The 252,852-nt window shown below is 43.7% G+C and overlaps 1 protein-coding gene across 1 annotated transcript; it reads right to left on the reverse strand.

Moving 5' to 3' along the window:
* Positions 1–13,406: 13,406 nt before the first annotated feature.
* LOC123744734 (protein TANC2) lies at positions 13,407–235,557 on the reverse strand. The gene is made up of 5 exons (XM_045724545.2): positions 234,904–235,557; positions 190,165–190,198; positions 94,138–94,249; positions 27,958–28,035; positions 13,407–14,797 (listed from the first exon to the last, which is right to left on the reverse strand). Exons 3-5 carry the CDS (start codon positions 94,208–94,210, stop codon positions 14,583–14,585), a joined length of 366 nt encoding a protein of 121 aa, XP_045580501.1. The 5' UTR covers positions 94,211–94,249; positions 190,165–190,198; positions 234,904–235,557; the 3' UTR covers positions 13,407–14,582.
* Between the last annotated feature and the right edge of the window lie 17,295 nt (positions 235,558–252,852).

Raw genomic sequence — 252,852 nt, forward strand, 5'->3', positions numbered from 1 at the left:
CACCAGTAGTCAGTTACTACTACAGTCACCCACCAGCAGCCAGTTACTACTACAGTCACCCACCAGCAGCCAGTTACTACTACAGTCACCCACCAGCAGCCAGTTACTACTACAGTCACCCACCAGCAGCCAGTTACTGCTACAGTCACCCACCAGTAGTCAGTTACTACTACAGTCACCCACTAGCAGCCAGTTACTACTACAGTCACCCACCAGCAGCCAGTTACTGCTACAGTCACCCACCAGTAGCCAGTTACTGCTACAGTCATCCACCAGTAGTCAGTTACAGCTACAGTCACCCACCAGCAGCCAGTTACTGCTACAGTCATCCACCAGTAGCCAGTTACAGCAACAGTCACCCACCAGTAGCCAGTTACTACTACAGTCACCCACGAGTAGCCAGTTACTGCTACAGTCACCCACCTGTAGTCAGTTACTACTACAGTCACCCACCAGTAGCCAGTTACTACTACAGTCATCCACCAGTAGCCAGTTACAGCTACAGTCACCCCCCAGTAGCCAGTTACTACTACAGTCACCCACGAGTAGCCAGTTACTTCTACAGTCACCCACCAGTAGCCAATTACTGCTACAGTCACCCACGAGTAGCCAGTTATTACTACAGTCACCCACCAGTAGTCAGTTAGTGCTAAAGTCACCAACAAGTAGCCAGTTACTGCTACAGTCACCCACCAGCAGCCAGTTACTGCTACAGTCACCCACCAGTAGCCAGTTACTGCTAGTCACCCACCAGTAGCCAGTTACTGCTAGTCACCCACCAGTAGCCAGTTACTGCTACAGTCACCCACCAGTAGCCAGTTAGTGCTACAGTCACCCACCAGTAGCCAATTACTGCTACAGTCACCCACCAGTAGCCAATTACTGCTAGTCACCCACCAGTAGCCAGTTACTGCTACCGTCACCCACCAGTAGCCGGTTACTGCTACAGTCACCCACCAGTAGCCAGTTACTACTCCCCACGCTGTAGCCAGTTACTACTCCCCACGCTGTAGCCAGTTACTACTCCCCACGCTGTAGCCAGTTACTACTCCCCACGCTGTGGCCAGTTACTACTCCCCACGCTGTGGCCAGTTACTACTCCCCACGCTGTGGCCAGTTACTACTCCCCACGCTGTAGCCAGTTACTACTCCCCACGCTGTGGCCAGTTACTACTCCCCACGCTGTGGCCAGTTACTACTCCCCACGCTGTGGCCAGTTACTACTCCCCACGCTGTGGCCAGTTACTACTCCCCACGCTGTGACCAGTTACTACTCCCCACGCTGTGGCCAGTTACTACTCCCCACGCTGTGGCCAGTTACTACTCCCCACGCTGTGGCCAGTTACTACTCCCCACGCTGTGACCAGTTACTACTCCCCACGCTGTGGCCAGTTACTACTCCCCACGCTGTGGCCAGTTACTACTCCCCACGCTGTGGCCAGTTACTACTCCCCACGCTGTGGCCAGTTACTACTCCCCACGCTGTGGCCAGTTACTACTCCCCACGCTGTGGCCAGTTACTACTCCCCCCGCTGTGGCCAGTTACTACTCCCCCCGCTGTGGCCAGTTACTACTCCCCCCGCTGTGGCCAGTTACTACTCCCCACGCTGTGACCAGTTACTACTCCCCACGCTGTAGCCCGTTAATACTCCCCACGCTGTGGCCAGTTACTACTCCCCACGCTGTGGCCAGTTACTACTCCCCACGCTGTGGCCAGTTACTACTCCCCACGCTGTGGCCAGTTACTACTCCCCACGCTGTGGCCAGTTACTACTCCCCACGCTGTGGCCAGTTACTACTCCCCACGCTGTGGCCAGTTACTACTCCCCACGCTGTGGCCAGTTACTACTCCCCACGCTGTGGCCAGTTACTACTCCCCACGCTGTGGCCAGTTACTACTCCCCACGCTGTGGCCAGTTACTACTCCCCACGCTGTGGCCAGTTACTACTCCCCACGCTGTAGCCAGTTACTACTCCCCACGCTGTGACCAGTTACTACTCCCCACGCTGTGGCCAGTTACTACTCCCCACGCTGTAGCCAGTTACTACAGTTACTGAGCCTAAATTCTGATTACAGCTGCAAAGACCTTAGCCTACCTCCTCTCTCTCCTTATAAGCCCAGCTTGCTGTACCAACAATAGCATTCAAACCTATGACAAATACATCCACTCCACTCCTCCACACTGACCCCCCAGAGAGCCTGCTAACCAGTTCCAGGCCCAGAAAGCCTGTTAACCTGGGCCAGGCCCAGAGAGCCTGTTAACCTGGGCCAGGCCCAGAGAGCCTGTTAACCTGGGCCAGGCCTGGAGCACACCAGGTAAGTTACAGCAGAGGTGGTATGGTATACCCTTGTGTATGTAACAATTTCACAAGGATTAATTAAAGGCCTAAAACTAAATCTCTACAAAAATTAACACTCACACAAGTGATCAGATACTAACATCCGTTCAGATATTTTAATGACCGTGCCCATCCCTAATTGGAGGTGGCTCACCATTCTCAAGCCAGATCCTGCATGATTGTGGATGGCTGGAATATGGCACCAGTTTCCCTCCTTCTCCGTCCAGTGACACAAACAGACCTTCCTCCCTGAACGATGACCCCTTGGTTGGTACCCACACAGCAAGCGGCACAGCAAATCAAGCAGAGGAGGAAAAATAATAACGACTCTCCTCGTCTCCTCTCCTCTCTTCTTTCAAAGTAATCCTCTACAGGTCTCAGTGTTGCTGACGCCGTTCAGTCAGCTCGATTCAGCCACGGAAAATGATATGGGTTGCAGGAAGCAGATATGGCAGGGTGACGAGAAAAGCGAGAGGAGGAGGAGGAGGACGAGGAAGGCACCCAGGCAGCAGTCACTGTGTCACTAGGGAGAGAGAGAGAGGGACACTGAGATTACATTCTCTCTGATATCTTCACTCATCCTTGGACAGTCAGCCAGCTTTCTCCTTCCAAAAAAAGAAGACCTTTCCTAAGCAGCAGAGGCAAATGCGGGCCAATAGATGGATTGCGAGCTCATTGGTGTCCGTGACTGGCGCTTAGCGAGCGGTGTTATGTATAGATGTGAGAGGCACTGCTAGTTCCACAGGAGCAGGGAGCCCAGGACTACTCTGTACACCAGCAGATGAATGGCGCAGTGCTGCTGTTGTTATGGCAACCACCGGGGAGGACGGAGAGGGAGGGAGGGAGGGAGTATGGAAAGAGAGAAAAACATGGAATAAAAGAGGAGGAAGGGAGGGAGGGTGGTATTTAAGGGGCACTGTTTCACAGTTCACAGTGGTGAGAAGCTTCGGGGACATATCTGGGTAAGAACTAAGGCAGAATCATCTGGGGGGAGACAGGGTCTCTTTGTGGATATGTTACTCAATCTCCTCTTGGACCCGAACCTCCCTGCGCCCGCATTTTACCCTTGAAACGCATGGCCCCACAGCCGCAGCTATTTTTATACGCTACATGATCAAAAGTATGTGGACACCTGCTTATCAAACATCTCAATCCAAAATCATGAGCATTAATATGGAGTTGGTCACCCCTTTGCTGCTATAACAGCCTCCACTCTTCTGGGAAGGCTTTCCACTAGATATTGGAACATTGCTGCGGGGACTTGCTTCCATTCAGCCACAAGAGCATTAGCGATGTCGGGCACTGAAATTAGGCCTTGCTCGCAGTCGACGTTCCAATTAATCTCAAAGGTGTTCCATGGGGTCGAGGTCAGGGCTCTGTGCAGGCCAGTCAAGTTTTTCCACACAATCTCGACAAACCATTTCTGTATGGACCTCGCGTTGTGCACAGGTGCATTGTCATGCTGGAACAGGAAAGGGCCTCCCCCAAACTGTTACCACAAAGTTGGAAGTATAGAATGGTCTAGAATGTCATTGTATGCTGTAGCGTTAAGATTTCCCTTCACTGGAACTAAAGGGCCTAGCCCGAACCATGAAAAACAGCCCCAGACCATTATTCCTCATCCACCAAACGTTATAGTTGGCACTATGCATTAGGGCAGGTAGCGTTCTCCTGGTACCCGCCAAACACAGATTCGGCTGTCGGGCTGCCAGATGGTGAACCGTCATTTCTCACTCCAGAGAACACGTTTCCACAGTCCAATGGTGGTGAGCTTTATACCACTCCAGCTGATGCTTGGCATCGCGCATGGTGATCATAGGCTTATGTGCGGCTGCTTGGCCATGGAAACCCATTTCATGAAGCTCCTAACAAACAGTTATTGTGCTAACGTTGCTTCCAGCGACAATTAGGAACTCGGTAGTGAGTGTTGCCACCGAGAACCTGAGGACAGAGGATTTTTACGTGCTTCAGCACTTGGTGGTCCTGTTCTGTGAGGTTGTGTGGCTTACCACTTCACGGCTGAGCCATTGTTCCTCCTAGACATTTCCAGTTCACAATAACAGCACTTACAGTTGACCGGGGAAGACATTTTACAAACTGACTTGTTGGAAAGGTGGCATCCTATGATGGTGCCACGTTGAAAGTCACCAAGCTCTTCAGTAAGGCCATTCTACTGCCAATGTTTGTCTATGGAGATTGCATGGCTGTGTGCTCAATGTTATACACCGGTCAGTAATGGGTGTGGCTGAAATAGAATCCACTATTTTGAAGGGGTGTCCACATACTGCTGTATATATAGTGTAGATATTCTCTCTTTCTCCTCCTCATCTTTCCTTGGTCTCAGTAACTTCCTTTCTCCCTCTCTGGCTGGTGGGATTACATGGAATAGATTAAATAAAGGGATGGGGATGCTCTGTTGTTGGCCTAAAGATATGCAGGAAACTTAGACCGATATGTTCTGGACAATCTGGACCCTTTCTTTCTAAAATTATCTGCAAAATTGTTCCAACCCCTATTACTAGCCTGTTACTAGCCTATGCAATCTGGTTTCAGAGCTGGTCATGGGTGCACCTCAGTCACGCTCAAGGTCCTAAACAATATCGTAACCGCCATCGATAAGAAACAATACTGTGCTGCCGTATTCATTGACCTGGCCAAGGCTTTCGACTCTGTCAATCACCACATCCTCATCGGCAGACTCAATAGCCTTGGTTTCTCTAATGATTGCCTCGCCTGGTTCACCAACTACTTCTCTGATAGAGTTCAATGTGTCAAATCGGATGGCCTGTTGTCCGGGCCTCTGGCAGTCTCTATGGGGGTGCCACAGGTTCAATTCTTGGGCCAACTCTTTTCTCTGTATACATCAATAATGTCGCTCTTGCTGCTGGTAAGTCTCTGATCCACCTCTACGCAGACGATACCATTCTGTATACTTCTGGCCCTTCTTTGGACTGTGTTAACAACCCTCCAGACGAGCTTCAATGCCATACAACTCTCCTTCCGTGGCCTCCAACTGCTCTTAAATACAAGTAAAACTAAATGCATGCTCTTGAACTGATCGCTGCCTGCACCTGCCCGCCCGTCCAGCGTCATTACTCTGGACGGTTCTTACTTAGAATATGTGGACAACTACAAATACCTAGGTGTCTGGTTAGACTGTAAACTCTCCTTCCAGAATCACATCAAACATTTCCAATCCAAAGTTAAATCTAGAATTGGCTTCCTATTTCGCAACAAAGCATCCATCACTCATGCTGCCAAACATACCCTCGTAAAACTGACCATCCTATCGATCCTGACTTTGGCGATGTCATTTACAAAATAGCCTCCAATACCCTACTCAATAAACTGGATGCAGTCTATCACAGTGCCATCCGTTTTGTCACCAAAGCCCCATATACTACCCACCACGGCAACCTGTATGCTCTCGTTGGCTGGCCCTCGCTTCATACTCGTCGCCAAACCCACTGGCTCCAGGTCATCTATAAGACCCTGCTAGGTAAAGTCCCCCCTTATCTCAGCTCACTGGTCACCATAGCAGCACCCACCTGTAGCACGCGCTCCAGCAGGTAATTCTCTCTGGTCAACCCCAAAGCCAATTCCTCCTTTGGCCGTCTCTCCTTCCAGTTCTCTGCTGCCAATGACTGGAACGAACTACACAAATCTCTGAAACTGGAAACACTTATCTCCCTCACTAGCTTTATTAAGCACCAGCTGTCAGAGCAGCTCACAGATCACTGCACCTGTACATAGCCCATCTATAATTTAGCCTAAACAACTACCTCTTCCCCTACTGTATTTACTTATTTATTTATTTTGCTCCTTTGCACCCCATTATCTCTATTTCTACTTTGCACTTTCTTCTACTACAAATCTACCATTCCAGTGTTTTACTTGCTATATTGTATTTACTTTGCCACCATGGCAAAGTAAATACCACCTTTTTTGCCTTTACCTCCCTTATCTCACCTCATTTGCTCACATTGTATATAGACTTATTTTTCTACTGTATTATTGACTGTATGTTTGTTTTACTCCATGTGTAACTCTGTGTTGTTGTATGTGTCGAACTGCTTTCCTTTATCTTGGCCAGGTCGCAATTGGTTAAATAAAGGTGAAATAAAATAAAATAAATTAATTAAAAATGTTGGTTGAATCTGGTCCTCCGTGATGGTCTAAATTGTAATTCTAGTTGTCTTCACCTCTCTCGTGCTCTCTCTATCCTAATGAGGCGTAGACATCATTACAAAGTTTTCTGTTCTCATCAGACCTAGCAGACCAAGACAGGCAGACTCATGTATAATCTGTAAAACTCATAACCTGTTATATCAAAACCTGGAATACTAGCAAACAGTTACAACTACTGAGTTATCTTGGTTATCTAAAGGCCGATGAAAGGTTCCTCGTCTATGACTGATACGATTCTGTTTGACTATGTATAGCCCGTCTGCACCTCAATGGACTTCCATCTCTCAGTCATTGATATTGTGGTATTTCAAAAGACTAACAAATGCCACATCACATGTCGATGACATACAGTTTCCAAAACAGTGAAAAAGAGTTGTGTGGACTTCCGCACCCATACAGTATTGACAAACCCTTAGAGCTTACTGAAGCAGACACGGTGGATGGCATTGTCTGAAAACCACAGGTTTATTTAACTGACATCTGCTAAACGATAAACACTGAGTGTGTCCTAAATGGTACCCTGTTCCCTATACACTACTTTTGAGCAGAGCCCTATTGGCAGCGCACTATATAGGGATTAAGGTGCCAATCTGGATGCAGTGTTTTCTTCAGTCAGTATTGACGTGTTCAGGTCCACTGGTTCTCATGACATTATATTCCTCCTTTTCAATTACCTTCTCATATAGACTTTTCTCCGTTTTCTCCACCTGTGAAAAGTCAGAGGAGCAGAAAATGTCACATTTCCCTTTGGCGGAACAAATGACTTTCCATGTGGGGAAAGGAGGAAGGGTTATTGTTGGTCACGCAGATTGTAATTGGGGAACGATCGGCCCTGGGAGCTGAACCGGCTGGGTGAAGAGATTTGCAGGGGAGGAGATTGAAATATATAAATGCCAGTCTCAGCATCAGCCAGACAGATATATTATATAGATACTATATGGACCACACTCCTAGGCCCAAGGTAGCCCTACAGTACAGTACAGTAATATCTCAGCCACACAGAGTATTCAGATCTCTTACTTTTCCCACATTTCGCTAGGTTACAGCCTTATTCTAAAATGGATTAAATCGTAAATCATTCTACACACAAATGTTATATTTTATTTTTTATTTAACCTTTATTTAACTAGGCAAGTCAGTTAACCTGTTATGGCTAGGGGGCAGTATTTTCACAGCCGGATAAAAAACGTACCCGATTTAATCTGATTATTACTCCTGCCCAGAAACTAGAATATGCATATAATTATTAGCTTTGGATAGAAAACACTCCAAAGTTTCTAAAACTGTTTGAATGGTGTCTGTGAGTATAACAGAACTCATTTGGCAGGCCAAAACCTGAGAAGATTCCATGCAGGAAGTGCCCTGTCTGACAATTTCTTGCCCTTCTTGATTATCTCTATCCATTACAGAGGATCTCTGCTGTTACGTGACACTTCCTACGGCTCCCATGGGCTCTCAGAAGGCGGCAAAAAGCTGAATCGTGGCTTTGCAGGCTCTGGCTGAAAAAAAGTAGCGCGTTTGGATAGTGGCTGGTTACAGTACTGTGAGACTCAGGCGTGTGCCCGCGTCGACCCCATGCTTTGTTTTCTTTCGTCTGTTTACCTAAACGCAGATTCCCGGTCGGAATATTATCGCTTTTTTATGAGAAAAATGGCATAAAAATTGATTTTAAACAGCGGTTGACATGCTTCGAAGTACGGTAATGGAATATTTAGAAATCTTTTGTCACGAAATGCGCCATGCTCGTGACCCTTATTTACACTTCGGATAGTGTCTTGAACGCACTAACAAAACGCCGCTGTTTGGATATAACTATGGATTATTTTGAACCAAACCAACATTTGTTATTGAAGTAGCAGTCCTGGGAGTGCATTCTGACGAAGAACACCAAAGGTAATCAAACTTTTCTAATAGTAAATCTGACTTTGGTCAGGGCTAAACTTGGTGGGTGTCTAAATAGCTAGCCGTGATGGCTGGGCAATCTACTCAGAATATTGCAAAATGTGCTTTCACCGAAAAGCTATTTTAAAATCGGACACCTCGATTGCACAAAGGAGTTCTGTATCTATAATTCTTAAAATAATTATGTTTTTTGTGAACGTTTATCGTGAGTAATTTAGTAAATTCACCGGAGGTTTGTGGGGGTATGCTAGTTCTGAACGTCACATGCTAATGTAAAAAGCTGGTTTTTGATATAAATATGAACTTGATTGAACAAAACATGCATGTATTGTATAACATAATGTCCTAGGAGTGTCATCTGATGAAGATCATCAAAGGTTAGTGCTGCATTTAGCTGTGGTTTTGTTTTTTGTGACATTATATGCTAGCTTGAAAAATGGGTGTCTGATTATTTCTGGCTGGGTACTCTGCTGACATAATCTAATGTTTTGCTTTCGCTGTAAAGCCTTTTTGAAATCGGACAGTGTGGTTAGATAAAGGAGAGTCTTGTCTTTAAAATGCTGTGAAATAGTCATATGTTTGAAAAATTGAAGTTTTTGTATTTTTGAGGAATTTGTAATTCGCGCCACGCCCATCATTGGATATTGGAGCAGGTGTTCCGCTAGTGGAACGTCTAGATGTAAGAGGTTATTAAGAACAAATTCTTATTTCAAATGGTGGCCTACCCCATACCCCATAATGAAAAAGCAAAAAAACATGTTAAGGATTATAATAAACACCGCTTTGATGTCATACAAGTAAGCCAAACACCCGTGAGTCCAAATGTGCACTTCACATTTCAATATCAAAAAACTCATATATAGTTTCAACGTTTATGATCACCATGAAAAATCACTGCGGCTCACGCACCTGAATGCACTCATGACCCCTATGCCCAACAAAATGATGATCCGTTTCCCTGAATTGCATTGTGAAAGCATAACACTGTTGTGTCATATATTATAACTTATCTAGTCATGTTGACAATAGAACAGACTTTCAAATGATGCCCATCTGACCCAGATTGCAATTTATAATGGACCACTTTTGGATTGCATAAACAGTAATTGTGTGATGGCTGGGATGCAGGGTTGTGTTCCAAACAAAACAACCACAAGTGTGCTTGCTCTAGTTCCTCAACGGCACAGCCAGGAGAGCTAAAAAAAGAGCACCTTACAGTTGAAGACTGAGTCATAAAAGTGCATTGAAATTATTTTGGAATTGTGCACATTGGAGGTGTGGCCACTTGGAGACACCAGTTAGTCCTCTCAAACAAACCCTTGTCATTTTTTTGTTGCACCTACCCCACATTCTCCAGAAATTGTCTTATGTTACTGAATGTATCCAGAGTATTTTCAGATTTCGATATCAAATAATGTGGTGAATAGTACAGGAAATGTAAAATGCACATCAAATCAACAGTGTAACGTTTGGATGCAGTCTTGTGTCAGGTGAACTGTGTTCTCACCTTTAGTCTAATCATTTTCCCATTATCTCCAAACGGTTCCCTTTCAATTACTGTCATAGTTATATTTCTTCTGTAAAAATTATGTCAATTTCGCCCTATCCATATAGGCCAATTCCCACAAGTGTAAAGGGTTAAAGTCTAATGCAATTATTTTCCATCTTAACATGGAAATCCAATAGTTCATTGTATTGATCGCTATCTGTCATTAATTAGGGGAGTAGTGTGACACAGAGAAATAGATGATGAAATAAAGCCTTTAAAAGTTTCAGAGAGGAGTAAGTCTGATCAATCAGCTGGTTGTGGCTCTACAGGGCATCCCAAATGGCACCATATTCCCTAGGAAGTGAACTACTTTTGATCTCAGAACGGTTCAACCCTGTTGCTGGAGAGCTCCTGTCCTGGAGGTTTCAGCAAAACCTTGAGCTTATTAACCACAGACTGTATATCACTGAGGGTCTCGTGTATCTGCTATGAAAAAGGTATCATGGGCTACATCACACAGACTCATTGAAGATAGAGATATGCGCTGAGAGTCGGGAAACAAGTTCAGGGAGTGAGTGTTTTAATAAATGAAACATAATACAAAACAAGAAACACGAACAACGCACAGACAGGAAACAGAAACAATAACGCCTGGGGAAGGAACCAAAGGGAATGACATATATAGGGAAGGTAATCAAGGAAGTGGTAGAGTCCAGGTGAGTGAAAACTGTGATGGCCCTGAATTTTCCTGAACCGTCTCAGTGCTTCTCCTTCCAATAGGGCGCTTTCCCTTTAATTCTCAATTAAATAGTGCTTCTCCTTCCAATAGGGCACATTCCCTTTAATTCCCAATTAAATAGCCAGCATCAGCTGCGCAACTGTGGGGTTGTGATGGAGACGTGAATAAGGATGTGGTCAACCCTCAGTTCTGAAGCGTCTCTCTTCCGTTTGTTTTGTTGCATTTAAAAGTGTGCTTTGTAGCCTAATAGCAAGTTTACCCAGGATCGGATCCACTCTTTGCGTCCGTGGACTCCACCTCTCCGTTGTTCTTCTTGGCCTTTCTCCGCTGGAGATCTGTCAGCGGATTGGCTTGTCTGACTGACCGACTGACTACAACCTTTTTGTATACGGTATTTAATTTGTTTTGGTGTGATGTATACCGTGATGATTTATGTAGTTAGTTGTAAGTGAGGACGTATTAAGATGTGATACGCTTTATAGTTGTGTGGTAAAATATTTGTTATTTTGATTGATACTGGGTTTACGCTACACTTGTATGAAAGAACAAACATTGTGTAACCACGGTCACTTGAGTTCCCTGAAGTTCTTTACCGGGCTGGACTCTTTCTAGGCCCGAGGTACAGGACATTTCTGGAGGAACCAGAGTTCATTATTTGTTATATTGTTATGTGTGTGTGATCATTTATGTTGGTAATACAACCCATGCAAAAGAATACAGTTGTTTTGTAAGTTCTTTCCAATGTTTTAAGGGTTTATGAAAAGTGTATTTCCATCCTGACTTTTACATGAGTCCTTTGTATTGGTGTAGACTTGACGGACCAGATGGGACTCATTCCCTCCCAAACCAAAAGGAGAAACCATTATTTTCTCTGGTAGGCACAACCTACCTGGCACCCCTATAAACGATAACCTCAAGTCAAAACCGTTACAAGACGTTCAGGTGTGTGTAACGATGGTGACAGGTGTGCGCCATAACGAGCAGCCTGGTGATCTAGAGGCCGGAGACGGAGCACACGTGACAGTTAGCCATTTTATGTGTATCAACTCCTGAGCCGTTCCAGACACACAGCACAGTGGACTAGCAGCAGTGGTGGGAGACATCAAAGAACACAACAGCAGTGGAATGGAATCAATGCTGAGGGTTTGAGGCCCAAACAGACAGGTCACGACTGTCTACTCCACTATAGTTAAAGGATGTTGCTGCCTAGTGTTCAGAACTCACCACCAGATGTTGCTGTCTGCTGCCCAGTGTTCAGAACCACCAGAGAGAACAGACAGGTCGGGATGTTGCTGTCTGCTGCCCAGTGTTCAGAACCACCAGAGAGAACAGACAGGTCAGGATGTTGCTGTCTGCTGCCCAGTGTTCAGAACCACCAGAGAGAACAGACAGGTCAGGATGTTGCTGTCTGCTGCCCAGTGTTCAGAACCACCAGAGAGAAGAGACAGGTCAGGATGTTGCTGTCTGCTGCCCAGTGTTCAGAACCACCAGAGAGAACAGGATGCACTTGTGATCTTCTGGACCAAAGGCAGTGTGACATTTTCCCACCTAACCCTACCTCTATCCCTAACCCTACCTCTAACCCTAACCCTAACCCTACCTCTATCCCTAACCCTACCTCTAACCCTACCTCTATCCCTAACTCTATCCCTATCCCTAACCCTACCTCTATCCCTAACCCTAACCCACCAGCCGGGGGAACTGTGGCACTTCATAGTGCACTACTTTTGACCAGAGCCCATAGGGAATAGGGGTGCCTTCTGGGACACAAACAATGGCACTGCTGGATCTGTAAAGGGGAAAAGCCATAAGTAACCCCCTGCCAGCTCCTGCCCACCTCTCCAATCCAGTTCACAGGTTGGGTTCAGAGCAGCTGAGACCCCCTGGGTGAAACCTCCATGCAGGCAGAGAGAGCGGAAAGAGCGGAGGGGATTCAATTAGAAACTCAATGATTTTCTAAACCTTACCGTGAAATGCTTACTTACAAGCCCTTAACCAACAATGCAGTTCAAGAAAGAGTTAAGAAAATATTTACCAAATAAGCTAAAGTAAAAAATATTTTTTTTTAATAGAAAGTAACACAATAAAATTGGACCCATGCCAAATCTGAGGGGGAAAAGGTGTTGTGGTGTCCTGTTCACGACTGTCTTGGCGTGTTTGGACCATGATAGTTTGTTGATGATCTGGACACCAAGGAACTTGAAACTCTCGACCCGCTCCACTACAGCCCCATCGATGTTCACCACGCTATCATCCAGAAGGAGAGGTCAGTACAGGTGCATCAAAGCTGGGACCGAGAGACTGAAAAGCAGCTTCTATCTCAACGCCATCAGACTGTTAAACAGCCATCACTAACACTGAGTGCACTATAAGTAGTAGTGCACTATAAAGGGAATAGGGTGCCATTTTGGATGAACCCTTGGGCTCAGATGCCCATGCTGCCCATACTGTAACTTGGCACTGACAGGCGGTTTAAGGAGTGGCACTGGGTTGAATTAATTAAAGAGTGGGAAGAAGGCTAGGGTGCTCGAGACCATGCCCAATCTGTTAATTTTTATATTTATATTATTTTATTTTAACCTTTATTTAACTAGGCAAGCCAGCTAAGAACAAATTCTTATTTACAACGGCGGCCTACACCGGCCAAACATAATTATGACTATATTGCATTAACAAGGCAAAGTAAAAATCATAAGTTGAATGACTATGCATTTATACACAATTACAGAGCTCACACCCAAACTGTGAGATAAAGACATGCAGAACTAAGGGAGAATGAGAACCGTGTCTGGGTCATTAATCAAGCTATTCTTTAACAATACTAACAACAGCGTTCCTCTATGAGACAACCATCATCAAGATAACGGCAAACACAATGAAGCTCCCAGAATTCCTTTTGATTCAAGCAGATGAAAGTGCTGTCAGTAAATTAGGCAGAATGTTCTGCACGAAAGAGGGAGGAAGAGAAAGATAGAGAGAGACCCAGGACAACAACACAATTAGACCCAACCAAATCATGAAAAACAAGAAGATAATTACTTGACACATTGGAAAGAATTTAGAGCAAACTAAAATGCTAGTTGGCTCTAAACAGAGAGTACACAGTGGCAGAATATCCGACCAGTGTGACTGACCCAAAATTAGGGAAAGCTTTGACTCTGTAGAGACTGTAGTAAGCATAGCCTTGCTATTGAGAGAGGCCTGTTTCACTTGCTTTGGCAATGTAAACATATGTTTCCCATGCCAAAAAGCCCTTAAATTGAATTGACAGAAAGAGATTTGGCAGCAGAAGATTAGCTTGCTATGAAATCACATTTTCAGGCCCCATTTCCTCCAATCCAACCCCACCTCTCCTGGCTCCTGTCACCAACAACACAAAGTCTTCTCGTCCAGCAGTAGCAAGCAGCAACCCCAGTGAAGATGACACAGTTTTTAACAGGCCCAGTATAGACAAATGAATCATTGTGTATGATGTTATTAGGTAAGGCTGGAGTGATTCTTAGTGGGTCTTGACCTGGCATCCCAACCCAGCTATTAGGTAAGGCTGGAGTGATTCTTAGTGGGCCTTGATCTGGTATCCCAACCCAGCTATTAGGTAAGGCTGGAGTGATTCTTAGTGGGTCTTGACCTGGCATCCCAACCCAGCTATTAGGTAAGGCTGGAGTGATTCTTAGTGGGTCTTGACCTGGCATCCCAACCCAGCTATTAGGTAAGGCTGGAGTGATTCTTCGTGGGCCTTGACCTGGGAGGGCTGTGGTTGATCATTTATAGATTTTGTTGACCGGCATCAGTGATCATTGACATAAGCATCCCACTTCACAGTTACCATCATGTAACTGGCTGTTTTGAATTTCCTCACACGACATTCCAACACGAATGAGTGACATTGGTTGGTTGGTTAATCAGACAGCCCCACTGCTTGGCCTATGGGAGTTCTGCTGTGGGGGTGTTGCGTGTACCTGTGAGCTTCTTGGCGGGCTGCAGCCGGACGCTGATGGTCTGGTGTGTGAGCAGCGGGGAGGAGGGCAGGGAGCGTGACACGCCCTCCATGATGCGGATGTGCTGCATGCCGTCGGTCATAGACAGAGGTGGCAGGGCATAGTCACCCTCAAAGGCACAGTCACTGTCTATACTGCCACCTGCAGGAGGAAGCAGAACTGTCAGCATAATAATAATGTATTCTATGCATATATTTCAGAATTTACAACACTTATGTGAGTATAGTTATGGATAGTCATGAATGTTTAAGAACAGTTATTAGTGCCTTTGTTGTGCAATGTATTACATTCTGCATAATGTATAAGGCATTATACATGTGCTTCTTGTGGCACTGTGAACAGGGTATTAATATGAAGTAATTTCTTCACTACATGTATGATTTCTTACAGTGTTCAGTGTAAATTAAAATGACTGCGGAACCAAGAGCCATGGAGCGACCCATGTTGTGATGCTACTGTGGTATTGACTGAGATCTGCCTGGCCTGACCCAGTAGAGACCACAGCTCTGAAGGCAGACATGACAGGATGCCTCCCTGTTTCTCTCAATAACAATATACCAGAAAGCCGACATTTCTCATTTACTGAACAAAATTACAAATGCAACATACAAAGTGTTGGTCCATGTTTCATGAGCTGAAATAAAAGATCCCAGAAATGTTCCATACGCACAAAAAGCTTATTTAGGACAGCATTTCACCTTTGCCAAGATAATTCATCCACCTGATTAAACAGCATGAACATTACACAGGTTCACCTTGTGCTGGGGACAATAAAAGGCCACTCGAAAATGTGCAGTTTTGTCACGCAACACAATGCCACAGATGTCTCAAGTTTTGAAGGAGCGTGCAATTGGACTACTGACTGCATGATTGTCCACCGGAGCTGTTGCCAGATAATGTAGTGTTCATTTCTCTACCATAAGCCACCTACAACGTTGTTTTATAGAATTTGGTGATATGTCCAACTGGCCTCACAACCGCAGACCACGTGTAAACACGCCAGCCCAGGACCTCCACATCCGGCTTCTTCACCTGCGGGATCGTCTGAAACCAGCTACCCAGACAGCTAATGAAACTGTGGGTTTGCAAAACCGAATAATTTCTTAACTTGTTATGGATAGGGGGCAGTATTTTCACGGCCGGATAAAAAACGTACCCGATTTAATCTGGTTATTACTCCTGCCCAGAATAGAATATGCATATAATTAGTAGCTTTGGATAGAAAACACTCCAACGTTTCTAAAACTGTTTGAATGGTGTCTGTGAGTACAACAGAACTCAAATGGCAGGCCAAAACCTGAGAAGATTCTGTACAGGAAGTACCCTGTCTGACCATTTCTTGGCCTTCTTTGTCATCTCTATCCAAAACAAAGGATCTCTGCTGTAACGTGACATTTTCTAAGGCTCCCATAGGCTCTCAGAAGGCGCCAGAACGTTGAATGATGACTCTGCAGGCCATGGCTGAAAAACAGTAGCGCATTTGGATAGTGGTCGATCTGAGAACAATGAGATGGGTGCGCGCGTGCACGTGAAGAGTCCATTTTAGATTATCAGTCTTTGAACGAAAACAACGACTCCCGGTCGGAATATTATCGCTATTTTACGAGAAAAATCGCATAAAAATTGATTTTAAACAGCGTTTGACATGCTTCGAAGTACGGTAATGGAATATTTTGAAATGTATTGTCACGATACGTGTCCGCGCGTCACCCTTCGTTACCCTTCGGATAGTGTCTTGAACGCACAAACAAAATGCCGCTATTTGGATATAACTATGGATTATTTGGAACCAAACCAACATTTGTTGTTGAAGTAGAAGTCCTGGGAGTGCATTCTGACGAAGAACACCAAAGGTAATCAAACTTTTCTTATAGTAAAGCTGAGTTTGGTGAGTACCAAACTTGGTGGGTGTCAAAATACCTAGCCCGTGATGGCGAGCTATCTACTCAGAATATGTGCTTTCACCGATTGCATAAAGGAGTTCTGTATCTATAATTCTTAAAATAATTGTTATGTTTTTTGTGAACGTTTATCGTGAGTAATTTAGTAAATTCACCAGAAGTGTTCGGTGGGAATGCTAGTTCTGAACGTCACATGCTAATGTAAAAAGCTGGTTTTTGATATAAATATGAACTTGATTGAACAAAACATGCATGTATTGTATAACATAATGTCCTAGGAGTGTCATCTGATGAAGATCATCAAAGGTTAGTGCTGCATTTAGCTGTGGTTTTGGTTTTTGTGACATTATATGCTAGCTTGAAAAATGGGTGTCTGATTATTTCTGGCTGGGTACTCTCCTGACATAATCTAATGTTTTGCTTTCGTTGTAAAGCCTTTTTGAAATCGGACAGTGTGGTTAGATAAAGGAGAGTCTTGTTTTTAAAATGCTGTAAAATAGTCATATGTTTGAAAAATTTAAGTTTTCGGATTTTTGAGGAGTTTGTATTTCGCGCCACGCCCAATCATTTGATATTGGAGCGGTGTTCCGCTAGCGGAACGTCTAGATGTAAGATTAACAAACTTTCAGAAACCTTCTCAGGGAAGCTCACCATGGTCTTGACTTGACTACAGTTTGGCGTCGTAACCAACTTCAGTGGGCAAATGCTCACCTTCGATGGCCACTGGCAATGTGTGGGCGAGCAGCTTGGAGAAGTGTGGGCGAGCAGTTTGCTGATGTCAACGTTGTGAACAGAGTGCCCCATGGTGGCGGTGGGGTTATGGTATGGGCAGGCATATGCTACGTACAATGAACACAATTGCATTTTATTGATGGCAATTTGAATGCACAGAGATGCCGTGATGAGATCCTGAGGCCCATTGTCGTGCCATTCATCTGCCGCCACCACCTCATGTTTCAGCATGATCATCCATGGCCCCATGTCGCAAGGATCTGTACACAATTCCTGGAAGCTGAAAACGTCCCAGTTATTCCATGGCCTACATACTCACCAGACATGCCACCCATTGACCGTGTTTGGGAAGCACTGGATCGACATGTACGACAGTGTGTTCCAGCTCTTGCCAATATCCGCCATCGATAAGAGACATTACCGTGCAGCCGTATTCATCGACCTGGCCAAGGCTTTCGACTCTGTCAATCACCACATTATTATCAGCAGACTCAACAGCCTTGGTTTCTCTAATGACTGCCTCGCCTGGTTCACCAACTACTTCTCTGATAGAGTTCTGTGTGTCAAATCGGAGGGCCTGTTGTCCGGACCTCTGGCAGTCTCTATGTGGGTGCCACAGGGTTCAATTCTCGGGCCGACTCGCTTCTCTGTATACATCAATGATGTCGCTCTTGCTGCTGGTGATTCTCTGAACCACCTCTACGCAGACGACACAATTCTGTATACTTCTGGCCTATCTTTGGACACTGTGTTAACTAACCTCCAGACGAGCTTCAGTGCCATTCAACTCTCCTTCCGTGGCCTCCAACTGCTCTTAAATACAAGTAAAACTAAATGCATGCTCTTCAACCGATCGCTGCCCGCACCTGCCTGCCCGTCCAGCATCACTACTCTGGACGGTTCTGACTTAGAATATGTGGACAACTACAAATACCTAGGTGTCTGGCTAGACTGTAAACTCTCCTTCTAGACTCACATTAAACATCTCCAATCCAAAATTAAATCTAGAATTGGCTTCCTATTTAGCAAAACAAAGCATCCTTCACTCATGCTGCCAAACATACCCTCGTAAAACTGACCCTCCTACCGATCCTCGACTTCGGCGATGTCATCTACAAAATAGTTTCCAACACTCTACTCAACAAATTGGATACAGTCTATCACAGTGCCATCCGTTTTGTCACCAAAGCCCCATATACTACCCACCACTGTGTAACGGCTGTCTTCGTCATCAGATGAAACAGAGAAGTCATCGTCGGAAAAGGTGGACCAATACTCAGCGGAGTGAGTGTTCATATTCAATATTTAATTAATAGAAACACTTTAAACAAAACACGAAAATGAACGACAGCCTACAGTTCTACTAGGTACAAAACTAAACAGAAACAATTACCCACAAAACCCAAAGGAAAAACATGCTCCTTATGTGTGACTCCCAATCAACAACAACAAACTTCAGCTGTGCCTGATTGGGAGCCACACACGGCCCAAAACACAGAAATACAAAAACCTAGAAAAAGAACATAGAACGCCCACCCAATGTAACACCCTGGCCTAACCAAAATAAAGAACAAAAAACCCCTCTCTATGGCCAGGGCGTTACACACTGCGACCTGTACGCTCTAGTTGGCTGGCCCTCGCTACATACTCATCGCCAAACCCAATGGCTCCAGGTCATCTACAAGTCTTTGCTAGGTAAAGCCCCACCTTATCTCAGCTCACTGGTCACCATAGCAGCACCCACCCATAGCAGGTATATCTCACTGGTCACCCCCAAAGCCAATTCCTCCTTTGGCCGCCTTTCCTTCCAGTTCTCTGCTGCCAATGACTATAACGAACTACAAAAATCACTGAAGCTTGAGACTCATATCTCCCTCACTAGCTTTAACCTGTCTGGGAACGTGGGACGCTTTAACCTGTCTGGGAACGTGTGACCAACTTCCCAAGCCTCTCTTTGGGTCAGTTTCTACCATAGAAGACTCAAACCACTTTGTAAAGACTGTTGACATCTAGTGGAAGCCTTAGGAAGTGCTAAATGATTAATAAGTCCCTGTGTGTTTCAATGGCAAAGGCTTGAAGTGATTCCACACATCAGATTTCCACTTCCTGCTAGGATTTGTCTCAGGGTTTTGACTGCCATATGAGTTCTGTTATACTCACAGACACCATTCAAACAGTTTTAGAAACTTTAGAGTGTTTTCTATCCAAATCTACTAATTATATGCATATTCTAGTTACTGGGCAGGAGTAGTAACCAGATTAAATCGGGTACGTTTTTTATTCGGCCGTGCAAATACTGCCCCTTATCCCCAACAGGTTTTAAGCACCAACTGTCAGAGCAGCTCACAGATCACTGCACCTGTACATAGCCCATCTGTAAATAGCCCATCCAACTACCTCATCACCATACTGTATTTATTTATTTATCTTGCTCCTTTGCACCCCAGTATCTCTTCTTGCACATTCATCTTCTTCACATCTATCACTCCAGTGTTTAATTGGTATATTGTCATTACTTTGCCACCATGGCCTATTTATTGCCTTACCTCCCTTATCTTACCTCATTTGCACACACTGTATATAGACTTTTTCTACTGTATTATTGCCTGCATGTTTGTTTATTCCATGTGTAACTCTGTTGTTTTCGTCGCACTGCTTTGCTTTATCTTGGCCAGGTCAAAGTTGTAAATGAGAACTTGTTCTCAACTAGCCTACCTGGTTAAATAAAGGTGAAATAAAAAAATTAAAAATACAAATATCCATCAACTTCACACAGCTATTGAAAAGGAGTGGGACAACATTCCACAGGCCACAATCAACAGCCTGATCAACTCTATGGGAAGGAGATGTGTCTCGCTGCATGAGGCAACTGGTAGTAACACCAGATACTGACTGGTTTTCTGATCCACACCCCAACTTTTTTTTAAGGAATCTGTGACCAGTCATGTGAAATACATAGATTATGGCCTAATGAATTTATTTAAATTGATTGACTTCCTCATATGAACTGAAACTCAGTAAAATCTTTGAAATTGTTGAATGTTGCATTTATATTTTGGTTCACTGTATAACAGGGGTGCCCAACCAATCAATTGCGGTCTACTGGTCGATCGCGGAGTGCTTGCCAGTTGACCGTGAGATGATTATACTAAAATTCAGCCACACAAATCAATGCCTATAATCTCTTTCTGTATTAACGTTCATCAGTCCTTCATTCACAGCAATGTCTGAAAAGAGATGTGATTTACATAAAATATGACCAGGTCCTGCCCACTTATTGACATATGCCTAGTTAGCACGGTCAGATGCCACCCGCCAACTCCAAGTCAAGGTCACGGTGATGCCAAGCAGGTAGCTAGCTAACTTTGTAGCCAGATTCGTTCTTAAATTGTGTGGTCGACAGCAGCAATAATGAGTGAAGGGAAGGATAGAAAAAACTGAAAACGTATAATTTCCACAAGGAATGGGAGGAGGATTCTTTTTTCATCATGTCAAACTCAAAATGTGTGTGCCTCATCTGCTATAATAGCACAGCTATCCCAAATAAAGGTACTATTTTAAAACCAAACACAAAACCCAGGAAAGAGATTTTCCAGCAAAAACTGAAGAAGAAAGGTACAAGAATTTAAAAAATCTACTGGCAGCGCAGCAGTCAATTTTCACAAGGCCTGTGACCAAAGGGAAGGTGGCAACCATAGTATCTAATCGTGTGAGTCGCGTTCTTGCTAAGCATAAAAAGTTGTTCAAAGATGGGGAGAAGATTAAGGAAGCATTTATTGAGGCTGCAGACTCGCTGTTTGGGGATTTCAAGAATAAGACTGAAATTATGGCTGCCATCAATGACATTCGGTGACAAGAAGAAGTGAGGGAATAGCGGAGAACCTCGAGGATCAACTGAAGAAGGATGTTGACAGCTGCGAGTGTTATTCCCTCTAGTTTGTTGAGTACACAGATATGGTAGATGTGGCACAGTTATGCATTTTCATCAGAATGGTATTGGACAACATGAGTGCAAAGGAGGAACTACTCGCCATTTTGCCACTGAAAGGTCATAGAAGAGGCGAAAATATTTTTCAAGCTTTTATGGAGTTTGCTAACCAAGTCCAACGGCCCTTTTGTAAGCTTGTCTCCATTACTACCAATGGGGCACCCGCTATGGTAGGCGGCAGTGGGTTCATTGCATTGTGCAAAGAAGATGATTCTTTCCCGGACTTTCTTAGTTATCACTGCGTAATTCATCAGCACGCTTTGTGCGGGAAGATGTTAAACATGAAAGAGGTGATGGATGATGCGATGAAGATTGTGAGTTCTATTCGAGTAAGAAGCCTACAGCGGAGGCTATTTCTCGCTCACTTAGAAGAGACTGAAGCAGAGCACACAAACCTGCTGCTGCACACGGATGTGCGGTGGCTGAGCCAAAGTACATTTTTCGGGAGATTGAGTGAGTTGTTGCCTGAAATCAAGGAGTTTCTCAAGGTCTCCAAACATGCAGAACATGCACAGCTAGAGGACACATAGTGGCTCCTGGATTTAGCTTTCCTCACTGACCTAACTTACATGCTTAATGAACTGAATGTAGAGCTGTAAGGAAAGGTAAACATGCAATCGACATGATCAGCTCTGTGAACACTTTTAAATGCAAACTACAACTGCTCGCAAGAAAACTGCAATGCAAGGACCTGCACTTCTTTCAACACATGCATTCAGAACTAGACAATGCACGTTACGTGGAGCAAGTCCGGAGCATCTTATCTGAGTTTAACAGTCGTTTCACTGACTTTGCATCACTTGAGCCTATTGCCACTTATATGTGCTTTCGTTTGGCACAGACATAAATGTGGAAGTCATTGCCTCCAAAATGGGATCACTTTTTCAGTTGGACACAACTATAGCAGAAACAGAAATTCTCACCCTTCAAAATGACATTCATCTGAAATCCAGGGCAACCACTGAGATGAAGGAAGAGTTCTGGGAGCTAGTCCTAGAGGATCCCCAAATAAGAAGATGTGCTCTCAACTTATCAGCCCTTTTTGGATCAACCTATCTCTGTGAGTCTGCATTTTCTCACATGAAGATAATAAAGTCCAAGTACAGATCTACTATGACTGATGACCACCTTTGTGGCCTGCATGAGACTTGCAACACGCTGCTACAGCCCTGACTATGAAAAACGACTTGGCTCCACCCAATGCCAAAAGTCCCACTAAGGTAGGAAATTTAATTAGTTGCACTTATTTGAGGAAAACATGTTATTGGTCCACATTATATTTGGGTATCAGAGAGGCAGGTCCATACTCAGTGGTGTGTTGCGTTTCATACATTTTGTTTGTTGGTTTAGATTTAGAGACTGGTAGATCTCATCAGGCTGGCAAATGAAAAAGCAGATTTCACGTCAAAGAAGGTTGAGCACACCTGGTGTATAACATCAAAGATATGTAGCTAGAATAGAGATCAACCATTATCCAAAGACAACCAAACCATAAGGGAGCTCAATTCCTGAAAGAACACAGGAGCAATCACTAAACCACAGCAACACCTCCCTCCAAATATCACAAGTTCTGTTTGCCAGTTTTTTTTACATTTTTAATTCTCACATTTCCTAGCACACTAACACTTCTGTATAACACTCTGTACAGCCATTTTGTCTGTCCATACATAACCACATCCAAGCCCAGCCCAGACGGCCCTGTCCCACTGAACAGACAGAGCTGTGAAACCAACTGGCCAACACCTTCAAGTAAAATCAGATAGCATAGCAGATACCAGAGACCAGGAGCCATTAACAGACTCTCCCCACTAGTCCCCATAGAGTGCGTGTGTGTGTGTGGTGTGTGTGTGTGTGTGTGTGTGTGTGTGTGTGTGTGTGTGTGTGTGTGTGTGATAGACAGACACAGCCAGGGACTGCTTACACCATCACATTATCACACACACATGCCACACACACCATCTGACACCGTACCCCCTGGCTCTGTGGTTTCAGCTCTGCCTGAGAGACTCCATCTATGTACTGTAGCAGCAGCAGCAGCAGTGGCCACATCCCTCAGTCAGTCTGTCTGTCTGCAAGGAGGGTGTGAATGAAGACCAGAGGGGAATTCAAGAGAAGCTGCCTGGAAAGCTTTACATGTCTGAGAGCCAAGAGAAGTTTGGTGAGCCAATGGTCTGGGGGAGGCTACATAGCTACATTGACGTGGTAAGTGGCTTACCTCTCAAAAAGCTGCCAAACAAAAGGGTAGGGTGAATTTAAATGCTCCTTGTTGAACTGTTGAGACAGACAGGTATTTTTGAAGAGTGTAAAAGACACTTCACAAAACAAAACACTCAGACGCAAACACAAACACCCCCCCCCCCCCCCCCCAATAGAAGCATTCAGCTCAAAACATAGGTAAAAAAGAGCAAGGACACCTGTGGGAAAATCACACTGCCTAAATTAGTCCTATGGAAGCAGAACTCCATAACTGTAGTCTATAACAATTGTAAGATGGCGCCGACAGAGATGGTCGCCTCGCTTCACGTCCTTAGGAAACTATGCAGTAATTTGTTTTTTTTAATGTATTATTTCTTACACTGTTAGCTCTGAAAATCTCAAGTGTTATTACAAACAGCCGGGAAGAACTATTGGATATAAGAGCGACGTCAACTTACCAACATTACAACCAGGAATACGACTTTCCCGAAGCGGATCCTTTTTTTGAACCTCCAACCTGGACATTGGATCTAATCCCAGAGGCCGACCCAAAACAACGTCGTTGCCGCAGGAGAGGCAGACGGAGCAGCCTCCTGGTCAGAATTAGAAGGCAAGCACACCACCCACCGCTTCCGAGCATATTAGTCGCCAAAGTCCAGTCTCTAGAGTACAAGGTGGATGAAATTAGGGCACGAGTTGCCTTCCAGAGAGACATCAGAGATTGTAACATTCTCTGTTTCACAGAAGACATGGCTCACTCGGGATTGTTTTCAGAGTTGGTACAGCCACCGGGTTTCTTCATGCATCGCACCGACAGAAACAAACATCTCTCTGATAAGAAGAAGGGCGAGGGTGTATGCCTCATGATTAACAACTCATGGTGTAACAATAACAACATATAGGAACTCAAGTCCTTTTGTTCACCTGACCCAGAATTCCTTAGAATCAAAGTCCGACCACATTATCTCCCAAGAGAATTCTCTTCGATTATAGTCACAGCTGTGTATATCCCCCCCCAAGCAGATACCTCAAAGGCCCTGAAAGAACTTCACTGGACTCTATGTAAACTGGAAACCATATATCCTGAGGCTGCATTTATTGTAGCTGGGGATTTTACCACAGCTAAATTCTACCAGCACATTGGCTGTAGCACCCGCTTGAGCAAAACACTGGACCACTGCTACTCTAACTTCTGCGATGCATACAAGGCCCTCCCCCGCCCTCCCTTCGGCAAATCCGACCACAACTCCATCTTGCTCGTACCGTCCTATAGGCAGAAACTCAAACAGGGTGTACCTGTGGCTAGAACCATTTAACGCTGGTCTGACCAATCGGAATCCACGCTTCAAGATTGCTTTGATCACGTGGATTGGAAAATGTTCCGGGAAGCCTCAAACCATAACGTTGATTTATACGCTGACTCGGTGAGTAGGAAGTGCATTGGAGATTTTGTACCCACTGTGACTATTAAAACCTACCCCAAACAGAAACCGTGGATAGACAGCGGCATTCGTGCTAAACTGAAAGCGCAAACCACCGCATTCAACCATGGAAAGAGGTTGGGGAATATGGCTGAATATAAACAGTGTAGTTATTCCCTCCACAAGGCAATCAATCAAGTGAAATGTCGGTATAGGGACAAAATGGAGTCACAATTCAACAGCCCAGACACGAGACGTATGTGGCATGGTCTACAGGCAATTATGGACTACAAAAAGAAAACCAGTCACGTCACGGACACCGGCGTCTTGCTTCCAGACAAGCTTAACACCTTCTTTGCCCGCTTTGAGGATAATACAGTGCCACCGACGCTACCAAGGACTGCGGGCCTCTCCTTCTCTGTGGCCGATGTGAGTAAGACATTTAAACCTGTTAACCCTCGCAATGCTGCTGGCCCAGACGGCATCCCTAGCCACGTCCTCAGAGCATGCGCAGACCAGCTGGCGGGGGTGTGTTTACGGACATATTCAATCGCTCCCTATCCCAGTCTGTTGTCCCCACATGCATCAAGATGACCACCATTGTTCCTATACCAAAGAAGGCAACGATAACTGAACTAAATGACTATCACCCTGTAGCACTCACTTCTGTCTGTCAGACTGGGTGCGCAACTGGTCAACTGGAGTCAGGTGCAGGAGAGCAGAGTTGAGTGAACAGGCACACTTTAATTGGCCGAAGCAAAATCAGTCAGACGCAACAGCGTCATAACACTCCAGCCAAAGGCAAAAGCGCACTAGTCACACAAGCGCACTAGTCACACAAACAATGCACAACAATACAATACCACGGGTTCAAAACAATACCTGGAAAAAAACAGCCTGCCGCGCCACACAATAAACGTAACGAACTATTACGCACACAGACATGGGGGGGGGGAACAGAGGATAATATACACGTAGAGTGATGAGGGGATGTAAACCAGGTGTGCGGGAAAACAAGACAAAACAAATGGAAAATTAAAGGTGGAGAGGCGATGGCTAGAAGACCGGTGACGTCGACCGCCGAGCGCCGCCCGAACAAGGAGAGGAGCCGACTTCGGCGGGAGTCGTGACACTGTCATCATGAAGTGCTTTGAGAGACTAGTCAAGGACCCTATACCCACTTCAGTTTGCATACCACCCCAACAGGTCCACAGACAATGCAATGGCCATCACACTGCACACTGCCCTATCCCATCTGGACAAGAGGAATACCTATGTAAGAATGCTGTTCATTGACTAAAGCTCAGCATTCAATACCATAGTACCCGCCAAGCTCATCTTTAAGCTTAAGGCCCTGGATCTCAACCCTGCCCTGTGCAATTGGATCCTGGACTTTCAGACGGGCCGCCCCCAGGTGGTGTCAGGAAAACAATCTCTCACTCAACGTCAACAATAGAAAGGAGATGATCGTGGACTTCAGGAAACAGTAGAGTGAGCACCCCCCCCCCCCCCCCCCCATCCATGTCGACAGGACAGTAGTGGAGAAGGTGGAAAGTTTTAAGTTCCACGGCGTACACAGAAATTGTCCACCCACACAGTCAGCGTGGTGAAGAAGGCACAACCTTCAACCTCAGGAGGCTGAAGAAATTTGACTTGTCACCTAAAACCCTCACAAACTTTTACATTTGCACATTCGAGAGCATCCTGATAGGCTGTATCACCTCCTGGTATTCCAACTGCACTGCCTTCAACCGCAAGGCTCTCCAGAGGGTAGTGCAGTCTGCACAACACATCACCGGTGGCAAACTACCTGGCCTCCAGGACACCTACAGCACCCGATGTCACAGGAAGGCCAAAAAGATCATCAAGGACAACAACCACCGGAGCCACTGCCTGTTCACCCCGCTATCATCCAGAAGGCGAGGTCAGTACAGGTGCATCAAAGCTGGGACCGAGAGACAGCTTCTATCTCAAGGCCATCAGACTGTTAAACAGCCATCACTAACATAGAGAGGCTGCTGCCAACATACAGACCCAAATCACTGGCCACTTTAATATATGGATTTAATAATGGTATCACTAGTCACTTCAAATAATGCCACTTTAATAATGTTTACATATCCTACATTACTCATCTCATATGTATATACTGTATTTCATACCATCTACTGCATCTTGCCTATGCCACACGGCAATCGTGCATCCATATATTGATATGTACATATTCTTATTCATTCCATTTACATTTGTGTGTATTAGGTAGTTGTTGTGAATTTGTTAGATTACTTGTTAGATATTACGGCACTGTTGGGACTGGAAGCACAAGTATTTCGCTCCACTCACATTAACATCTGCTAACTATGTGTATGTGGCAAATAACATTTGATTTGATGTTTTATTGTTGACAGACACAATTGACTAACATTTTGTTTCTCTTCCTGCCCAGTGTATACTTCCAGGGAGAACAGACTCAGACAAAATTACAGGAACATAAACATTCATAGTGTTCTCTCTCCACAAAATTACAACATCACTTCTTCTCCAGTTATTAAATCCTCTGCTATTAAGTGATATAAAATACAGCCCTTTAAACAGCCTCTAGCCCTCTCTGTTGCTCCAGGGGAGAGAGTAGAGAGAGGGGCAGGAAAATAGTATGAGCATGAATCAAAAAATTCAGAAGGAAAAAATAAGAGATGGATATAAAAATAAGAAATACGGGGAAATGGGATAAAGGAGAGACAGAGAGACAGAGAGCAAGAAAGCAAGGGAGAGCGAGACAGAGAGAGAGCGAGAGAGAGACAGAGACAGACAGAGAGAGCGAGAGACAAAGAGAGAGACAGAGACAGACAGAGAGAGAGAGAGAGAGACAGAGAGAGACACAGAGAGACACAGAGAGAGAGAGACACAGAGAGAGAGAGAGACACAGAGAGAGAGAGAGACAGAGAGACAGAGAGAGAGACAGAGACAGCGACAGATAGATAAAGAGACGGAGAGACAGCGACAGAGGAAGAGGGGGTTTGGTCCACAGAGTAGTGTAACACACCCAGTAGTGTAACTACCTACTTTGACCGGTGTGGCTCAGGTGGGGGTGGTTCTCTAGATTGGGCGAACGGGGGTCTGCCAGGTCCTCATTCCCTCCATCTGCAGATGAGGAGTGAGAGAAAGAAAGAAAGAAAGAAAGAAAGAAAGAAAGAAAGAAAGAAAGAAAGAAAGAAAGAAAGAAAGAAAGAAAGAAAGAAAGAAAGAAAGAAAGAAAGAAAGAAAGAAAGAAAGAAAGAAAGAAAGAAAGAAAGAAATTGAGTGAGCGTGGGGATGCCAGGAAGAGGAAAGAGAGTGAGAATGCCAGGAAGAGGAAAGAGAGTGAGGATGGCAGAAATAGGAGAGAGTGAGGATGCCAGGAAGAGGAGAGAGTGAGGATGCCAAGAAGAGGAAAGAGAGTGAGGATGGCAGAAATAGGAGAGAGTGAGGATGCCAGGAAGAGGAGAGAGTGAGGATGCCAGGAAGAGGAAAGAGAGTGAGGATGGCAGAAATAGGAGAGAGTGAGGATGCCAGGAAGAGGAGAGAGTGAGGATGCCAAGAAGAGGAGAGAGTGAGGATGCCAAGAAGAGGAGAGAGTGAGGATGCCAGGAAGAGGAGAGAGAGTGAGGATGCCAGGAAGAGGAGAGAGAGTGAGGATGCCAGGAAGAGGAGAGAGTGAGGATGCCAGGAAGAGGAGAGAGAGTGAGTGCGGGCATGCGGGTGGCGTTCCAGCAGGTAGGTCACCTCATCCTCCACCAACCAGGACTGGGACCTCAGGAGGCTGCTGACAACACAGCCCCTCCACACCCCTCCTCCAGGGTCCTAGAGAGTCCCGCACACTGGCAAAGTGGACCCAATTGTTCTTGTTCATTGTGGTCTGCTGGGATGTAGACCAGAGACACCAACCAGGCCCTTGTCCAGAGCCCAGGGCCAGCCCCTGAGAGGACAGCCTACAGCAGAACTGTTACAATTCTGAGAGGACTGTTGATCCACAGAGCTAGTCCCTGTGGATAAGTGGGACACTTGTGAGGGTAGGACTGGTGGTACAGTACAGTACAGTTTACTGACAGAGCTACAGCCGGGTTAGCCAATGATATGAGGATCAATACAGTGGGCCCAGACAACTGAGAGATTCGCTCAGGGATGGATTTTCAGGGACAGATTGATCACAGTGGATGGAGCAGGGCTTGGTTAGGGGGTTGATGCAATGGCCAGCCAGCTTTGCCTCCACTACAGTCTGTTTGACGAGGCCAGCCCCTCTCTAATGCACAGTAATCAACAGTAGAGCCATACAACTAAGGCTGCGGCCCAAACGGCACCTTATTTCCTATAAATTGCACTACTGTTGACCAGAGCCCTATGAGCTTGAGCTGTGGTCAAAAGTATTGCACGAAATAGGGAATAGGGTGCCATGTGGGAAGCAGCCTAAAACTACAAGGGACTTAGTGGCATATCATGATTCATTCTGAAATCACACATCCCACTCAAATTAAGCCAACCCATTTATAAACAAGCTGTTGTTTGAAAGTTATCTAAGCCAATGGATTTCTCTGTCTGTAGTACTCAGCTTGCCACTAACGTACAAAGCGGTGTGGGTCTTTATTGCAAAGGGTCGTGTAATCTGGCCATGACGGATACACCACGTTTCCATCAACGGGTCCTGTGTGTGTGTGTGTGTGTGTGTGTGTGTGTGTGTGTGTGTGTGTGTGTGTGTGTGTGTATTCTCCCAAACAAACACTTGTGTATATGTTCTGATCATCAACCCACAATAAACAGACTGGACATCAGTACACAATCTGCTGTCTGTTGTGCCCATTCAAGGTAGACTCGGCTGCTGATGGAAAGATCCAGCTTGTAGACAGACCAATAGCATTACCCAGAGGGCCTGAGCGTTAGTGTGACAACTGGGGCACACCCCCTCACCACTTTGACAAAGGTCTATTCTGTTCTCTTTGAAACAACCCAATGACAAACAGGCTACGCAGTGGAGCTGAAAGCATCACATGGTGAAACTCAAATGTTATATACTTGAACAAAAAATAGCTATACTACAATGCATCACGATGAAATCACATCAAATCAATAGAGTGAAATCCGTCACTACACAACACTAATCCCTCAACTGACAGTGCAGACCAGAGGAGGCTGGTGGGAGGAGCTATAGGAGGACTGGCTCATTGTAAAAGCTGGAATGGAATTAATGGAACGGTATCAAACAGATCAAACATATGGAAACCATATTTTACCCCATTCCATTTTATTCCATTCCAGACATTACAATGAGCCCATCCTCCTATAGTTCCTCCCACCAGCCTCCAATGGTGCAGACAAATGTCACACTATCTGACCTAAGACAATGCGCCTAGAGATTAAAGTTAGCTGCAATGTGAACAGCCAGACTGTGAGTGGGTTGTGAACAGAGCTACTGTATGTAGCTAGTACAGTAGAGAGAGGTCATGTTGTACTGTATTATCCAGCCTGACAGACCAAAGACAATGCTGTCAGCTCTTACGTAATGTTACTTTGAGAATGGACCTGAGTGCTGAGCCAGCTGGAATAGCTGCTCCCACCAGGCACACACACACACACACACACACACACACACACACACACAGAGACAGAGAGAGACAGAGACAGAGAGAGACAGAGACAGAGACAGAGAGAGAGAGAGAGAGAGAGAAAGGAAGGAAGGAAGGAAGGGCTGACAGAGACAGGTAAGGGGAAAGAGTTGAGCCAGCAGTTTTACCAACTCAGATCTGTTAAGGCTTTAATGCAATTTAGACAAATCCTTGATGGAATCTCAGCTTAAGTTCTGTTTCTAGCTACAGTACATGTTTCTAGCCTAAGTCCCCTGAGCAAACATTCAAATTAATGGAGTATTCCAATTTGTAAAGCAGCCGATGCCTCATGTTTTCAATTAAAGAGGAAAAGAAAAGGGCCTCCCAAGTGGCGCAGTGGTCTAAGGCGTGACTACAGACCCGGATTTCATCCCAGGCTGTGTCACAGCCGGCCGTGACCGGGAGACCCATGAGGCGACGCACAATTGGCCAAGTAGCCAATTGGCCAAGGGTCAAGGGTCGTGTTTCGGAGGACGCATGGCTCTCAACCTTCGCCTCTCCAGAGTCCGTATGGGATTTGCAGCGATGGGACAAAACTGTAACTACCAACTGGATATGATGAAACTGTGGAAAAAAAGGGGTAAAAGTACAACAACAAAAAAAGAGTAAAAGAGAAGAGTACACCGAAACAATGTAGACTACAATACGGTTTCCTTTGTTTCCATGTTGTCATATTCTGCTGAGCTTGTGGCTACAATAATGTAATGTCATTCATTTGAGCTTCTGCTTCCCTTCTCTCCCCCTGAGCCCTCCCATGTCTGACCTGTATTCCACTAGATAGTCTACAGTAATGAACAGACAACACAGCACCAAGGCGAAACATAGTTGGAATTAATTGAATCATACACTTTGGGTGCTGCAGCATAGTAGAAACAGCATACTGCACTATACACAGCCTGGTTAACAAAAACAGTTAAAATGCTACAAAATGATGAACAAAAACCTAAACCATTATCAAGGGCAAATCCACAGTAACCGAATTACGCCAAGACGATTTTTCACATTAAAGTCAAATAAAAAAACATTGATTTAAAAGTTTAACCAACCATACAACTCTATGAACAATGACTTTTTTCAAGAATTTACATAGTAAATAAATAAAAAATGGAATTAACTGGAAAAACTGTGAAGATGCAAAGTTTGGTAACAGAATTACAGTAAAATCTCCCTCAGTTTTATTCTGCTACCGTACTTTGTCCTGCACAGTTCTTCCTGTAAATGTGTTTTTGTCAAATGTTCAGTGGAAATTGTTAAAAGTAGTCCTTGTACATAATGGTTTGTTAAATTTTGAAATCAGTGGTTTTACCATGGAATTGCCCTCAGACCATTCTGCTGATCCCGCTAATGGCTTCCTTGTACACTCATCCTTCTCTCTGAGCATGAATGAATGTATGTAACTGTGAGACAGGGTGGCTGTGAGACAGGGAGGCTGTGAGACAGGGTGGCAGGGAGGGTATGGGGCAGGGAGGCTGTGAGACAGGGTGGCTGTGGGGCTTGGAGGCTATGGGGCAGGGAGGCTGTGAGACAGGGTGGCTGTGGGGCAGGGAGGCTATGGGGCAGGGAGGCTGTGAGGCAGGGTGGCTGTGGGACAGGGAGGTTGTGGGGCAGGGAGGCTATGAGACAGGGAGGCTGTGAGGCAGGGTGGCTGTGAGACGGAGACTGTGAGGCAGGGTGGCTGTGAGGCAGGGAGGCTGTGAGACAGGGAGGCTGTGAGACAGGGAGGCTGTGAGACAGGGAGGCTGTGAGACAGTGAGGCTGTGGGGCAGGGTGGCTGTGGGGCAGGGTGGCTGTGGGGCAGGGTGGCTATGGGGCAGGGTGGCTGTGAGACAGGGAGGCTGTGAGACAGGGAGGCTGTGAGACAGGGAGGCTGTGAGACAGGGAGGCTGTGAGACTGGGTGGCTGTGAGACAGGGAGGCTGTGAGACTGGGTGGCTGTGAGGCAGGGTGGCTGTGAGGCAGGGAGGCTGTGAGACTGGGAGGCTGTGAGACTGGGTGGCTGTACTGTACAATTATTCAGACAGGGCCAGGGCCAAAGCGATGAATGGTGACGCATGAGAGGGGCTGATCTGCGTCAAGCGCTGGCCACCAGCTCTACCACTCTACAGGGTCCTGGAAGGAGGTGTTAGTGGAACAGGAAGTACAGAGGGAGGGTGAGAGAGAAGAGAGAGAAAGGGATGAGATAGCATGAGAGAGGAGAAAAATAGGAGAGAGGAAAGAGGGAGGGGAGACGAGAGAGACATCCAGAAAAGAGCAGTTAAATTATACAACCACCTAAAAGGAAGCGATTCTCAAACCTTTCATAACAAATCCCTCACCTACAGAGAGATGAACCTGGAGAAGAGTTCCCTCAGCCAGCTGGTACTGCAACACAGTTAGACTCAACCAAATCATCAGAAAACTAAAAGATAATTACTGGACACATTGGAAAGAATTAACAAAAAAACAGAGCAAACTGGACTGCTATTAGGCCCTAAACAGTGAGTACACAGTGACTGACCCAAACTTAAGGAAAGTTTTAACTATGTACAGACTCAGTGAGCAATGCTATTGAGAGAAGCCGCCGTTGGCAGACCTGGCTCTAAAGAGAAGACAGGCTATGTGCACCATATTAGAGACACATTATCCCTCAGATTACACAGAACCACAATCTTGATAAACTCCCATATCTATTGGGTGAAATACCACAGTGTGCCATCACAGCAGCAATATTTGTGACCTGTTGCCCAAGATAAGGGCAACCAGTGATGAACAAACACCATTGTAAATTGAGTCTGTAATACCAACATGTTTCAAGCAGACCACCATAGTACCTGTGCCCAAGAACACTAAGGTAACCTGCCCAAATGACTACCGACCGGTAGCAATCACGTCTGTAGCCATGAAGTGCTTTGAAAGGCTGGTAATGGCTCACATTAACACCATTATCCCAGAAACCCTAGACCCACTCCAATTTGCATACCGCTCAAACAGCTCCACAGAAGATGCAATCTCTACTGCACTCCACACTGCCCTTTCCCACCTGGACAAAAGGAACACCTATGTGAGAATGCTATTCATTGACTACAGCTCAGTTCAACACCATAGTGCCCTCAAAGCTCATCTCTAAGCTAAGGATCCTGGGACAAAACACCTCCCTCTGCAACTGGATCCTGGACTTCCTGATGGGCCGGCCCCAGGTGGTAAGGGTAGGTAACAACACATCTGCCACGCTGATCCTCAACACTGGAGCCCCTCAGGGGTGCATGCTCAGTCCCCTCCTGTACTCCCTGTTCACCCACGACTGCATGGTCAGGCACGACTCCAACACCATCATTAAGTTTACAGATGACACAACAGTGGTAGGCCTGATCACTGACAACGACGAGAAAGTCTATAGGGAGGAGGTCAGAGACCTGGCCAGGTGGTGCCATAATAACAACCTATATCCCTCAACATGATCAAGACAAAGGAGATGATTGTGGACTACAGGAAAAGGAGGACCGAGCATGCCCCCATTCTCATCGACGAGGCTATAGTGGAGCAGGTTGAGAGCTTCAAGTTCCTTGGTGTGCACATCACCAACAAACTAGAATGGTCCAAACACACCAAGACAGTTGTGAAGAGGGCACGAAAGAGCCTATTCCCCCTCAGGAAAGTAAAAAGATTTGGCATGGGTCCTCAGATCCTCAAAAGGTTCTACAGATGCACCATCGAGAGCATCCTGACTGGTTGCATCACTGCCTGGTACGGCAACTGCTCAGCCTCCAACTGCAAATCAAATCAAAGTTTATTTGTCACGTGCGCCAAATATAACAGGTGTAGGTAGAACTTACAGTGAAATGCTTACTTACAGGCTCTAACCAATAGCGTAAAAAAGGTATTAGGTGAACAATAGGTAAGTAAAGAAATAAAACAACAGTAAAAAGACAGGCTATATACAGTAGCAAGGCTATAAAAGTAGCGAGGCTACATACAAACACCGGTTAGTCGGGCTGATTGAGGTAGTATGTACATGTAGATATGGTTAAAGTGACTATGCATATATGATGAACAGAGAGTAGCAGTAGCGTAAAAGAGGGGTTGGCAGGTGGTGGGTGGCGGGACACAATGGAGATAGCCCAGTTAGCCAATGTGCGGGAGCAGTGGTTGGTCGGCCCAATTGAGATAGTATATGCATGAATTTATAGTTAAAGTGACTATGCACAAGGCACTACAGAGGGTAGTGCGTGCGGCCCAGTACATCACTGGAGCTCAGCTGCCTGCCATCCAGGACCTCTATACCAGGCGGTGTCAGAGTGAGGCCCAAAGAATTGTCAAAGACTCCAGCCACCCCAGTCATAGACTATTCTCTCTGCTACCATATGGCAAGTGGTAACGTAACGGAGTGCCAAGTCTAGGACCAAAAGGCTTCTCAACAGCTTTTACCCCCAAGCCATAAGACTCCTGAACAGCTAATCAAATGGCTACCCAGACTATGCATTGTGCCCCACCCCTAACCCCCCCCCCTTCCACCAACCCCTATTTTAAGCTGCTGCTACTCTCTGTTTATCATCTATGCATAGTCACTTTAACTAATCCTACATGTCCATATTACCTCAAATAGCCCGACTAACTGGTGCTCCCGCACATTGTCTCTATACCGGTACCTGTATATAGCATCACTACTGTTATTTTTTACTGTGTTTTATATTTCTTTACTTATCTATTGTTTGCCTAATATTGTTTACTTAAAAACTGCACTGTTGGTTAAGGGCTTGAAAGTAAGCATTTCACTGTTATATTCGGCGCACGTGACAAATAGACTTTGATTTGATTTGAAAATACAACCGATATTTATGTTTATTTATTTTCGCTTTTGTACTTCAACTATTTTCACATTGTTGCACTGTACATAGCCAATAATACGATATTTAAAATGTTTATATTATTTTAAAACTTTTGTGAGCGGGGGCCTACCGAGTGGTGCAGCAGTCTACGGCACTGGATCACAATGCTTGAGGCATCACTACAGACCCGGATTCGATCCCGGGCTGTGTCACAGCCGGCCACAACCGGGAGACCCATGAGGCGGCGCACAATTGGCCCACAGTCGTCCGGGTTAAGGGAGGGTTTGGCCAGCTGGGATGTCCTTGTCCCATCTCACTCTAGCGACTCCTGTGGCAAGCTGGGCGCATGCACGCTGACACGGTCACCAGGTGTATAGTGTTTCATCTGACACATTGGAGTGGCTGGCTTCCGGGTTAAGTGTGTCAAGAAGCAGTGCGGCTTGGAAGGGTTCTGTTTCAGAGGACGCATGGCTCTCGACCTTCACCTCTCCCGAATCCGTACGGGAGTTGCAGCAATGGGACAAGACTGTAACTACCAATTGGATATCACAAAATTGGGGGTAAAAGTTGACAAAATAAAAAATAATTGTGAGTGTTATGTTTACTGTTAATTTCTGTTAATTTCTCTTTATTTCCATTTTTATTTCCGTTTTGTTTATTGTCTATTCCACTTGCTCTGGCAAGGTAAACATACATTTCCCATGCCAATAAAGCCCTTTGAAATGAATTTAGAGAGAGATGAGACGAGAGAGAGATGAGAGACGAGAGAAAGATATAAATACTTTTTTTAAAGAGCTGTTAAATTCCACAACCACCTAAAAGGAAGAGATGCCCACACATTTCACCACAAAGCCCTCACCTACCTACAAAGAGATGAACCTAGAGAAGAGTCCCCTCAGATAGCTGGTTTTGAGGCTCTTTTCACAAACACAAGCAGACCCCACAGAGCCCCAGGCCAGCAACACAATTAGACTCAACCAAATTATGAGAAAACACAAAGATAACTATTTGACACACTGGAAAGAATCAACCAAAAAACAGAGCAATCTGGAATATGATCTGGCCCTTAACCTCTTGACGTTCGCCTAGGATAGGGGGCGCCACAGCGCATTTTGAAAAAAATTAGTGCCCATTTTAAACGGCCTACTACTCAAACTCAGAAGCTAGGATATGCATATAATTAATACTTGTGGATAGAAAACACCCTAAAGTTTCTAAAACTGTTTGAATGGTGTCTGTGAGTATAACAGAACTCATATGGCAGTCAAAACCCCGAGACAGATCGAAACAGGAAGTGGAATTCTGAATTGCGAACTCAACTTCATCACGTTGCCTATTAATCACACCGTGAGCTATGGTTCATTGAGCACTTCCTATTGCTTCCACTAGATGTCCCCAGTCTTTACAAAGTGGTTTGAGTCTCCTACTGTGAAAACTGAATGAATGAGACGCTGTGGAACGTGGTCACACGGAGAGGGCCATCACCATTATGACGCCGGCGGCCCTGGCTTCCCTCCCCTTTTCGAAACGTTTTGAAAGACAATGCAATCATCCTCCTTGAATCTTATTGGCTCTCTTGTTGAAAAACGCCCTGAAGATTTATGTTATACAACGTTTGACATGTTTGAACCAACCTAAATGGGAAAAAAATGCATTTTCTCGAAATGGCTGTCCCGCGGCCGACGGAGCATTTGGATCAGCCTTCAGACGCGCTAACAAGAACAAGCTCTTGGAACATAAAGGAGTAATTTTTTCGAACGAAAATACATTTGTTGTGGACCTGGGATTCCTGGAAGTGCTTTCTGATGAAGACAACCAAAGGTAAGGGATTATTGACAATAGTATACAAGACTAGATGTGATATGCGATTGTTCCAAAATGGCGCTGACCTGTAACGTTAGCCTATTTTTCAGAGTATCGCATCCCCTTTCATCGCAAAGTATGATTACCCAGTAAAGTTAATTTTAAATCTGGCATTAAAGGTGCTTTCAAGAGATATTTATCTATAAATCTTAGAATGACAATATTATATTTTTAAAATGTTTTCGAATAGTAATTTAGTAAATTGTAGCTCTGTTTCATCGGATGCATTTGAGGGAAAATAGTTAGTCAACGTTACGCACCGATGTAAAATGCTGTTTTTATATATAAATATGAACTTTATCGAACAAAAGAATGCATGTATTGTGTAACATGATGTCCTAGGTGTGTCATCTGATGAAGATTGTGAAAGGTTAGTGCTGCATTTAGCTGTTTTTTGGTTATTTGTGATGCATGTGGTTGGTCGGAAAATGGCTATGTGGCTACTTTTACGATATACTCCTCTAACATAATCTAATGTTTTGCTTTTGCTGTAAAGCCTTTTTGAAATCGGACAACGTGGTTCGATTCAGGAGAGGTGTATCTATAAAACGATATAATTTGGAGAAAAAAATTTAAAAAGAAAATTATTAAATTTTGTTATGCTAATGGCGATATGATTTTAGGCCGCACAGGGGTTAACAGAGAGTAGACAGTGGAAGAATACCTGACCACTTAACTGAGAAAACTGGAATGATATTCGGCCCTCAACAGAGAGTACACAGTGGCAGAATACCTGACCACTGTGACTGACCCAAAATTAACCTGTTGGGGCTCGGGGGCAGTATTGAGAAATTTTGAAAGAAATATGTGCCCATTTTTAACTGCCTCCTACACCAACTCAGAAGCTAGGATATGCATATTATTAACACATTCGGATAGAAAACACTCTGAATTTTCTAAAACAGTTTGAATGGTGTCTGTAAGTATAACAAAACTCATATTGCAGGCAAAAACCTGTGAAAAATAGATCAAAAAAAAATGTGTGACTGTACTATTTAGTGTCATTGTTTTATAGATACCATAGTGAGAAAGGATTCATTTCGCATCTCCTACGGCTTCCACTAGATGTCAACGATCTTTATAAAGTTGTTTGAAGCGTCTATGATGAACAGAGACCGGATGGCAAGGAAGAGAAGTTGACCTCCCTGGGATGTCGTCACTTCATTATTGGCTGCACCTGCGCAATCATGTGATGCGATACATTTTTCAAAGACGTTTTTCAAGACACAGGAGAGGTCGGGTTGAAACATTACTGATGTTTCACGTTAAAAATGGCTCTAAAGATTGATGCTAAACAACGTTTGACATGTTTGAACAATGTAAATAGATTATTTTTTTTACTTTTCGCCGTGACTCCCCCCCCCCCCCCCCGCTACTTTTTAGTAGCCTACCGAAGCGCTAACAACATGGAACAACTTGGAGTTATTTGGACATCAATTATGAACTTTGTTGAAAGAAACCACATTTGCAGTGGACCTGGGATGCGTGGAATTGCCAATGGATGAAGAGAATCAAAGGTAAGGGAATATTGACAATAGTAATTTTGATATTACATGGGTACAAGATGGTGCTAACCTGTATAGCCTAGCCTATTGTTCTTAGCACAGCACCCGGTTTATTGCAAATTGTGATTTCCCAGTAAAGTTATTTTGAAATCTGGCATTGCAGTAGCATTTACGAAATGTTAAACTATGAATATTTGAATGACAATAATATAATTTACCAATGTTATCGAATAGTAATTTTGTGATTTGTAACGTTGTTCACCGGAAGCATTTGAGAGAAAAAAAAAATCTGATTTTCACCGCTTCGGTAAAATGCTGTTTTTGGATATAAATATGAACTTGATGGAACAAAAAATGCATGTATTGTGTAACATAATGTCTTAGGAGTGTCATCTGAGGAAGATTGTCAAAGGTTGGTGCATAATTCTAGCTGGTTATCCGCTTATGGTGACGCCTGTCTTTGAATTGACAAAACATTACACACAGCTATTTTCAATGTACTCTCCTAACATAACCTAACTTTATGCTTTCGCCGTAAAGCCTCTTTGAAATCGGACAATGTGGTTGGATTTAGGAGATGTTTATCTTTCAAATTGTGAGAAATAGTTGATTGTTTGAGAAATTGAAATTATTAGATTCTTGCAGTTTTTGAATTTCCCGCCCTGGTCTCTTGACAATGAATCCCGATATCGGGATAAGATCCCCAACAGGTTTTAAGAAAAGCATTGACTCAGTGAGCATAGCCTTAATATTGAGAAATGTCTATATTCTTTTAAAACTTTTGTGAGTGTAATGTTTACTGTTAATTTCTGATTGTTTATTTCCATTTTGTTTACTGTCTATTCCACTTGCTTTGGCAATGTAAACATATGTTTCCCATGCCAATAAAGCCCTTTGAATAAAGAGAGAGGGGCATCCCTCCCACACTATGAACCTCTGAGGCAGTATTGAGTGGGTGGGCTTTGCCAGAAAGACACACAACCAATCAGCAACCTGAGGTACTAGGGTATTATATAATACAAAGACACTCAAGTGACTGCCTACTGGCTAGGCTTGGGCGGTATACCATATATATCCTATACCTGGGTATTTGGAAAAAGCCACGGAATGGCTTTTCGATACCGTCAATACCTTCAAATCTATTTACTATACGTTTTTCAATAAATGTAAATATTTCTAGCTACTTTAAGTAAATACCTGCAGTCAACTTGTGCAATACATTAGGAGATAAAGCAAATTGCGTTCTTCATTTCACTGGTCACATTAATGTACATTATGAAGCTTACCATAGTTCCCAAGAGCAGTTGATTCAGTCACGTGTTTGTTTGTAAATAGCACAATGGCTGAAAGAGGGAGCAGGTGAGTCCAGCTGTTGATTTGGTTTAACTTGCTAGTTATCTCAGTAAGTGGCTGAATTAATAAGGAGACGGGGCATCACATTGTGTTATCTATCTGCCGTGTTTGAGAAGTCAAAGCGCTATAGATGACTTATCTGTACAGCTACCACTGCTGCTATTTTGACTTCCTTGTGTTTATTTTTTTATCCTTTCCTTCTTGGCCCCTCAGTCTGGTCTCACCCCCCTCTTCTCCCCCCCCCCTCTTCTCCCAGCAGAGCAGGCAGACCTGTTGCCCTAGCAACTTTACACAGACAGAGCATGTACACATGCTGCTCCAGAGCCAGTACTGTTCTTCCTTCAGACAAACATGCGTCGAAACTTTGCTCATTTGCACAATATCTCACATTTGCTTGTAAATGTCCAAACTCACCAAAAATGACATTCGGTAGCTCCCACCTTATATGTATAACTTCATGAGCTGGGTTACCTGTCTTTGCAATGACTTTGTTGTTTGCGCTCGTAAGACTATTTAATTAACTAGCAGCCTTTATTGAAAAAATGTAATTTAGTTAGCAGTATGTTAATAGACACCCAATGGGCTGAGAGAGAGAGAGAGAGAGACATGGTTCTATTGATCAGGCCCATGGAGAACTGCCTTTTTTAGACCCCATATCTACACATCAAGAAGCAGCACTAAACCAACGGAGCAGAACTGTGTAAAGACAACATCTCTCATCAAGAAGCAGCACCAAACCAACTGACCAGAACAGTGTAAAGACAACATCTCTCCGGTACTTGCATTCCCCCCTTTTCCATTTCTCTCTCTACCTCCATAATAATAATGACAGTGAATGTTATTTATAAAGTGCATTTCTGGCACTCAAGGCGAGCTACCATCATACAAATCACTATCATCACCCTCACTCTCTTCAACTCCTTGTCTGTCTTCCCCTTCTCTCCCTCCCCCTGTCTCCCTCCCCCTGTCTACCTCCCCCTGTCTCCCTCCCCCTGTCTCCCTCCCCGTCTCCCTCTGCCTCTCTCTTCCCCCTGTCTCCCTCCCCCCTCTGTCTCCCTCTGCCTCTCTCTTCCCTCTGTCTTCCTCTGCCTCTCTCTTCCCTCTGTCTCCCTCTGCCTCTCTCTTCCTCCCCCTGTTTCTCCCAGCACAGTGATAGCGTACAGTCACCTCTGCCTCTCTCTGACCTCCAGTGTACTGTAGGAGATGTGAGTCCCCTGCTATGGAGCCATATGTCTGTCTCTACTGATCACTGCACCAACTATACCAGGGAAATACATGCCAAAAGGTCCTGATTCTGACATAAACAAAGCATTTCTAGAGGAAGACTAAGAGCCTGTCCAAAATGGCACATTATTCCCTTTAAATAGCCCTATAAGCCCTGGTCAGAAGTAGTGCACTTTAGGGAATAGGGTTCCATTTGGGACGCAGCGGAGCATTTCAGTGCAGTGCAATCAATAATAAACCATGTGAGTCATCCATGGATGTACACAGACGGCATTTAAATGGACATGGTTTCTAAACAGGAGAATCAAGGATGAGCATTAGGTTAATGAGGGCAACAACAGTATGTTTCGTTACATCAAAGTGTCATAGCGATAAATAGCCCTAACAACAACAGTACAATAATAGTACAAAGACCACACGAACAACATAGCTTTGGAGAAGAAAATAAACTCCATCCGAGAGGAGAGACATCATTTGATATCAGATATGAAAGGTGTCATTGGGTGTTCTTTATTCCAATCTGAGTGCAGAGTTTTCAAACAGCAGGGGGCAACCATTAGTCCAGAGAGAAGAGACACAGGAGAAGAAAGAAATAGGGATGGGAGGGAGGGAAGGAATGCAAGACAGAGAGAGAGAGAGAGAGAGAGAGAGGATACTTTATGGAACACAATCACTATCTCATCCTGGAATATCCAAGGCCTGAGGTCATCTGCCTTTGGCCTAAAGAGCAGGAACCTTGACTTCACCAAAGAAATCGGAAATACAGACATTGTTATCCTACAAGAAACATGGTATAGAGGAGATGGACCCACTGGTTGCCCTCTAGGTTACGGAGAGCTGGTAGTCCCATCCACCAAACTACCAGGTGTGAAACAGGGAAGGGACTCAGGGGGTATGCTAATTTGGTACAGAGCAGACCTAGCTCATCCTATTAAATTAATCAAAACAGTAACATTTTACATTTGGCTAGAAATTCAAAATGAAATGATCTCAACAGAGAAAAATATCCTCCTGTGTGCTCCTTATATACCCCCACTAGAATCCCCATACTTTAATGATGACAGTTTCTAAATCCTGGAGGGGGAAATCAATCCGTTCCAGGCCCAGGGACATGTACTAGTCTGTGGCGGCTTAAATGCCAGAACTGGACAAGAACCTGACACCCTCAGCACACAAGGGGACAAATACCTGCCAGGGGGCGACAGCATTCCCTGCCCCATTTTCCCCCCTAGGCACAACTACGACAACATAATCAACAAAAACGGGTCACAACTGCTGCAGCACTGTTGCACCCTGGGTATGCACATAGTCAATAGTAGGCTTTGAGGGGACTCCTATATTAGGTACACCTATAGCTCATCTCTTGGCAGTAGTACTGTAGACTACTTTATCACTGTCATGACGTTGCCCTCTTTGGGTACAGCGAGCACCATCCCCCTCTCTATACCCCTTTCACCAGGCTCTGTAAGAGAGGTCATACATTCCTATGAGGAGATCCTCCTCATGGCCACAGTATAGAGAGAGAGTGAGTTTTCATAGAGAAAACAAAGGAATTTCTTCCACCTCACAGAACTGGAGAACCGGACGACATTTATGTTCTGGAGAAGGTATAAAAGATCGGTGAAGAATCCAGCTACGAACTGGTCCGTTTGGTACAATTTTGTGAAACTCATGAGACAATACTGTCACATTACCATAACACTGTTTATATAATAGCCTCAGTTATGAGGATTATATCTAATTGTTGTATAAAATGAATGAATAAGGATGAAGCTATTTGTGAAATTGTGTAATGTGATTTTGGACTGTTTAATTGATAAATATGTCTTCAGTTTTAATGATGCCAAAGTCACGACATCACTGACCTCAACCCAGAGTCTCAGAGCGTTCCCAGTCAGCCCACTGACAACCCTATCAGATCACAGCAAAACCACAGTCTACTTGAACAGAGCAATGCTCAATCATGAGGCATCAAAGACAAAGGAACTGAATAATATGAAGAAATGCTATAGATGGGAGGAAAGTATTGTGGAAACCTACCAAAAAACAATTAGGCAACAACAAATTCAATCCCTTTTAGACAACTTCCTGGACAAAAAGTTCCACTGTAACTGTAAACTTGGCAGTAGAAAACCTAAACAGTATATTTGACCTCTCAGCTTCCCTATCAAATCTAAACATTTCAAACAGAATTCCAAAGAACATTAACAACAATGACAAATGGTTTGATGAAGAATGCAAAAACCTAAGAAACAAATTCAGAAAACTATCCAACCAAAAATATAGAAACCCAGAAAACCTGAGCCTTAGCCTTCACTATGGTGAATCACTAAAACAATACAGAAATACACTACGGAAAAAGAAGGAACAGCACGTCAGAAATCAGCCTATTGTAATTGAAGAACCAATATACATTAACCACTTTTGGGAAATTTGGAAAACACTAAACAAACAACAAAGAGTTATCCATCCAAATCAGAGATGTATGGGAAACCACTACTAAAATCTTTTTGGACCTATTACAAAGAACAAACTGCAAAAACATATACATGATCAAATACAAATCTTGGAATCAACTATTAAAGACTACCAGAATCCACTGGATTCTCCAATTACATTGAAGGAGCTACAGGACAAAATACAACCCTCCAACCCAAAAAAGGCCTGTGGTGTTGATGGTATCCTCAATTAAATTATAAAATATACAGACCACAAAATTCCAATTGGCTATACTTAAACTTTTTAACATCATCCTTAGCTCTGGCATCTTCCCCAATATTTGGAACCAAGGACTGATCAGCCCAATCCAACAAAGGTGGATACAAATTTGACCTCAATAACTACTGTGGGATATGCGTCAACAGCAACCTTGGGAAAATCCTCTGCATTATCATTAACAGCAGACTAGTTAATTTCCTCAGTGAAAACAATGTACTGAGCAAATGTCAAATTGGCTTTTTACCAAATAACCGAGGAGACTTTCTCCATGCAGACACACTGTTAGAGTTTGGGTGTGGCAGTTTTTTTGTGGCCATTTTGTTTGTTTTGGCACTGTTCAACACCCTGCATTATCACATTTATGCATGCAAACACTCACTTACACTACTGACTACATGCACCATTGTTAATTGTATTTACTTTACTTCAGTTAATAAATATATTTTGTTATTCTTTATCTCCACGTTGTCTCACTTTTTGTTACGGGCTTCGAGCCGGTTCGTGACAAGTGGGGGCTCGTCCGGGATCATAAGATTGGTTCCTAGACATTTTGGCGTATAGCACTTTGTTGCATTATGAAGGACTAATACTAGCGTAATTTGGCTTACTAGTATGTGTGTTGTGTTTGGGAGAAGATGTGGAGTTAATGTTAAACTCTGTAGGTGCTTTGTTTTGCATCTTTTGTTACAGCTTGTTTGAGTTGTAATGTTTGGTGCCCAGTACTGGTTGCCTTTGTTTGTTTGGTTGGTAAACTTGCCACTGCGGTGGATAGTTCGTTGTGTGCTGCGTTGGAGAAAGTACATTAGTTAGTTTCCAGGCCCCTGCCCAGGTTGGAGACTCTTGCTCTACTCGCAGTTGGGTCATCGGTCCGAGGAGGTGAGTACAATCGGCTGTGTACCTCAGTGGGAGATTTGGGTAGGGTGGTGACACTAGCTACCTGGAGTTATAGATTTTTTCCTCTGTTAGGCTTAGCGACGTGTTTCACTTTGGAATACGTTGGGCATGGTTATTTTGTTTGTTATTTTTGTGTGGTGTCTGTGGACTGAGCAGTTGTCACGGGGGCAGTATTTAAACGGCCGGATAAAAAAACGTACCTGATTTAATCTGGTTATTACTACTGCCCAGAAACTAGAATATGCATATAATTATTGGCTTTGGATAGAAAACACCCTAAAGTTTCTAAAACTGTTTGAATGGTGTCTGTGAGTATAACAGAACTCATATGGCAGGCAAAAACCTGAGAAGATTCTGTACAGGAAGTACCCTCTCTGACCATTCCTTGGGCTTCCTGGCTCTGTTTATTGAAAATTTAGGATCTTTGCTGTAACGTGACACTTCCTACGGCTCCCATAGGCTCTCAGAACCCGGGAAAAAGCTGAATGATGTAATTCCAGCCGCTGGCTGAAAAACTTTAGCGCCTTGGGTAAGTGGTCTATCAGAGGACCATCAGACTGAGGCTCATGCACGAGGGGATCCCATGTTTTTATTTTCTCTCTCTTTGAACGTAAACACGCTTTCCCGGTCGGAATATTATCGCTTTTTTACGAGAAAAATTGCATAAAAATTGATTTTAAACAGCGGTTGACATGCTTCGAAGTACGGTAATGGAATATTTAGAATTTTTTTGTCACGAAACGCGTCGTGCGCGTCACCCTTCTTTACACTTCGGATAGTGTCTTGAACGCACGAACAAAACAGAGGATATTCGAACATAACTATGGATTATTTTGAACCAAACCAACATTTGTTATTGAAGTAGAAGTCCTGGGAGTGCATTCTGACGAAGAACAGCAAAGGTAATAACATTTTTCTTATAGTAAATCTGACTTTGGTGAGGGCTAAACTTGGTGGGTGTCTAAATAGCTAGCCCTGTGATGCCGGGCTATCTACTTAGAATATTGAAAAATGTGCTTTCACCGAAGAGCTATTTTAAAATCGGACATAGCGAGTGCATAGAGGAGTTCTGTATCTAATAATTCTTAAAATAATTGTTATGTTTTTTGTGAACGTTTATCGTGAGTAATTTAGTAAATTCACCGGAAGTTTGCTACTTCTGAACGTCACATGCTAATGTAAAAAGCTGGTTTTTGATATAAATATGTACTTGATTGAACAAAACATGCATGTATTGTATAACATAATGTCCTAGGTGTGTCATCTGATGAAGATCATCAAAGGTCTAGTGCTGCATTTAGCTGTGGTTTGGGTTTATGTGACATTATATGCTAGCTTGAAAAATGGGTGTCTGATTATTTCTGGCTGGGTACTCTGCTGACATAATCTAATGTTTTGCTTTCGTTGTAAAGCCTTTTTGATATCGGACAGTGTGGTTAGATTAACGAGAGTCTTGTCTTTAAAATGGTGTAAAATAGTCATATGTTTGAGAAATTGAAGTAATAGCATTTTCTAAGGTATTTGAATAACGCGCCACAGGATTCCACTGGCTGTTACGTAGGTGGGACGATTTCGTCCCACTGGCCCTAGAGAAGTTATAGCCCTTTTTTCCTCTGTTTGGCTTGGCGACGTGTTTCACTTTGGAATACGTTGGGCATGGTTATTTTGTTTGTTATTTTTGTGTGGTTGTCTGTGGACTGAGCAGTTGTCACGGGGGGCACATCCGTGGCTTGGTGGAATCTTCCAACGTGCTGGGTGGTTTATTTCCTTGCCAGCGGGCTACAGTGCGTAATTACCCACCGCAAATCCGCACGAAGACTAGGGTTGAGTTACTGTAGGTTTTGGGGAAGCTCCATATATATATATCGCATCTCTCTTCTGTGATGCCCAGTGTGATTGTCATTTCTCTGGTTGTGGTCTGGTATGGTCAGCAGAGGGGAAAACATTTTTCTTTCTTTTTTTTTTTCTTGTGACTATGGTGTCTTATGTAGACGAGTTCATTTGCATTCCATCAGAGGAACTGTTAGAATTATGTACTAAAGAACAGCTGTTGAAAGTTGCTGAACACTACAAGGTTGAAATTAGTGATAAACGGCAAAAAATCTATTAGGTTGATATTGAAGGCCAATCTGATGGAGAGTGGTATTCTTGAAGTTACCACTGGGGCAGCCTCTGCTGAGGACTCGCCGTTTTGCCCCGTAATGTTACAATGACCACTCAATTGGTTAGTCCTAGTAGTCTTCTTTTTGAACAGCGAGAAAGAACTGCTTCTGTTACAGCTAGAGCATGATCGTGTAAAGTATGAAAAGGAATTGGCATTTAAACAGGAAATGGAGCGTGCTAAAATCAAGCTGCAACAAGAGCGGCTAGAGCTGGTTAGGGAAGGAAATCTCTCAGGGGAGAGTTTGCTCTGGGAAGGTGACCCAGATTTACCTAGGGGTCGTTCCTCTTTTGGTCGTGCCCCGGACACATTTGATATTGTTGAGAACTTACGGTTGTTGCCTCAGTTTAATGAAAAGGACCCTGAGATATTCTTTTCGTTGTTTGAGCATGTTGCTGACGCCAGGAATTGGCCTGATTCTGACCGCACTTTAATGTTGCAGTGTGTGCTGACTGGTATAGCGCAGGAAGCATATTCAGCCTCTTAGTGTAGCTGACAGTGTCAGTTATGATAAGGTTAAAATGGCTGTGTTACAGATTTACGACTTGGTTCCTGAGGCTTACCGCCAACGATTTAGAACTTTAAAAAGGGATGATAAGCAGACTCATATTGAGTTTGCTTGAGAATTATCTTCAGTTTAATCGCTGGTGTTCCGCCTCTGCAGTTATGACTTTCCAAGGGCTGTATGATCGGATTATGTTAGAGCAATTTAACTTTTTAGTGGACAGGGAGCAGTATTTGGAAGATTCAGAGGAATGACCGGTGCCCAAATTAAACTGCCTGCTACTCGGGCCCAGAAGGTAGGAAATGCATATTATTATTAGATTTGGATAGGAAACACTCTGAAGTTTCTAAAACTGTTTGAATGATGTCTGTGAGTATAAAATAAGTCATATGGCTGGCAAAAACCTGAGAAAAATCCAACCAAGAAGTGTGGAAATCTGAGGTTTGTAGTTTTTCAAGTGATTGCCTATACAGTATACAGTGACTTAGGGTTCATTTTGCACTTCCTAAGGCTTCCACTAGATGTCAACAGTCTTTACAACGTTGTTTCATGCTTCTACTGTGAATAGGGAGAGAATAAGAGCTCCTGGAAGTAGATGAGTGAGAAAATGACATGAGCTCAGTGGCGCACCCTCCCGTGAGAGTCAGCTGTGTTCCTTTTCTTTTTTGAAGACAAAGGAATCGTCCGGTTGGAATATTATGGAAGATTTATGATAAAAACATCCTAGAGATTGATTCTATACATCGTTTGACATTCTATACATTGTCTGTAATATAACTTTTTTGGCTTTTCGTCTGAAATTAACTGCGCGAGCACATTGTATTTGGAGTACTCTACCAAACGCCGCGAACAAAAATGAGGTATTTGGACATATATATGGACTTTATCGAAACAAATGAACATTTATTGGGGAACTGGGATTCCTGGGAGTGCATTCCGACGAAGATCATCAAAGGTAAGTGAATATTTATAATGTTTATTTCTGAGATTTGTTGACTCCACAAAATGGCGGGTTTGGTTTCGTCTCTGAGCGCTGTACTCAGATTATTGCAAAGTGTGCTTTCGCTGTAAAGTTTTTCTGAATTCTGACACAGCGGTTCCATTAAGCAGAAGTGTATCTATAATTCTTTGAATAACAGTTTAATATTTTATCAACGTTTATGATGAATATTTCTGTAAATTGATGTGCTCATTCACCGGAAGTTTTGGGAGGCAAAATATTTCTGAACATTACACGCCAATGTAAAATGGGGTTTTTGGATATAAATATAAAATTTATCGAGCAAAACATACATGTATTGTGTAACATGAAGTCCTATGAGTGCCATCGGATGAAAATCAAAGGTTAGTGATTCATTTTAGCTGTATTTCTGGTTTTCGTGACGCCTTTCCTTGCTTGGAAAATGGCTGTGTGGTTTTTCTTGTCTCGGCGCTGTCCTAACATAATCTAATGCTATGTTTTCGCTGTAAAGCCTTTTTGAAATCGGACAATGTGATTGGATTAACGAGAAGTTCATCTTTAAAATGGTGTAAAATAGTTGTATGTTTGAGAAAGTTGAATTATGAGATTTTTGTTGTTTTGAATTTGGCGCCCTGCTATTTCACTGGCTGTTAAATAGTGTGTCCCGTGGGTGGGACGCTAGCGTCCCACATTTCCCAGAGGTTAAGGACACAATCCCTGATCGAATAGCCATGTACATGAACGAACGAAAAGTAAACACTGTCGCTGAAGCTGCGGTTTTGGCAGACGAGTATGTTTGACTCACAAAAGTCTTTGCAGAGCCCCGTATTCGGAAGTCAGTGGGGGAGTTTGGAGAGATACTTTGAAGGACCTCGGCGTTACTCTGGACCCTGATCTCTCTTTTGAAGAACATACCAAGACTGTTTCAAGGACAGCTTTTTTCCATCTACGTAACATTGCAAAAATCAGAAACTTTCTGTCCAAAAATGATGCAGAAAAATTAAATCCAGGCTTTTGTTACTTCTAGGTTGGACTACTGCAATGCTCTACTTTCCGGCTACCCGGATAAAGCACTAAATAAACTTCAGTTAGTGCTAAACACGGTTGCTAGAATCCTGACTAGAACCAAAACATTTGATCATATTACTCCAGTGCTAGCCTCCCTACACTAGCTTCCTGTTAAGGCAAGGGCTGATTTCAAGGTTTTACTGCTAACCTACAAAGCATTACATGGGCTTGCTCCTACCTATCTTTCCGATTTGGTCCTGCCGTACATACCTACACGTACACTACGGTCACAAGATGCAGGCCTCCTAATTGTCCCTAGAATTTCTAAGCAAACAGCTGGAGGCATGGTTTCTCCTATAGAGCTCCATTTTTATGGAAATGGTCTGCCTACCCATGTGAGAGACACAGACTCGGTCTCAACCTTTAAGTCTTTATTGAAAACTCATCTCTTCAGTAGGTCCTATGATTGAGTGTAGTCTGTCCCAGGAGTGTGAAGGTGAAACGGAAAGGCTCTGGAGCAACGAACCGCCCTTGCTGTCTCTGCCTGGCCGGTTCCCCTCTCTCCACTGGGATTCTCTGCCTCTAACCCTATTACAGGGGCTGAGTCACTGGCTTATTGGTGTCCTTCCATGCCATCCCTAGGAGGGGTGCGTCACTTGAGTGGGTTGAGTCACTGACGTGGTCTTCCTGTCTGGGTTGGCGTCCCCCCTTGGGTTGTGCCGTGGCGGAGATCTTTGTGGGCTGTACTCGGCCTTGTCTCAGGATGGTAAGTTGGTGGTTGAAGATATCCCTCTAGTGGTGTGGGGGCTGTGCTTTGGCAAAGTGGGTGGGGTTATATCCTGCCTGTTTGGCCCTGTCCGGGGGTATCATCGGATGGGGGCCACAGTGTCTCCTGACCCCTCCTGTCTCAGCCTCCAGTATTTATGCTGCAGTAGTTTGTGTCAGGGGGCTAGGGTCTGTCTGTTATATCTGGAGTATTTCTCCTGTCTTATCTGGTGTCCTGTGTGAATTTAAGTATGCTCTCTCTAATTCTCTTTCTGTCTTTCTTTTTTTCTCTCTCTCGGAGGACCTGAGCCCTAGCACCATGCCTCAGGACTACCTGGCATGATGACTCCTTGCTGTCCCCAGTCCACCTGACCGTGCTGCTGCTCCAGTTTCAACTGTTCTGCCTGCGGCTATGGAACCCTGACCTGTTCACAGGACGTGCTACCTGTCCCAGAGCTGCTGTTATCAACTCTCTAGAGACAGCAGGAGCGGTAGAGATACTCTCAATGATCGGCTATGAAAAGCCAACTGACATTTACTTTTGAGGTGCTGACTTGTTGCACCCTCGACAACTACTGTGATTATTATTATTTGACCATGCTGGTCATTTATGAACATTTGAACATCTTGGCCATGTTCTGTTATAATCTCCACCCGGCACAGCCAGAAGAGGACTGGCCACTCCTCATAGCCTGGTTCCTCTCTAGGTTTCTTCCTAGGTTTTGGCCTTTTCGTAGCCACCGTGCTTCTACACCTGCATTGCTTGCTGTTTGGGGTTTTAGGCTGGGTTTCTGTACAGCACTTTGAGATATCAGCTGATGTAAGAAGGGCTATATAAATACATTTGATTTGATTCACGGGCAGAGTTTCATTCTACTAGGGTTGAGCCTGACACCCATGGTAAAGCTGACTTTGGTCAAGAGTGTCACTACTGTCAAGGTTCAGGTCATTGGAAAAACAAATGTCCAGTTATCAGGGCTAGGGGTAAAATTCAGTACTTGTGCTTATGTTAAATCTAAGCCTATGGCGTTAGCTGCGCCTGTTCCACATCAGTTCACTCCTGACACATTGTCTCATGCCCAGGGGCATGTGAAAGTCCATATTGACTCAGACTATTTACCTTTCATTACGGAGGGTTTTGTGTCTATGTTAGGAAGTAAGAACCTAGTGCCAGTGAAGAATCCTGAGAGACACAGGTGCCTCTGAATCGTCTGTGTTGGAATCTGTTACCCTTCTCTGCTGAGACTGATCTAGGGGAATAGGTTTGAACACTCTGTCAGTTCCATTGCATAAACTGATGTTGGAATGTGGACTGGTGAAAGGTGCGGTTGTTGTGGGGATGCGTATTTCGTTGCCTATTGAGGGTATCGATGTTATCCTTGGGAATAACTTGGCTGGTGAGCGTGTATGGCATGTCGTGTTTCCATCTCTATTGGTTTCCACCTAAGCCGTCATTTGTAGGTATTTCTGATGAGAGTGCGCAGAGTTTCCCAGAGGTGTTCTCTGTGTGTGCAGTGACGCGTTCTATGAGCCATGGCGACCTGGTCACTGCACCGGCTAACGAGAATACCACAAAGAAGTCTGTCACTGCTTTCCCTGTTATCTCTATCCCGCTCCAATCTAAGTTCATCAACTTGTCACACCTGTCAATTAACTGGTAAACCTAATCAAGCCGGTACCACTGTTTCCTATTCCTGTACTCAGCCAACCTTTTGAGTATCTGATTATTGACTGTTGGTCCTCTGCCTCGTTCTAAAAAGGGTAGTAGTTACCTGTTCACTATTGTGTCAGACCACTAGGTTTCCTGCTGCCTATCCTCTCCGGTCTACAACGACTAAGTCTGTGTTAACCTGTTAGGGCTAGGGGGCAGTATTGACACGGCCGGATAAAAAAAACGTACCCGATTTAATCTGGTTACTACTCCTGCCCAGTAACTAGAATATGCATATAATTATTGGCTTTGGATAGAAAACACCCTAAAGTTTCTAAAACTGTTTGAATGGTGTCTGTGAGTATAACAGAACTCAAATGGCAGGCCAAAACCTGAGAAGATTCCATGCAGGAAGTGGCCTGTCTGACAAGTTGTGTTTCATCTTGGCTCTTTTTATTGAAGACTGAGGATCTTTGCTCTAACGTGACACTTCCTACGGCTCCCATAGGCTCTCAGAGCCCGGGAAAAAGCTGAACGACTAGTCGAGGCAGCCTCTGGCTGAAACACATTATCGCTTTTGGCAAGTGGCCGATCAGAGTACTATGGGCTTAGGCGCGTGCACGAGTCGGACCCCGTGCTTTATTTTCTTTTGTCTGTTTACCTAAACGCAGATTCCCGGTCGGAATAGTTATCGCTTTTTTATGAGAAAAATGGCATAAAAATTGATTTTAAACATGCTTCGAAGTACGGTAATGGAATATTTAGAATTTTTTTGTCACGAATTGCGCCATGCTCGTCACCCTTATTTACCCTTTCGGATAGTGTCTTGAACGCACGAACAAAACGCCGCTGTTTGGATATAACTATGGATTATTTTTGAACCAAACCAACATTTGTTATTGAAGTAGAAGTCCTGGGAGTGCAATTCTGACGAAGACAGCAAAGGTAATAACATTTTTCTTATAGTAAATCTGACTTTGGTGAGTGCTAAACTTGCTGGGTGTCTAAATAGCTAGCCCTGTGATGCCGGGCTATCTACTGAGAATATTGCAAAATGTGCTTTCACCGAAAAGCTATTTTAAAATCGGACATATCGAGTGCATAGAGGAGTTCTGTATCTATAATTCTTAAAAGAATTGTTATGTTTTTTGTGGTGGGAATGCTAGTCACATGCTAGTCACATGCTAATGTAAAAAGCTGGTTTTTGATATAAATATGAACTTGATTGAACAAAACATGCATGTATTGTATAACATAATGTCCTAGGGTTGTCATCTGATGAAGATCATCAAAGGTTAGTGCTGCATTTAGCTGTGGTTTGGGTTTATGTGACATTATATGCTAGCTTGAAAAATGGGTGTCTGATTATTTCTGGCTGGGTACTCTGCTGACATAATCTAATGTTTTGCTTTCGTTGTAAAGCCTTTTTGAAATCGGACAGTGTGGTTAGATTAACGAGAGTCTTGTCTTTAAAATGGTGTAAAATAGTCATATGTTTGAAAAATTGAAGTTTTTGCATTTTTTAGGTTTTTGAATAACGTGCCACGGGATTACACTGGCTGTTACGTAGGTGGGACGATTTCGTCCCACATACCCTAGAGAGGTTAAAAGCTTTGACTCAGTTTTTCTCACTGTTTGGAATCCCTAAGGTCATTCAGAGTGATCAATGATCTAATTTCATCTGGATGCTGAGGTCAGATACATGCTGGAGAGTAAGATAGAAGGCTCTGCTATCTCCAGTTGGGCTTCTCCCTGTATCTTGGTCAGTAAACTGGATGGGACAAACAGATTTTGTACGGACTACCCTAAGGTAAACAGTGTCACTAAGCCAGATTAATTTCCTCTTCCTCGGATGGAGGACTGCATTGATCAAGTCAGCGCAGCTAAATTCGTGAGCATATTTGACCTGTTAAAGGGCTATTGGCAGGTGCTACTGACGAGTAGGGCATGTGAAATCTCTGCCTTTATTACACCCACTGGTCTGTACTCGTATTCGGTTATGAGTTTCGACTTGCGTAATGCACCTGCAACTTTTCAGCGACTTCTGAACTGGGTTGTCTCCGGTCTGGCCGGGTGCGCGGTTTATCTGGACGATGTGGTGATATATACATATAATTGGGAGGAACATCTGTTCCGTATTCAAGCCTTGTTTGACCGCCTAGCTGATCGTGAGGTGACCCGCAATCTGGCTAAATGTGAGTTTGCTCAGGCGACCGTTACATACCTTGGAAAGGTGGTTGGGCAGGGTGAAGTGCGTCCTGTTCGGGCTAAAGTGGTAGCTATTGATGCTTTTCCACCACGAACTACTAAAAAGGAACTGATGAGTTTTGCTAAGTTATTACCGTAGTTTTTGTAGGAACTTCTATACTGTGGTCGCTCCCTTGACAGATTTGCTGACAGCTAAGGCTGTTTACGTATGGTCTTCTCGTTGTCAACAGGCTTTTGAAGATGCAAAGAGGTTGCTTACCTCAACTCCGGTGCTGGCTGCTGCTCGCGTGGATTTGTCATTTACCTTCCAGGTGGATGCTAGTCATGGAGGCAGGTGCAGTTTTGCAGCAAGCGGATGTGTCTGGTGTTGAGAGGCCTGTTAGTTTCTTGTCCAAAAAGTTTAACCATTATCAGTTGAACTACTCGGTCATTGAAAAAGAAGTGCTAGCACTCATATGGGCACTACAACACTTCGAGGTGTATGTCGGGTCGGGAGTAGTACCTATTGTGGTCTACACCGACCATAACCCTCTCACCTATTTGAGGTCCATGATGTGTCCTAATCAGAGGATAATGAGATTATGTGTTTATTTTTACAAGCATTCCATCTCGATATGCGGCACATCCGAGGGACTGATAATGTCATTGCTGACGTGTTCTCTCGTGCGCCCGGTTCCTGAATGTCCATGTTACTGACCACTGTTATTTTGTGTCTGGTATTGTCCTGTTATGTCGCTCCTGTCTGTTCCCTTCTGGTCTCGTTTTCTTTCCTCTGAAAGGTTGCTTCCTGTCCGCAAAGGTTGCTGAGGTCTGGGGAGGACGAGGTTGGCTGGGGCAAAGGGACGCAGAGGCTGGATTAATTTGTTGTGTGACTGGTATGGTGTTCCGGGGTCTTTGTTGGTCCCCGGTTTTTATGGGGGGTGGTGTGACGACCCTCCCACTCTGTCTGCCGAATTATTTCTCTTTGCTCTTGTTTTCCTTAATAGGATGTCGGTGGGCGGAGCCGGGAGGGTCGTCAGCGAAATGGGACACCTGGGCTCGGGTGTGTCCCAGGACAAATGCACCTCTTCCCCATTCATTGAGACTCTCTCCATGCAGACACAGTGTTAGTTTGGTTGTGGCCATTTTGTTTGCTTTGGCACCTTTCAACACCCTGCATTATCACATTTCTGCATGCAAACACTCACTTACATTACTGATTACACACACCATTGTGAATTGTATTTTGTTTACTTTATTTAAAAAATCTATTTTGTTATTCTTGTCTCCACGTTGTCTCCCTTTTTGTTATGAACTTTGAGCCAGTTCGTGACACCAGTAATAAAAAAATATACACTGCTCAAAAAAATAAAGGGAACACTAAAATAACACATCCTAGATCTGAATGAATGAAATAATCTTATTAAATACTTTTTCTTTACATAGTTGAATGTGCTGACAACAAAATCACACAAAAATAATCAATGGAAATCCAATTTATCAACCCATGGAGGTCTGGATTTGGAGTCACACTCAAAATTAAAGTGGAAAACCACACTACAGGCTGATCCAACTTTGATGTAATGTCCTTAAAACAAGTCAAAATGAGGCTCAGTAGTGTGTGTGGCCTCCACGTGCCTGTATGACCTCCCTACAACGCCTGGGCATGCTCCTGATGAGGTGGCGGATGGTCTCCTGAGGGATCTCCTCCCAGACCTGGACTAAAGCATCCGCCAACTCCTGGACAGTCTGTGGTGCAACGTGGCGTTGGTGGATGGAGCGAGACATGATATCCCAGATGTGCTCAATTGTGTTCACAATCAAATGTTGTTCTAGACCTGGAGGGTGGGGTGTGAAGAAGAGGTAGATGAAGAGGATGGGGGGGATGATGGTGAGGAGGGAGCAGGGGAGACAGATGGAGTTGCGAGGACCATCATTAGCCCACCTGAGGCTAAAACATTAAGCTCCCTGCTCTCCTGTCTCCTCTCAGCCTCTCTACCTATCCCCATCTCCTCTCAGCCTCTCTGCCTACCCCATCTCCTCTCAGCCTCTCTGCCTTTCCCGATCTCCTCTCAGCCTCTCTGCCTACCCCTGTCTCCTCTCAGCCTCTCTGCCTACCCCTGTCTCCTCTCAGCCTCTCTGCCTTTCCCTGTCTCCTCTCAGCCTCTCTGCCTTTCCCTGTCTCCTCTCAGCCTCTCTGCCTTTCCCTCTCCTCTCAGCCTCTCTGCCTTTCCCTGTCTCCTCTCAGCCTTTCCCTGTCTCCTCTCAGTGCCTCTGCCTTTCCCTGTCCCTTTCTCCTCTCAGACTCTCTCCCTCTCCCTCTCCCTGTCTCCTCTCAGCCTCTCCCTGTCTCCTCTCAGCCTCTCTGCCTTTCCCTGTCCCTTTCTCCTCTGTCTCTCTACCTCTCCCTGTCTCCTCTCAGCCTCTGCCTTTCCCTGTCCCTTTCTCCTCTGTCTCTCTACCTCTCCCTGTCTCCTCTCTACCCATCCTCTCTCTCCTCTCAGACTCTACCTCTCCTCGCTCTCCCTGTGCCTGTCTCTCAGCCTCTCTACCTCTCCTCTTTCTCCCCGTCCCTATCTCCTCTCCTCTCTCAGTTTCTCTACCTCTCCTCGTCCCTGTCCCGGTCTCCTCTCCTCTCTCAGCCTCTCTCTCTCGCTCCAAAAATATTCCAGGGTGAGCTGGGTGAGCTGGGTGAGCTGGGTGAGCTGGGTGAGCTGGGTGAGCTGGGTGAGCTGGGTGAGCTGGGTGAGCTGGGTGAGCTGGGTGAGCGGTGAGGGGTGAGCTGGGTGAGCTGGAGTAGAGAGAGAGAGAGAGAGAGAGAGAGAGAGAGAGAGAGAGAGAGAGAGAGAGAGAGAGAGAGAGAGAGAGAGAGAGAGAGAGAGAGAGAGAGAGAGAGAGAGAGAGAGAGAGAGAGAGAGAGAGAGAGAGAGAGAGAGAGAGAGAGAGAGAGAGAGAGAGAGAGAGAGAGAGAGAGAGAGAGAGAGAGAGAGAGAGAGAGAGAGAGAGAGAGAGAGAGAGAGAGAGAGAGAGAGAGAGAGAGAGAGAGAGAGAGAGAGAGAGAGAGAGAGAGAGAGAGATGACATGGTAACACTAGATGCTGGAGGAGCAGAGTGGGTGCTGCTCAATGATGTATCTCCCAGAGATTCAATGATAGAATTTTAGAACTAGGAAGGATATAAGCATTCATTATGCATGTACAACCTGTGTTATTACGAAGAAAAGCACTGGTCAAACATTACACAAGAACAGAGCTGAGAGGACCCACCAGACACAGGAGGTGTATAGTGTTGTGATGTAGAACCTGATTGGTGTGATGGCCCCATACCTGGGGCAAGGTGGCACACATCAGGAACAACCACAGAGCCACAGACATCTGCTGCCAACACAGGTCCAAAACCCTGGGAAAAACAGGCCTACTTGATACAAGCCGATGAGACTGGTTAATAAAACAGTCCATTCCCTCCCCTATTCTCCATCCAGCTCACCTTTGTCAGTCCAACGTCTCGGCTTCCCAGGCAATTAAATAATCCTGCACCATAGTAAGAAAGGTCCAAAATAAAGGAAAGAGGGAGGGGGGAGGAATGCTGAAGAGCTAGAGAAAAGAGAGGGGTGAAAGAGAGGTAGGGAAAAGAGGGAAAGAGAGAGGGAGAAAGAGAGAGGTGAAGCATGGCCCAGACAGAGAGAGAGCTCGCCACAGCGTGAGCAGGCAGCGAGGAAGGAAAGCACCAGGTGACAGTGCGCACATGCACAAACACACACACACCGGCAGACAGGCATTCTCTCCTTCCCCCTCTTCTCTCACTAGCAGCAATAACTCGCTCTCATACTCACTCTCGGTGTCTCAGTCAGGGCAGAACTCCTTAACCCTTTCAGTACCAATATCCTTGTTCTAGGTCTAATGTTTATATTAGTACATTGTGGAATATATAAAAAATGTATTATAATTTCAAAATACAGGGACAACCAAGTGATATACACTATGCTGTTGTAACTAATAATCATTATGAACAAATCTATTCTGAAAGAAAGGTGATAAATAAATGTGTATGCACTGCATACTGTATGTTATGAGTCAGCCAGTGTTTTATATGACCAACCATCCCCTCTTCTCACTGAGTCAGTCAGTGTTTCATATGACCAACCAACCTCTCCTCACTGAGTCAGTGTTTCATATGACCAACCAACCTCTCTCCTCACTGAGTCAGTCAGTGTTTCATATGACCAACCAACCTCTCCTCAAGGAGTCAGTCAGTGTTTAATATGACCAACCAACCCCTCTCCTCACTGAGTCAGTCAGTGTTTCATATTACCAACCAACCAACCTCTCTCCTCACTGAGTCAGTCAGTGTTTCATATGACCAACCAACCTCTCTCCTCACTGAGTCAGTCAGTGTTTCATATGACCAACCAACCTCTCCTCACTGAGTCAGTCAGTGTTTCATATGACCAACCAACCTCTCCTCACTGAGTCAGTCAGTGTTTCATATGACCAACCAACCCCTGTCCTCACTGAGTCAGTTAGTGTTTCATATGACCAACCAACTCCTCTCCTCACTGAGTCAGTCAGTGTTTCATATGACCAACCAACCTCTCTCCTCACTGAGTCAGTCAGTATTTCATATGACCAACCAACCTCTCTCCTCACTGAGTCAGTCAGTGTTTCATATGACCAACCAACCTCTCTCCTCACTTAGTCAGTCAGTGTTTCATATGACCAACCAACCTCTCTCCTCACTGAGTCAGTCAGTGTTTCATATGACCAACCAACCTCTCCTCACTGAGTCAGTGTTTCATATGACCAACCAACCTCTCTCCTCACTGAGTCAGTCAGTGTTTCATATGACCAACCAACCTCTCCTCACTGAGTCAGTCAGTGTTTCATATGACCAACCAACTCCTCTCCTCACAGAGTCAGTCAGTGTTTCATATGACCAACCAATCTCTCCCCACTGAGTCAGTCAGTGTTTAATATGACCAACCAACCCCTCTCCTCACTGAGTCAGTCAGTGTTTCATATGACCAACTAACCTCTCCTCACTGAGTCAGTCAGTGTTTCATATGACCAACTAACCAATCTCTCTCCTCACTGAGTCAGTCAGTGTTTCATATGACCAACCAACCAACCTCTCTCCTCACTGAGTCAGTCAGTGTTTAATATGACCAACCAACCCCTCTCCTCACTGAGTCAGTCAGTGTTTCATATGACCAACTAACCTCTCCTCACTGAGTCAGTCAGTGTTTCATATGACCAACTAACCAACCTCTCTCCTCACTGAGTCAGTCAGTGTTTCATATGACCAACCAACCAACCTCTCTCCTCACTGAGTCAGTCAGTGTTTCACATGACCAACCAACTCCTCTCCTCACTGAGTCAGTCAGTGTTTCATATTACCAACCAACCAACCAACCAACCAACCTCTCTCCTCACTGAGTCAGTCAGTGTTTCATATGACCAACCAACCTCTCCTCACTGAGTCAGTCAGTGTTTCATTTGACCAACCAACCTCTCCTCACTGAGTCAGTGTTTCATATGACCAACCAACCTCTCTCCTCACTGAGTCAGTCAGTGTTTCATATGACCAACCAACCTCTCCTCAAGGAGTCAGTCAGTGTTTCATATGACCAACCAACTCCTCTCCTCCCTGAGTCAGTCAGTGTTTCATATGACCAACCAACCTCTCCTCACTGAGTCAGTCAGTGTTTAATATGACCAACCAACCCCTCTCCTCACTGAGTCAGTCAGTGTTTCATATGACCAACCAACCTCTCCTCACTGAGTCAGTCAGTGTTTAATATGACCAACCAACCCCTCTCCTCACTGAGTCAGTGTTTCATATGACCAACTAACCCCTCTCCTCACTGAGTCAGTCAGTGTTTCATATGACCAACTAACCCCTCTCCTCACTGAGTCAGTCAGTGTTTCATATGACCAACTAACCAACCTCTCTCCTCACTGAGTCAGTCAGTGTTTCATATGACCAACTAACCAACCTCTCTCCTCACTGAGTCAGTCAGTGTTTCATATGACCAACTAACCAACCTCTCTCCTCACTGAGTCAGTCAGTGTTTCATATGACCAACTAACCAACCTCTCTCCTCACTGAGTCAGTCAGTGTTTCATATGACCAACTAACCAACCTCTCTCCTCACTGAGTCAGTCAGTGTTTCATATGACCAACCAACCAACCTCTCTCCTCACTGAGTCAGTCAGTGTTTCACATGACCAACCAACTCCTCTCCTCACTGAGTCAGTCAGTGTTTCATATTACCAACCAACCAACCTCTCTCCTCACTGAGTCAGTCAGTGTTTCATATGACCAACCAACCTCTCTCCTCACTGAGTCAGTCAGTGTTTCATATGACCAACCAACCTCTCCTCACTGAGTCAGTCAGTGTTTCATATGACCAACCAACCTCTCCTCACTGAGTCAGTCAGTGTTTCATATGACCAACCAACCCCTGTCCTCACTGAGTCAGTTAGTGTTTCATATGACCAACCAACTCCTCTCCTCACTGAGTCAGTCAGTGTTTCATATGACCAACCAACCTCTCTCCTCACTGAGTCAGTCAGTATTTCATATGACCAACCAACCTCTCTCCTCACTGAGTCAGTCAGTGTTTCATATGACCAACCAACCTCTCTCCTCACTTAGTCAGTCAGTGTTTCATGACCAACCAACCTCTCTCCTCACTGAGTCAGTCAGTGTTTCATATGACCAACCAACCTCTCCTCACTGAGTCAGTGTTTCATATGACCAACCAACCTCTCTCCTCACTGAGTCAGTCAGTGTTTCATATTACCAACCAACCAACCTCTCTCCTCACTGAGTCAGTCAGTGTTTCATATGACCAACCAACTCCTCTCCTCACTGAGTCAGTCAGTGTTTCATATGACCAACCAACCCCTGTCCTCACTGAGTCAGTTAGTGTTTCATATGACCAACCAACTCCTCTCCTCACTGAGTCAGTCAGTGTTTCATATGACCAACCAACCTCTCCTCACTGAGTCAGTCAGTGTTTAATATGACCAACCAACCCCTCTCCTCACTGAGTCAGTGTTTCATATGACCAACTAACCCCTCTCCTCACTGAGTCAGTCAGTGTTTCATATGACCAACTAACCCCTCTCCTCACTGAGTCAGTCAGTGTTTCATATGACCAACTAACCAACCTCTCTCCTCACTGAGTCAGTCAGTGTTTCATATGACCAACTAACCAACCTCTCTCCTCACTGAGTCAGTCAGTGTTTCATATGACCAACTAACCAACCTCTCTCCTCACTGAGTCAGTCAGTGTTTCATATGACCAACTAACCAACCTCTCTCCTCACTGAGTCATTCAGTGTTTCATATGACCAACCAACCAACCTCTCTCCTCACTGAGTCAGTCAGTGTTTCATATGACCAACCAACTCCTCTCCTCACTGAGTCAGTCAGTGTTTCATATGACCAACCAACCTCTCCTCACTGAGTCTGTCAGTGTTTCATATGACCAACCAACCTCTCCTCACTGAGTCAGTCAGTGTTTAATATGACCAACCAACCCCTCTCCTCACTGAGTCAGTGTTTCATATGACCAACTAACCCCTCTCCTCACTGAGTCAGTCAGTGTTTCATATGACCAACTAACCCCTCTCCTCACTGAGTCAGTCAGTGTTTCATATGACCAACTAACCAACCTCTCTCCTCACTGAGTCAGTCAGTGTTTCATATGACCAACTAACCAACCTCTCTCCTCACTGAGTCAGTCAGTGTTTCATATGACCAACTAACCAACCTCTCTCCTCACTGAGTCAGTCAGTGTTTCATATGACCAACCAACCAACCTCTCTCCTCACTGAGTCAGTCAGTGTTTCATATGACCAACCAACTCCTCTCCTCACTGAGTCAGTCAGTGTTTCATATTACCAACCAACCAACCTCTCTCCTCACTGAGTCAGTCAGTGTTTCATATGACCAACCAACTCCTCTCCTCACTGAGTCAGTCAGTGTTTCATATGACCAACCAACCTCTCCTCACTGAGTCTGTCAGTGTTTCATATGACCAACCAACCCTTCTCCTCACTGAGTCAGTCAGTCTTTCATATGACCAACCAACCCCTGTCCTCACTGAGTCAGTCAGTGTTTCATATGACCAACCAACCTCTCCTCACTGAGTCAGTCAGTGTTTCATATGACCAACCAAACTCTGTCCTCACTGAGTCAGTCAGTGTTTCATATGACCAACTGTTACGGATACAGGTATCCTGTGTGTATTTGTTTTCTCTTCTTCTGCCCTAGTCACAGTTGGCAGTCATCAGTCGCCAATCAGACACCAATCAGTCGCCAATCTGAAGACACACCTGCTCCGTTTCCCTTACCCAATCACATCCCCTTTCCCTTGGTTTAAAAGAAACCCAATCAGTTGTCTCTCCAGCTACCTCTCTTTTGTTTTTGAGCCTACATGTCACATTTGTCCTTTATTATGTGAGTATGTATTGTTGTGGTGTAGAACTGTTTGTGGGAAAAGGGGATACCAAGCCAAGTCGCCCATGGGCATACATTACCCGTAGGAAAACTCTAAGTACCCTAGTTAGAACTGGGTGGACCACCCACTGTATTTTATTGGTTGGTTAGTTATCTAGCTGTTCATGAAGCAGGCTAAACTAGCTTAGGTTTTTTTTGTTGATATTTATTAGTTCTTTCCTTGGGTCCAGATCTAACTCAACCGAAACCATCTCAATTAGGTTGCGGTCGGGTGATTGTGGAGGCCAGGTCATCTGATGCAGCACTCCATCACTGTCCTTCTTAATCAAATAGCCTTTACACAGCCTGGAGGTGTGTTGGGTCATTGTCTTGTTGGAAAACAAATGATAGTCCCAAGCGCAAACCAGATGGGATGGCGTATCGCTGCAGAATGCTGTGGTAGCCATGCTGGTTATTAAGTGTGCCTTGAATTCTAAATAAATCACTGACATTGTCACAAGCAAAGCACCCGCACACCATCACACCTCCTCCTCCCTGCTTCACAGTGGGAACCACACATGCAGAGATCATCCATTCACTTACTCTGCGTCTCTCAAAGACATGGCGGTTGGAACCAAAAATCACAAATTTGGACTCATCAGACCAAAGGACAGATTTTCACCGGTCTAATGTCCATTGCTTGTTTCTTGGCCCAAGCAAGTCTCTTCTTATTATTGGTGTCCTTTAGTAGTGGTTTCTTTGCAGCAATTCGATCATCAACAGCAGACTCCAACATTTCCTCAGTGAAAACAATGTCCTGAGCAAATGTCAAATTGACTTTCTACCAAATTAATGTACGACAGACCACGTATACAACCTGGACAGCCGTATTAACAAACAGACCAAAACAAAAGCAAAGTCTTCTCATGTTGATTTCGCAAAAGCATTGACTAAATTTGGCATATGAGTCTGCTATACAAATAGATGGAAAGCGCTGTTGGGTGAAAAACATACAATGAAATCAATGTATACAAACAAGTGTGCAGTGAAAATGTATTGCCTGAGGGCCGTGGGGTGAGACGGATGCAGCCCCACACTCTTCAACATAAATATCAACAAATTGGCAAGGGCACTAGAACATTCGGCAGCACCTTGCCTCAACCTACTGGACTCAGAAATCTAATATCTACAGTTTGCAGATGATCTAGTGCTTCTGTCCCCCAACAAAGGAGGCCCTACAGATACACCTAGATATTCTGTGCAGATTCTGTCAGACCTGGACTGACAGTGAATCTCAGTAAGACAAAAATAATGGTGTTCCAAAAACGGTCCAGCACCCAAGACAACAAATGCTAATCCATCTAGACACTGTTGCCCTAGAGCAGGTATTCCCAAACTGGGATACGCGTACCCCCAGAGTACGCACAATACTGTCAGGGATACGCCAAATAAAAATGTGATTCACATTTAAAAATATATATACAGTTTAAGTCGGAAGTTTACATACACTTATGTTTTAGTCATTAAAACTAGTTTTCAACCACTCCACAAATTTCTTGTTAAAACCTCTTTGGGGTATGTGGGACGTGACCGTCCCACCTGCAAGACACACTATTCAACAGCCAGTGAAATAGCAGGTTGCCAAATTCAAAACAACAAAAATCTCATAATTTAAATTTCTCAAACATACAACTATTATATCCCATTTTAAAGATACACTTCTCCTTAATCCAACCACATTGTCCGATTTCAAAAAGGCTTTACGGCGAAAGCATAGCATTAGATTATGTTAGCACATCACCTTGACCAGAAAAACCACACAGCCATTTTCCAAGCAAGAAGAGGCGTCACAAAAACCAGAAATACAGCTAAAATTAAGCACTAACCTTTGATAATCTTCATCAGATCGCACTCATAGGACTTCATGTTACGCAATACATGTATGTTTTGCTCAATAAAGTTCATATTTATATCCAACAACCCCATTTTATATTGGCCCGTAATGTTCAGAAATGTTTTTCCTCCAAAAACTTCCTGTGAATGAGCACATCAATTTATAGAAATACTCATCATAAACGTTGATAAAATATTATTCAAAGAATTATAGATAAACATCTCCTTAATGCAACCGCTGTGACAGATTTCAAAAAAGCTTCACGGGGAAAGCATACTTTGCAAAACCAACAACAGTACTCAGAAATCAACATCAGGCAATACAGATACCCGCCATTTTGGAGTCATCTAAAATCATAAATAGCATTATAAATATTCACTTAACTTTGATGATCTTCATCAGAATGCACACCCAGGAATCCCAGGTCCACAATAAATGTTGTTTTGTTCGATAAAGTCCACAATTTATGTCCAAATACCTCCTTTTCGTTAGCGCGTTCAGTAAGCTACTCCAAATGTAGGAAGCGCGCCGAAAATTTCACGACGAAAAGTCAAAAAAAGTTATATTTACGTTCGTAGAAACATGTCAAACGATGTATAGCATCAATCTTTAGGGCCTTTTTAACATAAATCTTCAATAATATTCCAACCGGACGTTTCCAATGTCTTCAAAAATGTAATGGAACACAGCAACCTCTCACGTGAAAGCGCGCCACTGAACTCATGTCATTTTCTCAGTCATCTGACTCTTGTTCGCGCTCTGTTCACTGTAGAAGCCTGAAACAACGTTCTAAACACTGTTGACATCTAATGGAAGCATTAGAAAGTGCAAAATGAACCCTTAGTCACTGTAAAGGCAATAGGCAATCAATTGAAAAACTACAACCCTCAGATTTCGCACTTCCTGGTTGGATTTTTCTCAGGTTTTTGCCTGCCATATGAGTTCTGTTATACTCATAGACATCATTCAAACAGTTTTAGAAACTTCAGGGTGTTTTCTATCCAAATCTACTAATAATATGCATATCCTACCTTCTGAGCCTGAGTAGCAGGCAGTTTAATTTGGGCATGCCTTTCATCCGGACTTCAAAAGACTGCCCCCTACCCTAGAGAAGTTAACAAACTATAGTTTTGGCAAGTCGGTTAGGACATATACTTTGTGCATGACACAAGTAATTTTTACAACAATTGATTACAGACAGATTATTTAACTTATAATTCACTGTATCACAATTCCAGTGGGTCAGAAGTTTACATACACTAAGTTGACTGTGCCTTTAAACAGCTTGGAAAATTCCAGAAAATGATGGCATGGGTTTAGAAGCTTCTGATAGGCTAATTGTCATCATTTCAGTCAATTGGTGGTGTACCTGTGGATGTATTTCAAGGCCTACCTTCAAACTCAGTGCCTCTTTGCTTGACATCATGGGAAAATCAAAAGAAATCAGCCAAGACCTCAGAAAAAGAATTGTAGACCACCACAAGTCTGGTTCATCCTTGGGAGCAATGTCCAAACGCCTGAAGGTACCATGTTCATCTGTACAAACAACAGTATGCAAGTATAAACACCATGGGACAATGCAGCCATCATATTGCTCATGAAGGAGACGCGTTCTTTCTCCTAGAGATGAACGTACTTTGGTGCGAAAAGTGCAAATCAATCCCAGAACAACAGCAAAGGACCTTGTGAAGATGCTGGAGGAATAGGTACAAAAGTATATATATCCACAGTAAAACGAGTCCTATATCAACAGAAACAGAAAGGCCGCTCAGCAAGGAAGAAGCCACTTCTCCAAAACCTCCATAGAAAAACCCAGACTACGGTTTGCAACTGCACATGGGGACAAAGATCGTACTTTTTGGAGAAATGTCCTCTGGTCTGATGAAACAAAAATAGAACTGTTGGCCATAATGACCATCGTTATGTTTGGAGGAAAAAGGGGGAGGCTTGCAAGCCGAAGAACACCATCCCAACCGTGAAGCACGGGTGTGGCAGCATCATGTTGTGGGGGGGCTTTGCTGCAGGAGGGACTGGTGCACTTCACAAAATAGACGGCATCATGAGGATATATTGGAGCAACATCTCAACACATCTGTCAGGAAGCCTGATGTAAGAAGGGCTATATAAATAAATGTAATTTGATTTGATTTGATTCTATACCATTTTACAGAGGCCAGTTCATGAAGGAAGGCTTGCTCATTAATGTTTTTTAGCAAGTCAGGACAGGTCGTTTCACTGAGCAACCATTACGAACATAGGCTGTAAAACAGTGATCACTAAGGTCATTACAGAAAACACCAGACTGATACGTCTCAGGATTATTTGTGAGGATAACATCAAGGAGAGTAGCCTTTTCTGGGTTTTTGGAGTCATATCTTGTGGGATTGGTAATAATCTGAGAAAGATGTAATGAGTCCCATTGCTTTAGGACTTGTTCAGGTGGTTTAAGCCTGTCCCAGTTTAGGTCACCTATCAGGAAAAATTCAGACTTAGTGTAAGGGGCCAGGAGAGCACTTCGGGCAGGTAGGGTGCAGGCCGGTGCTGATGGAGGACGATAGCACCCAGCAACAGTCAACAAAGAGCTATTTGAAAGTTGAATGCTTAGAATCAGCAAATCAAATTGTTTGCGGACAGACTAGATGAAGACAACCAAGCACTGAAGGTGATCCTTGGTAAAGATTGCCAGTCCCCCACCTTTGGAATATCTGTCTTGCCAAAAAAAGGTTATAAGCAGAAAGGTTACCATCAGTTTCAAAACACTCTTCCTTAACCATGTCTCAGTAATAACCAACACATCTGGACTGGAGCTGTGAACCCACACTTTCAATTGTTCCATTTTAGGTAAAAAGCTTCTAGTGTTAGCGTGCAGAAAACCCAGGCTTTTACGAGAGCAGAAATCAGTGAAGCAGATATCAGAACACAAGTCAGAATTTGGGCTAGTAACAGTAGATGGGCCAGGGTGTACATGCACACTTCCAGATATCATCAGCAGTAATACAATCAACATTTTACATTTTTGTCATTTAGCAGACGCTCTTATCCAGAGCGACTTACAGTAGTGAATGCATACATTTCATTTCATGCATTTTCTTTATTTATTTTTTTGTACAACCCCCCGTGGGAATCGAACCCACAACCCTGGCGTTGCACACACCATGCTGGCGTTGCAAACACCATGCTCTACCAACTGAGCCACAGGGAGATGCCTAGGCACGCAGAGGACAGGGAGAGCTCAGCAGTGCTGATTTATGACATCTGAATGGGCATTACATGGGAACAAGATCATATTGTACAGCAATTTCATCAGGTAGCATGAATACAAAGCCGGCGAGAAGTGGTTAGAATAGGATGGGATGCCAAAAGTCTGTGTAACCAATAGAGAGTCAGAGTCCAGAGTGTGTGAACAAACATAGTCTGTCTCACGGCTGGGTAAACAAGAAAGTTCATAGCCAACAAAGCAAGCAGGAGTCATGAAGCAAATAGCAAAAAATAAAATATATATCAACTGGGGGCTAGTGTCACACCCACTTGGGAGAAGCTTTTATTTCTGGAGACAGATTTCTTGTAGAAAATGCCAGTGGATGGTCTTTGAACAGCGGGAGGGGGGCTTCAAAGACGGCTTCAAAGACTCCTGCCACTTGTTGGGCCCAAAGGCCTCGACACCTCTCACTTCACACCTCAGTGCTAATTGAAATTGTATCTGGTCTATCCTAGCAAGCCTGGCAGCCTTAACTCAGCATTCAGTCCCCATAAAGTAAAATATGTCATTGTAATGTACTTTCTTTTATTGTTTTCATTTGTATTTTTTTCTTGGCATTCAAAATAGTATCAGATCAAACACTATTCACTCAGTTCCAGGTTGGATGGTGTCCTGAATGAGTAGTTGTTCTGTCAGTCAGGGAATGTGTTTCAGTGGCATACTGAATGAATAGTGGTTCTGTCAGTCAGGGAATGTGTTTCAGTGGCATACTGAATGAATTGTGGTTCTGTCAGTCAGGGCATTCTGTAGCTAGCTCCAATTGAATACTGTGCTTTTCTAATCAGGGTGGACGACGTATTTAATACTGGGCTCTTGTAATCAGGGTGGAATATGTTTTTAAAGCTATTCTGCTAAATTAAATTCTCTCTACTATAATTCTGACATTTCACATTCTTAAAATAAAGTGGTGATCCTAACTGAGGCCCCTGAACTCTCATGTATTTTCTGCACTATGCAATGATATGGGCAGTGACCATGTAATGCTTTTACAACATGTCAAATCGGAGGGCCTGCTGTCCGGACCTCTGGCAGTCTCTATGGGGGTACCACAGGGTTCAATTCTTGGGCCAACTCTTTTCTCTGTATACATCAATGATGTCGCTCTTGCTGCTGGTGATTCTCTGATCCACCTCTACGCACACGACACCATTCTGTATACTTCTGGCCCTTCTTTGGACACTGTGTTAACAACCCTCCAGACGAGCTTCAATGCCATACAACTCTCCTTCCGTGGTCTCCAACTGCTCCTAAATACAAGTAAAACTAAATGCATGCTCTTCAACCGATCGCTGCCTGCACCTGCCCGCCTGTCCAGCATCACTTCTCTGGACGGTTCTGACTTAGAATTTGTGGACAACTACAAATACCTAGGTGTCTGGTTAGACTGTAAACTCTCCTTCCAGACTCACATCAATCATCTCCAATCCAAAGTTAAATCTAGAATTGGCTTCCTATTTCGCAACAAAGCATCCTTCACTCATGCTGCCAAACTTACCCTCGTAAAACTGACCATCCTACCAATCCTCGACTTCGGCGATGTCATTTACAAAATAGCCTCCAATACCCTACTCAACAAGCTGGATGCAGTCTATCACAGTGCCATCCGTTTTGTCACCAAAGCCCCATATACTACCCACCACTGCGACCTGTACGCTCTCGTTGGCTGGCCTTCGCTTCATAATCGTCGCCAAATACATTGGCTCCAGGTCATCTACAAGACCCTGCTAGGTAAAGTCCCCCCTTATCTCCGCTCACTGGTCACCATAGCAGCACCCACCTGTAGCACGCGCTCCAGCAGGTATATCTCTCTGGTCACCCCTAAAGCCAACTCCTCCTTTGGTCGTCTCTCCTTCCAGTTCTCTGCTGCCAATGACTGGAACGAACTACAAAAATCTCTGAAATTGGAAACACTTATCTCCCTCACTAGCTTTAAGCACCAGCTATCAGAGCAGCTCCCAGATCACTGCACATGTACATAGCCCATCTATAATTTAGCCCAAACTACTACCTCTTCCCCTACTTCATTTATTTATTTAATTTATTTTGCTCCTTTGCACCATATTATTTATATTTTAACTTTGAACTTTCTTCAAATAACAAATCTACCATTCCAGTGTTTTACTTGCTATACTTTATTTTCTCTGCCACCATGGCCTTTTTTGCCTTTACCTCCCTTATCTCACATAATTTGCTCACATTGTATATAGCCTTATTTTTTTCTACTGTATCATTGATTGTATGTTGTTTTACTCTATGTGTAACTCTGTGTTTTTGTATGTTGTCGAACTGCTTTGCTTTATCTTGGCCAGGTCGCAATTGTAAATGAGAACTTGTTCTCAACTTGCCTACCTGGTTAAATATAGGTGAAATAAAATGAAAAATATCTACAGTAGCTTTGATTGGACTGATCATGTCAACATCATACTTTCAAAATCTTAGCTAGCAAGCTAGCAGTCATCATCATGAATCAAGTCGACAATCTACTGGCAAATCTTTTTCAATCCTTGTCATATAAAGACAAATTAGAGATAAAACATCTCGGCGCTCTTCGGCCATTGGACATAAACATTACAGAAGTCAAAGCAATCACTATTTTGCATTGTCCGCCTGCTATTCAGTGGAGAGGGTGTGTGGTACAAGTCTGGGCTTAAAGATTTAAAACGTGTCTGAAAGGTTTTCAAAACATGAGAATTGTGCATCACATATAGACAACGCTGTTAAAGTGGGATTACTGGGGAAATCAAACATTGTGGCTCAACTACACACCGCATATAGACGAGCCATCGAACTTCACAACCAACAAACGGAGGAGAATAGGTATGTATTTGACACAATTATAGCATGCATTAAATTGTGTAGCAATTGTGAGACAGCACTGCGAGGCCATGATGAGTCGGCCGACTCCATGAACCCATGCGTTTTCAGGTGTATTTTTGAGACCATGAAGGAGATTACAGGCTACAAAGGCATTATGACAAGCAACCAATTTGTAAGGGTACATCAAGCACGATCCAAAATGAACTTTTGGATTGCATGTATGAAGTTTCCAGAGAAGCTATAGCTAAGGAGGTGTCTGAGACGAGGCAGACGACACCACTGACGTCTCCTGTAAATCACAGATGGTAATAGTGCTGCGCTACATGTTACCAGACAACAGTGTGTGTGAGAGGTGTTCGTAGAGGCGAAGGACAAAACTGGTGATTGCCTCTCCAACACCATCAAACATGTCCTAGCGCCACTGAATGCCAAGGAGAAGCTGGCTGCACAAACCTACGATGGGGCAGCGGTGATGAATGGTAATGCATGTGGTGTCCTAACGCGCAATTTGTGCACTGTTACGCACACCACCTGAATCTAACACTTCAACAACTTTGTGCTGGGAGAGTGAGCATGCTTAAAGTGTTTTTTTGCCACCGGCTCACTCAAAAGACTCTCCACTCTCACGGAATCAACGAACAGACGGGTCACCAGGCCACAATGGAACTTCAAAAGCAGAACCGTCAATGCTGTGTGGGAGAACCGTGAGACATGGGCCCAGTGCATGGAGGACATCCGCACACAGCCTGGATAGGATGAGATCACCATCAGCGAGGCTTATGGCCTGTCCATGAAAATCAAGGATCCCACATTTCTGCAACTGCTCCAGTTCTTTTCCTTGGTCATGCCAGAGGTGGATGTTTTGTGCAACATAATGCAGAAACAAACCATTGATGCAGCAGGAAACGCTGCTTCAAGGTGAACATTCAAAAACATTTGTGAGCATACTAATGCACTGGCCAAAGGACATGTTGATGCCACTGAACCAAGGCAGAGAAAACGTAACTCTGCACCCGTGATGAAGGAGGCATGCGACAAAATTGCTGCTCATGTGCAAGAAAGGTTTTCTGAAAGTGACCAGTTAATTACAGCAAAGTTGGTGTACAGCTCATTTTCCCCCCAGTATATACATTCCTTTCCGACCACAGAACTCCAGTGTGCTACCAAGCTATGGCCTGTGGAAAGACAGCACTTTCTTTATTGAAATCACTCTACAAGAACAACCTGCAGGAGGCCTTGTCTGAGTCTTTCTTCTCAAAATCATCATCACCATCACCATTCTGATGCCAACCACCGAGTCAGAGAGAAACTTTTCCACCCCAAAAAGAATTTAAAAAAAACCTTCACATGCAACCCCATAGGCCAGAAAAGGTTAAATAAATACTTTGAATCTCTCTCTCTCTCTCTCTCTCTTTTTTTTTTGCTGGATTTATCTGAATAAACATCTATCAGAATTTCTGTCACGTTCCATTTCGGAATTGCAGCTCGTTTGCTTGCACTTGCTTATACTTAGAGCTAAGTGTTAATTATATAAGAACAAACAAAAGTCAAACTCATATCGACATTCACTATTATTGAAGGAGAATGCGGTTCTTATCCAGTTTCACAAATCAACATGAAGTCAATAGAAACCATATTGAAGCAAGTCAGCCATAATCTCCACTCTCGGGACAGGTTTATGTAGACCCTAAACGTTTGTGGGCACCCTTTGTCACAGCTATAGTGCATTTAATGTATTATTTAGAGTGGTGTTGTGGCTTCGCTGGCATGCATCTAAAAAAAAATGGTTGCTTGCCTAACCAACGACCTAAGAGAAAAGGCAAAAAAGGGCCTTCTATGTCATCAACAGGAACATCAAACTTGACAGGATCTGGCTAAAAATACAAACAAACCTTCAGTCAGTTCTAGAACCCATATAATTCACTAAATGGGACAAATACCCAATTGACACTCTGCATGCAGAATTCTGCAAAAATATACTTTGTGTACAATGTAAATCCCAATGTAAAATGAAAATTGAGAGAAAAAAAAAGAAAAAAAAAGAAAAAATAGTTTTTATTCTACATCTATCTAAAAGGAAGTGATGCCCACACATTCCACCACAGGCCAGCAACACAATTAGACCCAACCACATTATGTTAGGGGATGTTTTGGCCGCAGGGGCTTTACTTGGCTCATCGCATTCTAGCAACTCCTCGTGGCGGGCCGGGTGCCTGCGGGCTGACCCCGGTCGCCAGCTGAACGCTGTTTCCTCTGACACATTGGTGTGGCTGGCTTCCAGGTTAAGCTGGAGGGTGTTAAGGAGCTTGGTTAGGTAGGTTTTGTTTCGGAGGACGCAAGACTCTCTCGAGCCCATTGGGGAGTTGCAGCGATGAGTCAAGATCGAAAATTGTTGAGAAAAAGGGGGTAAAAAGGGGAAGTGTCTTCAACACACAAGGAGTAGTTAGGAGAGTGCTGCCACTGACACTGAGGTCATATCTCACCATCCTCTCTGATGACATCTCTGAGTTGTCTCGGACCTTCAGCGGACATTCCGCTTCCAGCTCCTTTGTTGACATGGTTGCCCAGTGGTGAGGTCAGATGAGGACATCACTAGGCGCCTGTTTCCCCACCTAAGTGAGATGGAGTCAATTGTTTTTGACCTTCGGAGGGCAGCAGCTTCACCTGTGCTTTGTCACCTTGGGCGAGGTCATGAGGTCATCGGCGACCAATGATGAGGTTACGTGGTGGAGCCTACCTTGCTGTCACTGACTGCTCTTTCCTGATTGCTAGGTTTACCTTTGGGCCACCCACACAAAAACCTATTGATGGTGCATGGTGAGCTTAAAACAGAAATAGAACTCCAGAATAGAAGAAACAATTGTGTTGTTAATATTGAGAAGAATTGTGTTGTTAATATTGAGAAGAATTGTGTTGTTAATATTTGAGAAGAATTGTGTTGTTAATATTTGAGAAGAAAGAATTATGTTGTTAATATTTGAGAAGAAAGAATTGTGTTGTTAATAGTGAGCTACTGAGAAGAGCTGTAAAAAAACACAACATACGGCATCATACACATAGCTAATCTCCTTCTCTCTCTTGATGACAACAGAACAACCCTGTGCACCTTGGACCACCAACAAGACTAGCTTCAGTAAGACATGGGTGTAGCGGTTCACTGCCTCTGTGACTGTACAGCCCCTACACACTACTGAATGTAGATTAAATGCCCCAAAATAGAACACTATTTCCTATATAGTGCATTGGGCGTGGTCAAAATTTGTGCACTACCAGTGTTGGGGAGTAGTGAACTACATGTAGTTCAACTGGTAACTAAACTACATTTTGCAGTAGCTTGGTGGTAGATTAACTAAATTCAAATCAAGGTAGTGTTTTCAGTAGTTCATTACTTTTAGCCATGTAGCGGTGTAGCCAACTACTGGAACTACACACTACCATTTTACCATGTAGCGGTGTAGCCAACTACTGGAACTACACACAACCGTTTTACCATGTAGAGGTGTAGCTAACTACTGGAACTACACACTACTGTTTTACCATGTAGCGGTGTAGCCAACTACTGGAACTACACACTACTATTTTACCATGTAGCGGTGTAGCCAACTACTGGAACTACACACAACAGTTTTACCATGTAGCGGTGCAGCTAACTACTGGAACTACACACTACTATTTTACCATGTATCGGTGTAGCTAACTACTGGAACTACAGAGAACCGTTTTACCATGTAGCGGTATAGCTAACTACTGGAACTATACACTACCGTTTTACCATGTAGCGGTATAGCTAACTACTGGAACTACACACTACTATTTTACCATGTATCGGTGTAGCTAACTACTGGAACTACACACTACTGTTTTACCGTGTAGCGGTGTAGCTAACTAATGGAACTACACACTACTCTTTTTTGGAAAAACAAAATAAAAAATGGCTGAAGTAGACAATCCTTTTTGTATCTTTTTCAGCATCAGACCTTCCCAATTCTCACTTGAAACATTTTTTTTGTATTAATATACTTAGAAAAAAGGGTTCCAAAAGGGTTCATTGGCTGACCCCATAGGATAACCCTTTTTGGCTCCAGGTAGAACTTGTTTGTGTTCCATGTAGAAACCTCTGTGAAAATGGAACTCAAGAGTTCTACCTGGGACCAAAAGAGATTCTTCAAAGGGGTCTGCTGAAGAACCCTTTTAGGTTCAATGGCTAACTCAATGGCTAGGATGTCTCACTTCTTAAGTGAATAAGAGTTCAAAGTTCATACCATTCAAAACCAAAGCTCACGCTGAGGTTGGCTGAGTTCTGTAGTTGACATGTTAGTCCTTTTTAACGTATGGACCTAGAATGTGTAGACTTTCCCAGATACAGTTTATGTCGTCCTGTCATCAGTCATAATGTCTCAGATGACAACCGAACTGACATCATATTCATTAAGTACCAACGCATATTTTCAACTGGTTCTATTACCGAAATATGGTTCCTTTCCCCCCACTTGTTTGATGTTCCCAGACTCTCTCTGTTTAACAAAGGCTATTCAAGAGTCCTTCAGTAGAGTCAGAGAGAGAGGGAAGGGAGAAAGGTATTTATGGAGGGGTCATAAACCTTACCCACAGGCCAACGTCATGACATTAGTAAACTATATTTTCAGAGTAGTAGCTTCACCAACACTGTGCACTACATGGGGAATAGGTTGATTTGGGACTGACATGAAGCTTAACAACATGCTTCAGCCTAGGTGAAGAGACAGTACAGTAGACGGACAAGGCATTGCTGTTGTCCTTAGATATTGAGTCATAATTTAGTTTCCTCTTCACTGGCTACACAGCCCCAAATGGCACCCTATTCCCTTTATAGTGCACCACTTTTGGCTCAGGTGGAAAGTAGTGTCCTGCATAAGGAATAGGAAGCCATTTGGGATGCAAGCCATAGTTTCTCCTTCACTGGCTACAGAGTACAGACACTGTTTACACACCAGCTTAATGTACATGTTTATGGCCATTAGATGAAAGTAACTCATGCACACTGCAAGATAAGACAGTAGAGCTACTGTGGCCTGATGGAGGGTATTGTTCTGTCCCAAATGGTACCCTATTTTCACTAAAGTGTACTACTTCTGACCATGGGCCCTGGCCAAAAGGAGTGCACCACAAAGGGAGTAGTATGCCATTGAAACAAACCATATACAGTTGAAGTAGGAAGTTTACATACACCTTAGCGAAATACATTTAAACTCAGTTTTTCACAATTCCTGACATTTAATCCTAGTAAAAATTCCCTGTCTTAGGTCAGTTAGGATCACCACTTTATTTTAAGAATGTGAAATGTCAGAATAATAGTAGAGAGAATGATTTAATTCAGCTTAAATTTATTTAATCACATTCCCAGTGGGTCAGAAGATTACATACACTCAATTAGTATTTGGTAGCATTGCATTTAAATTGGTTAACTTCCACAAGCTTCCCATAAAAAGTTGGGTGAATTTTGGCCCATTCCTCCTGCCAGAGCTGGTGTTACTGAGTCAGGTTTGTAGGCCTCCTTGCTCGCACACACTTTTTCAGTTCTGCCCACAAATGTTCTATAGGATTGAGGTCAGGGCTTTGTGATGGCCACTCCAATACCTTGACTTTGTTGTCCTTAAGCCATTTTGCCACAACTTTGGAAGTATGCTTGGGGCCACTGTCAATTTGGAGGACCCATTTGCGACCGAGCTTTAACTTCCTGACAGATGTCTTGAGATGTTGCTCCAATATATCCACATAATCTGTCCTTCCTCATGACGCCGTCTATTTTGTGAAGTGCATCAGTCCCTCCTGCAGCAAAGCCCCCCCACAACATGATGCTGCCACCCCCGTGCTTCACGGTTGGGATGGTGTTCTTCGGCTTGCAAGCCTCCCTCTTTTTCCTCCAAACATAATGATGGTCATTATGGCTAAACAGTTCTATTTTTGTTTCATCAGACCAGAGGACATTTCTCCAAAAAGTACAATCTTTGTCCCCATGTGCAGTTGCAAACCGTAGTCTGGCTTTTTTCTATGGCGGTTTTGGAGCAGTGGCTTCTTCATTGCTGAGCGGCCTTTCAGGTTATGCCAATATAAGACTCATTTGACTGTGGATATAGATACTTTTGTACCCATTTCCTCCAGCATCTTCACAAGGTCCATTGCTGTTGTTCTGGGATTGATTTGCACTTTTTGCACCAAAGTACGTTTATCTCTAGGAGACAGAACGCGTCTCCTTCCTGAGCAGTATGATGGCTGCGTGGTCCCATGGTGTTTATACTTGCGTACTGTTGTTTGAACAGATGAACGTGGTACCTACAGGCGTTTGGACATTGCTCCCAAGGATGAACCAGACTTGTGGAGGTCTACAATTTGTGGCTGATTTCTTTTGATTTTCCCATGATGTCAAGCAAAGAGGCACTGAGTTTGAAGGTAGGCCTTGAAATACATCTGAAAGGTAGGCCTTGAAATACACCTCCAATTGACTGAAATGATGTCAATTATGGCGTGTCATTTCTAGAGATGTCAATTAGCACGTCATTTCTGGTCACAACTTGTAGACTTGTTTACGTGCTGCTGTGCGTTTTGTTGCTAACCTTACTTTGCTACCTGCCAACTTTACGGGTTTTTACTTTTTAATTACTGTTTATAGTTTTAGTTTCTCTCGCTCAACTTTTTTTTCATTCAACTTTTTCACTCTGGACGCCTTATCTGGACGTGGTTCGTCGGGACCTCCACCAGCCGAAGCCAAGTAGTAACATTAACATGATGCCTTCTAATTGCAGTCGCTGTACTCATAATGTACAGGAGAACGATCGCCTTACGGCGAGGATAGCTGTGCTGCAAGCCCAGCTTCAGACACAGTCGTTAGGCAAGGGTAATTTAAGTGTAGGAAAGGATGAAACAGCATCTGTGCCACCAGTAAGTACAGATAGTAGTATAAATCCCCACGCACAGTCCCCGCAGCCAGACATCTTTCTTATGGCTTCTGGAAGGAAATGCTGTAGGAATGCTCAACCGGTGTCGCTCATTCAGCCGACAGAAACTTTCAAGTGGTTCTCCCCATTAAGCAGCGAGTCGGAGTCAGAGGCCGAACCTTTTTTATTTATTTATTTTTTATTTTATTTCACCTTTATTTAACCAGGTAGACTAGTTGAGACCAAGTTCTCATTTGCAATTGTGACCTGGCCAAGATAAAGCATAGCAATTCGACACGTACAACAACACAGTTGTTACAGTTACACATGGAATAAACAAAACATATAGTCAATAATACAGTACAAAAAAATGAAAAAAAGTCTATATACAGTGAGTGCAAATGAGGTAAGATAAGGGAGTTAAGGCAATAAATAGGCCATGGTGGCGAAGTAATTACAATATAGCAATTAAACACAGGAATGGTAGATGTGCAGAAGATGAATGTGCAAGTAGAGATACTGGGGTGCAAAGGAGATAGAAATATAAATACAGAATGGGGATGAGGTACATAGATGGGCTGTTTACAGATGGGCTATGTACAGGTGTAGTGATCTGTGAGCTGCTCTGAGAGCTGGTGCTTAAAGCTAGTGAGGGAGATATGAGTCTCCAGCTTCAGTGATTTTTGCAGTTCGTTCCAGTCATTGGCAGCGGAGAACTGGAAGGAAAGGCGACAAAAGGAGGAATTGGCTTTGGGGGTGACCAGTGAGATATACCTGCTGGAGCGCGTGCTACGAGTGGGTGCTGCTATGGTGAGCAGTGAGCTGAGATAAGGCGGGGCTTTACCTAGCAGAGACTTGTAGATACCCTGTAGCCAGTGGGTTTGGCGACGAGTATGAAGCAAGGACCAACCAACTAGAGCGTACAGGTCGCAGTGGTGGGTAGTATATGGGGCTTTGGTGACAAAACAGATGGCACTGTGATAGACTGCATCCAAAATGTTGAGTAGAGTGTTGGAGGCTATTTTATAGATGACATCGCCGAAGTCGAGAATCGGTAGGATGGTCAGTTTTACGAGGGTATGTTTGGCAGCATGAGTGAAGGATGCTTTGTTGCGATATAGGAAGCCAATTCTAGATTTAATATTGGATTGGAGATGCTTAATGTGAGTCTGGAAGGAGAGTTTACAGTCTAGCCAGATACCTAGGTATTTGTAGTTGTCCACGTATTCTAAGTCAGAGCCGTCCAAAGTAGTGATGCTGGACGGGCGGGCAGGTGCGGGCAGTGATCGATTGAATAGCATGCATTTAGTTTTACTTGCATTTAAGAGCAGTTGGAGGACACGGAAGGAGAGTTGTATGGCATTGAAGCTCGTCTGGAGGTTAGTTAACAGTGTCCAAAGAGGGGCCAGAAGTATACAGAATGGTGTCGTCTGCGTAGAGGTGGATCAGAGAATCACCAGCAGCAATAGCGACATCATTGATGTATACAGAGAAGAGAGTCGGCCCGAGAATTGAGCACTGTGCACCCCCATAGAGACTGCCAGAGGTCCGGACAACAGGCCCTCCGATTTGACACACAGAACTCTTTCAGAGAAGTAGTTGGTGAACCAGGCAAGGCAGTCATTTGAGAAACCAAGGCTGTTGAGTCTGCCAATAGGAATGTTGTGATTGACAGAGTCGAAAGCCTTGGCCAGGTCGATGAATACGGCTGCACAGTAATGTCTCTTATCGATGGCGGTTATGATGTCGTTTAGGACCTTGAGCGTGGCTGAGGTGCACCCATGACCAGCTCTGAAACCAGATTGCATAGCGGAGAAGGTACGGTGGGATTCGAAATGGTCGGTAATCTGTTTGTTAACTTGGCTTTCGAAGACCTTAGAAAGACAGGGTAGGATAGATATAGGTCTGTAGCAGTTTGGGTCTAGAGTATCACCCCCTTTGAAGAGGGGGATGACCGCGGCAGCTTTCTAATCTTTGGGAATCTCAGACGATACGAAAGAGAGGTCTCTGGAAGACTGAAAATGTTTCCCTCAAGAATTTCCCTGTATTTAGCACCATCCATTATTCAACTCTGACCAGTTTCCCAGTCCCTGCCGATGAAAAACATCCCCACAGCATGATGCTGCCACCACCATGCTTCACTGTGTTCTCGGGGTGATGAGAGGTGTTGGGTATGCACCAGACAGAGCGTTTTCTTTGATGGCCAAAAAGCTCAATTTTTTGTCTCATCTGACCAGAGTACCTTCTGTTTGGGGAGTCTCCCACATGCTTTTTGGCAGACCACAAACGTTTGCTTATTTTTTTCTGGCCACTCTTCCGTAAAGCCCAGCTCTGTGGAGTGTATGGCTTAAAGTGGTCCTGTAGATTGATATTCCAATCTCTGCTGTGGAGCTTTGCAGCTCCTTCAGGGTTATCTTTGGTCTCTTTGTTGCCTCTCTGATTAATGCCCTCCTTGCCTGGTCCGTGAGTTTGGATGGGTGGCCCTCTCTTGGCAGGTTTGTTGTGGTGCCATATTCTTTCAATTTTTATTAATGTATTTAATGGTGCTCCGTGGGATAATCAAAGTTTCTGATATTTTTTTATAACCCAAACCTGATCTGTACTTCTCCACAACTTTGTCCCTGACCTGTTTGGAGAGCTCCTTGGTCTTCATAGAGACACTTACCTGGTGGTGCCCCTTTCTTAGTGGTGTTGCAGACTCTGGGGCCTTTCAGAACAGGTGTATATATACTGAGATCATGTGACAAATCATGTGACACTTAGATTTCACACAGGTGAACTTTATTTAACTAATTATGTGACTTCTGAAGGTAATTGGTTGCACCAGATCTTATTTAGGGGCTTCATAGCAAAGGGGGTGAATACAAATGCACGCACCAGTTTTCGGTTGCACATTTTTTGACATTTTTGAAACAAGTAATTTTTTTTCATTTTACTTCACAAATTTGGACTATTTTGTGTATGTCCATTACATGAAATCCAAATAAAATTCAATTTAAATTCCAGGTTGTAATGGAACAAAATAGGAAAAACGCCAAGGGGTGTGAATACTTTTGCAAGGCACTGTATCTCGATTTATGCCAACACAGCGTTTGGAGCAGCACATAACACCACATGTGTGGCTTTTTGTCTTTATACTGCACACAGAATTTCTCAAGTTTATTTAACCTTTATTTACCCAGGGAAGTCACATTGAGAACCAGGTCTCTTTTTCAAGTGAGCCCTGAATAATGTATCCTCCTTCATTAGAGGATAAAACATATTTCTAAGCGAATCTAGAAGGACAAACATGATGACCCTACGTATCATGTAGCTGATCCTCTATTCTACTGTATCCAACATCGCTAAGTCTCTGTGGTGCCTCTACTCTAATTCCTCCATTCATTTTTATGAGTTCATTAACACAGGAAGGAAGGGGACGTTACTGTGTCTGCATTCCAAATGGTACCCAATTCTCTTTATAGTGTAATGCTTTAGACCAGGGCCCATAGGGCCCATAGAGCTCTGGTCAAAAGTAGTCCACTATATAGGGAATAGGGTGCTATTTGGGACATACAGTGTGTGTGGAGCAGGACAAGCCAATCAGGTGCTGCCAATCTGTCGACTGGTGGACAGCAGCCAATACCAACTCTCCTATTGAGCTCCTTCTGAAGCTCCTTCTGTATCCCTGGACCATTCAGTTATCCCTTACTATAGAAGCCTGCTTATTCTTTAATATTTGGCATAGCCTTCGTTTATATAGGTAATACCGTATGTCTGTGTATGACTACATATGAGTGGCATGAACAATGTCAATGAGTCTATTTCTTCACATTGTCAACCTGATGGTGGAACAGTTAGAATGGTACATTTACAGTCAAATCAGTATAGAGCAGAAAAACCAGCCAGTGAATGTAAGGGTATTAAGAGTCACACAAGTATTAATGTATCATACCTCCATCACTCCCTGAGCCTATTAGAGTTTGATGGCTGTTTACAGAGCTACTGATTTCTAATAACATTTCTCCTCCACTGCTGTAGAAAATCAGATGTCAATTAGAATCCCACAATTAGGTAGGAAATGTGATTCCTGGCAGGCACCTGCTGCCCGTCTGGTTCCATCTGGTCTGAATGAATCCAGAACACGTTCCAGAACATCCGGGAACATTCCATCACTGTCTGTCCGCCTGTCTCTGTCTGTCTCACTGTCTGGCTGTCTCACTGTCTGTCTGCCCCGCCATACGCCCCACCCGCCCATCTGTCTGTGGAGAGGGAAGGAGAGTACTTGCATGGCTGCCTTATTCAGTTCCAATTCCAAAGAGGCCATTTTGAATCAATTCAAGTGGCCCGCCCACAGACTGAAGGCATGTCTGAGTGTTCATTAAGGGTCTCCACCAAAAGGTCTCTGAACATCAATAATACAACAGAAAGCAGAAGGCGTCTATCCATCCATCTGCCTCATTCTTGAACTGACCTTCATTTTGGTCTCAAAGCTTCTGAGTTGTCACGACACATCTGGTGCTGAATTCCATATGGATCTACCCTTAGCCCCTACAGGCACATCTAAGGAAGACTCTAGATTTTGCTCGACTGAAGTAGAGTATACTGTGATAAATTGCAGGCCACACTACTTGCCTAGAGAGTTTTCAGCTATACTTTTCGTGGTTGTTTATTTACCACCACAGACAGATGCTGGCACTAAGACCGCACTCAGTCAGCTGTATAAGGAAATAAGCAAACAGGAAACCACTCACCCAGAGGCGGCGCTCCTAGTGGCCGGAGACTTCAATGCAGGGAAACTTAAATCAGTTCTACCAAATTTCTATCAACATGTTAAATGTGCAACCAGAGGGAAAACAATTCTAGATCACCTGTACTCCACACACAGAGATGCATACAAAGCTCTCCCTCGCCCTCCAATTGGTAAATCCGACCACAACTCTATCCTCCTGATTCCTGCTTACAAGCAAAAATTAAAGCAGGACGCACCAGTGACTCGGTCTATAAAAAAGTCGTCAGATGAAGCAGATGCTAAACTACAGGACTGTTTTGCTATCACAGACTGGAACATGTTCTGGGATTCTTCCGATGGCATTGAGGAGTACACCACATCAGTCACTGGCTTTATCAATAAGTGCAACGAGGACGTCGTCCCTACAGTGACTGTACGTACATACCCCAACAAGAAGCCATGGATTACAGGCATCATTCGCACTGAGCTAAAGGGTAGAGCTGCCGCTTCAAGGTGCGGGACTCTAACCCGGAAGCTTACAAGAAATCCTGCTATGCCCTGCGACGAACCATCAAACAGGCAAAGCGTCAATACAGGGCTAAGATTGAATCATACTACACCAGCTCCGACGCACATCTTATGTGGCAGGGCTTGAAAACTATTACAGATTACAAAGGGAAACACAGTCACGAGCTGCCCAGTGACACGAGCCTACCAGACGAGCTAAATCACTTCTATGCTCACTTAAAGGCAAGCAACACTGAGGCATGCATGAGAGCATCAGCTGTTCCGGACGACTGTGTGATCACGCTCTCCGTAGCCGACGTGAGTAAGACCTTTAAACAGGTCAACATACACAAGGCTGCAGGGCCAGATGGATTACCAGGACGTGTGCTCCGGCCATGTGCTGACCAACTGGCTGGTGTCTTCACTGACATTTTCAACATGTCACAGACTGAGTCTGTAATACCAACATGTTTCAAGAAGACCACCATAGTCCCTGTGCCCAAGAACAGAAAGGCAACCTGCCTAAATGACTACAGACCCGTAGCACTCATGTCCGTAGCCATGAAGCACTTTGAAAGGTTGGTAATGGCTCACATCAACACCATTATCCCAGAAACCCTAGACCCACTCCAATTTGCATACCGCCCTAACAGAACCACAGATGATGCAATCTCTATTGAACCCCACACTTCCTTCCCACCTGGACAAAAACAACACTTATGTGAGAATGCTATTCATTGACTATAGCTCAGCGTTCAACACCATAGTACCATCACTAAGCTAAGGATCCTGGGACTAAACACCTCCCTCTGCAACTGGATCCTGGACTTCCTGATGGGCCGCCCCCAGGTGGTGAGGGTAGGTAGCAACACATCTGCCACATCTGATCCTCAACACTGGAGCTCCCCAGGTGTGCGTGCTCAGTCCCCTCCTGTACTCCCTGTTCACCCACGACTGCATGGCCAGACACGAGTCCCACACCATCATTAAGTTTGCAGACAACACAACAGTGGTAGGCCTGATCACCGACAACGACGAGACAGCCTATAGGGAGGAGGTCAGAGACCTGGCCGGGTGGTGCCAGAATAACAACCTATCCCTCAATGTAACCAAAACTAAGGAGATGATTGTGGACAACAGGAAAAGGAGGACCGAGCATGCCCCCATTGTCATCAACTGGGCTGTAGTGGAGCAGGTCGAGAGCTTCAAGTTCCTTGGTGTCCAAATCAACAACACATTAGAATGGTCCAAAGCCTCAGGAAACTAAAAAGATTTGGTATGGGTCCTGAGATCCTCAAAAGGTTCTACAGCTGCAACAGAGCATCCTGACTGGTTGCGTCACTGCCTGGTACGGCAACTGCTCGGCCTCTGACCGCAAGGCACTACAGAGGATAGTGCATACAGCCCAGTACATCACTGGGGCTAAACTGCCTGCCATCCAGGACCTCTACACCAGGTGGTGTCAGAGGAAGGCCCTAAAAATTGTCAAAGACCCCAGCCACCCCAGTCATAGACTGTTCTCTGTTCTCTCTACTACCGCATGGCAAGCGGTTCCGGAGTGCCAAGTCTAGGACAAAAAGGCTTCTCAACAGTTTTTAACCCCAAGCCATAAGACTCCTGAACAGGTAATCAAATGGCTATCCGGACTATTTGCATTGTGTGCCCCTCCCAACCCCCCCAACCCCTCTTTTTCGCTGCTGCTACTCTCTGTTTATCATATATGCATAGTCACTTTAACTATACATTCATGTACATACTACCTCAATTGGGCCGACCAACCAGTGCTCCCGCACATTGGCTAACCGGGCTATCTGCATTGTCCCGCCATCCACCACCTGCCAACCCCTCTTTTACGCTGCTGAACCTCTCTGTTCATCATATATGCATAGTCACTTTAACCATATCTACATGTACATACTACCTCAATCAGCCTGACTAACCGGTGTCTCGCTACTTTTATAGCCTCATTACTGTATATAGCCTGTCTTTTTACTGTTGTTTAATTTCTTTACCTACCTATTGTTCACCTAATACCTTTTTTGCACTATTGGTTAGAGCGTGTAAGTAAGCATTTCACTGTTGTATTCGGCGCACGTGACAAATAAACTTTGATTTGATTTTGATAACCCCTATTCCCTAGCCGCTCCTGTATATCTGAGAGTATTGGAGAGAGAAGTATTAAACTGACATTTCCAGCCAGCCAATCAGAGGGAAAGATGAATCTATTACCATAATGCTGTGATCTATCCAGTCCTCTCAGTCTCTCTGTCAGTATCGCTTTCCTTCTCTCCCTCTCAACCTGGGCTCCCTCTCTCTCTCAACCATGACTTCCGCTCCCTCTCTCCCTCCCTCCCAACCTTGACGTCCGCTTCCTCTCTCCCTCCCTTGACTTCCGCTTTTAACCCAACCCCTATGAATCAGAGAGGTGCAGGGCACTGTGACATTGGGCGCCTGGGGAGCTGTTCTTGTCGGGGATTAACTGAGTTACTCAAGGGCAGAATGACAGACGTTTCACCTTGTCAGCTCGGGGATCCGAACTGGCAACCTTTCGGTGACTAGCCACGCCAGCAGCAGGGATGGAACATTCAAATAAATTCATGGACCCACCAGTACTAGGCTACTAGCACACCACTTAGAAAGCATGCCCAATACATTGCTTCATTCCTCTACATAGTACAATGTATGTTATCGGGGATGTATGGGTATTGAACTCTCTGATCTTTAGTCAGACCCCTCTGTCTATCCATATCATCATCTGATCAGAAGACTTGAGGTTATTCAAAGCCTATCTGAAGTCTGAAGATAACACTGCATCTTGTGATGGGAGGAACACCTTTGACTGAGCTTTAATGAGACTACTTGTGATCAGCGAAGAGATGATCAGTTCAGATAACGCCTCTTGAATGAGCCTGTCTGTGTATTGTGTAGATAGAGGATCATCTGGCACCTGCAATACTGATGCTGTACTGACAGACAGGACAGTTATTATGTCCTCAACAGCAGTCTACAGCTGCAATACTGATGCTGTACTGACAGACAGGACAGTTATTACGTCCTCGACAGCAGTCTACAGCTGCAATACTGATGCTGTACTGACAGACAGGACAGTTATTACGTCCTCAACAGCAGTCTACAGCTGCAATACTGATGCTGTACTGACAGACAGGACAGTTATTACGTCCTCAACAGCAGTCTACAGCTGCAATGCTGATGCTGTACCGACAGACAGGACAGTTATTACGTCCTCGACAGCAGTCTACAGCTGCAATACTGATGCTGTACTGACAGACAGGACAGTTATTACGTCCTCAACAGCAGTCTACTCAGACCAAAAAATTGTCAAAGACTCCAGTCACCCAGGTCATAGACTGTTCTTTCTGCTACCGCATGACAAGCGGTATCAGAACGGCAAGTCTCGCTCCAAATGGCTCCTTAACAGCTTCTCCCCCGAAGCCATAAGACTGCTGAACAATTAATCAAATGGCCACCCCCCTTTGTTTTTACACTGCAGCTACTCGCTGTTTATTATCTATGCATAGTCACATTACCCCTAACTACATGTACAAAATAACTTGAGTAACCTGTACCCCCGCACATTGACTCCGCACATTATATACAGTACCCCCTATAAATAGCCTCATTATTGTTATTTTATTGTGTTATTTTTTATTACATTTTTTACTTTAGTTAATTTAGTAAATATTTTTTTAACTCTATTGTTGATTAAGGGCTTATAAGTAAACATTTCACAGTAAGGTCTACACCTGTTGTATTCAAATATTTGTTGATTTAATCATACAGACTATAGTATATATATATGATATTTCATAGACTGTCTGTTGATATTTCAATTACAATCAAGTGTAGTTTGTCTGTGATTTGATATAATAACAATGCCATTATTGACTGACTGACTGAGTGAGCAGCATAAGGTTTGCACTGTGAGCTGTCTGTCTATTTGACAGGCAGACTCACTGTTGTTTTCCCTCATTATTGAAAGAGTTCAACTGGCACACACACACACACACACACACACACACACACACACACACACACACACACACACACACACACACACACACACACACACACACACACACACACACACACACACACACACACACACACACACACACACACACAAAGACAGACTGTGGTTGGAGAACAGCACTCAGTGAAATGGGCTAATTGCAAAAGGAACAGTTAACATGACTAGTATAAAGAATAGGGTGGTATGACATGCTATCTCAAGGCACACACAGCTGAGTGGTTCTGCTGGTGTGTGTGTGTGTGTGTGTGTGTGGTGTGTGTGTGTGTGTGTGTGTGTGTGTGTGTGTGTGTGTGTGTGTGTGTGTGTGTGTGTGTGTGTGTGTGTGTGTGTAGCTTGATATGTTGTTGGAGTCATATCACATCACTGCAGTGGAATGTAAAGCTGCACCGTAAAATCTTATGCTGCCTTAAGGATGAGTAGAAATATTTCAGCCATATTTGAAGAGGAAGAACACAACATTCTCTCAGAGCAGTTGGGTTGACATCGTTGAGTGTGTAAAGTTATAACCACAAAGTAGGATTAAAATCAGTGATGTGAAGCGAGATGGCCCTTAACACATTCTCATATACACACAGTAAAACTGGATCTGTCTGATAATGTAACAATGTCTGGGCCATGTGGTGGGATAGATTATTCCAATTTACATCAGCAGTAGCTGCTGGAACGCTCCAAAGCGTTAAGTTAGTCATATGATGTAGGCAATAGGGTGTGTGTGACTGGCAATGTGTGATATACAAGATATCTAGGCTTTTCTGTTCAACATTTCAGCTGTAATTCATATGCAGGGCCTGACAAGATTCATTTAATCTCAGAAAATCGTCAAGTGGCGGGCCGAGCGAAAGCCCTTAGGCGGCACATTCCTCCTCTGTGATAAAGATCCTGTCAGCATCCCAAATGGCACCCTATTTCCTACATAATGCACTACTTTTGACCTGAGCGCTATGGGCCCTGGTCAAAAGTAGTGCATTAAATGGGGAATAGGTGTCATTTGGGACGTAAAGGAACAGAAAGTGTTTCTGTACTGACACAGCTTTCTCTCCTTCTGAGCATTTAACAGTTAAAACACATAAGTGAGTGAATACAGTGAGATATAGTGTACTATAGGAACCAAGAGCATGAGAACTTTTGATAGTATGGCAGGTGTTGATTGAAAATGAAAGTAAAGTGTCTTCAGATAAGAATCAACTCTGTTCAAAACTTATTCAGTTGTCTGAAACCTGAACAGATCATCATTGCCAACAAGATGTACCTACAGTGCATTCGGAATGTATTCAGACCACTTTACTTTTTCCACATTTTGTTTATGTTACAGCCTTATTCTAAAATTGATTTTTTTAAAAAATCCTCATCAACCTACACACAATACACCATAATGACAAAGCAAAAACAGGTTGTTATACATTTTTGCAAATGTATTGAAAATAAAAAACTGCTAAATCAAATTTACATAAGTATTCAGACCCTATACTCAGTACTTTGTTGAAAAACCTTTGGCAATGACTACAGCCTCGAGCCTTCTTGGGTATGATGCTACAAGCTTGGTGATATGGCCAAAATCTCATATCCCAATATAGGCCATTTCATATCCCGGTAACGATACATATCACGATATAGCACATTTTCTGTAAATTTTATTAATAAATAGTTTATATAAAATGACCACATGTAAAGGCCTATTTCTTATTGCATTTTTAATTATACTCAACAAATAAAAGGAGGTGCTTACTCACATTTGATTATTTCTCCTTATCTACAACCTTTGCGTACATTTTAAAAATAAGCATGTAACAAAATATAAAATATGAATGTATAAATCTAAAAAGGTAAATAGAAAACACTGCACCTATAGTTGCAAACAAAATAAAAATAGGCCTAAAATATATATATTTTGGGGGCTTGCCTGTTTTGCATGTTATTTTGGCATTAATATGTGTCACATCAATTTGCATTTGGCACCTTGGGTCGAGTGTTAGCACCAACTCACGAAACCCCCGTTCCTTGACCGTGTAAATTGGGGCCATGTCGTTGTTGATGTAAGTTGCAACTGTTATCTCCTTCAATCTTCGTCATTCTTTGCCATATGGTGTGCCATGGGCAAAAACCTCTTGCAACGTCTGAGTCGGGGGTTTGTTTTGAGCACTCGACTGTACTTGGCCCCAGTGATGTACTGGGCCGTACGCACTACCCTCTGTAGTGCCTTACGGTCAAAGGCCGAGCAGTTGCCACACCAGGCAGTGATGCAACCAGTCAATGCTCACGATTGTGCAGCTGTTGAAACTTTTGAGCATCTGAAGACCCATGCCAAATCTTTTCAGTCTCCTGAGGAGAATAGGTTTTGTCGTGGCTTATTCACGACTGTCTTGCTGTGTTTGGACTATGATAGTTTGTTGGTGATGAATACACCAAGGAACTTGAAGCTCTCAAACTGCTCCACTACAGCCCCTTCAATGAGAATGGGGCGTGCTCGGTCCTCCTTTTCCTGTAGACCACAATCACCTACTTTGTCTTGATCACGTTGAGCGAGAGGTTGTTGTCCTGGCACCCCACAGCCAGGTCTCTGACCTCCTCCCTATAGGCTATCTCGTTGTTGTTGTTGTTGGTGATCAGGCCTACCACTGTTAATGATGGTGTTGGAGTTGTGCCTGGCCGTGCAGTCATGAGCGAACAGGGAGTACAGGAGGGGACTGAGCACGCACTGAGGGGCCCCCGTGTTGAGGATCAGCATGGTGGATGTGTTGTTACCTACCCTTACCACCTGGAGGCCCGTCAAGAAGTCCAGGATCCAGTTGCAGAGGGAGGTGTTTAGTCCCAAGGTCCTTAGATTAGTGGATCCAAGGGCCCTATGGTGTTGAACACTGAGCTGTAGTCAATGAATTGCATTCTCACATAGGTGTGAATTTTGTCCAGGTGGGAAAGGGGAATAGAGATTGCATCATCTGTGGATATGTTAGGGCGGTACGCAAATTGGAGTGGGTCTAGGGTTTCTGGGATAATGGTGTTGATGTGAGCCATGACCAGCCTTTCAAAGCACTTCACTGCTACAGATGTGAGTGCTACGGGTCGGTAGTCATTTAGGCAGGTTACCTTAGTGTTCTTGGGCACAGGGACAATGGTGGTCTGCTTGAAACATGTTGGTATTATATACTCAGACAGGGAGAGGTTGAAAATGTCAGTGAAGACACTGGCCAGTTGGTCAGCGCATGCTTGGAGTACACGACCTGGTAATCCGTCTGGCCTTGCAGCCTTGTAACCTGTTTAAAGGTCTTACTCACATCGGCTGCGGAGAGCATGATCACACAGTCGTCCAGAACAGCTGATGCTCTCATGCATGTTTCAGTGTTACTTGCCTCGAAGAGAGCATAGAAGTTATTTAGCTCGTCTGGTAGGCTCATGTCACTGGGCAGCTCTCGGCTGTGCTTCCCTTTGCAGTCTGTAATAGTTTGCAAGCCCTGCCACATCCGACGAGTGTCGGAGCCGGTGTAGTACGATTCGATCTTAGTCCTGTATTGAAGCTTTGCCTGTTTGATGGTTCATCGGAGGGCATACGAGATTTCTTGTAAGCTTCCATGTTCAAGGAGTCCCACTCCTTGAAAGCTGCAGCTCTACCCTTTAGCTCAGTGCGGATGTTGCCTGTAATCCATGGCTTCTGGTTGCGGTATGTACGTACAGTCACTGTGGGGATGACGTCATCGATACACTTGTTGATGAACCGAGTGACTGATGTGGTGTACTCCTCAATGCCATCGGAAGAATCCCGGAACATATTCCAGTCTGTGCTAGCAAAACAGTCCTGTAGCTTAGCATCTGCTTCCTCTGTCCACTTTTTTATTGACCGAGTCACTGGTGCTTCCTGCTTTAGTTTTTGCTTGTAAGTAGGAATCAGGAGGATGGAATTATGGTCAGATTTTCCAAATGGAGGGCGAGGGAGAGCTTTGAACGCGTCTCTGTGTGTGGAGTAAAGGTGGTCTAGAGTTTTTTTCCCTCTGGTTGCACATTTAAAATGCCGGTGGAAATTTGGTAAAAATTTGGTAAAGTCCCTGGCAACTAGGAGCGCCGCCACTGGATGAGCGTTTTCCTTTTCTTATGGCGGTATACAGCTTATTGAGTGCAGTCTTAGTGCCAGCATCGGTCTGTGGTGGTATGTAGACAGCTACGAAAAATACAGTTGAAAACTCCCTAGGAAGATAGAGTATCTCATGGTAAGCTGTAGACCACACTACCTCAGGCGAGCAAAACCTTGAGACTTCCTTAAAACCTGTTGGGGCTACAGGTTAGCAATGAACCCCGAGACGGGATTGCTAACAAGGCTGGAAATTCAAAACATCAAAAATCTAATAATTTAAATTTCTCAAACAATCAACTATTTTACACAATTTAAAAGATAAACATCTCCTTAATCTAACCACATTGTTCGATTTTCAAAGAGGCTTTACGGCAAAAGCATAAAGTTAGATTATGTTAGGACAGTACATAGCCACAAAAGTACAAACATCCAGTTTCAATTCAAGGTCAGGCGTCACCAAAAGCAGAAACCAGCTAAAATTATGCACCAACCTTTGACAATCTCCATCAGATGACACTCCTAGGACATTATGTTATAAAATACATGCATTTTTTGTTCCATCAAGTTCATATTTATATCCAAAAACAGCATTTTACAGTAGCGTGAAATTCAGATTTTTTTCTTCTCTGAAATGCTTCCGGTGAACATAACAAAATTACTATTCGAAAACATTGGTAAATTATAATATTGTCATTCAAAGAATAATATATTATCATCTCGTAATTGCTACCGAATGGCCAGATCTCAAAATAACTTTACTGGGAAATCACATTTTGCAATAAACGGGGTGCTATGCTAAGAACAATAGGCTATGCTATACAGTTAGCATCATCTAATATCGATAATAACATTGTAAATATCCCCTTACCTTTGATTATCTCCATCAGAAGGCACTGCCAGGAATCCCAGGTCCAGAACAAATGTGGTTTCTTTTGACAAAGTTCATAATTTATGTCCAAATAACACCAAGTAGTTAGCGTTCAGTATGCTCCCACAAAACGTGGTGGGGGGGGTGTAAAATCACGCCGAAAAGCTAAAAAAACCTAGTAAATAATCTATTTACGTTCGTTCAAACATGTCAAATGTTGTTTAGCATTAATCTTTTGGTCCATTTTTAACGTGAAACATCAGTAAACATCAGTAATATTTTCACACAACCTATCCTATGTCTAGATAAACAATTATGACAAACTCACTCTTCCAGATTTATGCGCAGGCGCAAAAAAATGAAGTGACGACATGTCAACTTCCCTGCATTCTAATTTGCTCTCTGTTTATCATAGACGCTTCAAACAACTTTATAAAGATCGTTGACATCTAGTGGAAGCCGTAGGAGTTGCGAAATGAATCCTTTCTCACTATGGTATCTATAAAACAATGACAGTAAATAGTACAGTCACAAAATTCACATTTTTTTTATCTATTTTTCACAGGTTTTTGCCTGCAATATGAGTTTTGTTATACTTACAGACACCATTCAAACTGTTTTAGAAAATTCAGAGTGTTTTCTATCCGAATGTGTTAATAATATGCATATCCTAGCTTCTGAGTAGGTGTAGGAGGCAGTTAAAAATGGGCACATATTTTTTTCAAAATTTCTCAATACTGCCCCCTAGCCCCAACAGGTTAAATATCGTGCACCTGCTGTTGTTTACGAATATACATAGACCGCCACCCCTTGTCTTACCAGAGGCTGCTGTTCTATCCTGCCGATACAGTGTAAAACCCGTGAGCTGTATGATGTTCATGTCGTCGTTCGGCCACAGTTTAATCTTGCTCATAGGTCATCGATTTTATTTTCCAATGATTACATGTTCTCAATAGGCAGCCCGAACTCCACCCTCTTTTTCTCTGTCTTCTCTTCACTCAAATGACGGGGATTTGGGCCTGATCCTGGGAAAGTAGTACATCCTTCACGTCGGACTCGTTGGATTCATGAAAGGAAAAAGCTTCTACTAGTTGGTGGTGAGTAATCGCTGTTCTGATGTCCAGAAGTTATTTTCGGTCGTAAGAGACGGTAGCAGCAACATTATATACAAAATAAGTACAAAAAAAATAAGTTATAAACAACGCAAAAAAAAATAAAAAAATAACACAGTTGGTTAGGAGCACGTAAAACGTCAGCCATCCTCTCCGGCGCCATTCTACAACGACATGCACATGCATCATGTCCAAACTCTGTACTTTGCTCCGTTCATCTTTCCCTCGATCCTGACTTATCTCCCAGTCCCTGCCCCTGCCCCTGAAAAACATCCCCACAGCATGCTGCTGCCACCACCATGCTTCACTGTAGGGATGGTACCAGGTTTCCTCCAGATGTGACGCTTGGCATTCAGGACAAAGAGTTCAATCTTGGTTTCATCACACCAAAGAATCTTGTTTCTCATGGTCTGAGAGTTCTTTAGGTGCTTTTTGGCAAACTCCAAGCGGGCTGTCATTTACCTTTTACTGAGGAGTGGCTTCAGTCTGGCTCTCTACCATAAAGGTCTGAATGGTGGTGCTACAGAGATGGTTGTCCTTCTGGAAGGTTCTCCCATCTCCACAGAGGAACTCTGGAGCTCTGTTAGAGTGACCATCGGGTTCTTGGTTACCTCACTGACCAAGGCCCTTCTCCCCTGATAGCTCAGTTGAGCCGAGGCGGCCAGCTCTAGGAAGAGTCTTGGTGGTTCTAAACTTCTTCCATTTAAGAATGATTGAGGCCACTGTGTTCTTGGGGACCTTCAATGCTGCAGAAATTGTTGGTATCCATCCCCAGACCTGTGCCTTGACACCATCCTGTCTCGGAGCTCCACGGACAGTTCCTTCGACCTCATGACTTCGTTTTTGATCTGACGTGCACTGTCATTTGCGGGACCTTATATGGACAGGTGTGTGCCTTTCCAAATCATGTCCAAACAATTGAATTTACCAAAGGTAGACTCCGATCAAGTTTTAGAAACATCTCAATGGAAACTGGATGTACCTGAGCTCAATTTTGAGTCTCATAGCAAAGGGTCTGAATACCTATGTAAATAAGGTATTTCTGTTTTCTGCTTTTAATACATTTGCAAACATTTCTAAAAACATGTTTTTGCTTTGTCATTATGGGGTATTGTGTGTAGATTGATGTAGAAACATTTTTATTTAATTAATTCTGTAATAAGGCTGTCATGTAATAAAATGTAGAAAAAGGGAAGGGTCTGAATACTTTCTGAATGCACTGTATAAATGAGTCTCATATCAGGTGCATTTTGAGCACTACTACTGAAACCCAATGTAAGGCTATTGGTGTCTGACACACAGAAGACAGGCATGTTGTTAATCATTGTTTACAGAGATCACAGGTTAAAGGTCAGGGGTCAGACTCACCACTGCTGCCGTTGCGGTTCTTGCGATTGGCCTTGCCGCCTGTCAGCAGCATCTTCAAGCTGTTCCTAAACATAGTTACAGCAGCAGATCGCCACGGCTACCACACAGAAACCTGAAGGAAACAAACAGGGAAAATAGAAGTCATGAAAAGGATTTCTCCAAGAAGTCCTAGTCCCTGTACTCCTGACCTTGGTTCTGAGACCTATAGACAGGGAGGTAGCTAAAGGCTTCTCTGTTCTCTTTCTTTATCTTCCTGCTATAATGACTCATCTTCTGTCAATAGAAAAATGGTAATCTGTGCATTGCTTCCTTTCCTTAAGTCAGATGTCTGTCTGTGAGAGAGAGAGAGAGAGAGAGAGAGAGAGAGAGAGAGAGAGAGAGAGAGAGAGAGAGAGAGAGAGAGAGAGAGAGAGAGAGAGAGAGAGAGAGAGAGAGAGAGAGAGAGAGAGAGAGAGAGAGAGAGAGAGAGAGAGAGAGAGAGAGAGAGAGAGAGAGAGAGAGAGAGAGAGAGAGAGAGAGAGAGAGAGAGAGAGAGAGAGAGAGAGAGAGAGAGAGAGAGAGAGACTGAACCAATAGGAGTCTAGCTACCTGAATGGCTGGTGATGATGTTACAGGTTATATTGGATTTGGAGACCAAGGACAGGGGTTAGGAGTGGGAGTGGGAGAACAACAGCTAGGTACATCACTGGGAGTGTACAGTACTGTACGTAGGAGGCCAGCTCAGAGGAGCTGACAAAAGGATATGTAGCATAGCAGGTAGAGACCAATATATCAGCATTATACACAATAGCAGGGAGAGGCCAGTATATCAGAATTATACACAATAGCAGGGAGAGGCCAGTATATCAGAATTATACACAATAGCAGGGAGAGGCCAGTATATCAGAATTATACACAATAGCAGGGAGAGGCCAGTATATCAGAATTATACACAATAGCAGGGAGAGGCCAGTATATCAGAATTATACACAATAGCAGGGAGAGGCCAGTATATCAGAATTATACACAACAGCAGGGAGAGGCCAGTATATCAGATTATATACAATAGCAGGGAGAGGCCAGCATATCAGAATTATACACAATAGCTGGTGATAAAATCAAAATATAAAATCTTAAATTCCCCAAGTCTGTCTCTCTCTCCATCCCTCTCTCCCTCTACATCCCTTGTTCTCTGTTCAACCCAGAATGACTCAGCAGCCGAGCAGCACACAGCCAGGATCTGGGGAGAGTGAGATAGAGAGAGAGATACAGAGATATAGTGAGATACAGAGAGAGATACAGAGGGTGGTACAGAGAGAGATACAGAGAGAGATACAGAGAGAGAGAGAAACAGAGAGAGAGAGAGATAAAGAGAGAGACAGAGAGAGAGAGACAGAGAGAGCAGTCCACCCCAGACCCATAGCCTCGACATCACAGCAGGACAGACAAATGAAGAACCCCAAGACCAGGGGATCCCAACCCCTCTGAGCACCCCCCGTCAGCCACCCTGATAGCCCTCGTGACAACCCCCCCACCCCCACTGAGGACATACACAAACTACAGATTGTACTCCTTATGGACTCAAATGGGAAATAAATACAAGAAAATAAACGTTTTCCCAAACACACAGTGTCAAAACTCTGGTGTCCAAACACCCAGCATAACCTAGACCTTCTGTCTGAGGACCAACTAGGTTTACCCAGCCACATAATAATACACACAGGCACAAAAGACCTGAGAACACAGCAGGAAAGGGTTGCCACAGCACTCAAGGGAGTGATTGAAAAAGCTTCTTCTACTTTTCCCAAAGCACAAGTGGTTATCCCCACCCTGCTACCACGAAAAGACTTCCACCCTGCTACCATACAGCGGGTGAACGCAAGTATTTCCTGTAACTGTGCCTCAAAACAAAATGTTTAACTGGCCCACCACACCACCCTGAACTTGAACAGCCTTTACGACCAGGTCCACCTATACAAGGCAGCAGTGCCCACCTTCGCCCGGACCCTAAAGGACATCGCCCTCAACCGCAGCCCCAACACCTCACACAGGAGCAACAGATCAATAGACACCTCGCCCAGACCAATGAGACACTCTCCCAGACCTGTGGAACACAAATCCTTCACTACCTTATCCTGGAATATCCAAGGCCTGAGGTCATCTGCCTTTGGTCTAAAGAGCAGGAACCTGGACTTCATCAAATAAATACAGACATTGTTATCCTACAAGAAACCTGGTATAGAGGAGATGGACCCACTGGTTGCCCTCTAGGTTACAGAGAGCTGGTAGTCCGATCCACCAAACCACCAGGTGTGAAACAGGGAAAGGACTCAGGGGTTATGCTAATTTTGTAAAGATTACTCTATTAAATTAATCAAAACAGGAACACTTTACATTTGGTTTGAAATTTAAAAGGAAATGATCTCAACAGAAAAAAAAATCCTCCTGTGTGCTACCTATATCCCCCCACATTAATGAAGACAGTTTCTATATCCTGGAGGGGGAAATCAATCATTTCCAGGCCCAGGGACATGTACTAGTCTGTGGCGGCCTAAATGCCAGAACTGGACAAGAACCTGACACCCTCAGCACACAGGGGGACAAACATCTACTTGGAGGTGACAGCATTCCCTCCCCCATATGCCCCCCTAGGCACATCTACGCCAACAACCAATGAAAACTGGGCACAACTCCTGCAGCTCTGTCGCACGCTGGGTATGTACATAGTCAACGGTAGGCTTCAAGGGGACTCCTATGTTAGTACACTTATAGCTCATCTCTTGGCACTACTGTAGACTACTTTATCACTGACCTCAACCCAGAGTCTCTTAGAGTGTTCACAGTCAGCCCACTGACACCCCTATCAGATCACAGCAAAATAACTTCTACATGAACAGAGCAATACTCAACCTTGAGGCATCAAAGCCAAAGGAACTGAATAATATTAAGAAATGCTATAGATGGAAGGAAAGTAGTTTGGAAACCTAACAAAAAACAATTAGGCAACAACAAATTCAATCCCCTTTAGACAACTTCCTGGACAAAATATTCCACTGTAATAGTGGAGGTGTAAACTTGACAGTAGAAAACCTAAACAGTATATTTTACCTCTCAGCTTCCCTATCAAATCTATATATTTCAAAGAGAAAACATAACAAAATCAACAATGATGAAGAATGCAAAAACCTAAGAAAAAAATTGAGAAACCTATCCAACCAAAAACATAGAAACCCAGAAAACCTGAGCCTTCAATATGGTGAATCACTAAAACAATACAGAAATACACTACGGAAAAAGAAGGAACAGAACGTCAGAAATCAGCTCAATATAATTGAAGATTCCATAGACTCTAACCACTTTGAGAAAATTGGAAAACACTAAACAAACAAGAGCACAAAGAGTTTGTATCCAAAACGGAGATGTATGGGTAAACCACTTATCCAATCTTTCTGGCTCTATAACAAATAAAAAATTGCAAAAATATATACATGATCAAATACAAATCTTAAAATCAACTGTTAAAGACTTCCAGAACCCACTGGATTCTGCAATTACATTGAATCATCTACAGGACAAAATACAAACCCTCCAACCCAAAAAAGCCTCATTCAATGAAATGTTAAAATATACAGACAACAAATTCCAATTGGCTAAACTTAAACCCTTTAATCCTCCTTGGCTCTGACATCAATCCAAAAGTGGAGACACATTTGACCCCAATAAATACCGTGGGATATGCCTTCTGCGTTATCGCCTTCTGCGTTAACGCCTTCTGCGTTATCATTAACAGCAGACTCGTACATTTCCTCAAGTGAAAACAATGTACTGAGCAGATGTCAAATTGGCTTTTTACCAAATTACAATACGACAGACCGCGTATTCACCCTGCACACCGTAATTGACGAACAAACAAATGAAAACAAAGGCAAAGTATTTATCATGCTTGGTTGATTTCAAAAAAGCTTTTGACTCAATTTGCATGCGGGTCTGCGATACAAATTGATGAAAAGTGGTGTTGGGGAAAAAACACACAACATTATAAAATCCATGTACACAAACAACAAGTGTGCAGTTAAAACTGGCAAAAAACACACATTTCTTTCCACAGGGACGTGCGGTGAGACAGAGATGCAGCTTAAGCCCCACACACTTCAACATATATGTCAAGGAATTAGCGAGGGCACTAGAAGAGTCTGCAGTACCCGGCCTCATCCTACAAGAATCTGAAGTCAAATGTCTACTCTTTGCTGATGATCTGGAGCTTCTGTCCCCAACCAAGGAGGGCCTACAGCAGCACTTAGATCTTCTGCACAGATTCTGTCAGTCCTGGGCCCTGACAGTAAATCTCAGTAAGACAAAAAATAATGGTGTTCCAAAAAATGTCCAGTTGCCAGGACCACAAATACAAATTCCACCTAGACACCGTTGCCCTAGAGCACACAAAAAACGATACATACCTTGGCCTAAACATAGGCGCCACAGGTAACTTCCACAAAGCTGTGAACGATTTGAGCGACAAGGCAAGAAGGTCTTTCTATGCCATCAAAAGGAAGATAACATTTGACATACCAATTAGGATCTGTGTCAGTAGTTGCTAGGAGTGGTGGTAGGAGTCAGGCGCAGAGAGCAGAGGTAAGGAACTGTGTGTTTATTAAATAAAACACAACACGATCGACGCCAACACAACCGGCGTGAAAAATGCAAAGTGCCCAGAACAACAGGTGCACAGCATGCATAAAAATATAACAATAGTAGATCGCCAGCACATCCAAATACAAAACACAACCTGACGCTAAATAATCCCGCACAAACCTGGGCGGGCTAACCAGGCTTAAATAAGCAAAAATCAAAAGAACCAAATGAGGAACAGGTGCAAACAATAAGACATACCAAACGAAAAGGAAAAAGGGATCAGCGGCGGCTAGTAGGCCGGTGACGACGACCGCCGAGCGCCGCCCGAGCAGGCAGGGGAGCCACCTTCGGTGGGATTCGTGACAGTACCCCCCTCCTGACGCGCGGCTCCCGCAGCGCGCCGCCACCTACCTCGAGGGCGACCTGGAGGACGAGGCGCAGGGCGATCCCCATGAAGGCGGTGGAACTCCCTCAGTAGTGTCCTTCCTGGGTACCCAGCACCTCTCCTCCACGCCGTACCCCTCCCAATCGACGAGGTACTGTAGCCCCCCCCCCCCCCCCCCCCGAAGTCTGGAGTCCAGAATGGCCCCCAATGTCCAGCGGGTGTGGAGGAACCTCCGGCACCTCACCTTCCTGCATGGGACCAGCCACCACCGGCCTGAGGAGAGACACATGAAACGAGGGGTTAATACTGTAGTAAGATGGAAGTTGTAACCGGTAACACACCTCGTTTATCCTCCTCAGGACTTTAAACGGCCCTACACACTGCGGGCCCAGCTTCCGGCAGGGAAAGCGGAGGGGCAGGTTTCTAGCCGAGAGCCAGACTCGATCCCCTGGTGCAAACACAGGGGTCTCACTGCGGTGCTGGTCAGCGCTCTTCTTCTGCCGTCCACTCGCCTTTGTGAGTGCGTCTTGGACGGCTCTCCAAGTGTCCTTCGAGCGCTGCACCCAATCCTCCACCGCAGGAGCCTCGGTCTGGCTCTGGTGCCATGGAGCCAGGACCGGCTGGTAGCCCAACACGCACTGGAATGGTGACATGTTGGTTGATGAGTGACGTAGAGAATTTTGGCCTATTTCTGCCCATGGCACGTATCTCGCCCATTCCCTGGGCCGGTCCTGGCAATACGTCCTTAGAAACCTACCCACCTCTTGGTTCACTCTCTCCACCTGCCCATTACTCTCGAGACCCCCAAACGTTCCACGAACGCCCTCCAAACTCTGGACGTGAACTGGGGACCCCGATCAGAAACGATGTCCTCGGGCACCCCGTAGTGCCGGAAGACATGGGTAAACAGGGCCTCCGCAGTCTGCAGAGCCGTAGGGAGACCGGGCAACGGGATGAGACGACAGGACTTCGAGAACCGATCCACAACGACCAGGATAGTGGTGTTCCCCTGAGACACGGGAAGGTCAGTGAGGAAGTCCACTGACAAGTGTGACCACGGCCGCTGTGGAACGGGGAGGGGGTGTAATTTCCCTCTAGGCAGGTGTCGAGGAGCCTTGCTCTGAGCGCACACCGAGCAGGAGGAAACATAAAACCGCACGTCCTTACCCAAGGTGGGCCACCAGTACTTCCCCCTCAGGTTCCGCACTGTCCTCTCGATCCCAGGGTGACCCGAAGAGGGGAGATTATGGGCCCATCGAATCAATCGATCACGGAGACCAAGCGGCATGTACTGAACACCTGCCGGACACTGCGATGGTGCAGGTTCCAACCGTAACGCCCGCTCGATCTCCGCGTCCAACTCCCATACCACCGGAGCTACCAAGCACGACGCTGGAAGAATGGGAGCCGGATCGATGGCCCTCTCCTCGGTGTCATATAGGCGGGACAGTGCGTCGGCCTTCGTGTTCTGTGAACCTGGCCGATAAGAGATCGTGAACCGGAAACGGGTAAAGAACATGGCCCACCTGGCCTGACGTGTCCTCTCCGACCACACTGGGTACAAGAGGAGCCTCCTCCTCCGGTTCCCCTGGACGCGGCCCCCCCTAGCTCCATAGGGATGGGAGCTGGAGGACCTGGAGGTGGAACCAACAGGGCCCTGTCTGGACGCCAGCAGGTTGTCGAGACGAATGGACATGTCGATTAGTTCATCTAGTGAGAGGGTAGTGTCCCGACAGGCTAGCTCACGGCGGACGTCCTCCCGGAGGCTACACCGATAGAGGTCCATCAGGGCCCTGTCGTTCCACCACGCTCCAGCAGCCAAGGTCCGGAACTCCAGAGCAAAGTCCTGTGCGCTCCTCGTCTCCTGCCGCAGGTGGAACAGCCGTTCACCCGCCGCCCGGCCCTCTGCTGGGTGGTCGAACACGGCCCGGAAACGGCGGGTGAACTCGGGGTAGTGATCCCTTGCCGAGTCTGGGCCATACCACACTGCGTTGGCCCACTCCAGGGCACGTCCCGTTAAGCAGGAGACGAGGACGCTTACGCTCTCATCTCCCGAGGGAGTCGGACGAACGGTAGCCAGTGTCGTGTCTTTGGGGGTACCATTAAACGGAAGATATGTTTATCAATTAGCTCCCTGTAATTATTATCACGCGATTAAACTGATTAATCGTTTAATTGTAATTAACTAGGAGGTCGGGGCACCAAGGAGAATATTCAGATTACAAAGCTATAATTTTCCTAATATAACTTTCCTGTACTATAATATTATATTCTATTATAGTATAGGTCGATTATCTTCTCTAGTCCAGTCTCATTAGTATAGGTCGATTATCTTCTCTAGTCCAGTCTCATTCCAAAACGTCGTAAATTGTTGTATCTGCACGAACCCAGTCTTTACTAAAATCATCCATACATCAATTGTCTTAAAATCATTTATTTACTACACTAAGTAATTAACAGAAAAACATACAAACAGTAATTATCGTCAACAAAGGATTGGTATCGGAATGTGCCCTTGTGGGCTAAACAGGCTGGTCGGCCTGTTGAACAATGGGTCATAAATGGTCAGCTGAGAAGTTTACACAGAGTTCATTAACAATTGACAATTGAAGGCTCACTCATTCGGGAACAATTGCAATCAATATATATATTTACGCTCAGTGTGTCGTTCTGATTCTTGTTGGAGAGTAGTTCTGTTGGGGAGTTTTGTCCGCGTTCTCTCTCTCTCTCTCGGTTAGAATGGATCTTTCAGAGCGACCTTCATTAATGTCGTCATCGAATGGTTGCTTCGTTGGTCTTCGCGTTCAATGATATAATTTACTTAGCTGCAGACTAATAATTAATATCAAAGACTTGTTCTTATTCTGTCAGTATCGATAGTCTAAAAGTTAACCACGTGGTATGGTTCACTTTCAGTAGAGGAATTAGATGGTAGAACCTATTTGGCCAACGGAGTGTAGGCCTGGTCTGGAGAAATGTAAATCAGGGAGTGTTTTATAGTGCCCATCGAACAGGCTGGTCAAATGACGCCTGGTCCTGTATATGTCCCTGGGGCGTGCCTATGACTGAGTTAGATTTGGTTACAGAAATACAATTCTATCACATTACATCAGTACATAGCATCTCAATGTCTTACAAAAGCTTTATCCTTATTAATACATTCTATACACCCATATGAGGCAAGTCTTAAACTGAGTCTATTATATAAACAGTTTTATGGTAATATGGCTATATTGTCTCTTCTGAGTATCACAAAATTGTACCAAAAGAGGCCAACGTCATGACATACCCCCCCTGGTGGTTTGGATCTTGTTTATCCTGCAAGTTACAAATCAACATAAAATCATGACCACGTGATGTCCCATTGGTAGATCATCGTTGCAGTCCTCTCTGGTGGTTGAACTTGGTAGGCTCTCTGAAAGCGGAGCCGTCCACCACAAGGATGGGCAGTTGATGTCCGGTTGGTGATCGCCGTTGCGGTCTCCTCAATTGGTGTACCTTGGTAGGTTCCCTGGAAGCTGTAAAGTACCCCAGGAAGGGCCAGGGGATGTCCTGGTTGGTGATCGCCGTTGCGGTCCCTCCCTCTGGTGGTTTACCTTGGTAGTCTCTCTGACAGCGGGCATGCCGCCACAAGGATAGGCTGTGGGTGTCCGGATTTGGGGTCGCCGTTCCGGAACCGTCGTCCAGACTGGAAGATCTGGGCAGTAACTTAGGCAGATGTTAACAACGCACACACACACTCATGAAATATATATAATTACATGAATTCCCCAATGAGCGGCGTTGTGGCACTAAGTGATGGTTGTATGGGGACTTTGTTTATGGCTCTATCACTTCCTAAGTGTCAAAGGAACTGAACCAAAAAGGAATGAAAGCATAAACAAAACAAAAATATACAAAATATAGTTCACACAAAAAAAATCATCTAATTGGACTGTATTCTATATACGTCCAATGTTCTGGCAAAATGATTATCATGGCATTGTCTCTAATGCCATATCTAGGGTTTTCCTACTTGGTGTGTTGCTTAGGCGCTATCCTAAGTTGATAACTATATGATAAGTCTACAGCTGTAATGCACTAGTTTTGGGCAGTCTACAGGTATGACCTACGGACTTCTGGGAAGAAAACTGGTGAGTGCTGTAGAGTCAAAGGCCTAGAAGTAAATGTTCAACTTTACTAAGGCTGGTATATTGCTTGGGCCCTTAAGTGGTCCTAGCATAAATCCTAATTGGATGTTCAGTTGTGCATGTGCGTTTATGCTTACACAAGCGCGCATGTCAAGGGAAGAAAACCAAGTATCCGGGCAGATTACAACTTGTTCAGAATGAGTCTGACGTAGTCAGGTAATTTTCAGGTCAATGCCTGGAGGTCAGTCAGAATTGGTGTCAAGGGAGTCTGTAGTAGTTTTCTACAAGTCACTGTCTTCCACTATTGTAGTGGCGATAGGTATGAAGTCTACTTCATAGCTATGTTATCCACGGAGGAGCTAACCTCACGACGGAAGTACTCTTTAAGTATTGGACCAGTCATACGTGGTGTGATCATGGTTCATGACTTCTAATAATTTTACTCCTGAATGGAGGGTCCTATTTATTAGTGACATGTGTGTTAACCATTGGAAGAGTGCACTGGAGATTCCCCTCCACGTGTTGCACTCTGAGTGACTCCTATGTCGCTATTATCAATAGCAATTTAACTTGTGAGGTTACAAATCCTCATACTGAGTGTAGCTGGTATTGGTACTGGTACTCAAGGGGACCAGTTATCCTACCGATTTATTCTGAAATATTATCTACCGGAACACATGATTGGAGCATTTTACTAGTTGTATTGTAGTTGAACCTACGCATGGCAAAGAATGATTATTGATGCCATTAGTTTTGGAGGTGGACAAGTCCACTGGACTTCCTTTACGACCAGTGTGGTACACCTCAGTACTATCTTAGATGTCTTCTAAGATAATCCCCGTGTAGGGGCCTGTCTGCTCCTCACTGTTCTCATAGGAGAGTTTACAACTAGATTTGATTTATTATCTGGCGGCCTCGTACGGTGTTGTCCGTAGTCTCGACCCCCCCACCGGCCTCGATGAGGCTCATCATGGGTCTGGGCTACTATTCCCCCCCTTTGTGCCTCGGGACCCCCCCACCAGCGGGTGGTGTTGGTGTCCGATGCGCAAATGAAAAGGTCGGACCCTATGTACGAGTTGTCAGCGGCCGCGTTTTTATGAGAGTGGCTGTAACCTTTCAACCAAATCTCCTGGTGTTTGTGCTTCAAAACGCTCAGTGGCTGTCGAGGCATGTCAGTCCCCACCGCGTCCGCGTGTGGCAACCTCTTCATTACCTGTGAACTGAGACGAGGATATCGGTCTGTGATATCGCAAAGTGTTTCACAAGTGGGAGTCATCGGGTCAGTTGCTGGACTGACACCATTAGTGTCATTGTAAGGGGTGACAGTCCCCAACAAAGCGGAAGGTGTATCATCGGAAGCAGAGTATACTCTGCGCATCAATGTTTTTCTTGCTGGGACGGCCGCAGTGCTTGCGGAAGTGTCCAAAGGGAAAGAAAAGTTCATCTCAATTACCGTATTACATGACTGCAAGTAGGAGGGAAGTTGCTTATTCACAGAGACAGCTGGCTCGAAATCATGAAAAGAATGGTCAATCAGGTTGGCTGATGGAATGTGTCGAGATATCGTACTATCTCCGTGGATCGGATTTTGAACCAAGAGGTTTCTAAACGTCTTTTTCTCAAGGGGTGCTTTCGACAAATACCCCTCGTGAAGGACTGCGTTGCAGCTAGCGTTAGGGGGAGACGGTGTGGTCAGTGGAGAAGGCACTGTGGCCTGTGACCATACCTGGTTGGTTTTCCAATCCATCAATGGGAGTAACCGATCCATCAAGTCTGCTCCAAGTAGCAGGGTTACAGTTTCGAGGCTGGTAACATACACAGGGTGAACGAGCGATACGTCCTGGAAGTGTAGTTTCAGCATGACTCTCAATGTGAGAGGCGAGGTAGTCTGAGTGACCCCTCGAAGTTTAGTGTCGCATCGTTCCACTTTTAACCAACGTTTAGTTGGTTTCAAAGCCCTTTTGAGATCATCAAACAATGTTTGAGAGATGAGTGATATTGTCGCACCCGAATCAATTAGCGCATGACAAGCTAAGCAGTCCTCCAGGACTGTTTCCAGGTATGGCCGTTTAGATTCGTGGTTAGTGGACATATTCCCCACAAAGTGGAGTGGTCGTTCGCAACGACGTGATGTGCCATGTCTGTTCAAGATGGAAGCAGATTGACTTTTCTGATTTTGAGTGGGCTTGGCTTTAACGAAGCGTTTGTCTTTTTCTTCGCAACTTTTGTATCAGAGTCTATAGACAGAGCCCGGGGGCTTGTTTCTTGATCAAGCGGGCCCTGGATAGGGTCTTGAATGAGAGCGGGAGAAATTTGAACTTTAACGTCCATGCTATGGGTGTTAATTCCTGCGGACCTGGTGTCCGGTAATTCCCTGTCTAGTCCTTGTGACTTATCTTTTACCCTTTTCTCAAATTGTTCTCGCTTAAGTTCTGCCCGTAGTGGGACTTCTGGAGAACATTGGTCTACGTTTTGGTCGTCCTTCAACCCTTTGTTACCCTTGTGCTCTGACACTTTTTGTGGGTTGGGTGCAGGAACGTAGCGAACGGGTCGATTGTAGTGGTAGTCATGTTGATGGCTACGTACTTTACAGTTATTTAGACCGCGGAGGTTATTGGAATCATGGTTTCGTGGTAGAAACTGTTGTTGTGCGTCATCTCTAGACGCTCCAATACCTGATAATGCACCCTCTAACTGGAGTGAGTGCTCCTGGTTAAACTTCAAAACTGAGTGGTCAGGGCTCTTAGCGTTGTGAACTTTTGATGCCTCAAAAGCTGTGCTTGCAAGCTCTCTGAGTTGTAAGATAGGCAAGCCAACGTGGGCTGCAGGGCCCAAGTAGGTAATGAAGGTGGGATACATGTTCGACAGAAACATTTGTTTGAATGGTAACAGCTCTTCCATTCCTGTTTCTGTGAGTAGGCCAAAGTAAGCTGAACGAAGCCTATGATAGAAAGCTTGTGGGTGTTCGTTCCGAGCTTGTTTGACGGTGTTAGCCAGTGAGCTATCGTGTTTGCGAGTCGCAGAACCACTGAATTCTAATTTCAAAGCTGTGGCAAGTTTAGCATAGTCATTTAGCACGTGTTGCTGTTGTAGACGAATGAACCTCGTCACGTGTCTATTCGACGTTCGCTTCAACAGGTAAACCCTGTCAGAACCCGTAGCGTTCGGGTAGCCACCCAACGCATCCTCTATGTCAGCTAGGAACGTCTCAGTATCGTTTGGCTGACCTGGAACGGGGTCAAAGGTGGGGAAATTCTTGACGAGTTTGTCAAGGTATTCTGCGCCAAGCGGGCGGAGAGGGTTGGCTTCATCCTGTGGAGAAATTGGGGCCGAAAGGCCAAGAGAAGAAGCCAAGCCTTGTTGTTGTTGGCCAAGAGGCGCCATATTACTCAGTGCCGAAGGGCCAAGAGGAGAAGACTGAGGGACACATGAGGGAGGCAAGGTCTGAAACCTATTGTCTTCACTCCTGTGAATACAGGGCTCCGGTTGCTTGGATGGGAAGTCGCGCTGTAGAGCGTGACCATTCTGGATTTCCTCCAGATGGTACCTAAGGGTGGAATTCTGCTGCATTGCAGAGTCCACTTGAGCGCTTAGAGTACTGATTTTGGACACGTGAGTGTCACACCTGCTCCTTTCGATCTCAAACTTATCTGTCATGGTTTGCAGATAGAGGTCTTGAGTACGGAGCGAGAGATTCAGTGATAAGATTTCCTCTGCTTGCTTAGAAATCAATATTTCCAACCTCATCACCTGAGTTCTCTCATCATTCATTTGGTCAGCGACTTCAATAAGTTCTGCTGATTTATCATCCAACTTTGTCATTGTGTTCATTAACTGATCGTCTTTGGTTTGCCGCGCTTTGAGGAGCACTGTGTTATTTTGAGTAACATTCAACAAAACAGCATGCATGTTGTCAAGTTGAGCGCTCCTGTTTGTAGATAACTCTTCAGATTTATCTAGTTTGGCATGGACATCATCGTATTTCGTTTTGGCTAAATCGAGTTGTTCCTGTAGCATATGATTTTGTTCCTGTAGAAAACGATTTTGTTGAAGAGCTTGTGCTTGTTCATCGTCATACGTTTTTGCAATTACATTTAATTGTTCAGTTTTCGAATGCAGTTCCATAGCTAGCAGAATTTCTCCCTTTTCTGCATTTGTGATTGGTTTCCCGGTCTCTCTCCACCTGTCCCTTTATGTCTACCGTTACCTGCTCGTGCTTCAGCTGTGCACTGCGGTATTGGACAGATGGCAATCTCGGATGGCAAGACATCAGAGCTAGACTGGAGAGAACCTTTACGAGGCCTGCGCCCGATGGTTGATTTTGGAAAACATTGTTGTCTGCTTTTCCACTAATGGCATAATTAGGGTTGTTATCGCTGCTGAGGTCAGAGATCAATCCATTTACGGGTGGAGGTTCACTAATTAGCGGGCGAGTGGGGACCACCCCCTCTGATAGCCTGCACATTATTAGAACATTTGAAAGGAAAAAATGTTTTTCCTACTTTTCCAACATTTTGGAATGTGGAAAACTGCAAAGACGATTTTAATCTATTTATAGACGTTAATGAACCATCAGTACTGTACAGTACTGTGGAAGTTGGACGTGAATGAATTTGCAAAAGCAAATTGAATTAATCAATGCCAATGATTAGTCCTACCTGGGTAGGCTATCTGGGTATTAAACTTGAATTACCTGAGAGGTTGCTTCATCCAGGTTAATATGCAAAGTTTAAGTTGTCTCATTTAATTGGAAGAACCTAGAAAGGTATGTTCGACAATTTAACTTATTAAATTGAATGAGACGATAATCCATACAATCTCCATTGATTTGATATCATAAGTGTAAACCGTAGTTCAAATGTTGGGACCCTTCACCACTAGGGTACGCTCCTACCTGGGGCTGAACGTCAGTAAAGGGGTTTTACTGACTGTGCCTTGCTAAAGCAGATTTTACTGATTAATCTATTTATGATATATCAAACCTGTATAGGCTATCTGGGAATTAACTTTGAATTAACCTGAGAGCATTGCTTCATCTAAGTTAAGTTTGGAAAAAGTTAATCATGTCTCATTGTAGACGCCCAATCAATTTTGGATATTATTTGAAAGATCCACTTGAAAAGGTAAATCTGGCAATTTCACTTGTTAGTTAAATTGAATGAGACGTGCTCCACGTTTGAATTTCCCCTAGAGATGTACTGGCAATTCTTCACCACCAGGGTGCAGAATGCTGAAATTTAAACGGAAGTACAAAGGTCGGACTTCCGTCGCGCTAGCGGAGAAATTTTAAACGTGTTACGGTGGAGGGTAAAATGTTCCCTCTCTGTTAGCTTACCCGTAATGCTAAGCTATTGCTACTTGGTTCAGGAGTATCCTTCCAAGCACCAAAATAGGATCCTTTCCCTTATGGAAAGGGTGGGTTTTCTAGTGACGTCTCACCTTAACCCCATTCAGCATATTCTGCTAGCGTTTATGTTGACCGGAGCGACACGGTACTTTACTACAAATACGCATATGGTCTGCCCACAGTCTTAGTGCGGTAGGCAAATTATTCGGCTCGGTTCCCGGACAGTTAACCTCTAATTTCTAACCTTACTCTAGAAGTTAATATTTACCGACAGAAATAGTATCGTTTGGCCTAACGGACTAAATCTGGAATTTAATCCTCACTGCTATCGACATAAGACCGGAGCTATTCTAAATAGCTTCTCTCAATGGAAAATGCAAAATCACTTTGTTTACATAGCAGGCTGTTTGTACAATTCTGTTTGCACAATTGATATATAGAATTTCACAGCAAAGTCAAATTCTATCTTAGATTCCTAGCAAGGGGGCTCCAATATGTTATCAAATTGAACCAATGTGCGTTTTAGTTTGAGGCCTTACACGGGGCACCAAATGTCGTGTCTTTGGGGGTACCATTAAACGGAAGATATGTTTATCAATTAGCTCCCTGTAATTATTATCACGCGATTAAACTGATTAATCGTTTAATTGTAATTAACTAGGAGGTCGGGGCACCAAGGAGAATATTCAGATTACAAAGCTATAATTTTCCTAATATAACTTTCCTGTACTATAATATTATATTCTATTATAGTATAGGTCGATTATCTTCTAAGTTTAAATGGTGGATTTACCTCTAGTCCAGTCTCATTCCAAAACGTCGTAAATTGTTGTATCTGCACGAACCCAGTCTTTACTAAAATCATCCATACATCAATTGTCTTAACCTGTTAGGGCTAGGGGGCAGCATTTGCACGTCTGGATAAAAAAAATGTACCCGATTTAATCTGGTTACTAATCCTACCCAGTAACTAGAATATGCATATACTTATTATATATGGATAGAAAACACTCTAAAGTTTCTAAAACTGTTTGAATGGTGTCTGTGAGTATAACAGAACTCATTTGGCAGGCAAAACCCTGAGACATTTTCTGACAGGAAGTGGATACCTGATGTGTTGTATTGACTTTAAACCTATCCCATTGAAAAACACAGGGGCTGAGGAATATTTTGGCACTTCCTATTGCTTCCACTACATGTCACCAGCCTTTACAAAGTGTTTTGAGTCTTCTGGAGGGAGATCTGACCGAACAAGAGCCATGGAACGATGATGTCCCATTAGACACCTGGCGCGCGAGTTCATGTTGGGTACCCTCGTTCCAATACGTTATAAAAGAGTATGCATTCGTCCACCTTGAATATTATTCATGTTCTGGTTAAAAAAGGCCCTAATGATTTATGCTATACAACGTTTGACATGTTTGAACGAACGGAAATATATTTTTTTCCCCTCGTTCATGACGAGAAGTCCGGCTGGCTTAGATCATGTGCTAACAAGACGGAGATTTTTGGACATAAATGATGAGCTTTTTTGAACAAAACTACATTCGTTATGGACCTGTGATACCTGGAAGTGACATCTGATGAAGAGAATCAAAGGTAATGGATTATTTACATAGTATTTTCGATTTTAGATCTCCCCAACATGACGTCTAGTCTGTATCGCAACGCGTATTTTTCTGGGCGCAGTGCTCAGATTATTGCAAAGTGTGATTTCCCAGTAAGGTTATTTTTAAATCTGGCAAGTTGATTGCGTTCAAGAGATGTAAATCTATAATTCTTTAAATGACAATATAATATTTTACCAATGTTTTCTAATTTTAATTATTTAATTTGTGACGCTGACTTGACTGCCGGTTATTGGAGGGAAACGATTTCCTCAACATCAATGCCATAGTAAAACGCTGTTTTTGGATATAAATATGAACTTGATAGAACTAAAAATGCATGCATTGTCTAACATAATGTCCTAGGAGTGTCATCTGATGGAGATTGTAAAAGGTTAGTGCATCATTTTAGCTGGTTTTATGGTTTTGGTGACCCTGTCTTTGACTTGACAAAACATTACACACAACTCTTGTAAATGTACTGTCCTAACATAGTCTAAATTTATGCTTTCGCCGTAAAACCTTTTTGAAATCGTAAAACGTGGTTAGATTAAGGAGATGTTTATCTTTCAAATGGTGTAAAATAGTTGTATTTTTGAAAAATTTGAATTTTGACATTTATTTGGATTCAAATTTGCCGCTCTTGAAATGCACCTGCTGTTGATGGAGTGCACCACGGGTGGCACGCTAGCGTCCCACCTAGCCCATAGAGGTTAAAATCATTTATTTACTACACTAAGTAATTAACAGAAAAACATACAAACAGTAATTATCGTCAACAAAGGATTGGTATCGGAATGTGCCCTTGTGGGCTAAACAGGCTGGTCGGCCTGTTGAACAATGGGTCATAAATGGTCAGCTGAGAAGTTTACACAGAGTTCATTAACAATTGACAATTGAAGGCTCACTCATTCGGGAACAATTGCAATCAATATATATATTTACGCTCAGTGTGTCGTTCTGATTCTTGTTGGAGAGTAGTTCTGTTGGGGAGTTTTGTCCGCGTTCTCTCTCTCTCTCTCTCGGTTAGAATGGATCTTTCAGAGTGACCTTCATTAATGTCGTCATCGAATGGTTGCTTCGTTGGTCTTCGCGTTCAATGATATAATTTACTTAGCTGCAGACTAATAATTAATATCAAAGACTTGTTCTTATTCTGTCAGTATCGATAGTCTAAAAGTTAACCACGTGGTATGGTTCACTTTCAGTAGAGGAATTAGATGGTAGAACCTATTTGGCCAACGGAGTGTAGGCCTGGTCTGGAGAAATGTAAATCAGGGAGTGTTTTATAGTGCCCATCGAACAGGCTGGTCAAATGAATCCTACAGACGAAGAACCGTATATGTGACATTTTTTCAAAAAAACGAGATATACATGAAAAATCATTATTGGACACTCTTTTTCTATAGTGAACCGGTTTCACAAGCTTTCCACGCGCTAATTAACAATCATTTTTCATTTAAAGATAGGCTCTCGTGGAATAACCGTTTATGTGCACCACTCAGAATGGACGGACAAGCGCACAACTTTTCTGTTGCTGATGAAAATCGCCGAAATGTGGGAAAGAAACGTAAAACAAAACTAAAAGAATGGAAAGACAGGCAAAGGAAGATCTTACGGGATGCGGGAAAACCCTATACAAATCGTAAGGGTCAAGAAAAAACTGGGAAAAGCTGTCCAAAAGAGGTATGTGGAAGAACCGTATATCAAACAATCAAGCTAGCTAGCTATAGAGTACAGTAACTAACATGCATGTTCTGGGTTGTCTAATTTGTAACTATAGAGAAAATATATTAGCTAAAGTTCGTTGCCTACTAACTTATACATTATCGTTACAAATGTTATTGCTAGATTATAGAAGAAACATAGCTAGGTACTTTTTGTCCATCCACCGGATGATTCGACATGGCTACAGTAGCTAGCTAGTTATATGTAACGTTACACTGTATCCCGCAGGGAAGAGCGTGTTCCACGACGTGCAGAAAGGATTGTGGAAAGTTGACTGATGAGCGCAAGCTACATCTGTTCAACAGTTTCTACACTGTCCCATACGAGAAACAACAAGCACAACCAGCAAAACCATTCAAGATGATGAGGATGCAATGTGAAGACTTCAGTCACCTCCCAGATTCTGTCCTCAAGCGACCAGCTGGACTACAGATCACTTCAGTGAGGTGGTTAAAAGTCACAGGTATTGCACAGAGAATAGTTTACTAACATCCCATCAACATGCAACATGTTGTTCTAATAATAAAATATCCTAATGATTCCCTTTTTTTATTCATTACAATATACATCTCTGTCACCACATTTAGCATCAACTCTAAGCAGTTAATACTTATTTACTGCTGTCACCTCAGTACAGGACATTTCTTGCCTTTAGCATGGGTTTAACGCAATTCAAAACTTAATTGCAGATCATAGTGTTAAACGCAAAGAGAATGGTTTTCTGAACGTTTTGTAATATTGACCTTAGGGACCTGCATAATGGACATGCATATTGGCACATCACATTGATCCATATTTGATATGTACAAGTTGTACTTCTTTTGATTGAATTAATTTAATTGTATTCTATTTTTGTAGTTATTCTATGGTATGTTCACATTGAGGACTTCATTTTAAATGAGACTAAGATTTCATGACTCAACTTAAGAAAAGTCATCGGTGCTAAAGTTGATAGACCACCTTTAAATGAACCTCCATTAAATGAATTAACTACATATTGCATTTAAGTTATTTACATGAAGGGCATTTGTACTTGAAATTACTTAAAACATCATATCAGGTATTAAAAAAGGACATCTTACAAGTGTCATGGAAAATGTCACATATACTGTTCTTCCACAAACTGAAATCATCACTGGAGATATACTGTTCTTCCACATTCTAAAAATTAAAACGGCAATAAAAAAAGTCTTTTTTGAAATAACAAAAAAATATCAATTGTTGTTGGAAGATATGAGTATGGTGAATTATTTGTCAACCATAAAACACCTAATGTGGTACACACAATGAATAATATAAAAATAACTGATTATCTTAAAATGGAAAAATTGTCACATATATGGTTCTTCGTCTGTAGGATTCAAATGACGCCTGGTCCTGTATATGTCCCTGGGGCGTGCCTATGACTGAGTTAGATTTGGTTACAGAAATACAATTCTATCACATTACATCAGTACATAGCATCTCAATGTCTTACAAAAGCTTTATCCTTATTAATACATTCCATACACCCATATGAGGCAAGTCTTAAACTGAGTCTATTATATAAACAGTTTTATGGTAATATGGCTATATTGTCTCTTCTGAGTATCACAAAATTGTACCAAAAGAGGCCAACGTCATGACACCAGGTACAACTCCAACTGTAGCAGGAACCCCTGGCACCCAGCCGCCGCTCCATCGTACTCCCTGGGGAGAGCCAGGCGTAGGGCTCCGGGTCCGGACGTCGGTGGAGGGGTAGATGGTGGAGGAGGAATTGGTGCTGGGGATGCGGTAGGGAGGCCACTCCTCTCCCATCGGTCCATCCTCTCCATCATCTGGTCCATCGCTGAGCCGATTCGGTGGAGGATGGTGGTATGATGGAGGACCCGTTCCTCCATCGATGGGAGAGGAGGGGAGGCTGCTCATGCTGACTCCATAGCTGGTGCGGGATTCTGTCAGTAGTTGCTAGGAGTGGTGGTAGGAGTCAGGCGCAGAGAGCAGAGGTAAGGAACTGTGTGTTTATGGGCTAGGTGGGACGCTTGCGAATTCGTCCCACCTACGTAACAGCCACTGCCAGCCTGTGGCGCGATTTTCAAAACCTTAAAAATCCTATTACTTCATTTTCTCAAACATATGACTATTTTACAGCCATTTAAAGACACGACTCTCGTTAATCTAACCACACTGTCCGATTTCAAAAAGGCTTTACAACGAAAGCAAAACATTAGATTATGTCAGCAGAGTACCAAGCCAGATATAATCAGACACCCATTTTTCAAGCCAGCATATAATGTCACCAAAACCCAGAAGACAGCTAAATGCAGCACTCACCTTTGATGATCTTCATCAGATGACAACCCTAGGACATTATGTTATACAATACATGCATGTTTTGTTCAATCAAGTTCATATTTATATCAAAAAACAGCTTTTTACATTAGCATGTGACGTTCAGAACTAGCATACCCCCCGCAAGAACTAGCATACCCCCCGCAAACTTCCGGGGAATTCGCTAACATTTTACTAAATTACTCACGATAAACGTTCACAAAAAGCATAACAATTATTTTAAGAATTATAGATACAGACCTCCTCTATGCACTCAATATGTCCGATTTTAAAATAGCTTTTTGGTGAAAGCACATTTTGCAATATTCTAAGTACATAGCCCAGGCATCACGGGCTCGCTATTTAGACACCCGGCAAGTTTAGCACTCACCATAATCATATTTACTATTATAAAAGTTTCATTACCTTTTGTTGTCTTCGTCAGAATGCACACCCAGGACTGCTACTTCAATAACAAATGTTGGTTTGGTCCAAAATAATCCATCGTTATATCCGAATAGCGGCGTTTTGTTCGTGCGTTCCAGACACTATCCGAAATAGTAAAGAAGTGTCGCGCGCATGGCGCAATTCGTGACAATAAAATTCTAAATATTCCATTACCGTACTTCGAAGCATGTCAACCTCTGTTTAAAATCAATTTTTACGACATTTTTCTCGTAGAAAAGCGATAATATTCCGACAGGGAATCTCCTTTTCGGCAAACAGAGGAAAAAATCCCAAAGGCGGGGGCGGTCGGGGTCACGAGCATAAGCCCAGTGTCCCTTGATCGGCCACTTGAGAAAGGCGATAATGTGTTTCAGCCTGGGGCTGGAATGACGACATTCTGTTTTTTCCCGGGCTCTGAGCGCCTATGGACGACGTGGGAAGTGTCACGTTAGAGCAGAGATCCTTAGTAAATGATAGAGATGGAAAAGAAGTTCAAGAAATGGTCAGACAGGCCACTTCCTGTAAAGGAATCTCTCAGGTTTTGACCTGCCATTTGAGTTCTGTTATACTCACAGACACCATTCAAACAGTTTTAGAAAATTTAGGGTGTTTTCTATCCATATGTAATAAGTATATGCATATTCTAGTTACTGGGTAGGAGTGGTAACCAGATTAAATCGGGTATGTTTTTTATCCAGCCGTGTCAATACTGCCCCCTAGCCCTAACAGGTTAAATAAAACACAACACGATCGACGCCAACACAACCGGCGTGAAAAATGCAAAGTGCCCAGAACAACAGGTGCACAGCATGCATAAAAATATAACAATAGTAGATCGCCAGCACATCCAAATACAAAACACAACCTGACGCTAAATAATCCCGCACAAACCTGGGCGGGCTAACCAGGCTTAAATAACCAAAAATCAAAAGAACCAAATGAGGAACAGGTGCAAACAATAAGACATACCAAACGAAAAGGAAAAAGGGATCAGCGGCGGCTAGTAGGCCGGTGACGACGACCGCCGAGCGCCGCCCGAGCAGGCAGGGGAGCCACCTTCGGTGGGATTCGTGACAATCTGTCTGAAAAATACTTGAAACAGTTATAGAACCCATTGCCCGTTATGGTTGTGAGATCTGGGGTGTGCTCACCAACCAAGCATTCACAAAATTGGAAAAACATCAAATTGAGACTGTATGCAGAATTCTGCAAAAATGTCCTCAGTGTATAACGTAAAACACCAAATAATGCATGCAGAGCATAATTAGGCCAATACCTGCTAATTATCAAAATCCAGAAAAGAGACGTTAAATTCTACAACAACCTAAAAGGAAGCGATTCCCAAACCTTCCATAACAAAGCCATCACCTACAGAGAGATGAACCTGGAGAAGAGCCCCCTAAGCAAGCTGGCCCTGGGGCTCTGTTCACAAACACAATCAGACCCCACAGAGCCCCAGGACAGCAACACAATTAGACACAATCAAATCATGAGAAAACAAAAATATAATTACTTGACACATTGGAAAGAATAAACAATAATACAGAGCAAACTAGAATGCTATTTGGCCCTAAACAGAGAGTACACAGTGGTAGAATACCTGACCACTGTGACTGACTCAAATTTAAGGAAAGCTTTGAATATGTACAAACTCAGTGAGCATAGCCTTGCTATTGAGAAAGGCCACCGTAGGCAGACATGGCTCTCAAGAGAAGACAGGCTATGTGCCCACAAAATGAGGTGGAAACTGAGCTGCACTTCCTAACCTCCTGCCAATTGTATGACCATATTAAAGACACGTGTTTCCCTCAAATTACACAGACCCACAAAGAATTAAAAAACAAATCCAATTTTGATAAACTCCCATATCTATTGGGTGAAATACCAAAGTGTGCAATCAATGAGCAATATTTGTGACCTGTTGCCACAGGAAAAGGGCAACCAGTGAAGAACAAACACCACTGTTAATACAACCCATATTTACAGTGGCAAGAAAAAGTATGTAACCCTTTGGAAATACCTGGATTTCTGCATAGATTGGTCATCAAATTTGATCTGATCTTCATCTAAGTCACAAAAAAAGACAAACACAGTGTGCTTAAACATATAACACACAAACACTTATACGTTTTCATGACTTTATTGAACACACCGTGTAAACATTCACAGTTTAGGGTGGAAAAAGTATGTGAACCCTTGGATTTAATAACTGGTTGACCCTCCACAGCATCTCAATAGGGTTGAGGTCAGGACTCTGACTGGGCAACTCCAGAAGGTGTATTTTCTTCTGTTGAAGCCATTCTGTTGTTGATTTAATTCCCAAAGGGTTCACATACTTTTTCTTGCTACTGTATGATTATTTATTTTCCCTTTTGTACTTTAACCATTTGCACATCATTACAACACTGTATATAGACATAATTTAGACATTTGAAATGCCTTTATTAAATTGGAACTTTTCTGAGTGTAATGTTAACTTTACAATTTTTTATGTTAATTTCACTTTTGTTTACTATCTATTTCTATTGCTTTGGCAATGTAAACATATGTTTCCCATGCCAATAAAGCCCTTAAATTGAAATTGACAGAGAGAGAGAGCTAGAGATACAGAAAGCTACAAAGACAGAGAAAGACAGAGAGAGACACAGAGACAGAGAGAGACAGAGAGAGGGGAGAGGTACAAAGAGAGAGAGAGAAAAAAGAGAGAGAGAGATTCAGGGAGAGAGAGGGGAGGGAGAGGTACAAAGAGAGAGAGACACAGAGAGACAGAGAGCGAGAGAGAGAGAGAGAGAGAGAGAGAGAGGAGGGAGAGGTACAAAGAGAGAGACAAATATATTAAGATGCAGGGAGGGAGAGGGGGATGAGGTACAAAGAGAGAGAGAAAGAGAGAGAGAGAGAAAGCTACAGAGAGAGACAGAAAGCCACAGAGAGACAGAAAGCCACAGAGAGAGACAGAAAGCCACAGAGAGAGACAGAAAGCAACAGAGAGAGAGAGACAGAGATATACAGAGAGAGAAAGAAAGAAAGAAAGAAAGAAAGAAAGAAAGAAAGAAAGAAAGAAAGAAAGAAAGAAAGAACTGAACCAGCTCTCTGGATCCAAACTAAAACAATCAAACGAGAGGAACATGAAAAGCTTTCAACTATCTCCCGTACCTCTCCCTCTCCAAAACCCTCTAGACACTGGGGCCTCCCACTACTTTCAGGAACATTCTGGTACAGAACACCTGCTCACTGTGGGTAGACACTTGTCTTACATGGCACAACATAATAAGATACTTCTGAAGAAAGGTGTGATGTGGGGGTTTGGGACTCCTCTGTGGCTTTGGTTTTCTAGGAAAACATTTGGTTTTGGTTCTCTAGGAAATCATGGCTTTAAAGTGAAATAATGCTGTCCTTCTAGCTGTGTCCTCATTGTCCTGTTTTCATGTTATCCAACATCTATTATGTTTCCCAAAGAGTGGGCCCTGGTCAAAAGTAGCACACTATGTCGGGAATAGGGTGCCATTTGGGATGCATCCATACTGGGACTGTGACTGAGGGCTCAACCTTCTAACAGTCAATAACAGTGGCAGTAAATGTCCCATCAATAAGCACATACCAGCACAGACCGAGGTCAGTGCTAGTGAAACATTCACAGTGTTACAAACACAATGGTTTATCTTGGGATACAGTTAACAGTGTAGAGAGCTGGTGATTTTATTCTCAAATAAATTCCCTTTGCACATACTTTTATATTTATATACTGCTCAAAAAAATAAAGGTAACACTTAAACAACACATCCTAGATCTGAATGAAAGATATAATGTTATTTAATATTTTTTTCTTTACATAGTTGAATGTGCTGACAACAAAATCACACAAAAAGAATCAATGGAAATCCAATTTATCAACCCATGGAGGTCTGGATTTGGAGTCACACTCAAAATTAAAGTGGAAAACACTACAGGCTGATCCAACTCTGATGTAATGTCCTTAAAACAAGTCAAAATGAGGCTCAGTAGTGTGTGTGGCCTCCACGTGCCTGTATGACCTCCCTACAACGCCTGGGCATGCTCCTGATGAGGTGGCGGATGGTCTCCTGAGGGATCTCCTCCCAGACCTGGACTAAAGCATCCGCCAACTCCTGGACAGTCTGTGGTGCAACGTGGCGTTGGTGGATGGAGCGAGACATGATGTCCCAGATGTGCTCAATTGGATTGAAGATCTCATCTCGGTACCTAATGGCAGTCAGGCTACCTCTGGCAAGCACATGGAGGGCTGTGCGGCCCCCCAAAGAAATGCGACCCCACACCATGACTGACCCACCGCCAAACCGGTCATGCTGGAGGATGTTGCAGGCAGCAGAACGTTCTCCACGGCGTCTCCAGACTCTGTCACGTCTGTCACGTGCTCAGTGTGAACCTGCTTTCATCTGTGAAGAGCACAGGGCGCCAGTGGCGAATTTGCCAATCTTGGTGTTCTCTGGCAAATGCCAAACGTCCTGCATGGTGTTGGGCTGTAAGCACAACCCCCACCTGTGGATGTCGGGCCCTCATACCACCCTCATGGAGTCTGTTTCTGACCATTTGAGCAGACACATGCACATTTGTGGCCTGCTGGAGGTCATTTTGCAGGGCTCTGGCAGTGCTTCTCCTGCTCCTCCTTGTACAAAGGTGGAGGTAGCGGTCCTGCTGCTGGGTTGTTGCCCTCCTACGGCCTCCTCCACGTCTCCTGATGTACTGGCCTGTCTCCTGGTAGCGCCTCCATGCTCTGGACACTACGCTGACAGACACAGCAAACCTTCTTGCCACAGCTCGCATTGATGTGCCATCCTGGATGAGCTGCACTACCTGAGCCACTTGTGTGGGTTGTAGACTCCGTCTAATGCTACCACTAGAGTGAAAGAACCGCCAGCATTCACAAGTGACCAAAACATCAGCCAGGAAGCATAGGAACTGAGAAGTGGTCTGTGGTCCCCACCTGCAGAACCAATCCTTTATTGGGGGTGTCTTGCTAATTGCCTATAATTTCCACCTGTTGTCTATTCCATTTGCACAACAGCATGTGAAATATATTGTCAATCAGTGTTGCTTCCTAAGTGGACAGTTTAATTTCACAGAAGTGTGATTGACTTGGAGTTACATTATGTTGTTTAAGTGTTCCCTTTATTTTTTTGAGCAGTATATATATAAATACCGTAATTTCCGGACTATTAAGCGCACCTGAATATAAAAAAATATTATTTTGAACATAAATAAGCCGCGGGTGCCTACCGGTACATTGAAACAAATGAACTTTACACAAGCTTTAACGAAACACGGCTTGTAACAAAAATAAATAGGCTTCAACGAAACACGGCTTGTAACAAAAATATATAGGCTTTAACGAAACACGGCTTGTAACAAAAAATAAACAATTTGCTGTAAGCTTTAGTTCCTCACGCTGCTGTTTCCAACATCTTATCATCGACTCATTAAGACCAAGCTCCCGTGCAGCAGCTCTATGTCCTTTTCCAACAGCCAGATCAATCGCCTTCAACTTGAAAGCTGCATCATATGCATTTCTCCGTGTCTTTGCCATGATGAGGGTGACAAAATGACTACCGTAATCAGAATGATGGGAAGTTTGAGAGCGCTCGATTTAATCTAAACAGTAAACAAAAAAGTTGTTTGACCGTAACCCGTTCGGCAATTTCATTGGTCTAATGAAAGCTTCATGCCGCCAAAAAACTGAGCGCGTCACAGAATGTGTTTTTTTGGAGAAAAAAAAATTGAAAGCGGGAAAAATCCATATATTAGCCGCGTCATTACGGTATATATGTGGACACCCCTTCAAATCAGTGGATTCTGCTATTTCAGCCACACCCGTTGCTGACAGGTGTATAAAATCGAGCACACAGCCATGCAATCTCCATAGACAAACACTGGCATGTAGAATGGCCTGACTTAAGAGCTCAGTGACTTTCAACGTGACACTGTCATAGGATGCCATCTTTCCAACAAATCAGTTCTTTATATTTCTGCCCTGCCAGAGCTGAGTGCACACAAGCCTAAGATCACCATATGCAATGCCAAGCGTCGACTGGAGTGGTGTAAAGCTAGGACTACCTGTAAAGCAGGACTACCTGGTATGATGACTCCTTGCTGTCCCCAGTCCACCTGGCCGTGCTGCTGCTCCAGTTTCAACTGTTCTGCCTGCGGCTATGGAACCCTGACCTGTTCACCGGACGTGCTTGTTGCACCCTCGACAACTACTATGATTATTATTATTTGACCATGCTGGTCATTTATGAACATTTTAACATTTTGACCATGTTCTGTTATAATATCCACCCTGCACAGCCAGAAGAGGACTGGCCACCCCTCATAGCCTGGTTCCTCTCTAGGTTTCTTCCTAGGTTTTTGGCCTTTCTAGGGAGTTTTTCCTAGGGAGTTTTTCCTAGCCACCGTGCTTCTTTCACATGCTTTGCTTGCTGTTTGGGGTTTTAGGCTGGGTTTCTGTACAGCACTTTGAGAATATCAGCTGATGTACGAAGGGCTATATAAATACATTTGATTTGATTTACCATGCACAGTCTAACCCATACAGCATATTCCTAACCCCTCACCTTATTTACCATGCACAGCCTAACCCAGACAGCATATTCCTAACCTCTCGCCTTATTTACCATGCACAGTCTAACCCAGACAGCATATTCCTAACCCCTCACCTTATTTACCATGCACAGTCTAACCCAGACAGCATGGCTTGGCTGGTGTGTCGCCTAAATAACTGATGAGGTATTGAGGACACAACAACAACAACGACGAGAAAGCCTATAGGGAGGAGGTCAGAGACCTGGCCGGGTGGTGCTAGAATAACAACCTATATCACTCAACGTGATCAAGACTAAGGAGATAATTGTAGACTACAGGAAAAGAAGGACCGAGTATGCCCCCATTATGATCAACGGTGCTGTAGTGGAGCAGGTTGAGAGCTTCAAGTTCCTTGGTGTCCACAACACCAACAAACTAGAATGGTCCAAACACACCAAGACAGTCGTGAAGAGGCCACGACAAAGCCTATTCCTCCTCAGGAAACAAAAAATATTTGGCATGGGTCCTCAGATCCTCAAAAGGTTCTACAGCTGCAACATTGAGAACATCCTGACTGGTTGCATCACTGCCTGGTACGGCAATTGCTCGGCCTCCGACCGCAAGGCACTACAGAGGGTAGTGCGTATGGCCCAGTACATCACTGGGGCTAAGCTGCCTGCCATCCAGGACCTCTACACCAGGCGGTGTCAGAGGAAGGCCCTAAAAATTGTCAAAGACCCCAGCCGCTCCAGTCATAGACTGTTCTCTCTACTACCGCACGGCAAGCGGTACCGGAGTGCCAAGTCTAGGACAAAAAGGCTTCTCAACAGTTTTTACCCCCCAAGCCATAAGACTCCTGAACAGGTAATCAAATGGCTACCCAGACTATTTGCATTGTGTGCCCACCCCTCATTTACACTGCTGCTACTCTCTGTTAATCATATATGCATAGTCACTTTAACTATACATTCATGTACATACTACCTCAATCGGCCGACCAACCAGTGCTCCCGCACACTGGCTAACCGGGCTATCTGCATTGTGTCCCGCCACCCACCACCCGCCAACCCCTCTTTTACGCTACTGCTACTTTCTGTTCATCATATATGCATAATCACTTTAACCATATCTACATGTACATACTACCTCAATCAGCCCAACTAACTGGTGTCTGTATGTAGCCTCGGTACTTTTATAGCCTCGCTACTGTTATTTTTCACTGTATTTTTGTTGTTATTGTTTTTATTTCTTTACTTACCTATTGTTCACCTAATACCTTTTTTGCACTATTGGTTAGAGCATGTAAGTAAGCATTTCACTGTAAGGCACACTTAAGACCGGTTGTATTCGGCGCAAGTGACAAATAAACTTTGATTTGATTTGAGGTTTTGTCTGAGTGGAGCAGACTTTATGATGACTAGAGGTCGACAACTGATGATAAAATGTTACCATTAGGATGTGATATTCAGATGTGATGTGTTATTACCACTGAACAAAAATATAAACGCAACAATTTCAAAGATTTTACTGAGTTACAGTTCATATAAGGAAATCAGTTAATTAAAATAAATTCATTAGGCTCTAATCTATGGATTTCACATGACTGGTAATACAGATATACATATGTTGGTCACAGATACCTTTTAAAAAAAAAAGGTAGGGGCGTGGATCAGAAAACCGGTCATTTTCTGGTGTGACCACCATTTGCTTCATGCAGCTTGACACTTCTCCTTCGCATGGAGTTGATCTGGCTGTTGACTGTGGCCTGTGTAATGTTGTCCCACTACTCTTCAATAGCTGTGCGAAGTTGCTGGATATTGGCGGGAACTGGAACACGCTGTCTTACACGTCAATCCACAGCATCCCAAACATGCTCAATAGGTAACATGTCTGGTGAGTATGCAGGCCATGGAAAAACTGGGACATTTTCAGCTTCCGGGAATTGTGTACAGATCCTTGCGACATGGGGTCATGCATTATCATGCTAAAATATGAGGTGATGGCGGCAGATGAATGGCACAACAGTGGGCCTCAGGATCTGGTCACGGTATCTCTGTGCATTCAAATTGCCATCAATAAAATACAATTGTGTTTGTTGTCCGTAGCTTATGCCTGCCCAAACCATAACCCCACCGCCACCATGGGGCAATCTATTCACAACGTTGGCATCAGCAAACCGCTCATTCACATGACGCCATACACACTCTCGGCCATCTGCCCGGTACTGTTGAAACCAGGATTATTTATTTATTTTATATAACCTTTATTTAAACTGGGAGTCACATTAAGATTAAAAATCTATTTCACAAGAGAGCCCTGTATACATTACAATAAACAGAATAATAAAACAACATGTCTATAAAGCAATATAATTCAGCACACAATAAACCAAAGTAAACATATTTAATAAAAGCAATCACATTCAACTACATGGAGGTCCTCAATCAATAATTTAAACTTCCTGAGTGGCACCAGCACATCTAACTGCAGTGAATTTTTGCCCACTGAAGTTGATTACGATGCTGAACTGCAGTCAAGTCAAGATCATGGTGAGGATGACGAGCACGCAGATTTGTTTTCCTGAGACGGTTTCTGACAGTTTGTACAGAACTTCTTCGGTTGTCCAAACCAACAGTTTCATCAGCTGGTCTCAGCTGGTCTCAGCTGGTCTCAGACCATCCCGCAGGTCAAGAAGCCGGGTAAAACACTAAATCTTTGCTATGGTTACACGTGATCTGCAGTTGTGAGGTCGGTTGGATGTACAGCCAAATTTTCTAAAACGACATTGGAGGCGGTTTATGGTAGAGAAATTAACATTCAATTGTCTGCCAACAGCTCTGGTGGACATTCCTGCAGTCCGCATGCCAATTGCATGCTTCCTCAAAACTTGAGACATCTGTGGCATTGTGTTGTGTGACAAAACTGCGCCTTTTATTGTCCCCAGCACAAGGTGCACCTGTGTATTGATCATGCTGTTTAATCAGCTTCTTGATATGCCACAGCAGTCAGGTGGATGGATTATCTTGGCAAAGGAGAAATGCTCACTAACAGAGATGTAAGCAAATTGAGAGAAACATTTGAGAGAAATAAGGTTTTTGGGATCTTTTATTTCAGCTCATGAAACATGGGACCAACACTTTACATGTTGCGTTTATATTTTTGTTCAGTATAAGCTAATGTGATGATATCTTGTATATCTTGTGGTATATTTGAGGTCATTTTGGTTCAATGTGTGATGTTTCTTTGGTTGAATATGGGTGGGGCATTTGATTTGTGAGATGACTGATGATAGCTTGACTGGACTTTGTTTGTTAGTGTTTTACCCGAACTGATTGATCTCAACCATCAATCATTCATTAAAATCACGCTAGCTATACATTCAAACAAAAGTGCAGACATAACCTCATCAGTCAGTGTTAACCTCTAGGGGCTAGGGGGCAGTATTTTCACGGCCGGATAAAAAACGTACCCAATTTAAACAGGTTACTACTCTGGCCCAGAAAATAGAATATGCGTATTATTAGTAGATTTGGATAGAAAACACTCTGAAGTTTCTAAAACTGTTTGAATGGTGTCTGTAAGTATAACAGAACTCATATGGCAGGCAAAAACCTGAGAAAAAATACAAGCAGGAAATGAAAATCTTGTGGCTGTACTATTTTCGAGTCATTGCCAATAAAACACACAGTGACAAAGGATTAATTTTGCACTTCCTATGGCTTCCACTAGATGTCAACAGTCTTTATAAAGTTGTTTGAAGCGTCTATGATGAACAGAGACCGGATGAGAAGGAAGGGAAGTTGATGTCCCTGGGATGTCGTCACTTCATTATTGCGCGTTCATGCGCGTTCATGTGAGATGAGACCTTGTATTCCAAACGTTTTTCAAGACACAGGAAAGGGCCGGTTGAAATATTACTGATGTTTCACGTTAGAAATGGCCCTAAAGATTGATGCTAAACAACGTTTGACATGTTTGAACGAACGTAAATAGATTTTTTTGTTTTACTTTTGACTGCAGAAACTACACGTGTTAGCGCTGCCTCACTGTATCGCCTTCCATGCTGATAAGGCCAATTCCGTGAACAGACCTTTAAAAGTTTAAATGTGTTGTTCTCCCAAAGCAAACTTCCATCTCCTTTAATGGTCTCATAATCAACCTTACTGTGTGATTAGATGTGCTATTCTCTCTCTGCTCTCTAATCACTCACTGCTAGAGTCACTCAGTGAAATCTTTGCTATAGAAACAACTAATTTAAAACCCTCACTCCTCCTTAATCACTATAGTCATTAGAACTGCTGGAGTCTGATACACCAGACAGGACAATTGCATCCTGTTAGGAGAGAGAAAGAGATGTGGTTAAAGAACATATTCAGATGAAAGCAGAGGAAGTCAAACTTTCCAATAAACAAAGTGTTGCGGATATGTATTCTATACAATTTGCGGTGGTTGCCTTTGTGGTGGTTGCCTTTCTAAAATGTGGATAACTGTGGATACTGAAATGTGAATAACTGTGGATACTTTAGATACTGAAATGTGGATAACTGTGGATATTGAAATGTGGATTACTGTGGATTACTCTGGATACTGAGATGTGGATTATTGTTGATACTGTAGATGCTGAAATGTGGATTACTGTAGATACTAAAATGTGGATTACTGTGGCTACTGACATGTGGAATATTGTAGATAATGAAATGTGGATTTTTTAAATATATTTTTATTTCACCTTTATTTAACCAGTTAGTCCAGTTGAGAACAAGTTCTCATTTACAACTGCGACCTGGCCAAGATACAGCAAAGCAGTGTGACAAAAACAACAACACAGAGTTACACATAAACAAACATACAATCAATAACACAAAAGAAAAGAAAAATAGAAAAATCTATGTACAGTGTGTGCAATTGTAAAAGAGTAGGGAGGTTGGCAATAAATAGGCCCTAGAGGCGAAAATAATTACAATTTAGCATTTATACTGGAGTGATAGATGTGCAGGTCATGTACAGTATCTCACAAAAGTGAGTACACCCCTCACATTTTTGTAAATATTTGAGTATATCTTTTCATGTGACAACACTGAAGAAATGACACTTTGCTACAATGTAAAGTAGTGAGTGTACAGCTTGTATAACAGTGAAAATTAGCTGTCCCCTCAAAATAACAACACACAGCCATTAATGTCTAAACCGCTGGCAACAAAAGTGAGTACACCCCTAAGTGAAAATGTCCAAATTGGGCCCAATTAGCCATTTTCCCTCCCCGGTGTCATGTGACTCGTTAGTGTTACAAGGTCTCAGGTGTGAATGGGGAGCAGGTGTGTTAAATTTGGTGTCATCGCTCTCACACTCCCTCTAATGACTGGTCACTGGAAGTTCAACATGGCACCTCATGGCAAAGAACTCTCTGAGGATCTGAAAAAAAGAATTGTTGCTCTACATAAAGATGGCCTGGGCTATAAGAAGATTGCCAAGACCCTGAAACTGAGCTGCAGCACGGTGGCCAAGACCATACAGCTGTTTAACAGGACAGGTTCCACTCAGAACAGGCCTCGCCATGGTCGACCAAAGAAGTTGAGTGCACGTGCTCGGCGTCATATCCAGAGGTTGTCTTTGGGAAATAGACGTATGAGTGCTGCCAGCATTGCTGCAGAGGTTGAAGGGGTGGGGGGTCGGCCTGTCAGTGCTCAGACCATACGACGCACACTGCATCAAATTGGTCTGCATGGCTGTCATCCCAGAAGGAAGCCTCTTCTAAAGATGATGCACAAGAAAACCCGCAAACAGTTTGCTGAAGACAAGCAGACTAAGGACATGGATTACTGGAACCATGTCCTGTGGTCTCATGAGACCAAGATAAACTTATTTGGTTCAGATGGTGTCAAGCGTGGTGGGAGTGTCATGGTCTGGGGCTGCATGAGTGCTGCCGGCACTGGGGAGCTACAGTTCATTGAGGGAACCATGAATGCCAACATGTACTGTGACATACTAAAGCAGAGCATGATCCCCTCCCTTCGGAGACTGGGCCGCAGCGCAGTATTACAACATGATAACGACCCCAAACACACCTCCAAGACGACCACTGCCTTGCTAAAGAAGCTGAGGGTAAAGGTGAAGGACTGGCCAATCATGTCTCCAGACCTAAACCCTATTGAGCATCCTCAAACGGAAGGTGGAGGAGTGCAAGGTCTCTAACATCCACCACCTCCGTGATGTTGTCATGGAGGAGTGGAAGAGGACTCCAGTGGCAACCTGTGAAGCTCTGGTGAACTCCATGCCCAAGAGGGTTAAGGCAGTGCTGGAAAATGATGGTGGCCACACAAAATATTGACACACTGGGCCCAATTTGGATATTTTCACTTAGGGGTGTACTCGCTTTTGTTGCCAGCAGTTTAGACATTAATGGCTGCGTGTTGTGTTATTTTGAGGGGACAGCAAATTTACACTGTTATACAAGCTGTACACTCACTACTTTACATTGTAGCAAAGTGTCATTTCTTCAGTGTTGTCACAAGAAAAGATGTACTCAAATATTTACAAAAATGTGATGGGTGTACTCACTTTTGTGAGATACTGTATGTGTAAGTAGAGATACTGGGGTGCAAGAGGGTAAATAATAATATGGGGATGAGGTAGTCGGGTGTGCAATTTACAGATTGGCTGTGTACAGGTACAGTGATCGGTAAGCTGCTCAGACAGCTGATGCTTAAAGTTAGGGAGGGAGATATTAGGCTCCAGCTTCAGAGATTTTTGCAATTCGTTCCAGTCATTGGCAGCAGAGAACTGGAAGGAAAGGAAGTCAAAGGGGGTGTTGGCTTTAGGGATGACCAGTGAAATATACCTGCTGGAGCGAGTGCTATGGGTGGGTGTTGCTATGGTGACCAGTGAGCTGAGATAATTTGGGGCTTTACCTAGCAAAGACTTATAAATGACCTGGAGCCAGTGGGTTTGGCGACGGATATGTAGTGAAGGCCAGCCAACGAGAGGGTACAGGTCGCAGTGGTGGGTAGTATATGGGGAATTGGTGATAAAACGGATGGCACTGTGATAGACTACATTCAGCTTGCTGAGTAGAGTGTTGGAGGCTATTTTGTAAATTACATCGCTGAAGTCAAGGATCAGTAGGATAGTCAGTTTTACGAGGGTATGTTTGGCGGAATGAGTGAAGGAGGCTTTGTTGTGAAATCAGAAGCCGATTCTAGATTTCAATTTGGATTGGAGATGCTTAATGTGAGTCTGGAAGGAGAGCTTACAATCTAACCAGACACATAGGTATTTGTAGTTGTCCACACATTCTAGGTCTGAACCGTCCAGAGTAGTGATGCTAGTCGGGTGGGAGGGTGCAGGCAGCAATCGGTTGAAGAGCATGCACTTAGTTTTACTAGCATTTAAAAGCAGTTGGAGGCCACAAAGGAGTGTTGTGTGGCGTTGAAGCTTGTTTGGAGGTTTGTTAGCACAGTGTCCAAAGAAGGGCCAGAAGTATACAGAATGTTGTCGTCTGCCTAGAGGTGGATCAGAGAATCACCAGCAGCAGGAGCGACATAATTGATCTATACAGAGAAAAGAGTCAGCCCGAGAATTGAACCCTGTGGTACCCACATAGAGTTCCAGAGGTCCAGACAACAGGCACTCCGATTTGACACACTGAACTCTGAGAAGTAGTTGGTGAATCAAGCGAGGCAGTCATTTGAGAAGCCAAGGCTATTGAGTCTGCCGATAAGAATGCAGTGATTGACAGTCGAAAGCCTTGGCCAGGTTGATGAAGACAGCTGCACAGTACTGTCTTTTATCGATGGTGGTTATGATATCGTTTAGGACCTTGAGCGTGGCTGAGGTGCACCCATGACCAGCTCGGAAACCAGATTGTATAGTGGAGAAGGTACGGTGGGATTCAAAATGGTTGGTGATCTGTTTATTAAGTTGGCTTTCGAAGATTTTAGAAGGGCAGGGCAGGTTGGATATAGGTCTATAACAGTTTGGCTGAAAGTATCTCCCCCTTTGAAGAGGGAGATGACCGTGGCAGCTTTGCAATCTTTGGGGATCTCAGACAATACGAAAGAGAGATTGAATAGGCTAGAAATAGGGGTTCAACAATTTCGGCAGATAATTTTAGAAAGAGATGGTCCAGATTGTCTAGCTCAGCTGATTTGTAGGGATCGAGATTTTGCAGTTCTTTCAGAACATCAGCTGTCTGGATTTGGGTGAAGGAGAAGCGGGGGGGTTGGGCAAGTTGCTGCAGGGGTGCTGAGATGTTGGCCAGGGTATGGGTAGCCAGGTGGAAAGCATGGCCAGCCGAGGAAAAATACTTATTGAAATGATCAATTATCGTAGACTTATCGGCGGTGACAGTGTTTCCTATCCTCAGTGCAGTGGGCAGCTGGGAGGAGGTGTCTTCTTCTCTATGGACTTTACAGTGTCCCAAAACTTTTTGGAATTAGTGATACAGGAAGCAAAATTCTGTTTGAAAAAGCTAGCCTTCGCTTTCCTGACTGAGTATATTGGTTCCTGACTTCCCCGAAAAGTTGCATATCGCGGGGGCTATTCGATGCTAATGCAGAATGCCACAGGATGTTTTTGTGTTGGTCAAGGGCAGTCAAGTCTGGGGTGAACCAAGGGCTATATCTGTTCTTAGTTCTACATTTTTTGAATGGGGCATGCTTATTTAAGATGGAGAGGAAAGCACTTTTGAAGAGCAACCAGGCATCCTCTACTGATGGAATGAGGTCAATATCCTTCCGGGATACCCAGGCCAGGTCGATTAGAAAGGCCTGCTCGCTGAAGTGATTTAGGGAGCGTTTGACAGTGATGAGGGATGGTGGTTTGACTGCGGACCCAGTACGCACGCAGGCAATGAGGCAGTGATCGCTGATATCCTGGTTGAAGACAACAGAGGTGTATTTAGAGGGCAGGTTGGCCAGGATGATATCTAAGAGGGTGTCCAAGGTTATGGATTTAGGGTTGTACCTGGTAGGTTCCTTGATGAGTTGTGTGAGATTGAGGGCATCTAGCTTGGATTGTAGGACGGCCGGGGTGTTAAGCATGTCCCAGTTTAGGTCACCTAACAGTACAAACTCTGAAGATAAATGGGGGGGGGGCGATCAATTGACATATGGTGTCCAGGGCACAACTGGGTACCGAGGGGGTTCTATAACAAGCGCCAACGGTGAGAGACTTGTTTCTGGAAAGGTGGATTTTTAAAAGTAGAAGCTCAAATTTTTTGGGCACAGACCTGGATAGTATGACAGAACACTGCAGACTATCGCTGCAGTAGATTGCAACTCCGCCCCCTTTGGCAGTTCTATCTTGTCGGAAAATGTTGTAGTTAGGGATGGAAATTTCAGGATTTTTGGTGGCCTTCCTAAGCCAGGATTCAGACTCGGCTGGGACATCCAGGTTGGCGGAGTGTGCTAAAGCAGTGAATAAAACAAATTTAGGGAGGAGGCTTTTAATGTTAACATGCATGAAACCAATTATTTTACGGTTACAGAAGTCAACAAATGAGAGCGCCTGGGGAATGGGAGTGATGCTGGGGGCTGCAGGGCCTGGGTTAACCTCTACATCACCAGAGGAACAAAGGAGAAGATAGGATAGGAGTACGGATAAAAGCTAAAAGAACTGGTCATCTAGTGCGTTCGGAACAGAGAGTAAAAGGAGCAGGTTTCTGGGCGCGGAAGAATAGATTCAAGGCATAATGTAAAGACAAGGGTATGGTAGGATGTGATTACAGTGGAGGTAAGCCTAGGCATTGCATGACGATGAGATATTTTGTCTCTAGAGGCACTACTTAAGCCAGGTGCGGTCACCGCATGTGTGTGGGGTGGGACATAAGGGCTAGCTAAAGCATATTGAGCAGGGCTGGAGGCTCTATAGTGAAATAAGACAAAAATTACTAACCAAAACGGCAATAGACAAGGCATATTGACATTAGGGATTACTGTGGGTCCTGAAATGTGGATTATTGGGGCTACTGAAATGTGGATTACTGTGGCTACTAAAATGTGGATTATTGTGGATACGAAAATTTGGATTAGTGTAGATACTATAGACACTGAAATATGGATTACTGTAGATACTGAAATGAGGATTACTGTAGATACTGAAATGTGGGTTACTGTGGCTACTAAAATGTGGGTTACTGTAGATACTGTGGATACTGAAATGTGCATTACTGTGGCTACTGAAATGTGGATTACTGTAGATACTGTGGATACTGAAATGTGCATTACTGTGGCTACTAAAATGTGGATTACTGTAGATACTGAAATGTGGATAACTGTGGCTACTGAAATGTGGATTACTGTAGATACCGTGGATACTGAAATGTGCATTACCATAGCTACTGTAAATACTGTGGATAGAGTACTAGCTAGGACAGCTACCATAGAGTTTAATAGCGGGAACCAGATTACCAAGATTTCCAGAGATTTCCCACCCAAACTGACAAGTGGTTGTCATTGCATTGTCATGGAATTTTGGATGATGGTTATTTGTTAGCCAAATGACAACAGTCTCCGGTATAACTGTTCGATTAGCAAACAACAACAATGAAAACAATTTTCTCCTCTCCTCCGCTCCTGACTGTATGTGCTCCTGGGCATTGCTTAGGACTCAAATCAGAAATGTGATGTTCTGTTTAGCCAAGCTGAATGACTGCTAGCTGGAGTTAGCAAGCCTAACTTGTTGACAGTTCTGTCAAATTAGTGTGCCCTGTTTTTGGTAAGCTATTGGGTGCATGTATATTTCTCAATTCCGTTTCTTAATTCCATGGAGATTTCGTTATTCCATTATTTTACATGTTTAGATTTGTGTGTTGTGTATTGTTAGATGTTACTGCACTGTTGGAGCTAGGAACACAAGCATTTCGCTACACCCACAATAACACTTATCAAGACAGCACCGATAGAGATGGCAGCTTCACTTCTAGTCCTTAGGCAACTGCAGTATTTTGTAGTTTTTTTATGTATTATTTCTTACATTTTTAGCCCAGAAATCCTTCAGTGTTATTACATACAGCCGGAAAGAACTATTGGATATCAGATAGAGGTCAACTTACCAGCACAACCAGCAATACAACCAGGAATATGACTTTCCCAAAGCAGATCCTTTGTCTGCACCGCCGAGGGAATTTGAACTGATTCCAGAGGCCGACCCAAAACAACGCCGCCAGAGGAGAAGGTGCCAGAGTGGTCTTCTAGTGAAGCTTCGGATGTGCGCCCACCACCCAGCGCTTCCAAGTATGTTACTCGCTAATGTCCAGTCCCTAGTTAACCTGTTAGGGCTAGGGGGCAGTATTGACACGGCTGGATAAAAAACATACCCGATTTAATCTGGTTACCACTCCTACCCAGTAACTAGAATATGCATATACTTATTACATATGGATAGAAAACACCCTAAAGTTTCTAAAACTGTTTGAATGGTGTCTGTGAGTATAACAGAACTCAAATGGCAGGTCAAAACCTGAGAGATTCCTTTACAGGAAGTGGCCTGTCTGACCATTTCTGGAACTTCTTTGCCATCTCTATCGTTTACTAAGGATCTCTGCTCTAACGTGACACTTCCTACGTCGTCCATAGGCGCTCAGAGCCCGGGAAAAACCTGAATGTCGTCATCCCAGCCCCAGGCTGAAACACATTATCGCCTTTCTCAAGTGGCCGATCAAGGGACTCTGGGCTTAGGCGCGTGACCTGACCGCCCCCGTCTTTGTGATTTTTTTCCTCTGTTTGCCGAAAAGGAGATTCCCGGTCAGAATATTATCGCTTTTCTACGAGAAAAATGGCATAAAAATTGATTTTAAACAGCGGTTGACATGCTTCGAAGTACGGTAATGGAATATTTAGAATTTTTTGGTCACGAATTGCGCCATGCGCGCGACCCTTCTTTACCATTTCGGATAGTGTCTGGAACGCACGAACAAAACGCCGCTATTCGGATATAACGATGGATTATTTTGGACCAAACCAACATTTGTTATTGAAGTAGCAGTCCTAGGAGTGCATTCTGACGAAGACAACAAAAGGTAATCAAACTTTTATAATAGTAAATATGATTATGGTGAGTGCTAAACTTGCCGGGTGTCTAAATAGCTAGCCCGTGATCCCTGGGCTATGTACTTAGAATATTGCAAAATGTGCTTTCACCAAAAAGCTATTTTAAAATCGGACATATCGAGTGCATAGAGGAGGTCTGTATCTATAATTCTTAAAATAATTGTTATGCTTTTTGTGAACGTTTATCGTGAGTAATTTAGTAAAATGTTAGCGAATTCCCCGGAAGTTTGCGGGGGGTATGCTAGTTCTGAACGTCACATGCTAATGTAAAAAGCTGGTTTTTGATATAAATATGAACTTGATTGAACAAAACATGCATGTATTGTATAACATAATGTCCTAGGGTTGTCATCTGATGAAGATCATCAAAGGTTAGTGCTGCATTTAGCTGTCTTCTGGGTTTTTGTGACATTATATGCTAGCTTGAAAAATGGGTGTCTGATTATTTCTGGCTTGGTACTCTGCTGACATAATCTAATGTTTTGCTTTCGTGGTAAAGCCTTTTTGAAATCGGACAGTGTGGTTAGATTAACGAGAGTCTTGTCTTTAAATAGCTGTAAAATAGTCATATGTTTGAGAAATTGAAGTAATAGGATTTTTAAGGTTTTGAAAATCGCGCCACAGGCTTCAAGTGGCTGTTACGTAGGTGGGACGAATTCGTCCCGCCTAGCCCAGAGAGGTTAACAAAGTCGACGAAATCAGGGCAAGAGTTGTTTTCCAAAGAGATATCCGGGATTGTAACATACTCTGTTTCACGGAAACATGGCTAGCTTGGGATATGCTGTCAGAGTCAGTACAGCCAACGGGATTTTCAGTGCATCAAGCCGACAATAATTAACAACTCTCCGGTAAGAAGAAGGGCAGGGGTGTATGTCTCATGATTAAAGACTCATGGTGTAATTGTAACAACATACAGGAACTCAAGTCCTTTACCTGACCTAGAATTCCTCACAATCAAATGCCGACCATATTATCTCCCAAGAGTACTCTCCTCGGTTAAAGTCACAGCCGTGTATATCCCCCCGCAAGCGGATACCAAGACAGCCATCAAGGAACTTCACTGGACTTCATGCAAACTGGAAACCATATATCCTGAGGCTGCATTTATTGTAGCTGGGGATTTTATCAAAGCTAATTTGAGAACAAGGCTACCTAAATTCTATCAGCATATCGATTGCAGTACACGAGCGAGTAACATGCTACTCTAACTTCCACGATGCATACAAGGCCCTCCCCCACCCTCCTTTTGGCAAATCTGACCATGACTCCATCTTGTTGCTCCCCTCATATATGCAGAAACTAAAACAAGATGCGCCCGTGCTTAGATCTATCCAACGCTGGTCTGACCAATTAGATTCCACGCTTCAAGATTGCTTCGATCACATAGACTGGGATATGTTCCGGGTAGCTTCAGAGAACAACATTGACGTATATGCTGACTCGTGAGCGAGTTAATAAGGAAGTGCATAAGAGATGTTGTACCCACTGTGACTATTAAAACCTTCCAGAACCAGAAACCGTGGATTGATGGCAGCATTCGCACAAAACTGAAAGCACGTACCACCGCATTTAATCATGGCAAGGCAACTGGGAATATGGCCGAATACAAACAGTGTAGTTATACATTTAGTCATTTTAGCAGACGCTCTTATCCAGAGCGACTTACAGTAGTGAATGCATACATTTCATACATTTTTTTTCTTCTCCATACTGGTCCCCCGTGGGAATCGAACCCACAACCCTGGCGTTGCAAACACCATGCTCTACCAACTGAGCCACACGGGACCATATTCCATCCATAAGGCAATCAAACAAGCAAAGTGTCAGTATGGAGACAAAGTGGAGTCGCAAATTCAACAGCTCAAACACGAGACGTATGTGGCAGGGTCTACAGACAATCACGGATTACAAAAATAATTCCAGCCCCGTCGCCGACATCAACGTCTTGCTTCCAGACAAATTAAACAACTTCTTTGCGCACTTTGAGGATAATACAGCGCCACCGACGCGGCCCTCTAACAAAGACTGTAGGCTCTCCTTCTCCATGGCAGCCATGAAGGTTTTAAATGTTATCACTGAAGCCCTTGACAAAAACAGCACTGTGTCTCACTTTTATTGAGCTCTCTAAGGCTTTTGATACAGTTGATCATGCTATACTAAGGCAGAGATTGTCAAGTGTAGGTCTTTCGGAGCATGCAGTTGCATGGTTTGCTAACTATCTGTCTGATAGAACTCAGTGCACTCAATTTGATGGGCTCATGTCTGTTAAATTGTCTGTCTGTAATGGTGTGCCCCAAGGCTCTGCACTTGGTCCTCTCTTAGTCACTAATTATACAAATAATTTAGACAAAAATGTCCAATGCGCAACTTCATTTTTATGCTGATGATACTGTTATTTACTGTTGTGCCTCGTCTCTTACAAAATCTTTCCAGAACTTGCAAACTGCTTTTTATACTGTTCCACATACCTTGTCAATTGAAGCTTATACTCAATACTGACAAAACTTAACTAATGGTGTTTTCTAAAGCAAGAAATAGACCTCTGAACTTTTCACCTATTATTACCTGTCAGGGCAATGAGATTGGGACTGTAACCTCATATAAATATCTTGGAATGTAACCTCATATAAATATCTTGGAATTTTAATTGATAACTGCTTCTCTTTTAAATTGCATATTCAACAACTTAAAAAAAATTGACGCTTAAACTGGGATTTTATTTTAGGAATAAGGCCTGTTTTTCTTTTAAGCCAGAAGGAGGCTAGTATCAGCTACATTTATGCCTTTACTAGACTATGGGGATATTTTATATATGAATGCTTCCGCTCAGTGTTTGAGATCAATTGACACCCTTTACCATGGCACTTTGAGATTTATTTTAAACTGCAAAACCCTTACGCACCACTGCACTTTGTATACCAGGGTTGGCTGGCCTTCTCTAGTCACTCGTAGGCTCAGTCACTGGTATACTTTTATTTACAAAGCCATTATGGGTTTACTACCTTTTTATTTGGGCATTTTTATTGTTCAGAAATGTGATGGGCACTCTCTTCGTTTGCTGGACTTTATCCTGCTAACTGTTCCAAATGTCCGAACTGAATTTGGTAAAAGGGATTTTATGTACTCTGCGCCATCGTCTTGGAACGATTTACAAAATACTTCTAAACTGGAAAATTAAATCACTGATGAATGATCTTGAGACTGATTCCCTGACCTGTCAATGTTTTTAATTTGCTATTTTTGATTTTGTTATACTCTTGTGAATTCTATGGTTTTTACTAGATTACTTGTAGTTTTTCATGTTGTTTGTCTTTAATTTTTGTAATGACTTGGTGCTGCCTATCTTGGCCAGGACGCTCTTGAAAAAGAGATTTTAAATCTCAATGAGCCCTTCCTGGTTAAATAAGGTTAAAATCAAAAATATATATTTTTTTTAAATGGCCGACGTGAGTAAAACATTTAAACGTGTTAACCCTCGCAAGGCTGCCAGCCCAGACGGCATCCCTAGAGCATGCGCAGACCAGCTGGCTGGTGTGTTTACGGACATATTCAATCAATCCCTATCCCAGTCTGCTGTCCCCACATTTCAAGGTGGCCACTATTGTTCCTGTTCCCAAGAAAGCCAAGGTAACTGAACTAAATGACTATCACCCCGTAGCACTCACTTCTGTCATCATGAAGTGCTTTGAGACTACCCAGCTAGCAATGAGGAATCGACCCAGAAGTGGTCCTCTTCCGGGGGGCAGGAACTGATTTGAATCGGCCCGGAATCGGGTTTCGGACTCGGCCCGGAATCAAAATGAATTACTGCCCAGAATCGGCCCAAGTACATTGGGCCGTTTCCGTGTAACGGAATTCAGCCGACTTTGCCGGCATCTTACCAGAATGCTCCCAAAAGTGGCCCGATGCAAATTTAAATAAATGTATACAAAATTACCCGATTTTTAGTAATTTTAAATATTACTATTATACATTCTATACAAACAAATTATACCCCTCCACAAAAAAACAAGGCAGAGGAAACACCATACACCTGGGTGACCGTGTCAGTGTGCATGCGCCTAGCCCGCCACAGGAGTCTCTACAGCGCAATGGGACAAGGGCATCCCGGATGGCCAAACCCTCCCCTAACTTGGATGACTCTGGGCCAATTGTGCGTCGCACTATGGGCCTCCTGGTCACTGCCAGCACGGGTCTCGAATCAGCATCTGTAGCAACGCAGTTTGCACTGCAATGCAGTGTCTTAGACCGCTGTGCCACTCGGGAGGTTCCATCCACAAAGTTTGTAATGCTTATCAATTGCCTTTTACAAAGTATCAAAATACTAAGATACTACTGCACTCTTAAAGAATTTCATTTAAATGTTAATTGTATTTTTTGATCACAGAAGCAATGAGGAAAATATGGAAAAATAAATAAAAAATGAAATGTTAATTATATGTTAATTATATTATATAAAGTAGCCCATGTAAATCTGCCAGAGAGAATCTGCCAGAGAGTTGCTCCAATCGGCCCGAGCCCCAAGTAATACATTTGGACCTGATAACTCACACCGGAATCGGCCCGAGGCCCAAGTAATATATACATTTGGGACAGATAACTCTCAGAGGAATCAGCCCGAGCCCCAAGTAATATATTTGGGCCAGATAACTCACACCGGAATCGGCCCGAGCTCCATCTCCACATCCTAGCCATAAGTAACACTGCCGAAGGCAGCCCAGACTCGGGCCACATGATGTCGGCCGAGTCTGACACTCAGGTGAGTGCCCAGACTCTCAGCCGGAATTGGCCCATATCCACTGTGCTAGCTGGGTAGTCAAGGATCATATCACCTCCACCCTACCTGTCACCCTAGAACCACTTCAATTTGCTTACTGCCCCAATAGGTCCACAGACAATGCAATTGCCATCCCACTGCCATATCCCATCTGGACAAGAGGAATACCTATGTAAGAATGATGTTCATTGACATGAGAGGGCTGAGAATGCACCGTTGTGGGGCCCCAGTGTTGAGGATCAGTGGAGTGGAGATGATGTTTCCTACCTTCACCACCTGGGGTCGGCCCGTCAGGAAGCCCAGGACCCAGTTGCACAGGGCGGGGCAAGGTGTTAGGGATATATTGAGTGTAGATCCCAAATGTGTCCAAGTGTTGCTTCTCTTTCCCTCTCACTTTCTCTCCCTCTTTAATTCTCCATCTTGTGTAACAAGTGTCATATTGTGTTAGTCCACTAGGGACTCGTTGTCATTGTATTAAGTTTCTAATCAATAACCTATATCGTGTGTGTGTGTGTGTGTGTCCTATGTTATCATTTAGTTTGTTAGTAAATAAATAATCAAATCAATTTGTGTAGTACGGAATGATTAGTAAGACTCGGGATTGTGCAGATTCACGAAGTCTGTGACGAGGTCCTCTATATGTAATTATTGGCGGAGAGTCACGTCGTATTTTTCGATATACTGTTGGCCTACCGTAGGCGACATGAGTCTCACTAGCGTTGAGTAATGTGCTGTTAAAGTGGTGTAGGTCTTATTTATTTAAAGAGCATATTGAAGTTAGAAGCAATAGCCTACAACTATTTTAGCACCGTTACACGCTGCTCTGAAACAAGCATGGGGACTGGCCTTGATAAATCAATGAGATTTTTATTTTCACTGAATCTACATTTGGGTATTGGTTAGACTAGAATTAGAAAATGACGGTGTAGAAATGTTATGCTCTTAGTGTAACCTTAAATTAACTAGGCAAGTCAGTTAAGAACAAATTATTATTTACAAGGACAGCCTACTCCTTTCTCCCCGTCAGGGAATTAAACCCCGGTCTCCTGCAGGACACTGGATTCTTTAGATAAATAGCCCAATACTGTACTCCTGACCGTCACGTTGTACAGTGCCATATTTTCCATTCCATCCTAATGGAAAACCTGAGTTTCGTTTTTTCATTTTTCTCGGAATAGAAACAATAATATTAATCAAATTAATTAAGCCAAATTTCTTAATCAATCCCATCTAGTAATGCCAATATGGGAGACTATCAATTGCTTCTCAAAGTTGCCCTCTGGTGGTCAAACTAGATCTAACTTGCATTAACGTAAAAAATGGCTGACAATTAAATAACGTGCCATAGAATGCTGCAGCAGCCCGCAAGGTGTACTGCAGTATGACACCATTTTTAAAGGAGGAACCACTGTAATACCCCATAATGTCAAAGTGGAATTGACTACCTCATCTCTGTACCCTACACTTACAGATAATTGTAAGGTCCCTCAGTCGAGTAGAGAATTTTAAACACAGATTTAACCCCAAAGACCAGGGAGTTTCCCAATGCCTCGCAAAGAATGGTACCTATTGAGAGATGGGTAAAAATAAAAAAGCAGACATTGAATATCCCTTTGAGCATGGTGAAGTTATTATTTTGGATGGTGTAGCAATACACCCAGTCACTAGAAAGATACTAGCGTCCTTCCTAACTCATTTGCCAGAGAGCAAGGAAACCGCTCAAGGATTTCACCATGAGGCCAATGGTGATTTTAAAACTATTACGGTGTTTAATGGCTGTGATAGGAGAAAACAGAATGGATCATCAACAATACTAACCTAAATAACAGAGTGAAAAGAAGGAAGCCTGTACAGAATAAAAAAATATTACAAAACATGTTAAAAATGTGGCAAAGAAATTAAATGTATGTCCTGAATACAAAGCAATATATTTGGGGTAATTCCAACACAACACGTCACTGAGTACCACTCTTCATATTTTCAAGCAAGGTGGTGGCTGCATCATGCTATGGATAGGCTTGTCATCGGCAAGTACTGGGGATTTTCTTATAATGAAAAGAAACGGAATAGAGTTAAGCACAGACAAAATCCTAGAGAAAAACCTGGTTCTGTCTGCTTTCCAACAGACACTGGGAGACAATTTCACCCTTCAGCAGGACAATAACCAAATATACACTGGAGTTGCTTTCCAAGACGACATAAAATGTTCCTGACTGGCCTAGTTACACTTGACTTAAAAATACTTGAAAATACTGTCTAGTAATGATTAACAAATAACTTGACAGAGCTTAAATAATTTTAAAAAGAAAAATGTGCAAATATTGTACAATCCAGGTATGCAAAGCTCTTAGAGACTTACCCAGAAGATGGGTGAGATTTATGTGTGTAGATGGGTAAGATTTTTTTTAAATAAATTTTAATTCAGGTTGTAATACAACAAAATGTGGAATAAGTCAAGGGAAATTAATACTTTCTGAAGGCACTGTACAGGGTGCTATTTGGAAAAATTTGGGGAAAGGGTGCCATTTAGCCCACTGGATTGACTGGAGGAGCAAAGCCCACTGTTTTGATCAGGAGGAGCAACACAAGGGCTAATTCTACAGCTGGTAGATTTAAATAAATGTATAAATATATACACCGGGGTCCGGAATTACTGACACCCTTGATAAAGATTAGCAAATATTACAGTATAAAATAAATAATTGAAATACTGATTAATATTGTATGCAAAAAAATAATGATTCTATTATTTTATACTAATTCTCTTTCTCTGAGCAATTGTTTTTGTTAAACAATAATTTTTTTCTCAAAAAGATAGGGGTCAAAATTATTGACACCCCTGTTGTCAATACCTTGCAATACCTTACCTTGCAATACCTTACCTTGCAAGGATAATGTCTTTAAACCCATTGAAAACCTGTGGTTTGAATTGAAGGGGGCAGTTTATAAGCGCAGACAAAGGATATCAAGTATCTGGAAAGATTCTGTATGGAGGAAAGGTCTAAGATCTCTCCCAATGTGTTCTTTAATCTCATAAAGCATTTTAGAAAAAGGCTCAGTGCTGTTATCCTCGCAAGTTGAGGTATTGAAATGTATTGAAAACAGGGGTGTCAATAATTTTGACTCCTACCTTTTTGAGAAAAAAAGATTACTTGTTAAACAAAACCTCTTTCTCTGAGGAATTGTATTAGTATAAAATAATATAATTTCCCTTTTTTTGCATACAATATTAATCAGTATTTTAATTATGCATTTTATACACACATTTTTTGCTAATCTTTATCAAGACTGTGGGTAACTGGTGAAAGGTGCGTGGACAAGGTATTTAATACAAGATAACACCAGTTATAACACAATACTACGGTGCGGGAAAAATACCGGTACCACGAAATAAACGGGCGTAATAACAAAACCGGGCAACAAATAACCAGCCGTCTGTAACAGCCTGAACAATAGAACAAACACATGTACATGTAATGGGGGAATTGAAACCATGTGTGTAGAAAACAAAGACGAAACAAATGGAAAATGAAAAGTGGATCGGCAATGGCTAGAAGGCCGATGACGCCGAACGCCTGTAACGCCCTGGCCATAGAGAGGGGTTTTTTGTTATTTATTTTGGTTAGGCCAGGGTGTTACATTGGGTGGGCGTTCTATGTTCCTTTTTCTATGTTTTTGTATTTCTTTGTTTTGGGCCGTGTGGCTCCCAATCAGGCACAGCTGAAGCTCGTTGTTGCTGATTGGGAGTCACACATAAGGAGCATGTTTTTCCTTTGGGTTTTGTGGGTAATTGTTTCTGTTTAGTGTTTGCACCTGACAGGACTGTTTGGCTGTCGGTTTCTTGTTTTTTGTCTAACGTGTTCTTTCTTTAATAAATTCCTGAAGATGAACACATCCTCCGCTGCACCTTGGTCTCATTTGAACGACGGCCCTTACAACGCCGCTCGAACAAGAAGAGGGACCGACTCCAGCGGAAGTCGTGACAGGCTGTCAATAATTTCGGACCCCACTGTTAATTCCAGAGTAAAGGTATTTCTTTCATGCATCAATAAAATCCCCTTTAATCAGTCTGGAGATAGCAGAGGCCACCGGTGTAGGCCAAGCCAATGGAATTAATCTGCTTGCCCAATTTTTAAACCCTGCATCTGTGAGAAAACACACTCACAATTATCGAATGACACAAGTGAAGTCACAGCTTCCTGTGAGAGAGAAGGCACTTAATGTAATTACCTGTAACACAAGTGGAGGGTGAAATAAATGTGTCGCTGCTTCTGAAATTGCACAATATTCCCTATATACTGCACTACTTTGCACTTTTGGACCAGAAGTACCCTCTAATGTTTGACCACGACCTCTGCTGCAGCTAATGATAATAAACATTTAATTAATTGATTCATTAATTGATTCATATATTTAGCGCTTCTAGATGCTCAAAGTAACTCAATGGTAGGGGGAAAGTCCCCAGTAGACCAAATCCTATTCCCAGTGAGAGTGGGTTTATCCTACTAGGATTAGGAGTTCCCCCGTGTCAGAGGAACACAGAGAGAGAAATTCACCACACATTTCCCATTCAACAATGACTAAAGTCCTGAACTATCCTAAAACACGTTGTACATCAGAGCCAAAGACTGCCATTGTATAAGCTGACTTTGAGGAGCAGTAATACACTGGGTAATAAGATAATACTTTGGGTTTGAATACAGATGTCCGATTTTAATCTAAGAAAAAACGGTGAAAGCATAGCAGAGAAAACATTGTTTTAAAAGTGTTTGTCCTGAGCCAGCAGCCTATTAATTTCAGTGAAGGAGTCAGGAGTCATCCATAATGCATTGACTCTTCACTTCTCTCCTGTCAGAGTACGTACTGTGTGTGTCTGTGTGGGTGTCTGTGTGTGTGTGCGGTGTGAGTGTGAGGTTGAGAGGGTTGCTCAGAGGGAGCGGACAGTGCTTATTAAGAAGCTGACATTCTGCTTCAGAAGCATGTCTACTGTAGCGAACAGTCTGGAATAGGAAGAAAAATAACTCCCAGTCAAGGTGGCCGTAACCTCGTACACCAGCCGTCTCTGTCATTTCAATTCAAGGGGCTTTATTGGCATGGGAAACATATGTTAACATTGCCAAAGCAAGTTTAGCAGATAATAAACAAAAGTGAGAAAAACTAAAATGAACAGTAAACATTACACTCACAGAAGTTCAAAACATTACAAATGTCTATGTATATATACAGTGTTGTAACAATGTGCAAATGGTTAAAGTACAAAAAGGAAAATAAATAAACATAAATATGGGTTTTATCTACAATGGTGTTTGTTCTTCACTGTTTCCCTTTTCTTGTGGCAACAGGTCTCAAATCTTGCTGCTGTGATGGCACACTGTGGTATTTCACCCAATAGATATGGTAGTTAATCAAAATCAGATTTGTTTTCAAATTCTTTGTGGATCTGTGTAATCTGAGGGAAATATGTGTCTCTAATATGGTCATACATTTGGCAGCAGGTTAGGAAGTGCACCTCAGTTTTCACCTCATTTTGTGGGCAGTGTGCACATAGCCTGTCTTCTCTTGAGAGCCAGGTCTGCCTACGGAGCAAGGCTATGCTCACTGAGTCTGTACATAGTAAAAGCTTTCCTTAAGTTTGGGTCAGTCACAGTGGTCAGGTATTCTGCCAGTGTGTACTCTCTGTTTAGGGCCAAAAGGCATTCTAGTTTGCTCAGTTTTTTTGTTGTTAATTCTTTCCAATGTGTCAAGTAATTCTCTTTTTGTTTTCTCATGATTTAGAAGACTTTGCCTTAGTTTTGGTTTGTTTGTTTGTTTGTCAACTACGGTGTGCAGGGTGAATACGTGGTCTGTCGTACGATAATTTGGTAAAAAGCCAATTTGACATTTGCTCAGAACATTGTTTTCACTGAGGAAATGTACAAGTCTGCTGTTAATGATAATGCAGAAGATTTTCCCAAGGTTGCTGTTGCCCCATATCCCCCGGTAGTTATTGGGGTCAAATTTGTCTCCACTTTTGTGGATTGGGGTGATCAGTCCTTGGTTAAAACATTTTTTTAACCTTTTTTTCTGGGGGGGGGGGGGGGGGGAGATGCCAGAGATAAGGATGATGTTAAATAGTTTTAGTTTAGCCAATTGGAATTTGAGGTCTGTATATTTTAACATTTCATTGAGGATACCATCAACACCACAGGCCTTTTTGGGTTGGAGGGTTTTTATTTTGTCCTGTAATTCATTCAAGGTAATTGGAGAATACAGTGGGTTCTGGATGCTCTTGACGGTGCAGCAGTAAAATCATTTGGGTATCTGAGGACCCATGCCAAATCTTTTCAGTCTCCTGAGGGGAAAAAGGTTTTGTTGTGGCCACTTCACGACTATCTTAGTGAGCTTGGACCATGTTAGTTTGTTGTTGATGTGGACGCCAAGGAACTTGAAGCTGTCAACCTGCTCCACTACAGACCCGTCGATGAGAATGGGGGCATGCTCGGTAAACTTTTTCCTGTAGTCTACAATCATCTCCTTTGTCTTGATAATGTAGAGGGAGAGGTTGTTGTCCTTGCGCCACATGGTCAGTTCTCTGACTTCCTCTCTATAGGCTGTCTCATCGTTGTCAGTGATCAGGCCTACCACTGTTGTCATCAGCAAACATAATGATGGTGTTGGAGTTGTGCCTGGCCATGCAGTCATGAGTGAACAGGGGGTACAGGAGGGGAGTGAGCACGCACCCCTGAGGGGCCCTCGTGTTGAGGATCAGCGTGGCAGATGTGTTGTTACCTACCCTTACCACCTGGGGGTGGCCCGTTAGAAAGTCTAGGATCCAGTTGCAGAGGGAGCTGTTTAGTCCCAGGGTCCTTAGCTTAGTGATGAGTTTTGAGGGCACTATGGTGTTGAATGCTAAGCTGTAGTCAATGAACAGCATTCTCATGTAGGTGTTCCTTTTGTCCAGGTGGGAAAGGGCGGTGTGGAGTGCAATAGAGATCGCATCATCTGTGGATCTGTTGGTGCGTTATGCAAATTGGAGTGGGTCTAGGGTTTCTGGGATAATGGTGTTGATGTGAGCCATGACCAGCCTTTCAAAGCATTACATGGCTACAGACGTTAGCGCTACGGGTCGGTAGTCATTTAGGCAGGTTACCTTAGTATTCTTGGGCACAGGAACTATGGTGGTCTGCTTGAAACATGTTGGTATTACAGACTCAGACAGGGAGAGGTTGAAAATGTCAGTGAAAACACTTGCCAGTTAGTAAGCACATGCTCGGAGTACACATCCTGGTAATCCATCCAGCCCAGCGGCCTTGTAAATGTTGACCTGTTTAAAGGTCATACTCACATCGGCTGCGGAGAGTGTAATCACAAAGTCATCCGGAACAGCTGATGCTCTCATGCATGTTTCAGTGTTACTTGCCTCGAAGCGAGCATTGAAGTGATTTAGCTCGTCTGGTAGGCTTGTGTCACTGGGCAGCTCTCAGCTGTGCTTCCCTTTGTAGTCTGTAATAGTTTGCAAGCCTTGCCACATCTGACAAGCGTCGGAGCCGGTGTAGTACAATTCGATCTTAGTCCTTTATTGACGCTTTGCCTGTTTGATGGTTCGTCAGAGGGCATAGCGGGATTTCTTATAAGCTTCTGGGTTAGAGTCCCGCTCCTTGAAAGCAGCAGCTCTACCCTTTAGCTCAGTGCGAATGTTGCCTGTAAACCATTGCTTCTGGTTGGGGTATGTACGTACAGTCACTGTGGGGACGACGTCCTCGATGCACTTATTGATAAAGCCTGTGACTGATGTGGTGTACTCCTCAATGCCATCGGAAGAATTTCTGAACATATTCCAGTCTGTGCTAGCCATACGTATATGTTTATACTGTTTGTTCTTTGTTATAGAGCCATAAAGTTTGGAGAAGTGATTTACCCATACATCTCTATTTTGGATAGATAATTCTTCATGTTTTTTTTAGTGTTTTCCAATTTTCACAGAAGTGGTTAGAGTCTATATTGAGCTGATTTCTGATGTGCTGTTCCTTATTTTTCCGTAGTGTATTTCTGTATTATTTCAGTGACTGTCTATGTCTCTGTCAAACCATCTACATGCATAGAGGTTAGGGCCAGAGCCATAGATGGGGACATATATACTGTATGGCCCTGAGACAGTCTGGTCGGGCCTTCTTCTTTGCCTGAAATCCAAACTCATTATAGTTCAGTTTCTTCTTCTTCTACTGTGGAGAGAAACAATAATGCAACAATGATATTGGTTTGGATTCCAGGCTAGCCTGCCCTCTCCTAACGGGTGTCTGGTGTGTGTATGTGTGTGAGTTAGACAGGGATAAATCCCACAGTGGGGGATTAGGGGACGGCCAGCCAGCGGAGCAATGGAACAGAAATCCTAATGATATCAAAAAGGTGAAGTATCTGCCCAGGCCCATGATGCATCCTAAATTGCAAATTGTCATCATAGGCCTCTGGTCAAAAGTAGTGCACTATATAGGGGAAAGGGTGCCATTTGGGACGCATCCCCAGGCACAGACCTAGGACGACAGGGTGAGAGGTATACGCATCCCCAGGCTCAGACCCAGGACGACAGGGCGAGAGGTATACGCATCCCCAGGCTCAGACCCAGGACGACAGGTATACGCATCCCCAGGCTCAGACCCAGGACGACAGGTATACGCATCCCCAGGCTCAGGACCCAGGACGACAGGTATACGCATCCCCAGGCTCAGACCCAGGACGACAGGTATACGCATCCCCAGGCTCAGACCCAGGGCGAGAGGTATACGCATCCCCAGGCTCAGACCCAGGGCGAGAGGTATACGCATCCCCAGGCTCAGACCCAGGACGACAGGGCGAGAGGTATACGCATCCCCAGGCTCAGACCCAGGACGACAGGGCGAGAGGTGTACGCATCCCCCAGGCCTACTGAACCTACTGAAATAGCGTCAGCCTATATCAGAGGGGAAAGAGGAAAATAAACATAATTTATTGCCTTTAATTCCCTTGTTTGTTTTAGAGGGGACGTCTGGGAAGGCACTATAACAATGTGATGAAATACTGGGGTCTGCAGAGCCATGGAGGCAGGTGTATTCCCCTGGCTAGAGGGAGAGCTGGATAAATATAGGACCGTTCACAGGCTGCTTTCACTCCCATTTCTCAGTATCCCATCACAACAGTAGACTTGTAATAAGTGACCACTAGGAGGAAAAAATAGGGGTGTCTGTTGTTGATTAAGTTAAAGGGAGTTTTGCTAGGAGACATCAAAATGAAAGTGGTAGCAGAGTAGCCCTGATTTTAAAATAATTTTTACAGTGACATGTAATTAGATGGTGAGACAACATAGTTGACAACAATGAGACTGAAAGTCAAGCAGAACAGAGCTTGTTTAACATACATAGCTGAACTGAACTGAGAGACATCTACAATCAAACACAGAATATCATTCATCTGACTAATGTAGTCACTTCTCCCATCAATCCTCTCACCCCATCTGCTCACCGCTCCTCTCATCCCTCCATCTGAAACAAGACATCTATACCTACAAGTCATTCTGAGGAGATGTCTCCAACTAACCACAGCAACTGTTTAAATGAATATCACGATAATAATGAGAAATCCCACATCCAATTCCCTAATCTAAATTATAGCCGTTATCAAACGTACAAATGACACAGGCCACGTCAAATCACCAGTAGACAGAACACATAGATTATGCCAGCATAAATCCCGACAGAAAGAGGACCTGTCCCAAATGGCAACCGATTCCCTATATAGTGCATTGGTCAAAAGACCTACGGGTCCTGGTCAAAAGTAGTACACTATATAAGGAATAGGGTGCATCCTGAGACTCCCATTTCATATGCCCTGCAGTGGCAGGGTTGCCGTCCCTGTTCAAACAAATGGCTGTGGCCGCAGGAAGGAGAATGGATCTGTGTTTGACAGGCGGTTTAAAGGAGTAAATAGAGTAGTGACACAGGGAGGGAAGGTCACAACACACTGGGACATGAATGACAGGTAATCAGGGAGAGAAAGAAAGAGAGAGAGAGAGTGATGGGCACATTTGCATTGAGATGGAGGCATTTCAAGTGTCAGTCAATGACTCCGGCCTGGTCGAGCATTCAAATTGAATTCCTACTGAATGAAATAGTTGAGGATCGTGTAGTCTGGTCTCACCCCTGCCTTCTTCTGCCTTTCCACTTCTCATTTGATTTTCAATGGGATTTTGGGGGGCTTTTTCCTCAAATGGCACCCTATTATCTTCATAGTGCACTACTATTGACCAAGGCCCATAGCGAATAGGGTGGGACGCATACACCGTGATACTGTAGCTGCCCTTTTCATCATTCACAGGCATTCATCAAATGACCAGTAGAGACTGAAATAAATGCTGTATTTCTTTATGAGAGAGAAAAAGTGAAGGAGGGATCCTGAGGCTAAGTAAAAATGACTTATTACAGCAGAAAAGAGTCATTTTAAAGAAATCCTGGCATGTCTGTCTTGCCCTGAGCTCAAATGCCACATGGGGGCAGAATGGTGTCAGCCTGAAGCAGAGAGGGCACACACACGTCTGATGGTCACCACATAAAGATGGAGCTGACAGATATGGCAGCTCTGCTTCTAGCTCCTAAGCAACTTTGCAGTATTTAGTTTTTTTGTGTGTTATTTCTTACATTATTAGCCCAGAATTTTTTTTGTGTTATTACATACAGCCCGAAATAACTTTTAAATATCAGAGCGGTGGTAACTCACCAGCATTACGACCAGGAAAACAACTTTCCCAAATTGGATCCTTTGTTCTTACCCCACAGGTCAATTTAACCTGTTAGGGCTAGGGGGCAGCATTTGCACGTCTGGATAAAAAAAATGTACCCGATTTAATCTGGTTACTAATCCTACCCAGTAACTAGAATATGCATATACTTATTATATATGGATAGAAAACACTCTAAAGTTTCTAAAACTGTTTGAATGGTGTCTGTGAGTATAACAGAACTCATTTGGCAGGCAAAACCCTGAGACATTTTCTGACAGGAAGTGGATACCTGATGTGTTGTATTACCTTTAAACCTATCCCATTGAAAAACACAGGGGCTGAGGAATATTTTGGCACTTCCTATTGCTTCCACTACATGTCACCAGCCTTTACAAAGTGTTTTGAGTCTTCTGGAGGGAGATCTGACCGAACAAGAGCCATGGAACGATGATGGCCCATTAGACACCTGGCGCGCGAGTTCATGTTGGGTACCCTCGTTCCAATACGTTATAAAAGAGTATGCATTCGTCCACCTTGAATATTATTCATGTTCTGGTTAAAAAAGGCCCTAATGATTTATGCTATACAACGTTTGACATGTTTGAACGAACGTAAATATATTTTTTCCCCTCGTTCATGACGAGAAGTCCGGCTGGCTTAGATCATGTGCTAACAAGACGGAGATTTTTGGACATAAATGATGAGCTTTTTTGAACAAAACTACATTCGTTATGGACCTGTGATACCTGGAAGTGACATCTGATGAAGAGAATCAAAGGTAATGGATTATTTACATAGTATTTTCGATTTTAGATCTCCCCAACATGACGTCTAGTCTGTATCGCAACGCGTATTTTTCTGGGCGCAGTGCTCAGATTATTGCAAAGTGTGATTTCCCAGTAAGGTTATTTTTAAATCTGGCAAGTTGATTGCGTTCAAGAGATGTAAATCTATAATTCTTTAAATTACAATATAATATTTTACCAATGTTTTCTAATTTTAATTATTTAATTTGTGGTGTTGACTTGACTGCCGGTTATTGGAGGGAAACGATTTCCTCAACATCAATGCCATAGTAAAACGCTGTTTTTGGATATAAATATGAACTTGATAGAACTAAAAATGCATGCATTGTCTAACATAATGTCCTAGGAGTGTCATCTGATGGAGATTGTAAAAGGTTAGTGCATCATTTTAGCTGGTTTTATGGTTTTGGTGACCCTGTCTTTGAATTGACAAAACATTACACACAACTCTTGTAAATGTACTCTCCTAACATAATCTAACTTTATGCTTTCGCCGTAAAACCTTTTTGAAATCGGACAACGTGGTTATATTAAGGAGATGTTTATCTTTCAAAGGGTGTAAGATAGTTGTATGTTTGAAAAATTTGAATTTTGACATTTATTTGGATTCAAATTTGCCGCTCTTGAAATGCACCTGCTGTTGATGGAGTGCACCACGGGGGGGACGCTAGCGTCCCACCTAGCCCATAGAGGTTAACATATACCTAAGGCTGCTCCAAGACACCGATGGTAGAGAAGAGGTATTCGGAGTGGACTTCTAGTCCGACTAAGGAGGCGTGCACACCATCCACCTCTTCCGAGTATATTACACGCTAATGTTCAGTCTCTGGGGAATAAAGTAGACAAACTCAGGGTGAGGATCTCCATCCACAGAGACATCAAGGACTGTAACATACTCTGTTTCACAGAATCATGTCCCTCTCGGGATATACTGTCCCTGTCCATACAGCCAGCTGGGTTCTCAGTACAACGCGCAGACAGGTAAAGAACTCTCCGGGAAGAAGGAAGTTAGGGGTGTATGTTTCATGATAAACTACTCATGGTGTGATTGTGATAACGTACAGAAACTCAAGTCCTTTTGTTCACCCGACCTAGAATACATCACAATCAAATGCCAACCATATTACCTCCCAAGAGAATTCTCTTCGGTTATAGTCACAGCCGTGTATAATCCCCATCAAGCCGACACCCCGACGGCCCTCAAGGAACTACACTGGACTTTGTGCAAACTGGAAACCACATATCCTGAAGCCGCATTTGTTGTAGCTGTGGATTTTAACAAATCAAATTTGAGGAAAACACTACCGAAGTTCTATCAACACATTGCGCTGCTAAAACACTCTACCACTGCTACTCCAACTTCCAGGATTCCTACAAGGCCCTCCCTTTGGCAAATCACATCATGTATCCATTTCTCATCCCTTCCTATAGGCAGAAATTCAAAACAGGAAGTACCCGTGCTAAGGTCCATTCAATGCTGGTCTGACCAATCGGAATCCATGCTTTAAGATTGTGTTGATCACGAGGACTGTGATATGTTCCGAGTAGCCTCTGAGAATAACATGGACGTGGTGACTGGGTTCATCAGGAAGTGTATAGCGGATGGTGTTCCCACTGTAACTATTAAAACCTACCCAAATCAGAAACCGTGGATAGATGGCAGCATTCGCGCAAAACTGAAAGCGTGAACCAACGCATTCAACCAAGGTGACTGGGAATATGGTTGAATACCTACAGTGTAGTTGTTCCCTCCATAAGGCAATCAAACAAGCAAAATGTCAGTACAGATACAAAATGGCGTCGCAATTCAACAGCTCAGATATGAGACGTATGTGGCACGGTCTACAGACAATCACGGATTACAAAGGGAAAACCAGCCAAGTCGCGGACACCAACGTCTTGCTCCAGGAAAAGGTAAACACCTTCTTCGCCCGCTTTGAGGATAACACAGTGCTACCGACACGGCCCGGTCACAAGAACTGTGGGCTCTCATCCTCCGTGGCTGACGTGAGTAAGACCAAGACAGCATCCCTAGCTGCATCCTCAGAGCATGCGCAGACCAACTGGCTGGAGTGTTTACGGACATATTCAATCTCTCCCTATCCCAGTCTGCTGTCCCCACTTGCTTCAAGTTGTCCACCATTGTTCCTGTACCCAAGAAAGCAAAAGTAACTGAACTAAATGACTACCGCCCCATAGGACTCACTTCTGTCATCATGAAGTGCTTTGAGAGGCTAGTTAACCTCTATGGGCTAGGTGGGACGCTAGCGTGCCACCCGTGGTGCACTCCATCAACAGCAGGTGCATTTCAAGAGCGGCAAATTTGAATCCAAATAAATGTCAAAATTCAAATTTTTCAAAATACAACTATTTTACACCATTTGAAAGATAAACATCTCCTTAATCTAACCACGTTTTACGATTTCAAAAAGGTTTTACGGCGAAAGCATAAATTTAGAGTATGTTAGGACAGTACATTTACAAGAGTTGTGTGTAATGTTTTGTCAATTCAAAGACAGGGTCACCAAAACCATAAAACCAGCTAAAATGATGCACTAACCTTTTACAATCTCCATCAGATGACACTCCTAGGACATTATGTTAGACAATGCATGCATTTTTAGTTCTATCAAGTTCATATTTATATCCAAAAACAGCGTTTTACTATGGCATTGATGTTGAGGAAATCGTTTCCCTCCAATAACCGGCAGTCAAGTCAACACCACAAATTAAATAATTCAAATTAGAAAACATTGGTAAAATATTATATTGTCATTTAAAGAATTATAGATTTACATCTCTTGAACGCAATCAACTTGCCAGATTTAAAAATAACCTTACTGGGAAATCACACTTTGCAATAATCTGAGCACTGCGCCCAGAAAAATACGCGTTGCGATACAGACTAGACGTCATGTTGGGGAGATCTAAAATCGAAAATACTATGTAAATAATCCATTACCTTTGATTCTCTTCATCAGATGTCACTTCCAGGTATCACAGGTCCATAACGAATGTAGTTTTGTTCAAAAAAGCTCATCATTTATGTCCAAAAATCTCCGTCTTGTTAGCACATGATCTAAGCCAGCCGGACTTCTCGTCATGAACGAGGGGAAAAAAATATATTTCCGTTCGTTCAAACATGTCAAACGTTGTATAGCATAAATCATTAGGGCCTTTTTTAACCAGAACATGAATAATATTCAAGGTGGACGAATGCATACTCTTTTATAACGTATTGGAACGAGGGTACCCAACATGAACTCGCGCGCCAGGTGTCTAATGGGACATCATCGTTCCATGGCTCTTGTTCGGTCAGATCTCCCTCCAGAAGACTCAAAACACTTTGTAAAGGCTGGTGACATCTAGTGGAAGCAATAGGAAGTGCCAAAATATTCCTCAGCCCCTGTGTTTTTCAATGGGATAGGTTTAAAGTCAATACAACACATCAGGTATCCACTTCCTGTCAGAAAATGTCTCAGGGTTTTGCCTGCCAAATGAGTTCTGTTATACTCACAGACACCATTCAAACAGTTTTAGAAACTTTAGAGTGTTTTCTATCCATATATAATAAGTATATGCATATTCTAGTTACTGGGTAGGATTAGTAACCAGATTAAATCGGGTACATTTTTTTTATCCAGACGTGCAAATGCTGCCCCCTAGCCCTAACAGGTTAAGGATCACATCACCTCTACCTTACCTGACACTCTAGACCCACTTCAATTTGCATACCGTACCCAATATATCCACAAACGATGCAATCACCATCGCACTGCCCTATGTAAGAATGCTGTTCATTGACTATAGCTCAGCCTTCAACACCAGTCCCTATCCATTTCGACGGGACCGCAGTGAAGAAGTTAAAAAGCATAAAGTTCCTCGGCGTACACATCACCGACGATCTGAAATGGTCCACCCACACAGACAGTGTGGTGAAGAAGGCGCAACAGCGTCTTTTCAACCTTAAGAGGCTGAAGAAATGTGGCTTAGCCCCTAATACCCTCACAAACTTTACAGATGCACAATTGAGAGCATTCTGTCGGGCTGTATCACCGCCTGGTACGGCAACTGCACTGCCAGTAACCACAGGGCTTTCCAGAGGGTGGTGCGGTCTGCCCAACGCATCACCGCAGGACACCTACAGCACCCGATGTGACAGGAAGGCCAAAAAGATCATCACATACATCAACCACCTCAGCCACGGACAGTTCATCTCACTACCATCCAGAAGGCGAGGTCAGTACAGGTGCATCAAAGCTGGGACCGAGAGACTGAAAAACAGCTCCTATCTCAAAGCCATCAGACTGTTAAATAGCCATCACTAACCGGGTACCACCCGGTCATCCAACCCTGCACCTTAGAGGCTGCTGCCCTATATAGACTTGGAATCACTGGTCACTTCAATAATGGAACACTTTAATAATGTTTAAATAATGTTTACATACTGCTTTACTCATCTCATATGTATATACTGTATTCTATTCTACTGTATTTTAGTCAATGCCACTCCGACATTGCTCAATCTAATATTTATATATGTCTTCATTTCATTATTTTACTTTTAGATTTGTGTGCATTGTTGTGAATTGTTAGATAATACTGCACTGTTGGAACTAGGAACACAAGTATTTCGCTACACCCGCAATAATATCTGCTAAATATGTGTATGTGACCAGTATAATTGTATTTGATTTGATCACCCCACACAGCCAGCTTCTCAGAAGTGGGTCTGGCTGTGTGACACAGCTCTGCCTCAGATTATATCCTGCTAGCTTTAGTGTGCCAGTAGGAATGCACTGAAATGTGCTTCATAAACCTTGGCTATACCAGCACTGTCTGGCTCTCATTTTGTTTCAATATATGTCAAAATTAGATCTGATATTGTTTCAGAGTATATGACCACATTTCTCTCATAAGGCTCTGAGTGACTTGTCTGAGATACAAATGGAAACATATTTGATGTAATATCCCCTTTTCACAGGGCTGTACACATACTACAAGGTTGTCTTTTACTGTAATCTGTATCAACAGACCGTGCAAAGAGTCTACTCTTTTACTGTAATTTGTATCAACAGACTGGGCAAAGAGATTCTACTCTTAATGTAATCTTTATCAACAGAGTGGGCAAAGCGTCAACTCTTTACCTGTAATCTTTATCAACAAACTGGGAAAAGATAGTCTACTCTTTTACTTTAACCCTGGTCTTTAGACAACAAGGACATACTGACTGCAGTTTGTCTGCAACAACACTACAGTGAATAGAGACAAGCATCAGTGGCTCTGTGATGTCATCGTCTGGTGAAGGTGAGAGAGATGTCCGGCATCGTTTTCTGTTTCTATTCCACATGGACTTCATCAGGTTTCACAGTGACACTGTAGTCTATTTATGACATCGCCAGGGAGTGCCAGTGACATCAGTAAGCAGTATTTGCGTTCAAAATGGCACCCTATTCCCTTTAAAGTGAACTACAAAAGTAGTGCACTATATAAGGAATAGGGTGCTATTTGGGATGCATTCTTGGTTGCAAGGTGCATTTCCACCCCACAGATCACAGGGCTTGAGGGTACAGGCCTATCAAATATACAGGAGGTATAGATCTAAAAATCGCAGGACGAGAATGGCATGGTTCACTAACTATTCCAGTCGCACCAAACAGCAGGGTAGAGAGAGAAACTGGAGTCGTCCATGTGTCAAAATGGCTCTGATAATAACTTCTGACACTAGCAACCAAATGAGTTTCTGCCAATCAGTATCTGGGCCTCTTGGTACTGAACAAGAGAGGGAAAACCGGTCAAATTTTCAAAGTGATTTGTTTACGATGGGTTGAGACTCTATTTCAGCCAACAGTCGTAACAAAACACCTGGGGAAATAAGTATGCGGATTGCAACCTCAGAACAGCTCTGGCCTTGGCTATGAGTGGGGTTGCATTGAAGGGGAGGAGGAAGAAAAGGAGAGATTAATCATGTCTCTCTGTTTGTGATGAATAAAACATTCTTCGAGCTAGTCCTCCAGCAAAACCTAGTCCCAAATGGCACCCTATTCCCTATGGGCCCTGGTCAAAAGTAGTGGACAAATAGGGAATAGGGTGCCATTTGGGACACAAACCTGGTCTACCTCTCCTTTAACATTCACTCAGGAGGAGAACTACCTTGCTGCTCGGTGAATCAGCAGGACCTCTCACCTAGCTTCCCTTCCATTCTAGTAGACTAATAGAGTAAGAGAACTTCTTGGAGAGAGTATGCGTCCCAAATGGCACCCTATTCCCTATATACGGCACTATTTAGGGAACAGTAGTACACTATGTAGGGAATAATGTGCCATTTGGGGCACAGACCTGGTATAGTTTAGTGCCATGAGATTACTTTTAGCATGCAAAAATATTCATGTTAAAGGGATATTTGGAGATATTGGGGTCCAGTATGAAGGTAGTTTCGAGAGCCAACGCTAATTAACGTTAGCGCAATGACAAGTCTATTGGAACTATTACTTTAAACAGTGAATAATGAGGTGGAGGTGACAGAGTTTGTGGGGAATAAAATCTGCTTTTTTGTGTAATTAGTCTTGCTTGTGCCACACAGATTTTCTTTATAACCAACTCCCCCCAGCTTCGTGATAAATGACTATAGGTCTTTTTATTTGTGTTTATTGAGAAGTATTCCAGATTCGAACATTGTAATACTCCTCTCTCCATTGTCTCTACACTACAGGGGTGGGCAATTCCAGTCCTCGAGGGCCTGATTGGTCTAACAGTTTCGCCCCAGCTAACACACCTGACTCCAATAATCACCTAATCATGATCTTCGGCTTAGAATGCAATTTGATTATTCAGCTGTGTTTGTTAGGGATGGAGAAAAAGTGTGACACCAATCAGGCCCTCGAGGACTGGAGTTGCCCACCCCTGTGCGGATTTAAAGGGACAACTATACATGATCAACCTTGTAATACCGTTCTCTGTTTAACAGGGCTGTGTTCAGAGACGCTGTTTATGGTTTTTACATCAGCCACAATAAGCACTGCATTGTAAAGGAGTTTGAGAACAAACTTCCATCACTCCATGTGATTGAAACAGGCCTCTGTAATCAAACAAATGTTTTTTTTAATATAACGAGCACTGGGGAAGAAGCACCATAGAGAGAGGTCAGTGGGAGGTTATTAACAGCATAATTGGGTCTCTCTCTCTCTCTCTCTCTCTCCCAGGCTTTAATTTGGCCACAGCTTTCCATCACGCGCCAGTCAGTCAGTCCATAGAAAGATACATTTATGAGTCAGTCAGTCAGTCCAGCCTGTCAGGAGTTGGAGAGTGACAGACAGGCTGCACTGAGAGAACTAGTTATTAAGACCACTTCTCTCCTTCTCTAACCCAGAAACAAGATATGCATCCAAAATGGCACCATATTTCCTACATAGTGCATTACCTTTGACTAGTTTGGGACGCAAGCCCAAAATCTTGTGAAGAAATGAGGACCTGGGACTCTCATAGATACAAGCAGTCATTTAGTGCATCATTTTCGCTTTAGTGACAATGACAACAATGAGTTTGAACGGTAAACAAAGCATGAAGCAAGCAGATTGTTGTCATTTGTGAGATGTTTAGGCTTTCAGTGTTTTCAAGTCCTGCTGCAGCAGTCAGACCTACATGACTACTAATAGAGAGGGCTGAACCATCACAGCTGATGAGGCATTGTGCTTTGGGTATTAATGAACTGCTATCCACAAGAAGTAGTGTCTTTGTCTTATCTTATAATCAAGACACATGTAAAAAAACACAAACATCAATATCCTACTATATATTAAGCTACTTCTACCAGGAATAATGGTACAGCACTGCAGTGTGACAAAGCAGGCATTATGCGTAATCAAACAGGTACCTACGTACCGGAATGTCTATCCATCTATCTTCAGAGCTCGTGCTGCTAGGTGACCTAAACTGTGACATGCTTATCACCCCGGGCATCCTACATTCTAAGCATGATGCCCTCAATCTCACACAAATTATCAATGAACAAACCAGGTACAACCCCAATTCCGTAAACACGGGCACCCTCATAGATATCATCCTAACCAACTTGCCCTCCAAATACACCTCTGCTGTTTTCAACCAAGATCTCAGTGATCACTGCCTCATTGCCTGCATAAGTAATGAGTCTGCGGTCAAACGACCATCCCTCATCACTGTCAAACGCTCCCTAAAACACTTCAGCGAACAGGCCTTTCTAATCGACCTGGCCCGGGTATCCTGGAAGGATGTTGATCTCATCCCGTCAGTAGAGGACGCCTGGTTATTCTTTAAAAGTGCCTTCCTCACCATCTTAAATAAGCATGCCCCATTCAAAAAATGTAGAACCAGGAACAGATATAGCCCTTGGTTCTCTCCAGACCTGACTGCCCTTGACCAGCACAAAAACATCCTGTGGCATTCTGCATTAGCATCGAATAGCCCCTGTGATATGCAACTTTTCAGGGAAGTTAAGAACAAATATACACAGGCAGTTAGGAAAGCTAAGGCTAACTTTTTCGAGCAGAATTTTGCATCCTGTAGCACAAACTCAAAACAATTCTGGGACACTGGACAAGTCCATGGAGAATAAGAGCACCTCCTCCCAGCTGCCTACTGCACTGAGGCTAGGAAACACTGTCACCACTGATAAATCCACTATAATTGAGAATTTCAATAAGCAATTTTCTACGGCTGGCCATACTTTCCACCTGATTACCCCTACCCCGATCAACAGCCCTCCACCCCCCCACAGCAACTCACCCAAGCCTGATGTTCGAAAGAGCTGCAAAATATGGACCCCTAGAAATCAGCCGGGCTAGACAATCTGGACCCTCTCTTTCTAAAATTATCTGCTGAAATTGTTGCTACACCTATTACTAGCCTGTTCAACCTCTCTTTCGTATCATCTGAGATTCCCATAGATTGGAAAGCTGCCATGGTCATCCCCCTCTTCAAAGGGGGAGACACTCTAGACCCAAACTGCTACCCTGCCTTTCTAAGGTCTTCGAAAGCCAAGTTAACAAACAGATCGAATCCCACAGATCGAATCCCATTTCGAACCCCACCGTACCATCTCCGCTATGCAATCTGGTTTCAGAGCTGGTCATGGGTGCACCTCAGCCACGCTCAAGGTCCTAAACGATATCATAACCGCCATCGATAAGAGACATTACTGTGCAGCCGTATTCATTGACCTGGCCAAGGCTTTTGACACTGTCAATCACAACATTCTTATTGGCAGACTCAACAGCCTTGGTTTCTCAAATGATTGCCTCGCCTGGTTCACCAACTACTTCTCTGATATTCAGTGTGTCAAATCGGAGGGCCTGTTGTCCGGACCTCTGGCGGTCTCTATGGGGGTGCCACAGGGTTCAATTCTCGGGCCGACTCTCTTCTCTGTATACATCAATGATGTCGCTCTTGCTGCTGGTGATTCTTTGATTCACCTCTACGCAGACGACACAATTCTGTATACTTCTGGCCCTTCTTTGGACACTGTGTTAACTAACTTCCAGATGAGCTTCAATGCCAAGCAACTATCCTTCCGTGGCCTCCAACTGCTCTTAAATGCAAGTAAAACTAAACGCATGCTCTTCAACCGATCGCTGCCCGCACCTGCCCGCCCGTCCAGCATCACTACTCTGGACGGTTCTGACTTAGAATATGTGGACAACTACAAATACCTAGGTGTCTGGTTAGACTGTAAACTCTCCTTCCAGACTCACATTATACATCTCTAATCCAAAATGAAATCTAGAATCGGCTTCCTATTTCGCAACAAAGCATCCTTCACTCATGCTGCCAAACATACCGTCATAAAACTGACCATCCTACCGATCCTCGACTTCGGCGATGTCATTTACAAAATAGCCTCCAATACTCTACTCAACAAATTGGATGCAGTCTATCACAGTTCCATCTGTTTTGTCACCAAAGCCCCATATACTACCCACCACAGCGACTTGTACGCTCTCATTGGCTGGCCCTCGCTTCATACTCGTCGCCAAACCCACTGGCTCCAGGTGATCTACAAGTCTCTGCTAGGTAAAGCCCCGCCTTATCTCAGCTCACTCATCTCAGCAGCACCCAACCGTAGCACGCGCTCCAGCAGGTATATTTCACTGGTCACCCCCAAAGCCAATTCTTCCTTTGGCCGCCTCCTTCCAGTTCTCTGCTGCCAATGACTGGAATGAACTGCAAAAATCATTAAAGCTGGAAACTCTTACCTCCCTCACTAGCTTTAAGCACCAGCTGTCAGAGCAGCTCACAGATCACTGCACCTGTACATAGCCCATCTGTAAATAGCCCATCCAATCTACCTCATCCCCATACTGTATTTATTTATCTTGCTTCTTTGCACCCCATTATCTCTACTTGCACATTCATCTTCTGCACATCTACTATTCCATTGTTTAATTGCTATATTGTAATTACTTCGCCACCATGGCATATTTATTGCCTTACCTCCCTTATCCTACCTCATTTGCACATGCTGTATATAGACTTTTCTACTGTATTATTGATTGTTTGTTTGTTTATTCCATGTGTAACTCGTGTTGTTGTATGTGTCGAACTGCTTTGCTTTATCTTGGCCAGGTCGCATCCGCAAATGTGAAGTTCTCAACTAGCCTACCTGGTTAAAGAAAGGTGAAATAAAAAAATAAATGTTTTAAATGTGTCCGATTCATACTGTACTTAAGACATCTTAAATTGTCACTCTGAGTAAATGAACCCAATGGCAGCTACGTCTCAATAAAGGAAGTTGTCATTAGCTGCAGGCGGGGTGCAGGAGCTGATATAATGTAGCTAGCTGGAGACATGCAGGGCTGATATGATATAGCTAGCTGGAGACATGCAGGGCTGATATGATGTAGCTAGCTGGAGACGTGCAGGGCTGATATAATGTAGCTAGCTGGAGACGTGCAGGGCTGATATAATGTAGCTAGCTGGAGACGTGCAGGGCTGATATAATGTAGCTAGCTGGAGACGTGCAGGGCTGATATAATGTAGCTAGCTGGAGACGTGCAGGGCTGATATAATGTAGCTAGCTGGAGACGTGCAGGGCTGATATAATGTAGCTAGCTGGAGACGTGCAGGGCTGATATAATGTAGCTAGCTGGAGACGTGCAGGGCTGATATAATGTAGCAAGCTGGAGACGTGCAGGGCTGATATAATGTAGCTAGCTGGAGACGTGCAGGGCTGATATAATATAGCTAGCTGGAGACGTGCAGGGCTGATATAATGTAGCTAGCTGGAGACGTGCAGGGCTGATATAATGTAGCAAGCTGGAGACGTGCAGGGCTGATATAATGAAGCTAGCTGGAGACGTGCAGGGCTGATATAATGTAGCTAGCTGGAGACGTGCAGGGCTGATATAATGAAGCTAGCTGGAGACGTGCAGGGCTGATATAATGAAGCTAGCTGGAGACGTGGAGGGCTGATATAATGAAGCTAGCTGGAGACGTGCAGGGCTGCCAGGGCAGGGAGAGAATAGAAGGGGTGTGTGTGAGTGAGGTGAGTGAGGTGAGTGAGTGAGTGAGGTGAGTGAGTGAGTGAGTGAGTGAGTGAGTGAGTGAGTGAGTGAGTGAGAACGACAACACTGTATAAATCATTACAACACTGTATATAGACATAATATTAACAGTAAACATTACACTCACAAAAGTTTCAAAAGAATGTCTTTTCTTTTGGAACTTTTGTGAGTGTAATGTTTACTGTTAATTTTGTATTGTTTATTTCACTTTTGTTTATTATCTATTTCACTTGCTTTGGCAATGTAAACATATGTTTCCCATGCCAATAAAGACTTTGAATTGAATTGAGAGAGAGACAGAGAGAGAGGGAGCCATTGGGCTCCTGAGTCCTTCTGCAAAAAGATAGAATTAGAGTTGTATAAATGTAGATACAGAATTTTCACAAGGACTTACAGGATACAAACCTCAACATCAAAACATGAAATCAAAATCTAATTTCCATACCTTGATTTTGGACAAAATTACAAGACACCCGTCTCTAAGTAATTGTGTTATATAAAGCTTGATAAATAAGGCTACTAAGCTACCAAAATACTAGGACAGAACTGACCTGTCTGGAACTTCAATTAGCACTGATGTGTGAACACACACACCTAAATGCAGAGGCCTTTGGAGCCCCAATGGCTTATCCCTGTCCAGAGGTCATTACATGGATATAAAATAACACTGCAAGAAATAAGTACAAAAATAGCTCCTCAATGACAATCCAGAGACACTATTTGCTGACTGCTACAAAGAGGGGAACGTAAGCAACTTCATTTTCCACACAGACCATCCCCAGGCATGGCACAGTGGTATAAGAGCACACTAACCCTATATCAAGAGAGAAGGATTTGGCCCAGGGTGGAAACTCAGAATACTAGACATTGAGGAAATGGAAACAACCTCTGTCAACATGTACAAGTCTGGGACAGTAATGGTGCAGGGCATCCATGCAGTTCCAGCAGGACTTTTACGGGATCAAAGAGAGAGCACAGAAGGAAAAGCTCTCTCTCTCTGTGACGACTCCCCCATCCTGAGTGAGTCTGATCACACCTCTTCAAACTGTCCTGCAGACGAGGATAGCTACAATGGGACAGAAAACACAGGACCCACCAACCCAACAGACTCCACCCCCTCCTAACAGCCACCCTGTCAGTTCCCCTGATAGCTCTCTTGAAAACCCCCACACATCCACTGAGCACACAGAAAAGCGAGAGATTGTGCTCCTGTTGTGTCTTTGGCTATGCCGGATTAAGTGATATGACATGCTATTCTATAAAATCCTTTCTCTGTAATTAATATTACCTGATTGAGCTAATCATGTAAATGTAATTAACTTGAAAGTCGGGGCACCACGAAAGAGTGTTTATAGAGCTGTTATCTTCCGAATAAACTCTGAAAGACCTAGTAATATTTTACATCAATAGCAGTCAATATTAATCGTCACCTTGTTTCAGTCTCATCTGAACGTTGTAAATTCTTGGTTATCTTCACGAACCCTGGCTAACAAGTTGAATCAGCAATACAAAAATGGGTTTAATTATTTATTTACTAAATACCTAACTAATCACACAGAATTACATATACACAGAATGCAAATTGTGTCATACAGAAAACGTCCCTGGGGGACAGAACCTGTATGACGGCTGGTTACACAAAGAGAGGGGGTTGGGCTTGAATGAAAGAGCGGGAAGACTGAGGAACAAAGGGAGAAGCTAAGCTTTCGTAAATACAGTATCTTATGCATTCTAAATTACCACCCATTTGGAAAAGGAAAATGCAATTAATATTTACTCTGAGCTGCGCTTCGGTAGGTTGGTCGTAGATGCTGGCCGTGTTGGACAACAGAGATCTTCCTGTCCTCGGAAGAATGTCTCTGGTAGTAAATTGGATACGTTGTAGTATCTTCGTTGTTCGTCCTTTCCTAGCCCACGTTTACAGCTGCTGTTGCTAACTCAACAGCTAGGATGTCTCACTTCTTTAGTGAATAAGAGTTCAAAGTTCATACCATTCACAACCAAAGCTCACGCTGAGGTTGGCTTAGTTCTGTAGTTGACATGTTAGGCCTTTTTAACGTATGGACCATCGTCCTATCGTCCTCGGAACAGAAAGTTATTTGCCCTTTTAACGCAGAGGCTGCAGGCCTCGCATACTCGGAACAGAAAGTTACATTTTCGTCACGGCCTTATATAGTGGAGGGAGAGAAGGGTGTGTTTCATAGTTTATAACCAATGTCTCTTCACAGGGGCGGGCCACTGATTGAACAGAGCTCTAACCTTATGAAAACGCAATTCTCTCCTTTGGAAGCTAAAATTACATTTAATCTTTAAACAAATAGTTTCATTTAAATTGCACAACAATTCCATGTGAATCTGATAACTATAATGTGTAGACTTTCCCAGATACAGTTTATGTCGTCCTGTCATCCGTCATAATGTCTCAGATGACAACCGAACTGACATCATATTCATTAACCTCTTCACAATAGGGGGCAGTATTTTCACGGCCGGATGAAAAACGTACCCAAATTAAACTGACTCAGAAGGTAGGATATGCATATTATTAGTAGATTTGGATAGAAAACACTCTGACGTTTCTAAAACTGTTTGAATGATGTCTGTGAGTATAACAGAACTCATATGGCAGGCAAAAACCTGAGAAAAATCCAACCAGGAAGTTGGACCTCAAGAGGGTTGTAGTCATTTCAAATGAAGTTCTAAAATACAGTGTCTGTGATGTCATATTGCACTTCCTAAGGCTTCCACTAGATGTCAACAGTCATTAGAACCTTGTTTGAGGCTTCTAGAATGCAATTTCATTGAATAACACCCGGAACAGTAAGTGTTCTCACTGGGGTCACTGGCTTACCTCGCGCACGCTCACGAAGGATTAGCCATTTTTATTTTTCTTCTGTAATGAATCTGCTATTGTCCGGTTGGAATATTATCACAATTCTACGATTATAACACCCTAAAGATTGATCGTGAACATGGTTTAACATGTTTCTACAAACGCTGAGGGAACTTTAACTTTTCGTCAATGATGGATAGATACATTTTGGAATGGGGATCTGGACGCGCCATCAAAACTGATTTATTTAGACATAAATGATGGACTTTATCGAACAAATTAACATTTCTTGTGGAAGTGGGAGACAGATTTGGATGAACCAGATTTGTGGAGGTCTACAATTTCTTTTCTGAGGTCTTGGCTGATTTCTTTTGATTTTCCCATGATGTCAAGCAAAGAGGCACTGAGTTCGAAGGTAGGCCTTGAAATACATCCACAGGTACACCTCCAATTGACTCAGAAGCTTCTAAAGCCATGACATCATTTTCTGGAATTTTCCAAGCTGTAAAGTCACAGTCAACTTAGTGTATGTAAACTTCGGACCCACTGGAATTGTGATACAGTGAATTATAAGTGAAATAATCTGTCTGTAAACAATTGTTGGAAATGCACAATGTCCTAACCGACTTGCCAAAACTATAGTTTGTCAACAAGAAATTTGTGGAGTGGTTGAAAAATGAGTTTTAACGACTCCAACCTAAGTGTATGTAAACTTCTGACTTCCACTGTATAGATTATCAATTACAAATCTGAGAATCAACTATTAAAGACTACCAGAACCCACTGTATTCTCCAATTACATTGAATGAACTACAGGACAAAATACAAACCCTCCAATCCAAAAAGGCCTGTGGGGTTGATGGTATCTTAAATTAACTGATAAAATATACAGACCACAAATTACAATTGGCTACACCTAAAATCTTTAACATCTTCCTCAGCTCTGGCATATTCCCCCAATATTTGGAACCAAGGACTGATCACCCCAATCCACAAAAGTGGAGACAAATTTGACCCCAATAACTAGCATGGGATATTCGGCAACAGCAACCTTTGGAAAATCTTCTGCATTATCATTAACAGCAGACGTGTACATTTGCTCAGCGAAAACAATGTACGGAGCAAATGTCAAATAGTTTTTTTTACCAAATTACCATACGACAGACCACGTATTAACCCTGCACACCCTAATTAACAAACAAACAAATGAAAACAAAGGCAAAGTCTTCTTATGCTTTGTTGATTTAAAAAAAGCTTTCAATTCAATTTGGCATGAGGGCCTGCTAGACAAATTGATAGAAAGTGGTGTTGAGGGGAAAACATACGACATTATAAAAACCATGTGTTCAAACAAGTGTGCAGTTAAAATGGGCAAAAAACACACACATTTCATTCCACAGGGCCGTGCGGTGAGAGAGGAATGCATCTTAAGCCCCACCCTCTTCAATATATATATCAACAAATTGGCGAGGGCACTAGAAGAGTCTGCAGCACCCCGCCTCACCCTACAAGAATCTGAAGTCAAATGTCTACTGTTTGCTGATGATCTGGAGCTTCTGTCCCCAACCAAAGAGGACCTACAGCAGTACTTAGATCTTCTGCACAGATTCTGTCAGTCCTGGGCCCTGACAGTAAATCTCAGTAAGACTAAAATAATGGTGTCCCAAAAAAGGTCCAGTTCCCAGGACCACAAATACAAATTCCATCTGGAAACCATTGCCCTAGAGTACAAAAAAAACTATACATACCTTGGCCTAAACATCTGCGCCACAGGTAACTTCCACAAAGCTGTGAACATAAAATCTGGCAAAAAATACTTGAAACTGTTATAGAACCATTGCCCTTTATGGTTGTGATGTCTGGGGTCCGCTCAACAACCAATAATTCAAAATGTGACAAACACCAAATTGAGACTCTACATGCAGAATTCTGCAAAAAATATCCTCTGTGTACAACGTAAAACACCAAATAATGCATGCAGAGCAGAATTAGACCGATATCCACTAATTATCAAAATCCAGAAAAGAGCCATTAAATTCTACAACAACCTAAAAGGAAGCGATTCCCAAACAAAGCCATAACCTTCAGAGAAATTAACCTGGAGAAGAGTCCCCTAAGCAAGCTGGTCCTGGAGCTCTGTTCACAAACACAAACAGACCCCACAGAGCCCCAGAACAGCAACACAATTAGACGCAACTAAATCATGAGAAAACAAAAAGAGAATTACTTGACACATTGGAAAGAATTTACAAAAAATGTTAGCAAACTAGAATGCTATTTGGCCCTAAACAGAGAGTACACAGTGGCAGAATGTAACGGCTGTCTTCGTCGTCAGATGAAACAGAGAAGTCATCGTCGGAAAAGGTGGACCAATACGCAGCGGAGGATGTGTTCATCATTAGTGTTTTAATGAATAAAGAGAACACTACAAAAATAAACAAAAGACGACAGAAAACAGTTCTGTTAGGAAAACACACTAACAAAATACAATTACCCACAAAACCCAAAGGAAAAACATGCTCCTTATGTGTGACTCCCAATCAACAACAACGAACTTCAGCTGTGCCTGATTGGGAGCCACACACGGCCCAAAACACAGAAATACAAAAACCTAGAAAAAGAACATAGAACGCCCACCCAATGTAACACCCTGGCCTAACCAAAATAAAGAACAAAAAAACCCTCTCTATGGCCAGGGCGTTACACAGAATACCTGACCATGGTGACTGACCCAAACTTAAGGAAAGCTTTGACTATGTACAGATTCAGTGAGCATAGCCTTGTTATCGGGAAAGGCCGCCGTAGGCAGACCTGACTCTCAAGAGAAGACCGGCAATGTGCACACTGCCCACAAAATGAGGTGGAAACTGAGCAGCACTTCCTAGCCTCCTGCCAAATGTATGACCATATTAGAGACACATATTTCCCTCAGATTACACAGACCCACAAAGAATTCAAAAACTAACCCAATTTTGCTAAACTCTCATATCTATTGGGTGAAATACCAGTGTGCCATCACAGCAGCAAGATTTGTAACCTTTTTGCCACAAGAAAAGGGCAACCAGTGAAGAACAAACACCATTGTAAATACAACCGATATGTTTATCTATTTTACCTTTTTGTAACTATTTGCACATAAGACATTTGAAATGTCTTTATTATTTTGTAACTTTTGTGAGTGTAATATTTATTGTTCATTTTTATTGTTAATAAACAAAAGTGAAATAATCTACTTCACTTGCTTTGGCAATGTTAACATATGTTTCCCATGACAATAAAGCCCTTAAATTGAATTTAATTCAAAGAGAGAGAGAGGGCATAGAAGGGCAGGGTTTGAGTGTTAGCCCAAAGCGTAACCCAGTGACCCTCTAATTGAAATACTGATTGGAGAGCATTAGAGTATGCATATCTGAATAAATTACACTTTACAGGACAGAGCCAGGAAGATGAATTCAGTCAGTGGTAGAAGAAACACTGATCCAATGAGGTTAATACCACACTAACTAACAAACACAGAAATAAACAAGCCAATGTTACTTCCTTATCCCCAAGCAACCATCCATGCATCCCACTGTTGTTCTGATAATTTGAGTGTCACTAATCTGTAGAGCGTGAGCTAATGACACTGGACTACAGCTCAATTACTCACTGTCCAGACTGGCCAGTGTTGTGAGACCAACGCTGCTAGAGAATACATGGGGAGGATGAGGATGTGCCATCATGCAGACAGGACAGGACCATTAGGACAGAGCTGGCAAAGTTGATGGTCAAACAATATAAATAACAATCAATCATTCTACTATGGTGATCGTCAAGCTATACACATATTTTTCAGTTTACATTTGTGTTCACATCATTAAACCGTTATGTATGTATTATGAATTACCAAAGGTGTCTGACTTTGTATTAAGTACAGTGTCATATGCAGTGCTTAATTTGTAAATCGGGATGGTGCCGGAACAAAAAGTGAGCAGAGGGGGGTGACCTGGGGAGTTCTGAGGTAGCGGAATGCATGAGAAACAAAATCACCTTTAATAAAGCATTGCATGCATATCATCGCATTTGCATAATGGCATAGAGCACAGAGAGAAGTTCCACACATGGGGAACATTTTAGTAACCTAGGGGGGAAATGTGGCCTTTTCTAAACACACTTCAAACAATTCATGCGTTACTGCACAAATGATCGAAATGACAGGCTACTTTGACACTGACAAACTGAGATCAATAAAAACGACCTTGTGTTGAATCCATCAATAGACTAGGCCTAAGTGTGTTGAATAAATATATTGTAGGCTACAAAATGAGAAGGAAATTATTGTCCTAAAATGCTTTCAAGTTTCACAGACTCACCCAATGATGTACAGCTCACAGCTCACTTGCTGTCCCTCTCTCTCTCTTGTTTTACTTTTTAAAACAAGATTTGCAAGTTGATAAATATTTTGATAGGCTACAGCTGGAGCCATTTGCTCTCCAACCTGTTTTCCCTAGATTGTATCTGAAATATTGCATAAGGCCTGTTTTGTCTGCGTGCTGTTTGTTCACTGACAGATTTGCTGTGCATTCCCGACTGCAGGCTATTTCTTGTTATTGGGCTACAATCCACAGCTAGGCTATTTTTAAAAAGAAGCTATTGATCTTCTGTGGCTAAATTATAGGCCTTCTCATGGTGTAGTAGGCTATTCTAAATTATGTAATTTATTTCTGAACAGACATAATTAATTCTATAACTTTAGCAAATTCTTTTACATTTATCAGGGGTGCTGCAGTTCCTTCAGAACCCTTTGCATGGTTATGATTCTATAAGGAAATAAATGATGAAGTGCAATGGAGAAATGAGAGTTCCAGGCTCATGTCTATCAGAGCAGAGGGAGAGAGATCATAGATAGTGAATCTCATTCAAGTTATGTGAGAGATACTGGCGTGCTTCTCATACAGTCAAGGCCACGCATTGGTCTCAAACATAGGTTACAATGTTGAGCAAATCATAAGCCCGGGCCGGCTCAACCCAAATCAACTTTTAAAATATTAGGCCCGGCTGAAAATCTACTTTTTCACATAAAGTTTTTTTGTGGGGGCATGAAAATTAATGAAGAGGCATATCGAATTAACTTTGATCGCTTTCATTAGAATTTATACATTGCAAAAAGTGGAGGAAAACAAGTTATGCCATGAGAGTTACCGGATCTGGCCAAATAAGTTCCGGAACAAAACAGTCCAAAATGGAGAGGTGCTGGATCCTGTTCCGGCTGGGTCCAGTTCAAATGAAGCACTGGATATGATACAAGGCATTTATAGATGTGTTATGAAGGACCGAAGGGGTCTCACTTCAAACTAAGTATTACAGGACATTACATTAAGTTTCAATAAATAGGTTAGTAACGTTCTGCTGATTTATGAGGGTTCTCTCATGATCCACAGATTACTGTAGGGTGTGAGAGGTAGTGAAATTGGTTGATGGACCTGCAAAGCTTGCATTTGTGTGTGTGTGTGTGTGTGTGTGTGTGTGTGTGTGTGTGTGTGTGTGTGTGTGTGTGTGTGTGTGTGTGTGTGTGTGTGTGTGTGTGTGTGTGTGTGTCAGAACCAAGATGATTTGGAGTAGTCCAACCTGAGACTACCGCACCAGGTATTTCTCTTCTGTTCCCATGCAGGAGACCAGGCCTTGATTACAACCTGTTACAATGGTGCCAACATTTTGTGGCTGATCTTTCAGCGGGGGAGTGGGTGAATGTGTCAAAGATCTGAATGGGTCCAGCATCGTGCGGTATGGCTCGTTTTTTTGTGTACTGAGGAACGTGGTCCCATGTGGCTCAGTTGGTAGAGCATGGTGTTTGCAAAAAAGTCATAATTATTGCTAAACCCTGCCCATTTCCACAATGTATCTTCTAAAAATGTCATTTGAACACTAACCCTAACTAATGAAGGCCAAGTTTGATGTGTTGGTCCACCAGACGTTTGGCGCATTTGGGCAGAAGTGTCTGGGAACGAGATTAAGTGTAGTGTGACTAGAGCTAGAGCCATCCTTCAGCACAACATGTCACCCTTTATAATGCACATGTTTATATCATATTCAACAGTGGGTTATGTCACATTTGACATTGGTGATCATGTCGCACAGTTATGTACATTTATATGAACCCTTTATAAAGCATGACATACTTGCATGATGTTTTGTAACACATTTATGTAGTGCTTATGAAGGTATTATGAAGGCTTTATAAGCTGAACGTCATGTAAAGTGGGATTGAAAACATAAATAAAGTTGCAAAATAAGCAATTGTCGTCTCTCAAATACATCGTTACAGTTGTTGGTTAGCTTGCTAGCAAATTTGTGGCTATATTAGCACAGACAAGAAAGAAAGAAAGAAAGAAAGAAAGAAAGAAAGAAAGAAAGAAAGAAAGAAAGAAAGAAAGAAAGAAAGAAAGAAACGATTCCGTTAATTACAGATGCTGGGAGACGGGAAGCAAGTACAGGGTGAAGATATAATAATAAACAGACATGAAACTAAACAAGAACAACATCGGGACAAGAGAAACAAAGTAACATCAATGCAGACACAGGAATGAAATGGAAGAAGTGACAGATAAAGGGGAGGCAATCAATGACGTGATGAGTCCAGGTGAGTTCGATGAAGTGCTGGCGCACGTAACGATGGTGACAGGTGTGCGTAATGATGAGCATCCTGGCAACCTCGAGCGCCAAAGAGGGGGAGCGGGAGCACGTGTGACAGAAAGAAAAAAGAAAGAAAGATTCCTCCCACTGCCCCTCTGATGGTCGTGGGTGTCCACAAGACAATAATCAAGGGGCCACCACTCGTTATCATTACAAAGTGTGCTTGAACAACTGAGGGAGGGAGCAAGCTTATGATCACAAGCAATGTCTCTGTCTGTTTTAAATCCATTTATTTGAATCTGAGGAAAGTAAAAGGGGGAGGCAGATGCTGACAGGGCACAGCTGGCAATGACGGCTGGCACAGGAACAGGAGAGGAAAGGGGGTAGGAAGGGGAGGAGGAGAGGATTTGAACAAACCTGTGCATCCATTCTGGTTCCCTACTTGAGGAAATCCCTCAAAAGCCCCGGTGTACAATCTGATGTCTGTGTTTAGCTTTCCATCACCATCCATACAGTCATTACTGATGCTCATTGTTGCGCGATGTGAAGATGAAGATGAAAGCCTGTCTGTGATGTCTTCAGCTGAACAGAAGGTACTATGATGAGCCTTCTGTTGGAACCTGGAAGTGTCCTACCAAACCAAGCAAAGGTTTCTATGCTAGTCCAAACTTGCAACATAGCATTCATGCAAACTAATCAACAAACCCTTACAGAATAGATGATGATGTCCATGATAGTAGCTCTCCAGACCCAGAGAAAATTCTGGAAATGTGTGATAACACTCCCATACTGTCCAGTAAGCAGAAAACTCACCAGAAGTGGGTAGGCAGAGCAAGCAGAGCGAGGCGGGTGGGAAAAACGGGACAGGCAGAGCAGTGACTGTATGCTAGCAGGATAGTCCATATCGCCAATTATCTTTGCTGACAGCAATGCTGTGTTTGCAATAATGGGACGACTTGGTCTAATTTAGCATGCATGGTAAAGCCTCAAGCCTTAGCTACCTAAACCAATTCAAATTAGCTCGAAAAAAAGTGAATAATTACAACCTTTATATTGTTTTTTGTCACAACAGCGCTAGTAATACAAAGCAAAAATAGAGAACCGTTGTAATTGAGCGAGGCGTCAAAGTGGACAACCCGCCCACCCAGCTTCGGTTGGGTCATTATAATTCAAAACACTGCACTCCAAAATAAATCACACATGCCTGGCATGCTCACCTTTGGCCAACTTCAACTACTTTAATGCACAACTCCAGCATTTGCTTTCAGTATACGCAATACACACCTTAGTATTGAGAATACATTACCCTGCTACACGATGGAAACAGGACCCTTTCCTATTACAGCCTGTGTGATTGACCCATTGCATGGGACATTGTGGCATAAAAGCTGGCAGAACCCTAACATTTATCTGATAAGATTTAGGGAGACAGAAGGATGTAACAGCTCTCCCAACAAGAGAGAAAAATGAATTGAAACAATCTCTCACCAGCCCATATCTCACACCCCTGTAGACAATTATGTGCAGTGTCTGAGACTCACAGAAAATGAAAAATGTAGCGGAATAGAGAAAAGCACTCAGTCTAGTGTAGAAGAGATGAACTAGGCTCAATGCTTCGCATGTCCATTTACTGTGTCCCAAATGGCACCCTATTCATTATAAAGTGGACTATATTTGACGCGAGCCCTATGGGCCCTGGTCAAAAGTAGTGCACTACAAAGGAAATAAACTGCCATTTGGGACACATTCAATGCTTCACATGCCCAGGCAGCTATTTCTCAAAGGTTGGCAGAGAGAGACAGGTCTCAATGATGTGCTCTTGATTTCTGCAGTTTGACTTAACCAGTTCATAATCACACTATTTTACACAATGACAGACTAAGACTGTCTTGGTGTTTGACACTGTACTGGCTCAATCTCATGATAATACATTGTCTCATCCAATAATGTCTGATGAATATAAATGTATTCATTCCAAAAGGTTAACGAGAGCAACATTAATTTAAAAGGTACAATGATCCTTCTGCTATAACTCATGTAAGAGGAGATATTTTATTATTAGGTTTTTAATGAAGGCCTTTTGAAGTACGGCCCTGGGAGAGCTTCAAAGTAAGTACCTCCATTTAGCCTGGCACTCACAAAAACCACTCCAATCGAAAATACTAAGCCAATGGATGTGAAGTGTTGTCGTCACTAAAGCCCTATGGTCCCTGGTCAAAAGTAGTGCACAACAAAAGGAATAGGGTGCCATTTGGGACGCATACAACGTGACAGGTGTCCTCTCTATCTACCTACTGCTTGGCATAAGGCACCAAGCCTTTAGTGACGACAACACTTCACTTCAGCCTTTAGTGACAACTACACTTTACTTCAGCCATTAGTGACAACTACACTTTACTTCAGCCATTAGTGACAACTACACTTTACTTCAGCCTTTAGTGATGACTACACTTTACTTAAGCCTTTAGTGACAACTACAGTTCACTTCAGTAGTCATCATATGATGGAGCCCTCACTGCTGCTCGATCATCCTATTTTTCCAACTTAATTGAGGAAAATAAGAACAATCCAAAATGTATTTTTGATACTGTCGCAAAGCTAACTAAAAAGCAGCATTCCCTTTATGGGAGCGTGTTTGTTAACAATAACACTGAAAATATCAAAAAAGAAGGTCAAAGCGTCTTCGACAGAGGGGATCAAGCTGATTCTTTCTTTTTGATACTGTCGCAAAGCTAACTAAAAAGCAGCATTCCCCAAGAGAGGATGGCTTTCACTTCAGCAGTAATAAATTCATGAACTTCTTTGAGGAAAAGATCATGATCATTAGAAAGCAAATTACGGACTCCTCTTTAAATCTGCATATTCCTCCAAAGCTCCGTTGTCCTGAGTCTGCACAACTCTGCCAGGACCTAGGATCAAGGGAGACACTAAAGTTTTTTAGTACTATATCTCTTGACACATTGATGAAAATAATAATGTCTTCTAAACCTCCAAGCTGCATACTGGACCCTATTCCAACTAAACTTTTGAAAGAGCTGCTTCCTGTGCTTGGCCCTCCTATGTTGAACAAAATAAACAGCTCTCTATCCACCGGATGTGTACCAAACTCACTAAAAGTGGCAGTAATAAAGCCTATCTTGAAAAAGCCAAACCTTGACCCCAAAAATATAAAAAACTAAATCGGCCTATATCGAATCTCCCATTCCTCTCAAATATTTTAGAAAAACGAATTGCCTTCCTGAAGACAAACAATGTATTCAAAACGCTTCAGTCTGGTTTTAGACCCCATCATAGCACTGGGACTGCACTTGTGAAGGTGTCCTCGTGCTCCTAGACCTTAGTGCTGCTTTTGATACCATAGATCACCACATTCTTTTGGAGAGATTGGAAACCCAAATTGGTCTACATGGACAGGTTCTGGCCTGGTTTAGATCTTATCTGTCGGAAATATATCAGTTTCTCTCTGTGCATGGTTTGTCCTCTGACAAATCAATTGTAAATGTCGCTGTTCCTCAAGGCTCCGTTTTAGGACCACTATTGTTTTCACTATAAATTTTACATCTTGGTGATGTCATTCGGAAACGAAATGTTTACTTTCATGTGTTAACTTTTTTCCTTGCAAAAATCAGAAACTTTCTGTCCAAATATGATGCAGAAAAATGTATCCATGCTTTTGTCACTTCTAGGTTAGACTACTGCAATGCTCTACTTTCCGGCTACCCAGAAAAGGCAATAAATATTCCTCAGTTAGTGCTAAACACGTCTGCTAGAATCTTGACTAGAACCAAAAAATGTCATCATATTACTCCAGTGCTAGCGTCTCTACACCGGTTTCCTGTTAAGGCAAGGGCTGATTTCAAGGTTTTACTGCTAACCTATAAAGCATTACATGGGCTTTCTCCTACCTATCTTTCTGATTTGGTACTGCTGTACACACCTACACGTATGCTACAGTCACAAGACGCAGGCCTCCTTATTGTTCCTAGAATTTATAAGCAAACAGCTGGAGGCAGAGCTCCATTTTTATGGAATGGTCTGCCTGTCCATGTGAGAGACGCAGACTCGGTCTCAACCTTTAAGTCTTTATTGAAGACTCATCTCTTCAGTAGGTTCTATGATTGAGTGTAGTCTGGCCCAGGAGTGTGAAAGTGAACGGACAGGCACTGGAGCAACGAACCGCCCTTGCTGTCTCTGCCTGGCAGGTTCCCCTCTCTCCACTGGGATTCTCCGCCTCAAACCCTATTACAGGGGCTGAGTCACTGGCTTACTGGTGCTTTTCCATGCCATCCCTAGGAGGGGTGTGTCACTTGAGTGGGTTGAGTCACTGACGTGATATTCCTGTCCAAGTTGGCGCCCCACCCCCCCCCTTGGATTGTGCCGTGGGGGAGATCTTTGTGGGCTATACTCTGCCTTGTCTTAGGATGGTAAGTTGGTGGTTGGAGACATCCCTCTAGTGGTGTAGGGGCTGTGCTTTGGCAAAGTGGGTGGTGTTATATCCTGCCTGTTTGGCCCTGACCGGGGGTATCGTCGGACGGGGACACAGTGTCTCCCGACCCCTCCTGTATTTATGCTGCAATAGTTTATGTGTCGGGGGGCTAGGGTCAGTCTGTTATATCTGGAGTATTTCTCCTGTCTTATCCAGTGTGAATTTAAGTTCTCTCTCTCTCTCTCTCTCTCTCTCTCTCTGTCTCTCTCTCAGGACCTGAGCCCTAGGACCATGCATCAGGACTACCTGGCCTGATGACTCCTTGCTGTCCCCAGTCCTCCTGGTCATGCTGCTGCTCCTGTTTCAACTGTTCTGCCTGCGGCTATGGAACCCTGACCTGTTCACCGGACGTGCTAACTGTCCCAGACCTACTGTTTTCAACTCTCTAGAGACAGCAGGAGTTGATCGGCTATGAAAAGCCAACTGACATTCACTAATGAGGTGCTGACCTGTTGCACCTTCTACAACCACTGTGATTATTTGACCCTGCTGGTCATCTATGAACATTTGAACATCTTGGCCATGTTCTGTTACAATCTCCACCTGGCACAGCCAGAAGAGGGCCACCCCTCATAGCCTGGTTCCTCTCTAGGTTTCTTCCTAGGTTCTGGCCTTTCTAGGGAGTTTTTCCTAGCCACCGTGCTTCTACACCTGCATTGCTTGCTGTTTGGGGTTTTAGGCTGGGTTTCTGTACAGCACTTTGTGACATCAGCTGATGTAAGAAGGGCTTTATAAATACATTTGATTGATTGATTGATTGATTGATTGATTGATTGATTGAGTGATTGATTGATTGATTGATTGATTGAGATGGCTTACCTCCAAATGGCCACTTACAGTCTTTCAGATTTGTAGTTTGCAGCTGTGACATGGGTATATCTTAAATGGCACTCAATTTCAAAAGTAATGCACAATATAGGGAATAGAGTGCCATTTGAGTCTCACTCACAACCGGTTCTCAACATTTGAAAATAATGGTTTTGTTCCGGAACAATAGTGTTCCCGTTTCTGTTTCCGTTCCTCAGAAAATATTGTTATATTCAAGTTTTCGGTTCTGTTCCCTGAACCGGTCCCAATCCCCATCTCCAAGCCCAAATTTTGGTAACATATCTTATAACCTAACCAATAAACCCAAATAGATATGTAGCCTAGCTGTATTCCCTCCACTTCCCTCCCCTACTACTAAGGGCTACCCAACTCAACAAGGCAGGTAAGCGTTTTTTGTCATGAACGTTGTTTTGGAGGCAGCTCTAGTGGTCACTTGCTGGCACAGCCACAAAGTCATAAAATATGATTTTAAACCTAACCTTAACCACACTGCTAATCCTAATGCTTAAATTTAGACCAAAAACCAAATTTTGTTTTCATAAATATTTACAATATAGCCCATTTTAACATTGCAGCTGGCCAGGACAAGACTCATGACAATAAACGTCAAGCTGCCCCAACAAGGTCCATCGAATTCAAAGCCACCAGTCTCTTTTTAATGAGCTGCTGCATGACAGTTAGATGATCTTAGCTTCAGCATGCAGGCCAGTGACCAATCGGTAAAGAGTGAGAGAGGGAGAGAGAGGAGAGAGACAGGAGAGAGGAGAATGAGAGAGAGAGACAGGAGAGAGGGGAAGGAGAGAGAGAGGAGAGAGAGACAGGAGAGAAGGGAAGTAGAGAGAGAGGAGAGGAAGAGAGAGAGAGGGGGAAGGAGAGAGAAGAAGAGACAGAAGAGAGGGGAAGGAGAGAGAGAGGAGAGAATGGAGAGCGAGAGAATGGAGAGAGAGAAAGAGGGAGATGGAGAGGGAGAGAGAGAGGAGAAGGGAGATGGAGAGAGAGGCAAAGAGAGAGGGCAAGAGAGAGAGAGGGGAAAAGGGAGAGGGAGAGAGCAAGCGAGAGACTCCACAGCTCAAAAGCTGTCTTACACCAGACTACACAAGACAGACAGGAGGACTCACATGTCTCATGCTTCAACACACCACAATCTGGTATTGGACAGCTGAGCTGAGCACCCAGAAAGAATGGCACATTTGAGTTCTGTTCTGAAGTGCTGTTCTGACGTGCTGTTCTGAAGACAAGTTGGGATCTTTTTTTGTCGGTGAAATAGATTATGCGACAACTGCGGTGGAAATGATTTTAAGCGCTAATATTGATATAAAAACCATCATATAGTAGAAAGATATGTTTTGTTGTATTACTGTTGTACTACCACCACAATGAGGAAAAGCATTTTATAGGCAGATGGAATAAGTTTAACATTTTAGAATATTTGTATAAAAATCTGTTGCCAATTGGATGGAAACCTAGCTAATGGCGAGGGAAATTAAGTCATTCACCAAGACCACAATTTATTTTGACATGACCTTGAATGTCAAAATGTACATCACAGTGTCATGTCCTGACCAGCAGAGCGAGTAATTGTATTAGTTTTGGTCAGGACGTGGCAGAGGGTTTGTGTTGTGTGTAGGTTCTAGGTAGGTTTTCTTTGTGTAGGTTGGGTGCTGGACTGTCAATTGGAGGCAGGTGTTTCTAGTTGCCTCTGATTGGGAGTCCTATAAACAGGTGTGTGTTTTTCTTTGTGGTTGTGGGTAGTTGTTTGTGAGCACTGCTTTTGTTTAGCCTGCCACACTGTTCTTGTCGTGAGTATTGTTTATTGTTTTTTTCCTGTGGATGCTTTGCTCGTGTTTTATTAAAAAGATGAGTATCCACATTCCCGCTGCATATTGGTCCTCCCTTCAACACAACGACATTATTTGTGACAGAACTACCCACCATAGCAGGACCAAGCAGCAGAGGAATTCTGGCGAGGACTGGGGAACACGGCGGGTAAGGGAGCCCGAGAGGCAGCCCCAATCATTTTTTGGGGGGGGGGGGCACAAGGGCTGTTTGGCGGGGCGAGATTGGAGACCCAGGCCAGCTCCCCGTACCTTTTTTGGACAGAAACAGACTGGACAGGTCCCGTGCTTTGGGGTAGGTGCTGTGGTGAGGCCTGGTATTTTCAGGCCGGTACGTGCAGTACCAGCGCCCCGCATGTGCCAGGGGAGAGTGGGCATTGAGCCTGAAGGGGTGATGCCAACCCTGCGCTCGAGACCGCCAGTGCGCCTCTACGGTCCAGTGTTTCCCGCTACACGCCCTAGCCTTGAGGTGCGTGTCTCCAGGCTGGCACGTCCTGTACCAGCCCCACGCATCAGGCATCTAGTGCGTCAGCCCAGCCTCGCCAGTCTGGGGCCGCCGGAGCTGCCCGCCAGTCAGGAGTCGCCAGAGCTGCCCGCCAGTCAGGAGTCGCCAGAGCTGCCCGCCAGTCAGGAGTCGCCAGAGCTGCCCGCCAGTCAGGAGTCGCCAGAGCTGCACGCCAGTCAGGAGCCGCCAGAGCGGCCCGCCAGTCAGGAGCCGCCAGAGCGGCCCGTCTGCCCGGATCAGCCAGAGCGGCCCGTCTGCCCAGATCAGCCAGAGCGGCCCGTCTGCCCGGATCAGCCAGAGCCGGGCCGGATCAGCCAGAGTGGCCTGTCTGCCCGGATCAGCCAGAGCGGCCCGTCTGCCCGGATCAGCCAGAGCGGCCCGTCTGCCCGGATCAGCCCGAGTGGCCCGCCTGTCCCCCGGCCCAGCCCGAGTGGCCCGCCTGTCCCCCGGCCCAGCCAGAGTGGCCCGCCTGTCCCCCGGCCCAGCCCGAGTGGCCCGCCTGGCCCCCGGCCCAGCCCGAGTGGCCCGCCTGTCCCCCGGCCCAGCCCGAGTGGCCCGCCTGGCCCCCGGCCCAGCCCGAGTGGCCCGCCTGTCCCCCGGCCCAGCACGAGTGGCCCGCCTGTCCCCCGGCCCAGCCCGAGTGGCCCGCCTGTCCTCCGGCCCAGCCCGAGTGGCCCGCCTGTCCTCCGGCCCAGCCCGAGTGGCCCGCCTGTCCTCCGGCCCAGCCAGAGTGGTCCGTCTGCCCGGGTTAGCCAGAGTGGCCCGTCTGCCCGGCGCAGTCATTGCCGCCCGCCAGCCGGGCGCAGCCAGGGGCGCCACCTAAGTGGGCGACGCCGAAGGTGGAGCGAGGTCCACGACCCGCACCTGAGCTGCCTCCTCTATAGGTGGGTTGGGGAGGGGGGGTGTAGCACAGTGCAGTCGTTGACGGCAGCCACCCTCCCTTCCCTCCCTTTAGTTTAGGTGGATTTTTTTTGTTGTTTGGGGGTTTTTGTCTATTCTTTTAGGTGCAGTCGGGGTCTGCACCTTTAGGGGGGGGGTACTGTCACGTCCTGACCAGCAGAGGGAGTAATTGTATTAGTTTTGGTCAGGACGTGGCAGAGTGTTTGTGTTGTGTGTAGGTTCTAGGTAGGTTTTCTATGTGTAGGTTGGGTGCTGGACTCTCAACTGGAGGCAGGTGTTTCTAGTTACCTCTGATTGGGAGTCCAATAAACAGGTGTGTTTTTCTTTGTGGTTGTGGGTAGTTGTTTGTGAGCACTGCTTTTGTTTAGCCTGCCACACTGTTCTTGTCGTGAGTATTGTTTATTGTTTTCTTCCTGTGGATGCTTTGCTCGTGTTTTATTAAAAAGATGAGTATCCACATTCCCGCTGCGTATTGGTCCTCCCTTCAACACAACAACATTATTTGTGACACACAGAGCACATTCTGAACACTGTTTGACTGTGTCCATCTCCACTGTTACAGTCCATATACACTGCCCAAAAAATAAAGGGAACACTTAAACAACACAATGTAACTCCAAGTCAATCACACTTCTGTGAAATCAAACTGTCCACTTAGGAAGCAACACTGATTGACAATAAATTTCACATGCTGTTGTGCAAATGGAATAGGCAACAGGTGGAAATTATAGGCAATTAGCAAGACACCCCCAATAAAGGAGTGGTTCTGCAGGTGGGGACCACAGACCACTTCTCAGTTCCTATGCTTCCTGGCTGATGTTTTGGTCACTTTTGAATGCTGGCGGTGCTTTCACTCTAGTGGTAGCATGAGACGGAGTCTACAACCCACACAAGTGGCTCAGGTAGTGCAGCTCATCCAGGATGGCTCATCAATGCGAGCTGTGGCAAGAAGGTTTGCTGTGTCTGTCAGCGTAGTGTCCAGAGCATGGAGGTGCTACCAGGAGACAGGCCAGTACATCAGGAGATGTGGAGGAGGTCGTACGAGGGCAACAACCCAGCAGCAGGACCGCTACCTCCGCCTTTGTGCAAGGAGGAGCAGGAGGAGCACTGCCAGAGCCCTGCAAAATGACTTCCAGCAGGCCACAAATGTGCATGTGTCTGCTCAAACGGTCAGAAACAGACTCCATTAGGACATCCACAGGTGGGAGTTGTGCTTACAGCTCAACACCATGCAGGAAATTTGGCATTTGCCAGAGAACACCAAGATTGGCAAATTCGCCACTGGCGCCCAGTGCTCTTCACAGATAAAAGCAGGTTCACACTGAGCATGTGACAGACGTGACAGAGTCTGGAGACGCCGTGGAGAACGTTCTGCTGCCTGCAACATCCTCCAGCATGACCGGTTTGGCGGTGGGTCAGTCATGGTGTGGGGTGGCATTTCTTTGGGGGGCCGCACAGCCCTCCATGTGCTCGCCAGAGGTAGCCTGACTGCCATTAGGTACCGAGATGAGATCCTCAGACCCCTTGTGAGACCATATGCTGGTGCGGTTGGCCCTGGGTTCCTCCTAATGCAAGACAATGCTAGACCTCATGTGGCTGGAGTGTGTCAGCAGTTCCTGCAAGAGGAAGGCATTGATGCTATGGACTGGCCCGCCCGTTCCCCAGACCTGAATCCAATTGAGCACATCTGGGACATCATGTCTCGCTCCATCCACCAATGCCATGTTGCACCACAGACTGTCCAGGAGTTGGCGGATGCTTTAGTCCAGGTCTGGGAGGAGATCCCTCAGGAGACCATCCGCCACCTCATTAGGAGCATGCCCAGGCATTGTAGGGAGGTCATACAGGCACGTGGAGGCCACACACACTACTGAGCCTCATTTTGACTTGTTTTAAGGACATTACATCAAAGTTGGATCAGCCTGTAGTATGGTTTTCCACTTTAATTTTGAGTGTGACTCCAAATCCAGACCGCCATGGGTTGATAAATTGGATTTCCATTGATTATTTTTGTGTGATTTTGTTGTCAGCACATTCAACTATGTAAAGAAAAGAGTATTTAATAAGATTATTTCATTCATTCAGATCTAGGATGTGTTATTTTAGTGTTCCCTTTATTTTTTTGAGCAGTATATTTTTTTTAATATTTTTTATTTTATTTAACCTTTATTTAACTAGGCAAGTCAGTTAAGAACAAATTCTTATTTACAATGACAGCCTACCAAAGGGAAAAAGGCCTCCAATGAGTACTGGGGCATGGGATAAAAAAAAAAAAAAATGAATACTGTCACAACATCGACAGAAGCTGGCTCCCCTCCTCGCCCGGGCGGCGCTCGGCTGTCATCGTCGCCGGCCTATTAGCTGCCACCGATCCTCTTTTATTTTCTGTTGGTTAGGTCTAGTTTAGTTGGCACCTGTTTAGTATCGGTTCATTAGTGGGGGAGGGTATTTAGTCGTTCTGTGTAGGTTGTGCTGTGTGCGTGATTATTTGTTGTCAGGTGTTTGTTCAGAGGTACAGGTGTTTTTCCCTCTGCCTGTGGGTTTTGGTGCACCGTGTTTTGGGCTGCGTCCCTAAGCTGCGTGCGGGCTGTTTGTTTTGGGCATTTGTTTTGCCTTGCCCTGCCTTACCCATTTTCTGGGCTATGTGTGGATATTATCAAAATTACGTGTGTACACGGACTTGTGTCTCCTGCGCCTGATTTCGACCCTCCTGTTTTCTAGTGCACACTGACAAATACAATATAAATATAGGACAAAACACACATCACAACAAGAGAGACAACAACACTACATAAGAGACCTAAGACAACAACATAGCAAGGCAGAAACACACGACAACTCAGCATGGTAGCAACAACATGGTAGCAGCACAAAACATGGTACAAACATTATTGTGCACAGACAACAGCACAAAGGGCAAGAAGGTAGAGACAACAATACATCACATGAAGCAGCCACAACTGTCATTAAGAGTGTCCATAATTGAGTCTTTGAATGAATATATTGAGATACAACTGTCAAGTTTGAGAGTTTGTTGCAGCTCGTTCCAGTCGCTAGCTGCAGCGAAGTGAAAAGAGGAACGACCCAGGGATGTGTGTGCTTTGGGGACCTTTAACAGAATGTGACTGGTAGAACGGGTGTTGTATGTGGAGGATTAGGGCTGCAGTAGATATTTCAGGTGGGAGTGAGGCCTTAGAGGGTTTTATAAATAAGCATCAACCAGTTGGTCTTGCGATGGGTATACAGAGATGACTAGTTTACAGAGGAGTATAGAGTGCAGTGATGTACAGTCAAAAACACAATAGAAAAATCTATATACAGTGTGTGTTGTCTCTGTAATCTAGCGTGGGTAGGATGGTCATCTGAATCAGGGTTAGTTTGGCAGCTGGGGTGAAAGAGGAGCAATTACGATAGAGGAAACCAAGTCTAGATTTAACTTTAGCCTGCAGTGTTGATATGTGCTGAGAGAAGGACAGTGCACCGTTTAGCCATACTCCCAAGTACTTGTATGAGGTGACTACCTCAGGCTCTAAACCCTCAGAGGTAGTAATAACACCTGTGGGAAGAGGGGCATTCTTCTTACCAAACCACATGACCTTTGTTTTGGAGGTGTTCAGAACAAGGTTAAGGGTAGAGAAAGCTTGTTGGACACTAAGAAAGCTTTGTTGTAGAGCATTTAACACAAAATCTGGGGAGGGGCCAGCTGAGTATAAGACTGTATCATCTGCATATAAATGGATGAGAGAGCATCCTACTGCCTGAGCTATGTTGTTGAGAGGTAGTTAGCAAACCAGGCCAAAGACCCCTCAGAGACCAGAATGGAATGGTCTACCGTATCAAAAGCTTTGGCCGAGTCAATAAAAATAGTAGCACAACATTGCTTAGAATCAAGGGCAATGGTGACATCATTGAGGACCTTTAAGGTTGCAGTGACACAGCCATAACCTGAGTGGAAACCAGATTGCATACCAGAGAGAATACTATAGACATCAAGAAAAGCCAGTCAGTGCTTGTAAGGGACATGGGCAGCTGTGAGGAGGAGGGTTTATTCTCCAGGTCATTAACCGTTTTCCAGAACTTCTTTGGGTTAGACCCACAGAGAGAGAACTGCTCCTTAAGTAACTAACTTTGGCCTTCTGGATAGCCTGAGTGCACTTATCTCTCATTTGCCTGAACGATAGTCAGTCAGCCTGAGTACGTGTGTGCCGAGCCTTTCGCCAAATGCAATTCTTGAGGTGGAGTAATTCTGCAAGATCACGGTCGAACCAGGGGCTGAACCTGTTTTTAATTCTCATTTTCTTTATGGGAGCGTGTTTGTTAACAATACCACTGAAAATATCAAAAAAGAAGGTCAAAGCATCTTTGACAGAGGGGATCAAGCTGATTCTTTCTTTTTGATACTGTCGCAAAGCTAACTAAAAAGCAGCATTCCCCAAGAGAGGATGGCTTTCACTTCAGCAGTAATAAATTCATGAACTTCTTTGAGGAAAAGATCATGATCATTAGAAAGCAAATTACTGACTCCTCTTTAAATCTGCGTATTCCTCCAAAGCTCTGTTGTCCTGAGTCTGCACAACTCTGCCAGGACCTAGGATAAAGGGAGACACTAAAGTGTTTTAGTACTATATCTCTTGACACATTGATGAAAATAATCATGGCCTCTAAACCTTCAAGCTGCATACTGGACCCTATTCCAACTAAACTACTGAAAGAGCTGCTTCCTGTGCTTGGCCCTCCTATGTTGAACATAATAAATGGCTCTCTATCCACCGGATGTGTACCAAACTCACTAAAAGTGGCAGTAATAAAGCCTCTCTTGAAAAAGCCAAATCTTGACGCAGAAAATATAAAAAACTATCGGCCTGTATCGAATCTTCCATTCCTCTCAAAAAAAATTAAAAAGCTGTTGCGCAGCAACTCACTGCCTTCCTAAAGACAAACAATGTATATGAAACGCTTCAGTCTGGTGTTAGACCCCATCATAGCACTGAGACTGCACATGTGAAGGTGGTAAATGACCTTTTAATGGCGTCAGACCGAGGCTCTGCATCTGTCCTCGTGCTCCTAGATCTTAGTGCTGCTTTTGATACCATAGATCACCACATTCATTTGGAGAGATTGGAAACCCAAATTGGTCTACACGGACAAGTTCTGGCCTGGTTTAGATCTTATCTGTCGGAAAGATATCAGTTTGTCTCTGTGAATGGTTTGTCCTCTGACAAATCAACTGTAACTTTCGGTGTTCCTCAAGGTTCCGTTTTAGGACCACTATTGTTTTCACTATATATTTTACCTCTTGGGGATGTCATTCGAAAACAATGTTAAATTTCACTGCTATGCGGACGACACACAGCTGTACATTTCAATTAAACATGGTGAAGCCCCAAAATTGCCATCGCTTGAAGCCTGTGTTTCAGACATAAGGAAGTGGATGGCTGCAAACGTTCTACTTTTAAACTCAGACAAAACAGAGACGCTTGTTCTAGGTCCCAAGAAACAAAGAGATCTTCTGTTGAATCTGACAATTAATCTTGATGGTTGTACAGTCGTCTCAAATAAAACTGTGAAGGACCTCGGCGTTACTCTGGACCCTGATCTCTCTTTTGAAGAACATATCAGGACTGTTTCAAGGACAGCTTTTTTCCATCTACGTAACATTGCAAAAATCAGAAACTTTCCGTTCAAAAATGATGCAGAAAAATTAATCCATGCTTTTGTTAGTTCTAGGTTGGACTACTGCAATGCTCTACTTTCCGGCTACCTGGATAAAGCACGAAATAAACTTCAGTTAGTGCTAAATACGGCTGCTAGAATCCTGACTAGAACCAAAACATTTGATCATATTACTCCAGTGCTAGCCTCCCTACACTGGCTTCCTGTTAAGGCAAGGGCTGATTTCAAGGTTTTACTACTAACCTACAAAGCATTACATGGGCTTGCTTCTACCTATCTTTCCAATTTGGTCCTGCCGTACATACCTACACGTACGCTACGGTCACAAGACACAGGACTCCTAATGGTCCCTAGAATTTCTAAGCAAACAGCTGGAGGCAGGGCTTTCTCCTATAGAGCTCCATTTTTATGGAATGGTCTGCCTACCCATGTGAGAGACGCAGACTCGGTCTCAACCTTTAAGTCTTTACTGAACACTCATCTCTTCAGTGGGTCCTATGATTGAGTGTAGTCTGGCCCAGGAGTGTGAAGGTAAACGGAAAGGCTCTGGAGCAACGAACCGCCCTTGCTGTCTCTGCCTGGCAGGTTCCCCTCTCTCCACTGGGTTTCTCTGCCTCTAACCCTATTACAGGGGCTGAGTCGCTGGCTTACTTGGTGTTCTTCCATGCCGTCCCTAGGAAGGGTGCGTCACTTGAGTGGGTTAAGTCACTGACGTGGTCTTCCTGTCTGGGTTGGTGCCCCCCTTGGGTTGTGCCATGGCGGAGATCTTTGTGGGCTATACTCGGCCTTGTCTCAGGATGGTAAGTTGGTGGTTGAAGATATCCCTCTAGTGGAGTAGGGGCTGTGCTTTGGTAAAGTGGGTGGGGTTATATCCTGCCTGTGGCCCTGTCCGGGGGTATCATCGGATGGGGCCACAGTGTCTCCCGACCCCTCCTGTCTCAGCCTCCAGTATTTATGCTGCAATAGTTTATGTGTCGGGGGGCTAGGGTCAGTCTGTTATATCTGGAGTATTTCTCCTGTCTTATCCGGTGTCCTGTGTGAATTTAAGTATGCTCTCTCTAATTCTCTCTTTCTTTCTTTCTCTCTCTCGGAGGACCTGAGCCCTAGGACCATGCCTCAGGACTACCTGGCATGATGACTCCTTGCTGTCCCCAGTCCACCTGGCCGTGCTGCTGCTCCAGTTTCAACTGTTCTGCCTGCGGTTATGGAACCCTGACCTGTTCACCGGACGTGCTACCTGTCCCAGACCTGCTTTTTTCAACTCTCTAGAGACAGCAGGAGCGGTAGAGATACTCTCAATGATCGGCTATGAAAAGCCAACTGACATTTACTCTTGAGGTGCTGACTTGTTGCACCCTCGACAACTACTGTGATTATTATTATTTGACCATGCTGGTCATTTATGAACATTTGAACATTTTGGCCATGTTCTGTTATAATCTCCATCCGACACAGCAAGAAGAGGACTGGCCACCCCTCATAGCCTGGTTCTTCTCTAGGTTTCTTCCTAGGTTTTGGCCTTTCTAGGGAGTTTTTCCTAGCCACTGTGCTTCTACAACTGCATTACTTGCTGTTTGGGGTTTTAGGCTGGGTTTCTGTACAGCACTTTGAGATATCAGCTGATGTAAGAAGGGCTATATAAATAAATGTAATTTGATTTGATTTGATTCTATACCATTTTACAGAGGCCAGTTCATGAAGGAAGGCTTGCTCATTAATGTTTTTTAGCAAGTCAGGACAGGTCGTTTCACTGAGCAACCATTACGAACATAGGCTGTAAAACAGTGATCACTAAGGTCATTACAGAAAACACCAGACTGATACGTCTCAGGATTATTTGTGAGGATAACATCAAGGAGAGTAGCCTTTTCTGGGTTTTTGGAGTCATATCTTGTGGGATTGGTAATAATCTGAGAAAGATGTAATGAGTCCCATTGCTTTAGGACTTGTTCAGGTGGTTTAAGCCTGTCCCAGTTTAGGTCACCTATCAGGAAAAATTCAGACTTAGTGTAAGGGGCCAGGAGAGCACTTCGGGCAGGTAGGGTGCAGGCCGGTGCTGATGGAGGACGATAGCACCCAGCAACAGTCAACAAAGAGCTATTTGAAAGTTGAATGCTTAGAATCAGCAAATCAAATTGTTTGCGGACAGACTAGATGAAGACAACCAAGCACTGAAGGTGATCCTTGGTAAAGATTGCCAGTCCCCCACCTTTGGAATATCTGTCTTGCCAAAAAAAGGTTATAAGCAGAAAGGTTACCATCAGTTTCAAAACACTCTTCCTTAACCATGTCTCAGTAATAACCAACACATCTGGACTGGAGCTGTGAACCCACACTTTCAATTGTTCCATTTTAGGTAAAAAGCTTCTAGTGTTAGCGTGCAGAAAACCCAAGCTTTTACGAGAGCAGAAATCAGTGAAGCAGATATCAGAACACAAGTCAGAATTTGGGCTAGTAACAGTAGATGGGCCAGGGTGTACATGCACACTTCCAGATATCATCAGCAGTAATACAATCAACATTTTACATTTTTGTCATTTAGCAGACGCTCTTATCCAGAGCGACTTACAGTAGTGAATGCATACATTTCATTTCATGCATTTTCTTTATTTATTTTTTTGTACAACCCCCCGTGGGAATCGAACCCACAACCCTGGCGTTGCACACACCATGCTGGCGTTGCAAACACCATGCTCTACCAACTGAGCCACAGGGAGATGCCTAGGCACGCAGAGGACAGGGAGAGCTCAGCAGTGCTGATTTATGACATCTGAATGGGCATTACATGGGAACAAGATCATATTGTACAGCAATTTCATCAGGTAGCATGAATACAAAGCCGGCGAGAAGTGGTTAGAATAGGATGGCATGCCAAAAGTCTGTGTAACCAATAGAGAGTCAGAGTCCAGAGTGTGTGAACAAACATAGTCTGTCTCACGGCTGGGTAAACAAGAAAGTTCATAGCCAACAAAGCAAGCAGGAGTCATGAAGCAAATAGCAAAAAATAAAATATATATCAACTTGGGGCTAGTGTCACACCCACTTGGGAGAAGCTTTTATTTCTGGAGACAGATTTCTTGTAGAAAATGCCAGTGGATGGTCTTTGAACAGCGGGAGGGGGGCTTCAAAGACGGCTTCAAAGACTCCTGCCACTTGTTGGGCCCAAAGGCCTCGACACCTCTCACTTCACACCTCAGTGCTAATTGAAATTGTATCTGGTCTATCCTAGCAAGCCTGGCAGCCTTAACTCAGCATTCAGTCCCCATAAAGTAAAATATGTCATTGTAATGTACTTTCTTTTATTGTTTTCATTTGTATTTTTTTTCTTGGCATTCAAAATAGTATCAGATCAAACACTATTCACTCAGTTCCAGGTTGGATGGTGTCCTGAATGAGTAGTTGTTCTGTCAGTCAGGGAATGTGTTTCAGTGGCATACTGAATGAATAGTGGTTCTGTCAGTCAGGGAATGTGTTTCAGTGGCATACTGAATGAATTGTGGTTCTGTCAGTCAGGGCATTCTGTAGCTAGCTCCAATTGAATACTGTGCTTTTCTAATCAGGGTGGACGACGTATTTAATACTGGGCTCTTGTAATCAGGGTGGAATATGTTTTTAAAGCTATTCTGCTAAATTAAATTATATTCCAAACTTTGATTTTGTTTAGCAGTGATGTTTGCAAATTTTTTATTTTAGTAGTATACCAGTAAAGACACAGCCCTTGTAGTAATGTCTACCTGTTTTTTTCGGGTAGTGAGAGGACGTTGGGTGCCACTGCCTCAGAATAGTTTTTATGTTGCTTACCAAGGCAGAAATAGAGAGCCCATCAGCAAAGAATAATAATGTATTATTCTATAATCCTTTTTCAAAGACTTGTCTTAAGACTAGCAGTGGCAGATAGTGCAATTCATTTATTTGGTGAGAAGCTACCTATCAAAAATGAGCTCTTATTTTGGAGAGAGGTACTGAGTGCTGATCGATGTGTCTGCTTGGGGGCCTCGTAATTATTCTGCGACTGCCCAGCCATGAAATTGTTGTTTGGACACAAAGTCATTTTGTGAGAACAAGTTTCACTGGGCAAGGCCTTCACACACACACAGAGACACAGAGACAGAAAGACAGAGAGAGAGAGACAGAGAGAGAGACAGAGAGAGAGAGAGAGAGAGAGAGAGAGAGGTCTTCCTGTGTGGGTGGGTGGGGTCATCCATGACAGTGGATGTGGTCTTCCTGGGGCATACATCTAAACATCTACATGATAACAATAGATATAATAATAAATAAAGAAATATCTGGTGGCCACAATTTAGCTGCAACGTTACCAGACTTTAAGTAGCCTGTACAGTATCTGCTCTGATGCGTCATGACTGGGCTGTGTGTGTTGTTTTGAACAGTGTGTGTGCCTCTATCTGCTTCTGTCAGCTGTTTAAGGGGTGTTGAGCTGTTGTCGTGGTGCCCCTGCAGAGCAGTATCTGTAGTGACAGGAGCATGGTCCACTACTATGCGGTGTGGTCCCTAACATCTACTGCAGCAGAGCAGTATATGGAGTGGAAGCATAGGCACATTAAACCGCAGCTCTCCTCAGAGGGGACAGCTAACAGCCTCTCTAGGTTTTTTTCTAAATAAAAAAGGGGCTTAGGTGGTGCCCTCTTTCCTTCTTAATGCGTTTGAGCCAATTATTTGTGTTGTGACAAGGTATGGTTGGTATACATTAGATAGCCCATTTGGTAAAAAGAAAGTCCATACATGCCCAATAATGTTTGTACCATGTTTTGTGCTGCTACCATGCTGTGTTGTCATGTGTTGCTGCCTTGCTATGTTGTTGTCTTAGGTCTCTCTTTATGTAGTGTTGTGTTGTCTATCTTGTCGTGATGTGTGTTTTGTCATATATATATATATATATATATATATATATATATATATATATATATATATATATATATATATATATATATATATATATATATATATATATATATATGTATTTTATTATTTATTTTTTAAATTTATTTTTTTGCCCCCCAACCCCCGTCCCCGCAGGAGGTCTTTTGCCTTTTGGTTATATTCTTATTGTAAATAAGAATATGTTCTTAACTGACTTCCCCAGTTAAATAAAGGTTAAATAAAATGTCATAAAATAGAAACACCTCTGAATACTTTGTGTGTGTGTTTATCTAACCAGGTACGTCATTGAGAATGAGAACACATTTTATTTTACAATAACAACCTGATTCTGAAGAGAACTGCGGAGCGTGAGTGAAATTGGTTTAGACCTAAATTACTGTAGAGCCAGCCAGACAGGTGTAGTCTTACTTGTGCAAAACTTGAAAGAGATGATGACTCACCATGAGTAGACAGCAGGCTACGCAGGTGTATAACCTGAAACAGAGAGAGAGCGAGAGAGAGAGAAAGAGAGAGAGTAAGTCTGCATTGTGGTGTGGGATGTCTCTCTGAAAGAGTTTGCTGTTAAATTGTTCACAGGCAAGATCCCAATTGTTGATCTGAAATCTTGCTAAAACTGTGGGTGGACTGACACAGGGTGTATCACAAACGGCATCGTCTTCACTATATTTTGACCAGAGCCCTATGGGGGAAATAGGGTGTCATTTGAGACACATAGATACTGTTGCACCCAGAAGAACTCTGATCTAAATCAATGGAGTCACTCAGCATTCTACTAACTGAACATGTCATAATGACATTACAACAGACAGACAGACAGACAGACAGACAGACAGACAGACAGACAGACAGACAGACAGACAGACAGACAGACAGACAGACAGACAGACAGACAGACAGACAGACAGACAGACAGACAGACAGACAGACAGACAGACAGACAGACAGACAGACAGACAGACTGTTCGATGACATTCTGCTTGTCATGTTGCACTGTCATTGTTTTGTTTCTGTAAGAGCACAGGAAGGCCTAAACATAACCACCTGAAAAGGTACAAGCCTCAATCATTAATGAACAGGCATTAGAAGAACACAAGAAAAGCACAACATGAACCAATATAAGTTATTTATTTAGAAATAATTTAGGAGCACTGAGGGAGGGGGGTTTCAGAAGTTAGGGAACTGATTGAGGTATTTTCTTACCGAGAGATCAGTCAGTAGCCAAGAATTCATCAAAACTGACTTAAAACTGCAATATGTAACTTTTTGGGCGACCTGGACAAATTCACATAGAAATGCTGTTCGTTATAGATCTGTCATTCTCATTGAAATCAAGTCTAAGAAGTGGTATAGCTGTTCTATGTGCACTATTTCTATGTTTACTGTTCTAACATTGAAGGCTGTATATACAAACAGTGCCTTCGGAAAGTATTCAGACAGCTTAACTTCTTCCACATTTTGGTAGATTACAGATGTATTCAATCATTTTTTTCCTCATCAATCTATACACAATACCCCATAGTGACTGGATTTTTTAATTAAAAAAACTTTAAAAAAACTTAAATATCACATTTACATAAGTATTCAGACCCTTTACTCAGTACTTTGTTGAAGCACCTTTGGCAGCGATTACAGCCTCGAGTCTTCTTGGGTATGACTATACAAGCTTGATACACCTGTATTTGGGGAGTTTCTCCCATTCTTCTCTGCAGATCCTCTCAAGCTCTGTCAGGTTGAATGGGGAGCGTTGCTGCTCAGCTTTTTTCAGTCCCTTCAGAGATGTTCAATCGGGGTCAAGTCCAGCCTCTGGCTGGGCCACTTAAGGACATTCAGAGACTTGTCCCGAAGAAACTCCTGCATTGTCTTGGCTGTGTGCTTATGCTTAGGGTCGTTGTCCTGTTGGAAGGTGAACCTTCGCCCCAGTCTGTGGTCCTGAGCGCTCTGGAGTAGGTTTTCATCAAGGAACTTCCTGTACTTTGCTCCGTTCATCTTTGAATGACAACCTCATCTCTGTACCCCACAAATACAATTATTGGTAAGGTCCCTCAGTCAAGCAGTTGCTGGCTCACCTCTCTAACCGCTAGGCTACCTGCCGCTACAATAAAATGCTCCTCAACTTGAAGAAACCATTGCTGTACCCACTGACTCTTAACAGCTTCAAACTGTAACCAGTGCCTGCAACCTGGTTCAGGTTATCAGTCAACCTACCAGGGTATTTACAAACAGCACAGGAATGAAATCATAAACATGTATTGATCACATTTTTACTAATGCTGCAGAAATTAGCTTGAAAGCAGTATCCTGATCCATCTGATGTGGTGATCACAATATAATAGCCATATCTAGGAAAACCAAAGTTCCAAAGGCTGGGCCTAATGTAGTGCATAAGAGGTCATACAATAAGTTTTGCAGTGATTCTTATGTTGTTGATGTAAAGAAGAAAATGTGTTGGGACATGGTGTGTAATGAGGAGCAAACACACATTGCACTTGACACATTAACAAAATAACTTATTCCAGTTACTAATAAGCATGCACCCATCAAGAAAATGACTAAAAACAGTTAAATCCCAGTGGATTGACAAGGAATTGAAAAAATGTTATGCTTGAGAGGGATGAATAAAAAGAAGAAACTACACCAAGAAACAAAGATAAATAACAAAGAATGATAAAAAGCTTGGAGGACCTTAAATGAAATCTTGGGAAAAAAGTCTAAGCTCCATCATTAATTGTATCAGATGGCTCATTCATCACAAAACCAACTGATATTGCAAACTGATATTGCAAGATTAGCAAACGTAGGCATGACATGCCAGCAACAAATGCTGGCACTACACATCCAAGTATATCTGACCAAATTATGAAGGACAAGCATTGTAATTTAGAATTCCGTAAAGTGAGTGTGGAATAGGTGAAAATGTTTTTGTTGTCTATCAACACTGACAAGCCACCGGGGTCTGGCAACTTGGATGGAAAATTACTGAGGATAATAGCGGACGATATTGCCACTTCTATTTGCCATATCTTCAATTTAAGCCTACTAGAAAGTGTGTGCCCTCAGGCCTGGAGGGTAGCAAAAGTCATTCCGCTACCTAAGAATAGTAAAGCCCCCTTTACTGGCTCAACTAGCCGACCAATTGTGTTTGACCAGACACAATGCAATTTTACAGTAAACAAATTGACAACAGACTTTCAGCACGCTTATAGGGAAGGACTTTAAGCAAGCACTTACACAAATGACTGATGATTGGCTGAGAGAAATTGATGATAAAAAGATTGTGGGGGCTGTTTTGTTAGACTTCAGTGCGTCTTTTTACATATCGATCATAGTCTGCTGCTGGAAAAACATATGTCTTATGGCTTTACACCCCCTGCTATATTGTGGATAAAGAGTTACCTGTCTAACAGAACACAGAGGGTGTTCTTAAATGGAAGCCTCTAGAACATAATCCAGGTAGAATCAGGAATTCCACAGGGCAGCTGTCGCTTTACTTTTTTCAATCTTTACTAATGACATGCCACTTTGAGTAAGGCCAGTGTGTCTATGTATGCGGATGACTCAACACTATACATGTCAGCTACTACAGCGACTGAAATGACTGCAACACTTAACAAAGGGCTGCAGTTCGTTTCAGAGTGGGTGGCAAGGAATAAGTTTGTCCTAAATATTGAAAGAAAACTAAAGGCATTGTATTTGGGAGAAATCATTCACTAAACCTAAACTAAATCTTGCAATAAATAATGTGGAAATTGAGCAAGTTGAGGTGACTAAACTGCTTGGAGTAACCCTGGATTGTAAACTGTCATGGTCAAAACATATTGATACAACAGTAGCTAAGATGGGGAGAAGTCTGTCCATAATGAAGCTCGGCTCTACCTTCTTAACAGTACTATCAACAAGGCAGGTCCTACCGACCCTAGTTTAGTCGCACCTGGACTACTGTTCAGTCCTGTGGTCAGGTGCCACAAAAAGAGACTTGCAATCGGCTCAGAACAGGGCAGCGCGGCTGGCCCTTGGATGTACACAGAGAGCTAACATGAATAATATGCATGTCAATCTCTCCTGGCTCAAAGTGAAGGAAAGATTGACTTCATCACTACTTGTATTTGTGAGAGGTATTGACATGTGGTGTGCACCGAGCTATCTGTTTGAACTACTGGCGCACAGCTCGGACACACATGCTTTTATTGTTGCAGGGGATTTTAACCACACAAATCTCAAAACTGTTTTTCGCAAATTCCACCAAAATGTCTCCTGCCCCACTAGATGAGACAATACACTAGACCACGTGTATACAAACATTCCGGAGGCTTACAAAGCCATTCCCCTCCCCCACATTGGACAGTCTGATCACCTTTCACTGTTCCTACTCCAAGTCTGTTCCCACTTCAAGTATTTACCCCTCATTAAATGTGTGAAACCATCAGTGAGGACAGTCAAAGTGTGGCCAGAGGGGTCAGACTCATTACTACAGCATCAGTTTCAACACACAAACTGGAGATTGTTTGCCACTCAGGCCACCCTTGACTCTCCTACGGACATTGAAACATATGCTTCTTCCGTTCTGGATTACGTCACCATCCGCATCAACAATGTCACCACCCATAAACTAATAAAGACCTTCCCCCAACCAGAAGCCTTGGATGAACAGAGAGGTCCGACTACTGCTAAAGGCACGCAACGCTGCTTTTAGATCCGGCGATGCGGAAACCTACAGCTCATCCAGGGCCATCCTGAAAAAGGGCATCAAGATGGCTAAACATGACCACAAACTGCAGATTGAGGAGCACTTCAACAATAACTCCGACCCTCAACGCATGTGGCAGGGCATCCAAGCCATCACAGACTACCGGCCAAAAAACCCTACCCCCACAGCCAGTGACATCTCCATCGCCGACGAGTTAAACAAGTTCTATGCTCGCTTCGACAGGGACAACAAAGATCCAGCCATCAAAGCTGAGCTCACCCCAGACGACCTGCCCCTCAGACTATCCATCGCAGATGTGTTGTCGTCACTGAGCAGGGTGGATGCATGCAAGGCTGCTGGTCCTGATGGCGTCCCCGAGTCATGTGCTCAGAGCATGTACTGGGCAGCTGGCCGAGGTTTTCACTGACATTTTCAACCTGTCACTGGCCCAGGCGGTTGTCCCCACGTGCTTCAAGACCGCAACCATTGTGCCAGTGCCAAAGCAGTCGACCGCATCAAGCCTGAATGACTTCCGACCTGTTGCACTCACCCCCACGATCATTAAGTGCTTTGAAAAACTGGTTTTGGCCTACCTTAAGTCCTGTCTCCCTCCAACACTGGATCCCTACCAGTTTGCCTACCGACCAAACAGGTCTACAGAGGACGCCATCTCCACAGCTTTACAATCTGCCCTGACCCACCTGGACAAAACCAACACCTATGTGAGAATGCTGTTCATAGACTTTAGCTCAGCATTCAATACGGTCATTCCCTCTAGGCTGGTCACCAAACTCTATGACCTAGGAATCAGCCCCTCTCTCTGTAACTGTCAGGTTAGACAACTTCACCTCCTCAACCCTGAACCTGAACACCGATGTGCCACAGGGCTGCGTGCTGAGCCCCCTCCTGTAGTCCATCTTCACCTTCGACTGCGTTTCTTTACACGGTTCCAACACCATTGTCAAGTTCGCAGACGACACCATGGTGGTAGGCCTGATCAGTGACAATGACGAGTCAGCCTAAAGAGGAGGTCAAGCACCTGGTTGCATGGTGCGCTGACAAAAACCTGGCCCTCAATGCAAAAAAAACAACGAGCTCATTGTAGATTACAGGAAGTCTAAAAGCTGCAGCCACACCCCAGTTCTCATTGATTGCACTGAGGTGGAGTGTGTGCCCAGCTTCAAATTCCTGGGTGTCTACATCTCCAATGACATCTCCTGGACCCTCAACACCTCAACCCTGGTCAAAAAGGCGCAGCAGAGCTTGTACTTTTTGAGGAGGCTGAAGAAGGCCCGCCTGTCTCCCAAGATCCTGGTGAATTATTACCGCTGCACGGTCGAGAGTATTCTGACTAACAGCGCGACAGTGTCGATGCTCCATGGCTGACCGGAAGGCCCTGCAACGGGTGGTGAAAACCGTCCAGCACATCACTTGTGCCGAGCTCCCTGCCATCGTAGACCTCCAGCACAAGCAGTGTCTGCGTAGGGCACGTGGCATCATCAGGGACCCTTCACATCCATGCCACACACTGTTTGTCCTCCTACCATCAGGCAGGCGGTACAGGTCTCTACGTTCCCGCACTAGCAGGCTCAATAACAGTTTCCTTCCAGCTACTGTAACCCTGCTGAACTCTGTGACACGGCACTAGCCATATCCACCCGTCCACCGCTTAGTACTGCCTCTCAGGGACCTTGTTGCACTACTCTCTTAGCACTCTTCACGGTACTACTGGACTCTGACATTGCTTTGCAAAGTCTGATGAAGGACATTATTCAGTTGTGCATGTACATGTCTACCTCGGTAACCTCATTGCTGCTATCCCTGCATTTCAGTTGCATGCCTCCTTGCACTTTCAATTTGCCTTCATTGCACATTTACACTTGCCATTTGTACTTGCCATTTGCCTTCATTGCACATTTATACATCCCACTTAATAATATGCATTGTACTTAGTTGTTTTACTTGTACATTTTTTGCACTCTTTTATTTGCACTTCTGGTCAGATGCTAAGCTCATTTCGTTGTACTCTACTTGTACTTGTTCAATGACAATAAAGTGGAATCTAATCTAATCTAATACCCCACAAGACATAACACCAGAGGTTTCTTCACAGTCCCCAAGTCCAGAACAGACAATGGGAGGTGCACAGTACTACATAGAGAAATTACTACAGGGAACTCTACTCCACACCAAGTAGGAGAATGGCACCGAAGGAGATGGCTGTTTTACGATCCCGTAACCAAATGTGCTATTGTGTATGTTTTTACATGTTAGTTATTTTGTACATAATGTTTCTGCCACGTGTCTTATGACCGAAAAGAGCTTCTAGATATCAGGAGAGCGATTGCTTACTGGAGGAATACTTATTCTTCAACGAGTCAGATGAGAACGATTTACTTCAGACACCCGAGAAGGCCCACATCCCCGTCATTCACAGGAGAAAGGGCCGGAAGTATCGTGGACGAAGATCCGGGTGCCTTGTTAAGATCCGTAGCCGAGAGGGTAATCTACCTTTCCCATCGGCCCTATTAGCCAACGTACATTCAATCGACAATAAAATAGACGGACTACGATCACGTATATCCTACTAAACGGGACATTAAAAACTGTAATATCTTACGTTTCACCGAGTGTGGCTGAACGACTACATGAATAACATAGAGAAGGCGGGTTTTAACCTGTTGGGTCTAGGGGGCAGCATTTGCACGTCTGGATAAAAAAAATGTACCCGATTTAATCTGGTTACTAATCCTACCCAGTAACTAGAATATGCATATACTTATTATATATGGATAGAAAACACTCTAAAGTTTCCAAAACTGTTTGAATGGTGTCTGTGAGTATAACAGAACTCATTTGGCAGGCAAAACCCTGAGACATTTTCTGACAGGAAGTGGATACCTGATGTGTTGTATTGACTTTAAACCTATCCCATTGAAAAACACAGGGGTTTAGGAATATTTTGGCACTTCCTATTGCTTCCACTAGATGTCACCAGCCTTTACAAAGTGTTTTGAGTCTTCTGGAGGGAGATCTGACCGAACAAGAGCCATGGAACGGTGATGTCCCATTAGACACCTGGCGCGGTACTTCATGTTGGGTACCCTCGTTCCAATACGTTATAAAAGAGTATGCATTCGTCCACCTTGAATATTATTCATGTTCTGGTTAAAAAAGGCCCTAATGATTTATGCTATACAACGTTTGACATGTTTGAACGAACGGAAATATATTTTTTCCCCTCGTTCATGACGAGAAGTCCGGCTGGCTTACATCATGTGCTAACGAGACGGAGATTTTTGGACATAAATGATGAGCTTTTTTGAACAAAACTACATTCGTTATGGACCTGTGATACCTGGAAGTGACATCTGATGAAGAGAATCAAAGGTAATGGATTATTTACATAGTATTTTCGATTTTAGATCTCCCCAACATGACGTCTAGTCTGTATCGCAACGCGTATTTTTCTGGGCGCAGTGCTCAGATTATTGCAAAGTGTGATTTCCCAGTAAGGTTATTTTTAAATCTGGCAAGTTGATTGCGTTCAAGAGATGTAAATCTATAATTCTTTAAATGACAATATAATATTTTACCAATGTTTTCTAATTTTAATTATTTAATTTCTGACGCTGACTTGACTGCCGGTTATTGGAGGGAAACGATTTCCTCAACATCAATGCCATAGTAAAACGCTGTTTTTGTATATAAATATGAACTTGATAGAACTAAAAATGCATGCATTGTCTAACATAATGTCCTAGGAGTGTCATCTGATGGAGATTGTAAAAGGTTAGTGCATCATTTTAGCTGGTTTTATGGTTTTGGTGACCCTGTCTTTGACTTGACAAAACATTACACACAACTCTTGTAAATGTACTGTCCTAACATACTCTAAATTTATGCTTTCGCCGTAAAACCTTTTTGAAATCGTAAAACGTGGTTAGATTAAGGAGATGTTTATCTTTCAAATGGTGTAACATAGTTGTATTTTTGAAAAATTTGAATTTTGACATTTATTTGGATTCAAATTTGCCGCTCTTGAAATGCACCTGCTGTTGATGGAGTGCACCACGGGTGGCACGCTAGCGTCCCACCTAGCCCCAAGAGGTTAAGCTTTTTCGGCAGGATAGAACAGCGGCCTCTGGTAAGACAAGGGGTGGCGGTCTATGTATATTTATAAACAACAGCTGTTTAAACTGTTAAGCAAACAGGAAAACGCTCATCCAGAGGCGGCACTCCTAGTGGCCGGGGAGTTTAATTCAGGGAAACTCAAATCCGTTTTACCTCATTTCTACCAGCACATTAAATGTGCAACCAGAGGGAAAAAAACTCTAGACCACCTTTACTCCACACACAGAGACGCGTACAAAGCTCTCCCTCGCCCTTCATTTGGCAAACCTGACCATAAATCTATCCTCCCAATACCGGTTTACAAACAAAACTAAAAGCAGGAAGCACCAGTGACTCGGTCAATAAGAAAGTGGTCAGATGAAGCAGATGCTAAGCTACAGGACTGTTTTGCTAGCACAGGCTGGAAAATGTTCCAGGATTCTTTCAATGGCATTGAGGAGTACACCAAATCAGTCACTGGCTTCATCAATAATTGCATTGATGATGTCTTCCCCACAGTGACCATATATACATACCCTAAACAGAAGCAATGGATTACAGGCAACATCCGCACTGAGCTAAAGGGTAGAGCTGCCACTTTCAAGGAGCAGGACTCTAACCCAGAAGCTTATAAGAAATCCTGCAATAACCTCCGATGCACCATCAAACTGGCAAAACCTCAACACAGGACTGAGATTGAATCGTACTACACCTGCTCCGACGCACGTCGGATGTGGCAGGGCTTGCAAACTATTACAGACTACAAAGGGAGCACAGCCGCGAGCTGCCCAGTGGTACGAGCCTATCAGACAAGCTAAGTTACTTATATGCTCACTTCGAGGCAAGTAACACTGAAGCATGCATGAGAGCATCAGCTGTACCAGATGACTGTGTGATAACGCTCTCAATAGCTGATGTGAGTAAGACCTTTCAACAGGTCAACATTCACAAGGCCGCTGGGCCAGACGGATTACCAGGACGTGTAATCCATGCATGCACTGACCAACTGGCAAGTGTCTTCACTGACATTTTTAACCTGTCCCTGATTGAGTCTGTAATACCAACTTGTTTCAAACAGACCACCATAGTTCCTGTGCCCAAGAACACTAAGGTAACCTGCCTAAATGACTACCGACCCGCAGCACTCACGTCTGTAGCCATGAAGTGCATTGAAAGTCTTGTCGTGACTCACATCAACACCCTTATCCCAGAAACCCTAGACCCACACCAACTTACATACTGCCCCAACAGATCCACAGATGATGCAATCTCTATTGCACTCCACACTGCCCTTTCCCACCTGGACTAAAGGAACACAATGATGTGACAACCTGTAGGGAGGAGTTCAGCAACCTGGTCGTGTGGTGCCAGGACAACAACCTCTCCCTCAACTTGATCAAGACAAAGGAGATGATTGTGGACGACAGGAAAAGGAGGACCCGAGCACGACCCCATTCTCATCGACAGAGCTACAGTGGAGCAGGTTGAGAACTTCAAGCTCCTTGGTGTCCACATCACCAACAAAATATCATGGTCCAAAAACACTAAGACAGTCGTGAATAGGGCACGACAAAGCCTATTCCCCCTCAGGAGACTGAAAAGATTTGGCATGGGTCCTCAGATCCTTAAAAGGTTCTACAGCTGCACCATCGAGAGTATCCTGACTGGTTGCATCACTGCCTGGTATGGCAACTGCTCGGCCTCCGATCGCAAGGCACTACAGAGGGTAGTGCGTACAGCACATCACTGGGGCCAATCTTCCCACCATCCAGGACCTCTATACCAGGCGATGTAAGAGGAAGGCCCTAAAAATTGTCAAAGACTCCAGCCACCCTAGCCCTAGACTGTTCTCTCTGCTAACGCACAGTAAGCGGTACCGGAGCGTCAAGTGTAGGTCCAAAAGGCTTCTTAACTTCTTAAAGCATTGTTGGTTAAGGGCTTGTAAGTAAGAATTTCACGGTAAGGTTGTATTCGGTGCATGTGACAAATACAATTTGATTTGAAGTAACTCATGCAAGCAGTAAAATTTGATTGAAAAAAATAGATAAAAATACACCTAACGGAACAGTAGGGCTTTGAAGTAACACAAACATAAGCACAGACACATGCATACACACACGATAACATACGCACTATAAACACTAGAGGTCGACCGATTAATCGGCATGGCCGATTAATTAGGGCCGATTTCAAGTTTTCTTAACAATCGGTAATCGGCATTTTTGGGTGCCAATTATGGCCGATTACATTACACTCCAAGAGGAGACTGTGAGTGCAGCAAGGAGCCAAGATAAGTCGCTAGCTAGCATTAAACTTATCTTATAAAAAACAATTAATCTTCACATAATCACTAGTTAAGTACACATGGTTGATGCTATTACTAGTTTAACTATCTTGTCCTGCGTTGCATATAACCAATGCGGTGCCTGTTAATTTATCATCGAATCACAGCCTACTTCGCCAAACGGGTGATGATTTAACAAGAGCATTTGTGAAAAAAGCAGTTGTTGCACCAATGTACCTAACCATAAACATTAATGCCTTTCTTAAAATCAATACACAAGTATATTTTTTTAAACCTGCATATTTAGTTGAAAGAAATTCATGTTGGCAGGCAATATTAACTAGGGAAATTGTGTCACTTCTCTTGTGTTCTGTGCAAGCAGAATCAGGGTATATGCAGCAGTTTGGGCCGCCTGGCTCGTTGCGAACTGTGTGAAGACCATTTCTTCCTAACAAAGACCATAATTAATTTGCCAGAATCTTACATAATTATGACATAACATTGAAGGTTGTGCAATGTAACAGCAATATTTAGACTTAGGGATGCCACCCGTTCGATAAAATACGGAACGGTTCCGTATTTCACTGAAAGAACAAACGTTTTGTTTTCGAAATGAAAGTTTCTCGATTTGACCATATTAATGACGAAAGGCTCGTATTTCTGTGTGTTCATTATATTATAATTAAGTCTGATTTGATAGAACAGTCTGACTGAGCGGTGGTTGGCAGCAGCAGGCTCGTAAGCATTCATTCAAACAGCACTTTCCTGCGTTTGCCAGTAGCTCTTCGCAATGCTTGAAGAACAGCTCTGTTTATGACTTCAAGCCTATCAACTCCCGAGATTAGGCTGGCAATACTATAGTGCCTGTAAGAACATCCAGTAGTATCCAGTAGTAGTCTGCCACTAGCACAGTCAGCGTAGTCAGCTCAGCTTTCCCCATTGAGACAGTGTCTGTGCCTCGATCTAGGTTGGGCAAAATAAAAAATGGCGGTGTTCGCTTTAGCAATCTCACTAGTATAAAGACCTCCTCCATTCCTGCCATTATTGAAAGAGATTGTGATACCTCACATCTCAAAATTGGGTTACTTAACCTGTTATGGCTAGGGGGCAGTATTTTCACGGCTGGATAAAAAACGTACCCGATTTAATCTGGTTACTACTCCTGCCCAGTAACTAGAATATGCATATAATTATTGGCTTTGGATAGAAAACACTCCAAAGTTTCTAAAACTGTTTGAATGGTGTCTGTGAGTATAACAGAACTCAAATGGCAGGTCAAAACCTGAGAGATTCCTTTACAGGAAGTGGCCTGTCTGACCATTTCTTGAACTTCTTTGCCATCTCTATCTTTTACAAAGGATCTCTGCTCTAACGTGACACTTCCTACGTCTTCCATGGGCGCTCAGAGCCCGGGAAAAACCTGAATGTCGTCATCCCAGCCCCAGGCTGAAACACATTATCGCCTTTCTCAAGTGGCCGATCAAGGGACTGTGGGCTTAGGCGCGTGCCCTGGCCGCCCCCGTCTGTGTGATTTTTCCTCTGTTTGCCGAAAAGGAGATTCCCGGTCGGAATATTATCGCTTTTTTACGAGATAAATTGCATAAAAATTGATTTTAAACATCGGTTGACATGCTTCGAAGTACGGTAATGGAATATTTAGAATTTTTTTGTCACGAATTGCGCCATGCGCACAACCCTGATTTACCATTTCGGATAGTTTCTGGAACGCACGAACAAAACGGCGCTATTCGGATATAACGATGGATTATTTGGGACCAAACCAACATTTGTTATTGAAGTAGCAGTCCTGGGAGTGCATTCTGACGAAGACAACAAAAGGTAATCAAACTTTTATAATAGTAAATCTGATTTTGGTGAAGGCTAAACTTGCCGGGTGTCTAAATAGCTAGCCCGTGATGGCTGGGCTATGTACTTAGAATATTGCAAAATGTGCTTTCACCAAAAAGCTATTTCAAAAATCGGACATATCGAGTGCATAGAGGAGTTCTGTATCTATAATTCTTTAAATAATTGTTATGCTTTTTGTGAACGTTTATCGTGAGTAATTTAGTAAATTGTTAGTAAATTCCCCGGAAGTTTGCGGGGGGTATGCTAGTTCTGAACGTCACATGCTAATGTAAAAAGCTGTTTTTTGATATAAATATGAACTTGATTGAACAAAACATGCATGTATTGTATAACATAATGTCCTAGGTGTGTCATCTGATGAAGATCATCAAAGGTTAGTGCTGCATTTAGCTGTCTTCTGGGTTTTTGTGACATTATATGCTAGCTTGAAAAATGGGTGTCTGATTATTTCTGGCTGGGTAGTCTGCTGACATAATCTAATGTTTTGCTTTCGATGTAAAGCCTTTTTGAAATCGGACAGTGTGGTTAGATAAAGGAGAGTCTTGTCTTTAAAATGCTGTGAAATAGTCATATGTTTGAAAAATTGAAGTTTTTGTATTTTTGAGGAATTTGTAATTCGCGCCACGCCTATCATTGGATATTGGAGCAGGTGTTCCGCTAGCGGAACGTCTAGATGTAAGAGGTTAATGTTAGATCCCTCACTTCCAAGGCAGTTATAGTCAATGAACTAATCACTGATCATAATCTTGATGTGATTGGCCTGACTGAAACATGGCTTAAGCCTGATGAATTTACTGTGTTAATTGAGGCCACACCCCCTGGTTACACTAGTGACAATACCCCCCGTGCATCCGGCAAAGGCGGAGGTGTTGCTAACATTTACGATAGCAAATTTCAATTTACAAAAAAAAAACAATGACGTTTTCGTCTTTTGAGCTTCTAGTCACGAAATGTATGCAGCCTACTCACTCACTTTTTATAGCTACTGTTTACAGGCCTCCTGGGCCATATGCAGTGTTCCTCACTGAGTTCCCTGAATTCCTATCGGATCTTGTAGTCATAGCAGATAATATTTAAATTTTTGGTGACTTTAACATTCACATGGAAAAGTCCACAGACCCACTCCAAAAGGCTTTCGGAGCCATCATCGACTCAGTGGGTTTTGTCCAACATGTCTCTGGACCTACTCACTGCCACAGTCATACTCTGGACCTAGTTTTGTCCCATGGAATAAATGTTGTGGATCTTAATGTTTTTCCTCATAATCCTGGATTATCGGACCACCATTTTATTGCGTTTGCAATTGCAACAAATAATCTACTCAGACCCCAACCAAGGAGCATTAAAAGTCGTGCTATAAATTCTCAGACAACCCAAAGATTCCTTGATGCCCTTCCAGACTCCCTCTGCCTACCCAAGGACGTCAGAGGACATAAATCAGTTAACCACCTAACCGAGGAACTCAATTTAACCTTGCGCAATACCCTAGATGCAGTTGCACCCCTAAAAATTAAAAACATCTGTCATAAGAAACTAGCTCCCTGGTATACAGAAAATACACAAGTTCTGAAGCAAGCTTCCAGAAAATTGGAACGGAAATGGCGCCACACCAAACTGGAAGTCTTCCGACTAGCTTGGAAAGACAGTACCGTGCAGTATCGAAGAGCCCTCACTGCTGCTCGATCATCCTATTTTTCCAACTTAATTGAGGAAAATAAGAACAATCCGAAATGTATTTTTGATACTGTCGCAAAGCTAACTAAAAAGCAGCATTCGCAAATGGAGGATGGCTTTCAATTCAGCAGTAATACATTTATGAACTTCTTTGAGGAAAAAATCATGATCATTAGAAAGCAAATTACGGACTCCTCTTTAAATCTGGGTATTCCTCCAAAGCTCCATTGTCCTGAGTCTGCACAACTCTGCCAGGACCTAGGATCAAGGGAGATACTAAAGTGTTTTAGTACTATATCTCTTGACACAATGATGAAAATAATCATGGCCTCCAAACCCTCAAGCTGCATACTGGACCCTATTCCAACTAAACTACTGAAAGAGCTGCTTCCTGTGCTTGGCCCTCCTATGTTGAAGATAATAAACGGCTCTCTATCCACCGGCTGTGTACCAAGCTCACTAAAAGTGGCAGTAATAAAGCTTCTCTTGAAAAAGCCAAATCTTGACCAAGAAATTATAAAAAACTAATCGGCCTATATCGAATCTTCCATTCCTCTCAAAAATTGTAGAAAAAGCTGTTGCACAGCAACTCACTGTCTTCCTGAAGACAAACAATGTATACGAAACGCTTCAGTCTGGTTTTAGACCCCATCATAGCACTGAGACTGCACTTGTGAAGGTGGTAAATGACCTTTTAATGACGTCAGACCGAGGCTCTGCATCTGTCCTCGTGCTCCTAGATCTTAGTGCCGCTTTTGATACCATCGATCACCACATTCTTTTGGAGAGATTGGAAACCCAAATTGGTCTACATGGACAAGTTCTGGCCTGGTTTAGATCTTATCTGTCGGAAAGATATCAGTTTGTCTCTGTGAATGGTTTGTCCTCTGACAAATCAATTGTAAATTTCGGTGTTCCTCAAGGTTCCGTTTTAGGACCACTATTGTTTTCACTATATATTTTACCTCTTGGGGATGTCATTCGAAAACATAATGTTAAATTTCACTGCTATGCGGACGACACACAGCTGTACATTTCAATGAAACATGGTGAAGCCCCAAAATTGCCCTCGGTAGAAGCCTGTGTTTCAGACATAAAGAAGTGGATGGCTGCAAACTTTCTACTTTTAAACTCGGACAAAACAGAGATGCTTGTTCTAGGTCCCAGTAAATGGAAAGAGGCGGTGGCTCATGGGTAGGTCGGTGCCAGTATGATCCGGGACAGGTGACATTAATTGGAGAGTGAGAAACAGGCAGAGAGAGGGAGGGGTTGTCCAGAGAGACTGTTTTAACAGAAGGAGAAAGAAAACAGTTATGAGTTGAACATAACAGTATGTCAGTAGAAGGAAGGACAGTAGCAGGTCACCCTATGAGCTGAACATAACAGTATGAGGGTAGAAGGGAGGACAGTAGCAGGTGACCCTATGAGCTGAACATAACAGTATGTCAGTAGAAGGGAGGACAGTAGCAGGTGACCCTATAAGCTGAACATAACAGTATGTCAGTAGAAGGGAGGACAGTAGCAGTAGAAGTGAGGACAGTAGCAGTAGAAGGGAGGACAGTAGCAGTAGACCCTATGAGCTGAACATAACAGTATATTAGTAGAAGGGAGGACAGTAGCAGTTGAAGGGAGGACAGTAGCAGTAGAAGGGAGGACAGTAGCAGTAGAAGGGAGGACAGTAGCAGTAGAAGGGAGGACAGTAGCAGTAGAAGGGAGGACAGTAGCAGTAGAAGGGAGGACAGTAGCAGTAGAAGGGAGGACAGTAGCAGTAGGAGGGAGGACAGTAGCAGTAGGAGGGAGGACAGTAGCAGTAGAAGGGAGGACAGTAGCAGGTTCCCCAACTGTGGCTTGTGACTATTATTTTAGCCAGTTGCAGTAATTCCTTTACAGATTTTTTGGTAATCTCGTTACCATTTTGGTAATGGAATGATGAGTTTTAATCACTTAATAATTAATAAACCAAATTTATATCAGTAAAATCACTATAATGAATTGATAGGCCTACCATTAGTTGTTACATCTGTGAAATGTCATCGCCCTAACACTTCTTTTTCTTAAATATGTGGGGTTTTGGTAACGGAATTACAAGGCACAAGGCAATTTTTCTTAAACTTTAAGAAGGTAAACAATTTCACCAAAACTACATCTAAGTGTTGATATTAATTGTCAGGGGTCTTTACCTCAACATTATTGTGTTGGTGTATTTATGCAGAAATCAAAGCCTTTACTTATGCGGTATTTCTTTAGATGGAAAATGGTTGAAAAATGTATCTATGCCTTCACTTCACACAAATATAGACTTAGCTTTCATTTGACACCGATTTGATATGCTCCTATGAACTTCACATGTTGGTGCTCATGGGACCTTTTACATGGAAATGACCTGCTAGGACTATTGTGCGGAAGCCAGCATATCCATTGGTTGCTTTTGACCAATATATGTATGTGGCACCTTTGAGAGAATCTCAATTGCATACTCCTCGCATCCTCTCTCCTCACCTCAAAACCCATTGGTCCCTCCCCTCTGACCTTCTCCTCCAATGGGTTTTGAGAAGGAGACCAGGAGTATGCAATTGATATTCTCCCTGTGTGTTTCTGAAGATCCTAGCTTTGAGCTGCATACTCTTTATTCCTGCCCCTTCATGTGTATTTTGGACCAGAGGCGCCGGGGTATTTATAGCTGGCTTTAGAAGTCTCTCTGTCTGTACCATGCCTGAACAAGGACAATTCTGGTAACTGAACTTGAAGCAGCAGGGCAGCTAAATACATCTGTGTCCTAAATTGCACCCCATTTCCCTATTGGCCCTGGTCCAAAGTAGTGCACTATATAGGGTGACATTTGGGACATAATCTACTACTACTCACTCCCCTCTTGGATACTAATACTAGCAAAGAACAGTTCACTTAGTAGGCTTGCTGCCATTCCATTTCCCATGTCAACTTGCAGTATAATTCTATCTGCGCTCCACAGCTGATTATAATATTTTTTTAAACACAACATTTTTCCCTAAACAATCACAATCCACAATTCAATGTGAGGATGCTCATCCCCGAACCTAGATTACTCCTACACTAGTTCAGGCAGGAGTGGTTAGGATGATCGTCCCCTAGCCTAGTCAGTCACACCCTTTATTTCCTCACAGCTCATCATAATACCAGCTGTGGGAATGACAATACATCCCCTTCATCCTCTACAAACACAGGTGTTTCAGCAAAAACAACATAGCAATGAAGTTAACCTGATAAAATACTTAAATAGATGAAACCCTATTAAACCATATTCAAAAACTTTTGGGAGGACAATTGAAGTTCACTTCAAAAACAATTGATAATTGTTAAAACCATTTGTTTTGGTGTATAGCTCTTCAGGGTATTTCAATAAAACACTTAACAAGACCCAGGCCGTATCCCAAATGACATTCTATTCCCCTGGCATCCACCAAACCCAGATTCGTCCGTCGGACTGCCAGATGGTGAAGCGTGATTCATCACTCCAGTGAACGCGTTTCCACTGCTCCAGAATCCAAAGGTGGTGATCTTTACACCACTCCAGACAATGCTTGGCATTGCACATGATGATCTTAGGCTTGTGTTTCAGCTGCTCGGACATGGAATCCAATTTCATGAAGCTCCAGTTTTTGTGCTGATGTTGCTTCCAGAGGCTGCAACCGAGGACAGAAGATTTTTACACGTTACACGCTTCAGCACTCGGCGGTCTCATTCTGTGAACTTGTTTTAACAAGGCTAATCTGAAAACAAGGCTGCCTAAATTCTATCAGCATATCGATTGCGCAACCAGGGCTGGCAAAACCCTAGATCATTGTAATTCTAACTTCCGCGACGCATATAAGGCCCGCCCTGCCGTCCTTTCGGAAAAGCTGACCACGACTCAATTTTGTTGCTTCCAGCCTATAGACAGAAACTAAAACAGGAAGCTCCCGCGCTCAGGTCTGTTCAACGCTAATCCGACCAATTGAATTCCACGCTTCAAGATTGCTTCGATCACATTGATGAATACGCTGATTCGGTGAGCGGGTTTATTAGCAAGTTCATCGGCGATGTCGTACCCACAACGTCTATTAAAACCTTCCCAAACCAGAAACCGTGGATTGATGGCAGAATTCGCACAAAACTGAAAGCACGAACCACTGCTTTTAATTAGGGCAAGGTGACCGGAAACATGACCGAATACAAACAGTGTAGCTATTCCCTCCGCAAGGCAATCAAACAAGCTAAGAGTCAGTATAGAGACAAAGTAGAGTCGCAACTCAACGGCTCAGACACGAGAGGTATGTGGCAGGGTCTACAGTCAATCACGGGCTATAAAAGGAAAACCAGCCCCGTCGCGGACCAGGATGTCTTGTTCCCAGACAGACTAAACAACTTCTTTGCTCACTTTGAGGACAATACAGTGCCACTGACACGGCCCGCTACCAAAACCTGCGGGCTCTCCTTCACTGCAGCCGACGTGAGCAAAACATTTAAACGTGCCAACCCTCGCAAGGCTGCAGGCCCAGACGACATCCCCAGCTGCGACATCCCCAGGGACCGAGAGACTGAAAAACAGCTTCTATCTCAAGGCCATCAGACTGTTAAACAGCCATCACTAACATTGAGTGGCTGCTGCCAACATACTGACTCAACTCCAGCCACTTTAATAATGGAAAAATGTATGTAATAAATGTGTCAATAGCCACTTTAACCTCTCTAGGGGGTGTGGGACGCTACCAACATCCAGTGAAATTGCAGAGCGCCAAATTCAAAAACATAAATACTCATTATAAAAATTCATAAAACATACAAGTGTTATACATCGGTTTAAAGATTAACTTCTTGTTAATCCAACCACGGTGTCAGATTTCAAAAAGGCTTTACGGCGAAAGCATACCATGCGATTATCTGAGAACAGAGCCCAGCAGACAAATCATTACAAACAGTTACTAGCCAAGTAAAGGAGTTACACAAGTCAGAGATAGTGATAAAATTAATCACTTACCTTTGATGATCTTCATATGGTTGCACTCACAAGACACCCATTTACTCAATAAATGTTTGTTTTGTTCGATAAAGTCCCTCCTTATATTCAAAAACCTCTGTTTTGTTCACGCGTTTTGTTCAGTAATCCACAGGCTCAAAGGCATTCACAACAGACAGACAAAAAATCTGAAAAGTATCAGTAAAGTTCGTAGAAACATGTCAAACGATGTTTATAATCAATCCTCAGGTTGTTTTTAGTCATAACAATCAATAACATTTCAACCGGACAATAGCTTCGTCAATATAAAAGGAAAACAAGAAAGGCGTGCTCTCAGTCGCTCGCATAAAAAAGCTTTGGGACACTGCAGTGTCCACTCATTCAGACTGGTCTTACTCCCTCATTTTTCAGAATACAAGCCTGAAACAATTTCTAAATATTGTTGACATCTAGTGGAAGCCATAGGAAGTGCAATTTGAGTCCTAAGTCAGTGGATACTATAATGGCATTCAATAGAAAACTACAAAAATAAAAAATCCCCACTTCCTGGATGGATTTTTCTCAGGTTTTTGCCTGCCATATCAGTTATGTTATACTCAGGCATTATTTTAACAGTTTTGGAAACGTGTGAGTGTGTTCTATCCAAATCTACCAACTATATGCATATCCTAGCTTCTGGGCCTGAGTAGCAGGCAGTTTACTTTGGGCACGGCTTTTCATCCAGAGGTGAAAATAGTGCCCCCTACCCTAGTGAGGTTAAACAATGCAACTTCATATAAATGTTTACATACCCTACATTACTCATTTCATATATACTGTACTCTATACCATCTACTGCATCTTGCCATCTTGATGTAATGTATCACTAGCCACTTTAAACAATGCCCCTTTTATATGTTTACATACCCTACATTACTCATCTCATATGTATACACTGTAATCTATACCATCTACTGCATCTTGCCATCTTGATGTAATGTATCACTGCCACTTTAAACAATGCCACTTTTATATGTTTACATACCCTACATTACTCATCTCATATGTATACTGCTCAAAAAAATAAAGGGAACACTTAAACAACACAATGTAACTCCAAGTCAATCACACTTCTGTGAAATCAAACTGTCCACTTAGGAAGCAACACTGATTGACAATACATTTCACATGCTGTTCTGAAAATGGAATAGACAACAGGTGGAAATTATAGGCAATAAGCAAGACACCCCCAATAAAGGAGTGGTTCTGCAGGGGGTGACCACAGACCACTTCTCAGTTCCTATGCTTCCTGGCTGATGTTTTGGTCACTTTTGAATGCTGGCGGTGCTTTCACTCTAGTGGTAGCATGAGACGGTGTCTACAACCCACACAAGTGGCTCAGGTAGTGCAGCTCATCCAGGATGGCACATCAATGCGAGCTGTGGCAAGAAGGTTTGCTGTGTCTGTCAGCGTAGTGTCCAGAGCATGGAGGCGCTACCAGGAGACAGGCCAGTACATCAGGAGACGTGGAGGAGGCCGTAGGAGGGCAACAACCCAGCAGCAGGACCGCTACCTCCGCCTTTGTGCAAGGAGGAGAAGGAGGAGCACTGCCAGAGCCCTGCAAAATGACCTCCAGCAGGCCACAAATGTGCATGTGTCTGCTCAAACGGTCAGAAACAGACTCCACGAGGCTGGTATGAGGGTCCGACGTCCACAGGTGGGGGTTGTGCTTACAGCCCAACACCAAGATTGGCAAATTCGCCACTTGCGCCCTGTGCTCTTCACAGATGAAAGCAGGTTCACACTGAGCACGTGACAGACGTGACAGAGTCTGGAGACGCCGTGGAGAACGTTCTGCTGCCTGCAACATCCTCCAGCATGACCAGTTTGGCGGTGGGTCAGTCATTGTGTGGGGTGGCATTTCTTTGGGGGGCCGCACAGCCCTCCATGTGCTCACCAGCGGTAGCCTGACTGTCATTAGGTACCGAGATGAGATCCTCAGACCCCTTGTGAGACCATATGCTGGTGCGGTTGGCCCTGGGTTCCTCCTAATGCAAGACAAGGCTAGACCTCATGTGGTTGGAGTGTGTCAGCAGTTCCTGCAAGAGGAATGCATTGATGCTATGGACTGGCCCGCCCGTTCTCCAGACCTGAATCCAATTGAGCACATCTGGAACATCATGTCTCGCTCCATCCACCAACGCCACGTTGCACCGCAGACTGTCCAGGAGTTGGCGGATGCTTTAGTCCAGGTCTGGGAGGAGATCCCTCAGGAGACCATCCGCCACCTCATCAGGAGCATGCCCAGGCATTGTAGGGAGGTCATACAGGCACGTGGAGGCCACACACACTACTGAGCCTCATTTTGACTTGTTTTAAGGACATTACATCAAAGTTGGATCAGCCTATTGTGTGGTTTTCCACTTTAATTTTGAGTGTGACTCCAAATCCAGACCTCCATGGGTTGATAAATTGGATTTCCATTGATTATTTTTGTGTGATTTTGTTGTCAGCACATTCAACTATGTAAAGAAAAAAGAATTTAATAAGATTATTTCTTTCATTCAGATCTAGGATGTGTTGTTTAAGTGTTCCCTTTATTTTTTTGAGCAGTGTATATATTGTACTCTATACCATCTACTGCATCTTGCCTATGCCGTTCTATTCCATCACTCATTCATATTTTTTTTATGTACATATTCTTATTCATTCCTTTACACTTGTGTGTATAAGGTAATTGTTGTGAAGTTTTTAGGTTAGATTACTCGTTGGATATTACTGCATTGTCGGAACTAGAAGCACAAGCATTTCGCTACACTCGCATTAACATCTGCTAACAATGTGTATGTGACAAATAAAATTTGATTTGATTTGAATTTGATTTGGTCTACCACTTTGTGGCTGAGCCGTTGTTGCTCCTAGACGTTTCCACTTCACAATAACAGCACTTACAGTTGACCGGGGCAGCTATTGCAGGGCAGAAATTTTATGAACTGACTTGTTGGAAAGGTGGCATCCTATGACGGTGCCACGTTGAAAGTCACAGATCTCTTCAGTAAGGCCATTCTACTGCCAATGTTTGTCTACGGAGATTGCATGGCTGTGTGTTCGATTTTATACACTTGTCAGCAACGGGTGTGGCTGAAATAGCCAAATCCACTAATTTGAAGAGATGTCCACATACTTTTGTATATATAGTGTATCTTAAAGACGTGTTTTTTTGGTAAGAGAATGACAGGACACTAGGCAAATAATTTCTCCAAAACTAAATAGAAGTGTTGATATTAGTTGGCAGGGGTCTTTACTTCAACATTATTGTGTTTTGATATATTTCTAATACCTTAAGAATTTTTCTGGTGGATGTTTTCTAAGACCCCTTTTCTATATGTTTGACCAGAAATCAAAGCCTTAGATTATTCCTAACTTTTAGAATAAAACATTTTTGAAAAAGGTTATATGTGCCTTAATTTCTCCAAAATATAGACTTTTGACACCAAATTTGATATGCTCCTATGAACTTCAAATGTTTGTGGTCATGGGACCTTTTACATGGAAATGCCCTATACATACTGACAACGACAGCTCTCTTTTTAGTCACCTCTATAACGCTGTATGATTACATTCTGACTGAGACAACTGCAGTACAACTTGATACACTATAATTCTTTATCAGATGCTTTAAGACTTACTGTAGGTCCCTGGTAATGTGCCCAACAGAAAGCAGAGAGGTGAAATAACTAAGCCCTGCCCTGTCAATGTAAATATAGGAGTGCTACTGCACTGGGAGGTCAGGGGTCAGCGGTTGCTCCTGACCCTGGGGGAGAGGGAAGTAGGCGGGAGGGCGAGCAAAGTTTTTCCCACTCTGCTGTCCCTGCAGACTGGGAAACAGAGAAGAGAGACAGAGGAGGTGTCCCATAGGCGTCCCTGGGCTCTGGTCAAGAGTAATGGACTAAATAAGGAATAGATTGCCATTTGGGATGCAGCCAGTCAAAGTCAGAGCTCTCAGCCCTGATGAATTCACAGTCTGTTATTTATCTGCCGTCGGCAGCTGGGGCCGGCACACACAGTATATGCAGCTGCTTAATTGGCTAACAGCGATCCCAGGTCCCCCAGAAGAGGCTTTGGAGCAGCAGATTGATTGGCTACGGCCGCATAACTCCTCTTTGTTTACACAACAACCACCTGGATGCATGGCCATCTACTTTAGAATCAGACAGAATCAGAGAGCTCTGTCATGTAGACAGCCACACATAGGCACAGATACAAACAGACACCCACACACAACTGCACACTCACAATTACACACTCACAATTACACACTCAGGCTTGTCCAGAAGAAATATGAATTACATTTCATTACATCAGGATGCAGCAACAGAGGCCCTGCTCCAATCACATGAGTCTCTGACTGACTGGAAATATAACTGCTACCACTGGTTGTCTATTTTAGGGATATGGCTACAGTGTACTGTGCTGCAGACTCTACTGAGAGCAGTGCAGCAGCAGAGAGGTGAGGTCTGGCTGTCTGAAGGAATTAGGGGACTGGGCTGGCAGCCTCTCCAGATGTCTGCACTGTGCCGTAGCAGAGAGGTGACGTCTGGCTGTCTGAAGGAATTAGGGGACTAGGCTGGCAGCCTCTCCAGATGTCTGCACTGTGCCGTAGCAGAGAGGTGACGTCTGGCTGTCTGAAGGAATTAGGGGACTGGGCTGGCAGCCTCTCCAGATGTCTGCACTGTGCCGTAGCAGAGAGGTGACGTCTGGCTGTCTGAAGGAATTAGGGGACTGGGCTGGCAGCCTCTCCAGATGTCTGCACTGTGCCGTAGCAGAGAGGTGACGTCTGGCTGTCTGAAGGAATTAGGGGACTGGGCTGGCAGCCTCTCCAGATGTCTGCACTGTGCCGTAGCAGAGAGGTGACGTCTGGCTGTCTGAAGGAATTAGGGGACTGGGCTGGCAGCCTCTCCAGATGTCTGCACTGTGCCGTAGCAGAGAGGTGACGTCTGGCTGTCTGAAGGAATTAGGGGACTGGGCTGGCAGCCTCTCCAGATGTCTGCACTGTGCCGTAGCAGAGAGGTGACGTCTGGCTGTCTGAAGGAATTAGGGGACTGGGCTGGCAGCCTCTCCAGATGTCTGCAGGGTCAGTCTTACGGTGATGATAGAACAGTGTATGCAGCCTGAGGCAAGGAACAGAGCACAAGCTTTTTGGGCAACTTTCTCAAATCATGAATCATGAGAGGGACAGGAGGACAGGGGGCTGAGAGGGACAGGAGGACAGGGGGATTAGAGGGACAGGAGGACAGGGGGATGAGAGGGACGGGAGGCTGAGCGGGACAAGAGGACAGGGGGCTGAGAGGGACAGGAGGACAGGGGGCTGAGAGGGACAGGAGGCTGAGAGGGACAAGAGGACAGGGGGCTGAGAGGGACAGGAGGACAGGGGGCTGAGAGGGACAGGAGGACAGGGGGCTGAGAGGGACAGGAGGACAGGGGGCTGAGAGGGACAGGAGGACAGGGGGCTGAGAGGGACAGGAGGCTGAGAGGGACAAGAGGACAGTGAGGAGGAGTGGAGGGGACAGGGGGCTGAGAGGGACAGGAGGACAGGGGGCTTAGAGGGACAGGAGGCTGAGAGGGACAAGAGGACAGTGAGGAGGATTGGAGGGGACAGGGGGCTGAGAGGGACAGGAGGACAGGGGGCTTAGAGGGACAGGAGGCTGAGAGGGACAAGAGGACAGTGAGGAGGAGTGGAGGGGACAGGTCGCTGAGAGGGACAGGAGGACAGGGGGCTGAGAGGGACAGGAGGACAGGGGGCTTAGAGGGACAGGAGGCTGAGAGGGACAAGAGGACAGTGAGGAGGAGTGGAGGGGACAGGGGGCTGAGAGGGACAGGAGGACAGGGGGCTTAGAGGGACAGGAGGACAGGGGGCTTAGAGGGACAGGAGGACAGGGGGCTAAGAGAGGGACAGGAGGCTGAGAGGGACAAGAGGACAGTGAGGAGGAGTGGAGGGGACAGGGGGCTGAGAGGGACAGGAGGACAGGGGGCTTAGAGGGACAGGAGGCTGAGAGGGACAAGAGGACAGTGAGGAGGAGTGGAGGGGACAGGGGGCTGAGAGGGACAGGAGGACAGGGGGCTTAGAGGGACAGGAGGCTGAGAGGGACAAGAGGACAGTGAGGAGGAGTGGAGGGGACAGGGGGCTGAGAGGGACAGGAGGACAGGGGGCTGAGAGGGACAGGAGGACAGGGGGCTTAGAGGGACAGGAGGCTGAGAGGGACAAGAGGACAGTGAGGAGGAGTGGAGGGGACAGGGGGCTGAGAGGGACAGGAGGACAGGGGGCTTAGAGGGACAGGAGGACAGGGGGCTTAGAGGGACAGGAGGACAGGGGGCTTAGAGGGACAGGAGACTGAGGCTATGAACGGAGCACTGGACACGTCAGGCCAGGCATGAGGCATCATCAAGATATGCAGTACGCCACTCATACTCAATCAGGCAACGCTGCATGATGCATTTTACTGAGCTCTACTGCAGTATACAATCCTTACCCACATACTGTAGAAATACTAGCCTTAGTTAGTCTAGCATTAGAGGAACTATGATCGTATTTGTAATTTGTAAACAGTAATTATGTTTGTATGGCTTCAGCTGTGTTTCAGAATGAAACACTGGCAGATTCATTAAATTAAATCATTAAATGATTAATTAAATGATCACGAATATCCTACCAACGGGACATCAAAAACTGTAATATCCTATGTTTCACGGAATCGTTGCTGAATGATGACATGGATATTCAGAATGAAACACAGAAGTGCTTTGATCATGTGTCCTAATATTTGGTTGTACTGATGGATTCTCCCTTTAAGGCTACAGAGCCTGGTCCTTTGAAGAAAGATAAGCAGCATATGTTCTCATACAAAACCAGTCTGATGTCAGTCGCTGTCTCACAACTACTGAAACTTCACCACCGGTCAAAAGCTTTAAAACACCTATTTATTCAAGGGTTTTTCTTTATTTTTTACTATTTTCTACAATGTAGAATAATGGTGAAGACATCAAAACTATGAAATAACATATATGGAATCAAGTAGCAAGTAGCACAACAGAGCAAGAGGACAAGTACCGACACCTCACTAGTCCTCAACTGGCAGCTTCATTAAATAGTACCCGCAAAACACCAGTCTCAACGTCAACAGTGAAGAGGTGACTCTGGGATGCTGGCCTTCTAGGCAGAGTTCCAGTGTCTGTGTTCTTTTGCCCATCTTAATCTTTTCTTTTTATTGGCCAGTCTGAGATATGGCTTTTTCTTTGCAACTCTGCCTAGAAGGCCAGCATATCGGAGTCGCCTCTTCACTGTTGACGTTGAGACTGGTGTTTTGCGGGTACTATTTAATGAATCTGCCAGTTGAGGACTTGTGATGCATCTGTTTCTCAAACTAGACATTCTCGGCTAAAATGGCGCCGGAAGAAATGGCAGCAGTTTTACGGGCGCCCAACCAATTGTGCTATTATGTGGGTTTTTTCACTATATTTGTAAATTATTTTGAACATAACATTTCTGCAACCGTATCTTACGGCAGAAAAGAGCTTCTGGATATCAGGACAGCGATCACTCACCTCAGATTAGACAAAGATTTTTTCAACAACAAGCAAGACTCACATGATTTTCTCCAAACACCCGGCAGGGCCGACATCCCAGTTATTCGCAAGAGGAAGCGACGCAGGTACAGAGGACGAAGAGCCGGATGCCTCGTCAGGACCGCAGAAGGCGAGTAGGAAAGCTGCCGTTACCGTCAAAATTACTCGCCAACGTGCAATCATTGGACAATAAATTAGACGATTTACAATCACGAATATCCTACCAACCGGACATCAAAAACTGTAATATCCTATGTTTCACGGAATCGTGGCTGAATGACGACATGGATATTCAGCTAGCGGGATATACGCTGCACCGGCAGGATGGAACAGCACACTCCGGTAAGACGAGGGGGGGGTGGTCTGTGCATATTTGTAAACAACAGCTGGTGCACGAAATCTAAGGAAGTCTCTAGAATCTGCTCGCCTGAAGTAGAGTATATTGTGATAAATTGCAGGCCACACTACTTGCCTAGAGAGTTCTCAGCTATACTTTTCGTGGCTGTTTACTTACCAACACAAACAGATGCTGGCACTAAGACCGCACTCAGTCAGCTGTATAAGGAAATAAGCAAACAGGAAACCACTCACCCAGAGGCAGCGCTCCTAGTGGCCAGAGATTTTAATGCAGGGAAACTTAAATCAGTTCTACCAAATCTCTATCAACATGTTAAATGTGCAACCTCTGTGTGTGGAGCACCTGTACTCCACACACAGAGACGCGTACAAAGCTCTCCCTCGCCCTCCATTTGGTAAATCCGACCACAACGCTGTCCTCCAGATTCCTGCTTACAAGCAAAAATGAAAGCAGGAAGAACCAGTGACTCGGTCTATAAGAAAGTGGTCAGATGAAGCAGATGCTAAACTACTGTTTTGCTATCACAGACTGGAACATGTTCCAGGATTCATCCGATAACATTGAGGAATACACCACATCAGTCACTGGCTTTATCAATAAGTGCATCGAGGACGTCATCCCCACAGTGACTGTACGTACATACCCCAACCAGAAGCCATGGATTACAGGCAACATTCGCACTGAGCTAAAGGGTAGAGTTGCCGCTTCAAGGTGCAGGACTCTAACCCGGAAGCTTATAAGAAATCCTGCTATGCCCTGCGACGAACCATCAAACAGGCAAAGCATTAATACAGAGCTAAGATTGAATCATACTACACCGGCTCCAACGCTCGTCAGATGTGGCAGGGCTTGCAAACTATTACAGACTACAAAGGGAAGCACAGCCACGAGTTGCCCAGTGACACGAGCCTACCAGATGAGCTAAATCACTTCTATGCTCGCTTCGAGGCAAGCAACACTGAGGTATGCATGAGCGCATCAGCTGTTCCGGAAGACGGTGTGATCATGCTCTCCGTAGCCAAATTACACAAGGCTGCGATGCCAGATGGATTTACGGGACGTGTGCTCCGAGCATGTGCTGACCAACTGGCAGGTGTCTTCACTGACATTTTCAACATGTCCCTGATTTAGTCTGTAATACCAACATGTGTCAAGCAGACCACCATAGTCTCTGTGCCCAAGAACACAAAGGCAACCTGCCGAAATGACTACCGACCCATAGCACTCACGTCTGTAACCATGAAGTGCTTTGAAAGGCTGGGAATGGCTCACATCAACACCATTACCCCAAAAACCCTAGACCCACTCCAATATGCATACCGCCCAAACAGATCCACAGATGATGCAATCTCTATTGCACTCCACACTGCCCTTTCCCACCTGGACAAAAGGAACACCTATGTGAGAATGCTATTCATTGACTACAGCTCAGCGTTCAACACCATAGTACCCTCAAAGCTCATCAATAAGCTAAGGAACCTGGGACTAAACACCTCCCTCTGCAATTGGATGCTGGACTTCCTGACGGGCCGCCCCCAGGTGGTGAGGGTAGGTAACAACACATCTGGCACGCTGATCCTCAACACTGGAGCTCCCCAGGGGTGCGTGCTCAGTCCCCTCCTGTACTCCCTGTTCACCCACGACTGCATGGCCAGGCACGACTCCAACACCATCATTAAGTTTGCAGACGACACAACAGTGGTAGGCCTTATCACCGACAACGATGAGACAGCATATAGGGAGGAGGTCAGAGACCTGGCCGGGGGGTGCCAGAATAACAACCTATCCCTCAACGTAACCAAGACTAAAGAGATGATTGTGGACTACAGGAAAAGGAGCACCGAGCACGCCCCCGTTCTCATCGACGGGGCTGTAGTGGAGCAGGTTGAGAGCTTCAAGTTCCTTGGTGTCCACATCAACAACAAACTAGAATGGTCCAAACACACCAAGACAGTCGTGAAGACGGCACGACAAAGCCTATTCCCCCTCAGGAAACTAAAACGATTTGGCATGGGTCCTGAGATCCTCAAAAGGTTCTACAGCTGCAACATCGAGAGCATCCTGACCAGTTGCATCACTGCCTGGTACGGCAACTGCTCGGCCTCCGACCGCAAGGCACTTCAGAGGGTAGTGTGTACAGCCCAGTACATCACTGGGGCAAAGCTGCCTGCCATCCAGGACCTCTACACCAGGCGGTGTCAGAGGAAGGCCCTAAAAATTGTCAAAGACCCCAGCCACCCCAGTCATAGACAGTTCTCTCTACTACCGCACGGCAAGCGGTACCGGAGTGCCACGTCTAGGACAAAAAGTCTTCTCAACAGTTTTTACCCCGAAGCCATAAGACTCCTGAACAGGTAACTAAATGGTTACCCGGACTATTTGCATTGTGTGCCCCCCCCCCCAAACCCTCTTTTACGCTGCTGCTACTCTCTGTTTGTCTTATATGCATAGTCACTTTAACTATACATTCATGTACATACTACCTCAATTGGCCCGACCAACCAGTGCTCCCGCACATTGGCTAACCGGGCTATCTGCATGTGTCCCACCACCCGCCAACCCCTCTTTTTACGCTACTGCTACTCTGTTCATCATATAGTTACTTTAACCATACCTACATGTACATACTTCCTCAATAAGCCTGACTAACCGGTGTCTGTATATAGCCTTGCTACTCTTATTTTCAAATGTCTTTTTACTGTTGTTTTATTTCTTTACTTACCTACACACACACACACACACACACACACACACACACACACACACACACACACACACGCACACACACACACACACACACACACACACACACACACGCACACACACACACACACACACACCTTTTTTTGCACTATTGTTTAGAGCATGTAAGTAAGCGTTTCACTGTAAGGTCTACACCTGTTGTATTAGGAGCGCGTGACAAATAAACTTTGATTTGATAATGTACTTGTCCTCTTGCTCAGTTGTGCACCGGGGCCTCCCACTCCTCTTTCTATTCTGGTTAGAGCCAGTTTGCGCTGTTCTGTGAAGGTAGTAGTACAAAGCGTTGTAAGAGATCTTCAGTTTTTTGGCAATTTCTCCCATGGACTAGCCTTCATTTCTCAGAACAAGAATAGTTTGACGAGTTTCAGAAGAAAATGCTGTGTTTCTGGCCATTTTGAGCGTGTAATCGAAACCACAAATCCTGATGCTCAAGATACTCAACTAGTCTAAAGAAGGACAGTTTTATTGCTTCTTTAATCAGCACAAGTTTTCAGCTGTGCTAACATAATTGCAAAAGGGTTTTCTAATGGTCAATTAGCCTTTTAAAATTATACATTTGCATTAGCTTACACAACGTGCCATTGGAACACAGGAGTGATGATTGATGATAATGGGCCTCTGTACGCCTATGTAGATATTCCATAAAAAAATCTGCCGTTTTCAGCTACAATAGTAATTTGCAACATGAACAATGTCTACACTGTATTTCTGATTAGAGGTCGACCGATTATGATTTTCCAACGCCGATACCGATTATTGGAGGACCAAAAATGCCGATACTGATTAATCGGCCGGTTTATATATATATAATATATATATATATATTTGTAATAATAACAATTACAACAATCAATACTGAATGAACACTTTTATTTTAACTTAATATAATACATAAATAACATCTATTTAGTCTCAAATAAATAACGAAACATGTTCAATTTGGTTTAAATAATGCAAAAACACAGTGTTGGAGAAGAAAGTAAAAGTGCAATATGTGCCATGTAAAAAAGCTAACGTTTAAATTCTTTGCTCAGAACATGAGAACATATGAAAGCTGGTTGTTCAATATTCCCAGTTCTTCAATATTCCCAGTTAAGAAGTTTTACGATGTAGTTATTATAGGAATTATGACGCATTGACTATTTCTCTCTATACCATTTGTATTTCATATACCTTTGACTATTGGATGTTCTTATAGGCATTTTATTATTGCCAGCCTAATCTCGGGAGCTGATAGGCTTGAAGTCATAAACAGCGCTGTGCTTCAAGCATTGCTAAGAGCTGCTGGCAAACACAGTATAGTGCTGTTTGAATGAATGCTTACGAGCCTGCTGCTGCCTACCACCGCTCAGTCAGACTGTTCAATCAAATATCAAGTCATAGACTTAATTATAATATAATGAACACAGATATACGAGCCTTTGGTCATTAATATGGTAAAATCTGGAAACTATCATTTCGAAAACAAAACGTTTATTCTTTCAGTGAAATACGGAACCGATCCAAATTTTATCAAACGGGTGGCAACCTTAAGTATAAATATTGCTGTTACATTGCACAACCTTCAATGTTAAGTCATAAATATGTAAAATTCTGGCAAATTAATAACAGTCACGTAGTTTGCAACGAGCCAGGCGGCCCAAACTGTTGCATATACCCCGACTCTGCTTGCACTGACAGCAAGTGATTTCCCTAGGTAATATTTTTTTACCTTTATTTATACAAGTATTTCTCATTGAGATAACATCTCTTTTCCAAGAGAGACCTGATCGAATAGCAGCAGGGGGAACAACGTTTCAGACAAAACAACTTACATACACTAACATAACATTAGACAAAACTATAAACACACATACAGTACAGCAAAAACATTTTACGTTAAAAACACGAAAGTCTTAACTAAAACCAGCTGGCCTAAAAACAATTACACTCATCTATGATATATACATCGATCAAGTGTTTAAACTCCACCAACAAAACTAGATCATCAAATTTGTTCATGTTCAGGAGAGAATTCCAGGACCCCGGAGCTAAGTAACTAAAACTATTTCTACCATGACCTGTTCTAATTTTTGGTATATTGCCTGCTAACATGAATTTCTTTTAACTAAATACGTAGGTTTAAAAAAAATACACTTCTGTGTACTGAATTTAAGAAAGGCATTGATGTTTATGGTTAGGTACATTTGTTCACCGATTGTGGTTTCCTCGCGAACGTGATTTTGTTAAATCATCACCCGTTTGGCGAAGTTGAAGTAGGCTGTTATTCAATGATAAATTAACAGGTACCGCATTGATTATATGCAACGCAGGACAAGCTAGTTAACCAAGTAATATCGTCAACCATATGTAGTTACCTGGTGATTATGTGAAGATTGATTGTTTTTATAAGATAAGTTAAATGCTAGCAAGCAACTTACCTTGGCTCCATGCAGCCAAAAGGTCCTTTTGACGCTGCACTCGCGTAATAGGTGGTCAGCCTGCTACGCAGTTTCCTCGTGGATTGCAATGTAATCGGCCATAATCGGCATCCAAAAAGGCAGATTACCGATTGTTACGAAAACCTGAAATCGTCCCTTATTAAATCGGCTACGCCGATTAATCGGTCGTCCTCTATTTCTGATCAATTCGATGTTATTTGAAATGGACAAAAAAATTGCTTTTCTTTCAAAAACAAGGACATTTCTAAGTGACCCCAAACTTTTGAACGGTAGTGTATATTGGGAGTATTATTATTATTTCACTGTGTAATTCCGACCCACTGTAATTCCAGTGGGTCAAAAGTTTACATACACTAAGTTCACTGTGCCTTTAAACAGCTTGGAAAATTCCAGAAAATGATGTCATGGCTTTAGAAGCTTCTGATAGGCTAATTGACATCATTTGAGTCAATTGGAGGTGTACCTGTGGATGTATTTCAAGGCCTACCTTCAAACTCAGTGCCTATTTGCTTGACATCATGGGAAAATCAAAAGATATCAGCCAAGACCTCAGAAAAAAAATTGTAGACCTCCACAAGTCTGGTTCATCCTTGGGAGCAATTCCCAAACGCCTGAAGGTACCACGTTCATCTGTACAAACAATAGTACGCAAGTATAAACACCATGGGACCACGCAGCCGTCATACCACTCAGGAAGGAGACGCGTTCTGTCTCCTAGAGATTAACGTACTTTGGTGCGAAAAGTGCAAATCAATCCCAGAACAACAGCAAAGACAAGACAAGACATCAGTCAGGAAGTTAAAGCTTGGTCGCAAATGGGTCTTCCAAATGGACAATGACCCCAAGCAAGTTGTGCAAGTTGTAGCAAAATGGATTAAGAACAACAAAGTCAAGGTATTGGAGTGGCCATCACAAAGCCCTGACCTCAATCCTATTGAAAATGTGTGAGCAGAACTGAAAAAGCACGTGCGAGCAAGGAGGCCTATAAACCTGACTCAGTTACACCAGCTCTGTCAGGAGGAATGGGCCAAAATTCACCCAACTTATTCTGGGAAGCTTGTGGAAGGCTACCCAAAACATTTGACCCAAGTTAAACAATTTAAAGGCAATGCTACCAAATACTAATTGAGTGTATGTAAACTTCTTACCCACTGGGAATGTGATGAAAGAAATAAAAGCTGAAATAAATCATTCTCTCTACTATTATTCTGACATTTCACATTCTTAAAATAAAGTGGTGATCCTAACTGACCTAAGACAGAGCATTTTTACTAGGATTAAATGTCAGGAATTGTTAAAACCTGAGTTTAAATGTATTTGGCTCAGCTGTATGTAAACTTCCGACTTCAACTGTATACTGTAGCTAAAAAAGTAATACTAAGTGTATGTTGTGTAGTAAGCTGTTTGTAGCCCATGTGCCTCACCCTAATAATTTGGTCTGTTAACCCCTCTGAATTTTAACTAAACATGCCAATGTGCTGCACATGTAGCCTATAACCTGTTTTTTAGAAATGTCATCATCTAATATTGTCTTAGCTGTCATTGTCAGCTTATATGCCCCCTTTATTTATCCTTCCATTCTGACTTGATGTACAGGGAAAATACTGTAAGAGCAGCCCATGTTCTGCATTCTGTCACTGTACATTTCAAAAGTGCTGAACGCATAGTTATATTGACTACGTCCGTCTTACTGTTGCTCGCTCATAAGTGTCTTAAAAAAAATCGGAATGCCTCTCATCCGCTCATCGTTCCCTTATGCCATAGTGTGTACATCTCAATTGTCAGTAGAAACCACATTTGTTTAAACAAGCCAGCCATGTTTTTTAAAAAGGTTGAATTAATTGTTTCGCTGCCAGACAAGGCTCCGCTGATAGCCAGGTATGGCGGTGTTAAGGATTCACTCCATCGTGCTGGAAAGAAAGCTCTGCTGTTGGGACAGCTTTATGTAGGCCCCAACAGTTTGTGGGCACAGCTTGTCGCCGTTATAGTGCAATTAATGTATTGTTTAGTGTTGTGTAGTGTCTTTGCTGGCATGCATCTAAACATTTTTGGGGGAGTTTGCCCTACCAAGATTTGCATGCTAAAATCGCCATTGCATAAGGCTCCTAAAGTTGCCGGTAATAGGCTACACCAGGGTCAGCAACCTTTTCCATTTGGAGTGCCTATTTATCTTACCATTTCTACTGATCTGTGTGCCAGTTATGGTTTTCATATGCACATTTGCATGGGACAGTTTCATTTCATTTATAATAAAGTCTTCATATCTCAAAATCAATGTCATGTGGTTACTCAAAATTCAATACAATACAAATCTAAAAGTAACTTCTATTACCATTGCCAATATGTAAAAATAGCCTTCATAAACCAACAAATAAAAAAATGTCAGCATGCAGGTAGAAAATATCCTGATAAAAATAAATATCCTATAAAATACATTGGCTACACATGGCCTGTCTGCAAGGCACTTGTATCAACTATTAACCTGGTCAGCCCAAACTCGTGATAGAAAACTTGCAACATTGTATGAAATATTCTGGGCCCTCAGAGTTTCATGCGCCAGTGAGCTCCGGACAGACAGAGCTGTAGGATATTTGTACAAGGGATAAGAAGTAATTTTATGATGTTTATGATATTTTATGATGTTTCCTTCGGATCAGAGCATCACATTTATTTCCCCTTTCATGCTGAGGGGTTATCGAAAGAGAGAGCTGGAAAGAATTTTCAAATAGGCAACGTTGAGGAACTATTGTCCTTCTCAATGGATGTTAAAACATACTTTGTTTACTTGCTGTTTGAGGCGAAGAAAAAAATACTTTGAGAAGCTCCACCATTATGGTGAGCTAAGACAATCAGAAATAGTATCAGATTTCCAAATGGGCACATTTATAGACCTACATTTGTGTGCAGGCCAGGTAGTCTAGATCTACTTCTATGCCTAATAAGATGCATTTCTTTACTGAATATTGACAAGAGCGCTCCAAACAAAAGACAATAAATGGACAACTCGTAAATGGTATGAAATAAACCAAAACTTCTCTCACAAAAAAAAAACAGGTACTTTCACACTAATTTATGGTAAATAAAGCGACTTCAATGGCTCATTTCTCTAAACAGTGAGAAAAAACAGCACCAGATTCACAAAAAATACATTACAATAAAGAAGCAATACTCCAAACTGCATCTTTATAAACATAGAGAACTGATACTGTATACTGGTTGTTGGGGTGGGATTGGCGTGGGGAGTCTGTGGGTGGCTTTTGACCATTTTATTGGATTCCTCATGTCTTACTCAATGGTAGGAAAAGTTTGGTTCAAATCGGATGTTGGGTAATATATTGGTGTAATATTACGCACATCCTATGAATTAAAAGGGCCAATTTTGGTGCAATCTATTAGCTTTTTTAATTTGATCTCTGAGAAATTGTCAACAAAATAATGTTTCAGGAATGCTAATCTTACGTTTCTAACTACAGAAACTATTTCAGAACAATCTGAGATTGTGGGTGTCATGGCTTGCTGAAATGACATGGAATGACCCGTCTCCAACTCCCGGCAGCACAGCTGACAAAGGAGAAGACAGCCCACCGCAGCCAGCCCACAAACTGCTTTGACAGACACACAACCCACAGCAGCCTTTGACAGACACACAGCTCAGAGGCTGAGCAAAAAGGCCTTGTTGTTTATCTCTGTTAGAATCTCTATGGGTGTGTCCCAAATAGCATCATATTCCCTATATAGTGCACTACTTTGACCAGAGCCCCATTAGCCCTGGTCGAAAATAGTGTACTATATAGGGAATAGGTGCCAATTGGGATGTACCCAGGATCCCTATAAAAGGACGACTAAGGAGCTGTAAGGACACTTCATCTGCAGCACCGTATTTACAGAATCAAAGCAGAATGTATGAATGTGTGTGGCAAAGCCTGTGGAGAATCCTTAGCGCATTAAAGGAGTTCAGCTCAGTGTCTAATCCACACAGGGCTATCATATCAGAAATCAGATCTTTAACATTTTCCACCATGGATGTTCTGTCTGATATGTTTCCTATGGGGAGAGGTGATTTCTGCTGCCTAATATACATGTATTGCGGTAGTACTATTCCGCTTGCCTGGCTTGCATTAAATAGATTGCTTTTGCATACAAATTTAGTTATTCGTCAGGGAGGGTGGATTTGCACAACAACAAAAAATACATAAAAAATTCCCTCGCAAAACAAATGAGGCTTCTACACTAAAGATTCAACACCCATCCCACCCAAAAATGTAACTATAAAGCACCCATCTGAGATTATTTCCATGACAACCGACCGTTCTTTCTCTATGATTTCCATGACTGCTCTTCCTGATTAAAGGCGCATAAAGAGTTGCCATTTACCTCAGAGCTGAGGGAAATGAATCACAATACCCCAGATAATGACACCTTTAATACCTCGCCAGGAAAACGCCTCACATTTTCACTGCTGATAACATTCAGAGAGAGACAGAAAGAGAAAGAGACAGGGAGAGCAGAGAGCATGGGAGAGAGAGTCTGCGTCCCAAATAACACCCTGCTCCTTACATAGTGCAATGCTTTTGCCATTTGGAATGCATCCAGAGAGGGACACCCACAGCCTTTAGGAAAAAAAATTGCTATCTAGAAGCTAACATGCTGACCACACCGCTAACGTCGCATGCGTGAGTGTTGCAAAATAAATGTACATATACATGTTATTCAATCAGTGACGCTAGCCGCGCTGCAAGTCCCGCCTCTCCCATCTCCTCATTGGTTTTTAGGAGCATATAACCACGTGCCATCTCCTCATTGGTTTTTAGGAGCATGTACCCACGTGGGTGATTGAAAGATGAACTGAGGTTCACACTCCAGTCCAGTTGGTGATAATAATGCACTTTAAAGTTGGTTGCCAACCACAATACAAAGTCCAAAGAAGAAGAAGAAGCATGAAGGAGGAGAGATTACCAGAAACAAACTCCGCTTACCCTTTTATCTGTGGATTAATTATCAGAGTAGAGGACCTTGTGCATTTCAGGTAAAATAACAACACAATGTTTATATCCGAGGAAAATTAGCTAGCAACAGCAAGCTAGCTAGCTAAATTGCCATAAATGTTTAATGCTTTTCGACCTGTCCCCAAATGAATATAGTTGGTTCAGAGTTCGTTTTGATATTTCAACCCACAAAGGGTTCTACATGGAACCAAAAAGAGTTCTAAATGGAACCAAAAAGGGTTCTACCTGGAACCAAAAAGGGTTATCCTACGGGGACAGCCGAAGAACCCTTTTGGAACACTTTTTTTTAAGAGTGCACCCGCAGCTCTCCTCTCCGGCTGGTGGCTGATAAAATGCAGCAGTCTCAAACCTGACAGAGCAATATTATTACACTTCTTGTGTCGGCAGAAATCCCTAAATCCATTCTAACCACTCCAAGTAAGACCTACTACTGGTGAAGCATAAAATATCCACAAGTACCCTGTTGTGTAGCAAAGCTACTGTAGATTCCAATGCCCGGCAGCAAATAGTCACAGTTCTTGTGTAGTTTGATCCAGAAAGGGGGGCAATTCAATTGTAATGCAATTACACTGAGACTCAAATTTTTCACTTCAAAATGTATACCAAACAAAAGAAATTCAAAGCATAACAAACCATAGAACTCTATGCACAAGGACTACTTTCAACAAGTTCCACTGAAAATGTGTTAAACACATTTACAGAAAGAACTGTGCAGATACAAAGTTTAGTAAGAGATTTTACACTGATTTTGTTACTAAACTTTGCATCTGCACCGATTTTCCAGTATTTACTGTGTAAATTGTTCAAAGTAGTAATTGTGCAGAGTAAACTTTGAAATCAGTGGTTTTTGTTTGGCATATATTTTGAAGTAAAAAAACTGTGTCAAAGCATAATTCTGTTCCAGTGGAATTGCCCAAGGGTGACCAAGAATGACGTTACATGTGACTGAATAGGATTTTTGAAACGATATAAACTGATTTACTGTTGTATCTTAAAACAAATCTGTCCATTCCAACCTCACGGTTCCATCCATGACCTGTCTGTGGGATGGTGTCTGGCTGGGTCGGTGGAAACTAAGGCCTTGACACTCCTGGTGGACAAAGATAACGCAGTGAAATGACAGTTAAACACTAGACAGCAGAAAACATGACCTCATAATGGAAACCAATCCTCAAAACACCCTCACTGTCTCCAGCATACTAAAATCACAGATGTGAGTGTGGGATGGAGAGGGGGTGAGAGAGGTACAAAAATAGAGAGAGACAAATAGAGAGAGAGAGACGAAATAGAAAGAAACCGAGAGAGATGGGTCCAACATGTGAAATTCATAGGAGCACATCAAATTGGGTGTCAAATGAAAGCTAAGAGTCTATATTTTTGAGTAATTAAGGCATATATACATTTTTCAACAATTTTCCATCCCTTATTCCATAATGTTGAATAAGCAAAGGCTTTGATATCTGGTCAAACAGATGGAAAAGAGGTCTTCTACAACATCTACCAGAAAAAGTTAAAAGGTATTAGAAATACATCAAAACACAATAATGTTGAAGTAAAGACCCCTGCCGACTAATATCAACACTATTTAGTTTTGCCTTCTGTAAGTTTAAGAAACATTGCCTTGTGCCTGGGATTCAGCTACCAAAAACCCACATACTGCATCTTGAAGATATAAGTAATAAGTAAAGGTAAACCTATCAATTAGTTGTAGTGTTTTTACTGATATCAAGTTTGTTTATCTCCCGAGTGGTGCAGGGGTTTAAGGGACTGCATCACAGTGCTTGAGGTGTCACTCCAGACCCGGGTTCGATCCCAGGCTGTGTCGCAACCGGCTGTGACCAGGAGACCCATGAGGCGGTGCACAATTGTCCAGGTTAGAGGAGGGTTTGGCTGGCCGGGATTTCCTTGTCCAATTGCACTCTAGCGACTCCTTGTGGCGGGCCAGGCGCCTGCAAGCTGACCTACAGTTGCCAGCTGGACAGTGTTTCCTCCGACACATTGGTGCGGCTGGCTTCCGGGTTAAGTGAGCAGTGTGTCAAGAAGCAGTGCGGCTTGGCAGGGTCGTGTTTTGGAGGATGCACAGCTCTTGACCTTCGCCTCTCCCGAGTCCGTAGGGGAGTTGCAGCGATGGGACAAGACTGTAACTACCAATTGGATATCATGAAATTGGGGAGAAAAAGGGATAAAAGTTTTTTTAAGTTAGTTTATGAATTAAGTGATCAAAACTTGTAATTCTGTTTGTAACGGAAATACCAAAAAAAAATCAGTAACGGAATTACTGCAATTGAATTGGCTACAATGGGAAAATCATAATTGTCACAAACTGCCGTTGGGTCATCTGCTACTGTCATCCCTTCCACTGACATACTGTTATGTTCAGCTCATAGGGTCTCCTGCTACTGTCCTCCCTTCTACTGGCATACTGTTATGTTCAGCTCATAGGGTCACCTGCTACTGTCCTCCCTTCTACTAATATACTGTTATGTTCAGCTCATAGGGTCTCCTGCTACTGTCCTCCCTTCTACTGGCATACTGTTATGTTCAGCTCATAGGGTCTCCTGCTACTGTCCTCCCTTCTACTGACATACTGTTATGTTCAGCTCATAGGGTCTCCTGCTACTGTCCTCCCTTCTACTGACATACTGCTATGTTCAGCTCATAGGGTCACCTGCTACTGTCCTCCCTTCTACTGGCATACTGTTATGTTCAGTTCATAAGAGTTTTTTATGGCTATGTTTGGACAGTACAGTTCAGTACCACACACTAGAGTAAAGTACAGTATAATGTACTGTATTATACAACGGGTGGGTCTAATCCTGAATGCTGATTGGTTAAAACCGCATTCCAGCTGGTGTCTATTCCACAAGTTACCACCAGCTAAATCTATGACGTTAAAATACCTATTTTCTCTGTTCCATCTGATTGTGCAATCCACTGTCTCACCAGCCCAGCCAGGCAATTTATAAACTTGATCTAGACATTATCTCACAGCTCTTTTTTAATAACATTTAGTTTTCAACAGTGGAGATTTGTATAAACCTTGCTGTCTGTTTTAATATTCAAATTCGATTTCCAGCTGTCCCATAGTAATGAACATGTGGGAGTCGGGACGAGACAGACAGGCAGGCAGCGTTTCTCAGCCAGTCGAAATCATGAATCCGCTGGCATCCTTTTTATGGATAAATACAAATAAATGTCAATTGAAAAAAGCTAGCAAGCAAGGGATAAGAAAGTTGCCAGCCAGTATTTGCTTGGAACATTTAGAACGAATGGCTGGGTCACGTCCATAGATACAGAACAAAAAGACTAAACGACTGGGTCGCGTCTCTGGCAACCGAACCGATAGAACAAACGACCAGCCGGCTTGGGTAGCAACCCTAGATTTGTGTCGGGACTATATATTGTGGAAAGATTAAATAGTATGAATAAATTCATCATAATAATGTTTTTAATAAAAATATGTAAATCATTATTTGAATATGTTGGTAACCCGTTCAATAAAAGTGATAATGCCCTTGAAGCCAACAATATTGGCACATTTCGTCTCGGACCTAACAACACCCGTGCCAATATATCCTCCAAACACCGGCTTCTCAGGCATTATCACTTAATTGTACTGTACTGAACATATCTACTGTACTCTACTCTACTGAACTAAAAATATGTACTGTACTCTACTGAACATATCTACTCTACTGAACATATCTACTCTACTCTACTGAACATATCTGAAGGTACAATCTCTGCCTTCCCGGCGGGCCAGGAGAGCAAATCAAGTGCACTATGGTCCTACTGCTGGCCAATTGGATGGCTCAGAATACTGTCTGCAGTACTGTAGCAGGCATAAAATAAAGCTTAAGCAAAGTTGATACTGTGAGAATACAAAACGTTTAAAGAGATGCTGTTTTTATGAATGAGTTCATGTTTAAGTTCTTTCTCAGCACTGGCAACAATTCGTATTCAACACTATTATTTTTCCAGTCAGATAAACACTCCAAACAGCCTACCCGACCGGCCGGAGGCGTCCGCATGGTCCTAAACCACACCGTAGCCTCGTTTTGTATCACATTTCAATTATAAAATTGGGGGAGGAGCAAAAATGCAATTTCAAAATGTGGGGGGACATGTTCCCAGTGAAAGTTGCGCCCCTGATTATAAGCCATAAAATGCACATTCTTCTCATTTCCACTCAGCGCTACAACAAGCAGTGCAGCAGTAATGAATGAGTAGGAAAGTGTATCTATAGGCTTGCATTGTTGTTATTATTAACGGCTTGGGTCTTTTTTAATATCGAGGAATATTTAACTTTCTCTGTTCATAGGAGTAACAAAATGAATTTGTGCATGAGGCAGAAATAATGCGTTGCCAGACTCGAGTTTCCCCATTAGTTTTTTGGTCAGTGTCAGAAAGGGAAAAGTGGAGGGATGTTGAGAAGCGGACCCTCAGTCTGCTGCTCTCTCCCTCCACTGTGACTGACCATCAGATGCAGGCACCATCAGCCCAGTAAAATAAACAGCAAATATTTCAAATGTATGCTCAATCAGCTGTGCCTCACAAGTAGTACAACAACAGATTTATTACTGGTGTGATCATATAGCCTACCTCAAATTTTGAAATATAATTAAAAAATATGGTCCGAACAACAATTCAAGCAAAGCCAATATGGGGTGATAATGTATTGGGCCTATAGCTTTCTGCACAAACCTCAGAAATTGGTTGATGTTGCATAGGCTTACGGTTTTTAAGTCATGTACAATAAAAAAAATCTGAGTGGTAGATCTTGAATTAGAGCTTGAATTTTGACTCAAAGTGATCTTGACTCAGAAAAGGTTGGTACCACTGTTCTATAGTTTTCCCTGTTAACAATATCAACGTTTCCCTTTATTGTGATTGAGTCGACGCAATATTAGCCACTTTCAATGCAACATACCGAAACAAAACAAACTATGCAAGAGCTTTTGCAAGCATCGGAGTAGAATTCTATTGCATTGACACACAGTAATTTATTTAACCTTTATTTAACTAGGCAAGTCAGTTAAGAACAAATTCTTATTTTCAATGACGGCCTAGGAACAGTGGGTTAACTGCCTTGTTCAGGGGCAGAACAACAGATTTGTACCTTTTCAGCTCGGGGATTTGATCTTGCAACCTTTCGGTTACTAGTCCAACGCTCTAAGCACTAGGCTACGCTGCCACTGCCGCCCTAAGCCCATACTCTACACATACCGGAGCGGCATAAACAATCAGAGCTGATGTAGGCCTGTATGCAAATAGACCTTTGTCATACATGGTTCTGTGCCATTTGCTTTGAACTGTACTGTGTTTACAGCATTAGCGGTAGTGAGATGTGCTTGTTTTGAGATTAAAGCCAGAGCTGCATGTAGCAACATGTGCACATTTTGTTCATATCCTTTGCTAGTTAGTGAGTTAATAGCCCAGTTATAGATCATTTATAGCCAGCAATAGGGGAGTGATTGCTTCTTACAAGAGCATAAAACGTGTACATTTCTAGGCATCTTTGAAAAGCCAGTCAGGTAAAGAGCTTTTTTTTGTTTTAAAGGAGCAGTGTTGTATTTTGATCCTGGCTTGAATAATCTAAGTAGCCAATAGGCAGAGGGTAGCATAATTTGTCTGATTCTCTGTAATAATGGGATGGGAATAATAATGCATTTCATTTTGTAAAGTAGTTTCTCGTATCAAACACGACAACATTTTCAGTCACCTCCTTGTCCGAAGGACAAGTGGATAAACAGGTTAATGTCAAGACCTGCATGTTTTTTTCAAAAGTCTCATGGAATGTAGGCCTACATTGAGCACCACACATTGGCTGCTATTGTAGGCTGAATGATAGAACAGCTATTTCCATGTTAAAATGTTATGGGATGCATTTTCCCCATTGTTTTTTATGGTAGGCCACTCTGGTATGCCTACATTATGATCAAATAGCCACAGTAGCCTACTTGGCCACTGTTAAAATGTTGACTTAAATCGGGTACAGCCTCAGTGTAAATGCATGGTGAAGTTGCACAGAATATTTACAACGTTGAAGTTTGCGCTCAGCAGACCTGAAATTTGTTCAGTGACTAAATTGTTTTGAGGGAACATTGGTTGCAGACGATAGTATTTTTCAGTGACTAAATTGTTTTGAGGGAACATTGGTTGCAGACGATAGTATTTTTCAGTGACAAGTTTCTGGCAGCTTTCTTCCATTACACAAAGGTGTTCGGAAACATGCTAGATAGCTAATTAACACAGGTCGTCCCTCTGTCTTCCGTCTGTCTTCAGTAAACATGTACTGTAACATAGAGATATGGCCATGTGGGAACACTAACCCTATAAAGAAAGGTGTTTTAACGTTTTGTTTTCTAGAAAATGTATACTCAATAATATGAAAGATAAGGTCCTTATGCTTCCAAAACCGTAACGCAAGTGTTGTATGTTAATGTTCAGACCAAGAGTCAGGGCTCTTAACAAAGAACACTAAGGTGACATACTAAAAAACATACAGAAGACCCCTTCGTCCAATGACTCTTATGTGTAATGTAATGGAACTGAGAGTCATGATCAAGGGCTATGTTGAACCATCATTAGCACATAAGACCCTGTCAGGAGGAACCAACCAGATGTCAGATAAGAGACAGAATAAGGTAGGTACTGGGCTGAAGCCACACAGCAAGAAAAAACAGCTCTTTACTATGAACTAGTGACATTATCATTGACAGCTGTTTACCATGAACTAGTGACATTATCCTGAACAGCGCTCTACCATGAACTAGTGGCATTATCCTGGACAGCTCTTTACCATGAACTAGTGAAATTATCCTGGACAGCTCTTTACCATGAACTAGTGAAATTATCCTGGACAGCTCTTTACCATGAACTAGTGAAATTATCCTAGACAGCTCTTTACCATGAACTAGTGACATTATCCTGGACAGCTCTTTACCATGAACTAGTGACATTATCCTGGACAGCTCATTACCATGAAGTAGTGACATTATCCTGGACAGCTCATTACCATGAACTAGTGACATTATCCTGGACAGCTCTTTACCTTGAACTAGTGACATTATCCTGGACAGCTCTTTACCATGGTGGGTGTGTATCGTATATGCATGCACACTAAAGTGTTTTATGGCTTATAGTCAAGTACAGAGACAAACAAAAGGCTTGTTACTTTAAAAAATATATATAGAGAATATATATAGAACAATTGCTTTTTGTAGGAGGTGGGGACTGGGGAGGGTGGCTACAGCGTTGACAGTTGGCTATTTGGATCAGGCGGGAGATATCGATCATGCATGTGTCTGTTTTTAAATGGGATTTCTCACACATGGCATGCAGCTTAATTAATGTCAAGCCTACTGCCTAAATAAAGACATAACCTACAGTATCCTTACCTATCCTTACCTTGCTTAACTTTGTCTCTCCAGCCTGACACTAGCCAGTTCGCATCAGTTGCAGCAAATACCCGTAGCCGGTTTCTTTGAGATCCTCAAGCGAAATTGCTAGCTACAGTTGACGTTATCAATAGTCCACTACCGTCACAGAGCGAATAAATAGTCTACACCGTCTAGCCAAATATATTAAACTGATATGTCTATCGACTTTCTATTTCCAATAAAAATTCACCCATAATATAAGAAAGGATATACAGATAAACAAAAACAAAAAAGAACACTCTACTTGTTCATGCAGCGCGCGACACTGCGTAGTTACCTATTTCATCGCCGCCGGTAATTTAACCCCAGGAAATATATCAAGTGTAGGACTGGACCGATTCATAAGAAAAAGTCATATGATCCACAGCCGCAGTACGTATGGAGCGCTAGCACGCCTACCGGTGCAACCTCTGACTGGCAGCGGGCAGTGCACAGCGCGGTAGAAGACGATGCATAAATCATGAAAATGGGAGGCACTAATGTCTAAACCGATCATAATAATTATTCAAGAGGAGACAAGGTCAATGTCAATCAAATCTTTAGTTCATTCCCCCACGGCCAAGGCATTTGACATTTGATGTAAGGCAATTATGCTATAAAAATGTGAGGTCTGCAGGCGACTCATTCTGGAGACTGCAGATTTTGTAGGTCTATTCTCTTAGGGGAAGAAAGGTCAACAGATTGATCATGTCTGCTTTAGAGGATCTATACAACATTACTTAATGAATACTATTGTCTTAAAAAAAAAGGTGCATACCACATACATGCGAAATGTAAATTTTATTCAAATGATTATTTGATTGTCATTTCAAATGTGATCTGTAGCCTTGGTGTAAACTGGTGCATGTATCGTCATACAATGTCTCTGTGCTGCAGCCTACTATATTACAGCAGGAAAGCTGAGGCTAAAGGACGGCAGTGAGAAATGCCCCCTCCAGCTGTGTGCCAAGCCCAGGGCTGCTGGTTTCAGTGCGTGGGGTTTTGACAGAATCTTAGTCACAAATGGCACCCTATTCTCTACATAGTGCACTTATTTTGGCCAGAGCCCTATGTAGTGCACCATAAAGGGTATAGGGAGCATGGCATTTGGGAAGCATCCAGTGAGGGGCAAGAGGAGAGATTAATGAGGGTTAAGTTTGATGTGAAGCGATCAGCAGAGTCATGTAGAGCTGAGGCAGTGTTACGCCAGAGAGAGAGTTCTGGCCCTTGGATCCACTGTTAATCCACTGATACTCCATCACCTCTCTTTGACAGCATCCCAAATGGCCCCCTCTTCCCTATTTAGTGCACTGCTTTTGACCAGAGCTTAATGAGCCCTGGTCAAAAGTAGTGCACTAAATATGGAAGAGGGTGCTATTGGGGATTGACACTCACTCTCTCTCTCTCTGCCAAAGCATAGCCTCCCTCACACACAGCGCCTCCCCTGCACATATCACACACAGGCCGCATACCGCACACACCTTCCTTCCCTCAGGTGCTTCAGGCAGCTGTAATCCGTCACACCACTCCGCTCTGCACTCAGACGTTGTGCAGACTCCTGGAGGATCATGGGGTGGAGATTATTTTTTCTCTAATCCCATGATCTCTCCACAGCAGATATACCATCTGCTACTGGAGTTGGGGTAGGCCGGCATATTCTCAGGCTGTTAGGTAAGCACAACAATTTGACATGCAGTTAATTTTCCATTAAAGGGGCGATCAGCAGTAGCTATATGATATGTACCAATTGATTCTTGAAGAATATAATTTAGAAATGCCTCATGAGATTAGTTCAAACATCTTATTGTTTCTACTGCTGATTGCAACTTTAAAGAATTTTCAGTACTTTAGTTTTAGGCCTAATTGTGTTTGTACCGTGCAAGGGAAGGCCAACTAAGCCTTGAACAGACTGATATTAATGAAGTAAGTAGAGATACCAGTAAATATTATTTTCACACATTCAAAGTGGGTACAATTATTTTCTTTCCGCCTCATAAGAAAACAGGAAGCAGGAAAACCAGTGCATTACTGTGAACTAGACTGAGTTGTTGCCTATAGGTGTGAGCACATGATGAAGGGCAAGCATGTTTGACATGTCAATGCACAGCAGGGGGAGGTTGATTAGGCCTAGTTATGAATCTCATACACTGCACCAACAACAGCATGGAAAGAAATAGCAGCATAGCAACCAGTTGCTAGGGAGAAGCAAAAGGCAGGGCCCTAAAGAGCCAACTTGCATATTTGGCAAGTGAGCCATAAAAAATAAATCCCCCAATGACTTTCTTACCACTGCAGTGTTTCCATGGTGACCATATGGGGAGTGATGGAGCTGGTAGTTTGGACGGGTTAGGGGTATCCTATACCATCATGAATGCACTCAGGTCTGACCTGTTGTATCATTTTCGGGAAAACATTTCCATGCACCAGGGACAGGGTGAAAAAAAACAGCATGCGCGCGTCTGAATCCACCACACACAACTCTACCTGAAGTTTTGAGAGCGCGCCTCATCTCCATGGAGACGAAGAGACGTGGGGAAAACGCAGAAGTTGGGGAAGTAGCTAGCAGCTCACTGACTGACTGGAAATGTATTGGATTGAATAGTAAGTAATAGGAGATTATAATAATTTAGCTATAAAAAAAACTTGTTAAAATATTAACAGAATTGTAGGGCATTTGCTTAAGCATCTGCCATCACGATTGGACCGTTCCACCTGTCCTGTCTTACCTACTGACAAGCATTTTGGTGATGAACACGCCAACGAGCAAAATGTATCATACCAGCTGTATTTCTGTATTTAGAAAGTTTTGTTGCGAAAACCTGATTGCTGACATGCAAAACAGGTTGGGAGCAGGTAGGGTGGTTGGTCCACATTTAAGGAGAACGTCTAGCAACCCAAAGGTTGCGTGTTCAAATCTCATCACAGACAACTTTAGCTAATTTGCAACAATACTAAACAACAATATTACATTTACATTTACATTTAAGTCATTTAGCAGACACTCTTATCCAGAGCGACTTACAAAATGGTGCATTCACCTTATGATATCCAGTGGAACAACCACTTTACAATAGTGCATCTAAATCTTTTAAGGGGGGGGGGGGGGGGTTAGAAGGATTACTTTATCCTATCCTAGGTATTCCTTAAAGAGGTGGGGTTTCAGGTGTCTCCGGAAGGTGGTGATTGACTCCGCTGTCCTGGCGTCGTGAGGGAGCTTGTTCCACCATTGGGGTGCCAGAGCAGCGAACAGTTTTGACTGGGCTGAGCGGGAACTGTGCTTCCTCAGAGGTAGGGGGGCCAGCAGGCCAGTGGTGGATGAACGCAGTGCCCTTGTTTGGGTGTAGGGCCTGATCAGAGCCTGAAGGTATGGAGGTGCCGTTCCCTTCACAGCTCCGTAGGCAATCACCATGGTCTTGTAGCGGATGCGAGCTTCAACTGGAAGCCAGTGGAGAGAGCGGAGGAGCGGGGTGACGTGAGAGAACTTGGGAAGGTTGAACACCAGACGGGCTGCGGCGTTCTGGATGAGTTGTAGGGGTTTAATGGCACAGGCAGGGAGCCCAGCCAACAGCGAGTTGCAGTAATCCAGACGGGAGATGACAAGTGCCTGGATTAGGACCTGCGCCGCTTCCTGTGTGAGGCAGGGTCGTACTCTGCGAATGTTGTAGAGCATGAACCTACAGGATCGGGTCACCGCCTTGATGTTAGTGGAGAACGACAGGGTGTTGTCCAGGATCACGCCAAGGTTCTTAGCACTCTGGGAGGAGGACACAAGGGAGTTGTCAACCGTGATGGCGAGATCATGGAACGGGCAGTCCTTCCCCGGGAGGAAGAGCAGCTCCGTCTTGCCGAGGTTCAGCTTGAGCTGGTGATCCGTCATCCACACTGATATGTCTGACAGACATGCAGAGATGCGATTCGCCGCCTGGTTATCAGAAGGGGGAAAGGAGAAGATTAATTGTGTGTCGTCTGCATAGCAATGATAGGAGAGACCATGTGAGGATATGACAGAGCCAAGTGACTTGGTGTATAGCGAGAATAGGAGAGGGCCTAGAACAGAGCCCTGGGGGACACCAGTGGTGAGAGCGCATGGTGCGGAGACAGATTCTCGCCACGCCACCTGGTAGGAGCGACCTGTCAGGTAGGACGCAATCCAAGCGTGGGCCGCACCGGAGATGCCCAACTCGGAGAGGGTGGAGAGGAGGATCTGATGGTTCACAGTATCAAAGGCAGCAGATAGGTCTAGAAGGATGAGAGCAGAGGAGAGAGAGTTAGCTTTAGCAGTGCGGAGAGCCTCCGTGACACAGAGAAGAGCAGTCTCAGTTGAATGCCCAGTCTTGAAACCTGACTGATTAGGATCAAGAAGGTCATTCTGAGAGAGATAGCAGGAGAGCTGGCCAAGGACGGCACGTTCAAGAGTTTTGGAGAGAAAAGAAAGAAGGGATACTGGTCTGTAGTTGTTGACATCGGAGGGATCGAGTGTAGGTTTTTTCAGAAGGGGTGCAACTCTCGCTCTCTTGAAGACGGAAGGGACGTAGCCAGCGGTCAAGGATGAGTTGATGAGCGAGGTGAGGAAGGGGAGAAGGTCTCCGGAAATGGTCTGGAGAAGAGAGGAGGGGATAGGGTCAAGTGGGCAGGTTGTTGGGCGGCCGGCCGTCACAAGACGCGAGATTTCATCTGGAGAGAGAGGGGAGAAAGAGGTCAAAGCACAGGGTAGGGCAGTGTGAGCAGGACCAGCGGTGTCGTTTGACTTAGCAAACGAGGATCGGATATCGTCAACCTTCTTTTCAAAATGGTTGACGAAGTCATCCGCAGAGAGGGAGGAGGGGGGGGGGGAGGGGGAGGAGGGTTCAGGAGGGAGGAGAAGGTAGCAAAGAACTTCCTAGGGTTAGAGGCAGATGCTTGGAATTTAGAGTGGTAGAAAGTGGCTTTAGCAGCAGAGACAGAAGAGGAGAATGTAGAGAGGAGTGAGTGAAAGGATGCCAGGTCCGCAGGGAGGCGAGTTTTCCTCCATTTCCGCTCGGCTGCCCGGAGCCTTGTTCTGTGAGCTCGTAGTGAGTCGTCGAGCCACGGAGCAGGAGGGGAGGACCGAGCCGGCCTGGAGGATAGGGGACAGAGAAAATCAAAGGATGCAGAAAGGGAGGAGAGGAGGGTTGAGGAGGCAGAATCAGGAGATAGGTTGGAGAAGGTTTGAGCAGAGGGAAGAGATGATAGGATGGAAGAGGAGAGAGTAGCGGGAGAGAGAGAGCGAAGGTTGGGACGGCGCAATACCATCCGAGTAGGGGCAGAGTGAGAAGTGTTGGATGAGAGCAAGAGGGAAAAGGATACAAGGTAGTGGTCGGAGATTTGGAGGGGAGTTGCAATGAGATTAGTGGAAGAACAGCATCTAGTAAAGATGAGGTCAAGCGTATTGCCTGCCTTGTGAGTAGGGGGGGAAGGTGAGAGGGTGAGGTCAAAAGAGGAGAGGAGTGGAAAGAAGGAGGCAGAGAGGAATGAGTCAAAGGTAGACGTGGGGAGGTTAAAGTCACCCAGAACTGTGAGAGGTGAGCCATCCTCAGGAAAGGAACTTATTAAGGCGTCAAGCTCATTGATGAACTCTCCAAGGGAACCTGGAGGGCGATAAATGATAAGGATGTTAAGCTTGAAAGGGCTGGTAACTGTGACAGCATGGAATTCAAATGAGGAGATAGACAGATGGGTCAGGGGAGAAAGAGAGAATGTCCACTTGGGAGAGATGAGGATTCCAGTGCCACCACCCCGCTGGCTCGATGCTCTAGGGGTATGCGAGAACACGTGGGCAGACGAAGAGAGAGCAGTAGGAGTAGCAGTGTTATCTGTGGTAATCCATGTTTCCGTCAGCGCCAGGAAGTCTAGGGACTGGAGGGTAGCATAGGCTGAGATGAACTCAGCCTTGTTGGCTGCAGACCGGCAGTTCCAGAGGCTGCCGGAGACCTGGAACTCCACGTGGGTCGTGCGCGCTGGGACCACCAGGTTAGAGTGGCAGCGGCCACGCGGTGTGAAGCGTTTGTATGGCCTGTGCAGAGAGGAGAGAACAGGGATAGACAGACACATAGTTGACAAGCTACAGAAGTGTTGTTTCTTGTATTATTGTCTCCTGTGTCTTTAGAGAACTGTTTCACTTTGATATCCTTTTTCTTCTGTCCTGATTTTCTCTTTCTTTTCTTCTGTTAACTAGATATTCTTTGTTGTTCTTCGTTAGCTAGCTAGCTTCTTCCAAAAGAGTCCCTAGCAACTGCTTAGCAACTGGTAAACAATTCAGCTTGCTAAGATAACTACAATTTTATGAAAAATAGTTATTTTTCAAAAGCCTATCTTCTTTGTTTGTTGCTTGTTTTTTCTCCTATTCAGTCTTGCAGTTTTCTTTTGCTTTTTTCCGATGTACTTCACTCTAAAAACCATGTAAATTTCAATATTTGTAGGAGCTCATTTTTCAGCTGCTGCTGCTCAAATTGGAGTTCCGGAACTTATCATTTATCAATATAAACGCAACATGTAAAGTATTGGTCCCATGTTTCATGAGCTGAAATAAAAGATCCCAGAAATTGTTCATAAGCACAAAAAGCTTATTTCTCACAAATGTTGTGCACAAATTTGTTTACTGTTCCCTGTTAGTGAGCATTTCTCATTTGCCAAGATAATCCATCCACTTGACTACTGTGGAATATCAAGAAGCTGATTAAACAGCATGATCAATAAACAGGTGAACCTTGTGCTGGGGACAATAAAAGGCCACTCTAAAATGTGCAGTTTTGTCACACAACACAATGCCACAGATGTCTCAAGTTTTAAGGAAGCATGCAATTGGCATGGGGACTGCTGGAATGTCCACCAAAGCTGTTGCCAGATAATTGAATGTTAATTTCTCTACCATAAGCCGCCTCCAACATCGTTTTAGATAATTGCCAGTACGTCCAACCGGCCTCACAACCGCAGACTATGTGTAACCACGCCAGCCCAGGACTTCCACATCCGGTTTCTTCACCTGCAGGATGGTCTGAGACCAGCCACCGGACAGCTGATGAAACTGTGGGTTTACACAACCAAATAATTTCTACACAAACTGTCAGAAACCGTCTCTGGGAAGCTCACCTGCGTGCCCGTCATCCTCACCAGGGTTTTGACCTACCTGCAGTTTGGCGTGTTAACTGACTTCAGTGGGAAAATGCTCACCTTCGATGGCCACTGGCACACTGGAGAGGTGTGCTCTTCACGGAAGAATCCCAGTTTCAACTGTACTGGGCAGATGACAGACAGTGTGTATGGCGTCATGTGGGTAAGTGATTTGCTGATGTCAACGTTGTTAACAGAGTGCCCCACGGTGGTGGTGGGGTTATGGTATGGGCAGCCATAAGCTACGGACAACAAACACAATTGCATTTTATCGATGGCAATTTGAATGCACAGAGATACCATGAGATCAGAGGCCCATTGTCAATGTTAGCCACCTAGCTAACGTTAGCCATAAAATTCCTAACATATACGTTTTGCAAATTCGTAACATATTGTATGAATTGCAGTTCATAACATGATGCAAATTGTAATTCGTAACATATCATACGAAATGGATGATGGACATCCATAAATTAATACATACCATACAAAACGTAACATATCATATATTGAAGTGTCCCGGATTTAAGTTTACCCTCTTATGTCTGAGTCCAGGTTGGTAACATTTTGTGTCAGGAGTCTTTGTCCACATAATGTGCAGCAGGGAAAGACATGCAGCTGAGAACCTCACCAAGGCTGAACACATGCGTGAGGTAAGGAAGAGGATTGACCTTAAATATCAGGTAAGCTACAGTATGTTCCAAAGAGGTAAACCTAACTATTGTACATTAAAGAGGTAGTCCTAACTATTGTACATTAATGAGGTAGTCCTAACTATTATACATTATTGTACATTACAGGCTCCCGAGTGGCGCAGTGGTCGAAGGTACTGCATCTCAGTACTAGAGACATCACTACAGACCCTGGTTCAATTCCAGGCTGTATCACAACTGGCCATGATTGTAAATAAGAATTTGTTCTTAACTGACTTGCCTAGTTAAATAAAAATAAAAATAAAAAAAACATTAAAGAGGTAGTCCTAACTATTGTACATTAGTAGTTCTCAAATAATTTCTATGATATGAAGGTTTACAGGGCATAGAAAATTGTATGCATGGATGTTGTTCAAGTATGACAGCGCCTGAAAGCAGCGGTATGGTGAATGGAAGTGATAATGAGGGTGATAATGAAGGTGATTGTAGGAAATGAAGGTAATTATGTTGCAGGACCACCTACGCAGACGGGAACAGGAAAGGGCAGACGCAGAGGTGAGGAGGGAAGTACACAGAGTACGGACGGCATCACCAGCACCTCAGACAAATAGGTTAAAATCCTGCACGTATGAAAGACCATGGGCACAGGGAGCGCCAGCTACCAAGAAGGTATTGATAACTCTTCACACTTCTACAGTTTTACAACTGTCACATACCATTGGCTGTACATGTCATTGAAGCAACATTGATCCCATGTGGCTCAGTTGGTAGAGCAATGCCAGGGTTGTGGGTTTGATTCCCGGGGGGACCAGTATGGAAAATGGATGCAGTCACTACTAAGAATCTCTACTAAAATGGTATGTAAAATGTAAATATCTCTATAGTTTGTGAGTTTGGAGACTGCAGCCTTCTTCCCACTTCTATCCCTAATAGTGTTTCTCTAAACCTTGTCCTCCAGCTCTGTGAAATCCACCATATCAGAGACGATAAACTCACTGAACAAAGGCTCAGTGACTTGCCATCTCCAGCAGAACCCAGAGTAGAACAGCAGAACTGGCAAGCACATCAAAGACTGTGAGAAGAACCACTGCCCCACTGTAAGATTCTCACAATGCACTCTCTTAGACAACTGACTACACTCAGCAGTGGTTATGGGGGTTCCAATGTCTCTATTTACATTGAATTTGTTCCCAAATTGTTATACTTTCTTCTTGATGCTTTTCTTCAAGGTAAGGAACAATATCCACCATGTCACAAACACAAATCTGTGGATATAAAAACTGGGTCTGTAAGTTATCCACCTGTGAAACTAAGCCAAACACTCTGACACAAAGTCAAGGTGCACTGAGGGGGAAGAGCATGATGGGAGCGCCATCATGTGACCGTGTGGATAGATCAAACATCTCTACAAGACAGGACCCAGTCAAGATTCATTAGACAGCTGCTCCCTCCCACAACCCCAGACCTCTTCTGGAAGGTCCTACACAGATTGTCCCCATCTCCCTTCACTGCAGTACCACCGCTCCCCCAGACCAGACGACCCAGAGCCCTATCTCCAGCTGATCACTGATCCCTTCCAGGGCTTCTCAGGGAGCAGGAGTATTACAGAGGAATGCGTACACAGTGAGGACATCTACAGGGCTGAGCTCTCCTTCAGGAGCTCAGCTGACACCAGTCCTTCGTCCATACCAGAGTCAAAATCAAATCAAACTGTATTTGTCACATGCGTCGAATACAACAGGTGTAGACCTTTCAGTGAAATGCTTACTTACAAGCCCATACCCAACAATGCAATTTTAAGAAATATAAGTGTAAAGAAAGTATTTGCTCAAATAAACTGAAGTAAAAAAAATTAATAAATAAGAAAATTGAAAAATAACAAATAATTAAAGAGCAACAACAAAATAACAGTAGCGAGGCTATGTACAGGGTGTACCGGTACAGAGTCAATGTGCGGGGGACAGGTTAGTTGAAGTAATTGAGGTAATATGTACATGTAGGTAGAAGTAAAGTGACTGCATAGATAATAAAGAGTAGCAGCAGCGTAAAAATGGGGGGGTCAGGAGGGGACTGAGCACGCAACCCTGAGGGGCCCCGTGTTGAGGATCAGCGTGGTGGATGTGTTGTTACCTACCCTTACCACCTGGGGCCGGCCCATCATGAAGTCCAGGATCCAGTTGCAGAGGGAGGTGTTTAGTCCCATGGTCCTTAGCTTAGTGATGAGCTTTGAGGGCACTATGGTGTTGAACTGAGCTGTAGTCAATGAATACTGTAGAATTCTCACATAAGTGTTCCTTTGTCCAGGTGGGAAAGGGCAGTGTGGAGAGCAATACAGATTGCATCATCTGTGGATCTGTTGGGGTGGTATGCAAATTGGAGTGGATCTAGGGTTTCTGGGATAATAATGGTGTTTATGTGGGCCATGACCAGCCTTGCAAAGCACTTCATGGCTACCAACGTGAGTGCTATGGGTTGGTAGTCATTTAGGCAGGTTACCTTAGTGTTCTTGGGCACAGGGACTGTGGTGGTCTGCTTGAAACATGTTGGTATTACAGACTCAGTTGGTCAGCGCATGCTTGGAGTACACATCCTGGTAATCCGTCTGGCCCTGCGTCCTTGTGAATGTTGACCTGTTTAAACGTCTTACTGACATCGGCTGCAGAGAGCATGATCACACAGTCATCCGGAACAGCTGATGCTCTCATGCATGTTTCAGTGTTACTTGCCTCGAAGCGAGCATAGAAGTAATTTAGCTCGTCTGGTAGGCTCGTGTCACTGGGCAGCTCGTGGCTGTGCTTCGTCTGTAATAGTTTGCCAGCCTTGCCACATCCGACAAGCATCGGAGCCGGTGTAGTACGAATTGATCTTAGTCCTGTATTTGATGCTCTGCCTGTTTGATGGTTCGTTGGAGGGCATCGCGGGATTTCTTATAAGCTTCCGGGTTAGAGTCCCGCTCCTTGAAAGCGGTAGCTCTACCCTTTAGCTCAGTGAGGATGTTGTCTGTAATCCATGGCTTCTGGTTGGGGTATGTACGTACAGTCACTTTTGGGACGACGTCATCGATGCACTTATTGATGAAGCCAGTGACTGATGTGGTTTACTCGTCAATGCCATCGGAAGAAACCTGGAACATATTCCAGTCTGTGCTAGCAAAACAGTCCTGTAGCTTAGCATCTGCTTCATCTGACCACTTTTTTAGTCATTGGTGCTTCCTGCTTTAGTTTTTGCTTGTGAACAGGAATCAGGAGGATAGAATTATGGTGATATTTGCCAAATGGAGGGCGAGGGAGAACTTTGTCTGCATCTCTGTGTGTGGAGTAAAGGTGGTCTAGAGTTTTTTTCCCCCTCTGGTTGCACATTTAACATGCAGGTAGAAATAAGGTAAAACGGATTTGTTTCCCTGCATTAAAGTTCCCGGCCACTAGGAGCGCCGCCTCTGGATGAGGATTTTCCTGTTTGGTTACTTTTTTCCAGCAGCAGACCATGATAGATAATGTCAAAAGCCGCACTGAAGTCTAAAAAACAGCACCCACTGTCTTTTTTATCAATTTCTCTCAGCCAATCATCAGTAATTTTTGTAAGTGCTGTTCTTCTTGAATGCCCTTCCCTATAAGCGTGCTGAAAGTCTGTTGTCAATTTGTTAACTGTCAAATAACATTATAAAAGTTTACTAAGGATATAGGGGGCTTTATTATTCTTAGGTAGCGGTATAACTTTTGCTTCCCTCCAGGCCTGAGGGCACACACTTTCTAGTAGGCTTAAATTGAAGATATGGCAAATAGGAGTGGCAATTGCTCCTCCTAGATGCCTACACGTATTATCCTCAGTAATTTTCCATCCAAGTTGTCAGCCGGTGGCTTGTCATTGTTGATAGACAACAATAATCTTTTCACCTCTTCCACACTTACTTTACGGAATTCAAAAATACAATGCTTGTCTTTCATAATTTGGTCAGATATACTTGGATGTGTAGTGTCAGCGTTTGTTTCTGGCATGGCATGCCTAAATTTGCTAATCTTGCCAATGAAAAAATAATTCAACAGTAAAGTAGTTACTACAGCATTGTATTTGGTACAAATCATTCCTTACAAATCAAATCAAATTGCATTGGTCACATACACATAGTTAGCAGATGTTAATGTTCCCACAATGCAGTAATATCTAACAAATTCACAACAACTACCTTATACACACAAATGTAAAGGGATGAATAAGAATATGTACATATAAATATATGGATGAGCGATGGCCGTGCGGCACAGGCGAGATGCTGTAGATGGTATAGAATACAGTATATACATATTAGATGAGTAATGTAGGATATGTAAACATTATTAAAGTGGCGTTATTTAAAGTGACTAGTGATACCTTTATTAAGTCAATTCATGAAAGTGGCCAGAGATTTCAGTCAGTATGTTGGCAGCAGCCTCTCTATGTTAGTGATGGCTGTTTAACAGTCTAATGGCCTTGAGATAGAAGCTGTTTTTCAGTCTCTCGGTCCCAGCTTTGATGCACCTGTACTGACCTCGCCTTCTAGATGGTAGTGGGGTGAACAGGCAGTGGCTCGGGTGGTTGTTGTCCTTGATGATCTTTTTGGCCTTCCTGTGACATCGGGTGATGTAGGTGTCCTGGAGGCCAGGTAGTTTGGCCATGGTGATGCGCTGTGCAGACCGCACCACCCTCTGGAGAGCTTTGCGGTTGAGGGCGGGTCAGTTGCCGTACCAGGCGGTGATACAGCCCGTCAGGATGCTCTCGATTGTGCATCTGTAAAAGTTTGTGAGTGTTTTAGGTGACATGCCATATTTCTTCAGCCTCCTAAAGTTGAAGAGGCGCTATTGTGCCTTCTTCACCAAGCTGTCTGTGTGGGTGGACCATTTCAGTTTGTCTGTGATGTGTACAACGAGAACCTTAAAACTTTCCACCTTCTCCACTACTGTCCCGTCAATGTGGGGTGCTCCCTCTGCTGTTTCCTAAAGTCCACGATCATCTCCTTTGTTTGGTTGACGTTGAGTGAGAGGTTATTTTCCTGACACCACACTCCGAGGGCCCTCACCTCCTCCCTGTAGGCTGTCTCGTCGTTGTTGGTAATCAGGCCTACCACTGTAGTGTCTGCAAAGTTGATGATTGAGTTGGAGGCGTGCATGGCCATGCAGTCATGGGTGAACAGGGAGTACAGGAGAGGGCTGAGAACACACCCATGTGGGGTCGCAATGTTGAGGATCAGCGGGGAGCACCACCTGGGGGTGGCCCGTCAGAAAGTCCAGGACCCAGTTGCACAGGACGGGGTCGAGACCCAGGGCCTTAAGCTTAATGACGAGTTTGGCGGGTACTATGGTGTTAAATGCTGAGCTGTAGTCAATGAACAGCATTCTTACATAGGTATTCCTCTTGTCCAGATGGGATAGGGCCGTGTGCAGTGTGATGGCGCTTGCATCGTCAGTGGACCTATTGGGGTGGTAAGCAAATTGGAGTGGGTCTAGGGTATCAGGTAGGGTGGAGGTGATATGATCCTCGACTAGTCTCTCAAAGCGCTTCATGATGAGAGAAGTGAGTGCAACGGGGCGATAGTAATTTAGTTCAGTTACTGTAGCTTTCTTGGGAACAGGAACAATGGTGGCCATCTTGAAGCATTTGGGGACAGCAGACTGGGATAGGGATTAATTGAATATGTCCGTAAACACACCAGCCAGCTGATCTGCGCATGCTCTGAGGACGCGGCTAGGGATGCCATCTGGGCCGGCAGCCTTGCAAGGTTTAACACTTTTAAAATGTTTTACTCACGTTGGCCATGGAGAAGGGGAGCCCACAGGCTTTGGTAGCGGGCCGTGTCAGTGGCACTGTATTGTCCTCAAAGTGAGCAAAAGAAGTTGTTTAATTTGTCTGGGAGCAAGATGTTGATGTCCGCGACGGGGCTGGTTTTCTTTTTGTAATCCGTGATTGACTGTAGACCCTGCCACATACGATCGTGTTTGAGCCGTTAAATTGCGACTCTATTTTGTCTGTATACTGATGCTTTGCTTGTTTGATTGCCTTGCAGAGGGAATAGCTGCACTGTTTGTATTCGGTCATGTTTCCAGTCGCCTTGCCATGATTAAAAGCGATGGTTCACGCTTTCAGTTTTGCACGAATGCTGCCATCAATCCACGGTTTCTGGTTAGGAAAGGTTTTAGTCACAGTAGGTACGACATCTCCGATGCACTTGCTAATAAACTTGCTCACCGAGCCAGCGTATACATCGATGTTATTGTCTGAGGCTATCCGGAACATACGCATGAATTGAAGCAATCTTCATGTGTGGAATCCGATTGGTCAGACCAGTATTGGATAGACCTGTGCACGGGCGTTTCCTGTTTTAGTTTCTGTCTATAGGGTGGGAGCAACAAAATGGAGTCATGGTCAGATTTGCCGAAGGCAGGGGGGGGAAGGCTTTGTATGCATTGCGGAAGTTAGAGTAGCAATGATCCAGAATGCTACCAGCTTGTAAGGAATTCTAGGCGAAGTGAACATAAGGACTTGAGTTCCTGTATGTTGTTGTGATTACACCATGAGTCGTTAATCATAAGGCATACACCCCCACCCTTCTTCTTACCAGAGAGATGTTTGTTTCTGTTGGCGCGATGTATGAAGAAACCGGGTGGCTGTACCTACTCTGACAACATATCCCGAGTGAGCCATGTTTCCGTGAAACAGAGAATGTTACAATCTCTGATGTCCCTCTGGAAGGCAACTCGTGCCCTAATTTCGTCCACCTTGTTATCTAGAGATTGGACATTGATGAGTAATATGTTAGGAAGAGTTGGATGGTGTGCTCGCCTTCTGAGTCTGACCAGTAGGCCGCTCCGTCTGCCTCTCCTGCGGCGACCGCGTTGTTTTGGGTCGGCCTCTGGGGTAAGATCCCATGACCAGGGTGGAGGTCCGAACAAAGGATCCGCTTCAGGAAAGACGTATTCATGGTCGTAATGTTGGTAAGTTGACATCGCTTTGATATCCAATAGTTCTTCCCGACTGTATGTAATAACACTTGAGATTTTCTGGGCTAACAATGTAAGAAATAATACATTAAAAAAAAATAATAACTGCATAGTTTCTTAAGGACCTGAAGCGAGGCAACAATCTCTGTCGGCGCCATCTTGAAGTTCTAGACCTCAGCTGAATCAGGTAATTAATGGTATGGCTGTTGAACAAGTTGAGGAGACTAAATTACATGGTGTTCCCTTATTGTAAACTGTCATGGTGAAAACATATAGATTCAATGGTTGTAAAGATGGGGAGAGGTCTGTCTGTAATAAATAAATGCTCAGATTTTTTGACTCCACAAAGCAAGTCCTGCAGGCTCTAATTTGATCTTATCTTGATTATTTCCAGTCATATGGTCAAGTGCTGCAAAGTGCTGGCCCAGAACAGAGCGGCACGTCTTGCTCTTTATTGTAATCAGAGGGCTTATATTAATACTATGCATGCCAGTTTGGCTAAGAGTTGAGGAAAGACTGACTGCGTCACTACTTGTTTTCATAAGAAACATTAATGTGTTGGAAATTCCTAATTGTTTGCATAGTATCACGACTCAGGATATGACCCAGATGCAGACACAGGAGTAGGATGGTTCGGCTCTCAGAATATTTATTATGACAAAGGGGCAGGCAAAAGGGCAGGTCGAGGGCAGTCAGAGGTTCGTAGTCTAAGGCAGAGTCAAAAAGGTACAGAACCGGGAAGACTAGAGAACAAGAACTAAACAGCCGGTAACACGGAAAAGACGCTGGGACGACTTAACGAGACATGACGAACTGGCAATAGACAAACAGAAAACGCAGGTATAAATACACGGGATAATGACAAAAACAAGAGACACCTGGTGGGGGATGGAGACAAGCACAAGACAGGTGAAACAGATCAGGGTGTGACACTAAGTCAACTTACACACAGCACTGACACACACACTTACCCCACCAGACATGCCACCAGGGTTTTTTTCACAGTCCCCAGGTCCAGAACAAATTCAAGGAAACGTACCGTATTATACAGAGCCATGACTGTATTGAACTCCCATCTTCCATACTCCAAGTGAACAGCAAATCTGGTTTAAAAAAAAATAAATAAAGCAACACCTCATGGCACAACGCCTCTCCTGACAAAAAGATACTGCAGTCAGAGTGCAGTTTAACTGCAGTACAATGCTGTATAACGGCAGTCTAACTGCAGTATGCTGCAAATACTGCGTCCATAATAAACTTTTTTTTTTTACTGCAGTAATTTTGCAGTGTGACCAGTGCCTAATTTGAGCTGGATCATGCCAGAACAGGATCCGGCACCTCTCTGTTTAGGACAGTTTTTTTCCGGAACCTATTTGGCCGGATTTGTTAACTTTGGTGGCATGAAAAATATTTTTCACTTTTTTAAATGTCAAATGTTTTTACAAAAGCGATCAAAGTTCATTCGAGTTGTCTCTTCATTCATTTCCATGCCCCCACAAAGAAACAGTGAAAAAATAGATTTTCATTCCTGGCCTAATATTCTAAGGGTTTATGTTTTGCGCAACATTGTAACCTATGAGAAGCGTGGCCTTGGCTGTATGAGAAGCGCGACAGTATTTCTCACATAACTAGAATGAGATTCACTTTCTATGATCTCTCTCCCTCTGCTCTGATAGACAGGAAATAGACTACAGTTTTGAACGCGCAGCAGATTTGACAGTGAAAAAAACATCACGCAGACAAAACAGGTCTTTCGAAATATTAAAAATACAAATCAAGGGAAACACAGGAAAGCAAATGGCTCCTGCTGAAATGAGAAGACTGCTGTAGGCTAAAATATTTGGTAAACTTCCGAGAGAGAGAGGCTTTTGGCAGGAGAGAATCAGCCATCCCTGTGGCTCGGTTGTGGGTTCGATTCCCACGGGGGGCCAGTACGAGGAAGAAAAAAAAATGTATCAAATGAATTGAAATGTATGCATTCACTACTGTAAGTCGCTCTGGATAAGAGCGTCTGCTAAATGACTAAAATGTAAATGTAAGTGAGCCCCGCATCATTGGGTGAGATTGTGAAACTGGAAAGCATTTTAGGACTATATTTCCTCCTCACATTGTAGCCTACAATATTGTATGTCTCCACACACCTAGGTCTAGGCTATTGATAGATTCGAGAAAAGGTAGTTTTATTGTTCTCAGTTTGTCAGTGTCAAAGTAGCCTGCATTCCGATCATCTGTGCTGTATTAAAAAATATCCCAAAGTCTCCAGTCATGTGAAGTGACATAGAATGGTATGAAATGCGTCTATAAAAGGGCACATTCTATAATTACTGCGTCCAAAACTCCACAGTTGACTGTACTTTTACTGCAGTTTCAAAACGGCAATCTTTTTTGTAAGGGCCCCATGTGACCTACTTTTTGTGTGCGTGTACTGACATGTAACTGATAGATGCACACACACAACACGTTAATGTTTTTAAATGTATGTAAATTGTAAAGTATTTCGTCTGTAATGTATTTTTCGTTGTGTCGGACCCCAGTTAGACTAGCTGTCGCCATCCATTAGCGTTAGCTAATGGGGATCCTAACAAATCAAAGCCAATGCTAACGTTAACTTTTCTTCATAGCTACTAGCCATACAGCTTGAGCTTGTTTCTAACGTTACTTGTTCCCGATACACATAGAAAAATGTACTGATCATTTTTCAAATGACAAAATTCTAGAACCGGTTTCCATGAGATGGGGTAATTGCAACACACATATAAAGAAATCGCATTCGAAACAGAGGAACTTTTTGCGTCGAACCCGGAAACGTCCGAGGGACCTATTATAGTGTTGCATAAACAGACCAGCCTGGTCGTCGGAAAGATGTCTGACCAGAAACCAACGGTGGATCCTGAAGTTCCCTTTGCCAAGAGAATAGATCCAAACAAGGAGGATCTTACCAGGGACGAGTTCTACTTTATCAGACAAGTGGAGCTTGCGCAATGGAAGAAGAAATCGCAGCAGCTGAGGGGCCGTAATATTGCAACAGGACTTGGTATCGGAGCCATTGTAATGGGAATTTGTATCCTTGTGAAACAGTCACACAAGGTGAACTAGCTAGTTACGTAAGAGCTAACTTGCACTATCCGGCATGATATAACAAGCCATGGCAATGTTTTCCATAGTTTAGTCAACCGGACATTAATT

Source organism: Salmo salar, chromosome 01, assembly GCF_965601325.2.
Source record: "Salmo salar chromosome 01, fSalSal1, whole genome shotgun sequence".
Taxonomy (NCBI): domain Eukaryota; kingdom Metazoa; phylum Chordata; class Actinopteri; order Salmoniformes; family Salmonidae; genus Salmo; species Salmo salar.

Bases quoted from the DNA above. Each gene is read 5' to 3' on its own strand.
- LOC123744734 (XM_045724545.2), bottom strand. From the start codon at position 94,210: ATGTTTAGGAACAGCTTGAAGATGCTGCTGACAGGCGGCAAGGCCAAT. The intron at 28,036-94,137 runs GTGAGTCTGACC...CCTCATCTGCAG, and splicing joins GAACCGCAACGGCAGCAGTG to ATGGAGGGAATGAGGACCTG. The intron at 14,798-27,957 runs GTAGGTAGTTAC...TTCCTCCTGCAG, and splicing joins CCTGAGCCACACCGGTCAAA to GTGGCAGTATAGACAGTGAC.